Below are 269,029 nucleotides of genomic sequence, written 5' to 3' on the forward strand. Positions count from 1 at the left end.
GCAGGGGGGGGTCTTCATTGCTTCCACATCTGGAATCTGTAGGTGTATTAGCTTGCAAGGACTCCTATAGCAACAGGGAAGCTAAAGCAGCAGAAATTTATTTGCTCAGAGCTCTGGAGGCTGGAAGCCCACGATCAAGAGGCTGGGAGGCTGGCTCCTCCCGAGGCCTCTCTCCGCAGCCTGCAGACGGCTGCCTTCTCCCTGCATCCTCACACAGTCCCTCCTCTGTGTTCTTGTATCCCTGGCGTTTCTCTGGATGATCAAATTTCCTCTCCTTATAAGGACACTAGACACATTGGATAAAGGCCCACCCTAACGGCAGCCTAATTTTAACTTAATTATCTCTCTAAAGAGACCCTATTTCCAGATATATTTGGAGCCTGAGATGCTGGAAATTAGGACTTTAATATATGGATGGTGGAAAGACATGATTCAGCCCATAGCAGAGGGGAAGGGACCAGGTCAACTGGGGTGAGATGGAGTTGGACGAATGCCAACTTGACTAGACATTATATCTCCCTTGTAAGAATGCATTATCTGTTTGTAGCTTTTAGATGATTTGTGTGCAACAGAGCTGAAAGACTGGGGTGGTGAGACATGAAAATTAGTAAGAAAAAGCACTTCAGAGTCAGCATGAGAGTACACCGAAGAGTCTGGGCCTCAGTAAACTGGCATGAGGGTGGCGACGGTGAGCCAGGTACTGTCCCAGCTAATTTCATCAGCATCTCACCCTCATGCCAAGTCTCTACCCAGTCACCAAAGGAAAACAGTCAAGTGGACATACGTGCATGGTGGAAACGGGGACACTGGCTTCACCACGCACCCAAGGCCCATGGTTACTTGCTGCCAGGGTGGCACATGGACCAATACTAGGATGAGTTGGCACTCTGGCCATCTTCTGTGGAGGGTGTTGGTACCCCATCTGTGAGCCCTATTTGTCTCCCAGACCCTCCACTTGAATGTTTGTACTCAGGGGCTTATACTCTGGATCGGGAGTATTTTCCTTTCCCTCAAGTGCCCTTCAGCCATCCACTAATCAAAGTCATCAAAGTCCTCTCGACAGTCACTCTTAACACAGTAAATCGCCTACATACGGACCCTCGCGTGGTGACCTTTCAAAGATGCAAATGTGTGTTCACGTGTCCGATCATATAATTTAGTTCACGTGTGTGGTGTGCGTTGCTGTGTGTGTGCCTCCTCTGCAAGTGGCTGTGCTTTTGTGTCCTTTGCTCTTCAGTACTGCAGAGAGTCTGGTAGTTCAGGACCTTTCTTTCAAGCTCTGTGCCATCAACTTTTTCAGGCAGGAGTGAAATGGCAGCTTGCCCTCCTTGTTGACAATCCTTCAGCTCTGCCATCTCCCACCTCCTCTCCCTCCCCCAGTCAGTAACTCTTCTTGCCTGTTTCCACTATGCCAGCCCCTGTATGCCAGCTGTTGTACTGTACCACTGTACTTTTCAAGGTACTGCACTATAAGATTAAAACTATTTCATTTTTTTGTTTGTTTTTTTACGTATTGTTTGTGTGAAAAGTAGTATAAACCTATTACATTCCAGTACTATAACCAATTGTGTTAGTTGGGTACCTAGACTAGTTTTGTTGGACTTACAATCAAATTGGACTTACTAACATGCTCTGGGAACAGAACGTGTTCATACGTAGGGGACCTACTCTATCGTTCATGCATCAGCTCACCCACCCACCCATCCATCCATGCACCATCCACTCACATCCACCAACCAATCCATCATCCACCCACCCATCCATCCACCATCCACCCACCCATCCATCCATGCACCATCCACCCATCCATCCACTCACATCCACCAAACAATCCATCATCCACCCACCCATCCATCCACCATCCACCCACCCACCCATCCATCCACCATCCAACCATCCATCCACTCACATCCACCAGCCAATCCATCATCCACCCACCCATCCATCCACCATCCCCTTACCCATCCATCTATCACCCCCTCATCCACCCTCCCATCCATTCATCCACCACCCACCCACGCATCCATCCATCCACCATCTACTCACCCATCCATCCATGTGTTGCATGTACTCATGAAAAACCAGGAGTATGCAGAGAAGGGCATGTCAAATCATACTTGGGAAGGTGGAAAGAGCAGTTGGACATACCCTCTTCTTTCAAACACTCCTCACAAATCAATTTCCTTCTTTCTATTAAGGTCGTCACCAGGTCCACCCTCTCTGTGGCCCAAAATTTGCAAAGGGGAAAAAACGGACTCCAGACGCCATGACAGCCCTAAGAATCCCCAGGCCCCCATTAATTCTGGTCTCTTCACCCAGCGTGGTGAGAAGAGAACTGACCATGGAGGCAGATGTTGCCAATGACAAGTTTGTGTTCTTCATGCCTCATTTCTCTGGTCTGGACTCAAATGCATCATCTGTAAATGAGGAAAGTTGACCCTGACTCTGCCTCTTAAATTATCCCCTGAAATGTCCAGAGCAAAGAGGACAGTCAGTGGTGGATTCACAATATTCACACTAATTTTGCATCTGAATACATGACACATGTTAGTTTTAAGTCAAAAGGAAAATTTATTTTTGATTATCAGTGGACTATAAATACTCTGCTCCAAGAAGCTGCTTCGTGTTTATCCTGAGAACCCCTGTTTATCAGTGCTCTTTTTGGACTGCCCCAAACTCCTGGGGGGACTAAGCCCAGGAACCAGGTGACCCCAAGATCCTTGTGATTTTGTGCCTTAGGCTCCAGTGCTCTGAAAGTGAGTATGGCTCACGTCATTGAAGTGGCCATGGGTGGGAAGGACTCTGAATGGGCTCTTCAGGGCTCTCTGACTCAGAGGGCATGATTCATCTTTCAGTGGAGGGGACGCTGGTCCAGCCAGTGGTGACACCACGTCATTCAGGTGTGAGTAATGGCCATGATTTGTCTACGAGGCACTACGCAGCTCCACGTCGGCTCCAGATTTAGACTTGTTCCCTTAAAAGTTGACTAAGCTCTCTCTTTTTATGAGCAAGCAAGAGCCCATTTTAGAGAGGCCATTCACAAAGAGAATGGAAAACAGCTTGAATGGAATGTGATTTGAGCACTAGGGCCATGCTCTGCTCTGTAGGACGAATCCAAGAGTGGGACTAAGTTGCAGCAACAGACTGGTGACCAACATGTTCCCCCGAGACATTTTTATGCCCTATGGATGGCAACCAGAGCTGGAAATCTACCAAAAGCAATACAGGAAGAAGCTCTCACTTTCTCTTTTTTTAGTATGTATTTTTATTACTCAACTACTTTGTTAGTCATGGTGTTTTTTTTTTAATACCACACAATGTGCCTGGTATTAGTTCCCTGACCAGGGATCAAACCTATGCCCCTTGCTTTGGAAGCAGAGAGTCTTAACCACTGGACCACCAGGGAATTCCCAGGAGCTCTCAGGTGACGGGACACATCTGAACATCTATGTGCTGGTCATGTGAGCAGGGCAAGCTACCTGGGGTGGTGTGCATGCTCAGTCTGATTCTTTTCAACCCCATGGACTGTGGCCCATGACGCTCCTCTGTTCTTGGGATTTTCCCAGCGAGAATACTGGAGTGGGTTGCCATTTCCTTCTCCAAAGCTACCTACACATACCTCTAAAATTAAGACAACTTGACCATTCCACAGGGTCCGTGTGAGGCTTAAAGACAGAGGCCTGAGGATCAAAGTCTGTGTGGCCTATGTTTTCCCACCAGAAAAAAAGCGGTTTCTATATTTTTAAAAATTGTATTAATGTTTGGCTGTGCTGGGTGTTGGCTGCTGCGTGGCTTTTCACTAGTCGTAGCAAGCAAGGGTTACTCTCTAGTTGCGGGGTGCGGGCTTCTCATTGGGGCAGTTTCCCTTGTTGCAGGCTCTAGGACACGGGCTTCAGTAGTTGCAGCACGGGGGCTCAGAAGTTGCGGATCGCAGACTCTGGAGCACAGGCCCAGTAGTTGTGGCTCACGGGCTTAGTTGCTCTGAGGCATGTGGGATCTTCCCAGATCAGGGATCCAGTCCATGTCTCCTGGACTGGCAGGTGGATTCTCTACCACTGAGCCACCAGCAGAGCCCCGGTTTCCACATTATTCAAGGGTTGTTAAAAAGGAAAACACAAAGAAGAGTATGCAACGACTGCATGATCGTCTGCTAACTGTTTGCTACCTGACCCTTTACAGAAAAAGTGTGTGGGTCTCTGGATTGAAGGAAGAAATACCCTTGAAAATAACTGGCCTAGGGCCTAGCACACAGGGGATGCTTGGAAAAGGTGGAATTTCACTACCAAAAAAAGGACAACTTTCTGGGAGTAATGTAGTTGCACGAAAAGGGTAAATGAGATTCAACATATGGGACAAAATCTGTAGGATTTGTAGAATATATAAATATTTCTATTTGGCCTTCCCCTTGTGTTAGTCTGCTGGGGCTGCCGTAACCAAATACCACAGACTATGCAGCTTAAACAACAGACATTTATTTTCTCACAGCTCCAGAGGCCAGAGGTCCAAGGCCCAGGTGTCTGCAGGTTGGGTTTCTCCCGAGGCCACTTTCTGTGGCCGGCAGATGGCTGCCTTCTCACTGGGTCTTCACATGCTCTTTCCCCTGTCTGGTGTCCCTCTGTGTGTGTCCAAATTTTCTCTTCTTACAAGGACACCAGTCAGACTGAATTAGGGCCCACCCCAATGGAGAAGGAAATGGCAACCCACTCCAGTACTCTTGTCTGGAGAATTCCATGAACGGAGGAGCCTGGTAGGCTACAGTCTATGGGGTCGCATAGAGTCAGACATGACTAAGTGAATTCACTTTCCAATGGTGGCCTTATTTAAACTCAACTCTTTATTTTTTTATGTTTATTTATTTATGTATTTTGTTGGCTGTGCCTCATGGCATGTGAGATCTTAATTCACTGACCGTGCCCCCTGAAGTGGAAGCATGGAGTTTTAACCACTAGACCACCAGGGAAGTCCCTAACTCACCTCTTTAAAGGCCCTATATCCAACCACAGCCACATTCTGAGGTATCTGGGGTTAGGTCTTCAGTATATAAATTTTGGAGGGTATGTACAATTCAGCCTATAACTGTCCTCTTAAATTAAGGGAAGTATTAATAATTAACAATGCTCATCCCTTTATTTAGGACAAATAATCCTTATCCTTGCTGGAGAAGACTCTTGAGAGTCCCTTGGATTTCAAGATCAGTCAACCTTAAAGGAAATCAATCCTGAATATTCACTGGAAGGACTGATGTTGAAGCTGAAGCTCCAATATTTCAGCCCCCTGCTGTGAAAAGCCAACTCAATGGAAAAGACTCTGATGCTGGGAAAGATTGAAGGCAAAAGGAGAATGGAAGGGCAGCAGAGGATGAGATGGTTAGATGGCATCACCGACTCAATGGACATGAATTTGAGCAAACTCTGGGAGACAGTGGAGGACAGAGAAGCCTGTAGCACTGCAGTCCATGGGGTTACAAAGAGCTGGGCGTCACAGAGCAACTAAACAATGAACAATCCTTGTACATGAAGAGGATCCATAGCCATGTAACAATGGGAAAGTCCAGCCCAATGTTAAGGGACTGTTAAGAGAGGCATCTGTACTTCCCCTGGGGCAGAAACATTAAGTGCACCCAAAATATGCATATTGCTGTGAAAGTGCTACACTCAATATGCCAGCAAATTTGGAAAACTCCACAGGGGCCACAGGACTGGAAAAGGTCAGTTTTCATTCCAATCCCAAAGAAGGGCAATGCCGAAGAAAAGTTCAAACTACCGCACAATTGCACTCATTTCACATGCTGGCAAAGTAATGCTCAAAATTACCATATACTCCCTCACATTTCTCAGCATCTTGCTCACAGGAAGGCCCAGAGGACTAGTTCTGGCCTTTATGGAGCTCTTAAGGGCCAGTGGAAGCTCTCCAGCTTGCCCTTCTTTGGCTATTTTGTTGTTCAGTCGTGTCTGACTCTTCATGACCTCATGGACTGCAGCATGCCTGGCTTCCCTGTTTCAGGAAGCTTCTTGGCTATGGCAGCCAGAGAAGCTTCATTCTGAAAGGACAGAACCGCAGGCTGGAAGCAACCTGGATCCCTGAGTTACCACATGGAAGAGAGCTGCTCTGGCATCAGCCAAACTGCATAAACGTGTAAGAAATAAAGCTTTATTGTGCAAATCACAGCGATCTGGAGCTCAGTCTATCACACCAAAACCTGATCTATCGGACACACTGGTTGTCAGAAGAGAGCTGAATGCTGGGGAAGGGTCACAAAAGACATGTCCATCTAAGACCTGCTGCGAATTCACTACCTAATCTTGCACGGGAAGCCTTATTCCTAACAAATGCTTGCACTCTGCCCTTGGTTAGCTGGCTATGGTAACAAAGCCTAAAAAGAATACAGTTTGTTATTCCTGAGGCTTTATATATACAATATCAGCCAAAGACTTTTCTTTCACAATGGCTATTAGGCCAGGACTTCCCTCGAGGTCCAGTGGTCAAGAATCTGCCGTCCGATGCAGGGGACCTGGGCTTGATCTCTGGTTGGGGAACCAAGATCGCACACTGCTGTTTAGTCGCTCAGTTGTGTCCATTGCTTTTGTGACCCCATGGACAGTAGCCTGCCAGGCTCCTCCATCCACAGGATATTCCAGGCAACAATACCAGAGTAGGTGGCCATTTCCTTTCTCCAGGGCATCTTTCTGACTCAGGAGTCAAACTGCATCTCCTACACTGCAGGTGGATTCCTTACCCCTGATCCACCAGGGAAGTCCGCATGCCATGGGACAGCTAAGCCCATGTGTCGCAACTACTGAGCCCCTGTGCTACAATTAGAGAGCCCACAGCGAAGATCCCACATGCAACAACTAAGACCCAAAGCAGCCAAAAATAAATATTAGGGAAAAAATAGCTTTGGGCCATCTTCTGAGCAAGGAATACGTTGTGTAACCAGCTCAGGCCCTTAAATCAGAGCCATTTATTTATTTATTTCATCTGTAAATAATGCATCTCCCTGGCATTGTCCACTCTGTGCTGTGGTCATTGGTTAGTGCCTGAGCTTCCAGTACCTCAGTCTGTTCCACATACTCAGAGCTGCCGCCCCCAAAGGCCTCCTTATGTGCACCCCAGTTCAGTTCAGTTCAGTCACTCAGTTGTGTCCGACTCTGCGACCCCATGAATCGCAGCACGCCAGGCCTCCCTGTCCCTCACCAACTCCCGGAGTTCACTGAGACTCACATCCATCGAGTCAGTGATGCCATCCAGCCATCTCATCCTCTGTCATCCCCTTCTCCCCCTGCCTCCAATCCCTCCCAGCATCAGTCTTTTCCAATGAGTCAACTCTTCGCATGAGGTGGCCAAAGTATGGGAGTTTCAGCTTTAGCATCATTCCTTCCAAAGAAATCCCAGGGCTGATCTCCTTCAGAATGGACTGGTTGGATCTCCTTGCAGTCCAAGGGACACTCAAGAGTCTTCTCCAACACCACAGTTCAAAAGCATCAGTTCTTCCGTGCTCAGCCTTCTTCACAGTCCAACTCTCATATCCATACATGACCACAGGAAAAACCATAGCCTTGACTAGACGGACCTTAGTTGGCAAAGTAATCTCTCTGCTTTTGAATATGCTATCTAGGTTGGTCATAACTTTTCTTCCAAGCTCAAAGGCTGATATACATGTGGAAGGAAACCGCAAAGGCTACAATGTTCCCCACTCTTTACCGCCCTGAGACCTTGGTGCCACAGACATCAGCTCTGAGAGATAGTGTCCTGAAAAGAGGTCTGCAGAACAGAAGTACAAATATAGACCCACATTTGTCTTTGGAACCAGATGTCTGAAGCGCTCCCTTGACATTAAAAAAAAAAAAAAACCTGCCACAAATAATACACTCATTTACTACTCAGGAAATATGCTCCTTTCACTGAAAAGTGATGACATGAAATTGAACCAGCTCCCAGTCCTGCTCTGAATTATTCTAACTGTGCCTGTAGCACAGAGAGGGTCTTGTAGAGAAAACAAATGCAATAATCGAGAGGCTTCCAGATGCACCCCCCCTAAAAATATCAGTCTTGCATTCTTTCTGAATTGGTCTCATTTTATGACATGGTTATATAGCAAGTGTTTTATTGACTTAATCTAGTAAAACCCAGCAACCTTTTAACAGCTAACAGATAAGGAGGCGATCCAGGGTGGCTGCTTACTTGGGAGATCTGTTGAGAAAGAGAGTCTTTGTCCCGGTTTAAGAGTTGATGGTAGATGGCGGAAAGGCCGTGATGCTCAGAATCTCAACAAGCCATATGATTTTGAGAATGACTTAACACTGTGATGACCTGGTCCACACAGGCACCTCAAAGATGTGTGCTATAAGGACAGCTCAATCTGCAGTTGACTTTCCCCTCTGCCCGTGGTGGCCAAGCCCTCTGATGTCTCTGTGTTCGTGGAGGTGGGGGCCATGTCCCCCAAAACCCCTCTGGGACCAGCTCACTCAGGACCCTGGAGTCCCTAAACCATTTGGGCTCCCAGTTTTCTCTTCTTCAAAAAAGTTGGGGTTGCACCCCATGGAACTCTGCTCAGTGTTATGTGGCAGCCTGGATGGGAGGGGAGTTGGGGAGAGAATGGATATGTGTATATGTATAGCTGAGTCCCTTTTCTGATGACCTGAAACTATCACAGCACTGTCAGTCAGCTATATCCCAATACAAAATAAAAAGCTCAAAAGCAAAAAGAATTAAAAAAAAAAAGCTGGCTTGCACCAGATAATCTCAAGTCCCTTTGTGTTCTAAAATGCTCTGATTCCTGAAAGAAAGGATTTATCATGCAGTCGTGTCCGATGCTTTGCAACCCCATGGACTGGAGCCCTCCAGGCTCCTCTGTCCATGGGATTCTCCAGACAAGAATACTGGAGTGGGTTGCTATCATCATCAATACTAGCTACAGCTTCTGGTTCCCCCACCCCCACCCCATCAAACTTCAGAGAGCTTCATGAAGCGGAAACCACGGGCCTCTCGATTTCTACCATGCTATACTGCACAGGGCGGCCACAGAGCTCAGGGGACACAGGGCTTAAGCAAGTCCATAAATATGAAAAACGTTTTGTGAACACTTATAAAGGAAGTCAGAACTGGGCCAATCCAAACACCCCATCTGGACTCCCCCTTCATTCTACTCATCACTTCAATTCCCCCTCACCCTCACCAAGTCCTGAAACAAGGACCAGATCTAGAGGGGACGTTCACTGATGTCATTCTTCACGCGTCATTTTCAGAGCCTTAAGCTAGTCTGGGTCTAGCTTAAGCAGACGTTGAAATGGGCTTAAGCATGTGAAGATTTTATTAGGGCAGATGCCTGTGAGAAAATGGGGAGGGAGGCCAGGGAAATTCAGGAATTCCAGGGCTTCTTTGGTGGTTCGGACAGTAAAGAATCTGCCTGCAATGCAGGAGACCCAGGTTCAATCCCTGGGTCAGAACGATCCCCTGGAGAAGAAAATGGCAACCCTCTCCAGTATTCTTGCCTGGAGAATCCCATACACAGAGGGGCCTGGTGGGCTACAATCTATGGGGTCACAAAGAGTTGGACACGACTGAGTGACTAACACTTCTACACTCTCACAAGGAGGAACCTGAACATTTCCCCTGCAAAAAGAAAAAAATGTTGATTCACCTTGAACGGCCATTTGCAGTACATCAGGCAGATAGAAGTCTTCAGACACCCCTGTAGCAATGAGGCAAAGCCAAAAATGCCTGAATACCCACACCTCGATCCCCTCTTGTATTCTGTCTGTTGCTGGGCCAAGAACCTTGCTTAGAAGCTGACACCACTCTTTTGCAACATACTCTTAGTTTTCAGACGTATCAGTCAATAAACGAAGCAGTCATAGTGAGGGAAAAGTGTATTTCACAGTCGTTATAAAAGTACATATATTTCATAAAGGTGACGTAAATACAGTCCTTACTTATGACCAAATCGTACAACCAAAGCCAACTTGACTTCCGGATATCACACGCTGATAGTCGTCACTTTCGGCAGTAACTACACACAGGCTGACTGAGCTCACGGGTGCAGACTAACAAGAGACAGCCATGGGTCCAAGAGACGAAACACGCTTTGTACTTACCAAAGGGATACTCAAGGTCTCCATATAAATATAATAAAATAATAAAGAATTCAACATTTCTCCTCTCACTCGACTCCATAGATTTGTCGGGCGCTCACACACACAAAATATGGGTTCTCCCCTTCCTCACTGCCCCCTCACCTCTCACTGGGCTTGGAATAAACCTGAGTTCACAGTTCATGTTGCCAGTGGTGACACAGACAGTCGGCTGTTCTGGAAGCGTGCCAGGATCGGGGGGACACGTCCCAGCAGGTGAACACAGCGACACAGAAATGCTCATGGTCTTGAGGCAAGTAAAGCATGAGAGAGACAGAAAGAGCTTAGACCAAGTTCGCGGGCACGCAGCCTGCAAGCCTGCGGAGCCACACTTGCAGCTGGAAACCATCTTCAAAGAGGGTTCTTCACTGATCAAAAACCCAACACTCCATGTCAAATGGAGAGAGGGACTTCTCAGCTGCTTCTTTTATTCTCTCTGCTTAAAAAAAAAAAAAAAAAAAAGCTCTACTTTTCAGTGGAAAGTTCCAGAACCTGGTTTGGAGCCATCCAAAGGAGTGCCACCCACGGTGGGGAGTCTGACCTCCTCCCAACAAGCCCCAGGGCTTGGGCGATCCCCAACAAGGCGAGGGGGAGTAGCAGCCCAAGGTCTCGTCAAGATCAGCCAGGAATGGGCACAGCCAGGTGTCCACCCTCTCTTTGCTCAGTCAGGGACATCTGGGCCAGAAGGAGGTCACCAGTGTGGAATGAGAAGAAAGGAAGACCCACCCCCAGCACTCTCTGGCACAGGCTGGCTGCCGGGGGAAGCGAAGGCGGGCTTTGCAGGCTCCCAGGGTCATGGCCTTCTTTCAGATCAGTGGGCTGGGAGGACTAGCCCCAGGGTGGCCCCAGCAGCAGTTTCTGGTCACGCCCGCAGCAGCCAGCAGCTGAAGACTCCAAGCCACAGTGGAACCTGGCTCCGAGCTGACCTGCATCCAACCTGTGCCGATTCTACTTCTGCCAATTCTGTTCATGGCCGAGTGGTCCCCACCAAGGGCCAGGGCCCCAGCCCCAGTGGAGACAGCTCCTGGCAGGCTCCTAACTAGACAAAGACAACACTGGGATCCACAAAACACATACACAGGGACGGCATGGACACAGATCCAGAGGTGCATCTTTGGTTCCATCCTTGGCAAAAGGTGTGAAAACCGACCACGGATTCAAAGCCTTGTTTGAGGAACCCTGCTTTCCTCAAAGAAGATACAGTACTGTATTTTGAACGTGAGTCCCTGCACAAGAGTCTCTCACTGCTCACGGCAAACTGGCTGAGCTCTAAACCACACTTGTCCCCTTGGCAGCTTGAAAACTGCATTGCACAGAGCTAGAGGTGCCTTCCGGGCGCGTCCATATTCAACCTTACCTGTCTTCTCTTTCTAAATAACCGACTGTAACTATGCTCTGCACCTTCCAGAAGGATTCGGGCTCTGGTGATCCAATGGGAAGGACAGGCAGCCGGCGAGGATCACGTCCCCCCCTGCAGGCCACCAGGGGCCAGCGCCACTGAAAACGTCACCTGGGCAAGCCTTGATGCCCTCCATGCTCGTCCTCTCGTGAGAACAGGAGTTTGGTGAAATCACTTCCCATCTCGCCACCCAGGTTTCTAAAAATCATGTTGACTCGATTTAATGACATCACATAAAGAACAATAACCTTTGGAGAAGATACTAATAATTCAACTGTTAGCAAGTTTCAACCAAGTGAAAAAAAATTCCATCAAGACCCTGCTTGGCAAATGAGTGTCCCACATTGGTCTTTTCCATTCACTGGGGACCCCGCTGTGGGGATCAGTCTTGGATCCAACCAGAGAGGGTGGTGCTGGTTTCTAAGCTTCCTGCCCACCTTCCCCAGGGGCTCCTGAAGCTGGGTTCTCTGGGTGACCAGCTCTTGCCACCCTGCAGGGAGTTCTCTCGATTAAAGGAGGGGAAACTGTGGCCTGGGTGAACCACCTTGTGCTTCCCTGCCACGTGACTGCTGAAATGAGACCAACCCACTGAGAGGCGCACACAGAGCACAGCGCAGAGAGACGGCTCAGAAGGGTGTATCGTCTGAGAAGGCCGAGGCCAGTGCAGGGTTCTCCCTGCCAGCCCGGCGGAGGGAGGTGGGTGGAGGGCCAGTGAACAGGTGGGAGGAAGGAGGCCATGGCTGATGGAGTTGGCCACACAGACAGCCAACCTTCCTGGGAGTCTCAGCATCTCCAGTGGGGACCCTACATGAGAATGGGGAGTACAGGCTCTGGGTCTGTGGTTTCAGCTGCAGGGACAGCGACTGTCAGGAGGAGGTGAGGCTGTGAAGGGTACTCCAGGAGAGGTGTTAGAATCTTTGCACCCTGATTGATACGGGGAGCTGCTCCACTGCTTTCCTTAGAAACGCCCAGATGCCCTTCTCTGGCCCAGGTTAGCACTGGCCTTTAACCCCATCAGCCAAGTCGAAGGAGAGGCTTGTGGGGGCCAGGGGCTGCAGTGGGGGCATGCTGGCCTCCAGGGGCCTGTCTGCAGAAGGCTGCAGGCTCTGATGCCGCTTCCTCAGCATCTGTCCGATGCCCATCATGGGGAACCTGCCTCGGCTCTTGACACAGTTGGGGCTTCCCAGGGGTTGCGCAGGGCCATTACCGGGCCCCGGGGCTGGGGAGCATGTGCCCTCCTCTTTGGGGGGGCTGTTCTTCTCTTCGTGAGCAAAGGAGACCAGAGTGGGGTGCAAAGGAGTTTGGAGGGGCAACGGGCTTCCAGGCAGCAGGACAGGCGAGAGTGTCCGCTCACAGCGAGCCAGACCCCCAGGGGAGTTCAGAATCCTATAGTGATGGGACGGGGAGAGTAGTTCTGTCTGGTCGTCTCGATCCACGGACTCGAAGGAGCGCACCATATCCAGCATCAGGGGGTCTTCCTTGATGGGGAGGCTGGTGCTCCCAGGCCCCTGCTGAGGGGGCTCCGGTTTCTTCACAATCCTGGGGGTTCTGGGGGGTGGCACCGGGATGAACTCCATGGAGGAGGAGGCCACACAATTGGAGTCCGAGGTTTTGCGAAAAATATTGCGGCAGCCGAAGGAATCTGCACACCAAGAAAGAAAAGGAAATGTGAAGACACCACAGTCAGTGCCCACGGCCCTGCTCCCACGTACTCGGACCCCAGTTGTGCTGAGACGGGGCGGGAGGTGCCCAGGGGAGGTCAGACGGGACGAGGGGCACATGGCTTCCCACTCTCCCTGCGGGGAACCAGACGGACTTTCTGGAGTAGAGCGGACAGAAGGCCGGGGACAGGAGGCCTCCTGGGTTCTGACTTGCCTCACGGCACCAGCTTAACTTCTGCTCTCCTTTCTGTTGCTTAAAATTCTGGACCCCGCCCAAGAGCCTCTGAATGAAAAGGTCTGTGGCTCAACAGAATGACCACAAAACTGCTGGAAGCACGTGGATCCCAACTCACTGAGGACTTGCAAGTTTAGTCCTCAGATAATCAAAACCGGAAGGAAAGTTTCTTCGTAACTTAAAAAAAAATATCATGGTAAAAATTACATAACATAAATTTTAAACTGCTTATTTATTTATTACTTAACCTCTTTTAAGTGTACAGGGCAGTTAAGTACATTCACATGCTTGTGAAATAGAACTCTTCACTTGCAGATCTGCTAGTGGTTGCCTGGGGCAACTGGTCTATACATCTGACTACTCTAGCTCCCTCATGTAGGTGGAATCTACAGCATTTGTCCTTTCATAACTGGCTTGTTTCACTGAGTACAGTGTTCTCCAGGTTCCCCTGTGCTGGAGCATGTGTCAGAATTTCCTTCCTTTTTAAAATTTTTATTTATTCATTACTTTCGGCTGTGCCGAGCCTTCATTGCTGGGCGGGGGGTACTCCCTAGCTGTGGTATGCAGGCTTCTCATTTTGGCAGCCTCCCTTGCTGCAGAACATGGGCTCCAGTGTGTGTGGGCTTCAGCACTTGCAGCACGTGGGCTTCAGCAGTGCAGCTCAAGGGCTGTAGCGCACAGGTTCAACAGTTGTGGCGCACGGGCTAACTTGCTCCTCGGCATGTGGGATCTTCCCAGATCAGGGATCAAACCTGTGGCTCCCGCACTGGCAGGCGGATTCTCTACCACTGAGCCACCAGGGAAGCCCCAGAATTTCCTCCCTTTTAAAGACTCTCTCATGACTTCTGGTCTCCCTGGAGCCTCACCAATCCTGAACAGGGGTGAAACACTCTTCATCTATATATCTCAGGCAACCAGCCAACTCCCGTGGCTTCCATCTCAAGCTGGCACAGGCTAGAATCCAGGTTTGCAGGCTTTGGCAGAGAAGAAAGGGAAAACCCCCGGTGTTTGGCGCTGAGGGAAGTGAAGCCAGGTTCCCATGGATCAGGCCCTGTCTTGGTTGGTTCTCCTACCATCACACCTGACAGCCCTGTTGGAGCCTGGAGGCAGGAACGAGCTGTTGCCACCGGGAGCTATTTCGGCGACAGCCAAGGGCACTGGGAATCCTCTTTCCCTTACATAAATATATACACAGATCCCCAAATAAATCTCCTCCTGGGGCCAGCACAGATGCCTGAGATTCACGGGCAGAGAGACGGGAAATTTCATTGATGGCTAACGTCTCCAGCGTTCCAGCTGGCACGCAAGCCCCCTGCCTCTCCCTCAGATGGCTGTGTGCCCCAATCTTGTAGCCCAGCTTCTCCCTCCACCCACTTCTGCTTCCTCTGCTTGCCTAGAGGTGTAAATACTGGCAGGATACCTCCCACAGGCACCCTATTTATTCCCACCCCAGAGTCAGCCCTGGGGCAGAGACCCAGACCCTGCCTGGTCCCCAGCAAGAAGGGCAGTCACCCTGCCAGAGCGATAGGCATGTTGGCTGGCTCCTCCTCACCCCATTCTTTCCGGGAGGGAGTCAGCTACCCTGGTTAGCAGAGAAAGCTCTAGAGCTAGCCTGCTGGGCTGGAAATCTGGACTCTATCACTTACCAGCTCCCTGACTTTGGAGAACTCTCTGTGCTATTTCCTCATCTCTAGAAATGGGGGTGAGAATGATCTCATGGGCTGAGGTAAGAGCTGAAGCAGTGCCCGCCACCCCATGAGTGGTCAGTGTGAACAGTTAACACAGGATCCTCAGCGCTTCTCGGCACAGATTCCCAAATCCCAGGACAAAGGCAAAATGCAAAGGAACAGATGACAGCTGGCCCAGGAAAGTACCAAGGAACAGACTCTTATGTAGCCTCTGGGGCTACATAAGTGAGTGAAGTTGCTCAGTCACGTCTGACTCTTTGCGACCCCATGGACTGTAGCTCCCCCAAGCTCCTCCGTTCATGGAGTTTTCCAGGCAAGAGTACTATAGTGGGTTGCCATTTCCTTCTCCAAGGGATCTTCCCAACCTAAGGATCAAACCTGGGTCTCCTGCATTGTAGGAAGACGCTTTACCCTCGAAGCCACCAGGGAGGCCCGCTACAAAGTTAACCCCAAATATGCAGCTTCTACCTAGACCTTCCTTCGGGGAACCCACAGGATGCCACTGTGAGGGCCCGGATTCACTGCTGGTTCCAAAGCCAGGAAGGAAGGTCTCCCGAGGAGGGACAAGCACAGTCTCTCCAGTGGGGCCCCTGCCTTCCTGACGGCTGCAGAATGAAATGGAACCAAGTAGATTTGCTCTTCCCTGGGTGACAGCTGGTCCCTCCTAGAGTCAGGAAGACCCGTGCTACTGTTTTGAACGTCCCCAGTACTTTGCCAACAAAGGTCCGTCTAGTCAAAGCTATGGTTTTTCCAGTAGTCATGTATGGATGTGTGAGTTGGACTATAAAGAAAGCTGAGCACCGAAGAATTGATGCTTTTGAACTGCGATGCTGGAGAAGACTCTTGAGAGTCCCTTGGACTACAGGGAGATCAAATCAGTCAATCCTAAAGGAAGTCAACCCTAAATATTCATTGGAAGGACTGATGCTGAAGCTGAAGCTCCAATACTCTGGCTACCTGATGTGACAAACTGAGTCACTGGAAAAGACCCTGCTGCTGGGCAAGATTGAAGGCAGGAGAAGGGGGCTACAGAGGATGAGATGGTTGGACCGCATCATCATCATCAACTCAATGGACGTGAGTTTGAGTAAACTCCGGGAGATTGTGAAGGACAGGGAAGTCTGGTGTGCTGCAGTCCATGGGGTCTCAAAGCAAAGAGTCAGAGATGATATTATGACTGAACAACAACAGTATACTTTCCTGCTGGTTAACGTCAGACAGCCAGAGCCCTCCTGGAACCTTAGTTTCTTCACATTTAAAACAAAGGGATCTAAGGCTGGACGCCACCACCTCTCCCATCCCCACTCTGTAAGGGGAACGCTCCTCTACTCCACAGTTGGACACGCACTCCTGGCTCCCTGTGCCCCTCCAGGCTCTCAGGGTGTGTTAAGTCTCCTTTCCGCATCCCTGGATGCCTGCTCCAGAGGAGGGAGACCCATATCCATCAGTTACCGCATGTGCTGGACGATGAATGAGGAGGAGAAGCCCACACGTGTTTCTCATTGAAGTGAAAAGTGAAAGTGTAAATCACTCAGTTGCGTCCAACTCTTTGTGACCCCGTGGACTGTACCCCGCCAGGCTCTTCTGTCCATGGAATTTTTAGGCAAGAATACTGGAGTGGGTCCTCCTCCAGGGGATCTTCCTGATGTAGGGATCTTTACCATCTGAACCATCAAGGGAGCCCTTATCTCACTGGATCCACCCAATAGCTCTGACAGGTAGGTTTCTTTTCACAAGGAAGGGAATCAGTAAAGATCCTCAGAGGATGAGGAACGTGGGGCATCAGCAGCCTCAGAGCTGGGTTTGAGCACCCTACCTCCACCCAGAGCCCAGACTCTGTGGACCACATGTCACTGCCTCTCAGGGTATACTTTTCAGGGAAGGCTCCCACGAGAGCATGCCCCATCCCTGCTCCTGAACCTCAATCTCTGCCCCTTAAAACTGAACACTGATGCCTGGCTCCATGATACTATGCACCCCAATCTCTGCTACCTCAATAAAATACCAAGCACCCCAGTTTCTACTCCCACAATGCCATGCACCCTGGTATCTGCTCTTCCACAAAACCATGCACCCCAGTCTCTGCTCCCACCCCAGTCTCTGCAAAATCATCCCATAGTCCTGCACCCCACCCATTCCTGTACCCCATCTCTGCTCCTGCTCTCCAATCTCTACTCCTGCACTCCATCTCTACTCCTGCACCCCAATCTCTGTTCCTGCATCCCATCTCTATTCCTGTACCCCATCTCTGCTCCTGCACCCGAGTCTCTACTCTTGTAATACTTTACACCCTGATTTACACCCTGATTTCTGCACCCACCCCGTCTCTGGTTTCTCAAATCCCACCCACACAGGTGGACCACACCAAGCAGTCAGGACAAGGTCTTGTTCTCACGTTGCCTCTCAAGCATTAATTCCGCTTTCCCATGGGCACAGGAGTAGTGTCTGTCCCAGGGGCGCACACAGAAACCAGCATGGGATACACAACAGCCACGCAGTTGAACACGAGAGGCCTAGACAGTCCCCCACGCTGACCCACCTTTGTCAGGGAAGCCAGGCTTGGAGGCCTTGCGGTCCTTGAGCAGGGCCCTGGTGCTCTGAATCTGCGTGATGAGTGAGGCCGACGGCTGTTTGTGCGACGGCAGGTTCTTGTCCAGCTTCTTGGAAAATGGTCGATGAAGAAAATCCCCTCTTTTTTCTTGTTCTTTGGGCTTTTTATCCTTCCAATCAGAAGCAAACATAGGTACTCAGATGCACACAAGAATGCACAACAGGATCCCTCTTTGAATAGTTATCAAAGTAGAGTTAAGAAACCTCAGTTTTTCAACGCCAGGCTCTCAGCTGCATCAAGGGAAGCGCCCAGACCCAGAGGACACTCCAGGGAAGCCACGGCCCTCTCCCTGGGCCGCAGTGGGCTTCGGTGGTCCCCAGCTCCCTGCACTGTGCTGTTCTGACATGTTCCAACAAGGGCAAGGATATCCCTGGGTGGTCCATTTTCTTAGAACAAGCTGAACAAACCGAGGTAAAGCCTATGAGGACTCCTGGTAACCTTCCGTCCTAGCTACAGCAGAGTCCTAAGATTCTCCCCAAGTAGTGGATTTGCAGAGGCAAGAAGCACTCCATCATAACCTCAGTGTTCAGTGAAGCCGAGGAGGTGGACGCCCGACCCATGGAGCCCTGAGCCTGCCTGGGTTAATTTCTGACCCCTGTCTTGCCCTGCTCACGTGGGCTCCTGTTGTTTAGTCACTAAGTCATGTCTCTGCTGTGTGCTCACTCAGTTGTGTCTGACTCTTTGCGACCCTATGGATTGTAGTCCAACAGGCTCCTCGGTCCGTGGAATTTTCCAGGCAGGAATACTGAAGTGGGTTGCCATTTCCTCTTCCAGGGGATCTTCCTGACCCAGGGCTTGAGCCCGTGTCTCCTGCACTGCAGGCAGAGTCTTTACCACTGACCACACGGGAAGCTCACGTGGGCTCTTACTTGTGAACTTCAATTGGCACAATTCAGCCATTTGTGCTGTCAAGTCTTGCCCTGATTGAACTCAATTATAATCCCTCTGACGGGAGTGAATTTGACTGTTTTATACATCTTCAACCCCACAGCCTCTGGCATGAAGCCAGGCATGGAGAGAAAGCTTATCAAATAGTTATTGAAATATTTAAAAAAACAAAAACAAAAAAGCCAGTGGAAACGTTACTGAATTAAAATGAATTGGGTTCAAGCTTCTGGGAAGGGTGATGCCACAAGGAAGAGGCTTTTTTCTGGCCCTAAAGACTGTGTTTGATGTTTACTGTCAAACAGAGGCAACCGAATCCCTGACCTCACCAGGAGTGCGGGTGTGGGGGGGGAAGAGACCAATTTTCACATTTTTTGCCTTAAAACCTTAAGAACATTTGCAATTCAAGAAAGCTCATCTATTTTTCATGGATGCTGTTGAAAAGCTTCTCAAGGAAACATCCCCTTGCACTTGGGTAGCCCTTTCTAACAAGGATTTTCAAAGCCTTTCTGGATTGGGGTCCATTGTGTCCAGGTTTTGAGTGGGAAAGATGGCAGAAGAGAAATTGGATGTGGGGGCACCCACCCCAGCCTTGAGTGCCACCTCAGGGCAGCAGCTGCTGGGAGCCCAGCCCCTGGCTGAGGTGGCTCGCTCCCCCCATGGGCGGGTGGTCAGGACAAAGGCAGAGGTGAAGCTCCTGCAAACACCTTCACCAGCGTCTGATCAGCCACCACCAGCTTTACTGAGGATGCTTGGAACGTCAGACGCTACGCTAAGAGCAGGACCCCTGATGAGGCAAATCCTGTTATCCCCTCTTCCAGAGGTGCCTGCAGTAGCTAAATATACCCAGACAATTCAAAAAGATGCATGCACCACTGTGTTCACAGCAGTACTATTCACAACAGCCTAGGCCTGGAAACACCCTAAACGTCTGTTGACAGATGAGTGCATACAGAAGATGTGGCTACATACACACGAGGGACACTACACAGCTGTGAAAAGAGAAGGCCACTTGCAGCAACACGGATGCACCTAGAGACTCTCATCCTAAGTGAAGTGAGCCAGAAAGAGAAAGACAAGTACCACAGGATGTCACTTATATGTGGAACCCAAAACAGGGCACAAGCGAACCTATGTACAAAACAGAAAGAGACTCACAGAGAACACACTTGTGGTTACCAAGGGGAAGGGGGAGGCGGAGGGATGGAGTGGGACTTGGGGGTTGGAAGATGCAAACTGTTACATGCAGGATGGATGAACAAGGGCCTACCGTTGAACACAGGGAACTATATTCAATATCCTGTGATAAACCATAGTAGAAAAGAACAGTCAAAAATAGGGATGTATACACATGTATCGGAGAAGGCAATGGCACCCCACTCCAGTACTCTTGCCTGGAAAATCCCATGGATGGAGGAGCCTGGTGGGCTGCAGTCCATGGGGTCGCTAAGAGTCAGGCACGACTGAGCGACTTCACTTTCACTTTTCCCTTTCATGCATTGGAGAAGGAAATGGCAACCCACTCCAGTGTTCTTGCCTGGAGAATCCCAGGGACGGGAGAGCCTGGTGGGCTGCCGTCTATGGGGTCCACAGAGTCGGACACGACTGAAGCGGCTTAGCAGCAGCACACATGTATAACAGAGTCACTTGGCTGTACAGCAGACATGGGCACAACACTGTAAATCAACTATACTTCATTTTTTTTTTTTAAAGAATTCACCCAGGAGCCTGACAGCAACTCAGATTTTTGCAGCCCTCCCTGAAAGTCGATGTGTTCTTAACCCTTGACTCCACACTGCCCTCTGGAAGATGGAGCAGGGCCAGGCTTGTTCTGGTGGCAGAGAGAAAGGCTAGGCACAGTGACTGCTGGGGCAGGGACCACACTGTAGTCCAGGGCCTCCAGGATGCTACAGAGGAGATCATGAGCAGGATGCTATGAAGGGCGGAGCGGAGGGCGGGGCATCCGCTCCTGGTCAAGGCCAAGAGCAATTCTCCACGGCCTCCCTCTCCCTCTTTCTATCAAACACCAACAGGCCCTCTGCTCTACAGCAAAGAAGAATGAACTTTCACCATCCCCAGCCTCTCCCCAAGCAATAAATGGCCTGTCCCAAAAAGTCTGGCAGAATTCCATCCCAAAGTCTGGCTCCATTCTATCTGTTTTTACGAGCAAACTCATCAGTTCTACCTGGTAACACCTTAAACAGGAAAATAGAAATCAAATGCACTTTTGTGATACATTGTAAAACAATATTTGGAAGAAAAAATAAAACTGGAGTTACCTCGCCCTCCACCGCTCACAACCCCAACATTGCCCCCCTTTTTTTAGGACAGTGAGTACATCTTCCTTTGGGCTACCCTGCACTTCCTGCTCTCAGAGGGCTCCTGCCGGCAGCCTCCTGGGTTCATCTCAGCTCCTTTCTAACTCTCTGTGGCTTCTCAAAGATAAAAGGATCAAGATGCAAACTTTCAGGGGGCCAGTATCACCACCCAGACAGAGCTCATGAACCAAAGGGTGTCCAAGATGTGAGAGTTCTCTGTAGGACGAGATCAAGGTTGGCTCTAGAAATCTCTCCTTCAACCCACAAAGGGATCTTTGGCAATGAGCAGAGCTGACTCACTGGACAAGCCCCTGATGCTGGGAAAGATGGAGGGCAGGAGAAGCGGGCAACAGAGGATGAGATGGTTGGATGGCACCATCAACTCAATGGACATGAGTCTGAGCAAACTCTGGGAGATAGTGAACAAGGAACTGTGCTGCAGTTCATGGGGTCACAAAGAATCAGACACGACTGAGCTCCTGAACAACAACAACGAGAAAGCCCACGATGGGGACAGAAGAAAGGGGACGTGGATTTAGGACTAGAGTCTGGGGAACCTTACTCACATCGCCTTGTCGATCCTGCACCTTGGTGTTGTTCAGTCACTCAGTTGTGTCCAACTCTTTGCAACTCCATGGACCGCAGCATGCCAGGCTTCTGTGTCCTTCAACATGTCCCGGAGTTTGCTCAAACTCATGTCCATTGAGTCAGTGATGCCATCGAACCATCTCATCCCCTGTAGTCCCCTTCTCCTCCTGCCCTCAATCTTTCGCAGCATGGTACTTCCTCCAAACTACCCCCATCCTCTCCCCCACCCCCAGAGCATTCTTCTCAGCCTGAAAGAACAGATGACTTCATAGTGATGGGTTTCTAGGGAGATGCCAAGAGTTTACTGCCCATCTGCTCCTTGGGGGTGGGGGACAATGCCCTGGATCTGTCCCGGTGATCCCTCAGGAAACTGACTTGTTTACAAGCAGCCATCTTCATGTCTTCCAAGCAGAGATTCATAAATGCAACCGATTTTCCAATTCTACCATTTTCATTTGCATGGCCTATTTTCTCCAAAAGAGATTTCCCAGGGAGAAGGATGCTAAATTGCCTTATGTAACAGAAACAGATCTTCAGAAGGACTAATTATGTTCCCCCTTCGACATGCCTGCACCCACTCCCGCACACCCCACCTAGCAACGCTGGCCGCCTGCAGGCCTCTTCAGTCTCCCTCTGATTCTCATGGGTGGGCAGTGTGCCCCTCATCCGCATGTGCCTAAGGGCGGGTGGTGGAGCTGAAGCTTCAGGGGTCTTCTCTGCCCCCTCATGCTCAGTCCATACCCTCCAAGGCGGATCCAGGAGGAAGCCAGAGGCCCCAGATGCAAGCAAACCGCATACAAAACAGCCTCTTCTCTTTAAACCATTTTCCAACCACCACACATGTGCATGGATGTTTTTCAAAAAAACTGGATGCCTTGAATATGCAGACCCTGACTTCCCTGGTGGTTCAGTGCTAAAGAATCCACCTGCCAATGCAGGAGATGTAGGAGATGTGGGTTCGATCCCTGGGTTAGGAAGATCCTAACCTGGATGAGATGGTTGGATGGCATCACTGACTTAATGGACGTGGGTTTGGGTAAACTCCAGGAATTGGTGATGGACAGGGAGGCCTGGTGTGCTGCAGTCCATGGGGTCGCAAAGAGTTGGACACGACTGAGCGACTGAACTGAACTGAACCTGGAGGAGGACGTGGCAACCCACTCCAGTATTCTTGCCTGGAGAATCCCCACAGACAAAGGAGCCTGGCAGGCTAGAGTCCACGGGGTTGCAAAGAGTCAGACACGACGTAGCGACTGAGCACAGGCCCAAGCCCGTTACATAAGGGAAGCCACAGAAGCCTGATTCTGCCATAGGAAATAAACAAATGAGTATAAAAAGGGCTTGGTCCGTAAATTAGGCCACTGAACCAGGAAGCCGTGGACTGTTCTAAACCCCACTTCTTTACAGGTAGAAACACAAATGCACAGCCAAGTTTGTTGTTATAGCAAGATGAATTTTAAAAAAGTCAACTACACAGGTGGCTCTAGTGGTAAAGAACATGCCTGCCAATGCAGGAGACATACATGGGCTTGATCCCTGGGTTGAGAAGATTCCCTGGAAGAGGGCATGGCAACCACTCCAGTACCTGGAGAATCCCATGGACAGAGAAGCCTGGTGGGCTACAGTTCATAGGGTCAAAGAGTCAGACATGACTGAGTGACTTAGCACACACACAGAGAAAGCTGATCTGATCGGAGGGGATTCTGACAAATCCACTTATAATAGGATTCTGCATGTCTGAATTCAGGACAGGATGAGGGGTGTGCAGACTCCAGAGCTCTGGGCAGGGATTCCCTAATCTTCAGGGTCATATGCAATGGTGACTTTCATGTGTCAAGTTGGCTAGGCCAGGGCACCCAGTGTCTGGTCAAACACCAGTCTACAGTTTGTGGTGAAGGTTTGTGTTAGATAAGAATGACATTTAAATCGCTAGGCTTTTGAGTAAAGCAGCTTGTTTTCCACAATCTGGGTGGGTCTTGGGCAATCAGTTGAAGGGCTTAAGAGATGTTTGGTGGAAACCTACACAACAGTGTAAAGCAAATATCCTTCGATTAAAAATAAATTTAATTTAAAAATGAGAGAGAGAAGACTGAAGTGTCCTGGTTTCCTTCTTTTGAAGGAATTCTGCCTCCAGAAGACTTGGGACTGGAGCTGAAACATAAACTCTTCCCTGGGTGTCCATGCATCACACACACACACACACTATTGATTCCGTTTTTCTGGAGGACTCTGTCTAATCCATCAGAACCTCCCCCAATTTCTTACCTGCACAGCATGAAATTCAAGGTCTCTTGTCCAGGTGTCCAGGGAGGCCTGCAAAAACCCCAGCATTTTTCAACAATTCAAGAAGCTACACTTGTTTATTCCCTAAACTCACCCCTTCCCACCTGCAGCTCTGGTTGAGGGTTACCCATTTCAGTGTTTGCAGACAAGAAACCAAACTGCCCCAGAAGCAGGCGGCAGATGTCCTAATTCCTGCCCTGGAGAGATCTTCTAGGTAAGGTTTATATTGAAGTCTAGGACACATGACGGAGGGGTGCTCTGATGATGAGTAAGGCGTCGACTCGGTTTTCTCAGTCAACAAAAGCATGCATGAAAACGGCGCCCAGATCAAGAAACAAAACCCAGCCAACACCCAGAAGTCCCTCGTTCCCACATTCTCTTCCTGTCCCCAAAGGTAACCACCGTTCTGATTTACCACAGCAGACACTTGATTCTAAACTTGATTGTTAAAACTTGTGCAGGACTTCCCTGGTGGCCCAGTGGATAAGAATCTGCCTGCCAGTGCAGGAGACACGGGCTCAATCCCTGATCTGGAAAGATTCCACGTGGCTTGGAGTGACTGAGCCCATGGGCCACAACTATTGAAGTCTGTGAGATCTCAGGCCCGTGAACCATAACAACTACAGCCTGTGCTCAACAGCACGAGAAGCCACTGCGGTGAGAAGCCCACAAACCACAGTGAAGAGCAGCCCCTGCTCATCGCAACTAGAGAAAGCCTGGGCACGATAACCAGAACCCACGGTAGCCAAAAGTAACATAAATTTTAAGTTTTCTTTCAATTTGACCAGATTTTGAAATGACACAAAGAAAATACTGTAATATTTTACCTTTAAACTTATAGTTCCCATTATGCATTTAATTACGATGGCGGTGGTGGCTTAGTTGCTCAGTCGTGTCCAGCTCTTTGTGACCCCATGGACTGCAGCCTGCCAGGCTCCTCTGTTCATGGAATTTTCGAGGCAAGAACACTGGAGTAGGTTGCCATTTCCTTCTCCACGGGATCTTCCCAACCCAGGGATGGAACCCACATCTCCTGCATTTCCTGCTGGGCAAGTGGGTTCTTTACCACTGAGTCACCTGGGAAGCCCGTATTTCTTCACATTCCTCCAAATTCAGATGTCGGAGTCCTAACCCCTAGACCTCAGAATGCAGCTTTACTTGAAGACACGGTCAGGACAGGCGCGTCCCATCCCCTCTGAAGCCGGGCGGGAGGTACAGGGGGGAGTGTGAAAGCTCGCTCTCCTTGGCCTTTGAGATGGAACCTCTTCCTGGTGTTACCTTTTCAGAGGTGATCCAGTTAAGATTATCAGAGTGGGTTCTAGTGCAGTGTGACCGAATCCTTACAGAAAGGGGGTAACTGGTCATGGACGCACACACAGAATGCCACGTGAAGGTGAAGGCAGTGATCAGGGGGATGCTCCTACAAGCCCGTGAATACTGAAGACTGCTGGCATCCACCAGGAGCTAGGAGGCATGAAAGATTCTCCCTCACCATCCTCAGAGGGAATCAGTCTTGCAGACACCACAACCTTGACCTTCTGGACTCCCAAACCAGGAGACAACACATTTCTTTCGTCTAACCCAGTGGTCCTCAGGGGCACCAGGAGCTGGTTCCGTGGAAGACCATTTCTCCAGAGACCGGGGTGGGAGATAGTTTGGGGATGATTCAAGCGCATCACTTCTACTGCTCACTTCATTTCTATTATGATTACATCAGCCCCACCTCAGATCATCAGGCATTAGATTCTGGAGGTGCGGAACCCCTGGTTTAAGCCACTTGGTTTGTGGGACTTTGTGATGGGAGCCCTCGCAGACTCCTACAGTCCCTCTGCCACCGTCTGCATGACTTAACTTCCAAAACTGCAGTGTTACTTAGATACCGCAGAAAAGCCCTCGTATTTCTAAGTGACATTTTGCTACATATCAGCATTATTTTTCAAGACTTGAACAACACTGGCTTCCGGCTCTCTGTGGTTTTACTGAGCCAGGTTACTAGTGATGACTGCCCTGCCACGACCCTCCATGGCGCCCCCGGCCCCCACCTCTCTGGACATCTCTTTTAGGAAAAGGAGTCTCTGGGGCATTAGCCCAAGGTGGGACAAGGGTCTCCCTTTCCCCCAAGGTTAGACAAGGGTCTCCCTTTTCCAGATGTGATCTCTGCCTGCTACAGTAAGAAGACGGGGACAAAGTGGCAAAGTCATACCATGACAGCACTAGAATCCTGAGAGGGAAGTGTTTTCTGCTTAGGTCAGCTCCTCTGTTTCCTAGGAGAAAAAGAACTGGGATCCAGAAGAAAGAGGCCAACACTTGCCCTCAATGCCCAGACACGGCCCCAGAGCCACCCCCTAGCCCACTCGTGTACAACCTTGAACTTCACTCCGCTGTTCCTGTTCACACCACCCATCCCCTCTGCTTCTCCTCCTGACCAGCTGGGCTGAAGCCCACAGAGGCCCGGAGTGGGCTGTCCCTGGAGAATCTGGCCTCTTTCAGCCTTTCTCACCACTTTTTCTAGCTGGCCCCATTCCACTTTGCTAGGTTCCAACGGAGAGGAGCTGGGTCATCTAGCCAGAGCCTGTAATTTAATTAGCTCAAGTATCTCTGCGGTTTGGAGAAAACAAATGGAAACTAGAAAATTGAAATGCTGTTTCCCCATTAGCGTTTCTATTGAAACTCTAGCCATTAAATATTGCGACAAATGTTTTAAAACGCTTACCATGTATTTTCAGGCCAAATGCAATAAGCAGCTGAGAAAAATAATCTAGATGAAAAAAAAAAAAGAGGCCCCTTTCACATTGTGGCTCTGATACTTTTGAGCACACAAGCAGTGTCGGGTACCAGGCAACCAAGGACATGGGCACCAGCCGAGAGGCTTAGAGGCCGCCTAGGACACACACTTAGGGGACGTGGCACACTTAAGTTTGCATTACTACCTGAGGCCCTAAAGAGTCAAACAAGAGGCAGGGGAGCCTAACGGCGACTTCTGTACCCCCTGAACCCCAGCCGAGGTGACCACCCCCCGTGCAAGTGACTGTAAGAGGTCCCTCCCATAGGGCATGGCCATCAAGGGATGGTAATTCGATTTGAATGCTGTCATGCAGGTGGTCCCCCTACTTTAACCAAGCTAGGTGTCCCACTGGAATGTTCGACCTTCCCAAGACACTGACCCAATTCCATTTTCTGAGACTCAGGCCAAGGTCCACTTGATTATTTCATTTCTTCGTTCAGCAAATATTTATTAAGCCTCTACTGTGAGCCAGGCATCCTGCAGGTTCTGGAGACACTGTGAGGAACAAAAGGGACGCTGTCCCAGGGACCCTCCTGATGGTCCAGTGGTTAAGAGCCCAATGCAGGGGAACTCGGGTCTGACCCCGGTTGGGGAACTAAGATGCCATGTGCTGCAGGGCAACTAGGCGCTAAAACTAAGACCAAGAGCTGTCAGAGAAATCAGTAACGGGACGCCTGCCCTCCTCTTAGGGAAGTCACAGACCAGAGTGGGAGAGAGATGGGAGTCAAATCATCCCAGAACAAACAGAACCCCATCCAGGGCATCAGCCCCGGGAGGCAGGAGGTGTGTGACAGCCTGCACTGGAGAGATGCGACCCAAAGGCAGAGGTCAGAGAATAGCAGGGGTCCATGATGAAAGTGAAAGAGGAGAGGGAAAAAGTTGGCTTAAAGCTCAACATTCAGAAAACTAAGATCATGGCATCTGGTCCCATCACTTCATGGCAGATAGATGGGGAAACAGTGGAAAGAGTGTCAGATTTTATTTTTGGGGGCTCCAAAATCACTGCAGATGGTGACTACAGCCATGAAATTAAAAGATGCTTACTCCTTGGAAGGAAGTTATGACCAACCTAGATAGCATATTCAAAAGCAGAGATATTACTCTACCAACAAAGGTCCATCTAGTCAAGGCAATGGTTTTTCCAGTAGTCATGTATGGATGTGAGAGTTGGACTGTGAAGAAAGCTGAGTGCCGAAGAATTGATGCTTTTGAACTGTGGTGTTGGAGAAGACTGTTGAGAGTCCCTTGGACTGCGAGGAGATCCAAGCAGTCCATTCTGAAGGAGATCAGTCCTGGGTATTCATTGGAAGGACTGATGCTGAAGCTGAAACTCCAATACTTTGGCCACCTCATGCGAAGAGCTGACTCACCGGGAAAGACCCTGATGCTGGGGGAGATTGGGGGCAGGAGGAGAAGGGGAAGACAGAGGATGAGATGGCTGGATGGCATCTCTGACTCGATGGGCGTGAGTTTGAGTGAACTCTGGGAGTTGGTGATGGACAGAGAGGCCTGGAGTGCTGTGATTCATGGGGTCTCAAAGAGTCAGATACAACTGATCGACTGAACTGAACTGATGAGGACATGACCCTGCCATTGCATCTGAAGACAGAGATTAACTCAGCAGAGAGAGATCGGGAGAACATTCTGGAAGAGAACAGGATGTGTACAGCCCTGGAAACCAAGAGAGCACAGAAGTCTGAAGGCCCATGGGACTGAGCATGAAGCAAGAAGCAGGGGGATGTCCCTGGCGGTCCAGTGGTTAAGACTCTGCACTTCCAATGCAGGGGCCACGGGTTCTGTCTCTGGTTGGGGAACTAAGATCCCATGTGCCTCAGGGAGTGACCAAATGAAAATTAAAAAAATAATAATAATAATGATAAGGGCAAGAAGCAGGGTGGTGGGGGTGGGAAAGGGTAGCTAAAAGATAAAGTTGGAGTTGCCGGCAGAAGCCAGTCCGATCTGGGACACGGTGGCCACGTCACAGTTCGTCTTCCATGGGGAAGAAGCCTTTGAAGGCTTCAAGCGGGGAAGCAATATGGTCTCATCTGAGTCTGAATAGCTCACTCTGGCCTGTGTGCGGACCGCATGTAGTCATGACTGCATTCATGCTGACCAAGAGGGGATAGTTAAGAGGCTGTGGCTGAGGTCCACGCAAGAGGTGATGGAGGCTGGACCAGGGCGGGAGGATGGGGCTGGGGAGCTCCAGGAGTCAAGCTGGCAGAACATGGTGTCAGACTGGCTCTTAGGGGTGAACTTGCCATGTGCATGCTCAGTCACTCGGTCACGTCCAACTCTTTGCAACCCCATGAACTGTGGCCAACCAGGCTCTTCTGTCCATGGGATTTTTTTTTTTAGGCAAGGATATTGGACTGGGTTGCCATTTCCTTCTCCAGGGGATTTTTCTCGACACAGGGATCGAACCTGCGTCTCCCTCATTTCAGGCAGATTTTTCATCCCTGAGCCACCTGGGAAGCTCTTGGCGGTGAGGGAAAGGAATAAAAAGGCCTCTGCCCAGTAATGAGGGCGAGGCTGCCATTTGGAGACAGAGAACAGGGGCAGGGTAGGAGGGCTGCTGTGGGATTGGTTCCTGTGTGCTGCGTTGGAGACCTACATTCCTGCAAGAGGAGATTTGGCAATTGGCCGGTGGGGTCTGGAGCTCGAGGGTGTCTGGCCCTTCACCGTCTCTGATCTTCCGCTCGCAACCCAAAAGCATGTGCTTCCCAGAACCAACCCACACAACCCACCCCACCAAAGGCTCATCTCCACCCTCACCATGCTGGAGCCTCACAGTCTCAGAGGAAGGGGCCTGCAGTCCGGGGTCAGGGCTAGACCCCACCCGGGTTGCTCTGAATGCCCGTCCGTCCCCACCCTCCACTGTACTTCCTTCCTCTGCCCTCCACCCTGACTCCTTCCCAACCCCGTGCATCCTTCAAGCAGAGGCGGTCATGTCCGCCCCCCATTCATCACCAGCATCATCCACGGAGAGATCTATGCTCACCGTCTTCACTCCCCCAAATCCAGGCAATCTCTTCTCTGCCCTTCCACTTCCTCCACGACAAGCAGCTGCTCAGCCGTCACCACGGGCCATTTTATACTTGACCTTTCCCATGTCCTCCCCAACATCCTTCCCTCCTGGGTCTCCGGCTGCCCGAGGACCTTCGCTCGTTCCTGTCATCAGCATCTCCTCTTCTCCGCCTGCTTGAATCGTGCCATCCCCCAGGCTCTGTCTAGAGTGATCAGCCTCCCCCTCCCAACCCAGCTGCCTACCCCAGCCCCGCCTCGATGCTCGGGGCGGCTTCATTCACACACGGCAGCTCAGCAACCCTGACACCTGTATCACTGCGTGGTCTGGGCCACGTCCCACTTGCTTTCTGCTGCCACGATGAAGCACAGCCCAGCGGGCTCCACATTCTATGGGAAATCCCTGAGCAGGCAAGGGAGCCCCCACTGGACAGAACAGTGAATGAGGGGTCCTGGGGTGGGGGACCCTCACCCTGTGCTCCAGGCCCTGGATCTGGAGATGCTAGCACGATCTCTTGACAAGCATGGATTTGGGGTTCGAATTTGGGATAATACGATACTAGTCTTTACTCTGAAACCAAAGAATCTTGGTATTTTCTCTCAGGTGCATCCTAGGTAGCATCAGGTCACCAGAGACAGCAGACTGGAAAGGTTCACTCCTGATCCTTTTTCCCGATCCTCACCTTCCTTACTTTCTTCTCCTGATGCCAAGTGTTACATACACATGTCTTTCAGCATCTCATTTTTATTTTTTGGTGATCTGACAGTAGATTCCAACTGTGACTCCATTGGGAATAATCCAGTGAGCTTTAAAAAATACTGATCCCCGGATTTGGGACTTCCCTGGCAGTCCAGTGGTTAGGACTCCGTGCTTCCACTGCAAGAAGCATGGGTTCAATTCTTGGTCAGGGAACTAAGATCCCTCACATGCTACACAGTGCAGCAAAAAAAAAACAAAAACAAAAACAGAAAACATCGACCCCCGCCCCACTCCTGCCCCCTGAGTTCCGATGGAAGCGGTCTGAGGTGTGGCCCAGGCATGCACAAGTTGAAATGCCCCCTGGGGATTCTACTATATGACCACAGCTGAGAACCACGGTCTGGAGACTGAACAACGGTGGCCCCGCTGTAAGCCGTTTCTTACAAAGTGAAAGTGTGAGTCGCTTCAGTTGTATCCAACTCTTTTCAACCCTAGGGACTGTAGCCCGCCAGGCTCCCCTGTCCGTGGTATTCTCTAGGCATGAATACTGGAGTGGGTAGCCATTCCCTTCTCCGGGGGATCTTCCCCACCCAGGGACTGAACCCGGATTTCCAGCATTGCAGGCAGATTCTTTACCATCTGAGCCATCAAGGTAAGCCATTTCTTAAGGGCTCAGGAAAGCGAGTAAGTATTTGTCTCTGGCTACTTCCATGTCCCATAACAACTGGCTTCCTTTCCAGTCCTCTTCCCATAAGGGAAATCCACTCTTCCTAAGAGGTCCCGGGTTTTGCTCTGGGGAGCCACTCACCTCATAGGGCTCCTTGGTGGGCCTGCACCTGTCTATCTGGTAGAGCTGGGTCTTGTAGCAGACGCTGTCCTGGAAGTCAGATTTCTACCGGAGAAGAAAAGAAAAAAAGCCTGGCTTAACTCTTGGAAAATAGGAATGTCTATCAAGCAGTCGTTAATTTTTAAGCCAGTGCTTGGCTGAGAAACGACAGAATGTGGTTGGCAGGGCACTTAAGAGCAGTGCAAAGACTACTCCGTGGGCAGCCCACAGGAGCGTGGGGAGAGGCAGGACCCAGCTTCCTGGCTCTGCCAGAAAAGGGCTTGGTGGCCCTGGGCACGCCACTGCTCCTGCTGCACCTCCGCTCTTTCATCTGTGCGACGAAGGCCACGCTAAGACGTGAGCTCAGGGACCGAATATGTGAGCTGGGGAGGACAACTTAACTTTATGGAACTACTGAATGGGATGCAGGTCTTGCTTATTTAAAAACAGGCCTAAGAACTTCCCTAGTGGCGCAGTGGATAAGAATCCACCCGCCAATGCAGGGGACGTGGGTTCAATCCCCGGTCCAGGAAGATCCCACAAGCTGTGGAGCAACTAAACCCCTGCAACCACAACTCCTAAAGCTGTGCTCTAGAGCCCGTCCTCTGCAACAAGAGAACCACCACAATGAGAAGCCCGTGTACCTCAGCTGGAGAAAAGCTCGCGTGAAGCGACACGGACCCAGTGCAACCAAAAATAAATTAATTAACCTAAAAAATAAAATCAGGCCTAAAATGGATACATAACAAGGACCTACTATATAGTGCAGGGGACTAACTATATTTGATGTCTTATAAAAACTTACAATGGAAAATAATCTGAAAAATAATATATATATATACAGGTATAACTGGATCACTTTGCTGTGGACATGAAACTAACACAACACTGTATCAACCAGACTTCAAGTATAAAAAAACAGCCCTAGTTCCTGCTCCCCACCCCCAAAAAAAGTCACAGCAATTCATAATATAGCTTAAAGAAGAAGATATATAACCACACCTAAGATGGTGTAGGGGTACGATTTACGTACAGTCCTCTCTGGCGACAGCTGAAATTAAATGACTGATTAATGTATCAGTCAACAAATATTCCCGGAAGGCCTTTTCAGGCTCTCCAAATTAAAATCCATGCATCTAGGCTTTAGAAAGAAGAAGCAAGAATCAAGGGAGAAATGGCAATTAAAGTATAATATTTTACTTTTTAGTTCACTAGTTGCCCTTTCAAAATTATATATGGTTGTTAGTAATTGCTTAATGATATTAATAACTGGAATAGTGCCCTGGGTGCAATTAAATTAGCCTTGCATGGAAATTACTGAGTGGACTAGCTATAGTTATTTGTGGGCAATCAGTTCAGTTCAGTTCAGTTCAATTGCTCAGTCATGTCTGACTCTTTGCGACCCCATGAATCGCAGCACACCAGGCCTCCCTGTCCATCACCAACTCCCAGAGTTCACTCAAATTCACATCCATAGAGTCGGTGATGCCACCTAGCCATCTCATCCTCTGTCGTCCCCTTCTCCTCCTGCTCCCAATCCCTCCCAGCATCAGAGTCTTTTCCAATGAGTCAACTCTTCGCATCAGGTGGCCAAAGTACTGGAGTTTCAGCTTTAGCATCATTCCTTCCAAAGAAATCCCAGGGCTGATCTTTAGAATGGACTGGGTGGATCTCCTTGCAGTCCAAGGGACTCTCAAGAGTCTTCTCCAACACCACAGTTCAAAAGCATCAATTCTTTGGCACTCAAGTTTCTTCACAGTCCAACTCACACATCCATACATGACTCCTGGAAAAACCATAGCCTTGACTAGACGGACCTTTGTTGGCAAAGTAATGTCTCTGCTTTTGAATATGCTATCTAGGTTGGTCATAACTTTCCTTCCAAGGAGTAAGTGTCTTTTAATTTCATGGCTGCAATCACCATCTGCAGTGATTTTGGAGCCCAGAAAAATAAAGTCTGACACTGTTTCCACTGTTTCCCCATCGATTTTCTATGAAGTGATGGGACCATTGTGGGGAATAATTCACTCTTAAAAGCAGTCACCCACCTAGACACTGGTTCTCAGACCATCTATGTCTTGTGATTTAAGGGTTAAGTGTGAAACAGACAATAAAATAAGAACCGTCCCCTGTTAGAACTATGTTAGTTTCCACCAGGAACTTCTCAGCAGTGTGTGTGTGTGTGTGTGTGTGTGTGTGCACGCACGTGCTCAGTCGCTCAGTCATGTACACTCTTTGCACCTCCATAGACTGTAGCCCTCCAGGCTCCTCTGTCCATGGGATTTCCCAAGCAAGAATACCGCGGTGGGTTGCCATTTCCTACTCCAGCTTCTCAGTAGACAAAACCACAAAGCTTTGCACACTGCAACATTTGCAGCTCTGATGCTGAGTGATCACAGAAGATGGTAAGACACCTGGAGAAGGCAGGACACAGCCTAAGAGCTTCACACAAATGTCTCTTACTTGGGATGAGCCCCGTGATTGTTTAACCGGGTCTCTACAGAGGTAGATGCAAGAAACTATTTTTTAAAACAAAAGCCCCTCTATCTTATTGATCAGTATTCGGAGAACTGATTCTGCTGAAAGAATTCTGCTTGCTTGCTTAGGAAAGTAGCAGTGTCATCCTTTAAACACGTGGAATCATGAACTTTATCAGCAGTTTCCTGGAAACACTTTTTAAAACTCATATTTGAGTGGCATTCATCATTTCAAAAAGAAAATTGGTGTGTGACCCTCCTCTGTCCCTTTTACTTGAGAACTGCTTGTCTCTAGCATGGTGGTCTCTAAATGGTGTGACCTTGAGCCCATATGAGTGAAAAAGTTGTATCAACAATATGTGCATATTTATTTTATAAATTATAAGCACATACTGTACTAATATATCATTATAATATATACATTATAAAATACTGTACATTATAAAATATGCAATAAAATGGGGATTTAAAAGGATAAGGAATATATGGGACATGTGGTTTTTTTACAAAACCACTAGGGCTTCCCTGGTGGTCCAGTGGTTAAGAATCCACTTTGCAACACAGAAACACAGGCTCAATTCCTGTTCCGGGAGGAACCCACACGCCATAGGGCAATGAAGTCCATGTACCACAACTACTGAGCCCACGTGCTGCAACTCCCGAGGCCTGTGTGCCTAGAGCCCGAGCTCCACGAGAAGAGAAGCCGCCACAAAGAGAAGACCAGGCATCGAAACTGGAGAGCAGCCCATGCACAGCAACGCAGACTCAGGGCAGCCAAAAATGAACAAATAACAACTTTTTTAAAGAAATAAAAGAGAAATGAGAAATGGCTTCAAGTCTAACATGTCTTTTGAGTCCATCACCATAGGTGAACAGAGGACCTCTGTTCTCTGGGGTAAGAGAATTTCTTAATCCCTCCTATCACATAGTAAAACGATATAAATAATACATTATGGGTCAGGGGTCCAGTCTTTTTGACCTCCACTTCTCTCCTGTGGCGGCTTTCCTGTGACCACGGTATTGTTTCTGAAATCCAGCTGCATTTCTGCTCCCTTCCAAAGTTTCATTCCATCCCTGCTTCTAGAGCATGTTTTTTTTTTTTTCTCCCTCATAAAACACTGCTCTCATTTTTAACAGCCATTTACTATAATGTTTCTTCTCATCAAAGGAAAGTACCTCTTTCCTTTGAAAGTGAAAGTGTTAGTCACTCAGTCGTGTCTGATTCTTTGTGACCCCGTGGACTGCAGCCCTCCAAGTTCCTCTGTCCACAGAATTCTCTAGGCAAGAACACTGGAGTGGGTAGCCATTCCCTTCTCCAGGGGATCTTCCCAACCCGGGGATCAAACCTGGGTGTCCTGCACTGCAGGCGGGTTCTTTACATCTAAGCCACCACGGAAGCCCTATATCTTTCCTTTGGTGGCTCACACAAAATAAAAAGTGCTTCTGTGGATAATTTCACATCGAAGCCAAATCTAGGAAATACCCTAAGCTGAATCAGCTTAGAAACACCTATCCTTCCATCGCATTGTTTAACAAACCTCCCATCAAGCTTCTTGATCTATTTAGCAATGTTTTCTAGACGTCTTCCAAATCTATTTGCTAACAAGAGACACAGTCTAACCATCTTGTCTTCTGGGCATCATTTTGGTCATTTCTACCTCACCAGGAGAATACCATTTCCCCGTCAGTGAATTTTCATCTTTAGCTCTAATTGGGCTATCACATAACTTTACGTATTTTTTTAAATTTTTATTGGAATACAGTTACTTTTCAATGTTCTGTTAGTTTCTGCTGTGTAGCAAAGTGACTCAGCCATGTGTATACACGTATTCCCTCTGTTTTTAGATTTCCATCCCATTTAGGTCACCACAGGGCACTGAGTAGAGTTCCCTGTGCTATATCTCATTAGTCATCTATTTTATACGCAGTATGTGTGCTCAGTCGCTCAGTCGTGTCTGACTCTGCGACCCCGTGGACTGCAGCCCTCCAGGCTCCTCTGTCCACAGGATTCTCCAGATAATACTGGAGTGGGTTGTACTTGCCTTCTTCCAGGGGATCTTCCTGACACAGATATCAAACCCAGGTCTCCTGCACTGAAGGCAGTTTGTTTACCATCTGAGCCACCAGGGAAAATAGTGAATATATGTCAATCCCAATCTCCCATATCACATGACTTTAAGTAGCACTGAAAAACTCCAGAATTTCATCTTCATGTTTTGGATTCTGAATGTCTTCCTAACAGTGATGACCTCACACAGATCTCAAGGCACACACACACAGGGTGAAGACCGTGCTTCAAGAGAGTGGGTGTGAAATCACACTTCAGATGGGCTTCCCAACAACTGCACATTTCTCTGCATGACTTCTTGTTAGATCTGGTCAGCCCTCACCATTCTGAGTAGGAGAAACAGCAGGAAAGATATGCAGAATCCTCACTGCCTCTGATCTAGCTTTCTTTGCAGATTTCTTTTTCAGCCATTGTTCATTTGGAAAGAGTTGATTTATGAAGGGCTTCCTTCATAAGTGAAATCAACCATTTCGCTAGTGGTAAAGAAGCCACCTGCCAATGCAGGAGACCTAAGAGACTTGGGTTTGATCCCTGAGTTGGGAAGATTTCCTCGAGTAGGAAACGGCAACCCACTCCAGCATTCTTGCCTGGAAAACTCCATGGACGGAGGAATCTGGCAGGCTATACAGTCCATGGGGTCGCAAAGAACCTGTCACGACTGAAGCAACTTAGCACACACAGCACGATTTAGTCAAAACCCTCGTAGCTCAGTCTGTGAAGAGTCTGCCTGCAATGCAGGAGACCTGGGTTCGATTCCTGGGTCAGGAAGATCCCCTGGAGCAGGAAATGGCAACCTACTCCAGTATCCTTGACCGGAGAATCCCATGGACAGAGAGCCTGGCAGACTACAGTCTATGGGGTCCCAAGAGTCAGGCATGACTGAGCAACTAAGCACACACACACAGATACGGAAGCATGTAAATTCCCTCACCTGGGCACTTATAAACTGCATACGCAGAAGGATACCTGTGACCAAAGCATGAGGGTACCAGGGTCCAGCACAGACCCCCAGCTGCACCTCCCTCACCTGTGACACAGGACGCCTGATGCCCAGACTAACTGAAGAAGCCGTGGTCGATTTCACTCTTGTTTTCTAGAGAAGTCAATGTGAAGAGTGGCTTTTTCATCTACCCTGCTTTAGAGGTGAATATTTGAGGGGCTCTGCTCCCCAGTTTTTATGATCACACAAGCCCCAGTACCCCTAAGTGGGGACCCCACCCAAGAGAAACAGGAACAAAAAAGGCAACAAGAAGCTGAAGGGAAAAGAAGCTTGAGTCTCTCGTGAGTTGGCCCAGAGCTCAGCTCTGTGGGAGAATATTTTAAAAACATCTCAGATAAAAAGCACTCCCCGAGAAGCAGGTTTTGCTCCTCTTTTCTAACACATTCAGGAAACTCAACCTCACATGAGTTTCAATTAACAGCTCAGATCAAGTGTCGGCCACTGGGAAACACTTCGGGTGTCAGAGCTCTCTCTCTTTTTTTTTTTTTTCCATAGAGAGCAGAGAGAGCCAGCACAGGGCCCCACTCACCCCTGACAAGTAGCGCTCAAGCTTCTTGTTTAGGAGGAAGTAGATGGCGAGGATGTGGCAGGCGCGGTTGGAGAGCACGGTGTTGATCACATCGCTGTTCTTGTAGCCCAGCTTCTCGGTCATGTGCAGCACCACGCTGGGGCTCAGGTCTTCCAGGGAAATCCTGCTCGACGGAGGGACAAAGAACCAGAGTCACTGAGAGGCTCTGGGGTCCCCTTAATGATGCTCACAAGCATGGCAGCACAGAAACCCCCTCCTACCCTCAAACACTCAAGGGCTCCCTCGTGGACAGTTAGTCCACTCATTCATTCACTTGACTTCTTATTATGAACCATTAACATACACAACAAAAGAAAGGGAATAGTCTAATTACCCTATATGTGCATGCTAAGTTGCTTTAGTCGTGGCTGACTGTGTGAGCCTACGGACTGTAGCCTGCCAGGCTCCTCTGTCCATGGGATTCTCCAAGGAAAGAATACCAGAGTGGGGTGCCATGCCCTCCTCCAGGGGATCTTCCCGACCCAGGGATTGAACCCGTGTCTCTTGCATCTCCTGCACTGGCAGGCGGTTCTTTACCATTAGTGCCATCTGGGTATCACCCTATGTGTGTAGCCAATAAGACATTACTTTGTCAACAAAGGTCCGTCTAGTCATGGCTATGGTTTTTCCAGTAGTGATGTATGGATATGAGAGTTGGACTATAAAGAAAGCTGAGCGCAGAAGAATTGATGCTTTTGAACTGTGGTGTTGGAGAAGGCTCTTAAAAGTCCCTTGGACTGCAAGGAGATCCAACCAGTCCATCCTAAAGGAGATCAGTCCTGGGTGTTCATTGGAAGGAGTGGTGTGGAAGCTGAAACTCCAATGCTTTGGCTACCTGATGCGAAGAACTGACTCATTGGAAAAGACCCTGATGCTGGGAAAGACTGAGGGCAGGAGGAGAAGGGGACGACAGAGGATGAGATGGTTGGATGGCCTCACCAACTCAATGGACATGTGTTTGGGTGAATTCTGGGAGTTGGTGATGGACAGGGAGGCCTGACATGCTGCGGTCCGTGGCGTTGCAAAGAGTCAGACATGACTGAGAGACTGAACTGAACTGAACTGAGTGCCTGGTTGAACTAACTGTTAGCACTTTGCCTTTCTTTCTTTCTTTCTCCCTTTCTTTTTCCTTTCCTTTCTCCTGTCCTTCCTTCTTCCCTTCGCTTCCCTCTTTCTTCCTTTACTAAAGTATTTCAAATCACAAACTTTTTTTTTTTCCTAAACACCTCAGGATGCATCTTTAAAAACCAATGACATCTCCTGCAGGATCATAATACGTTCAAAACATCCCCAAAATTTTAGAAATCTCTTAATATTCTCTGATATCTAGACTGTATTCCAATTTCCCTATTCATCCCAAATTTCTTTACAATCTGACATTTTTTTTCCTTAAAATGTATTTATTGAACTGGGTAGAGCCCATGTAGTTTGGGTGGGTGTTGGGTTGGGAAAGAAGGGTATTCAGGAGCCAGACCAGACCATGTTTAAAGGAACAATGTGAGCTCTCAAGTTCACAAAGAGGGGATTTGGGATGCAGCTGTGAAGTTGGATGCTCTCAGAGGACAGGTTAAAGCTTCTACACAGGAGTGATACGAAGATAAACTCCCTTGGGATAGAATGCCCCAAAATGAATGCCAGGTGTGTATATATCTACTTATTTGCTCATTCAAGTCCCTGCTTCATGGAGTTTACATGGCAATGGGGAAGAGAGAAAATAAATCCATTTATTCTTCACGACAGTCTTACAAAGGGTACCAGAGCTTCCCTGATGGCTCAGTGGTAAAGAAACCACCTGCCAATGCAGGAGACGTGGGTTCAGTCCTTGGGTTGGGGAGATCTCCTGGAGAAGGAAATGACAACCCACTCCAGTATCCTTGCCTGGAAAATCCCATGGACAGAGGAGCCTGGCGGGCTACAGTCCATGGGGTCACAAAAGAGTTGGTCATGACTTAGCAACTAAACAACAACAACAAACCATTATTATCCCCATTTAACAGATGAAGAAACTGAGGCCCACAGCAGGAAAGTAACTTGTCCAGGCACACACTGGCAAGAAGTAGCAGCTATGTAGAACATGAAAGCAGGAGAAGGGCATAGGGAATACATGTGTTGGTAGTGGAGGTATGTCATCAGATACAACATTTTACATTCCTGAAGACAGAGGCAAGGACAATACTCTGTGAGCAGAAAGCAAGCACATCTGGCTAGAAAGCTCTGTACCCCTGCCAGAGTCTGGAGACATTTTTGGTGGGACCTCAGAACCATAACTGGAGAGGGCAATGGCACCCCACTCCAGTACTCTTGCCTGGAAAATCCCATGGACAGAGGAGCCTGGTAGGCTGCAGTCCATGGGGTCTCAAAGAGTCGGACATGACTGACTTCACTTTCATTTTTCACTTTCATGCATTGGAGAAGGAAATGGCAACCCACTCTAGTGTTCTTGCCTGGAGAATCCCAGGGACGGGGGAGCCTGGTGGGCTGCCGTCTTTGGGGTCACACAGAGTTGGACACGATTGAAGCGACTTAGCAGCAGCAGCAGCAGAACCATAACACTAGGAAAAACCACAGGGTACAACCCTATAGTGGTGCAGAAGAAGAGACCAACTTGCCAAGCTCACAAAGGCAGCCAGGGCAGACCTGGGTCTGTTGACTATTGTAACTAGGTCAGCTCTCCCTCTTCTAGGTCTGGCTAAGTGCCACCCAAAGAAAAGGTGCCCGAGAAACGACAAAATCTGCCTTCCTCACTCCTGTTGGCTACAAAAATTGCAAATTCTAGAAACAGTTTGGAGTAGGCTTGCTATGATTAATGGTTAAAAATAATAACATCTGTTTTAAAAGGATACGATTACTTGAATGTTGCCAAAGCACTTAACACAAGAGAACACAACTGTTTGAAACCACCTGGTAACATCCATGTGCTCCTGGCCATGCCCTTGATCAGTGAAACCACGCCTACTTGACCCCACTCCTGGCCAATGAGATCACTGCCCTTTTATGTTGGCCAATCAGACCACAGCCTCATGGCCACTCCTTCAGCCAATCAGATCATGATTTTTGTGACTCCACCCCAGCCAATCATCCATGGCTGCCGTTTGGATAGCTCCACTCTCTACCTGGAGCAGGTCCTGGAAGGGAGTGTGCTCTGGGTGTGAGATGCCACCAGGGTGGGGCTGGAGGCAGAGGTGAGAGGAGAAAAGTGAGCAGTCTCTGCCCTTCCTACCCACTGTCTTCAAAAACAGGTGAGCTCTGCCAAATGTAGACTGGCTCTTGACTAACAGCAATATTTTGAACATTTTCAACATGCAATGTATATATTGAGTGCCTGAAGAATCCCATGGACAGAGTAGCCTGCTAGGCTATATAGTCCATGGGGTGGCAAATAGTCGGACACGACTTAGCAACTAAACCACCACCAACCATACTTGTATCAGTTGTTGAATTTGTATTACCTCTCCAAGTTTCAATGATACAAACAATATTTAAAAAGTGTTCTAGAATACGAGGTACAATTTTGAGTCAATATGTATTAAAGTCAGTTTCATTCCAGTGTGGTCTAATTCTGTCCTTTGTTACCAATGATCTGCTTTCCCTCCCACCCATCTCCAGGTGGAGAGACAGTCCCAGGCAGGGTGATGGAGGAGGCAGCCAAGGTCTGCTCTAGAAAAAAATGTCTGCTGCCAGAACAGAGAGGTGAGCCTGGTATACAGCAGACATCTGTAACTGACTGGCGTGAACTTATTATAAAAAGTTTCCTTTTAAAGGTATTTTCTTCTTGCCTCTTGCAGGTCAACTCAGAGGCTTGAAGGAATTAACAGAAGGCTTTACAGAACAGTGATAGAAAACATGAGACCTTTATTTTCTCTCTTTCCCAACAGTAAAACACTGACAACATCTAAAATAATTAAATCTGGGGCTACATATGTTGAGAAGCTATAAAATAGACTTCAAAGAGAAAATATTCCTTTTTCCGGTTGCATGTTCTTATTTTGTTTATCTGTGTCCTGGTAAAATCAGAAAAATAATTATCAAGGGCACTTTTTTTTTTTTTTGCATTCTATCTTTTTCAAAATAAAGACTAAGGAAGACGTGTCTTTTCTAATAGTTTAGATTTCTGGTTTCATTACTTTAAAAATTGGACATTGGTTTGCCTCGAAAAATTGGACATTGATTTGCCTCATTAAATGAGTAATGAGCCTTACCTAAAGAGAAGGCATTGAGCTGCTGCTTTCCTTCATATGCAAGTTCTCAATCATTTTTACAATCTACCCAACTAGATCTTAAACAGCCTTTATGCCTCTGACCAAGTCCAGATGTAAAAAGGACCAAACTGGCAGAGCTAGTACAGGTACCTAGAATTTAAGATTTAATCTACAAAAGGCTGTTTATAACCCGTGGAGAAGCGACAAAATGAGCAGGGCATGAATCTCTGAATGAAGATGCAACCGGCAAGGAGGGAGGGCTGTATCTCTAATAGCTGCTTCACGCCCTTCAACACCTGCTGCACTGAGGGGGTTGAGTCTGCTCATTTAGGTGGTGATTACATTAGGTTAATGACTCATTTGGCCGCCACCGGTGCCTGCTCCCTTACAGAGAGCAGAGCTGTGTACTGCTAGGCAGCGTGAGCCTGGTAATGAGGCTCGGCCCCTTGGCTTCGCTTTCCATCTCACGTCGGGCTAATATTTCTGGTGTCTATTTCTGGTACTAGCCCACATCGAGCCAACACTGGAAACCAGCAGTCTGTTTCCAGGTTCCCTTGGTAACCCAAGTCCCCTAGACTTTGTTTAAATTACCTCTCACGAGTCAAAGGCTAGAATTCTAGATAGCGGCTCTCTCTGGCCAAGGCAAGTGTCAATGGGGCCCAGGAGCCAGGTTGCAGGTCCCAGCACTGTCCACCCACGCCCTCGGAAGCCCCTCAGAGCCTCCTCCCCAGGACAGAGCTCTTGTTTGGAGAAGCTGGTGCTGCAGCTTTCATAGGGCTCGGGGCCTGTTTCCAGACCATCCTGGGCGGACGTCACCCCCTTCCCTGCCCTGTTACTGCTCTATGCGTCCCCCTTCTTCAGTGGCTCCTGCATCGTCACCTGGGCTTCAGATCTAGAATGTGCAGGCCCCTCTAGGTCTGAAGGAAGAGGACTCTAGGTTGGTCTCAGTCCTGGAAGGTATTTGACCCCTGGGGTTTTCACGTTTGCTCTAAAGTCACCAAAGGGTGGGAGGCTTCGCTGGTGGTCCAGTGGTTGGGGCTACGCCTTCCAAGGCAGGGGGTGCAGGTTCCGTCCCTGGTCAAGGAGCTGGGATCCCACATGACTCAGCCAAAAAAACCCCAAAACACAGCACAGAAGCAGTATTGTAGCAAATTCATTAAAGACTTTAAAAAAAAATGGTCCACATTAAAAAAAAAATCTTAAAAAATTTTTTTTACAAAATAAAGTCACCAAGGAGGGGGTCCTTATTCCCCTAACTCAGACTAGTGAGCAGTATGTCAAACGAGTAGGGGAAAAGTGCTAGGAAGTATTTTCCTGTGTGACTCTTTGCCACCCCATGTCGCCCTCCAGGCTCCTCTGTCCATGGGGTTCTCCAGGAAAGAATTCTGGAGTGGGTAGCCATTCCCTTCTCCAGGGGATCTTCCTGACCCAGGGATCAAATCCGGGTCTCTGGCCTTGCAGACGGATTCTTGACTGTCTGAGCCACCAGGGAAGCCCAGGATTTTCCTGTGCTTGTTTACAAGTCTGTAGTCGATACCCCCACTCGGGGACACGTGGCCCATCACAAGGTGTCCCTCAGTGTTTCCATACTGTGGGCTCCTGCCTGGAAGCTTCCTCATGGACTCCTTCTCGAGCAAGCGGCACAGGGAAACTCGGGCTGAAGCCTTTCCCTGCCTTTCTTCCTGCCCCCAACATTTCAGAGCAGGGACTCGGGGCTGAAACAAACATCAGAGCAAAGAGGTGGCAGAAGAGGAGCCTGTGGGTCATTTTGAAGGAACGGAGGCAATTCCACTGGATTCCAACCGATGCTGGCAGGACAGCTCTTGAGTGGAACACACACACACACTCATACACACACTCAGATACACTCACAGACACTCCAGCAGACACACATACACACTCCCATACCCTCACACACAACACAGATTCACACACTGAAACATATACACAGACATCCACAACCCACAACCAGGCATACTCAGACACACACACACTCAAACAGATACACAAACAGACACTCCAACAGACACACATACACACTCACATACCCTCACATACTCAAACACAGATTCACATACTGAAACACATACACTCACACACAGACACCCACAAACAGGCATACTCAGACACACACACACTCAAACAGTTACACTCACAGACACTCCAGCAGACACACATACACACTCACATACCCTCACACACTCAACACAGATTCACATACTGAAACACATACACTCACACACAGCCACCCACAAACAGGCATACTTAGACACACACACACTCAGTTACACTCACAGACACTCCAGCAGACACACATACACACTCACATACCCTCACACACTCAACACAGATTCACATACTGAAACACATACACTCACACACACAGGCATACTCAGACACACACACACACTCACTTGCTCACTCAGGCCTTAGCTCGTCTAAACAGTCCCTCTGTGTGAATTAGAAAGAGGCGCCACTCAAGAGAGACAGAGGCCTTCAGCAGCAGGTTTGAGGAGGGGAGAGTAGCCTGGACTTCAGCCCCCACGTACCCTCTGGCAGGGCCCCCTGAAGGGTGCACTCTGCACGACCACGTGGGATGGCCCCACCTACACTTCTCCTGGTGCACGGAGGGGAGCCCCACGTGCGGACCTGTGGGTGCAGAGGGGCAGGGCAGCCAAGAGAAGATGTAGCCTTCCCTTGAGTCACATAGAGCATCCTGTCCACAACTATTCAGGGCTTGTAAGACAGGCCCCATGTCGCCTGAGGAGGGGTCCCTCTGCGTGCACTGAGTACCTGTTGGGATAGGTGATGTTACACGGCACTTTGCCCACGTAATTCTCATTCAGCCAGCGATTCGCCAGCGCCTGCTGAATGTTGGGCCTCTTCACAGGATCTGGTTCCAGGAGAGAACGCAGGAAGTTCACGGCTCCTGTGAAGACATTGGGCAAGTATCACATCTGTTACAGGCTGAAGGCAGACCAAGGCAGGTGACCCACCACACCTCCCGGGCCACTGCTCATCTATTTTCTGGATCTTGGGGGGCCACCCATCCAGAGTACAAGATGTCTGTCCAAGGAGGTATCTGGCACGTGGTAAAGCAGGAACTGGCATGGGTCTCCCCACACACCATACTTCCCCAACCCTTGTGCTCTCTCTTGTGGTTTACCACTAAAGGTGAGCCAAAGGGGAACAGACGAATGTGAAAGGACAACGCTGGGTCTCAAGGTAGGTTTTAAGGAATTTATACATAGGCCTTTCAGGTGGCACTAGTGGTAAAGAACCCACCTGCCAATGCAGATGTGAGAGATGCAGGTCCGATCCCTGGGTCGGGAAGATCCCCTGGAGGAGGGCATGGCAACCCATTCCAGGACTCCTGCCTGGAGAATCCCATGGACCAAGGAGCCCAGTGGGCTATACTCCATGGGGTCACAAAGAGTTGGACATGACTTAGCGTCTAAACTACCATATATATGTGTATATACTTGTATATATATGGAATTCCCTGGCAGTCCAGCGACTAAGACTCTGTGTTCCCAATGCAGAGGGCCTGGGTTTGATCCCTTGCAAGGGAACTAGATCCCACATGCCACAACTTAAAGATCACACATGCCACAACCAAGACTCAGATTCTTTTTCAGATTCATTTCCCTTATAGATGATTGTAAAATACTGAGGAGAGTTCCCTGTGCTATACGTGCATCCTTTAAGATTATAACAATGGAAACAAAAATACAACACTAAAGAAAATGTTTATAATGCACATAAAGGTCACAGGCTCCAAAATTGTTGAGCATGAGAATATGCAGATCCTCATATGGACAAAGACTGCCAGGGATTCCCTGAAAATGAAGATGCTCTGTCTTGCTTGAGTTTGGGGACCAGGATGTTTTCTTATTTATACTCATTTTATAAAGCACTGTGATAGTATCCTTGCAATAGAAAAAATATTCTTTTATGTAATTTTGTACATGATATCCCATTTCCAATATACCAAATAAAACTTTGAGGAAACTAATCTGAATTTGCTTGGTCACCAAACTTTTTAAATCTTTTTCCCTAAAGCTATTTTTTAGTTTCCTAAGATAATCCATATAGTAAAGGCTATTGTCTTTCCAGTAGTCATGTACAAATATGAAAGATGGACCATAAAGAATGCAGGGCGCCGAAGAATTGATGTTTTCAAACTGTGGTGTTGGAGAAGACTCTTGAGAGTTCCTTGCAAAGCAAGGAGATCAAACCAATCAATCTTACAGGAAATCAACCCTTAATACTCACTGGAAGGACTGATGCTGAAGCTGAAGCTCCAATACTTAGGCCACCTGATGCGAAGAGACAACTCACTGAAAAAGACCCTGATGCTGGCAAAGACTGAGGGCAGAAGAAGAGTGTGACGGAGGATGAGATGATTGGATGGCATCACTGATTCAATGAACATGAATTTGAGCTAGCTCCGAGAGATAGTCTAGGACAGAGGAGCCTGGCATGCTGCAGTCCAAGGGGTTGCAAAAAAGCTGGACATGACTTGGTGACTGAACAATAGCAACAAGATAATCTAACCTTTCAATGAAAAGTCATAAAAATTGTCACCTTCTCACAGGCTTCAGTTGTCATTTTTAAAACTGTCCTTTGAAGAATGATGGGTATTATGGTCAACCGTCTTTGCAGGGTAAAAATGAAGCTGTCAAAAGGGGCTAACTCTGATGCCAGAACCAACCCCAAAGGAAAAACTTTTGCTAGGTCAGGCCACCAGGTAACCCCTCCACATAGGTTTCCAAGCAGTGGATGAGGCCACTGGAAAGCCATTTCCTTTTGAGAATGCAGTGGGTAAAAATATATGTGTAGATGACAAAGCAGACATGAGAGGTATTTAATATTCTAAGTTTTATAGCTGGGTCTCCAAATACATCTTTTCTACAATGTTCTTCAGTGCTCTGAAGAGCAAATGGGGCTCTAAAAGAGGGGTCTCTCTTGTTGAAACCTCCACCTCCCTTCTCTCCACTTCCCTATATTGTAAGGTCATTTGGATGCTTAATCGGGACATCTATTGGTCAAAGAAAAAAAGACTGTGAGCATAATGAGTTGAAACCAGGAGACTCTTCAGTTAATGATGTTTCTGAGACATCTCTGCTGTTGTCATTGTTCAGTCACTCAGTTGTGTCCGACTCTTTGTGTCCCCATAGACTGCAGCACGCGGGGCCTCCCTGTCCATCACCAACTCCCCAAGCCTACCCAAACTCATGTCCATTGAGTCAGTGTTGCCATCCAACCATCTCGTCCTCTGTGCATCTTCTTGTCTCTTCTTGTCATCTTGTCATCAACCTCTTGTCATCTTCTCCTCCTGCCTTCAATCTTTCCCAGCATCAGGGTCTTTTCCAATGAGTCAGTTCTTCGCATCAGGTGGCCAAAGTATCGGAGCTTCAGCATCAGCCCTTACAATGAATATTCAGGACTGATTTCCTTTAGGATTGACAGGCTGGATCTCCTTGCAGTCCAAGGGACTCTAAAGAGTCTTCTCCAACATCACAGCTCAAAAGCATCAATTCTTTGGTGCTCAGCCTTCTTTATGGTCCAACTCTTACATCCATACATGACTAGTGGATAAACCATAGCTTTGACTAGACGGACCTTTGTTGGCAAAGTAATGTCTCTGCTTTTTAATATGCTGTCTAGGTTGGTCATAACTTTTCTTCCAAGGAGCAAGCGTCTTTTAATTTCATAGCTGCAGTCACCGTCTGCAGTGATTTTGGAGACCCCCAAAATAAAGTCTCTTGCTGTTTCCATTGTTTCTCCATCTATTTGCCATGAAGAGATGGGACCAGATACCATGATCTTAGTTTTTTGAATGCTGAGTTTTAAGCCAACTTTTTCACTCTCCTCTTTCACTTTCATCAAGAGGCTCTTTAGTTCTTCTTTGCTTTCTGCCATGAGGGTGGTGTCATCTGCATATCTGAGGTTACTGACGTTTCTCCCAGCAATCTTGATTCCAGCTTGTGCTTCCTCCAGCCCAGCGTTTCTCATTATGTACTCTGCATATAAGTTAAATAAGCAGGGTGACAATATACAGACATATTCCTTTCCCAATTTGGAACCAGTCTGTTGTTCCGTGTCCAGTTCTAACTGCTGCTTCTTGACCTGCATACAGTTTCTCAGGAGGCAGGTAAGGTGATCTGGTATTCCCATTTCATGAAGAATTTTCCACAAGTACTTTTCCGCTATCTTCTTGACTAATATTGTCATCAACAGGAGAATGTTGGATCCCACCAAAAAAAGATGTCCCATATCCAAGGGCAAAGGAGAAGCTCCAACAAGACAGTAGGAGGGGTGAAACAGTGTTTAGAATTAAACCCCATACCCACCACAGATGCTCAGAGGGCTCAAACAAAAGCTTGTGTGCACCAGGACCCAGAGACTCCACAAGAGACTAAGCCAGACCTGCCTTTGAGTGTTTGCGTGTCTCCTATGCAGGCATGGGTCAGCAGTGGCCTGCCATGGGGACAGGGGCTCAGGCTACAGCAGGCCTTGGAGGCACAGCATGGCTCCAGTCCTCTTGGAGGAGGTCGCCATCAGCCCCACCATACAGCCGCCAACCAGACGACCCACAAACCGGAGAACAGTTATCCCAAAAAAGTTCTCTCACTGCTGCAAAAGTTCCAGGGCCCACAACAGACTTCCCAACCTGGGGGTCTGGCAAAGGGGCTGAGAACCCCCAGGGAATTTGACTTGACGGCCAGTGGGACTTGATTACAGAACTTCCACAGGACTAGGGAAACAGACTCTTAGAAAGCACAAACAAAACCTTGTGCACACCAGGACCCAGGAGAAAGGAGCACTGACCCCACAAGACACTGAGCCAGAGTTACCTGTGAGTGTCCAAGAGTCTGCAGTGGACGCACGGGAAGACACTGGCCTGCCACGGGTCAGAGGCACTGAATACAAGAGTTCCAGGAGCCATGGTGTGCTGGCCTACGTCCTTTTGAAGGAGGTTGCCATTACCCCTACCGTAGTTTGGCCTCACAGGGAGGGAACACAGCTCCATCCATCAACAGAAAACTGGACATCTCTGTTGCTTACCCTCAAAGGACCTAAACAGCAACCCAGGCTTTTTCAGAGTATGATTACCCAGAAGAGCTAAGAACAGACTGGATGTGAGTTTTTGTTCTATTTTCAGAACCAAGCACTCTGCACCATCACAAATTGCTGATGAGCACAAGTAATTTTAGTTCAGATCTCTACCAGTGAATTTTCTTTCTTTGGACATCACAAATATTGCATTAGTATCCAAAAAGGACTTTGAAAACATCCTTGGAGCTCTTTGAAGTCTGTGTGAGGGTCTTGAATATCCCTATGACTCATGAGCAAAAGGCATAAAAATATTTTCCACTGTTCTGGAAAGCTGTGGGGGCCATGGCCACACATCCCACCCAGCACTTCTAAGCTAGCGCTTGGTCTTCAGAGCCAGGCATAGGGATGACCCACCCAGGGTATGGTCCCTCTCTGCGCCCCGTGTCACAGAAGGTACACACTCCTCCAGTGCAAAACCTGTTTCCTCCAAGCATCAGCTTTCTGGAGCCTGGGCTGGCTTGTGTGAGCTCCATGAGCCCGTGCCTTGGGAAAGAGCCCCAGGAGGCAGGCGAAGCCATCAAATTCTTTGTTCTATTGCAGCCCGTGGGATGCTGAGAGAGATCTCACCCGTACCAGAGGCTCCTTCACCATCAGCTCCCAGGAGAAAGCAGCAACAGCAATTATTTGACGATTGAGGCTTCTCGGAAATCCTTTTTACCCTATCTATATATATTCTTTTTTAGATTCTCATCATTATAGTTTATTACAATATAATGACTATAGTTCCCTTTGCTAGACAGTAGGACCTTGTTTACATATAGTCGTGCATATCTGTTAATCCCAAACTCCTAATTATCCCTCCCTCCTTGCCCTTTGGTAACTATAAGTTTGTTTTCCATGTCTGCGAATCTGTTTCTGTTCTATAAATAAATTCATTTAAATCATTCTTTTAAGATTTCACATATAAGTGATATCATATGATATTTGTCTCTAGCTGTCTGACTTTGTATGATAATCTCTAGGCCTACCCAAGTTGCTACAATGGCATTATTTCCTTCCTTTTTATGGCTGAGTAGCATTCCCAGGGTGTGTGTGTGTGTGTGTGTACCACAATTTCTTTAGTCATCTGTCAATGAACATTTAGGTTGCTTCCTTGTCTTGGTTATTGTAAATAGTACTGCTACAAACATGTATCTTTTCAAATTAGAGTATTCTCCAGATACATGCCCAGGAGTGGGATTGATGGATCATATGGTAATTCTGGCTTCCCCAGTGGCTCAGGGGTGAAGAAACCACCTATGATGCAGGCAACCCAGGAGATGTAGGTTCAATCCCTGGGTCGAGAAGATCTCCTGAAGGAGGGCATGGCAACCCATTCCAGTATTCTTGCCTGGAGAATCCCATGGACATGGCAGCCTGGTGGGCTACAGTCCAGAGAGTCACAAAGAGTCAAACACAACTGAAGTGCCAGCACACATGCACGCATGGTAATAACTCTATTTTTAGTTTTTAGGGAACCTCTATACTGTTCTCCATAGTGGCTGCACCAATTCACATTCCTACCAACAGTGTAGGATGGTTCATTTTTTCCCTACACCCTCTCCAGCATTTATTATTTGTAGACTCTTTGATGATGACCAGTCTGACCAGTGTGAGGGGACACCTCATTGTCGCTTTGACTTGCATCTCTCTAATGAGTGATGCTGAGCATCTTTTCACGTAAAATCAATTGGCACTGACACGTCCCTCGCAGATGCTGACATCCCGCCTTTAGTATCACCTCAGTGACTTCATGGTGCAAAACCCGCTTGATCTAAAGTGAGTATCTGGAATGCGTTCAGAACGCCTTCCTTGAGGTGTAGTGATAAAAAAGGAAAACATGGAAGCTGTGAAAGGCATTCACGACTTTGTGATGTACAAGCACCAACAAGCACAAAGAGAAACTGTCTAGAAGCCAGAATTGGAAAGATCCCAACAGCTTAAGCTTTCGAACTACATGGTGGGGAAGAGAGACGATTCTTGGAAAGCATGCAGAGCAGACTCAAAGGGCAATAACACTGTGCTCTTTTTCAGCTCAAATTTGGCAAAAATTCTTCCAACTTCACCTAAAAAAAAGTGTTGTTATACAGTAGATATGGAGAGATCATTACAAGTATGAGTGATATAAATTAATAAAGATGTGTTAATGAGACACTTAATAAAATGGCACATTCTCAATTTGGATATTTTGGTTTTGATATTACTCAAAACATGAGGACAACAGATAACACTGCTAAATCTGCAGTGGGGAGGGGAGGGGGGCATCTTACACAAAATAAAGTAAGGAAAAATAGACAAGCAACATTTCATACATAGCTCAGTTGGTAAAGAATCCGCCTGCAAGGCAGGAGACCCCCCAGTTCGATTCCTGGGTCAGGAAGATCTTCTGGAGAAGGGATAGGTTACCCACTCCAGCATTCTTGGGCTTCCCTCGTGGCTCAGCTGGTAAAGAATCTGCCTACAATGTGGGAGACCTGGGTTCCATCCCTGGGTTGGGAAGATCACCTGGAGAAGGGAAAGGCTACCCACTTCAGTATTCTGGCCTGGAGAATCCCATGGACTGTATAGTCCATGGGGTTGCAAAGAGTCAGACACAGCTGAATGACTTTCACTTTCAAAGAAGCAACCGAGTACAGGAGGGAAGTTCAGATTTGGGGGTCAAGGGGAAGTAAATAAAAACTGGAGAAGCTATATAATCTTGCTGAGACTCAGTTTCCTCCTTGATAACTTGGGAATAATAGAGCTTAACTTACAGAGTTGTTATGAGAACAGAAGACACTATGAAAAGCACTTACCCATGGCCATTCAATAAATGGCAGCCACTCCTGCTGCTGGAAGCTAGTATTCTGGGACGTAAAGAAACTGGTGTCACACGGTACCACAGATGAGGGTGGGCCAGCATGGTGGAAGGAAAAGTGGTCAACTTGGGGTGCAAATAACAAAGAGCTGGAAAAGCAGGGGGCTGACAGAAAGCAGAGGCTGATCCCCAGAACTGATGTCCTTCACTCTATAAACCAGAGAAGATGACCTGAGCTTCCTCAGCATCGAAGGTGCAGTTCTGGGCCCTAATGGATCGGGCCAGATCTCACAGCTGAGTAGCCAAATGAGTCTGTGGGCTGGCTTCCCAGACTACACACTTTAACACAAGGGCCAGGGACTCAGATTCCCTGAACAACCACTGTGTGCCCACACTATGCTTGATAGCACAAACCTGGCACAAAACGTTAAAGCCTGAGGTGGGTAGATATTTACATATCTTACTATTGGAGATCAGTCCTGAATATCCACTGGAAGGACTGATGCTGAAGCTGAAACTCCAATCCTTTGGCCACCTGATGTGAAGAACTTACTCATTTGAAAAGACCCTGATGCTGGGAAAGATTGAAGGCAGGAGGAGGAGGGGATGACAGAGGATGAGATGGTGGGATGGCATCACTGACTCAATGGACATGGGTTTGGGTGGACTCTGAGAGTTGGTGATGGACAGGGAGGCCTGGCGTGCTGTAGTCCATGGGGTCGCAAAGAGCTAGACATGACTCAGTGACTGAACTGAACTGAAACACTTACCCATCTTAGGCTTTAACCCTCTGTGTTGGAATAGTAAGAGAATAAAAGGGGGGAGTGAAAGTGTTAGTAGCTCAGTCATGTCTAACTCTTTGCAATCCCATGGACTGTAGCCCACCAGGCTCCTCTGTCCATGGGATTCTCCAAGTAAGAATACTGGAGTGGGTTGCCATGCCCTTCTCCAGGGGATCTTCCCAAACCAGGGATCAAATCCAGGTCTCTTGCATTGCAGGCAGATTCTTTCCCACTGAGCCATCAGGGAAGTCAAAAGGGGAGGAGGGCGATGTCCACATTCCTATATCATAAAATCAGATATATAAATGCATAAAATCAGATATAAAAATGCATTTCATGCTTGTTCATGCTTGACCAATCAAGACTATAAGGTCCTGTACAGATATGAAGATCTCTAAAAAGCACACACAGAGTTTAAGTTCAGTTCAGAGTTTAAGGCCAAAGTCAAAATTGTCTGTTCCAAGCAAGAGCTACGTGAGACTGCATATCAACTCCAATCATACCGAAATTGCTTGGAACATTTCTAATATTTCTTTTGCTCCCTCCGACTTAAAAAAAAAAAAGATATTTTCAGGGTGCAACTTTTACTTCTTTGAAGGTAATTTAATTGTCACAATAAGAAGGCAATTTAATTGTCACAATAAGAAGGCACTTAGAGCCTAGTCTGCTAATGCTGAGTAATAGTACTGGGATAAAAACAAGGTTGGTTCAGAAGCAACGAAACTGATTTCCTTGTGCTTTTAGTCCGCCTGTCCTTGCCCTGCTGCCCAAAACACCCCAGTGCCAATGTCAGGGACCCCCTCCTCCCACAGCCTGTGGCTCACACGAGTAATGCTGCTTAATCAGATATTTCTGGCTTTTCACCTTCCAGATACATGGTAGGATTGCATTTCCTCAGCTCCTTTAGCTGGGTGAAGCCATGTGAAATGTTTTAGAAAGTTACAAGTTATGAGTGGAATGTTGGTGGGAGATTTCACTGCTGCAAAGAGACCTTCTAGATTTCTGGTTCCCTCTGCACGGATCAGACACATTGGAAATAGTGGCTGCCCCAGTGGTCTGGGAGCCTGATTGACAAGAATGAGCAGAACCCTTCAACCTTTGATCCAACTCTCCACAGATACGTAGCATGAATGAGACATGAATCTCGGTTGAATTCCCTAGTTGTTCAGTGGTTAGGATTCCAAGCTTCCAAGGCAGGGGGTATGGGTTTAATCCCTGCTTGGAGAGCTAAGATTCTGCATGCTACATGGCACAACCTACAAGAAAAAAAGAATCTTTGTTGTCTTATGCCACTGAGATCAGGGGGCTATTTGTTACTGTAGCATAACCTAGGCTATCCTGACTAGTACAATGAGAAGCAGCTCTAGCTCTTCAGGGTCTCACTGGAATTCAAAGTGAACACTGTCTGCTTTTTCCAGGCATGAAGTTAGAAACAACCTCCTATTGTTCTTTGTATTGGGACACTTTAGACAAAACAGGCTTGAACAATAAAAGGAACTTCAAAATCACTCTGAAAGATGGTAGTCCTATGATTATATAACTCTTAAAGAGACTACCTTGAAAGACTGCATTTATTTGTAAGTGTTAAATCTTATTTGTTACCACAATGAGGTATCATTATATCCCTATCAGAATGGCTAAAATTAAAAAGTGAGAGTATCAAATGCTGGCAAGGATGCAGAGAAACTGGATCACTCATGCCTTGCTAGAAAGAACGCAAAGTGGTACAGCCACTCAGAACAGAAATGTCACAGTTGCTTACAAAACCAATTATATGCTTATTATAATACCCAGCTATTTCACTCAGGCAAGTGAAAACATGTTCTCACAAAACCTGTATACAAATATTGACAGCAGATTCCTTCATAGCATCTGGAAACAACTCAATATACTTCTGTGGGTAAATATATACACTATGGTAAATCTATACCATGGACCACTACTCAGCAAGAAAAAGAAACAAAGGATTGGTGTGTGAAATGACTTGGATGGATCCCAAAGGAATTATGCTAAGTGAAAAAAAGAGACACAAATATATTGGATTTTTGAAAAGACAAAATTACAGAATTGGAGAACAGGTTAGTGGTGGCCAGGGGTTAGGCAAGGTGGGAGGCAGGGAGCTGGCTGAGGCTATAGAAGGGTAAGATAAGGAATTCTGGTCATGGAATTGTTCCATATCTTGACTTAATTATCACATGAATCTACACATGTGGTGTGACACTGCAGAGAATTCAATACACGCCAACACAAGTGCATGTTCGTCCGAATAAGGCCAATGGCTTTTAATCGCGTCCTAGTGGCAACCCTAAACTGCAGTTACTTGAGAGCCTATCAACGGGGGGAACTGGGTGAAGCACAAACACACCTCTGCGTGATTTCTCACAACTGTGTATGAGTCCACGCTTATGCCACAACAAAAAGTTTTTTATAAACCTTGAGTGGCTAAAAAACAAACAAAAACCCAACTGTATCTTTATTCTCTGTCCCCTTATCCTGGTTTATCTTCTTTATTTTTGGCTGTTCTGGGTCTTCATTGCTGCACAGGCTTTTCTCTAGTTGCAGCGCACAAGCCTGTCTTTCTTGTGCAGCAGAGGTTCTATGGCGTGTGGGCTTCAGGAGCTGCGGTGCATGGACTCAGGAACTGTGGCGCATGGACTCAGGAGCTGCGGCTTCCACCTCTAGAGCACAGGCTCAGTAGTTGTGGTGTAGGGGCTTAGTTGCTTTGAGGCAGGTGGGATCATCCCGGACCAGGGATTGAACCCGTGTCTCCTGCGTTGGCAGGTGGATTCTTTACCACGGAGTCACCAGGGAAGCCCCTTTCTAATTTTCTTTAGAACACTGAAACTACTAAACATCACAAGTGTTTATCTGTTATTTTTTGCCTCCTCTGCTGATATGTAAGCTCTACATGGATAGAGACTGTTTTGTCTTCCTGGGGCCTAGAACATCTCTAGCAGCAAGTTGATGCCAGGATCAATTTGTGGAATAAGTGAATAAATGTGAAATATGAACGAATGAATGTGCTTCCATTGCAGCACTTTCAACATTTTGGCAAGCTCTAAAACCTAAACCAAACAATTTGATCAACATTTTGCACCCTTTCTAACTCCACGAGTTACAGGTCTCAATGCAGAACTATTCCTTTTATAACAACAGAAACGTAACTCATCTTCCCAAGTACATAATGCCTGCTTTGCTTTCAGCCTCCAGAGATTCAACACGCCTCGGCAGAGGTGAAAGAATGAACCTAATTAGATAATTATAGAAGAATGCATTTCAGCTTGGGTGTCATTTGGCAAGCATAAATTCTAGGTCAGCTTCATGGATGCTTTATAAACTCAAGCAAAAAAAAACACACCAAAAGCCTAATAGTAGTCAAACAAAAATGCCATATTTGAACCATGTATCATAAGTTGAAATCAAATAATTACTCCTTTTTTTCTTTTCTGGCCACATGCCTTATCTCAGTGAAGCTGAGTTTATTCTAAGGAGCCAATTAAATGACCATCAAGGCCAAGCGGAGGCCAGGAACTTGAAGTGAATTGCAAACCAAACAAGAGAACAAATTGCAGTCATTTCCTGGATCTGAAACCAAATCTTAATATGAACTGTTTACTGAAATGTGAACCAGCTAAAGTTTGAGAGTAATTTCCAAACACACCTGAGGATTTGGTCTAATCACGTAACCGAACCCATATATATTTAAAAGCTTTTGAACAGACTTGGAAACTCACATTGCTAAACAAATCTCAGAACAGACTCAAATGAAACTAATAGTTCTTTACAGTGAGCTGACTAAGGAACACACAATAGAAATGTGATGATCAACCTTCTTTTTTCCGAGTCAACATTATAATGAGGTGAGTTTTAACACAATTCAGTCTGCAATTATTTTTCCAAGAGAGACTATACGATCCTTTTGATAGGTGTGTACTGTGTGCAGGAGGAGGAAGGAGGAAGTTAGGGGGTCGGGATTATAATGGACAAGGAAAGGACTCAGAGGCGATGAAGCGAAGTGTGTCCTTAGAGATGGGAAACCCAACCGTTTCTGGAGACTTCGTTTTCATACTAGGAAGAGACAGGGCAGTGACTGGGTCGTCCAGACCCCAAAGCTGCAGGAGACACACTGCTTCCGGAGGTCGGAGAGCGGCCCTGGACCCTGGGGCGGCAGGTGCGTTACCTGTGGAGAGCTGGGCGGGGAGCGGGTTCATCTCCTTGTCCACCATCTTCTGGTACAAGGCCCTCAGGCTGAAAGGCTCCACCGTGAAAGGCAGGGTCCCGGTCAGCATGGCATACATGTTCACACCTCTGGAAGGAGAGACACACCAGACGTGAGACCGGAAGACGAGCCGGGAAGAAGACAGAGCGGCCAGGGGCGTGGGGAAGCTGGGTCCTGCCGCCTCCGCGTCCACCTCGGCGCTGCTCGGCCATTCCTCGAGCGCTCAGCTCTGCGCTGAGACAGGAGGTGTGAAAGGCACGAGCGAAAGCGCAGCTGCGGAGAGTCGGACCGTGGTGACAACAGGGGTTTAAAGAGCGTCAAGATGACACAAATGACCTATTTTTATAAAACAGGGACAGACTCAGAAAAGAAACGTGGGGTTACCAAAGAGGAGGGGCAGGGGGATGACTTAGGAGTTTGGGATTAACATACACACACTCCTATAACAAGGGCCAACTCTATAGCACAGGGAACTCCACCCAATATTCTGTAATAACCTCTATGGGAAAGAATCTGGAAAAGAATGAATCCATGTATCTGAATAACTGAAGCACTTTGCTGCACACACACAATATCACAATATTGTAAATCAACTATCTTCCAAAATAAAAATTAAAAAGGAATAAATTCAGGGACTTTCCTGGAGGTAAGACTCCATGCTTCCACTACAGGGGACATGGGTTTGATCCTTGGTCGGGGAACTAAGATCCCACGGGCTGTGGGGCACAGCCAAAAAATTAATTAATTAATCAACTTTTAGAAAGTAAATAAAGAGCTTCAGAAGCTACCCCCATAAGGAGGGGAAACTATGTCCTTTTCTTCTGGAAGGAAGTCCAGACCAAATGATGTGAAAAATGCCTGTGTAAGTAGGAACCTCGAATAAAAGTAGTTCCGCCATAATGCAGTTTTCAAGTATAGTTTACGAGGTGGAGACTGGAGGAGGCCAGATCAAAAACATACACAGCAAGACCCTCCACGGGAGGGCAAGTCACAGTCTGGCCAGCCTGCGTGGCTACTACTCAGCCCTTGGAGACAGAAGTCTCACACCCAAACTGGTGTTTCGCTCTTCTCTTGAATTCCGTTTTGGCCTGTACCTAGAGAAATTCCTTTGGAGGTGGGGAGGAAGGGAGATCTCTTTCCCACTATTATTTTTCATATCATTTTTTATTGGGAGATTCTGCCATCCAGCTCACATGTGGTCAAAATGCCTTCCGAATGGGCTTCACTACCTACAGCCAAAACCAAACTAGAGAACAGTAACATCTCTTGGAGGACTTTTCTTTTCCTGATGTGCAAAACCTAATATCATTTTGATGAGATTTCCTGATGGGGTGAAATGCCTGGCCTGCCGCGAGATCTCGAGTGCTCAAAAGCGCGCAGGGGAGTGTTTTAAAAAGAGGCAACAAGATCTCCAGTCAAAACAAATCCAATGAGACTGATTGAAATGAAGACCCGTGGGGCCTGTTCCACTGAGGTGCCTCTGAATTACAGCACTCTGGAGAGGGACAGGTCCAGAATCCACGGGCTCCGGCTAGAAGTCATTCTCGAATTGCAGGCGTATGCTAAGACCCAGTTCTTGCTTTGTAACTCGAAGTGGAGTTAAGGAGACGGATACAGCATCATTCACTTCTCAATGCTTGCAGGCTGGCTCTCAGTCTCATGCAGCAGTATTGATGGCTGGCCCCCGGAGGGGATACCAGACAAGGAGCTGCCATCTCAGACTCAGAACTGGGTGAAGGCAGACAACCAGCAAATCAACAAATAAATAAGTTCAAGTGTTGCAAGTAGTGAGTGCCGAGGGGATAAGAAAATGCTGAACTCTGCGGCTCTGGACCCCAGAGGAGTTCAATTAAGGGAGAGAGACGACTATAATAAGTACTTGAAGATGGGAGCCCTCTCGGGATAAGTATACGTGTGTGAGTTTATCTGTCTTGGCCAACTGGTTACGAGGATAAATTATGTGGACCAAGCAGTGGAGACAAAAGGGCTTCCCTGGTGGTCCAGTGGTTAAGAATCTGCCTTGCAATGCAAAGCACACCAATTTGATCCCTGACCCAGGAAGATTCCACGTGCTGCAGGGTAACCAAGTCAATGTGCCACAACTATGGAACCCACTCGCTGCAACCACCGAAGCCTGAGTGCCCTGGGGTCTGCTTTCTGCAATGAGAAGCCTGTGCACCGCAACGACAGTAGCCCCCACCCGCTCAGCAACAACAACCCAGCACAGCCAAAATAAATAACTAAATAAATATTTAAATTCTTAAAAAGGAAATGCAGGTAAGAATGAACAAAGCATATCCAGCACTGTTTAAAGAAGCATTTCCCTGTGTGTGCTTAGTGGAACACCATCCTCAAGACAAGACTAGATGTTGGGTGGATAAACTTTCTGTGGCCAAATAATTTGCAGAGCAGTCATCTGGCATGAAGTGGGTGAAAGGGGCTCAGAATGGGGACCAGCAGACTGAGGCACGTTGTTCATTAAGTTCTGAACGGGAGGGACAGCATATGGTAGAAAGAGAGAGGAGAAAATTAGCAATAGGGACGTTTGAAGGGGAGACGCCAAGACGCAGCGTGGAAAGCCGGACGATGGTGGCGATATAACAGAAGCCAGGAAGCCGGGAGGAGAGGTAGTCTGGCGGCAGAGGAAAAGGGGATTAGGGGAACTAACCTGTTTGAGAACCTTCAATGCACTGCTGCACTGTGGATACATTTGAGGCAGAGCCAACCATCCTTGCTTGGAGGATTCTTGGAGGCTGATAAAGCGAGAAAGCTAAGAGGGCCCTCCAAATTGTACCATTTGTGCATTTAAAGGGGTCTTGGACACATGGCTCTTGGGGATGGAAATCCCATGGGACACTCCACAAGGTTGTTGTTGGGGACCCCGGTGAAGCTTCAGAGTCAAGCTCTTCCAGCCCCCTAAGGCAGCTCAGGCCATTCAGGGCAACACTACGCATGGGCAAGGGCTTCAAATACTGAGCCGGAGTCTACAACTCCTACCCGTCATCTGTGGGACCAGCCAGTCCTGTCCCCACTCACCTCGGTATGCATTAATTCTCACTCTGACACTCATATCTAAAGCTGAAGAGTCTGGTACTTAAACAAAATTATTTTTCCCGCAGGTGGTTTTTTTGATACTCAATCCATGTAGTAGGCTTCCCTAGTGGCTCAAACGGTAAAGAACCTGCCTGCCATGCAGGAGACTCAGGTTTGATCCCTGGGTCAGGATGATCCTCTGGAGAAGGGCATGGCAACCCACTCCAGTATTCTTGCCTGGAGAATGCCATGGACAGAGGAACCTGGAGGGCTACAGTCCAAGGGGCCACAAAGAGTCAACACGACTCAGCAACTAAACAACAACAACAAACTGCTTCTTTGACCAAACTGACCCCAGGTTTCACTTCTCTCGGAGAAGTTTATCATCAACAAAAACCATCATAAATCTGTAAAGAAGACCCAGCTCTCTATCCAGCATCTTTTACCTATAAAATATGGATAATAATAGACCCTACATCTCAGGTCGTATCAGGGTCAAATGAACTAAGCCACAGAAAGTACTGAATGCCATGCCTGACATAATCTTAGTACTTGATAAATGTGACCTATTGTTTCATCACAAAACTTTTTAAAAACAAGAGACAAAAAGCTACAATTATATTTGTACCCTATTGCCAAATAATAATGGAAATCTACATTAATAGTCCTATGGCCGCAGTACATTTGAAAAGGGAAACCAGACTGAGCATCTTAATCCCCCTCCCCTAGAGTTTTCATACATGTTTAATATCTGGATAAGGAAAATCTAGCCCCTTTGACATTTCGGAAGGATGTGAGAATACCAAGGGAGAAATGTGGAATGCAGTGTATAAACCTCCATAATCCCACAGAATTAGTAGAAGTTTCAAAACACGTTCAGAATTTCCTGATGTGTCTTTTGAAACATGGCCCAGGGGCTTTCTCGCTTCTCCCTGGCAGACATGGGGCCCCCAAGAACCACAAAGAGTTTGAAAGAAAGTAACGAGATGTCGGGACGAAGGAGGGCGACCTGCGTGCGTGCTCAGTCACTCAGTCATGTCCGACTCTGCATTCCCATGGACCATAGCCCACCAGGCTCCTCTGTCCATGGGATAATACTGGATATGGGTTGCCATCTCTTCCTCCAGGGGATTTTCCAGACCCAGGGATCGAACCCACATCTCCTGCATTGCAGGCAGATTCTTTACCACTGAGTCACCAGGGAAGCCCAAAGGAGGCCAACAAGAAATAAAATTCAAGGCTTCCAAACAGAGAGAAATAAGGGTGAGTCACCAACATATGCAAGCCAATCCAGAGACACTGACTGGGTGGAATACTCTGATGTCAAAAGAGAAAGAAAAAGTGCACCAGAAGGGTAGCTGCAAGAAGAGAGGAAGGGGTCCCGGGAAAAGTAGACGTGGAATCTTTGGGATTAAACCAGGGGCCAGGGGACATCCCTGATGGTCCAGTGGTTAAGAACTTGCCATGCGATGAAGGGGACTCGGGTTCAGTCCCTGGTCAGGGAACTAAGATCCCACATGCCAAAGGGCAACTAAGCCCGTGGGCCACAACTAGAGACCTCATGCGCTGGAACTACTGTAGCCGGCACTCTACAGCCCTTGCGACACAATCAAGACCCAATGCAGCAAAATAAATAAATGAAAATAATTTTTTTAAAAGATTAGGAGCCAAGTAGTGGTCCTGATATTTAGTCTAATACACAAAAATACTCCCTGGAGGGAAAGCTAGGGTATCACTTGGCATCTCCGAAAGGAAAGACCGAGGGGCTCAGGTCCCTGGAGAAGTCAACCAGCAACTTTAACAAAAAGAGACAAAGTAATTTGGAGAGCTGTGGTGTCAGGGAGGGAGTGAATACTGGTTCTTACAGGGCTGGTGGGCAGCTCAGCTTACACCAGAGGGAAGCTGAGAGAACCTTCAGCTGACATGCCTTGCTTCCGTGTGATTCTTCGAGAAAGAAACTGCCTCATAAAAATTAAAAATAATTCTCTGCCTAAAAGCAATAGCCTTCCACATTTCAGTATCAGCTTTCAGTACAACCTCCAATTTAAGGTCTTAAAAATAGAGTGGGAACAGATCCATCCATTTGGAAAATCACGAAGTTCACTACTACAGCATTATATGGTCTGTGTTCAGCAAAAGATTATTTTCTTGTGGATTTTAAGACTTCCCCCCCTTCTTTTCCTTTCTTCCCTCTTCTCTTCTAAGTGTGCATGCTAGCTCCAAAAACAAAAAGTCTTGGATTTTGTAACTGAAAAATCTCTGAAGCTAAAGAAAGTTTCTCTTCTAAAAGTCAATGTGCATGTAACCCGAGGAATCCCTCCTCCCTCACCTAGCTTTTAAAAATTCTTTGCCAAAACCCTTTGGGGAGCTCAAGGCTTTTTAGGGCATAAGCCACCTCATCTCTTTGCATGGCCTTGCAATGAACCTTTCTAAAAAAAAAAAAAAAAAGGCAAAAGCTCTAAACTACCCAAAAGAAGTCATCAGGTTATTCTTTCTGCCTGTTTCTCCTGCCATCTTTCATTTGAAGGGAGCCTGAATGGAGACAAAATGCTATCCTTCCAGATTTGAGTCCTGGAAGTAGCTGGTGGTGTCTGGTGTACTTTTACAAAACAGTTCTGGGGATTGAAACGAATTCTCCAGCTCTTCCTCCTGAAAGCCTAGGTCTACACGGGGATAGAACTAGAAACAAGACGGCGCCCCTCAGCCAACTTGTCTACCCAAAAGGACAGCACTGGGACAGATTTTTCCCACTCAGTGTGCCTGGGAAGATGGCCTAGATATTTGTGCAGGGCACTCAACTAAGCTCCAGGTCTTCACACAAATGCTTCCCCCACTCCAGATGGCCCCATAAGAGCCAAGAGCAGCTTTGGTGAAAAAAGTGTTGTATTCTCAATCTCTGGGGGACAGAACTCTCCATTCTCCTTTTCCCTACCCTTAGATACTCTCCAGAGTTCTCCAGAGAGCACTGTAATATTTTGAAAATTAAGTTAGTTTTGATTCTTTTCATTTAAAAAGTATATCTGCATTCAAGTTTTTTTTTAATTAGCATTTATGCCCCTTCGAGGAAAAGCCAGTCAACAGTAAAAAAAGGTTCACTGCAACAGAATGAACATTTAGTTTTTGTCTCTGAAATTTCAAAATTCATTGGAGATAAAGATATAGATATTTGATTCATATAGATTAAAGGGAAGAAGTGAATTATTTTAGAGATATTCATATATGGTCCAAACACAAAAACATTGACTGTTGAAAATAATGGGAATTCCCCAAGATGTTGCTGTTGTTCAGTCACTAAGTTGTATTCTGACTCTTTGTGACCTCATGGACTGCAGCATGCCAGGCTCCTCTGTCCTCTGCTATCTCCCAGAGTTTGCTTAAATTTATGTCCATTAAGTCAGTGACGCTATCTAACCGTCTCAACCTCTGTCACCCCCTTCTCCTCCTGCCCTCAGTCTTTCCCAGCATCAGAGTCTCTTTCAGTGAGTCAGTTCTTCGCATCAGGTGGACAAAGTACTGGAGCTTCAGCTTCAGCATCAGTCTTTCCAATGAATAGTCAGGGTTGATTTCCTTTAGGATTGATTGGTTTGATCTCCTTGTTGTTCAAGGACTGTCAAGAGTCTCCTCCAGCACCACAATTTGAGAGCATCAGTTCATCAGCACTCATAATTAAGACCCTATTAGATCAGATCAGTCGCTTAGTCGTGTCCGACTCTTTGTGACCCCATGAATAGCAGCACGCCAGGCCTCCCTGTCCATCACCAACTCCCGGAGTTCACCCAGACTCACGCCCATCGAGTCAGTGATGCCATCCAGCCATCTCATCCTCTGTTGTCCCCTTCTCCTCCTGCCCCCAATCCCTCCCAGCATCAGGGTCTTTTCCAATGAGTCAACTCTTCACATGAGGTGGCCAAAGTACTGGAGTGTCAGTTTTAGCATCATTCCTTCCAAAGAAATCCCAGGGCTGATCTCCTTCAGAATGGACTGGTTGGATCTCCTTGCAGTCCAAGGGACTCTCAAGAGTCCTCTCCAACACCACAATTCAAAAGAAGCAATTCTTCAGCACTCAGCATTCTTCACAGTCCAACTCTCACATCCATATATGACCACGGGAAAAACCATAGCCTTGACTAGACGAACCTTTGTTGGCAAAGTAATGTCTCTGCTTTTGAATATGCTATCTAGGTTGGTCATAACTTTCCTTCCAAGGAGTAAGCGTCTTTTAATTTCATGGCTGCAGTCACTATCTGCAGTGATTTTGGAGCCCAGAAAAATAAAGTCTGACACTGTTTCCACTGTTTCCCCATCTATTTCCCATAAAGTGGTGGGACCAGATGCCATGATCTTCATTTTCTGAATGTTGAGTTTTAAGCCAACTTTTTCACTCTCCACTTTCACTTTCATCAAGAGGCTTTTGAGTTCCTCTTCACTTTCTGCCATAAGGGTGGTGTCATCTGCATATCTGAGGTTATTGATATTTCTCCCGGCAATCTTGATTCCAGTTTGTGTTTCTTCCAGTCCAGCGTTTCTCATGATGTACTCTGCATATAAGTTAAATAAACAGGGTGACAATATACAGCCTTGACGAACTCCTTTTCCTATTTGGAACCAGTCTGTTGTTCCATGTCCAGTTCTAACTGTTGCTTTCTGACCTGCATACAAATTTCTCAAGAGGCAGATCAGGTGGTCTGGTATTCCCATCTCTTTCAGAATTTTAAGACCCTATAAATACTGCTTATTGCTAAGCCAGCTTGTATATTATATGTAATAGGATATTAAAAATGGGACCCCCCCTTTTTTTCTCTCTCAGTTTAGGCTGAATCTCCAGGATGATAAATGCTATTGATTCTTATAACCCAAAGTGAGACCTGAGGCTTCCTGAGCAGGACTTACAATGGAGAATCTTCTTTATGGTCAAACTCTCACATCTGTACATGACTACTGGAAAAATCCTAACATTGACTAAATGGATCTTTGTTGGAAAAGGGAAGTCTCTGCTTTTTAATATGCTTTGTAGGATGGTCATAGCTTTCCTTCCAAGGAACAAGCATCTTTTAATTCAGGGTGGCAGTCACCGTCCACATGCTCACCATTTTCCATTTCCATTGTTAATTCCTGGTTCACTAGAGGAGGAGTCTCCTAGGGGCCCCTTTGGTGGGGAAGAGTTTTCTTTCCCACGGTTTTCTTGAATGACAAGCTGGTTTTCTTCCTGAACCAGTGTCAGAAGTCTTAAAGAAAGGCCCCATCTACCTGTCAAGGTCACACAAAAAAACCACGTCTGGAGATGGGAGCTTGCTTTTGGTTTTGGAAGTGGACTCTTCCTTCTGTTGTTTCAGAGCTATAAAGAGGGGTGCTTTGTAATAACAGTGTCTGACCAGGGAGAAAACTGGCCCCACTTCCAATTTTGTTAAACAGCCTTTCAAATTAAATTCTCTCTGGGCTTTCCATTTCCAGTGCTGCCAGCCAAGCTGTGGGCACCAAATAGAAACCTACCCAGCATCTCAGACACAACGCCCCAAAGTGCTGGGAAATTAATCTCTTGAAGAAGGCTCTGAAGTTGTGTTTTCTCCAAGATTAAGAGCAGAAGGAATCAGGCTTTTTATACCTTCCTGCCTTTGCTCAACTGTTCCCTCTGCCTGGAAAGTTTCTCCTCCTCTTCTCCACCTGACAAACTACTTCATCCCTCAGAAGCAGATTAAACTCTCCTCTGATGCCTCTCTTAAAAAAAAAAAAAAATTTTATGTGGGCCATTTTTTAAGTCTTTATTGAATTTTTTGTTACAATACTGCTTCTGTTTTATGTTTTGGTTTCTTGGCTATGAGCCCTGTGGGATCTTACCTCCCCAACCAGGGGCTGAACCTGGACCCCGTGCATTGAATGGCAAAATCTCAACCACTGAACTGCCAGGGAAGTCCCTGATGCCTTCTTGAATTTAACCCACCTGAGCAGCCACATTTGATCTCTGCACAGTGTCTTCTGACATGCTTTATTGGTTTAAAGGTGAGACTTCTAGGTCACCTATAAGCAAGTGTCTTAGCTTGACTACCATAACCCGAAGGGGTGGTTTAACCACCAGAAGTTAATTTTCTCACAGTTCTGGAGGCTAGACATCTGGATCCGGATGCCAGCGTGGTCAAGTTCCACTGAAGTTTCTTTTCCTGGCTTGTAGACAGCCACCTTGGAGAAGGAAATGGCAACCCACTCCAGTTTTGTTGCCTAGAGAATCCCGTGGACAGAGGAGGCTGGTGGCCTGCTGTCCATAGGGTCGCACAGAGTCAGACACAGCTGAAGCGCCTTAGCATGCATGCATGCATTGGAGAAGGAAATGGCAACCCACTCCAGTGTTCTTGCCTGGAGAATCCCAGGGATAGAGGAGCCTGGTGGGCTGCCGTCTGTGGGGTCGCACAGAGTCGAACACGACTGAAGTGACTTAGCAGCAGCAGCAGCAGCCTTCTCTCTGTGTCCTCCCATGAGAGAGACTAAGCAAGCTCTTCTCAAAAGAACACCAGTGCCATCATGAAGTCTCCACCCTCAAGACCTCCCAAAGGCTCCATCTCTGAATACCATCACATTGGGAGTGAGTGGTTTAACATATGCATTTGAGGGAGACACCATTCAGTCTGCAGCAGAACATGTTTTTGCGCACGTGCTCAGTCGTGTCCGATTCTTTGTGACCCCATGGCCTATAGCTCGCCAGTTTCCTCTTGTCTATCTACAGAATTTTCCAGGCAAGGATACTGGGGTGGGTTGCCATTTCCTACTCCAGAGGATCTTCCTGATCCAGGGATCAAACTGGCATCGCCCAAGTCTCCTGCATTACAGGCAGATTGTAGATAGCAGTAGATAAGTGTGTTCCATTTTTTAAAATAACCACAAATTCCATGTTACTCTTTCCATCAAGGGGTAGAAAATATCTCTCCTCCTGACCCTGGCTTCACCATTGGGCCATCTGTTTTGCCCAAACAGACACAAGCAAATGTGACTCAGAGGACTCTCAAAAAGTATTTCTGCAGCAAGGCTAACCCTCTCTTACTCCAGGGACCTTTCCACAATCATGTGAACGAAGTTCTACATACTGGGGGGTTTCTTTGCTTCCTGGTTTTCACAGAGCCAGTAATACGTTGCCTATGGGGCACAGCAAGGACTGAGACTTCTGTTTTATGATTTGACCATCTGATGACCTCTCTTGGGGGGGCTGATGGAGGTTTACAGTCCACTGTGGGGCGGGGATGAGGGATGACCAAGACTTCAGCTCGTCCAGTTCATCTGCCAGGTAGTACACTTGACTTAATAAAGGAAATATTTCACACTTGGGAGGAGATTGGCTCTTGGGATCTGGACCGGTCAGTTTTCACTCACCTTTGACCTTTCCCGAGAGGGCAGAGTTTAAATAACAGAAATTTATCATCTCACAATTTTGGAGGCTCGGAGTCTGAGCTGAAGGTGTCGGCGGGGTTGGTGTTCCCTGCGGGCAGTGAGGGAGGGTCTGTTTCCCGAGGCCCCCTGGGCCTCTGCTGGTTTGTTGGCCATCTGCGGTTCCTTGACGCAGATGGGTCACCCGGGTCCCTGCCCTCATCGTCACATGGCCTTCTCCCTGTGTCTCCCTGGATCTAAATGTCCGCTTTATATGAGGACACAGTCCTATTGGAACAGAGCCCATCCTAATGACCTCATTCAACTCATTCAAGACCCCATCTCTAAGTAAGGTCATATTCTGAGGTCCTGGAGGTTAGGACTCTCATATATGTCTTTCTCTGGAGAGACGCAATCAATCCATAACAATTTGTTTTGCATCTCTTTACAACTGTCCCATAGCCTCTCCCTTCCTTTAGGGCAAAATTCACACCCCTTCCCACTCCTTCCCACGCTACGGCCTTCACACATCCTGTTCTGTCCTGCCTGGAGCCTCTGCCCACATCTTCTTCCGCTCATAGCTGATTCTTCTCATCCTCAGATTTGGCTTTGAGGTCTTCTCAAGAGGCCACCCCCATCCTTGTTCCCTGCAGCCCTCCCACTTCCTCCAGAGAGGCTACTGCAGTGAATTTACAGCTTTTAAAAAACTGCCTGCCTGCCCCACTAGAATCCTACAAGAGGAAGGGCTACATGGCAGAAGCAGTAGAGAGTGACGATTAAAGGCAAAACTCTAGAGGCAAACCACCGTGGCCCATCCTGGCCCCATCACCCATCAGCTGTGTTATCTGGGCAAGTGTCTACAGCTGTTCACGCCTCAGTGTCCTCATCTGCAAAGTGGGACAACACAGCATTCTCCCGAAGACTTCTGAGGCAGACGAGATGAGATAAGCTAAAACACACAAAGCCCTTGAACACTGCCCGACACTCAGAGGGAGGTACGCAAGGGTTAACCACGATCATTACAGGAGTCGCACAGACTGTCGCACAGACTGTCGTGCACTCGGAATTCGGCCCAGTGCCTGGCTCCACAAATATGTGCCGAATGAACAAATCTCTCATAAGCCAGCATGTGGCTCACATGGCTTCCTATTGTTTTTTTAAGCTTTATCAACAGCTTCTAAAAAGGGCCTAGTTTATAGCATCCCTGTGAATGAGGTGTGGATCATGGGGGTCTCATCCCCCTAGGGAACGTTTCAGGGAGTCAGCTAACACAGAGTTGCTCTGGGAAAACCTGGTTTCTAGAAAGAGCAAAACATGGTCCTTGGTGGCTGAGCAAGGGTGAGAATTTATTCCACCTTGACCCCCCATGTTGGAGACCAAAACAAAGGACTCAGGGGGCTGGGGTTTCTGGTCTACCTGGACATCCCCCATGGGCCTCCAGAGCATTGCCAGGATCAACTGAAGCCCAGAGTCTGTAAAGTACATAATCACTTATCAAAGGCTTTCGTGTACATTGCTTGACAGCATCATGACCAAGAATGAGGCCTGATGAGAGCTTTCAAGAGCTTTCAGTTACACATCATCATCTTAAAAAAAAAAAGAAAAATGCAATTAAGTGGAAGTTAGCAGAGAAGTGCCCCACTGCCCCAGACACAGTCCTGCCAGCAGCAAGGGTGGAAGAGGGAGGCGAGGGTCCAGGCATCCTAGTCTCGGGTCATCTCTGTTTCTTCTGCAGTTTCTTCTGAAGCTTCACCTCCGCCTGGATGGAGCCACTGGACGGATGTGGACACACACAGCAGGTGGCAATGGCCCAAGTCCCTTTATTTTAATCCCGGGGCCCCAAAACTAAGAAGGGGAGCATCTAAAATGGTCACTAAACGTGGATTCCTTTCCAGGGTCCAGGGACTCAGAAGAAGGGGCAGGAACAAAGTCTGAGCTTAATACTCACCCTAGGATCCTTTTGCAGCCTGTGCTTTTCATTTTCGTTTTTAAAAGTTAATTTTTATTTGACTGTAGTTGCTTTACAACGTTGCGTCAGTTTCTACTGTACAGCAAAATGAATTAGCTATATGTACACATATATCCCCTCGTTTCTGGATCTCCTTCCCGTTCAGGTCACCACAGTGCATTAAGCAGGGTCCCCTGTGCTATACTCTAGGTTCCCATCAGTTGTCTATTTTATACATAGCATCGGGTGGCACTAGTAGTAAAGAATCCCCCTCCCAACACAGGAGACGCAGCATACCCAGGTTCGATCCCAGGGTGGGTAAGATTCTCTGAAGAAGGGCATGGCAGCCCACTCCAGTATTCTTGCCTGGAGAATCCCATGGACAGAGGAGCCTGGCCGGCTACAGTCTATGGGGGTTGCAAAGAGTCGGACGTGACTGAGCAACTGACACACACACCTATCAATCATGTGTTAAGTGTCAGTCCTGATCTCCCAATCCACCCCACTCCCCCTTTCTCCCTTAGTGTCCATATACTTCATTTTCCTTTCTACACACAAGATAAATAATCAGTCTCCGTTTCAGAGTTCCCAGGAGAGGACAAGAGGCCCCAGGCAGTTATAAGGCCAGGTGGTCTCCTACAGCTCTGACAGCCACAGGCTCCTTCCTTCCTTCCTTCCTTCCACCAGCAGTTCTAGACTTTGCGGAGATGCCTGTTTTGTTAGTCATGGGCCAGAAAAGGTCCCGTTTACACAGGCCAATCTTCGTCACCATGACGACCAGTGATGACGCTGTACTGTCCAGCGCCTTCGAGAGCAGGACCCCAGGAGCAAACTGTCACCTCCTCTCCAAGCTCTCCTTCCCTTTGATTGCTGTCACCCAGCCCAGTCCCTATCACCACAGTTCTGTGACACCCCTGAACCCCTGGTCTTTCAGACTACCCACTGTCCATGTGGTTTGTTTTGGGTATTTTTTTGGAGGGAGGGGGTTTGTTATTTCATTTTGTTTTGTTTTTTGTTTCACAAACTATTCCTCTCAAAGCTTTCCATTTAGCATAAATAATTCCTTAAATGCTGAGGAAAGAGAGTGATTATAGACTCAGACTTTCATATTCACCCATTCATACATGTGCACATGCGTGCTCAGTCACTCAGTCATGTCTGACTCTTTGTAACCCCACACAAACTGTAGACTGCCAGGCTCCTCTGTCCATGGGATTCTCCAGGCAAGAAGAGTGGAGTGGGTTGCCGTTTCTTTCTTCCTCCAGGGGATCTTTCCGACCGAGGGATTGAACCCGCATCTCCTGTGGCTCCTGCACTGGCAGACGGGTTCTTTACTGCTGAGCCACCTGGGAAGCCCCCCTTGATACATAAATAACTATTAAGGGCAGATGACATGCCAGATACTTAGGAGGGCATGAATGGATTTCACCTATGTATTGACTCTCATCCACTGAGGTTGGCTGCCTGGAGGACTGTGTTGAGAAGGATTCTGAGGCCCGTCTGGGCACAGCATAAAAAGAGTCTGTGAGTAGCAATCACCCAGGGCACCTCAAAGAGGAAGCACCCTTTGCCTCTGCTTCCTACTACCACTCCCCTGCCCCAGGGGTCCCCCGTGAGTCAGCTATACAAAGCACCCTCTGCACATGGCATCCTCTGCCCACAGGTACCCTCTGCCCACAGGCACCCTCTGCTCACAGGCACCCTCTGCACACGGCACCCTCTGCACACAGGCACCCTCTGCATACGGCACCCTTTGCACACAGGCACCCTCTGCATACGGCACCCTCTGCATACGGCACCCTCTGCACATGGCACCCTCTGCACACAGGCACCCTCTGCACACAGGCACCCTCTGCACACAGGCACCCTCTGCATACGGCACCCTCTGCATACGGCACCCTCTGCACACAGGCACCCTCTGCATACGGCACCCTCTGCACATGGCACCCTCTGCACTTGGCACCCTCTGCACACAGCACCCTCTGCTCACAGGCACCCTCTGCTCACAGGCACCCTCTGCACACGGCACCCTCTGCACACAGGCACCCTCTGCACACGGCACCCTCTGCACACGGCACCCTCTGCTCACAGGCACCCTCTGCTCACAGGCACCCTCTGCACATGGCACCCTCTGTACATGGCACCCGCTGCACACGGGAGCATTCTCACATCCTCTGGAGAACTAGGAGGAACCTGGAGCTCAGCCTGAGGCTTGAAGAGCCCTGAGGGCTGAGCGCAGCTCCCCAGCCTAGAGGCTGAGTGGCCCTGGGCCACACTAACCACCAAGCCACCCTCCTGTCTATGTGAAAAAGGGTAATAGCCGGCCTCACAGGTGGTCCTGAGGATCAAAGGAAACAGCGGACTCAGAGCCTCAGCAACGGAGGCTAACCCCCACTAACATCTCACCCCCTGGCTGAATGAGCTGAGCTGCACTTCCAAGGAGAGCCGGCCCTTTCTTGGAATGTTCAGGGGATTCTGGTGCCCTCAGATTCTCATTTCGTCTCTGGTTCCTCTGAATAATCTCCAACCAGACCTTCTACAATCCTCTCATTCACTCACATTCCTCTGTTTGCTTCCTCTGCTGGCTTTAGTGCTGACCCTCTGGCTTCTAGGGCTTCCCTGGTGGCTCAGACGCTAAAGAGTCTGCCTGCAATGTGGGAGACCTGGGTTCGATCCCTGGGTAGAGAAGATCCCTGAAGGAGGAAATGGCAACCCACTCCAGTGTTCTTGCCTGGAGAATCCCATAGACAGAGGAGCCTGGTGGGCTACAGTCCATAAGCGCGTGCTAAGTCACTCAGTCACGTCTGATTTTTAGTGACCCCTAGTAGCCCGCCAGGCTCCTCTGTCCATGGGATTCTCCAGGCAAGAACACTGGAGTGGGTTGCCATTTCCTCCTCCAGGGGATCTTCCCCGCTACTAACACTTTCATTCTCTCCAGCCTCTGTTCACGTGGTTGAAATGCCTGTCCTGCCCTCCATCCCTCCCTTCTCTCCTTCTTCTCGTTCCTCCCTCCCTCTATCCTTCCTTCCCTCCTTCCTTCATTCTCCCTCTCCAGCCCAGGATCCGTGCCATATGCTAGGCATCCCCAGAACAAGAAACGGATTCCACAGTGGTGACACTGATCAATACTGGAACGCGGAGCTGGACGGGCCATTCGAAGAGCTGGGAAACAGCATTCCAGGGGAAAGCACCACTGAGTTGCTGGCTGGGGCCAGGGGTAGGTTGGGAGGTGGAACAAAATAGATGAAGGGGATTCAAAGGTACAAACTTCCGGTTAGAAAATAAATAAGTCACGGAGGTGTAACGTATAGCATAGGGAATACAGTCAGTAACACGGCAGTAACTCCGTACGGTGACAGATGGTTCCTAGACTTCCTGTGCTGGTCAATTCGTAATATATATAAATGTCGGATCACCGTGTTGTCCACCTGAAACTAACACGATATTGTACGCCACCTACACTTCAATGAAAGACACAGCAACTGCAAAGCCCAGCGGCAGGGAAGACAAAACAGAAGACAACTTGTGTGAAGAACCGTGAGCAGCTGGGGAGGGACGGGGGGAGTAGGTGAAGAGGCAGGAGAGGTGGGCAGACCCTCAGTGGGGTGCAGGGCCAGGGCTGAGGCTGGGATTTATGCTGATGCTCATGGAAAGCAGGGAAGGACACAGGCGACTCGTGAAACCAAAAATCATCTTGGCAAGTGCTCGGTTGTTTTCTTCTCCCCCCTGCACCTTGTTGAATTTAAATTTAGGGCCTCTTGGGGCAGTTGGTGGAAAAACGACAGAAACAGCGGTGGAAAGTGAGACCCCCAAAGAATCACTGTGTATATATCCCAGAGCTGATAATGCATGCTCATTAAACACTCAAAGGTTATGTCATCAGAAAGGGACCGTGCAGACGGTAGGAGGGAGACAGGTCAAAAGAGCCGTTTTAGAAGCTCAGTAACTCACATGGACCAGACATCGATTTTGGGGCCGTATTTCTTCCTGGCAAGGAGTTCGGGAGCGGCGTATGCAGGACTGCCACATTGTGTGCTGAATGGGTCGGAATGGCCCAGGATCCCTGCACAGTTGCTCAAACCAAAGTCTGCAAAGAGGAGGACAAAACCGGCTCAGATATAGAAAACCATGGACATGAACAAGGAGGGAGGTTGGGGGGAGGCAGCGGGAAAGGAAACATTCTCTGGGGCTAACACATCATTTCGCATCCACCAGGAAACCCAGCAGCTGTGAACCGTAACCTCTGGATATGGGTCTCAAGACAGAAGAATGTCAGGCGGTGGTTCCCCGGCCGAACTGGAAATATTTTCTAGCAGGGCCTCACAATCAAATCCAGTGAGAGCTAAAAAGTATGCTGAACCAAAACATATTTTCATCAACTCTTGGGTTATGAGTCATCCAGGAAAACAAGACAGGCTTGCTTGCTTTCGAGGACTAAGGCAGGAGGAGAAAATGAGCCAACAGTCCCTGGAGTCAGCCTGCTGGCTTCCAAGTGGCCAAAGGGGTAAGAGCCGAAGGAAGATTGATATTCTCTGGCGGGTGTCGGTGTCACCCCAGATGACACGCGATCCCACCCGATAGAGTTGACTTTTTTCAGCTGAATGTTTTCATTGCATGCAAGTCTCTTAAAAAAGAATGTTCCCAATGCATGAGGCAACATATGGTGATTTGAAGAGAGGGGGAAAAATACACCCAGTGATTTAGACAATGCCGAGTGTTGGCTGGGAAAAAAAAAAAAAAGGCCAGAAAAATAGCAATGAGAAGTAGACTAAATGACCTCTAGCAATGATCCACTGCTTGGATCCTGGGTGATTAAGGCAGGGGGCAGAAGAAAGAAGCACTCAGAGCATCTAAAGCCACGCTGGGCCCATTATGCCCTCTGTGCTCTGTTTAATTTTGATGTTACAGATAGGGCAGCTGACAGGTCATTAGAGAGCAGTTAGTGTCTGGTCCTCATCTGATATCATTCCTCAAACTTTGGTGAGTGCAGATTTAAGATCATGCCTCCTCCTTTGAACTTCAACGTAAATATTTACGGTTCTGGTCCCCAAAGAGAAGACTTGGCCCATGGGGCTCAGACAGAAAGGGGCTGTGGTCCGAGACAGGCTCCACATGGAGGGAAAAAAAAAAAAAACCTTGCACTTTCTCAACTGGCAGGACATACATCTAACTTCTTGTTTTCCTTCACGCTAACACGTCTCCACCTGCAAAGCCGTGGCTCTTGTGAAAGCTATAGGGAAGCTCATGAAAGAAAAAACCCGCTGGGGGCCGGGAAGGCAGAGTTGTGAGTCCATGAAGTTACTCACACACCACGGGTCAAGATACACCACAAACATTTCCCCCTACGATCGTTGGGTTAAGCTGTACAATGAAAGAGCATTTCTAAATAGAACCTCATCCAGGCAGAAAACACATCAAGGCTCTGAAGGTCACCCAAACTCTTCAGCTGAAGCTTGGAATGAAAAGTCAGAACCCAAATCGGGATGGGCAAACCCACCAGGAGCGCTGCCTGTTCACACACTTGACTCTTCTTTTGTTTGGGAGAGTTTTGTTTTCTCTCTCTTAACCTCTCTCCTCCTGTCTTCCTCTGCTCCCTACTCGTCCATTCCCGCCTTCACAAACAGGAGAACAAAAGGCCCCTATTTGCTTTCCCTTCAGCCCAGCTTGCACCAGGAGGCCCTTTTGGGGGCCCCACAGCTCTCTTGGATTTGTGTTTTAGGAGGAGATCTCTGTTCTAGAGACTCTGAGGGCCCCTGCTCTCAGGCCCTACTCTGTAGTATCACTGAAGTGGGAGAGCTGGGAGGTGGGTCAGAAGTAGAAAAATGATTCCGAGCTTTCAGTCGAATGACCATTTAAAATTCGCTGGTGGCCCAGTGGTTGAGACTTCACCTTCCAGTAGAGGGGGTGTGGGCTCAATCCCGGGTCAGGGATCTACAATCCCACATGCCTTGTGGCCAAAACTCCAAAGCATAAAACAGAAAGCAACACCGTCCATGGGATCGCAAGAGTCGGACATGTGTTAGCGACGAAACCACCACCACCGACAGGGCAACAAATTCAATAGAGACTTTAAAAAATGGTCCACCTCAAAAAAAAAAAAAATCTCTAAAAAGAAAAAAAATTTCCCAAAGGAAATTTAAGGAGACAATCAATGCATACAGAGCACCCACTATGGTAAGATGGAGAGACAGCACCATGGAATAAACATATTTACTGGGCCAACATTTTAAGAGTAATTTTATAAATAGTCATGTTAGAGACCCAGTCTCCTGAGAACCCATAAACTAAAAGCCTCACTTCCTGATCTCTGAGGGTTCCATTAACTCCTTCAGTTTACTCCCTCAGCTCTTGATTCGGGGCTACAACTAAGTGCTTGATCTTAAAAAAGGGCAGGGATGGGGAGGGGGGAAATAAGAGACCAGATTCCTCACTTGCTCCCAGGCAAGCCTGTGAACACTGGCGTCTGGCCTTGTCTTAAGCACACTTTCAAAAAGATAAATGAGCCGAGGTCTGTGGGACAGAGAAGATAAAATCTACATTTTAAGTGACTTATGTAGATCTGGCCAAAAGGGTTTAATGTAAAATATATTGTAGAGAAATAACTAGTGTGTTTCACATGCACAACTGTAATTATTAAAATTTCACACATATGCCTATAATTAGAATTGTGAAACTAGGGGCAAGTTCACCTCCCAGTAACATCACACGGGTCTGCCTCAATTAGATTTGGTATACACATAAGCCAATTATCACTCAGTTTTCTGAGAGTTATGAAATGGATCTCAAAAAACATCCAAACAAACGCTGTCTTGGAAAACTGACATGCAAAATCATTTTAAGTTGTGGCTGTTACCCTTTAAGATTATACTAAACTAAAAATATCAGACTGCTTTCTTTTTTTAAAAGGGGGAAAGGATCCTAATTAAATAAAATCTTATTCCAGTTAATTCTAGTTAACTTGAACCGTGGCTTACATGGCTTAAGTAAATTTATTTATATCAGATTATTTCAAAGAAAGAGAAACTGTTAAGAGAAAATGGTAATAGCTATAATCAACCTTTGAATAAACAACTAGCTAATTCCTTTGAAGGAAAGGTTCAAAGGGCTTTCAAGTTGCAAGAGGGCAGCTGTAGAGATATTTGATCCAAATTGCCTAACTCAGAAGCAAGAAAACACCTAAGACACTGGGCTTTCTTTGCCTCAAACATCTCCCTTCTTCTCCCACCTACTCTGTATGAAAAAAAATGATGAAATGCAGATTCTGCTAAACAAAATGCAGTTCCCAGTTGCCCTCTGGGATGGCATAATGTCTCTTTCCATTCACACGTTCATTAGGGCTCTTTGGTTTAGTGGGTCAGGAGAGAATGGGCGCCAAGCGAGAAGTTCTAACAAAGGGACACCCAGTTATCAAAGCCTCCTTTGCAGCTGTTTCGGGAATTCTGGTTCCTGACCCCTGGTTTCTGACATGGCCCACTGTGTCCAAATGAGCTACGATGCCTGCCTGGGTACCAGTTCAGAAGCTGCCAAGCTAAGAGGCGATGACTCTGCCTAAAATGGCTTCTGGTATCTAAAGGGTCCCCCTACCCCTCTCAGGGGACCTGTGGGCTCTAATGTAGGTCTGCCATGTCTTCATCTTATTTGTACAGGTCTCCTCTAAGAGGGTTTATTATGTGGCCAGTGTGCGTGTGTGTGCTCATGCGCCCAACTGTGTGCTGTCCCACGGGCTCCTCTGTCAGGGGATTTTCCAGGCAAGAACACTGGAGTGGGTTGCCATTTCCTCCTCCAGGGGATGTTCCCAACCCAGGGATTGAACCTGCATCTCCTGCATTGCGGTCAGATTCTTTACCCCTGAGCTACTGGGGAAGCCCAGCCAAGGTGTGAGCTACTTGCAAATGTACCCACAATTTACAGAGACTGGTTCTTCCAGAATCTTCTCAGCAGTGGAAAGGTCTGTGCTTTTCAACACTCTCCCCTCTCACTGTTGATTGTCTAGGGCTATCACTTGAAGAGAAAGAAGCAAAAACACACGCAGGGGCAGAGAGAGAGGCAAAGTGAAGGGCAGAAACAGCATGGGGGTGCTGGGCGGGTAAGGGGACCGCCTGGCAGTGGCCTACACTGTGCTGGGGTCGCCGGCCTCGGCACAGACAGCGCGCAGGGGAGTGGGGTGCGCTCGTTCATACCATAATGGACACCCAGCCTTCACACCGTCTGCTCTCTTATACACTCTGCAGCTTCAGGGCAACTCTGTGACTGTTCCCCACACATTTTCCAAAGACAAGTGCCAAGTCACCCTGCCAGGGAACCCACAAAGAAATCTCCTTTCCTCCATTCCTCACCCCCCACCCCCACCAGGACGTGTCTTTGTTTAATGCTGCAGACCTCGGAAACCAGGAGCAAAAAGACATCCTGCAGACATTTCAGAGTCTGCCTTGTTTAAGGCTGCTGTACCTGGCTCTCAGGACAACTCAAGTGCAATAGTAAAACAATCTGATTTAAGGAGGAAAAAAAATTATTTGATCATCCAAGAATCTTCTAAGAATACATCCTAACACATTTGAGTCAGTTCTAAGGAAGTGGATGAACCTAGCGGCTATTATACAGAGTGAAGTAAGTCAGAAAGAGAAGGATACATACCGTATATTAATGCATATTATGTGGAATCTAGAAAGATGGTACCGACAATCCTACGTGCAGGGCAGCAAAGGAGACACAGATGGAAAGAACAGACTTTTGGACTCTGGGAGAAGGAGAGGGTGGGCTGAGAGAACAGCACTGAAACATACATATTACCAGACGTAAAATAGATAACCAGTGCAAGTTTGATGTGTGACGCGGGGCACCCAAAGCCAGTGCTCTGTGACAAGCTGGAGGGATTGGGTGGGGTGAGGGGGTTCAAGATGCAGGGGACACCTGTATACCTATGGCCAATTCCTCTTGATCTGTGGCAAGAACCACAGTATTATAATTATCATCCAATTAAAATAAATAAAACCCGAATACATCCTAAAAATCCCTCGGGTTGGGGGAGGGGGTGGATTGGTTTCCTCTTAATTGTTAATGTCCTAATAATGGGTGTATTTATCAACACCTGTCAATGATGCTTAATCACCCAGGCCTGGAGTGCCTGGCAGCCTCTTGCCTGTTATTGGGTTGGAAGCCATCTGGGATCCCAAGGAATATCACTGGTCATTCGAATGATGTGTTTTAGAGAGTCTGGAGATGGTTTTCAGTATTTGCCAAACAAAATTTCCTTCTTGGGTACAAAAGCTAAAATTCACAAAGTTCTGTTAATCCTTCTCTTTTCTTCTAATAGAAAGTCTTTTCAAGCCCTCGAGGCAGAAGAAATTACTTGCACTTGGGGTGGGAAAAGAAAGAAAGGAGTAAAAGATGGGGCTAACATCTGGGTGGAAACATGATGCCCTGTGGTTTTGCCAAGAGCAACCACACAGGTAATCAAAAGTAGAACATATCTGGAGAAGAACCCATGGGATGAATTTGCTTACGGACCCTTAGTGGTGAATCAGTTATGATTCATTCCACCCTGGAATTTCCTCCTGATTGGCACAGACCTCTAAAGCAGCCCTCTGTTTCACTCTGTACCATCATCCAGTACTACGGGGCTAAAGCGAAGACATGAAAAGGAGGAGGTAAGCTGCATTCCCTATTATTTCAATGCCCCTACATTCACTGAAAAGTGGAATAAAGCATGGCCAAGCTAAGAGCAGCATTTTTGAACCAAACTATGTTCCCCTTTTCTTAAGAAGCTTTCAGGTGAATTCAAGTAAAAAGAACCCCTCCACAAGTTCAGCTCCATCTGAATTAACAGAGAAGCAAAAGTTAGAAGAATCCTAAGAACATGTTTTATGTTTAAATGATTCAAAACCATGCTTAGATGTTGCAGGTAAAAGGAGATGAACTAGAAGTATTGTCTGGGGATTAGAAATAGACCATGGTAATTTTCAAAGTCAGAAATAAATAACTGAGAATTGACAGCACAGCACTTAAAGGATAATCTTGCTTTAAAAAAAAAAGTCATACCTATCAGCTTGATATTATTGTCTTCATCTAGCAGCAAGTTTTCTATCTTCAAGTCTCTGAAATAAACAAAACCATACAACATTTCAGATAAGCACTTGAAACAGTGGAATAACATTTTGCTTCCGAAGGGAAACGAACTGTTGAGAGCCACTTTGAACCAACCCATAAGGCTTGCTGCCAAAACTCACACAATCAATAAGTAAATATTTATGAAACGTGATATACGTAATTGCTGCAGAGTCAAAAAGCTAAAGGATTTCAGAGAAGACAGAGAGCAAGGAGGGCAGAACCAATCAGTTTCCAAAAGAAGTGGGGCCAGAGTTGAAACTTAGAAGTTAATAAAAGCAGGAGACAGTAGAAGACATCATTCAAGACAGGCACTGCCAGAACAGTTGAGAAAATACAAATGGGACCATGTTTTCATGAGTTGGTGAGCAAAACCAGCCAGAGTAAGGAATATTCTGGCAAATAGTTTCTTTTTTTTTTCTCTTAATTGAAAATATGATTATCAGTCCTACAACCTTCATACTTGGAGCCCAAGTGAAGTGAAAGTCACTCAGCCATGTCTGCCTCTGCGACCCCCAGGACTATACATTCCATGGAATTCTCCAGGCCAGAGTACTGGAGTGTGTAGCCTTTCCCTTCTCCAGGGGGTCTTCCCAACCCAGAGATCAAACCCAGGCCTCCCACATTGCAGGCGGACTCTTTAGCAGTTGAGCCACCAGGGAAGCCCATGAGTTATCCACAAATCGGCAAGGGATAATAAACTATTTTGCAAGCAGCTATTACGGTGGACAGAAAAATAGACCCCCAAAATGTCAGGGTTCCAATCCTTGGATATGTAAACATTACATAACCAAAGAGAACTAAGTTTGCAGATGGAATGAAGATTGCTAATCAGACGATAAGTGGCTTTTGATCACGGACACTGAGATAACTCGGGAGGTGGGAGGGAGACACATGCTCCAGGTCATGCCGAGTGTGAGGGGTTGGTGGTACCTGTACAAGCTGACTGTCAGCCCCTTGAAGGTATGAAACATTCTGCCTTGCTTACCACTGTGCCCCAGTACCTTTGCACATTCCGTAACCCAGTAAATACCAATGAATCTACATTATTAAAGAGATCACTTGGGATTCCGGAAGAAAAAAACGTGGGTGAAGGTATAAGCCATCTATGTCAATGATCATGAGCACCTTAAGTTGCAACCTGTCAGCTCAGACACACCATGAACATTAAATGTGTGAGCATATAGTTAGTTCCCTTCTATATATACACAAAATGCTTTTTCCCATTGTTTTGAAACACAGCATTCTTGGTCCAGCTTTTATGTTCACACTTCTGAATACAGACATAGCCAAAAGAGTTATTTTTGTCCTCTTATCTCTATTGTTAGGACTAGAAGAGTATGGTCATGATAAACAAAAATGGTGACTGATAGCGAGCGGTTCTTGGAAGTGCAGAGATGAGGGGAACAGCACTTGCTAGAACTGTAGAGGCCCAGGGAGCCAAAGTGACCCATGGGGACAGGGGTTTACAACTTGGTCTCAGCACTGCCACCTCATCCCGTCTTCCAAGAGTGGCCAGAAATCTGGATTCAATCCCAGTTTTTCAACGTTGGCAACAAATTCACAATAACAACCACAGAGCGTGGGCCAACCTTACAGGCAAGATCCAGCCTACAGACTACCGATTTTCAACCTCCGTTTGGGAGGAAGCTGAGCCTTCAAAGGACATGAGACGCCCAGGGAGAGGGCAGAAAATGAGGCGCCAACATGCTGGCAGGAACAAGGACATTCAGAGCCAGCTAAGAAGGAACAGTAGGGCAAGTACTGGCACAGGAATGACAAAAGGGCAGCACTTCAAGATGAAAAGAGTTAAGGAGTGGAGTGCAGGAAAAGATGAGCTCCAAACAGTCACCTCTGGATTTCAAAACTGGAATCCTTGACCCTTGCCTTGTAGCCTTAAGGCTGAATACCTGAATAAGAAGGGAGCATCTGGGGAAGGTAGATAGATGGTCCCCAGTCCACGTGTGGGCTTCCCAGGCGGCTCACTGGTAAAGAATCCGCCTGCAGTGCACGAGACTCGAGTTCCATCCCTGGGTGGGAAGATCCCTTGGAGAAGGAAATGGCAACCTGCTCCAGCATTCTTGCCTGGGGAATCCCATGGACAGAAGAACCTGGCGGGCTACAGTCCATGGGGTCTCAGAAGAGTCAGACACGACTTAGCAATTCAACAACAACAAATCCAATGGGAAGAACTGTACACATGCCCTTCGATTTAAATAAAACCATACACTCAAAAAACTGTACCAGTCTTTAAAAGATGTCACCTATGTTCAAATGCAGGGTAAACCCTCCCCCATCACCACCATATAAAGTGATCCTCCTCACTTTTCCAACGGGAAGACTCTGCCCCTCAGAAGGTTTTTTGGAAAATACAAATTATAATTTTTAGAAATGCAATGAAATGATAAAATGACTATTTACACTATTTATCTATGAAGCTGCACCATCTTATTTCAGAGCATATACTATCATCTTAACATAATTACTTTAGAAATATTGTTCCCACGCCCTCACATCTTATTGAAACAATTTCATTCAGACTCGTGGCAGGCAAGAGCAGGAGTCTCCAGTGTAATGCTGGAGTAGGTTGCCATTTCCTTCTCAAAGGGATCTTCCCGACCCAGGGATCGAACTCGAGTCTCGTGCACTGCAGGTGGATTCTTTACCAGTGAGCCATCTCAATTGACTGGATGTTTGAGATAAAGCACCATTCAAATCTGTATGTGATGTGCTTGTTGGAAATATTATCCCAAGCCATTTAAATAATAAGAGCCCATTTAAAATCTCTATAAATTATCCACTGAGTCAATTGATTTTAGAGTGGTCTCACAAACTCTCACCACTGTGAGTCATATCCCTTTTAGCAGCTGTTATTAAAGCCACGCAAAATGCCATCGCCTCCCTTTCCATTGGTTCCCTCAGACTTCTAGAGTTTCCAAGGCCATCGGTGAGTCAGGTCAAGGTTAACTAGTATTTTGCTGTTGAAAATAATGGAGACTGTACCCTGATACTATGAGAGACTTTGCAAGCATTCTGTAAGGCACTTCTTCCTTCCTGAAAATGAGAGACTATGTCTTACCCTTATATTCAAGCATATATGGTAATTCCCGGCCACTTGCACGGACTCACAAAACAATGTGCCAGCAACAGTCCAAACTGTGAATTCTGTGAAAACTGATTATAAAGCAGCAGCACTATTTTAGTCTAAAAGAGGGCCACAGTTTATTTCCAGCAAAATTAAACCTCTTTCCCTGGGAAGCATGGAAGCCACACGAAGGCATTAAAGGAGAAATTTGGTTCAGAACAAATATTATGAAGAAAAACAGCTTAAAGAGGTGAGGACAAAGAATGCAACTGCCAAGAACAATAAAACTAAGCTGGATAACTCTGGGGCCACAAAATACCAAGGAACAACCAACCACAGTGATTAGAAGAATGATATAAATGAAAGGCTAAAAATAAGAGAAGATACAGAGGAGAAAAAAGGCCCACTTTTAAAATAGGGGAAATGTCATAAAACCAGGGTAGAAAGTATAAAAATGTAATTATTACGCTCAATCATGTCCAACTCTTTGAGACCTCATGGTCTGTAGCCCACCAGGCTCCTCTGTCCATGGAATTCTCCAGGCAAGAATACTGGAGTGGGTTGCCATTTCCTTCTCCAGGGGATCTTCCTGACCCAGGGGGTGAATCTGGGTCTCCTGCACTGCAGGCAGATTCTTTACTGTCTGAGCCACAAAGGAAGCCCCCCAGAATAAGAGGAGATGTAGAAGAGAAAAAAACCCACTTTTAAAATAGGGAAATATCATAAAACCAGGATGGAAAGTATAAAAATGTAATTATTAGGCAAAAGGAGGAAAATGAAATCAGTTTTTCTTTTCACCTGTTGCATCCCCTAGACACCCACCCCAACCCCTAGGAAAAATGCTCACAGCAAAGCTGGTTAATGGCCATTTACCCATACCTTTTCATCAAGGTTTCTAAAATATTCCAGTGACAACCAATCGAACTGCCCAAAACTTTCATGACTAGTTAATGGAAAGTTAGGTATATCAGTCTCCACCCAGATCAATGTATTTAATCTACCCAAATGAAGGGAATATTCAACCTCTTTTGGCTTTATTTCACCTCCTGATTTGTCTTTGGAGGTTTATCTACAAAGAAGAAGAAGACTTTCCTTCTGACTCTAGGGAAAAAAGGCTCAGAAATAATATTTTAAAACGTCATTTTACCCTCGGATATGAATGTTTACAGCAGCTTTATGCCTAACTGTCAAAACTTGGAAGCAACCAAGATGTCCTTCAGTAGGTGAATGGATATACTAACTGGGGGGCATCCCAGACCATGGAATAGTCTTCAGTCATACGAAGAAACAAGTTATCAGGACTCCCCTGGTGGCCCAATGATTAAGATTCCAACTTCCAACACAGGGGATGTAGGTTTAATTCCTGGTCAGGGAACTGAGACCCCATGTGTCTTGTGGCAAAAAAAAAAAACAAAAAACATGAAACAGAAGCAATATTGTAACCAATTCAATAAAGACTTTAAAAAATGGTCCACATCAAAAAAAAAAAAAGTTTTTTTAAAGAAGAAATGAGTTACCAAGTCATGAAAGTCATCGGAGAACCTTGCATGCATGCTCAGTTGCTAACTCATGTACAACTCTTTGCAACCCCAAGGACTATAGCCCAGCAGACTTCTTCGTCCACGGGATTTACCAAGCAAGAATACTGGAGCGGGCTGCCATTTCCTTCTCCAGGGGGTCTTCCCGACCCAGAGATTGAATCCAAGTCCCCTGCACTGGCAGGCAGGTTCTTTACCACTGAGCCACCAGGGAAGCCTGGAAGACCCTTGGTGGTAGTTTAGTTGTGTCCAACTCTTGTGATCCCATGGACTGTAGCCTGCCAGGCTCCTCTGTCCATGGGATTCTCCAGGCAAGAATACAGGAGTGGGTAGCCATTTCCTTCTCTAGAGGATCCTCCCAACCCAGGAATTGAACTTGGAACCGTAAATGCATGTTTTTAAGTGAAATAAGGTTGTCTGAATAAACTATGATTCCAACTCTATGACCTTCTGAAAAAGACTGTAGACTTAAAAAATGTTCACAACTTAAAAGTTGAGAGTTATGTTTTAATCGGCAGGAATTTTTAGGACTTCAAGCCCAGGAGGAAACATATCAAATAACCCTGAAGGAACTGCTCCAAGGAGGTGAGGAGGAGAGCTAGGTTATGTAGAAGTATGTAGACTACCTACAAAGGCAGGTAGTCTGAACGTCAAAAGATTATTATAAATTAAAGAAAACCAGCTGTCCCAAGTTAAGGAATTCAGCACCTTGCGGTGTATGGGAAGAGCAAGAGTCCGGCCTCACTGAACTCACTCCTTTGATAAGCACTTCCAGTCTTGGGGGCCAGGATCCTGTATTTTCACATCTTGAGGGTCCTCAGGGCTCACTGCAGGGAGTGGCTGTGGTCTGATGGCTACTAGATGGCAGCTATTCTTTCCTTCCTGAGTTCCCTCAGGGCTCACTAGCTCACCATTTATGATGGCTGCAATTACTGATGTCTGTGACATCCTTTGTTTAGTGATATGGCAGGAAATATTCCATTTCTCAAGAGAAAACTACAGACAAGGAGAAGATCACCAGTTGCCTGAGGTTGCAGAAGGAGGGCTAGAATGTACAGGTAGAACACATTATTTTAGGGCAGCAAATTTATCCTATATGGACTTCCCTGCCTGCGAATGCAGGAGACTCGGGTTTGATCCCTCGGTCAGGAAGATCTCCTAGAGAAGGAAATGGCAACCCACTCCAGTATTCTTGCTGGATAATCCCAAGAACAGAGGAGCCTGGTAGGCTACAGCCCACAGAGTCACAAAGAGCCAGACATGACTTGGCGACTAAACAACAAACGATTCTGCACACTACAGTGGTGGCCAGATGGCACCACGCATCTGCAAAATTCATAGAGGGCACAGCACAAAGAACACCCTAATGGACCATGCAGCCTGAAGAAACCGAACGTAAACTGTGTACATTACTTAACAATAATGTATCAATACTGATTCAGCAATTGTAGCCAATGTCCTATACTATCACAAGATAGAATAGGGAAAACACAGGGAAGGGAAATGGGAACTCTCGTTCTGCATGATTTTTCTGTAAACCTAAAACTCCTTTAAAAAATTAAGTCTATTAACTTTTTCAGTAACACTTGGATATTTTCCCCTTCCTAAGAGATCAGTACTAGGAATGCTATGCCCCCCTCCCACCAAGCCTCATTCAGGATGTTCCCTGTGGAGCATCCTTACCACCTGAAGTTAATTATGAGTCCATTCAGCACAGCGGGCAACTCAGACCCTCTGCCCAGCTATTCAACAATGACTCTAAAGACCATGAACGATCTCGTGAGGCCAAAAATTGAAAGATAACTTCTTGAATAATAAAAGAAGGATAAGGGGATTTCCTGATGGTCCAGTGGTTAGAACTCTGCACTTGAACAACAGGAGGCAAGGGTTCAATCCCTGATTGGTCTACTAAGATCCTGTAAGCCGTGTGGTACAGCCAAAAAAAAAAAAAAAAAATTAAAAATTGGAAGGGTGAATTTATTCACAAAGTTTTAGTGTTAGCATATTACAATGCACGTGTGTGTGTGTGTGTGTGTGTGTGTGTGAGCCACTCAGTCATGTCCAACTCTTTGCAACCCCACGGACTATAGCCCACCAGGCTTCTTTGTCCGAGGAATTCTCCAGGCAAGAACATTGTAGTGGGTTGCCATTCCCTTCTCCAGAGGATCTTCCCAACCCAAGGATCAAACCGGGGTTTCCCACACTGCAGGCAGATTCATATATATATATATATACACACATATACTGGCAGGCCTCTGTAACCCAGAAAACCTCCCCATGGTGCATGTGAAAAGCATGGTGTTTAGCTCCATCCCAAGAGCGAAATATCTGTCTGTATTCGGTGTCAGGTCTGTGAGATGAGAGGGAAGGTCCTGACAGCTGACCAGTTTGCACCTGACGATAAGGCGATGCTCAGTTTCACATTTAACAGCCCGTGATGGGATCAACCACCTTGCGGAGAAGAGAGAGACGTGGAGGGCTCTTCCTCCCGACCTGCAGTGGAACAAGTTCCTCTCTGTGGCCAGCTGACTGCAGGCGGTGTGAATGAGTTACTGAAAACGCCGGGGAAGGAAAGAAAGTGGTCCCTGAATGGACAGGAACTGGCTTTCCCTTGACCAGTAGGGCTTCCAAGAGGACTCGGGACAAATAAGAAGCGGGACAGGGCGTGTGTGGCGGAACCGGCGATCAGGACAGTGCTAGGGGGCTGGGGTGGGAACGCTGTGTCCTGGCAGTGAAGGAAAGCAGTCGATGGAGGCCCTTTGCCCCAGCAAGAGGGAGCACAACCCAGAGGCTTCTTGGCCCTTCTCTGATGACTGAGCAGTCCCAGGAGAAATGTCCGGTGGGGCTCCTCATGGCATCCATCCCACAACCCCCGAAACCGCAGACCCAGCACTGGGTCCGGTTGGGGCGTGGGGGGGGGGTGGGTAGGCATTTTTCCAGAGATTGAGAGGAAGGCCCAAGGGGAGAGCCCTAATCACCAGCCCTTTGTTCTGGGTTATTTCAAAAGCACAAGCTCCAACAGGCCTGACTAACAATTAAAGGTTTGCCCACAGGCTAGCAAGCATCCCTCCCCCTCCACACCCACCCACCCAAAGGCTCCTTTAAAGGTATCCCGTTCAAGATGGTAATCTCTAAGGTTTGGAGACAGGCCACGAGGAACTCTGCCCTCCCAGACTCAGGGGGTGGAGGGGAAGACCCTGTTGCCATAACAAACAAGGGGGTCCTGGGGCGCCCTAGGGGAGGGGAGGTGCAGCTGCTGGGGAGACAGGGCAAGGGAGTGTGTGTGCACGCAGGCTTGCAAGGGGAACACATGCTCGTGTATGAGAGTGCGCGTGTGTGCAAGCACACGTCTGTGTGTGTACGTTTGCCTGTGTGCACATGCACAAACATGCTTCCCAAATACCAGGATGATGGGGCCTTACCTCACGAGGCAGTGAAGGTCAGGCCTCTAACGAACCCCAGGCCTAAAGAAGAGAGCTCGCCCGTGGGGGGCCACTCAGGGCTGAGACCCAAGATGAAAGGGAGGAACTGCTGCTGCTGCTGCTGCTGCTGCTAAGTCGCTTCAGTCATGTCCAACTCTGTGCGACCCCATAGACGGCAGCCCACCAGGCTTCCCCATCCCTGGGATTCTCCAGGCAAGAACACTGGAGTGGGTTGCCATTGCCTTCTCCAATGCATGAAAGTGAAAAGTGAAAGTGAAGTCGCTCAGTCATGTCCGACTCTTAGCGACCCCATGGACTGCAGCCCACCAGGCTCCTCCGTCCATGGGATTTTCCAGGCAAGAGTACTGGAGTGGGGTGCCATTGCCTTCTCTGAAAGGGGAGGAACAGAGGGGCATAAAGCGGAGGCTGCCAGGGAGGGGAGAGGAGGTCAGAGGGCTGTAGGCGGGGGACAGGGGAGAGCTGGTGGAGGCCTAGTGTGGAGGAGGGGGGTGAACCTGGGCCAGGACGGCAGCCTGAGAGTAGGGCAGACAGGCTCCAGAGGTCGGGGCTCGCGAATGGACCTGCGGAGCCGCCCTGGAACAGTCACTTAAACGCTCTGAGCTCCTGATTCTTTCTTTGGAAAATGGAATCCTAAGAGGGGCCACCTGGCAGGGTTGATTGACAGGCAAGGATGACAGAAACAGGCCCTCGCAGCTGCACCAGCGTTGACAGACACTAGGTGAGGCGCCGGTGCGGCAGGGGAGGCGACGGTGCGGCAGGGGAGGCGACGAAGCTAAAGGTTCTGAGACACAGTGAAGGGGAGACTCGAAAACAGATTTCAGATAAGCGATTCCCTCGGTGATAAGCAGACAGTTGTTGCTGTTCAGTCGCTCAGTCCCATCCGACTCTTTTCGACCCCACGGACTGCAGCACGCCAGCCCTCCCTGTCCTTTGCTGTCTTCCGGATTTTGCTCAACCTCATGTCCATCGAGTTGGTGATGCCCTCCAACCATCTCATCCTCTGTTGCCCACCCCCCTTCTCCTCCTGCCCTCAATCTTTCCCGGCTTGGGAGGCAAATGAAAGGTCAGATAGAAGGGGCCCGAGACAGGAGATGGGGAGCCTGGATCAGACTCAGAGAGGACTAGGTCTCGGGGAGAAAGTTGTGCCTGCGGAGATGGCCACAAGATGGATCTTAGTAATGAGCTAAGAATAAAGCATTCAAGAAAAGCACATAACTCCCCAAGGCAACAGGCATTTTGCAGTGAACAAGAGTTTTTTTGTTTGTTTTTTTGTATATTTTTTTAGTTAGGTTTTATCATCAAAAGCGCTGTATTAAAACCAAATGTGGGAAACGGGAAGGCGGTTTAAGAGGGAGGGGACATATGTATACCTATGGCTGATTCATGTTGCTGTGTGGCAGAAACCAACACAATATTGTAAAGCAATTACCCTCCAATTAAAAATAAAAAATATTTTAAAAACCAGATGATTTTTTAATCTTTGATTTCTTTATAAGATGAGCAATTTGGTTAAATGCAAGAATAACGTGTTAAGCATGTAACCCGATTTATTTATTCCAAATGAAACCTTTATTGAATTCCTACAATGCTCCAGAAACTAATACTGCTCATACAATGGAAGAGCTATTCATTCACTAAAAAGATGTCACCCAACAAAATGTGACCTGAAAACTAAATAAAATGGAAGTCAATGAAGAAACACCCTTAAAATTCCACAGAGAATATGGAATATTCCAGAAAGAACATGAATTGGAGACCAGAAAGCTTCCATCCCAGTGCTAACTCTGACACTAACTGTATTCATTCAATTTCCCTTCACTCATCCAACAGAGTCTTACTGTGTCTGAACTGGGTTGGGCGCTGGGCTAGATGGTGGTCTGTGCAAAAGCCAGACAGGAAACAAGCCAGTTATCTTGTGAAGCTGAAGCTGAAGCTCCTCCAATACTCTGGCCACCTGATGCGAAGAGCCCACTAATTGGAAAAGACCCTGATGCTGGGAAAGACTGAGGGCAGGAAGAGAAGAGGGTGGCAGAGGATGAGATGGTTGGATGGCCTCACCGACTCAAAGGACATGAGTTTGAGCAAGCTCCTGGCATTAGTGAAGGAGTTAGTTGTGTCCGACTCTCAAAGAGTCGGACACAACTTAGCGACTGAACAACAGCAATCTTGTGAAAAGTACTTGGAAAACAAAATAGAAGGCGCTGGGGAGTCTATGACCAGAGAAGGGACTCCTGCAGGAGGTGAGCTTCTGAGCTGGGACCTGAAGGATGAAGACAATTCAGCCAAAGATTTCAAGAGCCTGGTGGCTCACCTGGTAAAGAGTCAGCCTGCAATGCAGGAGACCTGGGTTCAGTCCCTGGGTTGGGAAGATCCCCTGGAGATGGGAATGGCTACCCACTCCAGTATTTTTGCCTGGAGAATTCCATGGACTGTATAGTCCATGGGGTCGCAAAGAGTCGGACACCACCAAGCAACAACACAAGCAGAGAACAGCTCTGGGGCCTTGAACGCACAGGACTCAGCCTCCACAGATAAAACGAATGAGGTGGGCTCAGTGGTAGTTACAGCATACATATCCTCAGTACTTCCTGAGGGTCTCGAGCTAAGCACTTTACAGGAATTGAGTCATTTAATCCTCACAACAACCACATGAAGTGGATAATCCCTTATCCCTATTGTGTAGTTCCGGAGAGTGAGGCACAAAAGCCTGAGAGATTTGCCCAGTGCAGCTTTTCAGAAGTAGACCCAGAACATGGATACAAGCAGTCTGGCTTAGAATCCACACACTGACCACGGTGCAACCCAATCCACAAACTTGTCAGGCTAGAGCTTTGTGAAATCCCACATTTTTTATCATGTTTTCTCAGTCCCCATTAAACAAAAGAAACTTTGATCTATATAACCAGTGTCTCCAAATATGTGCTCAGGCCCTGGGATCTCCAATAGTCCCCTCCCCCCAAGTAAAGCAGAAGTCACCCCTCTCTCATCCGCCTTCCCCTCTCTCCCCTCTCCAAAGGAAACCAAAAAGGTAAAAGAACTTCGTAAAACCCCATCAGCACAGGTGGGATCTGCTTCTTGTCAGGCTTACGAGAACAAAGAAGGGTCCCCTCTCTTGCCCGGCATTCCTCAGAGTGCAGAAGGCCCCTTCCCAGCCCTGATGAGTGACTGGGGTCACGGCTCTGGGACCAGCCGTGTTGACACACGGGCGCCTGGTCCCTTTGATCACGCATCTCTCTCACTCCCAGTTCTGCTTGTCTCTTCCTGCTTAGGGATGGCGGTATTGTATTACCCGGGTATGTTTTGTCTGTGCAGCTTGATTGGACTTTGTTATTTTGAACAAACAGTTGAATCTCAAATGAGCCTCTCGGCATCAGCATTTCTGATGATGGATGTTAAGGTCGACGCTTTTTGTATGATAGAAAAGTCATCAGATGTTGGTGTGAGCCCAGTTGAGAAAAAGAAAAATGGGAAAAAAGAAACCCTTGTTAGAATTTAAACCCAAAGTTATCTCAGGCAGTCCTCAGAGGGTGTAATGAAGATGTGAGGTCCACATTCTAACTTTGCGTAAGTGAACAACCCCACTGCTGCAGCAGATGACATGAAAGGTGTATGGCAGGTCTTTTTTTTTTTTTTTAATAACTTTACTTATTTTTGGCTGTGCTGGGCCTTTGTTACTGTGAGAGCTTTTCTCTGGTTGTGGCGAGAGGAGACTACTCTCTAGCTGTGACACGCGGACTTCTCACTGAAGGGGCTTCTCCTGTTGGGGAGCACACCTCTAGGGTACCTGGGCTTCAGTAACTGCGGCACGGACTCAGTAGTTGTGGCTCATGGGCTCTAGAGCACAGGCTCAATAGTTGCGTTTCGAGGGTTTAGTTGCTCCGCAGCATGTGGGATCTTCCCAGATCAGGGCTCAAACTGATGTCTCCTGCATTGGCAGGCAGATTCTTTACTACCAAGCCACCAGGGAAGCCCAGGTTCAGTTTTAAATGCAGTCCTCTGCCAGCTAAGGAAATCTGCTTTACAGACGTTTGGTTTCCTTTTTTCCCTTCTACTTGTAATAGTTACATGATTTTTAAAGAGTCACTTCCTTTAAAAGATATTTAAATAGCTCTGGATCGATAATTAAATATTTAGATTTAATTTCACAGGAAATGAGGGCTCTGCCAGGCATTAAGCTGATGATGATATGACGATACAGTATCAGACTCATCAGGAACTATGCTTTTTAAAGCAGCCTCTAACATACATCACCTAAAGCCCTTTAAATCATATAACGTAGCCACCAAAATTCATCCTAAATCCTTTTGGATGATCCAATCTGTTTGCTCAGAAATCTTCCCACTAGGGACACCAGGAAATCTCTGAAATGCTATCTAAACTCTCTTCCTCATTTGAAAACTCTAACCTCGAAATATGCGTGTATGTTAGTCCCTCAGTCGTGTTCGACTCTTTGCGACTCCATGGACTGTAACCCACCAGGCTCCTCTCTGTCCATGGGATTCTCCAGGCAAGAATACTGAAGTGGGTTGCCAAGGGGATCTTCTGAACCCAGGGATCAAACCCAGGTCTCTTACACTGCAGCCAGATTCTTTACCATCTGAGCCACCAGGGAAGCCCAACCTTGAAATAATTTATGAATTCTTTCCACCTCTGCAGCATAAAGGAGACAATTCTCCACCATTAAAAAAGGCTACAGTGTATTACCAGATTATGGCTGCTAGAAGTGAGACACTCAAAACCTTTGAAAATTCAAGACATTCCAGATATAGCCACCCAGGAATATATTGGAAATAGTTTCCTGTCATGTCTCCACCACCTAATCACCTGTGCCCACGTGCGCTGACACTCATTAAGGAGATTTCTAGAGGAGAAAATGAAGAACTCCTCCAAAACGGCACCTGTATTTCCAGCCTTCCGTAACTTCAAAAGATCTGAGCCTTTGCCACTACTGGCTGATGAATATATTTCCGAAGAGGTAAGGAACGAAGCGGAATGCCGGAGATCAGAGAGAGAAAAAGCGCACCCTCGTTGCTATCAAAACATTATTAAATGCATTCCTTTGACGTTCTGACAGTAATTGCGCTGAGAAGGACTGGATTTTGTTAAAATTACTTTAAAAGGGTTGTTGAGAATTTCCTGCGGGAGAGACCAGCAAGCAGTGCACAGCCTTCGCTGGCTTTCCCTTTGTTGTCCCGGAAGCTCCGAGCCGGGGCGCATCTGATTTTTGACAGCATGAAACCCGTGTAATAACACCCTGAGTCCCTCGGAAAGCTCCACCCCCAGTTCTCTTTTCCTCCATGACCAGCGGAGTGGGTAACCCAAGCTGATTCATTCGCGAGGTTTCTGCCTTTGTCGTCTTCATCACCAAACCAGGCATCCTACGATCATCATGTACCCCATCGTGGCAGAGCTCTGACACCGCAGGTTACACAAGGGGGTTGTTAACAGCCAAAAATAGGGTTATTCACTTACAATTTCTGAATGTTCCCTTCCTTGCTGATCAAAACTCAGAAGAGTTCTGATGAATCGTGATTTGTTAACAGTGTGTCTGACTAAAAATACGTACATGGAGAGATTTTCTTACCTTAGCCAGGAAATGATCTGCCTGAATGGGGCCTGGCCCCAAGGCTGGCTCCTCCCCCCAGTGCCCCTTCCCCCAGCCGGGGACCTCCCCCCTCCCCCAAGTTCCGCCCCAAGCCCGGGACCTCCCCCTCCTCCCAGTCCCCCCCCCACCCCAATCCCGGGACTCCCCCCTCCCAGTTCTCCCCTCCCTCCAGTTCCCCCTCAAGCCTGGGACCTGCCCCTCCCCCAAGTCCACCCCCAAGCCCGGGACCTCCCCCTCCCCCTAGTTACCCCGCAAGCCCGGGACCTCCCCCCTCCCCCCAGGTCCCCTCCAAGCCCAGGACTTCCCCCAGTGCCCCCCTCCCCCAGCCCGGGACCTCCCCCCTCCCCCCAGTTCCCCTCCAAGGCTGGGACTTCCCCCTCCCCCCAGTTCCCCCCAAGCCCGGGCCTCCCGCCCCATCTATGTCCCCCCACCCCCAGCCTGGGGCCTCCCTCCAGTGTCCCCCCCTGTACCAGAGACTTCCCCACAGTGAGTCCCAATCTGATTGGGACTTCCCCTCAGTGTCTCCCTGCCCCCTCCACCAAGACCTCCCTACCGTGTCCCAGATTCAGGCACAAGGGGCAGAGCATCCCTGGCCAAGCCCATTGGTACAGTTAACTGAAGGAAGCCACTCATAAAAGACCATGTCTTGTTTCCATTTATATGCAAGATCCAGAATAGGCAGATCCACAGAGACAGACAGAAGACTAGTGGTTATGACCAGGGCCTGGTGGGAGGGGTGGGAATGGAGAGTGACTGCCAGTGGGCACCCGGCTTCTTTTTGGGGGTGATGGCAATATTCTAGAATTAAGGCAGTGAGGATAGTTGCACAACTCTGAATATACTGAAAATGACTGAATTGCACCCTTTAAAATGATAACTAATGGGATGTGAGCTGTATCTCAATACAAAATTTTTAAACATATGTGTGTGTATATCTATATAATTCCTTGATCTTGGTTTTTTAAATGAGAATCAATTAAACATGAGCCCTAATTTTTCTCAACAACCCAGAGTAATTATGAATTATAACTCCATGAAGAAGTATGCATTTATTGATGAAGTCAACACTTTTTCGGGAGGAAAAGAGGACACTTTCATTTTTTTTAATTTTACTATATTCTATTGACCTTATTTTCGGAGAAGGCAATGGCAACCCACTGCAGTACTCTTGCCTGGAAAATCCCATGGACGGAGGAGCCTGGTAGGCTGCAGTCCACGAGGTCGCTAAGAGTCGGACACAACTGAGCCACTTCACTTTCACTTCTCACTTTCATGCATTGGAGAAGGCAATGGCAACCCACTCCAGTGTTCTTGCCTGGAGAATCCCAGGGACGGGGGAGCCTGGTGGGCTGCCGTCTATGGGGTCGAACAGAGTCGGACACGACTGAAGCGACTTAGCAGCAGCACTGACCTTATTTTAGTCTAGCACTAAAAGTCGGCCCCTACCACCAACAGCAACACTGCCAAGAATTCTGTCTCCATTCAGTTTGCTTGCAAAGCTCCTCCTCAGGAGGGAACAGGCTATTCAAAAAAAAAAAAAAGTTTGCTTTTCATAATTATTTGCAAGGTTAGTTTGGGAACAAGGTTAGTTAGTTATGGGGAACAAGCCTCACTTTCAAAGGCAAGTTCACAATTCATGTAGTGATTCAATTCCATTGAATAAAACAGCTATTAAGCAACTACCATATGCAAAGCAAATACAGTGAAAGCACCATCAAGCATTGCTAAAAAACAGTCTCATGCCATCTTAACGTTGATGCTTCTTTCGGGCACCTGAGCAAGAGTTTTTATTGTTTTGGAAATAATAATAACAAGAGCAGCCAACACTTAAAATGCCCCTATTACATACCAAATGCAGTTCCAAGTTCTTTCCATATAACAACTCATTTCCCTTTATACCAACTATGAGATGAGTATCATGATTATTCCCATTTTACAGAAGAAGAGACTGAGGTTCAGAGTGGTTAAGTAACCAGGCTAGGGTCACATAACTATTTAAAGGACAGAGCCAGGATGGATTCAGCCTTGCTTGACTTGCACTGCAGCGGTGCGTCTGGCCCAGAGTTGGTGGCCAGCATCACGGCGCGGCCCTTACCTGTGGACCACCCCGGCCCGGTGCAGGTGCTCCACCGCAGAGATGAGCTGCCGGATGTATCTACGGGCTTCTGCCTCCTCCAGCCGCTTCTTCTCGTAGATTTTGTGCATCAGGTTGCCCCCAGGGCACAGCTCCATGACCAGGTAGTAGCTGTTCTCCGTCTCTAAGATATCGAGGAGCTGGGTGATGTTGGGATGGCGGATCATCTGCTGGATCTGTCCCTCTCGACGAAGGTTTTTGGTGACGTAGGTGTCTTTCTTGGCTCGCTTCTTGTCAATGACCTTGATGGCCACCTAAGGAGACACCAGGAACACGGCTGTTACCAGACACTGCAGGCGAAGTTTACCCCCTTGACTAGCCACAAAACCCTAGGAAGACACATCGCTCCTTCTCCGCACCAGGAGCAAAGTCTGATCTGAAATAGCATCCAGGGAGAAAAGAAAAATGTTACATCAGCAAAGGCCGGAAGAGTCAACCACGAAGGAAGAGAATGTCATTCACTCAGGCCAGCTCGAAGAAGTCTGGAAGGCTCAGTGAAGAGTCAGTGTCAAACCTGGTGTTTTATCCTGCGGAGAAAACACCAAGGTCACCTCCAGCCAAGACCCCTCCCCTCCCCCACCCCACCTCGCTCAGATCTCGTAATTGCTCCAGGTTGGGTCCCCCCAGGCCTTCATTTCTGAAACAGCCAAATCTGCCTCCATCTTCAGTTCTGGGGTGTGTTTAGGGAGCTGAGGGGTGCAATGCCCAGGGATTTGGTAGCCCTGCCCTTCCTCCCTACCCTTCTGTGCTCCACACCGGGCCCTCAGGTCTGGCTGCCCCTGGCTTCCAGTGGTCACCTCTTTCCCTCTGAATCACGACACAGGTACTCTTGGCCCCAAGTCAGGCCCAACCTGTTGCTGCTCCAAAGTCACATCTCCGCTGCCACCTGGATGCCCCTCCTGGGTCACTTCCCCTACAATCAACACGTCACATGTATAGACCCTCCAGCTTTGCAGAAAGGGAAGGAAGGAAGGAGGAAGGGAGGGAAAGGAGAACGGAATAAGGATGGAGGGATGAAGGGGGAGAGAAGACTTCTGCCCAACTCTCCACCTTCCTACCCTTCCTTCGTCAGCTATTGGCAATTCACTTACCCAGCCTTAAAACACAACACTGTTTTGCCCTCTTCTTTTCTTACTTATGTCTTCTCTCCTCTCTAAGGCAACCAGCCACTGACACTTCATCGTCTGCTTGTGCTCACTGCCTCTCTCTCACTTTTCCTTCCTCTCTGTCCCCATGCCAGGCTGCATTCATCTGGGACCTTGCCTCCCAGCGTTCAGATGCCCTGAGTCTGTGTAAGACTCGAGCAACCCAAGGGGCATTCTTCTATGAGGCTGTCAAGCCACTGGGCTGCAGGACAGAAACACTGGACCTTTCATTTCTATTTATTTCTTTTTTTTGTAATTACATTTTGTAACTGCTTCATAATGCATTCAGTGTACGGAAGTGTGATACCGATTAATTAGTAAACGATTAATAGATGATAGATAGACAGATGCTGGGCAAAGACTGAAGACAGGAGAAGAGGGAGCCAAGGATGAGATGGTTGGATGGCATCACCAATTCAATGGACATGAAGTTGGGTGAACTCCAGGAGATGGTTAAGGACAGGGAAGCCTGGCGTGCTGCAGTCCATGGGGTCCAAAGAGCAGGACACGACTGAGCGACTGAACAACAACAGACAGGCAGATACGTGTTTGTACAAAGGGGCTCAAATGTTCTTTTCTTTTCTTTTTTTTAACACTAATCCTCTATCCTAAGTCCTCCCAGGTCCTGGCAACCACCACTCAAATTGTAACTTTTTAATGGGAGGATAATTGCTTCACACTGTTGTGTCAGTTTCAAATGTTATTTTCTTGACAAGTTTGTGATAAAAATACAAGTCTGGCCACCCCTGCTCTGGACTATGACATCAATGTCCTGCCTCTTTTCCTTGATACTCACCCCGGCCCCTTGAATTCACACTCTGCCCTGCCTTGATGTCCAGAACTCTGATTTCTTGCTTGAAGCTCTTTGGGGGCTCCCTGATGCCCATCGGGCAAGGTCCACAGCCTCAGCCCAGCACTGAAGCTTCTTCTCCCGCCACTGTTCAGCCCAGACTCTGAGCTCCCCAGAGCAGGTCTCCTCACTCCCTGTGACCACACTACTCTCCACCCTCTTTACACCTTCAAATCCTCAGACACTAACTCCAGTCCCACCTTTCTCCCAGAAGGTCTCTTTAACACTCCTATCGTATGCTCCCATCATACCTACCACCTGCGATACCATTTAGAGCACCAATCCCTCCCCTTAACACAGGGACCACTCCCCACTTTGCCACATTACAGTACTTTATAAATGATGAGTGACCAACAGGTTACTAACAAGCAAATCAGTGAACCTTTTTTGTAATCATTGAAGCAAAACTAGCTGAAAATAGCTTAATCTAGCTATAAACAGTTTATCATTTCTTCTAGAACAGTCTTTTTTTAAAAAAAATTTGAGATGTAATTGACATATAACATTGTATTAGTTTTAGGTATGCAACATAAATATTGGGTGTATGTCTCTATTGGGAAGTGTTTACCATAATAAATCAGGTTAACATCCATCACTATAGTTATAAACTTGTGTGTATATGAGACTTTTTATGATCTTCAATATTAGCAGCTTTGCAAACATACAATATGGTATTGCTAACTACTGGAGGAGGAAACAGCCGCCCACTCCAGTCTTCTTGCCTGGAGAATCCCATGAGCTGAGGAGGCTGGCGGGCTACAGTCCACAGGGTCACAAGAGTCAGACACAACTGAGCGACTAACACTTCCTTTCACTTTCATTGCTAACTACAGTCACCAGGCTGCCTGTTACATCCTTCGGATTTATCTTACAACCAGAAGTTTGTACCTTTTGACCACCTTCGCCCATTTTAATGGAGATTATCAGGCCCTTAAACCACAGATATGACCAAGAGCGAGACAATCAGCCACTAGACCAGATAAATCAGAACCTGCAACATCCCAGGGCGACGTGAGGCTGATGCTATCTGCCCACAGAAGTGGGCTGCAGTTTGGTCTACCAGTTCAGTATATACAAAGCCAAGAGCTTTAAAAACTGTATTCATTTGCGACAAAATGTATGTATATCTGCATAACACATGCACATATATATACACACACAAATATATATCCATCATCTTGTGGGGGCAGAAAGAGGAATGCTGAAAAGTACAATTAGATTCTGTCTGCTCAACTCTATGTTACAACGTTTTAAAAATTACACCCTTTGGCAGTGGAATTCTTAAAAGTACTGTGAATAAACAACAGTCTGAAAGCCTGGCAGTAATACGATCTGCCTTTCTTAACAGAGTACACAATTATTAGGAGGATAATTTATTTAGCTCTTTCATTGCCTGGAGTAGGTTATATAATGGCCACCCAAAGACATTAAGCCCCCATGCTTAGAACTGTGTGAATGTGACCTTATTTGGAAAAAGTGAAGGATGCTGAAATGAGATTAACCTAGATTATCTGGGTGGCGCTAAAGGTCACCGCAAGTGTCCCCATAAAATAGAGGCAGTGGGAGATTTCACACAAATACACAGAGAAGTCCAAGTGGTGAAGCAGGCAGAGATGGCAGGGATGGAATAATACGGCCACCAGGCACTGGGAAAGGCAAAGGAGGGATCCACCTAGAGCCATCGGAGGGAGCACAGCCTTGCTGACACCTTGACTTTGATCCAGTGAAACTGACTTTGGACTTTGGCCTCCACAACTGTGATAGAATAAACTTCTGTTGTTTTAAGTTACCAAGTTTGCGGTAACGCATTACAGCATGTGTGTGCGCGTGCTAAGTCGCTTCAGTCATGTCCGACTCTTTGTGATTCTATGGACTGCAGTCCACCAGGCTCCCCTGTCCATGGGATTCTCCAGGCCAGAATACTGGAGTGGGTTGCCATGCCTTCCTCCAGGGGATCTTCCCAACCCAGGGATGGAACCCACGTCTACTAGAGCCACCTGGGAAGCCCGTGCATTACAGCAGCCACAGGAAACTAACACACCAGGGGTCCACTCCACCATCATCTGACATCTTGGTTCCCAAGTTCTACTGATTCTCAAAGTCCCTTTGTGAAAACCCTGAACCCTAAGGCAGCCCCGCCTAGAGAAGCTATCCTATAAAGGCCCCTCTCTATTTTTAAACACCTTCATTTGTAAGCATTGCTAAACTTGTAAACTCTGTATTGATAATACTTCTGAAGATGGAATGACATTCTTGATTACACAAAACTGTTCAATCAACTTCGTCTGTAACAACTGAAATGGGGGTGGGGGGATGAATGGGAAATTAAGGAATTGGCAGTGATCAATGATCAGCAAAGGGAGGCATCTAATTTAATTTGACAGTAATCAGAGATTTATAGGCACTAATTCTACCCAGGGGAAGCCCAGTGTGATGATGGGTCTCTAGCTGAAAAGATAAACTGCTTCAGTCAGGACAGTTTTAAACAGTAAAATTAAATCTGCACAGATGGACTGAGGACCCAAGTTGATGGACCAGACTAGAACTCCCAACATGGTCTCTGAGTTTGTGAATGGGCTGTGGGGTGGGGGGTGGGAGGTGTTGTCAGGGGAGTTTGTGAGTTTCATCCTGAGCATATGGAGAAAGAAGTTTTGCTGCGAAAGGTCAATAAAACAAAGTCTCCAACTTTCTGATGGCTTCAAGTTGCATAGCCTCCTGAAATTTTACAGAGGAATCTGCTTTCAAGGATTGCCCCCACATTTCCAAGTAAGTAGCAAAGTCTGAGAAATTACTAGAGAGAGGTGAACACAGCACCAGTGGACCACAGGTAAAACTGATCATTCATCAGCTTCTCATTAACTAAGACACCATACTTATCGCAGTATGGCAACTCCCACCCCATCATCACTCCCAGGCTCCTGCAAAATAAATACATAAATAAATACCTCTCAGTGCATAAAATCAGCAAACTTTTAAATAGCTAAGCTCACACAAAAGAAAAGGAAATATCCCAAGGCAAAAAAAAAAAAAAATTGAATAGATCCAAGATGAGGCGGCAGCAGCTATGGTATAGAGAAACAGAAGATGCAGGGAAGAAGGGGTGATGGCAAGGAAGGAGATCCTCAGAAAGCAAAGGAAGAGGTTGGTCTGTGGGGATAGGAAGCCCGGCTCCCTCCCACACGGGGAAGGAGGAGAAGGAGAAACACGCTTATCCTAATTCCTCCGGAGAGGGGCTAGCTGCAGAAAGGCATTCATGCCTAATGACCCCTGTGACGTCTTAGGAGAAAAATTCCAATGTAGAATTTTACTTAGAATGAGGGATGCACAAAGCGTGTGGCCCCAGTCTCAGCACACACTTCCACAGACCCATGGGTGTGCAAAGATGATGTTCACAAAGCACTCAGTAAAATGTCTGGCACTTAGTAAGAGCTCCTTAAAAAGATGTTCTTATAATCATTATCGCTTTGCTTTCACTGAGGCCACCTGTAGAGGGTGAAGAGCATTCAAAACTTAGTTCAGCCAAGAAAAAAAAAGCATCGCCTTGACCTGTCACCTTAGCATATTAAAAAAAAAGCAGCAGCAGCAGCAGCAGCGGCTTGAATCACATCTGAGTGTTTCGAACTCTCTGGAACAGAGCTGCTTTTAAATCCAAAGGCGGTGGTTTAATATTAGTCTACTCTCTCATTTCCTTTAAATATTGACTTCATTCAGATTGCCTACATAGGATCAGACTTAACAGGATTTAAAATAATTCATCCCTTCATCCTGGATCACCCTTCACTGCCTTTAAAATTCATTCCTCTGAAATACATCAAGGATGGGTCACGTATCCAATCTCCAAAATGAAAAGGCAGATGTAAAATGGATCTTCATATGACGGAGAGGAAGGAAAGCACTGATCAAAGACACTAGTCTTTAATATCACAGAAACATGCATATATGCTTCAGCCATTATACAATGTCCAATGTGTTTCTGTTCGTTCAGCCTTCCCTTAATCAAAGCACTTTTATTCGTGATGTTTTAAATAATCAGAATGCATGGAGAACAGGAGGCTCTGATCTGAATGAATTTTCTTTTTACGTAAAAATGAGCCAAGAACAGCTTTCTTTCCAGGACATGTTGGTTTCTTAATAAATATACTAGGTTAAACTCGAGTGAATCTTTTCTTCTTTAGTAAACTCTTATTAAGGCACCTAAAATATAGTTGACACTGTTATACACGCCACGCGTACGCTCTGAAAGAGACATGGATCTTCAGGCCTACTGGTGGCCATAATTCAGATTTTTTTATAGTGATTTAGGATGACCATCTGTCACAGGCTGAATCGTCTCCACCCTTCCCACACCACACCCCCAAAGTCACAGCTGAAGCCCTAACCCCTAATATGACTCTATTTGGAGAGAGCTATATGCAGTAAAAAGGTTAAACGGGCCCCAAAAGGTGGGGTTATTGTTGCTGTTCAGTCACTAAGTCACTCACGTTCAACTCTTTGTGATTCCATGGATTACAGCACGCCAGGCTCCCCTGTCCTTCACTGTCTCCCACAGTTTGCTCAAACTCGAGTCCCGTTGAGTCAGTGATACCATCCAACCGTCTCATCCTCTGTTGCCCCCTTCTCCTCCTTCCCTCAATCTTTCCCAGCATCAGAATCTTTTCCAATGAGTCACTCTCCACATCAGGTAGCCAAAGTACCGGAGCTTCAGCTAAGGGTGGGGACCTGATCTAATTGGACTGGTGTCCATATAAGAAAAAGAAGAGATGCCAGAGACCTCTCTCTCTCTCCACATTTGCACGGAAGAAAGGCCATAAGAGGCCACAGCAAGAAGCCGGCCACCTACAAACCAAGGAGGGAAGCCTCATGAGAAAGCAATCCTACGGGCACCTTGATCTGGGACTCAGGCCTCCATAAATGTGAGAAGATAAATGTCTGTCACTTAATCCACCTGGTCTGTGATCTTCTGCTGTGGCTACCCGAGCAGACTCATGGACCACCCAAGCATCACACAATCCTACGAGATGCCCTTACCCTGCAGAAAAGCACAACTGTAAGAACCAAGGGCGAGCGTCCATCCTCCAAGGGCTGGGGTCAGGTCTGACAGTTCCTTTCCTGCTGTTTTCCACATGCTGGCAACTCAGAGGGTGGCAGACTATGGCAGCCAGACATGCAGATTCCCAGGCTGGGCGCCTGGACTTCAAAGCCGGCCCCTCCCGCCTGGTGCCTTGGACCGCACTAAGCTTCAGCTTCCTCATTGTTACAGAAAATGGAGGGGCGATCAAAGTGCCTACCTTATGCGGTGGTGAGCCCTGGGAACGTTCCTGGAAGCCCTCAATAAGTGTTAGGGTCTGTGTATTTTGTGTAGGAAGAGTGTGTAGAACCAGAAGCCAGGAAGCCCCCCACCTGGCTCCCACCCCCGCCACTCCCTGAGGTCCTCACCAGGGTCCCCAGGGCATCCTGACCACCCAGTCTGTGAGGCCACTCTGCCTCCTAGCCTCCTGCTTTTCCTCCTAGCCTGATCTTGCCAAATTGCGCCGCAGGCCGCCTCCCTCCTCACATTAGCAATGTACTGTCCACTTCCCAGATGCCTACGAGCATCCATTTAATGACCAGTCCCACCACCTACATCCTGCTTACACCTCTTTCCCAAACTTTTTTTTTTAAGTTATTCACTTTAAATTGGAGGATAATTACTTTACAATATTTTGCCGCTTTTTGCCATACATCAACGTGAACCGGCCATACGTAGACCTCTGTGTCCCCATCCCCCCTCCCCGATCCTGAACGCCCCTCCCATCTCCCTCCCCACCCTATCCTCGCGGTTGTCATAAAGCACTGCCCGGGACATCTCCATGTGAATGGTCCTCTGGCTCCCCAAGGACTTCCCAGGTGGCACAGAGGTAAAGCCTGCAAGTACAGGATACTCCAGGTTCAATCCCTGGGTGGGGAAGATCCCCTGGAGGAGGCAATGGCAACCCACTCCAGTATTCTTGCCTGGAAAATCCAAAGGACAGAGGAGCCCGTCGGGGTACAGTCCATGGGGTTGCAGAGTCAGACACGACTGAGTGACTGACACACACACTGGCTCCCCAAACCCATCGCTTCCCCCTACTCCCCCTGAAGCAGTTCTCTCCACAGGTGTCCCTGAAGCCCAGCCACGCATCCTCCTCCATCCATCACACCCCTAGTCCCACACGTAATTATTCACCAGGACCTCCACCTCTCAAAGTCTCCGCACACCCTCTCCTCCCCCACCCCGCTGGCTGCACCACCATCCCCTCTGGAGGTCTCCCACCCCTGCCTGGAATTCCCTCCCACACAGGGCTCTCGGTCAGATCAACTCCCAACTCCCAACTCCTCTCTCTGACCTCAGATTACAATTTTTTTCTCTGGCCCAGACTGGCTCAAGCCACCCTGCAATTCCCCAGCTGTCACACCCATCACAGATACTCTTAACGGTGGGGCACACCCTCCACTCTCATTTCCAGCAAGGCAGCTGTCTGGCCTTCCAGCACTTCGCTTGGTTCATCCAGGGCGAGGACAGGAGGGGAAGAAATAAAAGAAAAAGGTCCCAGCCGCCTGCTACAGTGGCTCATCTCTATGCCTGCCATGGGTAAGCTGGCCACTTGACCAACACCTCCCCTCCACTTTCTCAGCTTCAACACAGGCTGACCAAAGCCTTCCCTTCGACCATGAAAATTACAAAATGTGACGCCACCTGTGCATGTGGTTTCAGCTCGTGTGTGACTGTGATGCAGAAACACTCTTTCCCACTCTTACCCCCTCTCCAAAAGTCTCCAGGTCAGAGACTTCCCTAACCAGTCTAATTAGAGCTGCACCTTCCCTCCACCCTCTACCATCCATGACAGCAATCCACAACCCCCTTACTCCATTCTGGTTTTCCATTGGTTCCATTAGGGCTTTCCTCCTTCATGGCACAAAGTGCTCCCTGATTTGGGGATTGGTCCTGCTGAACCCTTCTCACCGCTTTTCAAGCCTCCTCCTTTTTGTAGAATAGCTCAAATGGTAAAGAGTCTGCCTGCAATGCAGACGACCCGGGTTCGATCCCTGGGTCGGGAAGATCCCCTGGAGAAGGAAATGGCAACCCACTCCAGGATTCTTGCCTGGAGAATCCCCTGGACAGAGGAGCCTGGCGGGCTACAGTCCACGGAGTTGCAAAGAGTCAGACACGACTGAGTAACTTCACTTTCTTCTAGAGCCCAATCCCCACCATCACTTTAAACAGAGCTCACTCTTCCACGCCCCATGCCTGGCAGTGTCGAGAACACAGAAGAGGCTCAGGCAACGTGTGCAGGGCCACTGACACAGCCAAGGCTTGTGCAAGGTAAGGAGAGGAGAAGGGAGTGAGGGAGGGAAAGGGAGAAAGGATGGACAGATGGATGCTCCATGCCTCCCCAGTTAACGCGCGAGCCTTGTGGGTTCCTGGACAGAAGGCAGACAGCGGACACGAGATGCTCACACTAGAACAGAGATCAGATGACGCGGAACAAACAGCAGCCGTGGTGGGCCCTCCCAGGGTGAGACAGAGCACAGAGAGAAGTTCAGGATCGCTGCCAGCCTACGGGGGTGGACTGTGGTCCCCTGCTCCACTGGAGGCGCCCAGCCGTCCTGCTGAAGAAAGCGCTCTCTCCCTTCCTGGGAGCCTGGCTGGGAGAAGTCACCAAGGAGAAGGAGAGCTGGAAGGACAGCCATGACCAGCAGTGAAGTGTGCCATCTGGGCACCTGGTGTCCATCGCAGAAGGAGCCTCCTGCTTCCCCACTGTATCCCCTAAGTCCCTCCCTCCCAGTGTCTGGGCTGTGCCCCTGCCAGGCACCCTTCCCCGCTCCTCACCTTGTCTGAGCCATCTGCATCTTTTCCAGAATAGCTACTCCAGAAGGACAGGGTGTGTGTGCCAAGTTGCCTCTTTGCGACCCTGTGGACCGTATACCACCAGGCTCCTCTGTCCATGGGATTCTCCAGGCAAGAATAGTGGTAGAGTGGGTTGCCATTCCCAACCCAGGGATTGAACCCATGTCTCTGACATCTCCTGCACTGGCAGGTAGGCAGATTCTTTACCACTAGCTCCATCTGGGAAGAAAGCCCCCCTAAAGCAAAGACCAACCAGACACACCCAGAATCCCCGTTTCTCCCAGAGAGTCACAGTCCTGAAGGTGCCTGGAGAATGCATCATGCACCTGCCTCCTTCTCTGACCACATCTCCCTGCCGCCCCCTCTCAGCCCCTCTGCTCACCCACAGGCCTCCCTGTAGGTCCTCTGATGAGACAGGGGTATTTCCACCCCGGCCACAGACTCTCACCCTCACCTCCAATCTTGCTGAGGTGGCACCACTCACACAGGCTCCCTGACCCACCTATTAACAGCCAAACCCTCACTCCGGTCCCCAACATCTCATGGCAAATAGATGGGGAGAAAGAGGAAGCAGTGACAGGTTTTATTTTCTTGGGATCCAGAATCACTGCAGATGGTGAGTGCAGCCATGGACTTAAGACACTTGCTCCACTGAAGAAAAGCTACAACAAACCTAGACATCGTATTAAAAAGCAGACATCACTTTACCAACAAAGGTCTGTCTAGTCAAAGCTATGGTTTTCCCAGTAGTGATGTATGGATGTGTGAGTTGGACCATAAAGAAGGCTGAGCACTGAGGAATTGATGCTTTCCAATTGTGCCACTGGAGAAGACTCTTGAGAGTCCCTTAGACCACAAGGAGATACAACCAGTCCATTCTAAAGGAAATCAACCCTGAATATTCATTGGAAGGAGTGATGCTGAAACTGAAGTTCGAATACTTTGGCCACCTGATGCAAAGAGCCCACATGTTGGAAAAGACCCTAATGCTGGGAAAGATTGAGGGCAAGAGGGGAAGTGAGCATGAGAGGATGAGAGGTTGGATGGCATGTCAATGGACATGAGTTTGAGCAAATTCCAGGAGGCAGTGAAGGACAGGGAAGCCTGGCGTGCTGCAGTCCATGGAGTCACAGAGTCAGGCACGACTGAGCGACTGAACAACAACAAAGCCTCACTCCAGTCTATTCCTCCCCATGGTGCACAGCACCTCTTAAACCCCACAGAACTCATCAACTGAGTGTGGAGTCTGCCTGACCCGTGGTGCTGCAGAAACAGTGCTCTGCCTCCTTTGCTGTCATGCTTTCTGCAACCAGAATATTCTCTGGTTCAAAGACAACAACCAACAAACATTTCTTGGATGAATAAATGAATGATTGAATGAATGAATGAAAGTACAGCTGGAAGGAAAAGATTCTATTTTAACTAGATCAGAACCTGTTATGGACTGAATCGTGTCTCCCTCAAATTCTTATGTTAAAGACTTAACCCCAACGAGACTACTAGGAGATGAGTTAAAGGTTAAATGAGGACATAAGGGTGGGGCCCTAATCCAACAGGACTGGTGTCCTTGTAAGAAGAGGAAGAGACACCAGTCATACAGGGGACAAGCCATGCAAGGACACAGCAAGAAGACGGCCATCTGCAAGTTGAGGAGACAGGCCTCAGGAGAAATCTAACCTGCTGACACCTTGACCTTGGGCTTCTAGCCTCCAGAACTATGAGAAGATAAACTTGTCATTTCAACCACCTGGCTGTGCTACTTTGTTACGGCAGCCTGAGCGGACCAATACAGAACCTTCATGCAAGTTATTAGTGATAGGTTGGCTCGCTGTGTAGATCTCATCTTCATCAATGAAATCTAGATGTATAGCCATCTAGACAATGCTGGATGAAGTAAACTGAGCAGACATGAGCTGGAGGGGATGCCCCAAAATTCAGGAAGAATCGGCATGGGGCTAAGGGATCTGAGGCTCCAGCCCAAGCCTGAATTCAGTGTAAAAGGGCTGAAAACTGTGGTGATTGGCACAACCCAGTAGGAAGTTTTGAAAATAAATTGGTTTCACGCCTTTAACGCATCGGAGTAGAGCGTGAGCCTGTGTGGAGGATACTCATTTAACAGAAAGCAGAAAATATCTTCTGCTGGCTGTATAATTAATTTCAGCATCGCTCTAATTCAAGGAGAAACGATGCTGGACAGCAAACACACAGATCGCGCTCTTTTATGGGGGCCCATTAATTGCTGTAATTTATGTCACAGAGCAACACAGCTCTGACCCCTGGCTTCCTGCCAGCCACCCTCCTGGGACTCTACACTAAAATCTGTCTTTGTGGAAATGAGGGGGGAAAGCTTCCTTCCCCAGTTTAAACAACGGAGCTCATTAGGGCTGATCTTGGTGATGAGGGCAGAACCCAGGGTTGGGAGACCCTCCCACCCCCACCTCGGGGAGTTCTGAAACCACCATCACCAGGCTCTCCGAGCCCTGACTCTAGCTCCAACTCAGAAAGCAAGTCACATCTCGACACCCTAGAAACATCCTGCAGGTAGGAATCCAGAAACTGCTTCCTGCAAGGAGGAAAAGTGCAAAACAGAGGATGTCTGAGAGAGCTGGGTAGATGGGCCAGGCTGCCCAAGAAGGGCAGTACTAGTGCAGTTGTTACAATTCCTATAAACCCGTCTACAGTCTACTTAGTTACAGTATGCATGCTTCCTTTGTCGTCAAAATGTATTTATGATCCACAAGGATAAAAGGAAGCCCAAATTCCCTGCCCAATTGGAATTCACCAAAACTCAGAAATCCTAAGGGAAGATGAGGTACAAATTTAAAAAGATGAGGTACAAATTAAAACAGGTTATGCTAGAATCATTTCTCTGGTTTTGGAAAAGCATCAAAAAGCTCCAGCTCAGCAACACACGACAAGTTTTTTGAGAGCATGTGTAATTCATCTTTGTATTCCCCACAGCGTCTGGCTCTGAAAGCACCAAATATACTACATCAATAAATTCACTGATTAAAAGATTCAATGTCCATTTGTCTCAACTACCCTTTAACTCTGATCCCCCACCAGCCCCTTCCTGCTCCAATTCTCTTCCAACTAGGCCCAACTTTTTCAATTCGTTTATTTTTAATTGAAGGACAATTGCTTTACAATATTGTGTTGCTGTCTGCAATACATCAACATGAATCAGCCAAAGGTATGTATATAATGGGGCTTCCTAGGTGGCACTAGTGGTAAAAAACCCACCTGCCACTGCAGGAGACATAACAGAGGCAGGTTCGATCCCTGGGTCAGGAAGATCCCCTGGAGGAGGGCATGGCAACCCACTCCAGTATCCTTGCCTGGAGAATCCCATGGACAGAGGAGCTTGAAGGGCTACAGTCGGTGGAGTCACAAAGAGTCCAACACGACTGAAGCAACTTAGCAAGTGAGCAAGCATACATATAATGAATCAGAATGTAGCTTGGGGCCAATACAGAGGAAGGCTCAAATTACATCACCTAGAAGCAAATCGATCCGTGGAATCCAGAAGATAATGGGATGGTTAGGCTTGACTACCCTTTGTCAGCCATCACTGTCAACGGGCTGAGAACAGCAACTTCCCGCTGCCCACGGAATACTCTACTCAGACAGCCTGCATCCAACCCTCCCATCACAGCTGCTCCAAGACCACACCCGCCACACTCCTCTTTTGAGAAAATCGCTCCCCTCCTTATTGAGCCCATCATTATCACTACCTACCTGAATATTCATTGGAAGGACTGATACTGAAGCTGAAACTCCAATACTTTGGCCACCTGATGCGAAGAACTGACTCATTGGAAAAGACCCTGATGCTGGGAAAGATTGAAGGTGGGAGGAGAAGGGGACAAGAGAGGATGAGATGGTTGGATGGCATCACCGACTCAACGGACTCAATTTGAGTAAACATCGGGAGTTGGTGATGGACAGGGAGGCCTGGTGTCCTGCAGTCCATGGGGTCACAAAGAGTCGGACACGTCTGAGTGACTGAACTGAACTGAACTGGCTGAGCACTTGACTCCCTTCCTCCCCCCAAAACCCATCCCCATGGCAACCAGTCACCCAATCTCATCTGGAAATTTCCTTCCTCCCTACCTCCACTACCCCTGACCCAGTCTCGTAAGGATTCCCTGGGGTTCCCTCAAGTCCCCACCTTCCTCCTTCTCTACCCACTGAGGCATCCCGACTTTTCCCCCTCAAGTCTTTATTGAATTTGTTACAGTATTGCTTCTGTTTTATGTTTTGGTTTCTCGGCTCTGAGGCAAGGGGGATCTTGGCTCTCTGACCAGGGCTCGAACCTGCACCCCCTGTATCACAAGATGACTCTTAACCACTGGACCACCAGGGAAGTCCCCGGGTTTTCTTTCTAAGGACGGTTATGACCATCTTCTGTGCTCAGGGCGTTTAAAAGAAACTCAACTCCTTGAGGAGAAATTAAAATTTGTTCATGACCTGACACCAGCGCCCCTTACCTACTTTTTCTTTTTTTGAAAAAAAATTTTGCCCAGCTTGAATTCTATCAACTTTCATTTGGCCTGAATGCTGTCAGTCGAATGAAGTCTTCATGCTTTAAATGTTTTCATATAATAGTCGTAGTGAGACACATAGTCCCGAAGATTTCATTTGTTCTTCATTTATTTTTATTTGGATAAAAGACATCTCATATGAAATCAAGCATTATCAAGTACATCATCCAGTGGTATCAAGTGCATTCACTTGTTGTGCAACCATTGCTGCTGCTAAGTCGCTTCAGTCGTTTCCAACTCTGTGCAACCCCGTAGACGGCAGCCCACCAGGCTCCCCCGTCCCCAGGATTCTCCAGGCAAGAGCACTGGAGTGGGTTGCCATTTCCTTCTCCAATGCATGAAAGTGAAAAGTGAAAGTGAAGTCGCTCAGTCGTGTCCGACTCTTCGAGACCCCATGGACTGCAGCCTACCAGGCTCCTCTGTCCGTGGGATTTTCCAGGCAAGAATACCACCACCCATCTCCAGAACTCTTTCCATCTTGCAGAACCGAAGCTCCTTACTCTTTAAGCAATAGCTCCCCATGACTTCCTCCTCTGGTAAAATCACCTTTCTTTGATTTGTCTTTTTTTTTTTTTTTTTGAGATTCCATATGAGTGAGATCAGGCAATATCTGTGTTTCTGTGTCTGGCTTATTTTACTTAGCATCGTGTCCTCCAAGTTCATCCACGCTATCACAAATGTCAGGACTTCCTTCCTTCTCATGCTCAATAATACTGCATCACATATGTGTGCTGCATTTTTTTAATCCGTCTGTCCACAGATATTTTTTTCCACGTTGTGAATGATCCTTAGCAAACTGTTTTACATTCTTTTCTTCATACTAAGTCTCTGAAGGCTGCCGTGGATTTTAGACTCCCAGCACATCTCAGCTCACACCAGGCACATTTCCAGGGTTCAACAGGCAGATGTAGCAGGTGGCCAGGGTTGGACAGGCAGTCCTGGTTCCACGGCTTTGACTGAGTCACTTACTCTCTGAGCCCTGGACCCAGCATAGTCTACCTGAGACAGAGCACTCACAAAAAGGTCTGGTGAACGAAGAAAAGAATGAAGAGATGCTTGTGGTCTTCAGATGCACAGTGTGGAGGAGAATGCCAATCACACAGATTCAGAGTGAGAATAAAATCACCCCTTTTGGAGCCAAACCAAGGTTGAGGTCTAGAACTGAGAAACCCCATGCAAGAAACTTAACTTCAATAAACCTCGAATTGTTGATCCGTCAACTGGGGGGTGATAGTGGCCAGGATACACCGCATACAGGGGTTGGCATATAATGACCGTCCCCTAGTTGCAGCTAAAACTGAGCAAACAACAGTGACAGCACAGTGGGGAGAGGACATGAGTGCAGTAATCAATCACACCATGATTACACGCCAGGGAAGCCTGGCGTGCTGCAGTCCGTGGGTTCGCAGAAACACAACAGCAACAATCGCACCACGCTTATACGGAGGGGAAGAAAGGGAAAAAGGAAGCCAGGACCACAGTAAAGAGGCAGGGAGTAAAGTAGGAAGCAAGGGAGAGAGGAAGGGATGAAAGGAAAGAAGGAAGGACTGCAAGGGGAGAGGTGGTGTCTCATGGAAACCTTCAAGAAGAGAGATGACCTGCTCAAAGTGGAAAAGTTCACCAGCCCCAGAAAATTGGAGGGGCGCAGGGGAAGATGTGGTGGTTCCAGAAAAAGAAACAATAATAGTTGTGCACCCACCAACCCAAGGAATCCCTCCCAGCCCTCCCGCCTCCAGCCCCGCGGACGGCTGCTGCCCCTTCCCACGAGGGCCTCAGTCCGCGTCTGCTGACCGGTTCCCAGCGCCACCTGCACACAAGGCTGCCTTCCTCTCTGCATAAATCACGTGTTAAATATCAGGGCTGGCCCCAGCGCCCATGCTCCTTGGAAAGAGAAAAACTAGGTCTTCCTTCCCCGCTCGTGCTCTGATTTATACGCCTCCATTTATGGTGTCAGTCGGCGTGAAAGCAGAATTTGTGTTCCTGCAATGACACCATAAATCCTCCCAGCTTCCCCTCCACTTGCTGGGAATCCTGAAAGCTCCGCTTCCGCTGACAGCAGATAAAGGCTCTTAGGGCCAGCCAGAAATTCACAAGCAGGTAACAAAAGGGCTGGATGGGCGGTATGCGCATGTTTGCAGGCACTTGGGCGCAGGGCGCGGGCTGCCAAGAATAGCGCCTGGGTGAGACCAGAATGCTCTAGGACTTCTTTTTAATACAGGCTGTTCTTTTCATCGTCTGAATTAACATCTCCCAGTGTATTCGTTTGCAAGGGCTGCCAGAACAAACAACGTCAGATGGGGCGGCTTCAACAACAGAAATTTATTTTCATCCACAGAGGACTGGATAAAGAAGATATGCTACATATACAGTGGAATATTACTCAGCCATAAAAAGGAAGGAAATAGTGTCATTTGCAGCAACACAGATGGACCTAGAGATTATCTAAGTGAAGTAAATCAGAAAGACAAATACCACATGATAAGACTTAAAAGTGGAATCTTAAAAATGATGCAAATGAACAAACTCACAGATTCAGAACACAAACAAGCTTACCCAAGGGGGAAGGTGGGAAAGAGGGATAAATTAAGAACTCTCTTGCTATTTTTTTTTTTTAGCTGCCTTTAGTGATACACAAAGTTTAGGAAACACCAGATAACTACATTCTCTACTCCATACCATTTGTCCCTTTAAAGTTTAGCAAAAAATAAAGAGACAGAAAAGGGATGTGAGGATGGATTCCTAACGATTTCCTGAAACGAATCCTGGTTGAAAATTCCCAGGATTTCAATATGTACATGTAAAAATCTAGTCCTCTGTGGTGAATAGTCACAATCATGTTAGACAGAGAGCTGTAATTAATTGCTCAGCCTGGGCGGGGAGTGGGGGTGGGGGTGGGGGCGGGGGTGGGGTACGGGTAGAGATGGTTCTAGGAAGGAACTGAATTGGGTTTTGGCTCCATCCTCCTTAAAGAGGTCTTTAAAACTCTGTGCTGTGCTAAGTCACTTCAGCTGTGTCCAACTCTTTGCGACCCTATGGACTGTAGCTTGCCAACCTCCTCTATCCATAGAATTCTCCAGGCAAGAATACTGGAGTGGGTTGTCGTGACCTCCACCAGGGCATCTTCCTGACCCAGGGACCGAACTCACACCTGCTGTATCGCCTGCATCTCCTGCATTGGCAGGTAGGTTCCTTACCACTAGTGCCACCCGGGAAGCCCTAAAACTCTTTCAGTAACTGTCAGACGAGAAATTCACACCTATCCCCAAAGAGGTTATCCTTCCATTGGTATCATTTGGTTTTCTTAAATGGTATCAAGGTCCTAAGAGTAACATTATCTAAATCAGCTATCCAAAAAAAGAAGAAACCATTTTTAATCAATATTATGTGGAGAAGGCAGTGGCAACCCACTCCAGTACTCTTGCCTGGAAAATCTCATGGACAGAGGAGCCCTGTAGGCTGCAGTCCCTGGGGTCACTGTGAGTCGGACATGACTGAGCACCTTCGCTTTCACTTTTCACTTTCATGCATTACAGAAGGAAATGGCAGCCCACTCCAGTGTTCTTGCCTGGAGAATCCCAGGGACAGCGGAGCCTGGTGGGCTGCCGTCTATGGAGTCGCACAGAGTCAGACACGACTGAAGCAACTCAGCAGCAGCAGCAGCATTCATCCCATTAGATACAATCTGATAATTTTAGAAAAGACTTAACCTCAAACATTTCTTTTTTCTCTAAAATCTTGCTCATCTTGTCAAAGTATTAATACATTTTTCAAAGCACAAGCCCTCCTAAAATGTGACCATTTAAGAAGGGAGTGGGAGTTTAGTTCTGTTTCTACTGATGACAGGAGGTAAATTTTACTTTCAAGGAGTTTTGGGATTTACTGAGGGTGACATTGACAATGTGGCAATGCCAGACTGGAATGAAATTATCCCAGTTCTATCCAGGACACCATTGTTCACAATTCTTTTAAAATTTAGACTTTTTTATTCATCATTTACTCAATGGCCTGCAGCAGAGGTGAATTTTTTGGGCAAGAGTGAACTAATGTGGGGACGTCCCTGGTGGTCCAGTGGTTAAGAATCCACTTTCCACTGCAAGGGACATGGGTTCAATCCCTGCTTGGGGAACTAAGATCCCACAGCCTCAGGCACCTAAGCCCAGGAGCCGCATCTAGCGAGCCCTCTCACTGCAAGGAGAAAAAAGTCCGAGTGCCGCAACCAAGACCCAGTGCAGCCAGAATCATAATAATAAACTAATCTGTTTGGCCAAGAGTTAAAATTATTTTTCAACTTAAACAATTATTTTTCAACGAGGTATTATCTGTACCTAGCAAACATTTTTTGTTATTCCAATGGCAAAACAGTAACTAATGAAACAACACGAAATATGCACACACAGCAACATAAATATTTATACAGTCAAGTTCAATAAAAAGAATCATTTCAAGAGAACAGACGATCACCGACTTCAAAAGGATGTTTCTCACTTAAAAAGAAAGTGATCACTAAGGAAACACATTTTAAATTCCGAGGTTTTTTTTTTGTGGGGGTGGAGGTGTGCCTGTGATGGGAGTTATTACTCAGTTTGATTTCCTCTGGTACTGGGTCTTGTACTGTGAATTTGGGTCAAGTACTAGTTATCTCTTTCTTCCATTAAAATTAATGGCACTTTGTTATGTCAAAATCAGAATGGAAAGATTTTAATAGCGTTTTTCATAGAAGACAAGATTCCTGGTTGCAACCTCACCCCTCCCTCTCCACCAAAAGAAAAAAATAGATACTTTGATCATTATCATACTTTTTAAAATGGATCAGTAGTGATAATACCATTATATTGAACGTATTTTTTATCATTACATAAAGAAAAGATTCATAGTATGAACAGTATTAAAAATTCATGTTGTAATTAGGATTGGGTCTCCATGGTCCAGATAAATCGATCAATCAGTGTAGGCAGCTGTCTCAATAACTGAAGCTACACAAATATTTGAACTAGCTGGGGAGCCATTCGATGATGTAAATTGTCCAGTTTAGTTGTCCATAAGCATAAGATTAATGAGCTATTGGGCAATCGCCATTTCTTCATTAACTGCATAGTGTGGAAACAAATTAAAAGACCACAGCCACCAAACCATGGAAAGTTCAAACTGGGGCTAGTCCTACGTGTTAGGCACTTGCCAAGCAAGAAGCTGCAAGACGTTTCACATGCATTGTCTCATGCAACTCCCACAGATTCTACTATTTTCCCTTTTTTTTTGGCCTCGCCACAGCATGTGGGATTTTAGTTTCCTGATCAGGGATCAAACCTGGGCCCCCTGCAGTGGAAGCACAGGTCTTAGTCACGGGACTGCCAGGGAAGTCTCTGTTTTCTCTTTTTACCAGAGTGGAAACTTGGTCTATACACAGTCCCACCGGCAGCCCAGCTGGGACGAGGCACAGCCTGAATTTGACTCTCAACCCACAGCTAACCTGCTTCTTGCCATGTGGAGGGGCCACTGGATCTGGGTTGAAGCCCAAGCTGTCTTACCCAATGGGTTATTAGATCATTATAGAACAGCTAAATCAGGTAACTCGATGCAACCAAGAAAAATGAAAACAAGTTATCTTAAAGCCTAAATCCTAAATCTCTACATTATGCCACCGCCTAATGAAACAATCCTATGCCATCTGTCCTAACAAACAGGAAGGGGTTCGACCACATGCGTGATCAGAACCTGGTGAACAGCGGAAGCAGTGGTACAGGTAGGACAGTGTAAACAGAAAAGTGCAGGTCGTAAGTGTAAACATTAGCTGAACACGGACATGACTGATGCTAGAATCTTAATGCTGACATCTCTGAAGCTCCCTCAGACAGGGCCTTCCCATTCCTGCTGACCTCTGCCTGGATCCGCAGGCCTGGTGGGTCCCTCTGGCCATGAGCCTGAGCCCACCCCCCACACCCGCATGGGAGAACTGCTTGCAATGCACCCACAGCCGGGTGTATAGGCCAGAGTTATCTCCCAGGGGCTAGAGGGAAGCAGAGGTTTCCCAGGTGGCAGTAGTGGTAAAGAACCTGCCTGTCAATACAGGAGCTGTAAGACACACAGGTTCAATCCCAAGGTCAGGAAGATCCCCTGGAGGAGGAAATGGCAATCCACTCTAGTATCCTTGCTTTAAAAACTCCATGGACAGAGGAGCCTCACGGGCTACAGTCCATAGAATCACACAGAGGTGGACACGACTGAAGCAACTTAGCACATAAAGGTGAGCAGAGTGGATGGGAATGGTCAGCCCTTTCTCCTCACCTCCTTCATCTCTCAGGGTGCCTCCCTCCGAATTCATTGCTTTACCCAAGTCAACCTAGCAGACACACTCCAGGCTCTACAGGTTCTTATGGGTTGAAATGTGCCCCCAAAACATTTATGTAAATGCCAGCCCCTCAGTGGGCTTCCCTGGTGGCTCAGACAGTAAAGAATCCGCCTGTGATGTGAGAGACCTAGGTTCGATTCCTGGGTTGGGGAGATCCCCTGGAGGAGGAAATGGCAACCCACCCCAGTATTCTTGCCTGGAGATTCCCCATGGGCAGTGGAGCCTGGCGGGCTATGGTCCATGGGGTCACAAAGAGTTGGACAGGACTGAGCTACTAAGCAGCTTACCCCTCAGTATCTTACAATGTAACCGTCTTTGAAATAAAGTCTCAGCGTCTGTAATTAAAGATGAGATCACTGCTCGTGTGCTAAGTCGCTTCAGTCCTATCCGACTCTTTGTGACCCCCGTGGACTGCAGCCCGCCAGGCTCTGTCCATGGGATTCTCCAGGCAAGAATACTGGAGTAGGTTGCCATTCCCTTCTCCAGGGGATCTTCCTGACCCAGGGATCGAACCCCTATCTCTTAAGTCTCCTGAATTAGCAGGTGGGTTCTTTACCACTAGCACCACCTGGAAAGCCCACGATGAGGTCACTGCTGGTGCTGCTAAGTCATTTCAGTCGTGTCTGAATCCTTCCCAACCACTCCACATCCGGCCCAACAGGAAGTTAAAAATAAACCACTGTAAACTGGCGGCCGACTCTGGATAAAGGCTTACTTCCAGAGTACTGATTAACTGAGGTCTCACACAGGGCTCGGCAGAATCCCACTGTCTGAAGGAAACCTCTGGACGGTCACAAAGCCTCAGAAGGGCAGCCAGAGCCCCCACAGGAAGACCTTGAGTCTCCCGAGCTGCCAAGTCCCGCCATGCATGAAACATCAGGAGAGGCACAGAGGAGTCTTTATGTCCAGTCACTAAAACCTGGTTCTTGGCTTCAGAACCCAGACGAGTTCTGGGGTCAGACGGAAAAGAATCTGCTTACAAGATTCTTTCTTGCAAGGAGACCTGGGTTTGATCCCTGGGTCAGGAAGACTTCCTGGAGAAGGAAATGGAAACCCACTCCACTATTCTTGCCTGGGAAATCCCATGGACAGAGGAGCCTGTTGGGCTACAGTCCACAGGGTCGCAAAGAGTCAGATAGGACTGAAGCAACTTAGCATCCATGCATGGTGGTCCAGTAGATACAAATCCGCCTGCCAATGCAGGGGACACAGGTTCAATGCCTGATCCAGGAAGATCCCACATTCCTCAGAGCAGCTAAACCCATGAACCTCAACCACTGAGTCCAAGCTCTAGAGTCCATGCTTTGCAATGAGAGAAGCCACTGGCATGCAACTACAGAGTAGCCGCCACAACTAGAGAAATCCAGCTTGCACCAATGAAGACACAGCACAGTCAAAACATAAAATAAAAGAAAATTAATTAAAAATGTATTTTTAAAAAAAAGATAAGTTGAAATCTTAACCCTGAACCTCATAGTGGGGCCTTGCTCAGAAACAGGGTCATTGCGGGTGTAATTAGTTAAGACAGATGAGGTCCTACAGGAATAGGCAGGGTCCCTCATCCGCTGTGGCTCGTGTCCTTATAGGAAGAGAAGGGACACAGGGAGAACACTGTGAAAACAGAAAGAGAGATGGGGTGATGTGGCTACAAGCCAAGAAATACCAGAGACTGCTGCAAATCCACCAGAAGCTGGAAGAAATTGCTAGTCACTCAGTCGTGTCCAACCCTTTGCAAATCCGACCCATCGACTGCAGCCCACCAGGCTCCTCTGTCCATGGGATTCTCCGGGCAAAAATACTGGAATGGGTGGCCATTCCCTTCTCCAGGGGATCTTTCCAACCCAAGGATTGAACCCAGTCTTCTACATTGCAGGCAAATCCTTTACCATCTGAGCCACCGGGAAGCCCAGTGAAGCTGGGAGAGGGGCAAGGAAAAGCTCCCCTCCAGGTTTCACAGGGAGACAGGCCCTGCCGACAATTGATTTTGGAATCTTTAAGTCTCCAGGACCGTTGGACAACACAATTTCTGTTGTTTGAGGCCACCCTGTTTGTGGCGCGGGCCCAGGAAACAAATACAAACGTGGAAACCGAAGATGTGAGTAGGGTTAGCTCATCAGGAAATCTCAGCTAGCCCTAAAGTCACTTCCTCTGTAGCGCTAAGTACGGAATCAGCATTCTCCTGGGATAGGCCTGTCACAGCAGCGGAAGAGGGTGATAACTGACAATCACTGAAACTGCTTCCACTACAACGCACATCGGTGTCTGTAACATTGCACCATAAACGAGAGGAGGTTCACCAACGGTGTTGGTGAAGGCTCCTACCAAACTACTGAAGCACACTGACTGCATGCTCTGAGGATATCAGAGGCTTAGCTTTCAAAGCCAGTCTCTTTGAGTATCCACAGAAAGTGCCTTCCCGCCAAACTTTGTGAACCCATTACTTTGCACATTGGTCTGACTTTAATCACCCTCCACCCCCACACCCCGCCCTGTCCCACTCCAACCCACAGCAAAGTTCAATGCTGGACCTCTCCCAGGGGTGACCCAGAGACAGAGGGGTGGCCGACAGAGGCTGGAAGAAGAGAGAACCTGCAAAATGCATATTCCATACACTTACTTTTGCCTGGTGTGCATGTGTGTGCTGAGTTGCCCAGTTGTGTCTGACTTTTTGTGACTCCATGGACTGCAGCTCACCGGGCTCGTCCGTCCATGGGATTGTTCAGGCAAGAATACTGGAGTGGGTTGCCATTTCCTCCTCCAGGGGATCTTCCCGACCCAGGGATCAAACCCAAGTCTCTTGCATTGCAGGCGGATTCTTTACCATCTGAGCCACCAGGGGAGCCCTGATAAAACCATGAAATACAAAGTTTGTCATGATAGTAACGACAAACCAGCTGGAGATTCATCAAGGGTCACGTGCGTGAACGTCAAGGCTAAGAAATACAGGACCCAGATTCGAGCTGGGGGCCCCTCAGGTGGACAGGCTTCTGTGGGAAGGCAGAGGGACAAGCTAACACAGGGCACTTCTCATCCCCTAGTCTTATGAAGACACCTGTCCTGCTGATCAGGGCCCACCCACGAGACTTCATTCTATTGTAATTACCTCTTTAAAGTCCTTATCTCCAAAAACAGCTCCATTCTGTGGTCCGAGGGGTTAGGACTCCAACATTGGATTTGGGAAGGTGGATAGGAGTGAGAGTGGACACAATTCATCCCAGAACAAAAACCCCAAGAGATGCAAGGCTTGTGCCTCTAAGTAAGGATACTCGGGATGATAGCAGCTTACAACCACTTCGAACACCAAACACCAGCCTACAAGCCATTTCAGGGGCAGAGCACAGTGAGCAACTCTACTGAAAAGGTCGCTGATGCCCAGGCACCAATGAGGCATGGCCCACCCAGCTGTTTGTAATAAATCAGGTTACTTTCCTAATGTTGAAATTTTCCTCTGTCACCCTGAGATGGATGAACCTCTCAGATTACACACGGAGAAATCCAACACCATCATGTTCCTTTCCCAGAAAAAAACAACAACGAAAACCAATTCTGTTCTAAGGTCTTGCTTTTCATTCTCTCCACTCGCATATAATCGTCACTGACCCTTCATTAAACGGTCACACTATTTACCCATCCAAGGTAAGTACTGTGCCGAAAGAACTGAGGTCCAATCAGCACTTGGGGGGAATATTTCTGCTTGAACTCCTGCAGCAGGGTCTATAGGATCCCAGTTGAACAGCTGCTGCAGTTCTTAACGCACAGGAAGTCTGAGCCCTGGGCCTCTCCATCGCCTTGAATGATGACTCAGGACACAGAGGGGTCATAGGTCTTGAGGCTCCACCAAAGGGCATTTCCCCCAAGATCTTAATGTTACATATGCCAGAGCATGTCTTCTGTCTCCCAGACAGTGAGTAACACAAACACAACTGAATTTATTTCTCACCCAGATGCTTCATCTTGCTTGTCTTTCTTTTATGGAGCAAAGTAACACAGTGGATGTTTCCAGAGAGGAACCAGGACTGATTCTGCAGAATTTTAATTGTGGTTCCTTAAAACCCTATAATGCTTCATTGGTCACTCACTGAGGAAATTCTCTTTTTTTAATTTTATTGATATATAGTTGATTTATAAGTTGTGTTAATTTCTGATGTATAGCAAACTGATTCAGTTTACGTATATTCTTTTATATATATTCTTTTCCATGGGACTTCCCTGGTAGCTCAGACAGTAAAGAATCCACCTACAAGGCAGGAGACAGGGGTTCCATCCCTGGGTTGGGAAGATCCCCTGGAGAAGGGAAAGGCAACCCATGCCAATATTTTTGCTTGGAGAATCCCATGGAGAGAAAGGAGCCTGCAGGCTACAGTCCATGGGGTCCCAAAGAGTCAGACAGGACTGAGCAACTGAGCATAAGCACAATTCTTGTTCATATTCTTCTCCATTATGTTTATCACAGGATGCTGAACATACTTCCCTGTGCTATACAGTAAAGTCTGTGGGAACATTTTCATTGTAATACCATAAGTTCTGTATTTGTGGTTCATGGTTCAGTTCTGATCCTAGAATCCAGTTTTCCTGAGGGCAGATCTGGTTCTTGGGTCTACTCACAGTGCATTTGGTGCCTTAGATACACACACACACACACACACACACACAAAGACATTCACTGGAGGGGCGATTCGGGACAGAAACCCAGACCCCACTTGGCTTGCCCACCCATGTGCCCTCAAGGCACCAGGTGCCATGGAGCTGCAGCCACTCAAAGGGGGCGCCTTTTTCCAACTGGTCTACCATAGAAGACTCCTTTTTCTAAACAGTCTGCCCAGGGCAACACCTTTTTCTAACCAGCCTGTCTAGACATTCATGCTTTTTCTAATTTGTACAAAAGCCCATACAAGCTGCCAGCGGCTCTGCATAATGAAAGAAATCAATAAATGTTTGAATGAAAAAAATACGTGATCATCTGCAACAGCCAAGTCTAGGTAATGCTTTCTTTAGAAACTCACTCACAACTGGGAAATTTCTCCAGCCATGAGCGTTCTGACCTCACAGTACACCTAGCAAATGGCTTTAGATGAAGAGATAAATCTTTAACGAGGACATTATGAAAATGGAAAGAGTTTTCCATGAGTGTAGAGGGAATGACTCAGAAGAGGGAGAAGAAGCCATCAGCTGTTTTCTCTTTTTTCCCTTCTCTATCTTCCTTTCCCTTCCCCTTGGCCTTGAATAACCTTTCTTCTAACAAAGAGATCTTAGAGTATCTTCAAAAGTTGACATTTAGTACTTTAAACTCCAAAATTAGCTTTAATTCAAGAAACATTCCTGTCCCACAGGCAACAGGAAACAATCAATATTCTATTCTCACATCATAGAATGACTGGGAGCCAAATTTAGCTGAAAAAGTAGATGAATAGAGTTGCTTTTGAAGAACAGGGGATAAGTCTGGGGGGCACTACAGGAACTGGAAAGACAGATATTTTGGCAATAATAATCCAGTAACAAATTCTCAGTGCAATCCTGGACTCTCAAGAGATCTTAGATCACAATGGAAATAATGGGAACTCCTAGCAAAGGGACGGTTAACAAATATAGGTCCATATCTCCAAAACCATTCATGTAAAAGAAATCAGAGTCCCTAAAGGAAGAAAAATATCCTGAGTGTTGAGGAGAGATTTGGCTACCAAATCAAAAGCATGGAGAATGAAGTGGCCTCATACATTTTTCTAAACCATACCAATCTGGTAACTTGTGGGGAAATCACCTGTACACTGACCCTTTCTTCAACTTTTCAAGAATGCTCAGTGTCAGAAAGGTGACAAGAAGGTCAAGGCAGTATGGATTCAACGGTGAGACCTTCTAAGCACTATGTCACCAATTTAAGACATGTCAAGGAACCAAATAATACTTAGAGCAGAAAGGAAAACCAGGAGGCAGAGAAGCCACAAGGCAGAGAGAGGAATATTCCCTAGGAGCCTGGGAAGCTGCAGGCAGAGACAGGGGAGGAAAGCAGAATGTTTGGAATGCAGACATCCTGGTCCCAGGAGGGTGCTGCAGTCTTTCTGATCCTCAGGGAGGTGTAGGCAGCAGAGAGGAGAGATGCAGCCCAAGTCTTTCTTCCTCACCTTCCCTTTATCCTTAAAATAAACTCCATCTTCCATGATGAATTGAGTGCGTGTCCATTACTAGTTATCTAAAAGAGCCCAATTAACACAAGGGTTGAATATAAATACTAAAATCTAACAGAAGAGAATTACCAACTGCCTTTTGTTCACTAACATATTGAACACATTTTATTTTCAAGCTGTGTGCTTTACACATATATACACATTGTTGTTGTAAAATTGCTAAGTCATGTCTGACTCTTTTGTGACCCCACGGACTGTAGCCTGCCAAGCTCCTCTGTCCATAGGATTTCCCAGGCGAGAATACTGGAGTGGGTTGCCATTTCCTCCTCCAGGACATCTACCCGACCCAGGGACTGTACCTGCATCTCATTGAACTTGTGTCTCCTGCACTGCAGGCAGATTCTTTACAGCTGAGTCACCAGGGAAGCCTACCACATATACATAAAATACGCATGTATATATATATTATGTAATTGATATGCATTTTATATATACACATATATTTAATCAAATTTCCCTTGAATTCTCATGAGATATTATCACCAGTTTACAAACACAAAAATTGGAATTTAGAGTATTTAAAAACCTTGCACAAGATCACGCAGATACTAGGTAGCACCAGAAAAGCCATAGGAACCCAAGGCTTTCAGTCTGTAAGCCTGAGCTTTAATACATGACCCCATTGTCATGCAACAGGTTAGAAAATTCAGTCAAAAATCCCTATCCAACACAAAGATTTTTCTGCAGACAACAATGAAACATTGGCAAGCTTCACTGATAATTTATAAGGTAAAACCAACAACAAACCCTCTCATTTACTTTAGCATAAAAAATAAGACAAAAACTGAAGAAAAAAGACTAATTGGCTTAACTAGACAAAATATAAAATTTTTCTGTACTCCTCTCCCCAAAAAAGGAGTCATAAAGTGAATCAAAAGCCAAATGCCAATTGGGAGAAAACATCTGCAGCATAACAGATAAAAAAAAAGCTATTATCTTTAATATGTAAAAAGTTTGTGCAAATCAATAAGACAAACAGGAGGAACCTGGGGATAAATCATTAACAAGAGTTAATAAAAGAGGAAACACACTTTCAATCAAATACACAAATTATGATGCTGCTGCTGCTAAGTCGATTCAGTCGTGTCCGACTCTGTGCGACCCCATAGACGGCAGCCCACCAGGCTCCCCCATCCCTGGGATTCTCCAGGCAAGAACACTGGAGTGGGTTGCCATTTCCTTCTCCAACAAATTATGATAAACCTTACTAATTATCAAAACATACTTTTTAATGTATGCATATACACACATATGCATGTGTATATATACATCTATATCACATGTAACCAGCCCAAACACCTAAACCCAGTGATTATCCCTGGGTAGTATAATTACAGATGACTTTTCCTGTCTTCTTTGTGTTTCTGTTTATTTTCCACAAGGAACTGGGGGTGGGGATCATATTTAAATAATCAGATTTAAAAATGATAATTTTTAAGGTATCTAAAACAGAAGTAGAGTATATAATGAAATATGTTCAGTCAAATGTGGTAGCAAATAGTAATGTAAGTGGCAATGCAAGAACAAAATATCAATCCATGGCAGTTAACAAATATTAGCCTTGGATTTATTTTGATTAACTAAAAACCTCAAATAGTCTAGAATGTACCTGTGACTAGACTAGCTTAAAGAATTCTAAAACGTGAGCTACTTAGTCCAAAGTACTTAAAAAAATATTTTAGAGATATTTATAGTTAATCATAGGAAAACAGACTTATATTAGATGATTTAGATATATTTTTTAAATAAATATACCCTGTTGGAATCTGTAGGACATTATTCTAAGTCTGATTATTGGAAAGAAACTACCTGTCACGCTACGAGCTCTCAGGCACTTTAATTTAATGGCTTCTATGATAAAAGCTCATTTTGATCTGGGAAAAGGCATCTCAGGGTAACGAATTGGGTGGGAGTGCCGTAGCCACAAAGCACCTTCCCTCCAAAGGGAAATTCAAGTTTCATTATGTCAAATTGGCCTTGAAATTACAACTGCCGCTCACAAATGTTAGTTTTTAATAGAATAAAATGTCATCCTGTGGGACTGACACTTTACAAACCTGAAGAAGTGTTTTCAAGTTTTTTATTGGTATTGTAAGTGTAAACGTTCAACTGAGAACTGAGTCATCAACTAGTTTCTCTAATTAAATTTTTAACCGGGAATAAAGAATGCACTTAAAAAGCTCGACTGCTACTTCAGAGCTGCAGTAATTCCAATGAAAGACCAGATTACGTAAGTGGTAACACTCATCTGTAGCCATTTGGTTTCACTAAAGTAGGGCTCAGATAACGTGCTAGAATACTCGGATCCCAGACTTTACAGCCACTTTCCCTAAACCTGCATTTTCATTCAGCACTTCCTCCTTCCATTTGCCTCCAGCGTCCCTTCAGTCTGGAGGAGGACAGACTGAGGGCTTAGAAAAGTTAGTCTAGCTCCGCCCATCTGCATAATAAGCAAGGCAAAGGTACTGGGTATTTTCTTTGTTTTCAATAAATAATCTGTGTTCATTCTTGAAGGGGGGTGGTCTACCAAGGAGGCTATTAGCGAATGTTTAGTGAGCCACGTAAGACATGTACCTGCAGCTTCATCATTTAATTCAAAATCCTCATACACAATTTTCTGCCTCCAGTGCAAAGGAAAGGTACTAAAAATAAGACTGAACGGTAACCAGAGCTACTCAAAGTGGTACCAGTCCTCATCACTTCCTTCACTAAGAAAGTCTGCCACCCAAAAGTTATGTGTGTTGATATTTAGTTTAGTATTATGATTTTTATTTAATAGCACACACACATCAGGCTCAAGCTCTTCATCTCACAGTGAACTTGTAACAGATGGCAGACCAGGACCTCTACCCGCACTCGGGAGACCTGGAGTGCACTGTGAACCTAGCATATTGGAGCTCTCAGTTCAGTTCAGTTGTTCAGTCGAGTCCGACTCTTTGCGACTGCGTGGACTGCAGCACACCAGGCTTCCCTGTCCATCACCAACTCCTGGAGCTTGCTCAAACTCACATCCATCGAGTCAGTGATGCCATCCAACCATCTCATCCCCTGTTGTCCCCTTCCTAGGGGTGGAAAAAGCCCTCTCACCACCCAGGACCACACATGGAGGTCATCATCCACAACAAGCAACCCAGTTAACCCCAGGGCTTTAGGCTTTGGTTCATTCATGGCTGGTTCATGACCTGATTCATTGCTCTTTAATACTTTTATTTGAGGGAACTTCCCTGATGGTCCAGTGGTTAAGAATTCACCTTCCAGTGCAGGGGACGTGAATTCAATCCCTGGTCAGGGAACTAACATCCCACATGTGGCAGAGCAACCAAGCCATGTGCCACAACCAGAGAGCCCACGTGCCGATACTACTGAGCCCCAAGCTCTGGAGCCTCCACGCCACAACTACAGAGGAGCTGCAGTGAACACCCCTTATGCCACGACTAAGACCCAACGCAGCCAAGTAAGTAAATAAATATTTTTTAAATACTTCTTTTTGAAAACCCTTAGCAGGATTACCAACATTGATGAGATTTCTTCATTTTGCCATTTCCTGAGAAGTTTCTCAAAATGCAAGACTTTGGAAGCCCTTGGGCACCCCGGGCAGCTGGTCAACCTAAGGCTGCAAAATTGGGACAACAGTACCTACTACAGAAGGCCATTGTAAGGGATAAATTCTATTCCACAGCAAAGTATCTAGGGTGTGGCCTAGCAGACAGTATGTGATCCATAAATGTTAATGATTACTATCGTTATCAGTATTACATCCTTGTGGTCAAAGCAGAGAGCAAGCACTCAATCCTTTCCTGTAGACTTTTGGTGATTCAGAAGGTCACAAAATCCTGCTTTGCTCCAGGTAGATAAAGAATCAATGGGATTCTGAACTTTACCCCATCATCTGGAACAGAGGTAGCAAGCCTCCTCTTGGGTAGCTGCATCTTCCACCTCCTCTGATCCTGAGCACCATGCTCCATGCCCGGAGAGCATCCGTCACTGCTGTTCACCCTCGCCATGCGCTTGCGCAGAGCTCTGGCAAAGAGTAGGTCAGGACGAAGAGAGGAGCTTCCTGGAAGAAGAGTATCTGAGCCGGACTTACCAGAAAGCCGAGAGACCGGATGTAAGATGACAGAAACTCAGTAGGAGATTAAAATGGCAGAGCTACAACATGGCCAGTTATTAGAGAAATGCAAATCAGAACCACAATGAGGTGTCACCTCACACCAGAGTGGCCATCATTAAAAAGTCTGCAAATAACAAACGGTGGAGAGAGTGTAGAGAAAGGGGAACCCTCCGACACTGTTGGTGGGAATGTGAATTGGGGCAGCCACTATGGAGAACCATATGGAGGTTCCTTAAAAAACTAAACACAGAGCTACCACATGATCCAGCGATCCCACTCCTGGGCATATAGACAAAACCATAACTCAAAAAGATGCATGCACCCTCTTGTTCACAGAAGCACTGTTCACAATAGCCGAGACGTGGCAACAACCTAAATGTGCATCAATAGACGAAAGAATAAACACGTGGCACAGGGACTTCCCTGGTGGCCCAGGGGTTAGGACTTGGGCCCCTTCACTGCCACAGCCCCAGGCTCAATCCCTGGTCAAGGAACTAAGATCTCATAAGCCACAAGGTACAACACCCCCCCAAAAATATATATATATATGAGATGTGATATATGTACAGTGGAATACTACTCAGCCATAAAACAGGAATGAAATAATGCCATCTGCAGCAACATTGAAACAAATAAGAGATTATCATACCACCATGTGATATCATTCATGTATATGGGGAATATTTATATATGATATGTGATATGCCAGATCTAAACTACAGTACAAATGAGCCAGTCCATGAAACAGACACCGAATCACAGACACAGAGAGCAGACTAGTGGCTGCCAAGGGGGAGGAGGTTAGGGGAGGGATGGAGCAGGAGGTCAGGGTCAGCAGATGTAAGAAGGGATATATATAGAATGGATATATATGTATTTTTTATATATAGAATGGATAAACAAGGTCCTACTGTACAGCACATGGAACTATCTTCAATACCCTATGATAAACCATAATTTAAAAGAAGATAAAAAGGAACACATATATATATGAAAAGTATATATATATATGAAAGTAAAAAGTTAAAGTGAAGTCGCTCAGTCATATCCAACTCTTTGGGACCCCATGGACTATAGCCTGTCAGGTTCCTCCGTCCATGGGATTCTCCAGGCAAGAATACTGGAGTGGGTTGCCATTTCCTTCGCCAGGGGATCTTCCCGACCCAGGGATCGAACATGGGTCTCCAGCACTGCAGGCAGACTCTTTACCGTCTGCGCTACCAGGGAATCATATATATAAATATATATGCCAAACATTCTGTTGTACAGCAGAAATTAACACAACATTGTAAATCAACTATACTTCATTAAAAAAAATGACAGAAAAACTCAAGGAAAGGGATGAGAACAAATCAAACGGCTCAGAGAACAGGCAAGAGAAGTAAGCAGGTTTGCTAAATGTTTTGGCAGCAAGCTGGCCAAGAGACTGATAAACTTATAAAAAAAAAAAATGTGTAGTCAAAGAGACAGAATCCAAAGCTCCATATATCTCCATGGGAGACATCCAAAGAAATGTATGTTTGCAAATAGCAGCGTCGTCCATCTGTTGTGGTGTCGGTACATTTTCTCAGCAAAGAGCTGAGGGTCCTTTAACATTCCTATGATACTGCAGAATATTTTTCTGCCTCCGGTAGGTCCCTCTAATGCCTAGGTGGCTTCCTTAATGAGTCCCCGAAGAAGGCACAGCTGTTCTGGGTCTGGAATGTTTCCCAAAGAGCTCTAGCTGGACCACCTGTCCCATCTACCCACCGCTCACATGGGCACAACCAGGAAAGGCCAGCGAGTGAGACAGACAGGGCTTTCAAACCATTCCCGGCCAACTAGAACATCACTGCCATCCAGAAGGTCATCCCCATGTCCTAGGGAGACCAAAGCATTCTTCAGTCCATTCAGAAAACATTCTGAGCATCCTTTCTCTACCAGGTACTATTCTAGCCACCAGGCATACAGCAGTGCTCCCTTCCTCTTGGGGCTTCCAGGCTAGTGGGGAGGCAAATAATAAACACATGAGCCCGTAAATACATACCATGGGATCAGGTGATGTTACGAGTTGGAGGGAGTCCGCCCCCAATTCATCAGTGTAAGTCCTGTCTCAGTCTGTCCAGGCTGCTACAACACGTACCAGAGGCTAGATGGCTTATAAATAGCAGAAATTTATTTCTCCCAATTCTGAAGGCTGGGAAGTCCAAGATCCAGGCTTAGATTTGGTATCTGGTCAGAGTTCTCTCCCTGGTTCATCGACTGACATCTACTCACCGTGTCTTCACGTGGCAGAGCGGGCAAAAGAGCTTTCTGGGGTCTCTCTTTTTTCTTTTTAAGGGTATGTATTTGGAGTATAATTGCCTTACAGCGTTCTGTTAGTTTCTGCTGTACAACGAGGCAAACCAGCTATCTGTATACATATACCCCTTCCCTCCTGGGCCTCCCATCTCACCCATCTAGGTCATCACAGGGCACTGAGCTGAGTTCCCCGTGCTACTGGGGTCTCCTCTTTAAGACCACAAATCCCACTCATGAGGGCTCTGCTTTCATGCCTAATCACCTCCCAAAGCCCCCACCTCCTAATACCATCACCTCAGGGATGAGGTTTTAACCTATGAACTCTGAGGGGACACATTCAGACTAACCCCCAGGACCTGAGAACGTGACCTTATTTGGCAACGATGATCTTGCCAGAGGTCATCACGTGAGGTTATCAGGACGGACCCTGATCCAATATGACTGACATCCTCGTAGAAAGGGGAAATGCAGATGACACACACAGAGGGCAATGACGTGAAGGGACACAGCGGGAAGACAGCCGTCCACAGACCAAGGAGAGGGGCCTGGAGCAGACCCAGCCCTGACCTGGGCTCTGACCTCCAGAACCGTGCGGCAGTAAGTCTGTTATTTAACCGCCTAGTGTGTGGTACTTAGTCCAGGGGCTCTAGCAACTAACACAGGTGATGGGATGCACTTTGAGGAAAGACAGAGCAAGGTGAGGGGGCAGAGAGCAACAGGGGATGGGGACAATACAGAGGGTCATCAGAGAGAGCCTATGCTGACCCCCAGGGTCCCAAACAGGCCTGGTTGTTCACTCCACCAGGACCAGCCCTCAAGGGGCTTCCTGGGTGGACAAAACAGCCCCGAAAGGCCCCAGGCATACACCTGTGCTTACACCTGGCTCAGTGCATTTTATGTCCAAGTTAAACAGCAGCTTTTGGTCCTTAAAAGGATTTCACTTCTCCCAATGTCCCTCTTTTTCTTTCTTCTCATCCGCCCACCACACACTCTATCCATCCTCTTTTCCAGGAAGAAATAACAGGACACGATTCAGAGTTGCCCGAGCAAGAGTCAAGCTCTCCCAAAGACCCGTCTACACTCTATCACATCCTTTCCCTGGGACCAGGCATGGCAGGGGCAGGAAGGCAGAAATCAGGCATGTCAAGCCAAGGTCATAGTCTCAACTGTACACCTGCCTCACCTGAGTGTAATCTGCAACTCAACTCAATTAGCAGGGGTGCTAACACACCACAGTGACCCAAATCCTCATCCCAACACACAAACCTCCATTCAGACAGCACTGCGGACAGGGAGGAGCAACAAAGCAGTAGCTCAGTAAATAATTCCTTTTAGAATCTGATGAAGTTATGGATCCTTGTCCCAGAAATATATTTATACATGTACAATTTACAGGGATCCACAGAACTTCAAAGATTGAAAGTGGGAGGAGAAGGGGATGACAGAGGATGAGGTGGTTGGATGGCATCACCAACTCAATGAGTTTGAGTAAGCTCCAAGAGTTAGCGATGGACAGGGAGGCCTGGCATGCTGCAGTCCATGGGGTCGCAAAGACTGAGTGACTGAACTGAACTGAACAGAACCTCACAGCTCAGCTATGGTCCCTTGCTAGTTAATGGAATCCAGGGAACCACTGCGAGAACTACCAAGAAACTAAGACAAAGAGGAAACAGGGAGCAAGCAAGATGGGTCAGGCTTCAAAATACATCAAAAAGAGGATTCAAAATACATGAAAGAGGACTGATTGCCTTAATACATACAAGTGCTTATAAATCAGGAAGAGAAAGACCAACAACCCAAGGGAAAATGGTGAATGGTCACGAACAATGAACAGAAATGAAATGCAAATTGTTGTTGGACATATGAAATATGTTCAACTCACAAATATGATAAACTACACATAGTACAAGATATTAAGTTTAACCAACTAGATTGGCAAAGATCAAAAAGTCTGACAGTATCTTATACTGATAAAAACCTGGAGAGATGTCCCCACACCAGGTTGATGAGAGTATAAACTAGGACAACTTCCTTGGCAGGCAATTTGGCAAGACTCATCAACAGTTTAAACAGTCATATCCTTGGGGATTCCCTGGCGTCCAGTGGTTAGGACTCAGTGGGCACTGTCATTACCAGGGCCAGGGTTTGATCCCTGGTCGGGGAACTAAAACCCTGAAAGCCACACAGTGCGGCCAAAAAAAAAGAAAATCAGACATACCCTTCCACCTAGAACTAGGAATTTAAACCTCAGATATACTTGAACATTTACAAGATGATACATAGGCACAGATATGTACTACACCACAATTTGGAGATACAGCAAGTCCCCTACATACGAACCTTCAAGCTGTGAACTTTCAAAGATGCAACTGGGCAATCACACGTCCAATCACGCAAGTAAGTTCACGTGTCTGGTGTACATTGTCACGCGCCTGCATCCTCTACAAATGGTTGTGCTTTTGTGTACTTCACTGTACAGCACTGTATAGAGTCCAGTCGCTCAGTATCTTTATTTCAAGCTCAGAGCCTCTGCCATCAACTGGAGTGACACTGCAGCTTGCCCTTCACCTCCTATTGCTAATGATCCTTCCGCTCTACCATCTCCCACCTCTAGTCAGTAACGCTTCTTGCCTGTTCACGAGACGCCATCCTGTGCATGTCAGCTGTGGTACTGTGCTATACTTTTCAAGGCACTGTAAGACTAAAAAGGTTTTCTTTACTTTTGTGTTTGTTTTTATGTATTCTTTGTGTGAAAAGTATTATACACCTATTACAGCACAGTACTCTATGACTGATTGCACTAGTTGGGTACCTAGGCTAACTTTGTTGGATTTCCAAACAAACTGGACTTACTCTCAGAATGTGCTCTCAGAACAGAACTCAATTCATATGTAGGGGATTTACTGTAACAAAAAAATCGTATGCAACCTAAATGCCCATTCTTTAATTGTGCTTAATTTGTTAACTAATGTCCATTGACTTCCTCATCAAGGAATGGCTAAATAAATATGGTACCTCCATGTACTGAATGGGCTTCCATGGTGGCATAGTGGTAAAGAATCCTTCTGCCAGTGCAGGAGATGCAGTTTTGATCCCTGGTCTGGGAAGATCCCCTGGGGAAGGAAATGGCTACCCACTCCAGTATTCTTGCCTGGAAAAACCCATGGACAGAAGAGCCTGGCGGGCTATTGTCCATGGGGTTGAAAAAAATCAGACACGGCTTAGCAACCGAACAACAACAGCATGTACTAAATACCACGCAGTAATTAAAAAGAGTAAGACAATTCTTTAGTAAATTTGGGGAAAGGATGTTCGAGACATACTGCTAAGTGAAAAAAGCAACACACTGAACAGCAAGTATGGTGTAAAAATATCTCTTCCTATATCTATCCATTTACAAATGTATGCGTATAGAATATCAAATGTATGCACACTTGGATGCAGATGGAGTAAGTGTGGAAGGAGACACAGGAAGCCAGAAGCGGGACTGCCTCTGGGGAGAGGAACCCAACAAACACCCAGGCACCCAGGTAGAGGCAGAATTACCTCTCGCTGCACCCTCTCTGGAAACCTTTCCATTTAAGACCACGTGTCTGTATCACCCATTCCAGACTTTAACCAAATGACTCTTAAAACATAAACACATACAAGTGATTAAAAACCAAAAAGGATTCAGTAAGTAGAAACCGCATAGTTAGGGAGGGCAGAGAAGGCAATGGCACCCCACTCCAGTACTCTTGCCTGGAAAATCCCATGGACAGAGGAGCCTGGTAGGCTGCAGTCCACGAGGTCGCTAAGAGTCGGACACAACTGAACGACTTCACTTTCACTTTTCACTTTCATGCATTGGAGAAGGAAATGGCAACCCACTCCAGTGTTCTTGCCTGAAGAATCCCAGGAACGGGGGAGCCTGGTGGGCTGCCGTCTGTGGGGTCGCACAGAGTCAGACACAACTGAAGCGACTTAGCAGCAGCAGCAGCTAGGAAGGGCAGAGCCAGTTCAGTGGAGGTGGTAACAGGATGTTAGGAGATGGCGCTCACCTAGCAACCCTTCTGTCACCCAAATGTCCCAAACCAGGACTCAGAGAACTATCCAGTTCCCCACAACTCAGGAGTGATCAAAAGGGAGGGTCTCTCCCACTGTCTCTTGATTAGACCCACTGGCGGACAAGTTAGCCCAACTCTGTGGCCATGACATCCTCAAGAGAAAATACATAGAATGTATAACTGTATCTCAAAAGCACCCACAAACCCAACAGAGAGCCCTGGGCATCCTAGTGAAAAGAAACATGATGCCGGAATATTCCCACGATGATGCTCGGTGTTGGGAACTAGCCTCTGTGAGCTGTTCCCTCATTCCAGAGGAGGCTAGCTCCACACTAGGTGGGCAAGGTGACGCAGGGAGCCCCCCACTCCGTTTATGGAACTGGCCTGGATTCAGATCAAGACCCTGAACTCTGGCCCGTCTCCCGCAGGAAACCGTGGACACCTGGCCCCGCTGCCCCGCTTCCCCTTCTGGGCCAAGAACTTCCTCCGCAGCTGCTGAACTCTGCTGCGAGCTCGCCCCAGAAACTGCCCTTGGCGAGTGTCCAAGGCCACGCCCCTCTCCAGGGCCGCTCCCAGCCAATGATCTTCCAGGGCCCTTCCCCCCAACCCGGACCCCTCCCTAGATATAAAGATATAAGGACCTAAAGCCTCCAGTTTGGACGTCTCAGCTACTGGAGAACAGCATGGCGTGGGTGGAGGACTTGAGCTGGGACTGCATCAGGGTCCAAGGCTGCCTGACTTCTCCCCCCGCCTCCCCTCACCTCTCCTCCTCTCACGGTGCTGATATACACCAAGCCCACAAGACCACACTCCTTCCTTCCCAAGGTCTGCTTCCCAGGAAGTCACCTACAATCCAGTCCTCATCATCTAAGAAGCTGTTGCGGGTTGAACTGTGCCCCGCAGAGAGATGCGTAGGTCCCACCCACCCTTGGCACCTGTGAATATGGCCTTATGAGAAATGGGATCTTTGCAGATGTCATCAAGGCGAGCTCCTACTAGTTTACAGTGGACCCTAAATCCATTTGGACTGGCTTCCCTTGTGGCTCAGACAGTAAAGAATCTGCCTGCAATGTAGTCCATGAGGTCGCAAAGAGTTGGACACAACTGAGTGACTGAACTGAACTGCAATGCCGAAGACCTGGGTTCAACCCCTAGGTCCAGAAGATGCCCTGGAGAAGGAAATGGCTACCCACTCCAGTATTCTTGCCTGGAGAATCCCATGGACAGAGGAGCCTGGCAGGGGCTTGCAAAGAGTCAGACGCAACTGAGTGACTGACACTTTTACTACTTTTCTAAATCGCATGGCTGGTGTCCTTATAAGGAGAGGGAGATTTGGAGACAGAGAAGACTCACAGGGGATAGAAGGACCTGTGAGGACAGAGGCAGACGCTGGGGTGTTGCAGCCCCAAGCCCAGACACGCCAGGGATGGTTGGCAAGTACCAGAACCTCCCCTAAAGCTTTCAGAGGTTCACCCACACCTTGATTTTGGACTCTGGGCTTCCAGAAGTCTAAGAAAATAAAATTTTGTTGTTTTAAGTCCCCCAGTTTGTGGTCATTTTTTGAAAGAAACTTCTTATTTTGTATTGCAAAAGGAGACAGGGGTGGCAGAGGAAGAGATGGTTGGACAGCATCACTGACTCAATGGACATGAGTGTGAGCAAACTCCAGGAGATGGCAGAAGACAGAGGAGCCTGGCGTGCTACAGTCCATGTCCAAAGAGTTGGACGTGACTTAGCAACTGAGCACCAGTAGCCAGTTAACAACATTCTGATAGCTTCAGGTGCACAGCAGAGCCACTCAGCCATATATACACATCTATCCATTCTCCCCCAAACTCCCCTCCCCTTTCGGTCATTTGTTAGGGCATCCAATGCGGAAAACGCAGGAGACGTGGGTTAGATCCCTGGATCGGGAAGATCCCCTGGAGGAGGGCATGGCAACCCACCCCAGTATTCATGCCTGGAGAATCCCACGGACAGAGCAGTCTGGTGGGCTACAGTCCACAGTGTCGCAAAGAGTTGGGACACGACTCAAACAACTTAGCATGTGCACACCCTGACAATAGAGAAGAGAAGGTCAGAGGAAAAAATCCACCCAGGCCAACCTCCTCATGGTCAACGCAGGTAAGGATACCCGAGAGGTGGTTCTTATTTGCTCAGGGTCACTTCAAGCATCTAATGAGAAAATGCATGGAAGACTCTGGATACGCCACAAAGCGCTCTACCGCTGAGCTGGCATTCAGGAGAAAGGAGGGGCGACAGCTCTCTCTGCCTTTGTAGAAGCCTCCGCCTCCTTGGGTACCGTTCAGGCCCCGTGGTTCACCCCTCTCCTGCCGGTCATCCTACCAGCCAGCAGCACTGCATCAGAGAACGTGAAATTCAATTCAGATCAGCACTTGAAAGCGGCCAGGGCCCAGGCTGAGTGGGGGAAGCGGTTTCGCCAGTTTGCTAAAAATAAGGCTCAGGGATTATCTATAGGTTTCAATTAGCCAAGAGAGCAAGCAGGTTGCTCGGTTACCATGAATAATCGAGATGGGGTGTATAGCCCAAGATAAATGATACCTCTTGCCCAGCCCACTTTTTCACAGAGGACACCCAGCCTGCCCCCTCTCAGGGCAGACAATGGGGGCCACTCCCCACACCTCCTGGGAGGAGAACCCCGGGCATGGATGACCACCATGTGGCCCTGGAACAACCTCCAGTGTGCACACCGCTGTAGTTGAGCCCAGCCTGTAGCAATGACTCCACACACCCACAGAGAAAATTTCAGGTTGTGCTCCTCTTCACGGGCATGGTTCAGCACTGTTGTGCTGACTCAAAGCGTCCTTTGAAGTCCTTGGGACTTGAGGATCAATGAACACTGAGAAGCGAGCCCTACGTGCCAATTTCCATCATTCACAAGGACTTCAAAAAGATGAGGCAGGGCAGGAAGTTCAAAAAAGACTGTGCCTTCGAACTGCAGCATGCAATCTCCGAAATTATAGGCACAGCCTTATCACACTCGACTCTTGGAGCAGGTGCTTTTTGCCCGATGCCTCTCACTTGCCAAGAAATCCCTGCTGAGGGTTAATAGGAATATCCAGTTCCTTAAGCATTTCTTGTGCCTCAGAGCTATTACCCCTAAATTTCTAGCACTTAAAAAAAAAACTACAGGATTTAGCACCTGTTTGTCTCCGAAATACTTGCTAAAAACAGATCTGCCAAAAGGCCACCTCTAAAATTAGTCATATTTCCTGCTCTGAAAAACATAGTAAATTCTATTTTTAGTAACTCCTTCACTCCAGGTACCTGGAGCTATTATGCTCGGGCATAATTATTGGCAACTTCCTAAGCAGGCAACCCTTATTTTTAGCCCCAAAATAGCTCCAATGAAAATGATTAACAGGCTTTAAAAAAAAAACTAAGGGTTAGAACAAGGTATTAAGCATCTTAACCAATCATTTTACGTACCTAACTTCACAGAGACTTAATCACCAAAAAAAGTAATTGCGGCAATAACTATTTTCCCCTTCCTGCAGTTTTGCCTGTCGGTGAAAACAGCTCTATACCTGAAGGCACCTAGGCTCATCCCTGTCAGCCTCTCCAACTACACTTTCTTCATGTTTTAAATGTGATAACCTTGGGCCTTCCTGGTGGCCCAGCGGTTAAGGATCCACCTGCCAATGCAGGGGACCCGGGTTCAATCCCTGGTCCGGGAAGATACTGCAAGTCGCTAGGCAACTGAGCCAGTGAGGCAGAACTACTGAGCCCATGCTCTAGAGCCCATGTCACACTACTGCACTCATGTGCTGTGACGACTGACATCTGTGCACCCTCGACCCCGTGCTCTGCAACAAGAGAAGCCACGGCAATGAGAAGTCCGTGCACCGCAACAAAGAGCAGCCCTGCAGCAACAAAGACCCAGTGCAGCCATAGATAGAGAAACAAATACTTTTGAAAAATTAAGTACCAAAACCTATCAAGTGCCAGAGACTCTGCATTGCCCAGGTATTGGGGACCAGCATCAGAGGCTGTGAGCACACCTCCCTTCTGGGACTTTACAAGTTATCACTTCATACTCCCGCACGGCAACTTCATTCTTTGTCTCAAAGCCACTGAGAATCCTTTTCAAAGTCTGATCCTGTCATCATTTTTTTTTCCTCGTCTAATCATCAACTTAGTCAAAGACAAGACTGAGAATGTGCTGGTTAAAGAGTTTCACATGATCTAGTGAATGATTTATTTTTAAAGCCACGTTAAGGCAGGCTGTACCACCTGAAAGCTCCTAGAGGACGAAGTGAGGCCCTGCCCAAAGCCGTCGGTCTTTTTCAAGCAGTAAAAGGGCCAACCGGATTCAAATGACTCTCAAACAACTTTGGAAAGAGGTATGCAAAAGAAAAGCCAGGGCCAGGGGAGAGGGGGCGGGGACACTGTCCTGCAGGCAGTGATGGGAAAAGGTGCCTCTTGATAAGATAGGATTGGATGAAAGTCAGGGAAAAGTGTCTCGTTTTTCAACCTGATTCAGAGAGTAATTCGCAGCGTGCCATGGAGCATGGCACCCAAAGCTTTTTGGAAACGTGCACAAGTCAAAATGCAACGCACACCAAGTGCCCTAAACCAGTGATACTCTGGATTTTGGCATAAATCACCCAAAATAACGTGCCCAGTTTGAGACCGCAACTGCGGGCATGGGGCGCCTCCTCTTCTTCCTTTTCTCCACCCACCTTTGCAGATTTTTCCTGAACTGATTCCTCAGGACAGGTTGCCCTGGATCCTTACACTCTGGGGGTGCTGTGGGGGGCAGGGGCGGGGCAGAATGCATCGATTCCCCCAGACACACATCTTAGTATAGCATTCATGACTTCGTGTGTGGTCTGTGGTCTGTGCCCTCTCAAAAAGAAAGGAAAAAGAAAAAGTGTCCTCCCCAAAAATTGAGAGGAGCGGGCCTCCTGGGACACTCACATCACCTACTCTGGGGACATTTCATTTCCCTTCCTCCAGGTCCTGTCACCTCCAGTTGTCCCCTGGCTTGGCTCTCAGGAGTAACCACTTTCTGGGTGAAATCTCTATTAATAGGTCACCTTTTAAAGAGACCTGGAAGGCTGCAAATTGTGTGAGGTTGATTTCACCTTTGTTTTGTTCTTAGTAAGACAGGATCCAGCACATGAGTGGGGCTGGGGACTCATCAACTCAGCAGTCCTTCCTAGTTAGTCATCTACACACACACACACACACACACACACACACACACAAGGTAGAGTCATACACACACACACACACACACACACACACATTTTAATCTCTGCAATCTGCCAAAACCCCAAATCTATTAGTTAAGCATTAAGGCATTATTAGGAGAAGGCAATGGCAACTCACTCCAGTACTCTTGCCTGGAAAATCCCATGGACGGAGGGGCCTGGTAGGCTGCAGTCCATGGAGTCTCGAAGAGTTGGACACAACTGAGCGACTTCACTTTAACTTTTCACTTTCATGCATTGGAGAAGGAAATGGCAACCCACTCCAGTGTTCTTGCCTGGAGAATCCCAGGGACAGCAGAGCCTGGTGGGCTGCCGTCTATGGGGTCGCACAGAGTTTCACACGACTAAAGCGACTTAGCAGCATCAGCAGCAAGGCGTTATTGGATCTGTGAGATACAAGCTATGAATGACACCCATCGTTTCTTTAAAGCTGGCCATTAAGTGAACTAAAATCCAGACTTCTCAGGAGGCTTGCAGTCCCGGAGCCCCTGATTCTCCCGGCTGAAGTAGGGCACACATCAGAAATATCTCCCACTGTCCTCCACCACTCTAAGATCCACCTTCCTTAACTAGATTCAATCAGTTAGTCCAGCGCAATAATTTTACGTCCAATTAATTGGTCCTCCCCTTGCGGAGAGGAAGTGAAATGCAGCGTTTGAAAAAGACAAGATGAGAAAAACGGGCGTGAGCCCCTAAGGGGTGCGAGGGGTGGGGGGGCGGAATCCTCACTGGACTCCATCCGGGCAGGAATTCCTCGCATTCCAGAGTGCCTGGGGCCCAGCCCTGAGCTCCAGAACCGCAGCACCCGGCTAGGGACTGAGTTCGGAGTGCAACCCCGGGCCGTTCAGCCAAAGCACACAGCCTGATGTTAGGGAGGGAAAGGGCAGCGGCGAGGAGCCGAGCCACAGGAGAGAATAAGGCAGCCCGAACAAGCTAAGTGGCCGGGCAGGGGGAGCGCGCGCGCGCCTAAACGTTGCCCATTATGCTGTGAGCAGAGCACCTCGTCTCTTTCTGCTAAGTTTCAAAGAGGAAATGGACGTAACCAGACTGATTGCTCTACATTTCGAGTGAAAAGAAAGTTCTATTACCAGTGCCTGGCACTCGGAAGTGAGCGCTCTGTAATTAGCGAGCCGGATCCGCGGGCATCCCCGCCTTCTCCCAGACGCGATGGGTTAAGTTCCCAGCCCACTGCGAACCCAGGAGTAAGCGGCGCTGCCGCTCACTTTGGACTAGAAGGAGGTTTGGAGGGGTTTTCTTCTTCTTCTTGAAAGAGCCCCTCCATTCAGTGAGTTCCTCCCCCAAACACTCCCCCTTGTGCATGGAAATTGAAGCCAGAGGCACTTTGAAAAGTACTCACTGCTAACCCCACTTACCCGAAACAAAGGGGCACACCACCTCGAGAGACTGTAGGAAGGGAACAAGTGACAAGGGCGATGAAGACCTGCAGTCACATGCCAGGGGTTCCAGCACACACGAGGGAACTGGCAAGAGAGGTTAAAGCCAGGAGAAGCTGGGGGTCAGAGGGCACGGCAGTTCGCCCTGGGGTCAGAGGGCCCACAGCAGTGCGTCTGGGATCCCCAGACTGGCAGAGGATCCCAGGGCAGAGAGTGGCTGGGCAGGTGGGAAGCCCGGAGCCTCCCTGCCTTTCCCAAACTGCTGGCGTCTCTCTCTCTGAATGGGCCACCAAAGGGAGTTGCTACCCACCCAACCTGGGCTGAGCAAGCCCCAGCCTGCGGTGGGGATGGGGGGAGCCTTGAGTCTGAGATGACCATGAAGCTCCAGCCTGAAGTGGCTCCAAACTTAGGGTAACTCCCGGGCTAGCTTGCGCAGCATCTCAAAAGTAAGTCATCCTGTATTGAGTTTCTTCTCAGATCTAGGTGAACAGCTGAGGTCTAGCAGGGCCTTGCCTGACAAGGGCTCACACCCTGCTAACTTTCCAAGGGGCTGGAGGGGCTGCCCCTTCAGGTGTCTGGGGGGCTTGGGGGCGGGAGGAGGTCTTCCTTTGCTTTCCTCGCTTCTAGAAGATAAGGTCTCTCCCAACATCTGAAGTCTGGGGGTATCAGTGCCAGTGGCTCCCACCCCAGCCGCGGGAGTGAGGAGGGAAGGAGGGGGTGGGATGTCTGGGGGTGCGGTGGGGTGATCCAGGACGTAGGGGCGGGAAAGGTGGATGGTGGGAGGGGCGGCGTGTGAAAACCCTCCTGTGACCAGGTAAAACGTTCCCTAACTCCGCACCCCACAGGTGGGAATGTCCCTGGGGTCTCGGCCTTTCCCTACCTCCTCCCCAGAGCCCGCGAGGGGGATCAGCCTCTAAATTGGCCCCAAGGGCTGGCTAATCGGCTCTCCCACCTTCAACATCAGGGCCCACGCACTCTAGTCCTGGGTCCAGCTTCTCCACTGATCTTGCCGCCCCTATCGGCCCGAGAGCAGAGTGCCCCCCTCCCCGCACTGCACCCCAACCCCGCGCTGGTGTCCGCCAGGCGGCGCCCTTCGAGATGCAAAAAGGCTGCGGGCGGCTGGCTTCGCGGCGAAACCAGTCGCCCCCCACTCCCCCACCCCACCAGGGAAAGTGACTCCAGATCGCTCCTCTGGGAAATGCCAGTATCCCGGTCTGCGAGAGCTAGCACACGCGTTTGGCTCGACCCCGCGTTCAACCCGAGAGGAAAAGCAGGCGGAGCGGGGGGGTGCTGGGCCGGGGCTCCACAGCCAGACTCGCAGCGCAGGGCTCTCCGTAGGGTCCCCACCGCCCCTCCCGCCCCGATCTCCCATCCCGGGGCTGAGAGGCGGGGGGGATCCAGGGGCCAGAGCCCCGGGCGGCTCACCTTCTCTCCGGTCAGCACGTGCAGCCCCTCGCGCACCTTGGCGAAGGAGCCCTCGCCCAGCTTTCTGCTGCCGATGAGGTAGTTGCCCACGCGCTTGTGGTGCTGGAAGTCGCGGAGCCGCTCTCGGGGCACGCCGCTCACCCAGGCCGGCAGGAAACTTCCTTCGCAGGCGGCCGCCGGCCTGGCCGCGTCCTCGGCGCCGCCGCCGCCACCCCGGGCGCCGCCGGCTCGCCCAGGAGCCCGTCCCCCGCCGCCGCCGGCATCGCACCGCTCCGGTTCGGCTCCCGCGCTCGCGGCTCCTCCTCCTCTTCGGCCGGCTCCCCGGGCTCCTCCCGCCGCCGCCGCCGCCGCCGCAGCTGCCTTGGGCCCGGCCCCGCCCGGCCTGCCGCTCCCGCGCCCCTGGCCGCCGCCGAGCGCCGCGCGCAGACAATAGCGGCCGCCGGGCCACGGGGTACCGGGGACCCGCCCCCCACCCACAAGAAGTTCTTCTACTGAGGCTCCTTGCGGAGACCCTGCCCCGAGTCCCGTCCAGGCGGCTAGTGACCGTCTCCTGGCTCGGGTGCGCAGGGAGCGCGCCGGCCGTGGAGGGGCGTTGGGGCGGTTGGGGGCGCGATCTGGTGCCGGGTCCCGGAGCCGAGATGTCTGGTCCCGGAGTCTGGGGCGCCTTGGCCGCCTCCGCCCTCGCCGCCACCAGCTGGCCCGCACGGACGCGGGTCCGGCTCGCTGGTTCCTAGCTGCGCGCCGGGCGGCCGCTCCCGCCCGAGAGCCGGCGCGCGCGGCGGGCTGCAGGCGCCCTCTGGAAGGCAGCAGAAGAAAGCCCCATTCAGTTTGAATTTGCAGAAATTTAATCCGGTCGCGGGCGGCGGGAACAGATGCGAGCTCCACTCCGCAGCGTGTGCACTTTCAAATCCCTCGTAGCCCCTCCTTCCCCGCGCGCAACAGCCAAACTCGACCCTCGCCGGAGAGGGGAGGGCCCTAGGAGGGGGGCGGCGGGGCCACCTGAGCTCCAGACTGGGGGGGACCCCGCGCGGCCTCTGAGACGCGCGCTCCCGGGCCGCCCAAGTCGGCCGCCTCCGCTTGTGCCTCTCGCCCGGCTTCTGGGCTTGGGCTTTCTGGACCTTTCGGCGAAGAAATCCGCCACCAGCAGCCGCACCCACCCGGGGCAGGAGGAAAGGAAGGAGGCGCTCTCGAAGCCGGTGGACTGTGGTTTAAGTGCCCGGTATCCAGCCCCAGGCCCCGCACACAGTAGGACCCTCTGGACCCCGGATGGATGGATAGAGGGATGGGTGGATGGATGGAAGGATGGAGTGGCGAAAGCCTGGGCTCACACCAGGCGGGCACGCGGTGTTGGAGGAGGAGCAGCCGCAACAATAATAGTAGCAGCAGCAACGTAGGAATCAGGGCGTTTGCTCCCTCTGCCTGTACATTTACACCTTCGCTGCTTTCCATTGAAACGACGCCGGCGATTGCAGGACGCGGTGGACCAGCGCTCCCTGCTCCTGGAGGCTTTTGTTCTGAGGCGCCCGGACGCTGCTCATCTCTGGTAAACAAGTGCAGCCGCCCTGACCACTCTGATCCTCTCCGGGATCCCCAAAGTCTTCTCAAAGCAAAAATTAGGGCAGGGAGGTGGGGGTGGCGAGTGGAGGGCTGGTAGGGGGAGATACCCCCCTTTTGTATTACAAAATGCTACCTGTTGAGCAGCCAGATAAAAGGCGCCAGCGTTTAATGCGTACTTAACCCCCCGTCAGAGTTACAGCATCAGAGCTGAAAGGCAGGATTTGGTCCTAACCAAGTTCCTTTCACTACTAATTCCTTGGTAAACAATTATGGCAGGATCCACGTCAGTGCTCTGAGATTGGGGCGGGGCAGGATGAGAAAGGGATGCTCGGCAGTCATTAATCCAGTGTCTCCGGGGCTTTCTGACCCAGAGAAACGCCTATTTTAAGTAGATCTCATTTCAAAAATGCTATAATCAGCTACTCACGGGTTATGACTGAGGTTGTTTTCCATCAGCCTTCTCGTGGTTCCCTTTTCCCAATATTAAAAATACACTTTAAAAATGTTTTTCTTGTTGTGCTTAAGGGGCTTCTTTACCACCACTCCACTCCCATAATTTCTGCAAGGCCAATGTAATCACAATAATGTCTCAGATTCAGTAATCAAATGTTAGGACAATGGAAGGCAGGGGAGAGAAAGGCTGTATGACCAGCACGGTGCCTGAAGAGTGAATGTTCAACAAACATCTCATGGATGACAAATACGGAGCTCACTTTGAGAGCGAAACCATTCTGCCTCTTCTTTCAGAGAAAGGTTTTAGAGTTTTCCCAATTAATAGCATGTGTATTAATAGAGTATTGCTGTTCAGTCACCAAGTCCTGCCTGACTGTTTGCCACTCCAAGGACTGCAGCATACCAGGGTCCCCTGTCCTTCACTATCTCCGGAGTTTGCTCAGACTCATGTCCATTGAGTTGGTGATGCCACCCAACCATCTCATCCTCTGCTGCCCTCTTCTCTTGCCTTCAATCTTTCCCAGCATTAGGGTCTTTTCCAATGAGTTGGCTCTTCGCATCAGGTGGCCAAAGTATCAGAGCTTCAGCTTCAGCATCAGTCCTTCCAGTGAATATTTAGGGTTGATTTTCTTTAGGATTGACTGGTTTGCTCTCCTTGCTGTCCAAGGGACTCTTAACTTTCTTTAAATTTTTGGCTAATTAGCTCTGTATGAAAATGTAGAAATTACTTTCTTATAATGTAAGGCAAATGTCAGAGACAGTTCATCAAAGTGTCTTTATGGAATAAAAAAAAAAAAAAGCTAGCTAATTCTTCCATACATGGTGGAAGACATTTACAATGAAATAGAGATTTTCTTTCCTTTTAATTATCCTCTTGGGGTGGAGGTCAGGAAAGGGGTGAAGAAGAGAGAAAATCCAAGCCCGTTAAATCTTTTTCAAGCCTGATGCCTGGGTTTGATTCAAGCTCACTGCTAACTCCATCAGCTGGGATGCATGCCAAAGAGAAGTCCAGATCCTACCCTTCCTGGGCTTCATAACTGGTGTTTGAACTACAGGTCCTGTTCTCTGAAATGGCCTTGTTTAAAAAGGAATAAACCCAGAAATCTCTTTATGTAGGACAGATGAGTACCCAAAACAATAGACTGCCCTCATATGAGACAGAAACGCAGAAAACACCTAGCTGAAAGCACAGTCCAGCACTGAAGACTCTCTACTGATTATCTCGAACTCTATTTCTTATCTGCCTGTGGGACCTCCCTGAGCACTACATTTCAGCTGCCTTCATCCGGATGGGGGTTTCTCACCTCTGCACCTTTGCCTCTGGCATGAACTTGCCCAGTCAGCTGCCCCAACCCCATTTCTAACTAACACAGACTTTGCTTCCCCATGAAGCCCTCCACCATCACTGAGCTGCAAGAGGCTAATCGCTCCTCCTTCTTTCTTATTCCATATCCCTCATTCTTCTTAAGTCCTATATTGTTGTTGTTTTTTAGTCACTAAGTCATGTCCGACTCTTTTGCGACCCCATGGACTGTAGCCCACCAGGCTACTCTGTCCATGGGATTCTCCAGGCAAGAATACTGGAGTGGGTTGCCATTTCCTTCTCCAGAGGATCTTTCCAACCCAGGGATTGAACCTGTGTCTCCTGTACTGGAAGGTGTATTCTTTACCACTGAGCCACTGGGGAAGCCCCCCAAAGTCCTATGTTACTTCCTACTGAATGTCTTGCTTCTCTTTTAGACTCTTTGCAAATGGGAGCTCCCTTATTTTATATTATATTGATATTTGCCCTAGAGCATCTAGCACAGTGCCTGAGACATGGCCATTTCTCGGTATATATTTATTGCATAAGTGAAAGCAATTGTTCATGGATTCTCAAATGAGTGGAGTTTCGTTGCTCCAGACAGCAAGATCCCCCTCTGTCCTGGGGGAAGACATTTCTAACAGCTTTCTAAAGCGTTGGTTGCCTATGGGTGGTCAACAAATATAATTGTCTTGTCAGAGTCGGACAATTCTCTAACTTTGATGCATTAACCCTTTAAAAAAATTTTACCAACGACAGTGGGCTGGAAAGCCGTGAAAAGCTTTCTCAGTTGACTTGTACCAGCTGCTTCCTTCCTCCCTGTCTCCTTCTCCATCTCCTCCCACCATATGGCTGGGAGACGGTCTGTGTGCTCCCATAGAACACCAGCTAGGAGACCCAGCTGGAAGCAGTCAAAGACAATTAGAAGTAATCAGGCTGGCATGGCCAGGAAATGAAAGTTGGCTGGAGGGAGTTAGGCTGGCAGAGCCGGCTGGTGACTGGAGAGGGAAAGCGAAGACAGCAGGCACGAAGAAACTTTGCCTGGAAGACAATTCTCTGAGCACTACCCCTTGATTCTCCCCAAAGAAAGCTGTCGGTTAATCAGAGGCAGGACTCGAACTCATGGTCCCCAGAGTTCATGTCCACCGTGATCTTGTCACAGCACAGAGGCTGAGGAAGGCGGGGTCCCCTCCGCTGGGGTGGGGAGGCAACTTCGGCTGGCTCTGGAGAGCGGACCGCGTGCGGCACCTAGCAGTGAACTCCTTGTCTGAAAGTGAGTCGTGACTCACTGTCTCCCCGTGCCCCAGTCTCCTCCATCTATAAAACTGGGGTATTGAGGAAGCGTGAGGATTCAGCGAGATGATGCACACAGAGCATTCAGCCCAGAGCCTGGCACTGAGAAGCACCTGGTAAATTTTAGCTCTCACCCCTTCAGTCAATACTGGCATCATCACCACACTTGGAGAAGTCACTCCAGAATGCCACACACACAACTGCCCTTATCACAGAGGAAGCCAAAGCATTTCCTCCAGTTTGGATCACTTCCCTAAGTCCAGAGTCCTGTGACCAACCACCTTCTTCTCCACCAGGCTGTCTGAAAGGATCTCGGACTTACACTGGGCTCAGTGCACACACACACACACCACCCTACTCCTATCCTAGGGCTTCACCCAAATTCGCCCCAAAATTTAAGAGTCATCCTCTGCTTTCTCTCCTTCCTGGGTCTCATATCCAGTCCCTCAGCAAATGTCAGTTCCGTTCAGTTCAGTCACTCAGTCGTGTCCAACTCTTTGTGACCCCATGGACTGCAGCACGCCAGGCCTCCCTGCTGCTGCTGCTAAGTCACTTCAGTCCTCCCTGTCCATCACCAATTCCCAGAGTTGACTCAAACTCATATCCATTGAGTCGGTGATGCCATCCAACCATCTCATCCTCTGTTGTCCCTTTCTCCTCCCAAATTCAATCTTTCCCAGCATCAGGGTCTTTTTTAGTGAGTCACTTCTTCGCATCAGGTGGCCAAAGTATTGGAGCTTCAGCTTCAGCATCAGTCCTTCCAATGAATATTCAGGACTGATTTCCTTTAGGATGGACTGGTTGGATCTCCTTTCAGTCCAAGGGACTCTCGAGAGTCTTCTCCAACACCACAGTTCAAAAGCATCAATTCTTCGGTGCTCAGCTTTCTTTATAGTCCAACTCTCACATCCATACATGACTACTATGGTTTTTCCAGTAGTCATGTATGGATGTGAGAGCTGGACTATACAAATGTCATGGGTTTTATTTTCACAACCCACCCACGTTTGACCAGAGCTCATCACCTTCACCTCTGTCACCCTCTTCAAGCTAGCCACCAGGCTCTCTCTCATCCTAATCCATGTCTTAAAGGAAGTCAGCCCTGAGTATTCATTGGAAGGACTGATGCTGAAGCTGAAGTTCTAATACTTTGGCCACCAGATGCAAAGAGCCGACTCATTGGAAAAGACCCTGATGCTGGAAAAGACGGAGGGCAAAAGGAGAAGGGGACTGCAAACCATGAAATGGTTAGATAGCATCACCATGGACTCCATGGACATGAGTTTGAGCAAACCCAGGAGACAGTGAAGGACAGGGGAGCCTTGCGTGCTGCAGTCCATGGGGTCACAAAGAATCGGACACAACTTAGCGACTGAACAATAACAACAGTTTAAGGTTTGGTCCCTTCCTCCAAATTCCAGAGGGAGGCTATTGAGAAGGAATGCAAGTTAAAGTGTTTTCTAGAAAGAGGCCCTCTCACCTCCTCCTCCACCGACCATTTCTCCTTGCTTGCGTTTCTCATTGTCGGTCAACACCAACAACATCCTCACCAGCAACGTCCCTGTGGACCACGAAGCCCTTCCCCTTCTGTGACCCCTCCCATTACTTCTCCGACCTCACCTCCCCTTTTCACTCCAGTGAAGCCACACCAGGCTGCCTGTTGCTCCCACACGTACCAGGCTTACTCCTGCAGCGGGCCCTTTAACTTATGCATTCCCTAAAAAAACTTCCTCCCAAATACCTGCTTCTTCGGGTCTTGGTTCAAATGTCACCCCCTCTGTGAGCCTGGGTCTGACCCCTTCGTTTACAATGCAGACCTCCCCCAGACTCTCACCTCCCCAACTCCCTCTTCCCGTTCTCTGCTTGATTTTCCTTCCTGGCACTTAACACCACCGACAAATCATGCATTTTCCTTATTTACTTTGTTTACTCTGTCTCCTTTCCTAGAATGGAGGCTCCATGAGGGCTGGGACTTTAGTTCAGGGCTCTCAGCCTGGAGCCAGGCGTACAGGAAGTACTCAATACACATCTGTCCTGATTGAATGAATTTGTAATTCACAGGTTCTCCCACAGCCAAAGAGGGGACCGTGATACACGAGAAAGCAGAAAAAAAGAAACACAGCGAAACTGAGTTCTGCTAGAGAAAGCATACATCATCAAGACAGATTTGAAAGAAAAAAAAAAGAATCAATAACCATGCCACAAAGATAAACCTCCGAGCAAGCTCATTTGTAGTGTGTCAGGAAGGGAAAGGCTATTATTAGCACTAAAGTTGGAAATTGATGACCTCCATTATGGGTGCTAACCCTTGTCCGGTTCTTGCTGGGGACTGGGCGGCACCCGGCAGCATCCTCAGGTCTGCAGTGACCCCTGAGTGAGCACACAAAGTGGAGCAGCTCTAGAATGTGAGTGTTAGGCGGAGGGTCAGAAAGGAAGGACACTGGAGAACTGAGTCCACTCATCCGTTGCAGGTCGGGCACACAGGCAGGCTGACTGCACAAGCCTGCCCTGGGCGGTCCAGTGGCCGGACTCAGACAAACGAGAGTCAGGCGCCGCCTGCTGGCGACTGGGCTCTGATTTCCCTCCACTCAACTGCCCAAGGAGCCACAGACAGAATACCAGTCTGGAAACCAGAATCGACCCTCACCTGCCCGTTCGGTGACCCTGAGCAGGGTATCTACTATCTCTGACTTCACTTCTGCTGCTGCTAAGTCACTTCAGTCGTGTCCGACTCTGTGCGACCCCATAGACGGCAGCCCACCAGGCTCCCCTGTCCCTGGGATTCTCCAGGCAAGAACACTGGAGTGGGTTGCCATTTCCTTCTCCAATGCATGAAAGTGAAAAGTGAAAGTGAAGTCGCTCAGTTATTTCTGACTCTTAGCGACCCCATGGACTGCAGCCTACTAGGCTCCTCCACCCATGGGAGTTTCCAGGCAAGAGTACTGGAGTGGGGTGCCATTGCCTTCTCCAGATAAAATGAAGCAAATTGGCGTGAATGTGCCTCTCTTAAATGGAAGCTACTTTGGTCATTGGTGTCTTAAGCCAAAACGTAAAGTGTCTGGGGCATACATTCTTGTGGTTGTTCAGTCTCTAAGTCAGGTCTGACTCTCTGGCGATCCTGTGGACTGTAGCCCGCCAGGTTCTTCTGTCCATGGGATTCTACAGGCAAGAATACTGGAGTGGTTTGCCATTTCCTTCTCTAGGGAAACTTCCAGACCCAGGGATCAAATCCAAGTCTCCTGAATTGGCAGGCAGATTCTTTACCACTAAGCCACCGGGGAAGCCCTGGGTATACATTGTATGTATTAGCCACTCAGTTGTGTCCAACACTTTGTGAGTCCATGGACAACTCCATGGTTGCCATTCCCTTCTCAAGGGGATCTTCCCAACCCAGGAATCGAACCTGGGTCTCCTACATTGCAGGCAGATTCTTTACCATCTGAGCCACCAGGGATATACTTTCGAAAACAATAAATTTAAAATAAAATGGAAAGTGAATGGTTGAAAAGATGTGGTTATTCAGAGCCTCTTCCTTTCAAGGCAGAGGCTTTCTGGGGAGTACTGACATGGGTAGAGACATCTTCATTTGTGCCTACGGTCGTAAGTCCATCGACATACCCCACCTCAGGCCTCCTTGAACGATGACCTTCCAATGTTTCTCCTTCCAGTAATGTTAATCGCTCAGTATCCGAATCTTTGTGACCCCATGGACTGTAGCCTGACAGGTTCCGCTGTCCATGGGATTCTCCAAGCAAGAATACTGGAGTGGATTGCCGTTCCCTTCTCCAGAGACCCCTCATCAGCTGACAAGCCATCTGTTACTGCTGATGAGTCTATGTGTAGAGATAGGAGATAGATGGTTGACATATGTTTTCCATCTAGACCAGCAGATGACCAGATACACCACTGAAGCTCCACCCATTAGAAGGAAGGCCAATCCTGGGGACAGTCATAGCGAATTACTGTGTTTTTGGCTTGTAACCATACACACCAACCAACACCCAAGCTTGTCCTTTTTCCTCCTCCATCAGTGAGCCACCAGATCCCCCTTCCAAATGTGGCCACAGACATGAGCTGACGGAAGGTTGCAGATTTCACAATGGTATAGTTATGGAGATCTGAGCTGCCCGCTTGTATAGCTTGCTTGGTCCTCAGGCCCTGGTTATGCTCCGTCCCAGAAGACTTCACTGGGGATGGATGGTCCAAGTCCAAGAGCCATGGATGGGAAGTTCATTCTGGCTGTTGGCAGGAGGCCCCAGTGCCTTGCCCTATAGACTTCTCCAAATAGTTTGACTATCCTCATGACAAGGCTTCCTCTCAGTGCAGTAACCTGTAAGAGAAAGCAAGGCAGAAGCCTCAATAACTTCTCTTTCAAGAATTTTATTGAGTTTTAATAGACACTGAGAACTTTTGTATACTTAAGGAATACAACTGGATAGTTTGATATGTGTACACATTGCAAAATATTCACAATAATCAAGTCAATAAATATATCCGTCTCCTCACATTCAGTTCAGTTCAGTTGCTCAGTCATGTCCAACTCTTTGTGACCCCATGGACTGCAGCACGCCAGGCCTCCCTGTCCATCACCCACTCCCAGAGTTTACTCAAACTCATGTCCATTGAGTTGGTGATGCCACTCAACCATCTCGTCCTCTGTCGTCCCCTTCTCCTCCCGCCTTCAATCTTTCCCAGCATCAGGGTCTTTTCCAAAGAGTCAGCTCTTCACATCAGGTGGCCAAATATTGAGTTTTAGTTTCAACATCAGTCCTTCCAATGAACACCCAGGACTGATCTCCTTTAGGATGGACTGGTTGGATCTCCTTGCAGTCCAAGGGACTCTCAAGAGTCTTCTCCAACACCACAGTTCAAAAGCATCAATTTTTCAGTGCTCAGCTTTCTTTATAGTCCAACTCTCACATCCATACATGACTACCGGAAAAATCATAGCTTTGACTAGACGGACCTTTGTTGGCAAAGTAACATAAATGCTTTTTAATATGCTGTCTAGGTTGTCATAACTTTCCTTCCAAGGAGTAAGTGTCTTTTAATTTCATGGCTGCAGTCACCATCTGCAGTGATTTTGGAGCCCAAAATCTGAAGTCTGTCTCTGTTTCCACTGCTTCCCCATCTATTTGCCATGAAGTGATGGGACCAGATGCCATGATCTTAGTTTTCTGAATGTTGAGATTTAAGCCAACTTTGTCACTCTCATCTTTCACTTTCATCAAGAAGCTCTTTAGTTCTTCTTCACTTTCTGCTGTAAGTATGGTGTCATCTGCATATCTGAGGTAATTGGTACTTCTCCCCACACTCTTGACTACAGCTTAGCCTTCATCCAGCCCAGCATTTCTCATGATGTACTCTGCATATAAGTTAAATAAGCAGGGTGACAATATACAGCTTTGATGTACTCCTTTTCCAATTTGGAACCAGTCTGTTGTTCCATGTCTAGTTCTAACTGCTTCTTCTTCACCTACATACAGAAATCTCAAGAGGCAGGTCAGATGATCTGGTATTCCCATCTCTTAAAGAATTTTCCACAGTTTGTAGTGATCCACACAGTCAAAGGCTTTGGCATAGTCAATAAAGCAGAAGTAGGTGTATTTCTGGAACTCTTTTGCTTTTTCGATGATCCAACAGATGTTGGCAATTTGATTTCTGGTTCCTCTGCCTTTTCTAAATCCAGCTTGAACATCTGGAAGTTCACAGTTCATGTACTGTTGAAGCCTGGCTTGGAGAATTTTGAGCATTACTTTGCTAACGTGTGAGATGAGTGCAATTGTGTCATTGTTTGAGCATTCTTTGGTATTGCCTTTCTTTGGAATTGGAATGAAGACTGATCTTTTCCAGTCCTGTGGCCACTGCTGAGTTTTCCAAGTTTGCTGACACATTGAGTGCAGCACTTTCACAGCATCATCTTTTAGGATTTGATATAGCTCAACTGGAATTCCATCACCTCTACTAGCTTTGTTTGTAGTGATGCTTCCTAAGGCCCACTTGACTTCACATTCCAGGATGTCTGGCTCTAGGTGAGTGATCACACCATCATGATTATCTGAGTCGTGAAGATCTTTTTTGTACAGTTCTTCTGTGTATTTTTGCCATCTCTTCTTAATATCTTCTGCTTCTGTTAGGTCCATACCATTTCTGTCCTTTATGTGCTCATCTTTCCCTGAAATGTTCCCTTGATATCTCTAATTTTCTTGAAGAGATCTCTATTCTTTCCCATTCTGTTGTTTTCCTCTATTTCTTTGCATTAATCGCTGAGGAAGGCATTCTTATCTCTCCTTGCTATTCTTTGGCACTCTGCATTAAAATGGGTGTATCTTTCCTTTTCTCCTTTGCCTTTCACTTCTCTTCTTTTCATAGCTGTTTGTAAGGCCTCCTCAGACAACCGTTTTGCCTTTTGCCTTTCTTTTTCTTGGGGATGGTCTTGATCACTGCTTCCTGTACAATGTCATAAACCTCTGTCCATAGTTCTTCAGGCACTCTGTCTATCAGATCTAATCCCTTTAATCTATTTCTCACTTCCACTGTATAATCATAAGGGATTTGATTTAGGTCATACCTGAATGGTCTAGTGGTTTTCCCCAGTTTCTTCAATTTAAGTCTGAATTTGATAATAAGGAGTTCATGACCTGAGCCACAGTCAGCTCCCAGTCTTGTTTTTGCTGACTGCATAGAGCTTCTCCATCTTTGGCTGCAAAGAATATAATCAATCTGATTTCGGTGTTGACCATCTGGTGATGTCCATGTGTAGAGTCTTCTCTTGTGTTGTTGGAAGAGGGTGTTTCTGTCACCTCATATAGTTACCTTTTTTTGTATGTGTGGTTTGAGAAGACTTAATGTTTACCATTTTAGCAAGTTTTCAAGCATACAATATAATATTATTAACTGTAGTCACTTTGTTGTATTACATTAGCTCTCCAGAGCTTATCTTGTGTAACTGAAACTTTGTAGCCCTTGACCAACATCTCCTCGTATCCCCTACTCCCAGCCCCATCCAGTTGTCCACTTCTTTCATCTTTTTTATTTGTTTGTTTCTGGCCACACTGCGTGGCATACAGGTTAATTCCTGACCAGGGATCGAACTCCCACCCCCTGCAGGTGAAGAGAGTCTTAAACACTGACCGCCAGGGAAGTCCCATCTTCCCTCCGTTTCTATGAGTTTGATCATTTTTGATTCTACATATTAATAAGAGTATGCAATATTTGTCTTTCTGTGTCTGCCTTATTGTACTTAGTATTATGTCTTTCAGGTTCATCTGTGTTGTTATAAATGCCCGTATTTCCTTCTTATTCATGGCTGAATAATATTCCACTGTATTTATATGCCACATTTTCTTTATTATTCATCCACGGACAAAGATTTAAGTTGTTTCCATATTTTGGTTATTGTGAATACTGCTGCAATGAACATAGAAGTACAGCTAACTCTTCAAGATAAGGATTCATCTCTCTTAGATATGCCTTCATAAGTGAAATTGCTGATCATATGGTAGTTCTATTTCAATTTTTTGAGGGCCCTCTATACTGTTTTCCATGTTGTTGCTGTTCAGTCGCTAAATCATGTCCAGTTCTTTGCAGCCCCATGGACTGCACTATGTCAGGGTTCCCTGTCATTCACTGTCTCCTGGAGTTTTCACAGATTTGTGTCTATTGAGTCGGTGATGCCATCTAACCATCTTATCCTCTGCTGCCCTCTTCTTTTGCCTTCAGTCTTTCCCAGCATCAGGGTCTTTTCCAGTGTTCCCACTGTTTTCCGTAGTGTCTATGCTAATTTACATTCCTACCAACAGTACACAGATGTTCCCTTTCCCTGCATCCTCACCAACATTTGTTATCTTTCGTCTTTATGATAATAACCATTCGCACACGCGTGAGGTAATCTCTCATTGTAGTTTTGATTTGCACTTACCTGATGATTAGTGAAGCTCAGCACATTTTCATGTATCCGTTGGCCATTTGTATATCTTCTTTTGAGAAATGTCTATTCAAATCCTTTGTTGTTCAGTTACTCTTTCATGTCTGACTCTTGTGACCCCAGGACTGCAGCACGCCAGGCTTCCCTGTCCTTCTCTATCTCTCAGAATTTGCGCAAACTCATGTCCTTTGAGTTGGTGATGCCATCCAACCATCTCATCCTCTGTCATCCCCGACTTCTCCTGCCTTCTGTCTTTATCAGCATCAGGGTTTTTTCAATGAGTTGGCTCTTTACATCAGGTGGCCAGAGTATCTGAGTTTCAGCTTCAGCATCAGTCCTTCCAATGAATATTCAGGGTTGATTTCTTTTAGGATTGACTGGTTTGATCTCCTTGCAGTCCAAGGGACTCTCAAGAGTCTTCTCCAGCACCATAGTTCAAAGGCATCAATTCTTTGGCCCTCAGCTTTTTTCTTGTCCAGCTCTCACACCCATACATGACTACTGGAAAAACCATAGCCTTGACTATACAGATCTTTACCCATTCAGATTCAGATCCTTTACCCATTTTTCAATAAGCTTATCTGCTTTTTTGTTATTGAGTTGCATGAGTTCCTTGTATATTTTGGATATTAATTAACCCCTTACCAGATATGTGATTTGCAAATATTTTCTCCTATCCTATAGTTACCTTTTCATTTTGTTGATTGTATCCCAGGAGAGTACTCCCAAATTGATAAGCTCTCCTCTATCTGACTTCATGTTCCACATCCCTTCATCCAACATCTGAGAATTCACTTCCTTCTGTTCTTCTGCTTATGCCAGCACACTTTGGCTAGGTCCTACAACATATGGTTGCATTGCTCCCTTATTCAGACTAGCACTTCACCAAATATGTTATGTTGTGACTTAATCCTAGCTACTGATCTCTTGGCCAGGAGGGGAGGTTGGACCAAGGCTTCTGCACCATGCCCAAACAAGAGGAAAGTGTTAGCCCTTAACAGGGGGATGAGACCACAACAGTAAAGAAAAGTGAATCCTCCACTGTCAAGATGGATGTGAAAAGTAAAGGAAATGCAATATATGTGGAGAAAACCATATTTTCAAAAAGATACATGCACTCCAATGTTAATTGCAGCACGATTACAATGGCCAAGACGTGGAAGCAACCTAAATGTCCATCACAGGAGAGATGCATTTTAGATTCCACATATAAATGAGAGCCATATCACTCAGCCATAAACAAGAATGAAATAATGCCATTTACAACCACATAAATGGACTTAGAGATTATCATCTTAAGTGGAGTAAGAAAGAGAAAGGCAAATATCATATGATATAACTTATATGTGGAATCGAATATATGACATAAATGAACATATCTATAAAACAGAAACAAACTCACAGACCTAGAGGACAGACTTGTCGTTGCCATGAGGCGAGGGAGGATGGATTAGGGATGTGGGATTAGCAGATGCGAACTATCAAATATGAAACAGACACACACAGTTCAGTTCAGTCTCTCAGTCGTGTCCAACTCCTTGCGACCCCATGAACCACAGCACGCCAGGCCTCTCTGTCCATCACCAACTCCCGAGTTTACCCAAGCTCACGTCCATCGAGTTGGTGATGCCATCCAGCCATCTCATCCTCTATCGTCCCCTTCTCCTCCTGCCCCCAATCCCTCCCAGCATCAGAGTCTTTTCCAATGAGTCAACTCTTCGCATGAGGTGGCCAAAGTATTGGAGTTTCAGCTTCAACATCAGTCCCTCCAAAGAACACCCAGGGCTAATCTCCTTTAGGATGGACTGGTTGGATCTCCTTGCAGTCCAAGGGACTCTCAAGAGTCTTCTCCAACACCACAGTTCAAAAGCATCAATTCTTCGGTGCTCAGCTTTCTTCACCACCCAACTCTCACATCCATACCTGACCACTGGAAAAAACATAGCCTTGACTAGACGGACTTTTGTTGGCAAAGTAATGTCTCTGCTTTTCAATATGCTATCTAGGTTGGTCATAGCTTTTCTTCCAAGGAGTAAGCGTCTTTTAATTTCATGGCTGCAATCAACATCTGCAGTGATTTTGGAGCCCAAAAAAATAAAGTCTGACACTGTTTCTACTGTTTCCCCATCTATTTGCCATGAAGTGATGGGACCAGATGTCATGATCTTAGTTTTTTGAATGTTGAGCTTTAAGCCAATTCACTCTCCTCTTTCATTTTCATCAAGAGGCTTTTTAGTTCCTCTTCACTTTCTGCCATAAGGGTGGTGTCATCTGCATATCTGAGGTTATTGATATTTCTCCTGGAAATATCCTACTATATAGCACAGGGAACTATGATAAACCATGGAGAAAAGAATATGAAATCCAATATATACATATAACTGTATCACTTTGCTGTACAGTCAAAATTAACACATTATAAATCAACTATACTTCAATAAAATTAATTTTTTTAAATAAAAGAAATGTGAAAACTAAATGCTATTTTTAGATCAAAAGCATAAAACAGAAAATACAAACCAATCTTAAAAGAGAATCAATAAAGAATATTCACATTAAAGCTTATACAAAGAAATCTAAATGCATAATAGCAAATTCTGAGTCCAGCCTTGTACCAAAAATGTAATAAAAGATTTTAATGCATTCCACCTTAATTAAAGTCAAAATTATAGCCTATTTGGTGATACAGTACAGTGTACAAAAGAAAACAGGCATAAAAATAAAGCTTTGGTGGCTAATCTATGGTGTGCCTTCATGAATTTCAAGAGAGTGCTGAAGACTGGCAAGGAAGAAAAGTCCAGGCACCAAGGTAAAAACAATTCAATGGAAATATTCTGAGAAAAACCACTGGGCTTTTTTTTCCCATTTAACACACAGAAGAAAAGAAATGTGACATGTCATTGATGAGCTGGGATAGGAATGTATTTCTATTTCCATTACTTATGCTATCAATGAGTTTCTAGACTTCCTGGGGTTTCTTTCCTTCCGGTTTTATCGATATATAGCACTGTATAAGTTTAAGGTGTACAACACAGTACAGTCAGAGATCATGATTATGACAATAAATTTAATGAACATCCATCGTTTCACATTCACATAAAATTAAACATTAAAAATTTCTCATCTCTTGTGATGAGAGCTCAGCACTTACTCCCTTAACAACTTGCATATATAACATGTGTGTGTGTGTGTGTGCTCAGTCGCTTCAGTCGTGTCTGACTCTTTGCAACCCCATGGACTGTTGCCCACCGTGTTCCTCTATCCATGGGGATTCTCCAGGCAAGAATACTGCAGTTATTCGCCATGCCCTCCTCCAGGGGACCTTCCCAACCCAGGAAGTGAACCACAGTCTCCTGCACTGCAGGCGGATAACTTACTGTCTGAACCACCAGGGGAGGTGAAGGTGGTTAAAAAGTATACAACTCCAGTTATCAGATAAGTAAGTTCTGAGGATGTAATGTAGAGCCTCCTGACGGTCGCCAACAATACTATGTTGTACATTTGAAAAGGGCTAAAAGAGTAACTCATAGTAAGATTCAAAATTGTAGCTATATGACATAATGGATATTAACCAAACTTACCGTGGTAATCACTTAGTAATATAAACAAGCATCAAATCATTATGATGTACAGTATAAACTAGTAAAACCTTAAATGTTAAATGTTGATTATATTTCAAAGAAGGGGGACAAAACTACTATATATCATTTTATTTTTTATCTAAAAATTGGAAACCTTTTAGTATTTTATTCCACCAATGATGTTTGCTGTAAGAGACATGAGCAGATATGGATTTTACAGGTTATCTCCCTGATACAGTTGAAGTAGGTGGCCATCACACTGGCTCACTTCAATATAAGATACCGTGAAGCCAAATGATTCATAGAATGTGCACCTTTTAAGCGTGTAGAATGTACAGTACAAGCTTAAGGAGAGTTTGATTATACACAGATGATCCATTGTAGATGCAGCTACAACAGCATCATGTGTGTGACAGCCGGTTTCCTTATTCTGCAACTCTAGTGAGACTATAAAAGTTAGATTATGCATCAGGATAACACCCATCATTAATATAACTAGAGGTGTGCCACCATGAAAGAGACAAGATGGTCCCCAACCAGATTAAAACTCATAGAACACAACTGTGTTCCAAGAGATGAAATGTCATATCACTATCATAAAACTGAAAACTTAAATCATCTCTTTGTGTGCATCTAGGCTCCGGGTTTTTGTTCAAGCAAGTTTGCAAGTCATGCAGCACAAGTAATTTGCTCCGTGACGCCTCTCACCCTGCAATTTTCTCTGCTACACAGAACCAAGATGAATTGGTTTGCAGGGGGATTCAATTACTAGGGACGCATTTCATTTTCAAATCTGAACGTTTTTGCAAAGATGGCTATTTTTAGAAAGCCTCCTGAGATTTCTTTTCAGAAGCACTCCTGATTTTATGGAAATTAAAAAAAAAAGCAAAAGTCATAAAGATCAACATTTAGAAGAGATTAAAAAAATACATGAATGCTTTATTGTTTTAAAGACAAGAAATCTCATTTAAAACTTGCAAGTGCATGAACCTAGAGTCTGTCATACAGAGTGAAGTTGGAAGGAGAAAAACAAATATCGTTTATTACTGCATATATATGGAATCTAGAGAAAGGGTATAGATGAACCTATTTGCAGGGCAGCAATAGAGACTCAGACATGGGGAATGGACTTGTGAACACAGTGGGGAAAGGAGAGGGTGGGACGAATGGAGACAGCGGCACTGACATGTAAGCATTACCAGGTGTAGAGTGGATGGCTGGTGGGAAGCTGCTGCATAGCACGGGGAGCTCAGCTTGGTCTCTGTGGTGACCTAGAGGGATGGGACGGGAGAGGGTTAGGGGGAGGCCCAAGAAAGAGGGGAACGATGTACACGTATCGCTGATTCATGCTGTTGTACCTTAGAAACTAGCACAACATTGTAAAGCAATTACTCCAATTAGAGTAAAACCAAGCAAGGATGCTTTTGTTAACTCTTCAGTTGTGGTTCCTCAAAAAAAAAAAGGAAAACCATAATGTAGAAATATCTGTGAAAGATCTTGAAAACGTGCTTACCTTCTGACCCACAGTGTTGCTTCCAGGAATTTATTCTGAAAAGAAATCTCAGAAGAAATATAAAGACATGCACACAAATATGTTTGTTGCAGAATTTGCTTATAGCAAAATATTGGGAAACATCCAATTGTCCAGCATTAAGGATCAAATGCATAAAATATGGTACCTCTGAAAATGCCATATTGCATGCATGTGTGTTAAGTCACTTCAGTCTCTTTGAGACTCTATGGACTGTAGCTCACCAGGCTCCTCTGTCCATGGGATTCTCCAGGCAAGAATACTGGAGTGGGTTGCCATGCCCTCCTCCAGGGAATCTTCCTAACCCAGGGATCTCTTACGTCTCCTGCATTAGCAGGGAGGTTCTTTACCACTAGCACCACCTGGGAAGTGTGGGAGAATATTTATGCACACAGAAAAGGTTTAATATTAAGCAGAAAATATTATAAGGCTGCTGCTGCTGCTGCTGCTAAGTCTCTTCAGTCATGTCTGACTCTGTGCGACCCCATAGATGGCAGCCCACCAGGCTCCTCTGTCCATGGGATTCTCCAGGCAAGAACACTGGAGTGGGTTGCCATTTCCTCCTCCAATGCATGAAAGTGAAAAGTGAAAGTGAAGTCGCTCAGTCGTGTCCGACTCTGTGCGACCCCATGGACTGCAGCCTACCAGGCTCCTCCATCCATGGGATTTTCCAGGCAAGAGTACTGGAGTGGGGTGCCATTGCCTTCTCCAAGGCTAGTGGCATTTATAGAAGTAATGGTTCAGTAAGAAGAACATATGTGTATATAGTCCATGCATTGAAAAAAATAGCAGCAGCATATTTTAATAGTGATTATCTCCAGGTAGTAGAATAAAGTTGATATTTTTTTCACATGGCTTGAGCTTTTCTGTTTGTGCACTCAACAAACATTTGTTGTTTATCTTCTGTGTCCTGGGAACTGTGTTAGCTTCTGAGTGTATATGAGATGGTTTGAAAACGTCATCTTAATTTTTTCTTCAGCTTTATTGAGATATATCTGACTTTCAACTTTGTGTAAATTTAAGGTATCCAACATGATGATTTGATATGTGTATATATGGTGAAATTATTACCACAATATGGTGAGTTAGTACATCTTCATCTCACATAGTTCTTGTGTGTGTGTGTGTTTGGTGAGAACATTTAAGGTGTATCTTCCTAGCAATTTTCAAGTATACAACTTCTAACTATAGTCATCATGCTGTACATTAAAAGCTCAGAACTCACTTATCTTTCATTAATTTTATTTTTTATTTATTTTGGCTGCACCCAGCCTTAGTTACAGCATGTGAGCTCTTTAGTTGCAGCGTCTGGGAGTCTAGCCCCCTAACCAGCAATGGAACCCGTGTGCCCTGCATTGGGAGAGCAGAGTCTTAGCCACTGGGGAAGCCCAGAACTTACTCATCTTACAGTTGGAGGTTTGTCAGCTTTTACCAGCTTCACACATCTCCTTGCCCTTCCCCTGTAACCATCAAGTTAAGCAAGTCTCTTCCCCAGTGCACTCAGAATGGTCATCACCCAAACACTCCTCATGGGTGCTCCCACCCTGAACCCAGTTACTATGCCGTGAGACACCCTAGTCAGCCAAGACATGTGGAGGCGCTGGGCTCTACAGTCCCAGTGGAGCCCAGCTCTCAGTGAGCCTGGCTCAGGCCCCAGGCAGGTCAGGGAAGGAGCCAACCAGATGTGCTTCCTGCAGCCTTTGCTCTTTCTGCTCCAGCCTGGAGTCCTGCCTGCTGACACCAAGCCATCACGCGCAGAGAAGACTCATCCGCACAGTGCCCTTTCCAAATACCTCACCCACAGAATGTGTGAGCACGATAAAGTGATTGCTGCTAAATGCCACCCAGGAGCTTCGGCTCAGTTCTAAAGAATATGCCTGCCAACGCAGGAGACATGGGTTTGAGTCCCTGATCCGGGAAGATTCCACACGCTACTGAGCAACTGAGCTTGTACTCTGCAACTACGGAATCTGTGCTCTAGAGCCCGGAAGCCGCCACTACTGAAGCCCAGGTTCGGTAGAGTCCTCTCTCCATATCAAGAGAAGCCCCTGCAATGAGCATCTCATGCACCGCAACTCACTCTAGTATTCTTGCCAAAGACCCAGCCCAGCCAAAAATAAAGAAAGAAAGAAAATTAGTTTTCAAAATGCCACCAAGTTTGGGGTGCTTTTTTACACAGCACAGATAACCGGAACAGTGTGTCACAGTGACGAACACACTGGTAGACCAGGCAGACAGCAGAAAATTGCTCCAGCAAGCTGCCTGCCTTCTCTCCCAATGGGTCTTTGTCACTGCGTGGGTTTTCTCTAGTTGGGGCAGGTGGCAGCTCCTCTCTAGTTGCAGTGCTCCAACTGCTCATTGCAGAGCCTTCTCCTATTGCAGAGCACGGGTTCTAGGGTGCTGGGGCTTCAGTAGTTGTGACATGTGGGCTGTAGGTTTCTTTCCAGTGGGAGGCAGATGGCCCACTTGGAAGGGAAACGGGAGCTGATTCAACGAAGGAAATTGTTGGTGTCCAACTCTGCAACCCCATGGACTGTAGCACTCCAGGCTTCCCTGTCCTTCACTATCTCCCCGAGTTTGCTCAAACTCATGCCCATTGAGTCGGTGATGCCATCCAACCATCTCATCCTCTGCTGCCCTCTTCTCTTGCTCTCAATCTTTCCCAGCATCAGGGTTTTTTCCCTGAGTTGGCTCTTCCATCAGGTGGCCAAAGTATTGGAGCTTCAGCATCAGTCCTTCAAATGAACACCCAGGACTGATCTCCTTTAGGATGAACTGGTTGGATCTCCTCAAAGTCCAAGGGACTCTCAAGAGTCTTCTCCAGCACCACAGTTTGAAAGCATCAGTTCCTTGGCACTCAATGTTCTTTATGGTCCAGCTCTCACATCCGTACATGACTACTGGAAAAACCAGCAAAGGATAAGCCATAAAAGCATGGGCTGCTCTGGGGGGAACCAAGAGAGAAGAGAAGCCCTCTGAGACTTAGGAAAGCAGAAGCATCTCTCAGCCTCAGACCAGGAGAAGTGAGAGGAGGCAGGAATGTCAAGCTGTGAACAGCAGCCCTTCCTGTCCACGCTCCCCTCTGCTGGGGCCTCCTGATGTCCAAACCCAGTAGGAAGCCAGAGGGCAAGGAGCTAAGCTGATGTCATTTGGGAAATTGCTTCTGTGATGCCAGGAGGGTAGAGGGGCTGAGGGCAGTCCTGGAGGGAGAACTGGGGGGCCACGTCCCCTTGCCTCACAGAGGCAGGGCAGATCCTTGAGTTTAAGATTTTTCTGGAATAAGTCAAACACCAGCCAACAGGATCCCCCCTCCACAGCCGTGGGACACAAAGAACAAGCACTCAGGGTGGGCCCACGGGATCACCTTTCTCTAAACTTAGAAAGAAGGGCAAGCGTCCCTTCCTCCCTTTTAGGTTGGAAAGACTCCAAATTCATCAACCACTCTCTCTAAGGAAAATCCTCCTCTAGCTTCATGGAAAAAGTGACAGATTTTATTTCTTGTTCTCAAAAATCACTGCAGATGGTAACGGTAGCCATGAAGTTAAAAGACACTTGCTCCTTGGAAGAAAACCTATGACCAACCTAGACAGCATATTAAAAAGCAGAGACATCACTTTGCTGATAAAGGTCCACATAGTCAAAGCTATGGTTTTTCCAGTAGTCATGTATGGATGTGTGTGTTGTATCATAAAGAAAGCTGAGCACCAAAGAATTGATGCTTTTGAACTGTGGTGTTGGAGAAGATTCTTGAGAGTCCCTTGGACTGAAAGGAGATCAAATCAGTCAATCCCAAAGGAAATCAATCCTGAGTATTCTTTGGAAGAACTGTTGCTGAAGCTGAGGCTCCAATACTTTGGCCACCTGATACAAAGAGCCGACTCATTTGAAAAGACCCTGATGCTGAGAAAGATTACAGGCAGGAGGAGAAGGGGATGACAGAGGATGAGATGGTTGGATGGCATCATCGACTCAATGGATATGTGTTTGAACAAGCTCTAGGAGATGGTGAAGGACAAGGAAGCCTGGCGTGCTGCAGTCCGCAGGGTTGCAGAGTCGGACATGACTGAGCGCCTGAACAGCAACAAGCTTCACTCTTAGTCCTTTTGTGCACTCTATATGTCTGAGAAAACAGGGTCCTAACACCTTTCTACCAACCTTGCCTGGTACTCCCACATGAAAAGTGAAATGTGGAATCTCTTGAGAATCCAGGTTAAAACTAGACAAGACAGCTCCGTTATCACTTCCTGTCAGCCATGTAGAGGTGGCAATTTAATGTTTGACACAAAGGGTATTTAAGTAAGAAAAAAAACAGCCATTCAATAACTAAGGATACGATACCTGATTATCAACGAAGGGCAAGACTTAAATTCCCACTTCACACCATTCATACAAATAAATTGCATCAGGATTACAGCTCCATTTTAAAGTATTAGCTGGAAATAGAGGATAATACGTTCATCCTCAACCTTCTTAAGAGACAAAAATAAACACACACGCACACACACATGCACACACACACATACACACACACGCACAAAAGGCCCCATCCACTGGGCTCTGACACCCACCACTGTGTGGCACTGAGGTCCCCATTTTCCCATGAGCTACTTCCAGGCAGTGATGAGCGCAGTGGGGATACTGAGGCAGCCCACTCCTGGGAGCAGGGAGGACGTCATGGGCACAAGTCCCAAGCTGCCACTCAGAGCCTTCCTCTCATAAGGGCCCCGTGCATGCTTTCAAACTGTCTGCTGTTAATAATTTGTTAACAAGGGAATCCTGCACGTTCACTTCACCCCTGGCCCTGCATATGATATAACTTGGTCCTGCCTGAGAGACAGGTGACCCCCTAGGTGGGCTCGAGGACTGCCTGGCATCCTTACACAGAATCTTCCTTAAACTGCATGTCAGTCTGGGTTGCACCAGACCCTCCCTCCCTTCTTCCCTCAAGGTCTACTGAGAGTGCAAGTCGTTCAGTCATGCCCTACTCTTTGTGACCCCATGGACTGTAGCCCACCAGGCTCCTCTGTCCATGGGATTTCCCAGGCAGGAATACTGGAGTGGGGTGCCATTTCCTTCTCCAGGGGCTCTTCCCCACCCAGGGATCAAACCCACATCTCCTGCTTGGCAGGCGGAGTGTTTACCACGGCGCCACCTGGGAAGCCCACGCCGTCTAGGTTGGTAGGTCAAAAAGTAGCAGCTCAGTTGCTAAAGCTTTCATTGGTGATGGCCTGGAAAAGTGTCCTGGTGGGAGGGGCATGTGAAAAACCTGGGGGGAAAGCCTACAGAGACGGCAGCATGGGCTGAGTTATACTAAGTCACACTGGTGCCCTGCAAAAGGAGAAGAGACAGCAAATGAGAGTGAGGACTCCCAGAGGATCCCAGTGGGAGTTCACAAGGAGGCCCAGATCAGCTGCAAAGGAAGGATACACACGGGCCAGCTGCAGGCTAAAACATGGTTCAGCTGCTGCTGCTGCTAAGTCGCTTCAGTCATGTCCAACTCTGTGCAACCCCGTAGACGGCAGCCCACCAGGCTCCCCTGTCCCTGGGATTCTCCAGGCAAGAACACTGGAGTGGGTTGCCATTTCCTTCTCCAATGCATGAGAGTGAAAAGTGAAAGTGAAGTCGCTCAGTCATGTCTGACTCTTCACAACCCCATGGACTATAGCCTACCAGGCTCCTCCATCCATGGGATTTTCCAGGCAAGAGTACTGGAGTGGGGTGCCATCGCCTTCTCCGAAAACATGGTTCAGCTGCAGCTAACTCCAGAGATGTTTGAATGCTCAGCCAAGGGAGGTATGGGATGCAAAAGTCATGGCCCTGGTGAGGACAACCTCAATGGATACAACCCAGCCTGTAGAATAAATCCAAACAGAAACAAGGAGAGACAAGAGACAGAGAGGACACAATATGGCATGAGACTCTGGATCCAGCCATCGCTCACTCAATTCAGTCTTGTCCAATTCTTTGCAACCCTATGGACTATAGTATGCCAGGCTCCTCCAACCCAAGGATCAAACCTGCATCTCCTGCGCCTCTTGCATTGCAGGTAGATTCTTTACCATGGAGCCATGGGGGCAACCTGGATCCAGCCACATGTAAAACCAAATCCACCTCTGGGCTTTGCAGCTTTGAGAGCCAGTATTACTTCCTTTCACTAAAAGTTCGGTTCAGTCGCTCAGTCGTGTCCGACTCTTTGTGATCCCATGGACCGCAGCACGCCAGGCCTCCCTGTCCATCACCAACTCCCAAAGTCCACCCAAACCCATGTCCATTGTGTCGGTGGTGCCATCCAACCATCTCATCCTCTGTCATCCCCTTCTCCTCCTGCCTTCAATCTTTCCCAGCATCAGGGTCTTTTCCAATGAGTCAGCTCTTCGCATCAGGTGGCCAAAGTATTGGGGTTTCAGCTTCAACATCAGTCCCTCCAATGTGTGAATCAAGTAATTTTTGCCACTTGCACTGCAGAGTAGTCATGGCTTCCCTTTATGTATCTTCTTGCACAGATAAGCATCTTTAAGTATTCCAGCAAGAAGATCTGTATTTTTTCCTTCATATTTTTGCAGAAAGGGGGAAACCATAGATTCATACAGAGCATGATATGATTCTCTTAATCCAGAGACTTACAGAATTCTGTAAGTCTATAGGTTGGTCTCATTTCAATCAAGAAAGTTGTCATGGTAGTCTGGAATCCATTTCATTCCTTCATTCTCAGCAACCCCCTTTGAGGCTTCCTCTTGGTGGACAATTAGTTTTACATAGGATGGTTTCAGATTATTTTTTAAGCCCTGTTTTATACAATCTAGCTCCGGAACTAATCTCCTCAACTCCATGGGATTCACATCCTAGCTTTCTGATGATGTGAATTTCTTCTAAATCCTTAGAAGTGGTAGGCCTTTTTACCTTCTAATATTTTAGAATGCATTTTGAAAAGACACAATCAATGTGGGGTTAAAGGAATGGATGTTGTGATTTCTTTACCCAGTAATGGAGGGAAGTTTTTACTTAGTTGTGGTAATAAAAACCTTGAGATTATCCTAATCTCATTTCCACTTAACTCATAATTTGAAAAAGCACACAATCATGAACTTCTATTCAGAGAGAATGGCTTAAAGGGTTGGAATTTGAGAATGCATTGGGACAAGATTATTTATTATATAGAGCTGTTTAATTGACAAATATTTACTGAATACTATGGCACTTTGCATGATTATTCTCAAATATTTGCTGCCCCTGTCTATGGAAAGAGAATATTTCCCTGTGCCTGTGACATCAGGCAAAGCCATATGACTTGTTTTAGCCACTGAAATGTCAAAAGCAGTGACATGTCATTTTCAAGCCTAAGCTGTAAGAGGCGATGTAAGTTTCACCATGTTCTGCTTTGACCCCTGCCATGGGCCAGCGATGTTTTAGTTCACGGCTGCTCTGTCAGCTTGAGTCCCAAAGTAGCATGATATGTAAACAGAGCCATGAAAGATGAGTGAAGGACATGCAATACAAGCAAGAAATAAAGCTTTTGTGTTGTAAGCCATTGAGATTAAGGGGTTGTTTGTTATAGCAGCTTAATATAACCTACCCTGAATAATACACAGTACCCATTTGTGCTTATCATTGTGTTGGATGAAAAATCAACTTATACATACAACTAAAAGCCACTGGCACCCAAATATCATTGCTTAATAGGAACTTCTTTTAAATAAGAGTGCTATGTCACAGAAGATTTCAAACATTCTCTAAGCAGCGGAACCCCCTTACGCAGAACACCAACTATTAAACTGATACCAGCAGAATTGCACTGGTTGAAAGAGTGGGGGCCAGGAAGTTGGCAGGTCTATCTCCCCAGAGACCATACTCAAGCCAGTGCCAGACATCTGGCCAGCACTCTGTGAATATTTGCTGAATAAATAAACAGATAGATTATTTCCTGCAGAACTCTTTGAAGACACTCTGGGAACTCTATATAGGTCCATAGAGCAGAGTTTGAGTTTTCCATAGTAACACTATGGTGCTGTAGGAGGTTTCAGATTTAGTTGTCAGATTTCTATATGTAGACTAAGAGAATAAGCAGAGATGGTAAAAAAATCCAGATTTTATTTCAGCCAATTGTTCCTACATCTTTCCAATCACAGTTCTATCAGAGACGCCAATGACAGTTATTAAAATATTGAGCTGAGAAAAGCATTTGTTTGGGTTTTTCCATAACATCTGGTGGCTCAGACAGTAAAGAATGTGCCTGCAATGCGGGAGACCTAGGTTCGATCCCTGGGTTGGGAAGATCCCCTGGAGAAGGGAATGGCTACTCATTCCAATATTCTTGTCTGGAGAATTTCATGGATAGAGAAGCCTGGTGAGCTACAGTCCCTAGGGTCTCAAAGAGTTGAACACGACTGAGTGACTAACACTTTTACTTACAGAAAAACTTAAGCCAACTCTTTGGCCAACCCAATAGTTTTGTTAAGAGTTGACATCTTTCCCATGATCCAGTCAACAGAAGAGATGCTAATAAATAAAGGGGAAGAAAACAAAAAAAATCTAATAATTCACTCATTGGGTAATTAGTCCTAAAACAATAATTCAAGCCCCTGTGCTCAGACTGCATGTTAGGAAGATGCTAAAAAACTGGTAAGCTGAGAGAAATGGCTCAGCATTATACATTCAATGTAACAAAGATTCCTTTCCTTACTAAATCTCTCTCTTCTCATGAGTGTAGCCTGCTTGACGTAGGATCCTAATGCTCATTTTATTCCAGTAACAGCATGTGTATGTGTTCAGTTGGTCAGTTGTGCCAAACCTCTTGCGACCCCGTGGACTGTAACCCACCAGGTTCCTCTATCCATGGGATTTTTAAAAGTAAGAATACTTGAGTGGGTTGCCATTTCCTCCTCCAGGGGATCTTCCCAACCCAAGGATCAAACCTGAGTCTCTTGCATCTCTTGCATTGGCAGGCAGATCCTGTATCATTGAGCCAACCTGGGAAGCTTGCCAGTAGCAGTGACCTCCTAGTAAAAGACTTTTAAAACCAATCATGAGGTGAGAATGGGGGGTAAAGTCTACCGGCAAGATGATAGGCTAAGATAAACCACCCTCAACAAACTCTTAGACCTGCTGCCTAAAATATATTTAAAAGATATAGCTTTTAAAAATCCTTTTAAATGTCATACCTGAGCTAACAAGAAAGAAAGAAGAAATCCCAGGGCCATGTAGAAGAGAGAACTGAAAAAAGTTATGTGCATTGACACTGTAGATACGAGGTTGCCAAGGCGTGGGGTCGAAGGGGAGGTCTCCTCCAAATGACCAAAGGACTTGAGTTTCAATGTTTATGTGGGGATAGGAACTGAGGCCCGGGTGAGATGAAGAAGGAAGAGTCAAAAACTGCACGCGGAGTTTACCTGTCAAATAGCGACAACCTCAGCAAAAGAGCAGACCAGGAACATTCATCCACCAGCACAGGCAATAGTAGGGAAGAAAGCTCATCTGTTTTCTGCTCAGGCTCTGGATAAAAAAATAAAAGGAAATAAAAATTTTAAGTCATTGCCTCATGTATCTGAGATTCTAATTTATACTAGTAGAGTCCAGAAAGCATCAGACTGGAAATTAATATAAAAAGTGGTCCTGGACCAGGGAGAAAAGAGCAGGGGAGAAGAAAATACAAGATGATTTCTCAGATTCTCTGCAAAGAAAGTCACACTAGACTGCCATAAAATAGAACCTTGCTAAAGGTGAACTTGTATATGTATTACATTATATAGTATATATGGAGAAGGCAATGGCACCCCACTCCAGTACTCTTGCCTGGAAAATCCCATGGACAGAGGAGCCTGGTAGGCTGCAGTCCATGGGGTCGCTAAGAGTCGGACACGACTGAGCGACTTCACTTTCACTTTTCACTTTCATGCATTGGAGAAGGAAATGGCAACCCACTCCAGTGTTCTTGCCTGGAGAATCCCAGGGACAGGGGAGCCTGGTGGGCTGCCATCTATGGAGTTGCACAGAGTCGGATACGACTGAAGTGACTTAGCAGCGTATAGTATATATACATGTATTCATATGGGGCTTTCCTGCTGGTTCAGGTAGTAAAGAATCTGCCTGCAATGCAGAAGACCTGGGTTTGATCTCTGGGTTGGGAAGATCCCTTGGAGGACGGCATGGCAACCCACTCGAGTGTTCTTGCCTGGACAATCCCATGGACAGAGGAGTCTGGCAGGCTAGAATCTGTCCAGAGTAGCTCTGTCTAAGGTTGCAAAGAGTTGGACATGACCGAAGCACCTTAGCATGCATGCATGCATACATATATTCATATATATGTATTTATGTAAATGCACACCAAACAATCCACAGGGACCATTTGTTGTTCTGTCGCTCAGTCATGTCTGACTCTTTTTGACCCCATGGACTGCAGCATGCCAGACTTCCCTGTCCTTCACTATCTCCTGGAGTTTGCTCAAATTCATGTCCACTGAGTCAGTGATGCCATCTAACCATCTCATCCTCTGTCACCCCCTTCTCCTCCTGCCCTCAATCTTTCCCAGAAACAACAATCATAATACAAAACAAATAAGAGGATTAGAGATCCTAAGATTTTAAAAATCAAGAATCTGGAAAATAGCACAAATTAAATATGCTAGAAATAAGTAAAGAATTAAATAGGGAACATGAAACCCTATAAAGTGAACAAACAGCTATAAATGACAACAAGGGCATTAAAAAAATACAGAGATTCGAGACATACAAATATATTAAATGACATCATCAGTAAGTAGAAAAGCAACATATTAGACACAGCTAAAAGGAGAATTGGTGAAATGGAAGATAGATATGATGAAATTACTTAGGATGGAATATAGAAAAACAAAACAAATCATGATGCGGTCACTATGGGATATAGTATGGAGGCGCCTCAAAAAATTAAAGATAAAACTACTACATAATCCAGCAACTCAACTTCTGGGAATATATCCAAAGGAAATGAAAACACTAACTCCAAAGGATAGTTGCATCTCCACATTCACAGCAGCATTATGTACAATAGCCAAGATGCGGAAACAACCTAAGTATCCAGCAACAGATGAATGGGGAAAAAAATTGGGTAAACTAATTATACGTATCTATGTACGCTGCTGCTGCTAAGTCACTTCAGTCATGTCCGACTCTGTGCGACCCCATAGACGGCAGCCCACCAGGCTCTCCTGTCCCTGGGATTCTCCAGGCAAGAACACTGGAGTGGGTTGCCATTTCCTCCTCCAATGCATGCAAGTGAAAAGTGAAAGTGAAGTCGCTCAGTCGTGTCCGACTCTTAGCGACCCCATGGACTGCAGCCCACCAGGCTCCTCCATCCATGGGATTTTCCAGGCAAGAGTACTGGAGTGGGGTGCCATTGCCTTCTCCGTATCTATGTATAATGGAATATTAATTAGCCATAAAAATGAGAAAATCCTGCCACTTTAGATAACACGGATGAATCGTGAAGGCATTATGCTGAGTGAAACAAGTCAGACAGAGAAAGACAAATATTGTATGATCTCACTTACATATGAAATCTAATATTAAAAAATAAAACACTTGGAAAAAGATATCAGACTTGTGGTTACCAGAGGAAGAAAGTGGGGGAAGGGGAAATTGAAGGAAGGTAGTCAAAAGGTACAAAGTTTAGTTACAGCATAAGTAAATGCTAGGAATGTAACATATAGCATGAAGACTATAGCTAATACTGCTATATGGTAAGTAAGAAAGTTGTTAAGAGAGTAAATTCTAAGAGTTCTCATCACAAAGAGAATTTTTTTGTCCTCTTTATTTTTCTTGTTATTGTATCTATGAGAAAATGGATGTTAGTTAAATATATGGTGGTAATCATTTCCCAATATTATAAATCAATATGTATAAATATTTAAATATCAATATATGTAAGTATTTACACAATATATGTAAACCATGATGCTGTACACCTTCAGTTCAGTTCAGTCGCTCAGTCATGTCCAACTCTTTGTGACCCCATGGACTGCAGCACGCCAGGCCTCCCTGGCCATCACCAAGTCCCAGAGCTTGCTCAAATTCATGTCCATAGAGCCAGTGATGCCATCCAACCATCTCATCCTCTGTCGTCCCCTTCTCCTCCTGCCTTCAATCTTTCCCAGCATCAGGGACTTTTACAATGAGTCAGTTCTTCACATCAGGTGGCCAAAGTATTGGAATTTCAGTTTTAGCATCAGTCCTTCCAATGAACACCCAGGACTGATTTCCTTTAGGATGGACTGATTGGATCTCCTTGCAGTCCAAGGGACTCTTAAGAATCTTCTCCAACACCACAGTTCAAAAGCATCAATTCATCAGTGCTCAGCTTTCTTTATAGTCCAAATCTCACATCCATACATGACCACTGGAAAAACTATAGCTTTGACTAGACAGACCTTTATTGGCAAAGTAATGTATCTGCTTTTTAATATGCTATCTAGATTGGTCATAGCTTTTCTTCCAAGAAGCAAGCGTCTTTTAACTTCATGGCTGCAAACACCATCTGCAGTGATTTTGGAGCCCCCTGAAATAATCTCCCACTGTTTCCATTGTTTCTCCATCTATTTGCCATGAAGTGATGGGACCAGATGCCATGATCTTAGTTTTCTGAATCTTGAGCTTTAAGCCAACTTTTTTGCTCTCCTCTTTCACTTTCATCAGGAGGCTGTTTAGTTCTTCTTCACTTCCTGCCATAAAGGTCGTGTTATCTGCATATCTGAGGTTGATATTTCTCCCAGCAATCTTGATTCCAGCTTGTGCTTCATCCAGCCCAGCATTTCTCATGATGTACTCTGCATATAAGTTAAATAAGCAGGGTGACAATATACAGCCTTGATGTACTCCTTTCCCAATTTGGAACCAGACTGTTGTTCCATGTCCAGTTCTAACTGTTGCTTCCTGACCTGCATACAGATTTCTCAGGAGGAAGGTCAGGTGGTCTGGTATTCCCATTTCTTGAAGAATTTTCCACAGCTTGTTGTGATCCACACAGTCAAAGTACACCTTAAGCTTACACAGTAATGTATATCAATTATGTCTCAGTGAAACTGGAGAAAGAAGTGAAAGAAAGAAAGAACAGCAGATGGAATAGTGGTTAAGAGACTTTTAGGATAAAGTCAGAATATCTAATACAGTTCCTCAGAATTTCATGGAAAAGAGGAAATATTAGAATATAAAATAGATGAGAATTTCCTAGGACCTTTGTGTCTTAAATATGACACTAAAAGTGCAAGCAACTCGAGAAAAAAATAGATAAAATGGATCATCAAAAGTAAAAACTTTTATACCTCAAAGAACACCATCAAGAATGTGAAAAGACAGGGGCTTCCCTGATGGCTCAGCAGTAAAGACTCCACCTGCCAATGCAAGAGATGTGGGTTTGAGCCCTGGTCAGGGAAGATCCCACGTGCCACAGGGCAACTGAGCCCGTGTGCTACCACTGCTGAGGCTGAACTCTAGAGTCCACGCTCCACAATGACAGAAGACGCTGCACTGAAGCCCACGCACCACAACTAGAGTAGCCCCTGCTTGCTGCGACTAGAGAAAAGCCTGTGCAGCAAGGAAGACCCAGCACAGCCAAAAATACAAATAAACGAAAAATTTTTTAAAAGAATGTGAAGAGACAATCCACAGAATGGGGGAAAATTTTTGCAATTCATATATCTGATAAGGGATTTGCACCTACAATATAAGAAACTTACAACTCAACAATAAAAAGACAATTCAATTAAAATATGGGCAAATGATTTGAGTAGGTATTTCTCCAAAGAAAACATCAAAATGGACAATAACTACATAAAATGATGTTCAACAATATTAGTTATTGTTAAGTTGCTTCAGTTATGTCTGACTCTTTGAGACCCCCACGGACTGTAACCCAATAGGCTCTTCTGTCCATGGGATTTTTTCAGGCAAGAATACTGGAATGAGTTGCCGTGCCCTCATTCAGGGGATCTTCCCAACCCAGGGGTCAAACTCACAAATATATATATATATATTTATTTATTTATTTATTTATTTTTTTTTTGCTGCATCGTGCAGTTTGTGGGATCTTAGTTCCACTACCAGGTATTGAACCCAGGCCCTCGGCAGTGAAAGCACTGAGATTTAACCACTAGAAATGCAAATCAAATCACAAGCTACACCCACTAGGATGACTACAATCAAAAAGACAGACAATAACAAGTGTTGGTGAGGATGTGGAGAATGGAATCCTCTTACATTGCTGGTGGGCACATAAAATGGTACTGCTACTTTGGAGAGCAGTTTGATAATTCCTCAAAATAAGCACAGAATCACCATATGATCTACTAATTCCTCTTCTTGGTATTCATCCAAAAAAACTGAAAACAGATGTTTAAAAAAAAACAAAACCTTGTACATGAATATTCACAGCACTATTATTCATAATAATCAAAAAACTGAAGTAACCAAAATGCTCATCCACTGATGAACAGATAAACAAGATGTAGCATATTCATACAATGGAATGCATTTTTGTCCATAAAAAGAAATACTAATACGTGCTACAACCTGGATGAATGTTGAAAGTATTATTCTACATGAAAGAAGCCAGTCACAAAAGACTACATAATCCATAATTCCATTTATATGAAATATCCAAAATAGGCAAATCCATAGACAGAAAGTAAAGTAGTGGTTGTCAGTGACATAGAGAAGGGAGGAATAGGGAGTGAGTGCTTAACGGGTGTGGGATTTCTTGGAATCACCAAAATCTTCTGAAATTAGACAGTGGAAATGATGGCACAATTAAAAAAATTTTTTAATTTTATAAAAAGTGACCTGAAGTCACTGAATTGTACACTTTAAAAGGGTGAATTTCAGGATATGCTAATTATATCTAAATTTTTTACAGGTTAACTACTACAAACACGGAAATAGACAACCCTAAATACAATAATGCTTGGATTGAAAAATGTTTGCCAAGAAAAGAAAGAGGTTATGAGTTAATTTTGATGTTTAAATGCACACCACAACTGCAGAGCTTCCAGTTCTCAACTCACACCATCCTGGTTTTCGAGGAGTGATGATCAGGACTGCCACTCTGTGGTGGTACTAAACTGGAAAGAAATTTTTCTTTTATTTTTGGCTGTGCTGGGTCTTTGCCGCTGCACGCAGTTTCTCTAGCTGTGGCCAGTGGGGCTCCTCTCTAGTTGCGGGGTGAGAATTTCTCATTGTGGTGGCTTCTCCTGTAATTGTAGCTTCAGTAACTGCAGCTGGTGGCGGGCTCAGAAGTCTAGGCACGCGGGCTTAGTTGCCCGGAGGCTTGTGGAACCTTCGCGGACCAGGGATCAAACTCATGTCCCCTGCATTGGTGGGCAGATTCTTAACCACTGGACCACCAGCCAAGTCCTGGAAAGAAATTACTCATTTCTAGGAGCTGAGGCAATGGGAAAGGGAAAGAGCCAGCCCAAAGTGCCTGACAGGGAGGGAAAAAGATGAAAAAAGACCCCAGGATCGCCCTTCTTCTGCCTGCTGGCCCCCTGCAGTGCGTTCCAGTGGCCAAACAGAAATGGAATCCAGAGGTCAAGGAAGTCCACTGATGGACGCTGTAGGGATCAGCTTTCTAAGACACTGAGCAGTGTGGATGGCTGGAGGAGGTGAACTGGAGAGACCAGTGAAGAGTGCATTCTTACTCCATTTAGCATAAAATTCAAGTTAGAGGAGAATCCAAGTTGCCCAGTTTGGACCTGGTTCTCACCTCTTGGGTAGGGAAGGGCAGACCATCTTGATTTGCTATGACCTTAAGACTTTAAGCAAATCAAGTTACTTTTAGAGAAATAAGGCAACATAGTGACCAGACAGTGATATCTACCATGGAAATTATCTGAAACTTAAAAAAAAAAAAAAATAGATTTTAGTACTTTTGTAATCCCAAACAACTGGCTACAACATAAAAATGAAAATGAAATGGATTGTAAAACTAACTGGCACTTGATCACTGGGTCTTCCATATTTGTGAGAGGTTAAAAATTCAGTGAAAGGTTAAAAATGAATCTCTGCAAACAATGGTAAAGGAATTGCTTCCCTCATTGGCACAGCCCTGTGATAGCATCTGCAGGGGAGGAGCAGTGTCTGACAGCTCAAGTCTGGGTCACAGAGTTGTATTTCTTCATGCCATCCAAGGAACAGACTCCCAGGTTCCCTCTATCAAGCATTGGCTAAGAAACTATGGCACATTGTGGCCAAAGTGAGACAGGCCTGGGACCTGGGACACTTCGCAGCAGTACCGCAATGCTTGCACCTGGACACAGCTCTCCTTGAGCAACAAAACACACAGAAACTATATGGGACTAAAAATAACTGTGTGCATGCACCATTGGGGCAAATTCTAGACCAAAAAGACAAAAAAAAAAAAAAATCCAACTGCCATTTCTGAGGAGCCAGGAGCAAAAATGGAGTGTTCGAAGCAAATGTAGGGTACTGTGCATGCCACCCCCCTGCATGCAACACCACAAAGACAGTGGTGAGCAGACCACTTAAGCCACCCCTCAGCCCAAAACTTGGACACACTCCTACCCTGCCCCATATATGATACAAGCTTGCCCCCACTCAGGGAGTCAGCAAATAAAGGAACCTGTTATTTATTCTCACTCCCCCCTGCTGCACAGGGGGCCCAATAAGTCTTGCCTGAATTTCCCTGTTTGGCCTCTAGTTAATTTCTATCGATCGGGGAAGGTAAGAACCCTGGTCAGTATCAAAGATAAGTTGTCCAAGATGACTCAGCTGGTATGTGGTTGATCCAAAATCAATTCTCCACCATGCCGGACTACCTAGAGATAATCTCGTCAACAGTAAGCTCTAATGGCTAATGAGGCAACCAGGGACGAGAGAGAGGAGAGTTGCCAAATGTCACATAGCTAGTTACTGAGAAAGCCAGAATAAGCTGGTCTTCGGATTCCTCAACCAATGTATTTTCCATTACACAAGGGAGAACGGAGAGAATTTCATTATTTCACGATTGCCTGTTCTTCCCATCATGAAATGGAAGCAAAAGGGATGAGTGAATAAGACCCAGAAGAAAATGTAACTGAGCTCTGTATTTTATCTAAGTCCCTTTACTTTCTTTGGGGAGGCATGAGCAGAACTGACATGAATAGCTTTCCACGTGCTCCGAGTACTGGAGGGCACCATATAGAGCAGTAAGTGTGTGCGCTGTCAGAAGCTGCATGCAAATTTGGGTGTGGGGAAAACTCATTTGATTCTCCATCTGTCTCCCTGTTTAATTACTTAGCCATAAATTAACATTTTATACTAGCTACATTCAGTGACTGTGGATCAATTCATTGATTTTAATGTCAAATATGGAATATTTTTGACTTTCAAGTATTTAGCCTTTTCATTTATGTTCACATTTGGAAATCTAAACGAACTATCAAAATCTCCCCAAATACAATATTGGGATTTTTTTTTTCCTATTTGTCTTCTTATTAAGTTATTTCCTTGTTTGAATCGTAGATGAGATGTTTTCTTGGAAATACTGCTTGTTTCCCCTAAAGGGTAAGAAAAGAAAGTGTTTTTAACATTTAGAGGATATAATTAGGAAGCCGATCATGGATAGTGTGAACTCGGGGCCTTAAAGACACAGAGCCCGTGACTCTGCTTGAATTTGTTTACAGCCTGATCAGGTGAGCACATACTGCCTTCCCCACCTTATCAGACTTTCATCAACAGAAAAGGAACAGCACCGTCCAGCCCCCTCTTGTGCGTGTTCTCTTAAAGAGGGCAACCTTCCAGCTTATCTGTCGGTGAGATCACCCCTTATTTACTGTTCAATCACAATGTATCAAGCCATTATGTAAGCCCAACAGAGAAATAAAGAGGAAGAGATGACTTCTGGTATTAGAGCATCAGGATGAGAACAAGCCCACATGAGTCAAAAAATGGTAAGGAAACATAATAAAATAATTACAAATATGTATAGTCATGTACTGGGCTTCCCTGGTGGCTCTGTCAGTAAAGAATCCATCTGCTATGCAGGAGACATGGCTTCAATCAGTGGGGAGGGAAGATCCCCTGGAGGAGGTCATGGCACCCACTCCAGTATTCTTGCCTGGGAAATCCCGTGGACAGAGCTTCCTGGTAGGCTACAGTCCATGGGGTCACAAGAGTTGGACACGACTTAGTGACTAAACCACCACCACCATTTGCATGTACTAGTATACCCTGTATTGATATCCTACTCCTTCTTATTCCTTGCCCACAGGATCCGAGCTCTGTTTCGGAAGACAATGTACCCGGCTCTGAGAAATGGATCAGGATTGGTTGAAACCAGTCATGACAACCCTGCTCCCTAAATTTCCAGATCTCTTGCAACTACAGAGAGCCAGGGGATGCAGGTCTAGCTGACAAAACAGAATAGGAAGACTTCTGTGGGCTTCTAGAAAAGCTTCTGTCTCCTTGATATAAGCTCTGAGCTGCCTCTCCCACCCTTTCCTGTTATGAATGTAGATGTGATATTTGGAGTGATGAAGCCATCTTGAGATTGCAAGTGAAAGGCAGAAAGAACTGCCAAGATGCCAGCCCTGAAATCTTTGAATGCCTGAACTAATGCCAGGAACCACCTACCTTAGGACTTCTCATCATAAGAGAAAAATAAATCTTTTGTTACATGCAACTGAATGCATTCCTAACTAGTATGCACATACATTGAAAAATATAAGTACAAAAGTACTAAAATGCATTCATAAAAGGGGAAGAGTCACTGGAGAGCCAAGAGTTTATTCAAAGTCTGCTTTCCAATTAGCCTCAGAACACCCAGCTGGTCCAATTTCAGTTCCTCAATTGGGTGCTGATTCATCAACCCACTAAGACAGTGGGTTCTAAAGTATGGTCTCCGGTTGGAACAAATGCAAGAGAGAGACATGTTGGTGTTTTGAGTGATGCACTCAGTCACTGAATGTTCTGACTGGCTTCACTGTTCCAAACTCACCATCTCACCATGGACAGAGTGCTGGGAAGTTGCTGAACCCTCTGGCTAAGAAGTTCCAAGGCTAAACCCTCTGGAATCCGGTGAGAAGCTTCTCAGTAGTCCTAATAGTCCCAGAAAAAAGCCAGGGCTGGACCCAAAGTGATCTACAAATTCAACACAATCCCTATCAAAATTCCAACCATTTTTCTTTTCAAAAAGAAAAAGATCATTCTCACATTTCTATGGAATTGCTGGGGATGTGGAATTGGGCTCTAAATAGTAAAAGCAATCTTGAAAAAGAACTAAGTCAGAGGACTCAACACTTCTCAGTTTCAAAAATTACTACAAAGAGAAAGTAATCTAGTGTTGACAGAAGAATAGACATAGAAACCAGTGGAATAGAATTAAGAGTCCAGAAATAAACCCATACATATATGGACCGATTAACTATAGACAAGGATTCCAAGACCATTCAATGGGAAAACAACAATCTCTTCAAACGATGATGCTGAGATACCTGGATTTTCATATGCAAAAGAAGAAAGCTGGGCACAAATCTCATACTATATACTAAAGTTAACTCAAAACAAATGACCCAAATTAAATAGTTAAAACCATAGAAGTCTTAAAACACAGAGGTAAATCTTCATGGCCTTCAATTTGGCAATTCTCAGATATAACACCATACCAAAGGCCACAAAAGAAAACATAGATTAAACTGAACTTGATTAAAATGAAAAAAAATTTTCCATCAAAAGTCAAAAGGACAACCTACAGAATGAGAGAAAAGATTTATCAATCATATATTTGATAGAAATTTAATATCCAGAATATATAAAGAACTCCTACAACTCAACAACAAAAAAAGACAACACAATTTTACAATGAGCAAAAGACTTGAATAGACATCTCTCTAAAGAAGACATATGAATGGCCAATAAACACATGAAAAGATGCTCAACATCATTGATCATGAGGGAAATGTAAATGAAAACCACACTGAGATACCACTTCACACTTAATAGGATGACTATAAAACAAAAACAAAAATTAACAAGTGTTAGTAAGAACCTGGAGAAATTGGAAGCCCCACACATCAATGCTGAAAATGCAAACTGGCGTGGCTACTGTGGAAATCAGTTTAGTATTTCCTCCAAAACTAAGCATAGAATTACCCCATAACCCAGAAACTTCACTCTTGTACCCCTTAAAAATGAAAACAGGGATTCAAACAGATTCTTATACACCCATCTTCACTACAGCAGTATTCACAATAGCCAAAAGGTGGAAATGACCCAAGTGTCCATCAACAGATGGATAAATAAACAAATGTGATCGATCCATGCAATGAAATATTATTGAGCCATAAAAAAAGTGAAGTTCTGACATATGCTACAACCTAGTTGAGCCTTGAAAACATTATGCTTAGTAAAATAAGCCAGACACAAAAGGACAAATATTGTATATGATTCCACTTTCATGATGTGCCTGACACTCAGAGACAGAAGGTTGATTAGAGGTGAATGAGGGCTGTGGGGGACAGAATGGGCAGTTATTGCTTAAGGTACTGGTTCAAAACCTCAGGGGTCTCCCTGGTAAAAGTGGCCTCTGTACACACAGGACTGGGTGAGACCAAGGAAGAGGCAGACCGCTTGAGATTGGTAAGGGGCAGTTTTGATAAGCGAGGTTTTTCTTGGGCATCTACAAGATAAATAGATCTCTGCCCCCGTCCACCAGACTCTTAAAAGTTTATACAGAGGCATCATGGGGTGCAGTCACACACAATCCATCCAGATGGTCTCAACAACACATTGCTCTTCTACGTCTGTGTCCTTCAAAATCGTTCCCATGCTGGGGGCAGTGAACAGAATGTGCATTCCAAGGACAGGGCAGAAGGCACGGAGCCTCTAACTGCTGAGGTCCAGCTCACGGGGCAGCAGGCGGGCACACCGTCTTAATGACCTCCTCCAACAAATGGGTACTAAGTGTCTGTTTCAAGTGATGAAAATGTTTTGGAACCAGAGTAATTACTGTTGCACAACACTGTGTATGTACTTAACGCCCACCTTAAAGTGGTTCAGTTCCGTTCAGTTGCTCAGTCGTGTCTGACTCTCTGCAACCCCACGGACTGCAGCACGCCAGGCCTCCCTATCCATCACCAACTCCCGGAGTTTACCCAAACTCATGTCCATCGAGTCGGTGATGCCATCCAACCATCTCATCCTCTGTCATCCCCTTCTCCTCCCACCTTCAATCTTTCCCAGCATCAGAGTCTTTTCAAATGAGTTAGCTCCTCGCATCAGATGGCCAAAGTATCATAAAATGGCAAATTTTATCTTATCTATATTTTTCCACAATTTTTAAAGATTGAGTCGGAAAAGCCAAAGCTGGGCCCCAGAGCCCTGGTGAAAGGAGTCATAGTCATCTTGCTCTTGGTTTTGGAGAACCTAGACGCCTGGCCCAAAGCCCCAGAATACCTGCTCAGTCAATAAGAATTGAATGTTTCAAGGTCACCTGAAGTTGGTTTTTTCCTCCCCCTTTTAATTACTGATCACAGTGAGTTGTAACAGAGATATTTTTGCCATGGCTTTTCTTTGGGAGACAATCTACTGACCACAGTCTCAGAAGCACATACAGCACCATCCTTTGACCTGAACATAGATTCCTGTTTCCTTCCTTACAGCTCTCCTGTAATTCAAGTGACTGCTAACTAAATCAGCCCTGTCCACAGAGCAGCAAGGTTGGTCCTTCCTCTACTTAAAGGTCACCTTCCCTTCCGTCAGTCCTCCCAATATGGAGCCCATGTGCTCTAGTGGCCACTCAATCCAGCCCAGGGTTGGGGTGAAGGACAAGAGTAAATTATTAGGACTCTTGTGTTGATGTCTCATCACTTCCCTTAAAAAAAAAAAGATTATTTATTTGGCTGCCTCGAGTCTCAGTTGTGATACTCCGGATCTTCTGTCTTAGTTGCAGCATGCAAACTCCTAGTTGTAGCATGTAAGACCTAGCTCCCTGACTAGGGATCAAATCCAGGGCCCTGCATTGAGACAGTAGAGTCTTAGCCACTAGTCAGTCAGTCAGTTCAGTCGCTCAGTCATGTCCGACTCTTTGCAACCTTGTGCACTACAGCACGCCAGGCCTCCCTGTCCATCACCAACTCCCAGAGTTTACTCAAACTCATGTCCACTGAGTCTGTGATGCCATCCAACCATCTCATCCTCTGTCATCCCCTTCTCCTCCTGCCTTCAATCTTTCCCTGCATCAGGATCTTTTCCAATGAATCAGTTCTTTGCATCAGGGGGCCAAAGTATTTGAGTTTCAGCATCAGTATCAGTCCTTCCAATGAACATTCAGGATTGATTTCCTTTAGGATGGACTGGTTGGATGTCCTTGCAGTCCAGGGGACTCTCAAGAGTCTTCTCCAACACTACAGTTCAAAAGCATCAATGCTTCAGTGCTCAGCTTTCTTTATAATCCAACTCTCCCATCCATGCATGAGTACTGGAAAAACCATAGCATTAACTAGACGGACTTTTGTTGGCAAAGTAATGTATCTAATTTTTAATATGCTGTCTAGGTTGGTTATAATTTTTCTTCCAAGGAGCAAGCATCTTTTAATTTCATGGCTGCAGCCACCACTTGCAGTGATTTTGGAGCCCCCAAACACAGTCTCTCACTGTTTCCATTGTTTCCCCATCTATTTGCCATGAAGTGATGGGACCAGATGCCATGATCTTAGTTTTCTGAATGTTGAGTTTTAAGCTAACTTTTTCACTCTCCTCTTTCACTTTCATCAAGAAGCTCTTTAGTTCTTCACTTTCTGCCATAAGTATGGATTCATCTGCATATCTAAGGTTATTGATATTTCTCCCAGCAATCTTGATCCCAGCTTGTGCTTCTTCCAGCCCAGCATTTCTCATGATGTACTCTGCATGTAAGTAAAATAAGTGCAGTGACAATATACAGCCTTGATGTACTCCTTTCCCAATTTGGAACCAGTCTGCTGTTCCAGGTCCAGTTTTAACTGTTGCTTCTAGCCACGGACCACCAGGGAAACCCTGATCTCTTTCTTGATTTGTGTTTTGATATGTGTTTTGTAATATTGACAATATATTAGTATGGTAACACACGTCTATTATTGACAAAAATAGATATACATATATATCAGAGGGGCGTACTTACCATCTTTCTTTATTGATAAACATATCTGCTCAAAAAAAGGTAGGACACCAGGGCTTTAGGACCTTTTGGGGGAAGATTTGTTGCTCATCCCTTCCGAGCTGTAATTTGCTATGGACAGGTATTTTGTGATTCCATTCATATGAGGAATCTACAATAGGCAACTTCACAAGACAGAAAGTGAATTTTGTGCTGCTTCCAGCCTCCTAACTCTCGGTCCCCTTTCCATTCTCGTCCTTCGTCTGGGTTTCTTCTTTATCCACAAATGACTAATGGCATAAGACCAATTTGCAAAACAGAATTTCTGAGGGTTTGAGGGCAATAGAAGGGTATTAATACCCGTAATCGTAAGCAACTTAAAATTAAATATTTGACATTAATCTTCTGGAATGTTCCTTGTTTATTCTCACCACTGGGAACTTTGCTCCACCCATCTGGCCCTAGCCTCTTATCAAGTTGCTGGGCCCATCCTCCCAGGAGAGAAGCCTTTTCCATCTTTCTGGAACCTCCTCCCTTACAGGCTTCCAACAATTTCCAGACCCCTGATATTTGATTACACCTAACAATGCAGCTCCATCACTGTTCACATCTCCTCTTCCAGACTCTATGCAAAGACTTTACCAAGGACATCCTCACTCTGCCTATGAGAGCAGTTGTTTTCTTACGCAGACTCTGCAGTCTTCCCAAACGGGGATTCCCAAAGCGTGAGCTGCAAGCATCTGAATCACATAAGCAGTTATTTAAAATGCTGATTCTCAGTCAAGAGGCCAATGCTACTGAATCCAGTGGTTGGTGGGGGTGGCCTGGGAAGCTGCTCCCCCGTGATTCTGGTGCACAATGAGTTTTGAGAACCACTAGCCTCTCAAGTAGATGATTCAACCTATAGATACCTGAACAACATGGGGGTTGGGGGACCCACCTTCCGTTTATAACCAGACCTCCATATATGTGAAGAGAAACTAAAGAACCCATTGATGAAAGTGAAAGAGGAGACTGAAAAACTCAACATTCAAAAAAAGAAGATCATGATATCCGATTCTGTTATTTCAAGGCAAATCGATGGGGAAACAATGGAAATAGTGACAGACTTTATTTTCTTGGGCTCCAAAATCAGTGCAGATGGTGACTGCAGCCATGAAATCAAAAGACACTTGCTCCTTGAAAGAAAAGCTGTGACCAACCTGGACAGCATATTAAAAAGCAGAGACGTTACTTTGCCAACAAAATCTGTATAGTCAAAGCTATAGTTTTTCCAGTAGTCACGTATGGATGTGAGAGTTGGACTATAAGGAAAGCTGAGTGCCAAAGAATTGGTGCTTTTGAACTGTGGTGCTGGAGAATATTCCTGAGAGTCCCTTGGACTGCAAGGAGGTCAAACAAGTTCATCCTAAAGGAAATAAGTCCTGAATATTCATTGGAAGGACTGATGCTGAAGCTGAAGCTCCAATACTTTGGCCACCTGATGCGAAGAACTGACTCATTGGCAAAGACCCTGATGCTGGGAAAGAATCAAGGCAGGAGGAGAAGGAGATGACAGAGGATGAGATGGTTAGATGGCATCACCAGCTTTATGGACATGAATTTGAGCAAGCTCCAGGAGTTGGTGATGGACAGGGAAGCCTGGCATGCTGCAGTCCATGAGGTCACAATGAGTCGGACATAACTGAGTAACTGTACTGAGTTGAACTCCATATATGTGGGCTTCCCTAGTAGCTCAGATAGTAAAGAATCTGCCTGCCATGCAGGAGATCCGGGTTCAATCCCTAGGTCAGGAAGATCCCCTAGAGAAGGGCATGGCAACACACTCCAGTATTCTTGCCTGGAGAATTCCATGGAAAGAGGAGTTACAGTTCCTGGTGAGCTATACAGTCCATGGGGTCAAGAAGAATCGGACACGACAGAGACCAACATCTTCATTTTCACTCCATATACATGGTTCTTTTTATCCATGGTTCAACCAACCAGTGGATCGTGTTGTACTACTGGAAAATAAAAGCCCTGTTTACGTGGACCTGCTCAGTTCAAACTCGTGCTGTTCAAGGGTCAACTGTATTTGTTTTTCTTTCTGTTAGAGCTGACTTACTACTGAATGTATTAAGACAAAATTATCTTTTGCCCTGTAACCCATCCCACACCTGTGTTCAGACTACTTCTCCAAACTGTACCTGGGATAAGTATTTAAACGTGACCCTCCAGGAGAAGGAGATGGCACCCCACTCCGTACGCTGGCCTGGAAAATCCCACGGATGGAGGACCCTGGTGGGCTGCAGTCCATGGGGTTGCTAGAGTCGGACACGACTGAACGACTTCACTTTCACTTTTCACTTTCATGCATTGGAGAAGGAAATGGCAACCCACTCCAGTGTTCTTGCCTGGAGAATCCCAGGGATGGGGGAGCCTGGTGGGCTGCCGTTTATGGGGTCACACAGAGTCGGGCTCGACTGAAGTGACTTAGCAGCAGCAGCAGCAGCTCCAGGTATATGAACCCAGCAGGTACACAGTTTACATGGGGCCCTGAAAAGATGAGCAAACAGCATCACTCGCTCTGAGAATACAGCCCCATGCAAGGGTGAGACACTTGCCAAGGAGATGTAGGCTGGGTTTCAGCTGGGAACTCTTTTTTTTTTTTTAAGAGTATAACTGCTTTATATTGTGTTAATTTTGCTGTACTACGATGTGAATCAGCTATATGTGTACATATACCCCCTGCCCCTTGAGTCTCCCTCCCACCCACCCCCATCCCAGCCCTCTATGTCTTCACAGAGCACTGAGCTGAGCTCCGTGTTCAGCTGGGAACTCGTAGCAGGAAGCAATTTACACACCCCTGCTTTGGTAAAAACCCACCAACATGATAATTATCTTAACTCTGCCTCTCAGATTTGGGCTCCCTGGAGTAAAGTGGGCAGGAGCTAGTGCCTAAGCTTCCTGGGACCTGCACAGCAAACAGCTGAAGCATCTGCAAGCAAGCTGTTATGAAAGGCTTGTCTTCTTGATGACTGTTAAAGAGTAAATTGTTCTGACACTTGTTAAAATGGTAAGGAAGACTTTATTTGGGGTTATTGCAATGGGTGTCAGGACTGTCTCGACAAGGGAGAGAGACTGGGCTCACCTCTGAATGCAAAGATGGGTTGGAACTTACAGGCAAGGTGCAGGGTGAGGGGGCCAGTGGATGGGGAATTACTAAAGGAGACATCAAGAGGATATTTTGGGACTTCCTTGGTGGTCCAGTGGCTAAAACTCCTCACTATTAATGCAGGGGACCTGGGTTCAATCCCGGATCAGGAAACTAGATCCCCCATGCCACAACTAAAAGTTTGCACGCTGCAGCTAAGACCCAGCGCAGCCAAAATAATTTTTAAAATAAAACCAGTTGCCTAAAAAAAAAGAGTAGGGGATTCTTGCTGAAGGCAGCCAAGGTGATCAGGTATCAAGTGTTGGGATGAAGAATCTGATCACAGATAGAGGGGGGACCAGGTATTGAGAATGGGGGGGGTTGTCTTTAAATTAACGTAGCAGGATTCTTGCTACAGCTAGGCTATGCAGACCTGGAAAACAAGAGAGGCCAAGGTGGAGGCCCAGTTGAGAAAGCTCAGAGAACCCCAACTAAAGTTTGGTCAAAGCGAGAATCTTTGTCATTACACAACAGAATCATCGTTTGTCTCCCTGATTACTCCACGGTGTCATTCTGGTCTGAAACACAGCCAGCGGCTTCTAAGTTATGCTGGGAGGGATGGTCCTTCGCCAGAGGGCCCCAGGAGATGGCTTCCCAAGATCTTTAGTCCACCTCTAATATTGTGGTTGTCAGTATTCTTCTTATTCTGTTAGCTGTCATTTTTGCGCTTGTCATCACACTTGCCTTGCCAACTTGCTGCTTCCTTCCAGTCTGCTGTAAACTAGAGAGCCAGGCTGCCAGCTTTGTGTGAAATGTTTCTAATTACAACGGTGAGAACAGAACGCTAGAATTCCAGTTGCTTGTTCTGGGAGACCTCTGGTCAAAATCCCCATTTGAAGCCTGGCATTACTCATCTTCACCATTTATGATTTTTCTCCCTCCTTCTGGGAGAGAAAAGATTAATATACTTAAGGTTGTATTGGAGATATAAAAGTTGGGTGCATCTCCTTCAGAGTTGTAAATTTCACAGCACTGCAACAAATTAAACACATGGATGATCTCAAATCTTTTGCAAGAAATGTGTTCCAAAGAATGGAAAGAGGCAGGCCCATTAGGCCTGCCCAACTCAGGCAATGGAGATGTGATTGCATGCTGTTTCTGTCAGTCACATTTGCCCCAAGAAAGGCTACAAAAGGTCCCACACTTTCCCTTTCCAAGCAGACCCCCGTTTCAGGATGCTCTGCTAGCAGGGTGATCCTGGTCTGCTCACACCCCTGGAAACATAAGTCCTCTCATCAACAGAACAGAAGTCTGCTTGATTATCTCTAAAAGATATGTTATATTTTTTAATAGAAAATAAGGGGGTAGGAGTTCTCTTGTGGTCTAGTGGTTAGGTTTCCAAGTTTTCACTGCTGTAGGCCTGGGTTCAATCCCTGATGGAGGAAGAGATTCAGCAAGCCACATGGAGCAACTGAAAAAATTAAATGTTTTTAAAAATGTTTTCAGGGGAAAGCAAAATGACTCTTTGAGGATTCTAGGTGTCCTGAAGCATTGATTGACCTCATCACCAAGAATAAGGCTCAAATCAAAAGAGAGAGTTTACTCTTGATTTTGGCTAACAAATGCAGTGCTTTTTTAATGTTTTAAAGTAATACTTTTTTTCCCAACTATTAGGGCCAAAAATAAGAAGGGAAAGATGGAATGAGGACCAGAGGAGCTTTCCTGTGAACACAGTTGGTAAACTTTCGGCGATGGATTTTGTGAGCCTGAGGCTTACTGACTTGTGAAATGTGTCCAGCTTCCTGCCATGCTTCTGGGTTGATTACAAATGGTTGAGCTCACCAGGTGCTGAGTTGATTTTCAGTTGCTAAGTCAGATCTGACTCTTCACAACCCCATGGACTGTAGCCCACCAGGCTCCTCTGTCTATGGGATTTTCCAGGCAAGAATACTGGTGTGTGTTTCCATTTCCTTCTCTGGGGATCTTCCTGACACAGGGATCAAACACCTGTTTCCTGCAGCTACTGTATTAGCAGGTGGATTCTTGACCAGTGAGCCACCTGGGAAGCTCAGTTGCTCCCTTGAGGGGGAAAAAAAATCAGTATAAATAATTTGCACTTAAAGACTGTTGCATTGTTCTAACACACATTCTTTTGCCATGGTAAAATTCCAGGTAAGAGTAGATTTTCCACTGCCAAGCCAGGGGCTTCTCTTTGCTGCTGGTAGGGACGCAGGCAGCCTTTGCTGGCTCAGGTAGTGGGTTTTTCCCCGTTGTCAGCACCCTCACCTGGATGGCCACAGATGGTCTCCATAGCTGACTCCCTGACTATGGAAATGAGACCTCACTCTAACTCAGCGTTCTTTAATAATTTCAGGCTATAAATCCATATTCAGAGCGTAATTGTCTAAGTGTGTGATGAAATTAAAATCCCACAAAATAGTACTTAACCCTTTTGCTATTTTTGCTAGGGCTGCCATAACAAAATTCCACAAACTGGATGATGTAAACAACAGTTTATTTTCTCACCGTTCTGGAGCCTGGAAGTTAAGATCAAGATGTGGACAGGTTGGTTTCTTCTGAGGCCTCTCTCCTGGCTTGCACATGACTGCCTTCTAGTTGGTTCCTCACGTGGTCTTCCCTCTGTACGTCTGTGTCCTAACTTATAGGCACAGCTGCGTATTGGATTAGGACACAATCTAATGGTCTCATGTTAACTTAATTACCACTTTAAAGACTCTATCTCCAGGACTTCCCTAGTGATTAAGGCTCTGAACCTCCACTGCTGGGCATAGGTTCGATCTTTGGTCTAGAAGCTAAGATCTCACATGCTGCACAGCTGGAAAAAGAAAAGACTTTATTTTTTCAGTGATCATGTACAGATGTGAGAGTTGGACCATAAAGAAGGTTGAGCATGAAGAATTGATGCTTTTGAACTGTGGTGTTGGAGAAGACTCTTGAGAGTCCCTTGGACAACAAGGAGATCCAACCAGTCCATCCTAAAGGAGATCAACCCTGATTCATGGGTCATCAGAACGACTGATGCTGAAGCTGAAGCTCCAATACTTGGCCACCTGATGCAAAGAGCCACCTTACTGGGAAAGACCCTGATGCTGGGAAAGATTGAAGGCAAAAGGAGAAGGAGATGACAGAAGATGAGATGGTTGGATGGCATCACCAACTCAACGGACATGAATTTGAGCAAACTCTGGAAGACAGAGAAGGACAGTGAAGCCTGGCGTGCTGCAATCCATGGGGTCACAAAGAGCTGGACATGGCTTAGGGACTGCACGACAACAATAACAATCTCTGAATATAGTCACTTTCTGAGGTACTGGGGTTTAGAACTTTGACACATGAGCTTTGAAGGGACACAGTTCCCTCATAACACTCTCTGCATGGATGCAGCACCATCGGTTATTTTCTATTCTGTTCCGTGTTCCAAAAATACATAATGAGATGCTCTAAAATTTGACTTCACAACCCACTAATGAGACACAAGCCAGAATTTGAAAAACACCACTTTAACATGTTGGCGTTACTCTATGGTCTTATGACTGGCAAGTAAAACCTTGAAAAGGAATCAGAAAGCATAAACCCTCAGATCCTAATGGAGATCCTTGCCTGTCCTCAGGGAGCAGTGAAAAGAGCAAATGCTTTGGGTAAGTCACCCCCAAATAGAAATCCCAGGTTTATCACTCACCAGGCAGACTTCATCCAACCAGAGAGACCACTGAAACGTTCAGGCTTCCTTTCTTCCTGATTTCATGAGTCCAAGATGGTGAACTCTGAGATCCTGATTCCAGAATTAAATGTTGGTCCTGCTATATCCTTTGATCTCCCCAGAAACAATCACACAGCTTATCAGCAGAATGGGGCAGTACTTCATCAAGGGAAATTGTATTCCTCATCCACAAAAATTCTCCCATAAATCAGAAACTTTGTTTTCTTCAGGTCTCCTTTATAGCTATTCCTCTGCCCCATGCCTCAGAGAACTTGGTTTCCTATTATATAAAGGAGTTCCTATAATTAGTCTTTCTAATTTGAATTATTTTTTTAAAAGGATTGTTAACATCTTTACCTTTTTTTCAATTTAATTCCCAGTGAATTAATTCTAAGTGAATTTCTTTTGTGCATAATTAGGTTTTTTTCTTTTGAAAAAAAAGCCTTTAGGTATTAAAAAAAGATGAGCTGGTTATTAAATATGAATTTAAATTCTTGCCACCTACATCTCAATCTTCAGTGAAGTTTCTTGGGCCCTCCCCTACATCAAATAATCCTGCTCGCCAAGAAAGGCGGACAGGTGCGACGCATTAAGATGAAGCTGTGAGACATTCCCAGGAGAAGTTAGGTGCACAGGACAGACCTGAACTGGAAACCTGCAGGTTAAGAGAAAAGGGCAAATCAGAGACAAGCACCCAGAAAAAGCAACGTACACAAGAGAACCTCAAGGAAGCTCTAATGTGGACAGAAAAGAAATCCGGACACCGTGGTGCCCTGAGCTGCTAGGACAGCAGATGCTTTCACCAAAGCCCACGGTGGAGCATTTTCCACTTTCTGGCTGAGGAAGGGAGGTGACAGGTGCATTTGAGGAGAAGATGATGTCAGCACCATTTTTAAGAACAGAAAGGCTACCTGTGGTAGCTAAGATAGAAAGCGTTTCTTAGCCAACTTTTGATTGTGTGTACCTTCCTCCTTCTCCATCTTCATCCACTTCTTTTCTCTACAGTTCCACTCCATTCTCTCATTCCTCTACCCCATTTCTAAAATTTTCTTTTCTTTCTCTCTTAAGTTTTCCATTTCCTTCTCCTTTCTAAAGGCATCTTTAAGCGTTGCTGCTGCTGCTGCTGCTAAGTCGCTTCAGTCGTGTCCAACTCTGTGCGACCCCATAGATGGCAGCCCACCAGGCTCCCTTGTCCCTGGGATTCTCCAGGCAAGAACACTGGAGTGGGTTGCCATTTCCTTCAATGCATGGAAGTGAAAAGTGAAAGTGAAGTTGCTCAGTCGTGTCCGACTCTTAGCAACCCCATGGACTGCAGCCCATCAGGCTCCTCCATCCGTGGGATTTTCCAGGCAAGAGTACTGGACTGGGGTGCCATTGCCTGCTACACTCCACCTAAGCCCTTAACCCTCATTCACACAGTTCGGCCCCGTGATGTGGAATTTAAGGCATCAGAGGCGTTTGACTTGGATTCCAGATTTTGTGGTACACATACTGCTGTGCTATGCTACACATTGGTCCCTACTGTCTGAGAGCTTATGTCTACAATAGACAATATGTAGTGGTCAGCTTTTGCTGAGTAACAAACAATCCCCCAAACTTCAGAGGCCTCTTGCATCAAACTTTGATTTCTCACTCCTGTTGTAGGAGGCCTGCAGGTCAGCAGTGCCCTTGCTACAGGTGGCAGGATGGCTTCAGGTCAGCTTCACGTGCCATCTCACTCTGGGACCCAGAAAGGAGGAACAGCCCCATGCCTCATGCAGTTCTCTTGCAGAGGGCAGGAGCACAAGCTGCCAAGCCAAACCACGTAACTGCACCTAAAGCTTCTGGTCTGAAGTGGCCTCAGTCATGTTCGCTCACGTTCCATCAGCTATGACAAGTTGTACGGCTGAGTCTATCAGTATGTTCCACCTCCAGGGAGGGAACAAATAGTTGTCGCTAAAACTAGACCTACAAGTGTGTGGACATATGAACAAGCAGAAGATTGGTACCATGCAAGGGCAGACATCCAGTAGCTGATGATTAATGAGTCAGTATTTTCACCAATCTGGGTGACTGTCTTCAAAATTAAGGTATTATGTTCTGGGTAAAAAAAAAAAAAAAAAGAAAGATTAATTGTGGTTATTGTAGAAAGTTTGGAAAGTATGGAAATAAAAGAATAAATGGTATAGAAAAACTATAATTACCCAGACACAATTTTAATGCATCTCCTTCAGGAATTTTATCTAGAAGTGGGTGTGAGGGAGAGAGGACAGTTAAACTGTGATTAAACTTTTGAGTGGGCTTCCCTTGTGGCTCAGCTGGTAAATGATCTGCAATGCGGGAGACCTGGGCTCAATCCCTGGGTTGGGAAGATCCCCTGAAGAAGGGAAAGGCTACCCACTCCAGTGTTCTGGCCTGGAGAATTCCATGGACTGTATGGTCCATGGGGTTGCAAAGAGTCGGACACAACTGAGCAACTTTAGACTATATCTCACTTTTCTTTATTAGTACCATGTGCCTTTCCTCATGTCAGTAAAAATCTATCATAAATCTCATACTAAATAAATGTGCTACTTTTATAATGTAGAAACAGTTTGGGGCTTCCCAGATGGCACCCGTGGTAAAGAACTCACCTGAAAATGCAGGAGTCGTAGAGGCTCAGGCTTGATCCCTGGGTCAGGAAGATCCCCTGGAGGAGAGCACGGCAACCCACTCCAGTACGCCTGCCTGGAGAATCCCATGGAGAGAGGAGCCTGGTGGGCCAGAGTCCAAAGAGCCGCAGAGAGTCAGACACGCCTGAGCACACATGCAAGGACTAACTATATTGAGTATTTTTTCCAAGTGTTTATTTTCCATCCATTGATCTTTTGGGTGAAGTATCTGTTCACATTTTTTTTGCCCACCCCAAAATAGTTTACTTTCTTCTTAATGAATCTTGAGCTTTCTTTATATATTCTGTATACAAGTTCTTTATCAGAAATAGGATTTGAAAACATTGTCTCCCCAGTTGTGAGTTGTTTTTTCATTCCCTTACAGCGACTTCTGAAGAACAAAAAATTAGTAATTTTTTAAAAATTGAGAAACTTCCCTGATGATCCAGTGGTTAAGACTCCACGTCTCCACTGCAGGGGGCACAGATTTGATCCCTGGTCAGGAAACTAATATCCCACACTTGTGAAGCAAGTGTGAGATGAGTCCTCCTGTGGTTTTGATTTGCCCTCCCCTGATGATTAGTAACATTGAGATTTTTTTTTCATCCACCTGTTGCACATTTGTTTGTCTTCTTTGGAAAAATGTCTATTCAAACCCTTAGCCTATTGTTTCATTGGGTTATTAATTTTTTCAGTATTGAGTTATACAAGTTCCTTATACATTTTGGAGATTATCCACGTAGAAGATATGTGCTTTGCAAATATTTTCTCCAACTTCATGTGTTGCCTTTCTATTTTGTTGATTGCTCCTTTTGCTGTGAAGAAACTTTTTAGCTTAATGTAGTCTTGCCTGGTTTTGTTTTTTTTGTCTGTGCTTTTGATATCATTTTCATAAAATCATTGTCAAGATCCATGTTGTGATGCTTATTCCTTTTGTGTTCTTCTAGGAGTTTCAGAGCTTTTGATCTTATGGTTAAGTGTTTCATCCTAGTTGATTTTCTTACATTATGTATGAGTACGTTTTCTTTCATTTGCATGTGGATATTCAGTTATTCCAATGATGTTGAAAAAACTAAAACATTCTTAATTTTGATGAAGTCTGACTTAACAATTTTTCTTTCGTGGATCATATTTTAGGTGTTTTGTTCTTTTTTACTCTGTATTATATAATACTTTCTTATTCTGTGAACTTTTATTTACTTTATTGTTTTATCATTACTTTGATAATGTAAATTACTTTGTTGATGCTCGATGTGCAGTGTTAAATCAGCCTTGCATTCCTTACAAACCTCATTTAGTCACAATATATTATTCCTTTTACGTATTGTTGAATTCAATTTGCTAAAACTTTTTACTATTTTCTTCTTTTTTTATTGACATACAGCCACTTTACAATATTATATTAGTTTCAAAGTATACAATATAGTGACTCAAAAATTTTATATAGGTTATATTCCTTTTAGAGTTATTATAAAGTATTGGCTATATTCCCTGGGTTGTATAATATATCTTTGTAGCTTATTTATTTTATGATAGTACTTTGTACTTCTTAAGCCCCTCCCCCGATCTTGCCCCTCCCACTTCCGTCTCCCCATTGGCGACTACTAGCCTGTTCTTTATATCTGTAAATCTGCTTCTTTTTTGTTACATTCACCAATTTGCTTTATGTTTTACATTCCACATAGGAGTGATATCATACAGTGCTTGTCTTCCTCTCTCTGACATTTCACTTATGGCAACCCACTCCAGTGTTCCTGCCTGGAGAATCCCAGGGACGGGGCAGCCTGCTGGGCTGCCGTCTACGGGGTCGCACAGAGTCGGACACGACTGCAGCGACTTAGCAGCAGCAGCAGCAGCAGCACCCTCCAGGTCCATCCCTGTAGCTACAAACAGCATTATTTCATTCTTTTTATAGCTGAGTAATATCCCATTGTATATTTGTACCACATCCTCTTTAACCATTCATCTGCTGATGAACGCTTTGGTTGCTACCATATCTTGGCAATTGTAATAATGCTTCTGTGGACATTGGGATGGATGTATCTTTACAAATGAGTGTTTTCAAGGTTTTTGTTTTTGTTTTTAGATATATGTCCAGGAGTGGAATTGCTGGGTCATATGGTAGTTCTTTTTTTAGTTTTTTGAGAAACTTTCATATTGTTTTCCACAGTGGCTATACCAATTTAATTCCCATGAACAGTGTATGAGAGTTCCCTGCAGGAAAGTTTTAAACTGGATATTAAATTTCATTAATAGACATAGTGCTATTTACGTTACCTACTTCTTCCTGGATGAACTTCAGTATTTATCAACGGTGTCCTTTTCATCAAAGTTATCAAATATATTGGCATAAAATTATTCATAACATATCCTTTAAATATCTGTGGCATCTGTAGTTATTTAGACCTCTTTCATTCTTAATATTGGTATCTCTTCTTTAAAATAAACTTTTAATTTTAAAATACTTTTAGATTTACAGAAAATTTATGAAGATAGTACAGAGACTTCCTATATGCCCCACCTCCTGTCTCCTATTATTAACAACTTCCATTAGTAAAGTAAACTTGTCAACACATGTTGATACATCATTATTAGCTGAAGTCCATACTGTACTCTGTATATTGTCACCCTGCTTATTTACCTTATATGCAGAGTACATCATACGAAATGCCGGGCTGGATGAAGCACAAGCTGGAATCAAGATTTCAGGGAGAAATACCAATAAATATCAGAAATATCAATAACCTCAGATACACAGAAAGCAAAGAAGAGGAGAGTGAAAGTGAAAGAGGAGAGTGAAAAAGATGGCTAAAACTCAACATGCAGAAAACTAAGATCATGGCATCTGGTCCCATCACTTCATGGCAAACAGATGGGGAAACAGTGGAAACAGTGAGAGACTTTATTTGGGAAGGTGAGGGGGGCTCCAACATTACTGCAGATGGTGACTGCAGCCATGAAATTAAAAGACACTTACTCCTTGGAAGAAAAGTTATGACCAACCTAGACAGCATACTAAAAAGCAGAGACATTACTTTGCCAACAAAGGTCCATCTAGTCAAGGCTATGGTTTTTCCAGTGGTCATGTATGGATGTGAGAGTTGGACTGTGAAGAAAGCTGAGTGCTAAAGAATTGATGCTTTTGAACTGTGGTGTTGGAGAAGACTGCTAAGAGTCCCCTGGACTGCAAGGAGATCCAACCAGTCCATCTGAAAGGAAATCAAGCCTGAATATTCATTGGAAGGACTGATGCTGAAGCTGAAACTCCAGTACTTTGGCCACCTAATGCGAAGAACTGACTCACTGGAATAGACCCTGATGCTGGGAAAGATTGAGGGCAGGAGGAAAAGATGATGACAGAGGATGAGATGGTTGGATGGCATTACCAACTGGATATGAGTTTGAGTAAGCTCCAGGAGTTGGTGATGGACAGGGAAGCCTGGAGTACTGCAGTCCATGGAGTCACAAAGAATCACACATGACTGAGCAACTGAACTGAACTGATACTTTATTCAGTATAATAATTTTTTTTAAACTCATCATTTTTCTGTTCCAAATTCCAACCAGGACACCACATTACATTTTGTCATCATTGCTTCTTGGGCTCCTTTTGCTGTGACAGTTTCTCAGATTTTCCTTGCTTTTGATGACTTTGATACTTCTGCAGAGTACTCACTGGGAAATTTTTAGAATGTACCTCAGTTTGAGTTTGCAGTTTGTCTGAAGTTTGTCTTTGATTGGACAGGGGTTATGGATTTGGGGAAGAAAAACCAAAGAGACAAAGTACTGTTCTCATCACATTATATCGGATACACACCTTCAATATGACATCACTATTGATGCTGACCTTGACCACTGGCTAAGGTCACGTGTGTCGGGACTCTCCACTGACAAGTTAGCCTCATCTCCTCTGTTTCCACAGCTTACTCTTCAGAAGAAAGTCTCTGCACATTGCAAACTTAAGGAGTAGGTTGTTTCGCTCCATCTCTTTGAGGATGCAGTAGCTACATAAATTATTTGGAATTTTTCTGCACAGGAAATTTTTTCCCCTCATTTATTTATTCCACCACATATTATATTAACATGTACTCATGGATATTTATTTTATACTTTGGGTTATAATCCAGTGTACTTTCATTATCGTGTGCTCAGGTTGTCCGGCTTTGGCTATTGGGAGCTCTTGCAGCAGTGTTTTTTTCACAAATCTCCATCACTGATGGGGTGGCAGTTGGAACAGGGATTTTTGGTAAGAGGAGAGTGAAAAAGTTGGCTAAAATTCAACATTCAGAAAACTAAGATCATGGCATCTGGTCCCATCACTTCATGGCAAATAGATGGGGAAACAGTGGAAACAGTGTCAGACTTTATTTTTCTGGGCTCCAGAATCATTGCAGATGGTGAATGAAGCCATGAAATTAAAAGATGCTTACTCCTTGGAAGGAAAGTTATGACCAACCTAGACAGCATATTCAAAAGCAGAGATATTACTTTGCCAACAAAGGTCCGTCTAGTCAAGGCTATGGTTTTTCCAGTGGTCATGTATGGATGTGAGAGTTGAACTGTGAAGAAAGCTGAGCGCCGAAGAATTGATGCTTTTGAACTGTGGTGTTGGAGAAGACTCTTGAGAGTCCCTTGGACTGCAAGGAGGTCCAACCAGTCCATCCTAAAGGAGATTGGTCCTGGGTGTTCTTTGGAAGGGCTGATGCTAAAGCTGAAACTCCAATACTTTGGCCACCTGATGCGAAGAGTTGACTCATTGGAAAAGACTCTGATGCTGGGAGAGATTGGGGGCAGGAGGAGAAGGGGACAACAGAGGATGAGATGGCTGGATGGCATCACCGGCTCGAGGGACATGGGTTTGGGTGGACCCTGGGAGTTGGTGATGGACGGGGAGGCCTGGAGTGCTGCAGTTCGTGGGATCGCAAAGAGTCAGACACGACTGAGCAACTTCACTTAACAGTGTCCACCATAGAAAGCAATGATAGATATCTCAGAAATGTCTCTGCACTGATAGAAGAGGCCTCAGTCAGCTGCTGGGATTTAGGCAGAAAGGGTAACCCGGCGAGCTGCAGTCCATGGGGTCGCAAAGAGTCGGACACGACTGAGCGACTGAACAGCAGATGTGTTGGGTTGGGGAGGGGTCATAGCGTCTTTACTGGGTGCCTTGAAAATCCAGAGTGTTACAAAAAGCACTCTTTCATCCTTTCTTTCCCATTCTTACATTGTCTTTGTCATTTTAACAACTGCCCTCCTCCACCCCTCCAAATTCTTTTATGACTTTTCTTGCTTGAGGTCTTTTTTCTTCAAGTTTCTAAATTACCAGCCTCCCTCTGGGCACCAAACAAAATGGAAAGAAAGCATCTGTAAAAGGCCCTCGGGAGCACAATGAAGGAGTTTAGGTCTCTGCCCTCTGTCCTGGAATATTTCTGATCACTTAACAAAGGTACAATGAGAGTCAACAAAGGAGAAATTCTTTATTCCAAACCAATAGTCATGAAGCACGTGGGCTTAATGTGGGCTCAAGGAAAGTAGGAAGTGGGTAGGAGGGAAAAAAACAGAAACGATGACTCTGTCTTCAAGATTTACAACACATAAAAAAGTTAGAGAACAAAGCCATGTTTCCACTGGTGCCCAACATAACACATTACACTCCAGATAAGTTCACCTCTCCTTCCTGTTTTCTCCTCATTGTGCTTATTATAGCAGTTAGCATGTGGTCAGCTAGAGGCAATGAAAACCTAGGGGTTACTTTTTTCATATATTAAGAAACCCAGAGGGAAAGTCTTGCTGCCCTTCAGTTCAGTTCAGTTCAGTTCAGTCGCTCAGTCATGTCAGACTCTTTGCGACCCCATGAATCGCAGCACGCCAGGCCTCGGAGTTCACCCGGACTCACGTCCATCGAGTCAGTGATGCCATCCAGCCATCTCATCCTCTGTTGTCCTCTTCTCCTCTTGCCCCCAATCCCTCCCAGCATCAGAGTCTTTTCTTTTTTTTTTTTTAATTTTATTTTATTTTTAAACTTTACAATATTGTATTAGTTTTACCAAATATCAAAATGAATCCGCCACAGGTATACACGTGCTCCCCATCCTGAACCCTCCTCCCTCCTCCCTCCCCACACCATCCCTCTGGGTCGTCCCAGTGCACCAGCCCCAAGCATCCAGTATCGTGCATCAAACCTGGACTGGCATCTCGTTTCATACATGATATTTTACATGTTTCAATGCCATTCTCCCAAATCCTCCTACCCTCTCCCTCTCCCACAGAGTCCATAAGACTGTTCTATACATCAGTGTCTCTTCTGCTGTCTCGTACACAGGGTTATTGTTACCATCTTTCTAAATTCCATATATATGCGTTAGTATACTGTATTGGTGTTTTTCCTTCTGGCTTACTTCACTCTGTATAATAGGCTCCAGTTTCATCCACCTCATTAGAACTGATTCAAATGTATTCTTTTTAATGGCTGAGTAATACTCCATTGTGTATATGTACCACAGCTTTCTTATCCATTCATCTGCTGATGGACATCTAGGTTGCTTCCATGTCCTGGCTATTATAAACAGTGCTGCGATGAACATTGGGGTACACTTGTCTCTTTCCCTTCTGGTTTCCTCAGTGTGTATGCCCAGCAGTGGGATTGCTGGATCATAAGGCAGTTCTATTTCCAGTTTTTTAAGGAATCTCCACATTGTTCTCCATAGTGGCTGTACTAGTTTGCATTCCCACCAACAGTGTAAGAGGGTTCCTTTTCTCCACACCCTCTCCAACATTTATTATTTGTAGACTTTTGGATCGCAGCCATTCTGACTGGTGTGAAATGGTACCTCATAGTAGTTTTGATTTGCATTTCTCTGATAATGAGTGAGGTTGAGCATCTTTTCATGTGTTTGTTAGCCATCTGTATGTCTTCTTTGGAGAAATGTCTATTTAGTTCTTTGGCCCATTTTTTGATTGGGTCATTTATTTTTCTGGAGTTGAGCTGTAGGAGTTGCTTGTATATTTTTGAGATTAGTTGTTTGTCTGTTGCTTCATTTGCTATTATTTTCTCCCATTCTGAAGGCTGTCTTTTCACCTTGCTAATAGTTTCCTTTGATGTGCAGAAGCTTTTAAGGTTAATTAGGTCCCATTTGTTTATTTTTGCTTTTATTTCCAATATTCTGGGAGGTGGGTCATAGAGGATCCTGCTGTGATGTATGTCAGAGAGTGTTTTGCCTATGTTCTCCTCTAGGAGTTTTATAGTTTCTGGTCTTACGTTTAGATCTTTAATCCATTTAGTCAACTCTTCGCATGAGGTGGCCAAAGTACTGGAGTTTCAGCTTTAGCATCATTCCTTCCAAAGAAATCCCAGGGCTGATCTCCTTTAGAATGGACTGGTTGGATCTCCTTGCAGTCCAAGGGACTCTCAAGTCTTCTCCAACACCACAGTTCAAAAGCATCAGTTCTTCAGCACTCAGCCTTCTTAGTTCAGCTCATTAAGAACACAGCTCTTTCTACTCTGCTGCTCCCCATTGGTTGGCTTTTTGTGTCTGTTGCTTCATGGTCATAAGACAGCTGCCACAGCACCTGCATTCATGGCTGCTTTCAAAGTCAGGATGCAGTGAGGCAGCCAGATAGAGAGGGCTGATCTTCCTGCCATCCATCAAGGGACTCAAAATACTTTTTACAAGCCTTTTCAACAGACTTGCCCTTTGTCTGACTAACCAACTTGGTCACAAGACCCTTTACGGGCTGTAGCAAAAATGAGTGCCTAGCAAACAGTTTAACTTAACCATCATTGCTTTAAAACCAATCACAATTTATTCGTAAGAGCTGGGCACATTGCTACCCTCAACAACAACAACAAAAAGCAGAGAAATGGCAGGTAACCAGGTCTGCCAAGCCCATCCACGCATGTGCCTTGCATCCTGTTCACCTCATCTGTAGAGGCTTCACTGACCTCCTCCTCTTACTTAGGATCAGTTCATACTTCAAGACCCCAGCTGACTGTCCTCTCTTTAGGGCACACCAAGCACCTACAGCCCCACCCCAAGAGGAGGGCTCAAGCTGAGCCAGGCCTCTGGCCCAGTGTTGTCGTTCTGACTTCCCTGTCCTTCACTATCTCCTGGAGTACTCATGTCCATTGAGTCGATGATGCCATCCAACCATCTCATCCTCTCTTGCCCCCTTCTCTTCCTGCCCTCAATCTTTCCCAGCATCAGAGTCTTTTCCAATGAGTCGACTCTTCAACATCAGGTGACCAAAGTATTGGAGCTTCAGCTTCAGCATCAGTCCTTCCAATAAACATTCAGGGTTGATCTCCTTTATGATGGACTGGTTGGATCTCCTTGCAGTCCAAGGGACTTTCAAGAGTCTTCTCCAGCACCACAGTTCAGTGGAAGAGTCTGATTTCCTGGGTTTGAATTCTTAGCCAAGCCTCTTTCTAGTTTTGGCCTTTAGAAATTGTTTTGACCCTCCAGGAGTGAGGACATTTCAGTTTCCGTATGTGTCCAAAGAACACGCGTAGAGGGACTGGCCCAAAGCTAGCCGTCTTCAGTTTTTAAAAACGGATTGGGTGGATGGCTGGATCATATCTACCCTCATAGAATCACTGAGAAGATTAAACGAGAGGACATATATGAAAAAACTGAATGACTCCTGGCACATAGTAAATGTTTATTAGACACAGGCAAAAACCAATCCTATTGCTCAGTTCAGTTCAGTCAGTCATGTCCGACTCTTTGCGACCCCATGGACTGCAGCACACCAGGCCTCCCTGTCCATCACCAACTCCCGGAGCTTACCCAAACTCATGTCCATCAAGTCAGTGATGCCATCCAACCATCTCATCCTCTGTCATCCCCTTCTCCCGCCTTCAATCTTTCCCAGCATCAGGGTCTTTTCCAATGAGTCAGTTATTCACATCAGGTGGCCAAAGTATTGGAGTTTCAGCTTCAACATCAGTCCTTCCAATGAACACTCAGGACTGATCTCCTTTAGGAGGGACTGGTTGGATCTCCTTGCAGTCCAATGGACTCAAGAGTCTTCTCCAACACCACAGTTCAAAAGCATCAATTCTTCAGTGCTCAGCTTTCTTTATAGTCCAACTCTCACTCCATACATGACCACTGGAAAAACCATAGCCTTGGGTAGACAGACCTTTGTTGGCAAAGTAATGTCTCTGCTTTTTAATATCCTATCACTATCTTGCTTCAAAATTTTCAGTTGCTTCAGTCACCCTTATGGAAAAGGATCAAGTCCAACCTGTTTATGCAATCTGGCCTCTGCTACCTTTGGGACTCAGCTGTTTCCTGCTTGTGGCTCCATTGACCCTGTCACTTACCAGCACACCTGCTTCTCCCACCCATTCATCCCTGCCCTGGTCCAGGACTTTCTTCCTCCTGGGACCATCCTCTCTGCTCCTCTTACAAGCCAGGCCAGGTAAGTTTCCCAGAGCAACAGGAAGTTGGAACATCTGAGAACTCACTCAAGGAAGACTTTTCAGAGCTGGCCAGCAAGAAAGCATCCTCTCAGATCTGCACCGCCAAGACCACCTTACTTAGTATTTGACTAGTATGTGAGTGTGGGAATTCCCTTGTAGCTCAGTAGGTAAAGAATCTGCCTGCAGAATCACTGCAGTGCCAGAGACCTGGCTTCAATCCCTGGGTTGGGAAGATCCCTTGGACAAGGAAATGGCAACCCACTCCAGTATTCTTGCCTGGAAAATCCCATGGACAGAGGAGCCTGGTGGGCTAAGTCCATGGGGTCTGAAGAGTCAGACATGACTTAGCAACTAAACCACAAGACCCCAGGCTAAACTCCAGAGAAGTTCTGTGTCTGGGAAGGAGTGGGAAGCAGGGCTGCAACTCAGATCGTGATACCCTGCACAGTGTGGAACTGTTTATACAGAGGAGCGTGTTCCTCAAGGAACCAAGCCCATAGAACTTGGAAAGACCCCACAATTACCCAGAATCTACAACATGCCAAGAATTACAGGTGCAATCTCCCGAGATTCCTCATTTAGTAATGAAGTATTTTCTTATATTCCTATGTATATACGCAGGGCTTCCCTGATAGCTCAGTTGGTAAAGAATCCGCCTGCAATGTGGGAGACCTGGGTTCAATTCCTGGGTTGGGAAGACCCCCTGGAGAAGGGAAAGGCTACCCACTCCAGTATTCTGGCATGGAGAATTCCATGGACTGTATAGTCCATGGAGTCGCAGAGAGTCCGACGCGACTGAGCAACTTTCACTTTCACTATGTATATATGCAAGGTTAACCTGTTCACCTTTTCTTTCTTCCAGCTCCTTCTCGCCCACTCTATCTCTGCCCACGCCTGTGCCACCGCCCATCCTCCCAGGCATCTTTCCTCCTCCCCGAGTTTCTGTGGGTTGGTGGTCTTACACCTATCACACCACACCGCCCCTCCACCGCCCCACTGCGCATGCTCAGATCCCGTTCCCACTCCTCCAGGCTCTGTACCTCGAGCCCGCCCCCAACCCTCCATTCATTCCTGCCTGCAGACCCAGACCCCTTCGTAAGCCACCGCTTTCACACTCTCAGTGGCCTGCTGAGCCACCTTCACTGGCTCCCCAGCGTCTTCCTTCGGTGCAGACGTCTGACCTGAACCTCTGGATCCTGCAGCCAGTGCCCAGGTGCCTTTCAGTCCATCTCTCATGTGGCCCCCACTTCCCCCCTTTTCCTTTATTTAGAAACATGTCATACATTCCAGAGTGCTCCTAAGAGATGTCCGAGTTGCTCTTACAGAGATCACATCTGTGTAACCACCATTCACAGTAAGACTCGAGGGGTACTTAGCGGCCGCTGGATGGCCACTCACCTCTCTGCTCCCCAGTCTCCGCCCCCAATCACCCATTCCTCTCCTGACTCCAAGAGTTGACCCTCTCCTGACAGAGGATGAGATGGCTGGATGGCATCACTGACTCGATGGACGTGAGTCTGAGTGAACTCCGGGAGTTGGTGATTGACAGGGAAGCCTGGCTGCTGGGATTCATGGGGTCGCAGAGTCCGACACGACTCAGCGACTGAACTGGACTGAACTGAACTGACATCTGCAGAAGCATTCCCTTGAATTCTTTACAAGTTTGCCACCTATTCCTAAATGCCGTATTTATTGTGCTATGACTTTTGAATGGTCTTTTTCTAAGATACAATTCATATACCATGCAGTTTATCCACTTAAAGTGTGAAATTCAATGGTATTAGTATATTTAAGTATATTTAAGTTTAGTATATTTAGTATATTTAAGTTAACCCTCATCTCAATCTAATTTTAGAAAACGTTATCATCCCAAAGAGAAGCCCTGCCCCCCAACCCTCAACTGCCCGTAATCAACTTTCTATCTCTATAGACTTGCCTATTTTAGGCTATTTCATATGAAAGGAATTATGCCCATTCGCCCCCGCCCTCCTTTTTTTTGGCATGTGGGATCCTAGGTCCCCACCCAGGGATGGAACCCACACCCCTGCAGTGGATGGGCGGAGTCTTAGCCACGGCCGCCAGGGAGGCCCCTCACTTGGCCTTTTCCACACTCTGTGCTCTCAGAGAACTGGGCCCCTTTGCTCCCCTCTTGGGCAGAAGGAGTGCTTCTTCGTTCTGTCTGGAGAGCCTCCCTGCCCATTGCTACCCAGCCAGGAGTGTCAGTTTCTGCAGGACCCAACCCCAGGCCTCTCTTCCATGAAGCCATTCTTCTTTTCCACCCCACCCTGGGTGGTGCTTCCCTCATCAAATTCTCAAAATACTCTGCAAGTCCGTTTGTCTAGGAGGGCAGGGAGTCCACTGTCTCCCCATCAGCCTGTCGGCCCTGGGAAGGCTGAGGGCCTTGCTGGCTCGGCTCTCTGTTGGTCCCCAGAGCCAGCTCCAAGCCTAGCATGTGGCAGGTGTCCAGTGGGTGTGTTTGCGGAGAGAGTGAGGGACATGCGTGTCAGTCTCAGATCATCGTCCTGTGTGTGTGTGTGCGCGCACACACTCAGCTGTGTCCAACACTGCATCCCCCATGGACTGCAGCCCGCCAGCCTTCTCCATCCATGGGATTCTCCAGGAAAGAATACAGGAGTGGGTTGCCATGGCCTCCTCCAGGGGATCTTCCTGACCCAGGGATCGAACCTGCATCTCTTGTGTCTCCTACGTTGGCAGTCGGGTTGTTTATCACCAGGGAAGCCCAGATCATCATCATGCATGCGTATAACCAGTTCTCCAGAGAGACGTTCGTGAGATAAATCAGGAGTGATGTTTTCTTTCCCTGACCTGCTCTGTGGTTGGCTCTGCTCTGTGTTGGCTTGTCTCCTGCTCCCAGATGAAATCTCAGGTAGTCCTAATGCTTCCTGCTCACTCTCCGAAGATGAATTCCCAATGTCCACTGCATTCAGGAGTCCAATATCCATTTCAAAGTTAAAACTCCTGCCTGGTTCAGTTGAGGTTTCCTCTGGCCGGCACGTGGAAGCAAGTGGTTGGTTTCTTCACTCCTTCCCTCACCTTGCTGGCCGCACCTTGACCTCTCCAAGGTCAGAATCAAGAGGAGGCAGAGGTAAACAGCCTCTGGCCACGGCCCCGTGTGACACCCGCTCTGTCTCTGAGCCTCTGTCCTGGCCCCCACCCCCCAGACTGGGGATATTTCCTGCCCGTCACGCCCTCACCTCAGGCAAAAGCATCTCATCTTGTTCTTTACCTAAGAGCCTTGGTCTCTGGAAACCTAGCAGTACCTCTCGATTCCCCTGCTGCTCTTAGAATTCTCCAGTACAGTCCCACAGAGGTCTCTATCACGTGGTACACCCCTGCTCTGCAGTGAACTTGCATCTTTGTCTCATGGTCATTGGAAGTATGGGCACACAGCCGTCTTCTCTGTGGCTTCAGCCAGCCCCTTACCTGTGAGAATCCACATGCCCGAATCTGACTCTGGTCCCTGAGTTACCTAAGTTCCCTGGGCAGTGAGCAACCTTTCCAAAAGGCATCACTGAAGCTAGCCTTATAGACCAAGGAAAGAAGATAGCATCCCACCGTCCTTCCGTGGAGAGATAAAGCTCATTGCACAAGACCTGTTTCTCTTCTAAGAAACCCTCTCTGTAATCTCCAGCCCCTCTCTCAGCTTTGCTGATGTTTTGTACAGGCTTCAGCTTGACTATAAACAAAGGTCCATATAGTCAAAGCTATGATTTTTCCAGTAGTCATGTATGGATGTGAGAGATGGACAATAAAAAAAGTTGAGTGCCAAAGAATAGATACCTTTGAACTGTGGTGCTGGAGAAGACTTTTGAGAGCCAGGAGATCAAACCAGTCGATCCTAAAGGAAATCAGTCCTGAATATTCATTGGAAGGACTGATGACACTGAAGATACTTTGGCCACCTGATGCAAAGAGCTGACTCATTTGAAAAGACCCTGATGCTGGAAAAGATTGAAGGCAGGAGGAGAAGGGGATGACAGAGGATGAGGTGGTTGAATGATATCACCAACTCGATGGACATGAGTTTGAGCAAAGTTCAGGAAATAGCGCAGGACAGGGAAGCCTGGTGTGCTGCAGTCCATGGGGTCACAGAGTCGGACATGACTGAGCCACTGAATAACGATAATAGGTATCAGCTGAAGGGCTCAAAGTTTGTTTCCAACAACCTCCTTTGCCATCCTGCCTGGAAACCACACACCTCACTTTGGAATGTGATTGTTCTCGCCACGTACTAACTTGGGACCTTGGTCAAAAATGAGACTCCTCCCTTTTGGGGGCGGCTGTGTAGGGTCTTAGTTGCGACATGTAGGATCTTTTGCTGTGGCACTCAGCACTCAGGTTTAGTTGCCTTGTGGCAGGTGGGATCTTAGTTCCCCAACCAGGGATTGAACCCAAGACCCCTGAATTGGAAGGTGGGTTCTTAACCACTGGACCACCAGGGAACTCCCCAAGGGTCCCCTTGGGTTGTCCCAAGACATCCCATACTTGTCTTATCCTCGAATGAGACTGTTCGCTCCTGGAAGCAGGCACTCTGCTCATCTCATCTGTTCTCATCTCCATTCCCTACCCGGCTTACCTGGTGCTTGGCAGTGCCACACTCAAGGTGCTGGGAGGTATTTTAGAGAAGAGTCACCGAGGTGATGAGCCAGCAGCACGATGGAGTATGGAAGAAGAAAAGCAAGAAGAGGCCAGTGCTGGGGTGAGGACTCAAAGGGAAGGCTTTAGAAGTTTCGTTTTAGAAGTTACTCAGGCTTGGAATCTATTTTTCAATGAAATCAGAGATCTTGCTGGCCCAGCTGCCTCTGGCACTGAGTCAAAAGCAAGTCTGTAGTGTAAGTAACGTCATACAGCATGGCCTTGCAATGCTGAGCACGCACAAAATGGGAACGCTGAGCTTTAAGAGGAACAGAGGTGCACTCTCACTGGATCTGGTTCCCTCCAGTGATTTTTCTAGATAATCTTGTTCCTGAACATCAGATCTATCACCCAGGGTTTCTTTGGGATATTAGGAAACATATTGGTCCATTTGTTTAGCCCTAGGAAAGGTATGTGCTCGATCTTGGGCACATAAAAAGGCAGAAATTATAAGCAGAAGGAGTTCTGGGATAAGATACAAAAAGTGTCCAACTCTTAGTCTCATCCTGGGCGCTGTACTGAGAACTGGGTCTCATTACTCTGCAATCAGGGTCTCTGTTAACATGCTAAACTTAAGTGGGTTACGCTCATTTGTTTTTTGGGTGTTTATTGACACTAGGTTTGGAGAAACCTGTCCTTTCCACTAAATTCCCGCCTGCATGTCAGCCGTCAGCCCTTTCTCTAAAGGTCTAGAAATGTCCCCAAATTACGACTCACCTCTCCCCCTCGTTGGAATCTACCATCCAAATACCTTCCCAACCTACCACCACCTCTCTATCCCCACCATGGCCCCCAGTCAGGTCTTCACCATCATCCACTGAGTGGACTTGTACAAAAGAGCTTTACAGGGCTTCCCTAGCGGCACAGTGGATCAGAATCCGCCTGCCAGTGCAGGGGACCAGGTTCTATCCCTGGTCCGGGAAGAGTCCAAATGCCACAGAGCAACTGAAGCCTGCACGCTGTGACTACTGAAGCTGGCACTCTAGAATGTAAGCTCCACAACAGGAGAGCACTGCAACCAGATGCCTGTACACCACAGCCGGGGAGTAGAGCCCCCCACCACAGCTGGAGAGAAGAGCCCCCACCACAGCCGGGGAGTAGAGCCCCCACCACAGCCGGGGAGTAGAGCCCGCCCACCACAGCTGGAGAGAAGAGCCCCCCCCCCGCAACAGCTGGGGAGTAGAGCCCCCCACCACAGCTGGAGAGTAGAGCCCCAACCACAGCCGGGGAGTAGAGCCCCCCCACCACAGCTGGAGATTAGAGCCCCCCACCACAGCTGGAGTGTAGAGCCCCCACCACAGCCGGGGAGTAGAGCCCCCACCACAGCTGGAGAGAAGGGCCCCCCACCACAGCTGGAGAGAAGAGCTCCCCCCCAACAGCTGGGGAGTAGAGCCCCCCACCACAGCTGGAGAGTAGAGCCCCGACCACAGCCGGGGAATAGAGCCCCCCCACCACAGCTGGAGATTAGAGCCCCCCACCACAGCTGGAGAGTAGAGCCCCACCACAGCCGGGAGTAGAGCCCCCACCACAGCTGGAGAGAAGGGCCCCCCACCACAGCTGGAGAGAAGAGCTCCCCCACAAACAGCTGCGGAGTAGAGCCCCCCATCACAGCTGAAGATTAGAGCCCCCCACCACAGCTGAGGAGTAGAGCCCCCCACCACAACTGGGCAGAGCCCACGACAGGCAACGAAGAGCCCCTTGTGCTGCAACAAAGACCCAGGGCAGCAAAAAGTAAATGAGAAAGAAAAGAAGAAGCGATAATGGAGTGCTTCTCTCTCTCTCTCTCTATCACCCTCCCTGCCTCTTTCTTTCCCTCTGTTTCCCTCCCCACCCCTTCCTCTCCCTCCTTCCCTTACCCCGATCCTGCCATGTATGGACACGACAAGAAAGCAGCCATCTACCGATCAGGAAAAGAACTCTCACCAGCAACCAAATTGACCAGCACCCTGCCTCCAGAACAGTGAAAAAAAAAAGTTCATATCTGGCGTTTAAGCCGTCAAGTGTATAGTTTTTGGCAGCCCAAGCTGACAAAAACACCTGGGTGGCTGAATGTTGCAGAGGCGACCTCCCCCTGTTTTAACCAAGGACTCCTCCGCAGACCTGGGGGTGGTTTCCTTACGCGACCGCTGTCTGACACCCCGTCTCGGGCGATCCCCATCTATCTCGTGTTCCTGACACTGATGAGCTCTCTTGGGTCCTTAGAGCTTTTCCAGGTGTATAGTATTGTCTGAGCTGTAGCACCTTTCAAACCACTTTCTCCCTTAGGGGCTTCATAATTGCATCTGACTTTTACTCAAAAGTATGCCTTTTATTTTTTCCACCCTGGAAATTCCTTGGGCCTCTCTTTTGCCAGGAGCCTGTTTGTGTAAATCAACCTTCCCAGTCCCCTCCCTCCCTTGTCCAAGGTCTTTGCCAGTATCACCGGATTATAGTCAGATTATTCTGTCCTAGGGCTTCTCAGATGGTGCTAGTGGTAAAGAACCTGCCTGCCAATGCGGGAGACGTAAGAGATGCGGGTTCCATCCCTGGGTCAGAAAGATCCCCAGGAAGAGGGCATGGCAACCCACTCCAGTATTCTTGCCTGGAGAATCCCATGGACAGAGGCGCCTGGCAGCGGGGTTGGAGTGGGGGCGGAATGGGTTACAGTCCATGAGGTCACAAAGAGTTGGAAACAATTGAAGCAACTCAGCATGCATGCATGCAGAGAGATGGTACCTCACACAAAACTTAAACCCAGCCTGACTGCCTTCCTCCATGCAAACCCAGGGCTCTCCACATTCTTCTCTAGTTATGTAATTGTAATTCCCACAAGCTTTTTCCTAAAATGTTTGTAATACTGTACCTTCAAGCACAGATAACTCTTAATAACTTACATTTGTTTAAACATACATGAAACCGGAATAGAAATATAACCCACCTGGGATTCAGGCACTTCATTTTGGGGCTGGCCATCACCTCCCCCTACACGTAAGCAGATAAACCTGTTGTGTCAACAGAGAAAACGCTTGGCAAAGAACTGAAATTTTCTCACCAGTATCACTGACATTTCAGTAAGCCTTTCCCAACCCACCTTCCCACTCGCCTCACAAAGGAGTCTGAGAGCTTGGGAGAAGCTGCAGGACAGTGAACTGAGTCTTTGCTTACTTTCTCTGGGGTCAAGGAGCCTAGAGAAGGGTGATAGAGTGAGCCTGGATCACCTAAGGGGGAAGAAATTCAACTGAATTGAGGTTTGGAGGTGTAGCGGAGGAGGAGAACACGGGTTCTACAACTGTGGCTTCAGCACCAGAGCCACTAGCCACACGCCACTGTTTAAACTGACATTAATTTAAGTGAACTAAAAGAGAAAATACCACCCTTTTAGCCCCACTAAGCACATTTGAGTGCTAAACGATCACCTATGCTGCTGCTAAGTCGCTTCAGTCGTGTCCAACTCTGTGCGACCCCATAGACGGCAGCCCACCAGGCTCCACTGTCCCTGGGATTCTCCAGGCAAGAACACTGGAGTGGGTTGCCATTTCCTTCTCCAATGCATGAAAGTGAAAAGTGAAAGTGAAGTCGCTCAGTCGTGTTCGACTCTTAGTGACCCCATGGACTGCAGCCCACCAGGCTCCTCTACCCATGGGATTTTCCAGGCAAGAGGACTGGAGTGGGTGCCATTGCCTTCTCCAAGCGATCACCTATAGTGGCTACCATATTGGGCAGGGCAGGTATAGGATATTTCCAATATTTCCAACATTGTGGCAAGTGCTATTGGGCAGCCAGAGCATACAATGTAAGTAATGCCTATAAGGAAAACCAAACGCAAAGTTCCTATCGCTGAAATGAGTGTTGGAACACTTTCCTGGTAGCTCAGACTCTGTGCTCCCACTGCAGAGGGCACCAGGTTAATCCCAGGTCTGGGAACTAAGATCCCCATAGGCCTTGCAGGGCAATCCAAAAAAATGCGTTGGAAAAACATGAAGTGGACTTGGGTGACTGCGTTAAGAGTAAAATATAATTTTTTTAAAAAGGCATTCTTAGGTTTTCTGTCCACAATGGTGAAAGATATAACTGTAAATAGAATGGAACCTTTAAAAAGTGCATAAAATATTAAAAGTTTTTTAAAAACAAAAAATGTTAGGGTTTCCCTGGTGGCTCAATGGTTAAAAAAAAAATCTACATCCCAATGCAAGAGACATGGATTCAACCCCTGATCTGGGACGATCCCAAATGCCACAGAGCAACTAAGCCCGTACACCACGTCTACTGAGCCCAAGCACGCTGGAGCCCATGCTCCGCAAGGAGAGAAGCCACTAAAATGAGAAGCTCCCGCGCTCCGCAACTAGGAAGTAGCCCTCACTGGCCGCAACTAGAGAAAAGCCCATGAAGCAAAGAAGACCCAGCACAGGCAATATTAAATTTATTATTTTTTTAAAGAAGTTTTTTTTTTTTTTTAATGATGAAAGTAAGAGATGAAAGGCAGGGAGAAGAAAGGAAGATAGTCAGATGGTTATGAACACTAAGGTGTCTCACTGCAGATCAAGAGAACCCATTATCCCCGTAGCACAGGAAACCCAGTGTCCAGGGGCCAATTTGTCTGAAGCCTCATCTGGAGGTGACAGGCACTTCCCCATCTGAAGACACAGTTTCAAAAGTGTGACCGTACAGGCATGGTCATGGGCCATTCGAGTGTTTGATGTGGCTTTTGAAAACCCTAGTATGAGGGATTGGACTATAAAGAAAGCTGAGCACCGGAGAATTGATCCTTTTGAACTGTGGTGTTAGAGAAGACTCTTGAGAGTCCCTTGAACTGCAAGGAGATCCAACCAGTCCATCCTAAAGGAGATCAGTCCTGGGTGTTCATTGGAAGGACTGATGTTGAAGCTGAAACTCCAATACTTTGGCCACCTGATGTGAAGAGCTTACTCATTTGAAAAGACCAGTATCGGGAAAGATTGAGGGCAGGGGGAGAAGGGGATGACAAAGGATGAGATGGCTGGATGGCATCACTGACTCGATGGACATGGGTTTGGGTGGACTCCAGGAGTTGGTGATAGACAGGAGGTCTGGTGTGCTGCGGTTCATGGGGTCACAGAGTCGGACACAACTGAGCGACTGAACTGAACTGAACTGAGTATGATGGAGGAAGATAATGTCATCTTTAAATAGCTCCCAAACCCTGCTTACACATCACTTCCTTTTCTTAAGGCCATATTAGATGCCTCGCCAGTTGTGCAATAACCTATGTGGGTGCCACCGCTGGGGAAAAAGAAACACCCACAGGCAAAGGAGCTCACTGCACTTGTTTAAGATGCCAGGAAAGAAACCCCAAGAATCTGTAATCGCAAGGAGTCTTGGTGGTCAGATTTGGGTTCATGACGGTGAGCAGCCCCTGTGTTCCGGGCTCCTTTAACCTCCCAGCTCATCTATCTGGGTTTTTCAGCCTTTGTTCTGTTTAGCAAAGCTCCATCCCCTTCACTGTCAAGCAGCTATTGTCCATTCTACCGCCATACTGATTTTTCGAGACTCCTTAACAGCAATCCTCCAAGAGTCCCCTTGACTTCAGGGCTCTGTAAAGTCTAAAGAAAATCAGCTTTGCTGACTCCTCACTCTGTTCGCCCTCTCTGGTGGTCCGGCCAAGAATGGAATTATCCAACAAGCTCTGGAACTGGGCAGGCAGGACCACTCATGTGTGCTTTTTTATTCATGAAATCCTCGCCAAGTGTGGGCCTCAAAGAGCAATTCCTACTCTACTGCTTAGCAACAATGGCTGGGTGAACCGCTTCTAGGAGTTCCACAGGTTGGCAGGATGTCTTAAGACCAGTTATTGTTAGTAGTGAAACCCGGCTCTAATCCCGTCTGCCTCTCACTCTGACCAGGAGAGAGGCACTGACGGAGAGGCAAGCCCAAGCCTGGAAACCAGCCCCGCTCCCAGCCTGGGCTCTGCGCCTGCGTGCACCCTCCTTCCCTCCCCTCCCCCAGCATCTCAGCAAAGCAAGGAGCAGGGGCACGTGTCTGCACATTCAGGGGCTGGCAAGCTTGTTCACCGCCCGAGGTCCAGAGTATAACCATCAACTCTCAGGGATCTTTCAAGAAGGCACACACACATACCACACTCATATTTGCACCCATTCCCCAAGCACACCTGTACATACATACATGATCATATACACATGTACACACACATACGTATGTAAACACATTCTACACCCGCACACATATACAGAACAAACTTGCACACATATATATACACACGCATATGTGCATACATGCAACATACACCCTTACACACATGAAAACAACATATACCCTCACACATACGTGCACACAACACATGCACACAACTCCATACATGCGTGCTTTTGAGAGTTCAGCCACTGCCAGCACTACTTTGCTTGGCTAACCAAGCTTTAAGCTGCCCAGGAATAGGAAGCAGGCTCAGGAAGTGGGACCCCAACTCACTGTTTCCCTTTAGAAGCAGCTCTGGAAAGGGTGGGGGGAGCTGTACCTTTCCCACTTCTGTCTCATCCCAGGGGCATTAGGAACCAGCTTGGACTCAGGGCAGAGCGTGGGCTGTCATGCAGTGTTTTCGGCTGTACTGTGGCATCAACTCCATCTCTCATTATAGGACCTGCATTATCTACTGATAGAGTGTCGTATGGTCTATGATATTACATGTATATAACAATATATAAGAAAGATTAAAGGATGTCTATGAACAGGTCAACCAGAGGAGAGGCAGGGAGGAGAAATTCTCTCTCCAACAGGAAGTGGACAGCCTACTTAGAAATTGACCCCACAGTAAGTCAGACACAGAGAGACAAATCATATGTGATATCATATGATGTCACTTACATGGAATCTATAAAAAAGGATACAAATGAACTTATTTACAAAATAGAAGTAGAGTCGCAGATGTAGAAGACAAACTTATGTTTACCAGAGGATAAGGGAGGGAGGGATAAATTGGGAGATTGGATTGACATATACACAGTACTATATACATAAAATAGATAGCTAATAAGGACCTACTGTATAGCACAGGGAATCCTACTGAATACTTTGTTGTGGCCTATATGGGAGAAGAATCTTCAAAAAAGAGTGGATATGAGGGTATGTATAACTGATGCACTTTGCTGCACACCTGAAACTAACAAAACACTGTAAATCAATCGTGTTTGTGCATGTGTGTCTGTCTGTTAGTCACTCAGTCGTGTCCAACTCTCTGCAACCCCATGGACTGGGCTGGATGAAGCACAAGCTGGAATCAAGATTGCAGGGGAAAATATCAATAACCTCAGATACACAGATGACACCACCCTTAGGTCAGAAACTGAAGAAGAACTAAAGAGCCTCTTGATTAAAGTGAAAGAGGAGAGTGAAAACGTTGGCTTAAAATTCAACATTCAAAAAACAAAGATCATGGCAACAGGTCCTATCACTTCATGATAAATAGATGGGGAAACAGTGGAAACAGTGACAGACTTTATTTTCTTGGGCTCCAAAATCACTGCAGATGATGACTGCAGCCATGAAATTAAAAGAAGCTTGCTCCTTGGAGGAAAAGCTATGACCAAACTAGACAGCATATTAAAAAGCAGAGATGTTACTTGGTCAACAAAGGTCTGTCTAGTCAAGGCTATGGTTTTTCCAGTAGTCATGTATGGATGTGAGAGTTGGACTATAAAGAAAGCTGAGCACCGAAGAATTGTTGCTTTTGAACTGTGGTATTGAAGAAGACTCTTGAGAGTCCCTTGGACTGCAAGGAGATCAAGCCAGTCCATCCTAAAGGAGACCAGTCCTGAATATTCATTGGAAGGACTGATGCTGAAGCTGAAACTCCAACACTTTGGCCACCTGATGTGAAGAGCTGACTCATTTGAAAAGACTCTGATGCTGGGAAAGATTGAGGGCAGGAGGAGAAGGGGACAACAGAGGATGAGATGGTTGGATGACGTCACCAACTCAATAAACATGAGTTTGTGCAAGCTCTGGGAGTTGGTGATGGGCAGGGAATCCTGGCATGCTGCAGTCCATGGGTCACAAAGAGTCAGACACAACTGAGTGATTGAACTGAACTGGACTGTGGCCCTCCAGGCTCCTCTGTCCATGGGATTCTCCAGGCAAGAACACTGGAGTGGGTTGCCATTCCCTTCTCCAGAAATCTTCCCAACCCAGGGACTGAACCTGGGTCTCCTGCATTGCAGGGAGATTCTTTTACTGTCTGAGCCACCAGGGAAGCCCTAAATCAATCATACTCCAATTAAAAAAAAAGTTTCAATGTAATAATAAAAAAAGAAAAGAAATTGGCCTGTTGCCCGCCAGTGATGCCAGCTGGGCCCTGGGCTGTTTTTATGTAATCCCTTTCACACACAGGTCAGGCCTTGTAGCCTCTTCTATTCCACTGAGTGTCTCAAGCTAAAATCTGCAGGAATCCAGCGATTTCAAAGGAATGGAGAAAAAAATGGGATGAAAGGGCAGAAATGTGAATCTTGAAAGGTGGCGCTCACTGGCTAATGATACCTGGGTTTCGGGCTCTGCTGTGTGCGCTCTGAGGTTTCTGCAAACATGAGCTAGTCAGCCTGTTCTCAGAGGTGGGTGCGCATGTGAATTGTTACCATTCAAGCTTGCAGAACCACTTAGCTCTGTCACACTTCTTGTAGCAACATGCCAAGTAAAAACACCCGGGGTTTAAAACACCTGGATCTGAGCTGATAGAGCTGGGGAATCTGTGAAGGCACTTGTGAATTTGAATTAGAATTTTGCCTCTTCTCTCCTAGCTCTTGGCCACTGTACATCCTTCCAGACTGTGATGTCCATTCAGTTGTCTCCCTCCTCCCCAAAGGGGGCTTCCCCAACTAGGCTTGCTTGAAAATCAAGCCTTCTCCATAATGACCAACTGTCCTGGTTTGCCCAAGACTATCTCAGTTTTAACACTGCAAATCCCATGTCCCAGGAAACTCATTAGTCCTGGGCAAACTGGGATGGCTGGTCACCCTGAGACTCTCACTACCCTGCAGGATGGGTAACAGGTGATTTTGCTATTAATTATACTGCATGCTGTCTAACTGGGACTTCCCTGGTGGCTCAGTGGTAAAGAATCCACCTGTCAATGCAGGAGATGCATGTTCGATCCCTGGGTGGGGAAGATGCCCTGGAGAAGGAAATGGCAATCTACTCCAGTATTCTTGCCTGGAGAACTCCATGGGCAGAGGAGCCTGGTGGGCTACAGTCCCTGGGGTCATAAAAGAGTCAAACATGACTTAGTTACTAAACAACCACAGCAACAACACTGTCTAGTAATACAACCTACTGATTCACAAGCTGAGTTTGTCCCAGGTGCTCAAATAAAGTGTTTTTTTCTTTATTTTTTAACTATTTATTTCTTTGGCTGCACTGGGTCTTGGTTGTGGCATGCAGACTCTTCGTTACATCACATGGAATCTTCCATCACAGCACATGGACTCTCTCTCTAGCTGTGGCATATGGGCTCTGGCACTCACAGGCTCAGTAGTTGTGGCGCCTGGGGTTAGTTGCTGGGCAGCATCACTTAGTTCCCTGGCCAGGGATCGAACCACTGCATGGCAGATCCTTACCACTGGACCACCAGGGAAGCCCTATCCTTTCCTAATCTCCCTGGAACACCTAATTTGGGCACCAAGAATGGGCATCTTGATTTCATTTCTTTAAATAACAAGTCTCTACTATGACATACTACAAAATAAGCCTCCCCAAAGGTTTCACCTCTAATGACAACATGGAGCCTCCCCACTAAGAAGTGTCTTGAGCTATGAGCCTCAAGATTGAAGGTCCAGACCAAGAAGATTCCAGACCTAAGGATTTTGTCCTGATTTGTAGAAGAGCCCTGAAAGGTCAACCCTCTCGGTTGGTTCCAACTGTTGTTTAAATGCAGGTTCCTATAATCCATCCTCAGAACTTCTGGTTCAAAATTGGGAAAGGAGTACATCAAGATTATATGTTGTCACACTGCTTATTTAACTTCTGTGCAGAGTACATCTTGGGAAATGCCAGGCTGGATAAATCACAACCTGGAATCAAGATTGCCAGGAGAAATGTTAACAACCTTAGATATGCAGATGACACCAATCTAATGGCAGAAAGCAAAGAGGAACTAAACAGCCTCTTGATGAAAGTGAAAGAGGAGAGTGAAAAAGCTGGCTTTAAGACTTGAAGAACTAAGTTTATGGCATCCAGTCCCACCACTTTATGGCAAATAGATGAGGAAAAAATGGAAACAGTGAGACTTCATTTTCTTGGGCTCCAAAATCACTGAGGACAGTGACTATAGTCACAAAATTAAAAGATGCTTGCTCCCTGGAAGAAAAGCTATGACAAACTTAGACAGCATATAAAAAGAAGAGATATCACTTTGTCAACAAAGGTCCATGTCATCAAAGCTATGGTTTTTCCAGCTGTCATGTACAGATGTGAGAGTTGGACCATAAAGAAGGCTTAGCACTAAAGAATTGATGCTTTTGAACTATGGTGCTGAAGAAGACTCTTGAGAGTCCCTTGGACTGCAAGGAGTCGAACAAGTCAATCCTAAAGGAAATCAATCCTGAATATTCATTGAAAGGACTGATGCTGAAGCTAAAGCTCCAATACTTTGGCCACCTGATGTGAGGAGCCGACTCACTAGAAAAGACCCTGATGCCGGGAAAGATTGAGAGCAGGAGGAGAAGTGGGCAACAGAGGATGAGATGGTTGGATAGCATCACCGACTCAATGGACATGAGTTTGAGCAAGCTCTGGGAGAAGTGAAGGACAGGGAAGCCTGGCATGTTGCAACCCATGGGGTCACAAAGAGTCAGACTCGGCTGGGCAGTGGAACAACAGCAATAGCTGATTAACAATGTTTTGATAGTTTCAGGTATAAACCAAAGTGATTCAGTTTTACATATACGTTTATCTAATCTTTTTCAAATTTTTTTCCCATTTAGGTTATTACAGAATATTGAGCAGATTTCTCTGTGCTATGCCGTAGTTCCTTATTGGTTATCTATTTTTAGATATTGCAGTGTGTACATGTCAATCCCAAATCCCCAGTCTATCCCTCACCCCACACATTCCCTTCCCCCCGTAACCGTAAGTTCATGCTCTAAGTCTATGAGTAAAACAGGACTTTTAGACTCTGACAACTTGAGTAAAAATAGAGATTATATTTGGTCTGGAAGAAGGAGATCTTATTACTGTGTTTCTAGGTTTCCACTAAAGTTCTTCCCTTTTGGACGGAAACCTCTTTCTTGTTTTGTGTTTTGTTGTTGTTGTTGGGTTTTGGGGTTATTGTTTTAATTTTTTGGCTGCACTGCATGGCATGTGGGATCTTAGTACTCTGACCAGGGATTGAATTGGAAGCCGGGAACTGTAACCACTGGATCGCCAGGGAAGTCCCCTCATTTGATGTTTTTGTACTAGTTTACACTCCTTCCCTCCATTATCTGACAGCCTGGCTTGACAGCTGAAGGTTTTGCTACAGAGAAGTGATTAGCTGTCCTCCCGCTCCCAGATCCAGAGCCTCAGCACCTGTCCACCTGCTTCTGCAGGGCCTTCAGCACGGACACTGCTTCCTCAGTGCTTGTACATCTCCAGGGCCCTAAAGTTATCCTCAGACCTTCTGCTGGGACTAGAGGTGTTTGAGGGACACCATCTAATATCAAGTGGCACTAGTGGTAAAGAATCGCCTTTCAATGCCAGAGACACAAGAGATGCGGGTTCAATCCCTGAGTCAGGAAGATTCCCGGGAGGAGGAAACAGCAGCCAGCTCCGGTATCCTTGCCTAGAGAATTCTATGGACAGAGGAGCCTGGCACACTACAGCCCATGGGGTTTGAAAGAGTCAGCTACGACTGAGTGTGCACACACACACATCTAATAATACCGCATCAAACATACAGGTCATGACACCTGACCAGGAACCCCAGGACATCTCAGGCAATCTCAAGCCATTTTCCCCATCTTTTGGAAACAGCCAGATAACTACTGATCACAGCCAAGGTGAGTTGGCTTTGCCTCCCTGATTTGAGCCAAATTTCTCGAGCAGGTATTTTTGAAGCTCTACTGTAAATCTCCGGGATCTCTTTACTATTTCTCTAAGGATATTTGGAATCTCACACAAATAGGATTTCTGATTACCTCTGGTATCCCAGTATTTCCAGGTAGACAGACAAGTTAGGCCTACATGATGACCCTCACATGCCATGAGACAAGCTGGGCAGTCAGTTGTGAGGCAAACTGTTTTGGTTGGCCGTGGACAGTACCAGTTTTAGCACTGACAGTCTTACACCCTAGAAAAGTCCTCAGGCCTGGGAAAACTAGGACAACTGGTCACCCAAGCAATCAGTCAAAGTGAAAAAAAAAAAAAAAAAAGACTGTCTACAAGTTGAGATCAACTGCAAATTAAGGTACAATGATTCAGTGCTCTTAGTGTTGGCACAAGTAGGGGTTTTTTTCCCCCTCTGTGTCTACACACAGTGCATTTTCTTAGATCTGCCAAAATGCTGATGTAATTAAGTCCCCTCTTTGTGACAGCTTTCCTATGAAAATATTCATAGAAGTCCTGGAGCCAGCTTTATTCAAGCCAGTTGATTGCTTAGTGAAGCATTCCCTGCTTAGCTGCTTCAATCTTCTCTCTTCTCATCATTTTAGCTGATCTCTTCTGAACTGCTGCCAATCTGTCTGCATCTTCTTGGTGCCATGGTACTTGGAATTGAACACCAGGTATATGTATATAGACTCTCACCTCCTCGTCTCATTAGATGCCTTCGGCAACAAATACACCACAACCAAGTAAGCATCTTATCCAATTGTTGTAATTGCTTTTAGGACACGTACACACAGATGGATATTCTGTTAATCAAGAGAATTAAGCACCTCTGAAGGTCAAAAACCACATCTCTCTTGGTGAGAAAAGGCAGAGCAATAATCTTGGAACATTGATGAGCATTACAATAGGAAAGGAAAGGGATGGAGTTCTAAGAATCTTGTTAAAGGTCCAGTTTTGCTGGGGAACCAGCTGGGAAACCCTGGAGAAGTCACTTCACCAGCCTGGCTCTCCATTTCCTCATGAATGAAAATGAAGTGTTTAGAGAGGTCACCACAAAAGTCCTGAAGTGCTGTTTGGGAAAAGACAGATACTACTTCAAAATAACATTTCATCCACTGGATCTCAGTGAGGGCAGAGCTGAATCAGTTTTGCTAAATATACCTGTTTCTCCAACCCACTGCCTGCCTGCCCTCCAAGGCATGTCAACATTTGGAGAAAGGGGAAAGAGGCATTTCCGCTTTACGAAAGCTTACCTAGAGGTGATGCCCGGGACTGTGGTAGGCTAAATAATGTCCCCCTCTTAATCCCTGGAACCCATGAATATGTTAGGTTAGGTGGCAAGAAGGAATTGAGATTCCTGAGTCTCAAGAATAGAATTAAGATTAAGAATTAAGAAGGATAGAATTAAGTTTGCCAATCCACTGAGTTTTTTTAATATAAAATATAAATTTGGGGGAATATAATTGGTTTTGGGGGGAATATAATTGCTTTTCAAGCAATTTCTGCTGTACAGTGAAGTGACTCAGCTGTGCGCATGCCCGTGTCCCTGCCCTGTTGGATCCCGGCCACTGGCCCCACCCCTCCATCGTCACAGCAGGCTCCCACTGGCTCTGCCTCACGCATGGCAGTGTATAGATGTCAGTGCTGCCCTCAGCTCATCCCAGCTCTCCTCCCCTGCTGTGTCCACGTGCCGGCTCTTGTCTTCAGCTGACCTTAAGGTAAATTATCCTGGATAATCCAAGTGGACCTGATGGAATCACAAGGATTCTTAAAAGTGGAAGAAGGGTGGAAAAACAGGCCAGAGTATTTGACGTGAGAAGGCCCCCGCCTGCCATTGCTGGCTTTGGAGACGGAAGAAGGGTCGCAGACCAAGAAACGGGGGCGGCCTCTGGAGACTGGAAAAGGCAAGGGGTGGAGTCCCCCTCCTAGAGTCTCCTGAAGGAACACCTTGATTTTAGGTCATTTGAGAACTCACTTAGGAGCGCTGACCTTCAGAAATAGAAGAGAATACATTTGTGTTGTTTCAAGCCACTGCATGCAACTCATCTTGTTACACCTGCAAGGCACAACAGTTACAGGGACCTCTAGGGCCAAGTGCAGACACGTACACTCACTCTCACATAGAAACACACACTCTCACACACATTCACACACACACACGTGGTCACACTCACATACGTATTCCCACCAACCCACACTCTCTCTCATACACACACTCATGTACACTCTCTCACACGCTCACACACGCTGACACACACTCACATTCCACACACCCCCATGCACTACTCAGTCACTCACACACTCATGCACATATACCCTAACTCCTCACAAACACACTCCCTCACACATGCTGTCTCACAAATACACACTCATTCACACACATACTCACACACTTGTCCTGAAGAATGAATTCATTCAACTGCCCTGGACTCTCTGGAATAACACCTGTGGACTTTTCAGTGTCCCCAGGAGAACATTTTAATTTCTCTTAACCATCGTGTTCATTTGCTTGTGCTCCATCAGTTAACCATGTCTGACTCTTTTCGACCCCATGGACCAAAGCCCGCTGGGCTCCTCTGTCCATGCGATTTCCAAGGCAAGAATACTGGAGTGGGTTGCCATTTCCTTCTCCAAGGAATCTTGCTGACCCAGGGATCGAACCCGAAACTCCTGCATTTTTTTAACCATGCAATGTGTTAGTCACTCAGTCATGTCCCATTATTTGCAATCCCATGGACTGTAGCCCAATAGGCTCTTCTGTTCATGGAATTCTCCAGGCAAGAACGCTGGGGTGGGTTGCCATTTCCTTCTCCAGGGGATCTTCCTGACCCAGGGATCGAACCCATGTCTCCTGCTTTGCAGGCAGATTCTTTACTGCCTGAGCCACTAGGGAAGCCCTTTTAACCATACAAGAAATAACTTGCAGTGAAACAAGCTATGGGACTTGAGGGGTTCTGGCAACCCTTATTTCCACCAGCCTCACTCTTGGTGACTATACACGGCCCAACCCACACTTCCCAGGGGGAAACTCTCTTTCCTCCGACTTCCACTCCAGCCCCACTCCCAACTTCACCACCTCCCAGCCCTGCCTTACCAATCTCCCTCTCTGGGCCTGAAATCAGTTCCCTACTTTCTGTACCACTCAGCACAGCAAACTGTTAGATTATGAGGATAACCAGTCATAAGACTGGTGTATAGCACTCTCCCTGCTCCTCTCCTCCCTGACTCCTCCCTCCTCCAAGATGCACTTGACATGCTCTTCCTTAAACACCAGGATCTGATTTTTTTTTTAATTTGCTTAAACTCCCCAGGCATTTAGTGCACAACTTAGTACTGCAGTTGGGGGCACTTGCTAGAGTTGGTGGAGGGCTGATCTGATGGGGAAAGTACTGGGCATGGAGTCAAGGGGCTACAGGCTAGTCCCGGCTCACACCATTATTCTGTGGTCTCTTAATTACAAAATATGTCACTCTTCACCAAATAAATTAGATTGCTGGTCTCTAAACCCCACATGAAATGTGTCATTATGGGTGTGTTTACATTCAGTGGGAATGTTCTGAGTCCCCCAGAAATTAAAAGTTCCTTCGGGGCATTATTTGAGCTTCTATTTATTTTTAATTCAGCTCCACAGCTAGTAAAATGTGCCACACCCTGTGAGAGTCCAGTAAATGTGGGTTGATTGACTGCTGGCCTCAAAGGAAGAAAGTATGACTCAATTCAAATACTGCAAATCCTGAACCTTTTAGGAAAGGAAACTGCTCTGTGGGCATGCATTTGGATCTTCTTCACATCACCAGTGACATTTTGGGAATCTATGTCTAAATGTGTAAAACAACTTTTAGCATGCTATAAAATAATTATTAGCATCATTGTAGCTTCGGGCTGTAATTACGTTTTTATAACAGAAAGTATTTCACGTGTGAAAATTAGACCTTATTTTATTTAGAAGGCAAGGGTTATGGGCTAAATTGTGACCGCTTCTTCATGGATCACCGGAGAAGGAAATGGCACCCCACTCCAGTACTCTTGCCTGGAAAATCCCATGGATGGAGGAGCCTGGTGGGCTGCAGTCCATGGGGTTGCTAAGAGTCGGACACGGCTGAGCAACTTCATTTTTACTTTTCACTTTCATGCATTGGAGAAGGAAACAGCAACCCACTCGAGTGTTCTTGCCTAGAGAATCCCAGGGATGGGGGAGCCTGGTGGGCTGCCATCTATGGGGTCGCAGTGTCGGACACGACTGAAGCGACTTAGCTTAGCTTAGCTTCATGGATCACAGCATTGTCATGGCGAAGGGGCTTGTGTAGCTCAGCGAAGCTGAGCCATGCTATGCAGGGCCACACATGATGGACGTGTCATAGTGGAGAGTTCTGACAAAACGTGGTCCACTGGAGGAGGAAATGGAAAACCACTCCTATATTCTTACCACAAAAACCCCACGGACAGTATGACTTGGAAGGACTGATGCTGAAGCTGAAGCTCCAGTACTTTGGCCACCTGATGCGAAGAACTGACTCATTGGAAAAGACCCTGGTCCTGGGAAAGATTGAAGGCAAAAAGAGACAGGGACCACAAAGGATGAGATAGTTAGTAGCACTGACTCAATAGATGTGAAACTGAAAAAACTCTGGGAACTAGCAGAGGACAGAGGGGCGTTGCGTGCTGCAGTCCATGGGGTCACAAAGAGTCAGACTTGACTTAGTGACTGAACAAATTCATGTGCTGAAGGCCTGATCCCCAGGACCTCAAAGTGTGACTGTACTTAGATACAAGGTCTTTAAAGAGGTAGTTAAGTTGAAATCAGATCATTAGAGTGGCCCTAACTCAGTATGAGCGGTGTCTTCACAGGAAGATGAGATTAGGACACAGACACATACGGAGGCAGGACCACGTGAAGACACAGGGAGAAGACAGGCTTCTATAAGCCGAGGAGAAAAGACTCAGAAAAAACCAACCTTGCTGATACCTTGATCTCAGACTTCCAGCCTCCAGGACTGTGAGAAAATTAATTTCTATCAAGCTACAAGTCTGTGGTACATTTTTACGGCAACCCTAGCAATCGAATATAGCAAGTATACAGATGAATTTTGTTTATTTTAGATGTTTGTGGAAAGTATATTCACTTTGAAATTGCATACTTAATACCTGATTGTTGTAAAAAGTTTTGGAAACAGAAAAGAGAATGGGAATTTGATGAAACTTCAGTTTCACCCTCCCCCCCACTGGTGCATATCCTTCCAAAGCTTCTTAAAAAAGAAAAACATACACATATAAATATATAAAAGTTTTTGAAGTGGATAATACACAGTCTATAACCAACTTTTTCACAAAATATATGTCACTTTTGCTCTACCATTTTAATAAATATAAACTTAACTTTAATGCTTGTGTAGTTCGCCAATATACAAGGGTGTATCATAACTCAAGCAGGCCTCTGTTGCTTAACAGCTAGACTTTTTCCTGGTTTTTACTCTCATCTGATGATCTCATCTGATGAGAGTAAAAACCAGCTAGACTTTTTTTCTTGGTTTAGAGTAAAAACCAGCTAGACTTTTCCCCAGGTTTTACTGAGAGTAAAAGTTGATTACAGACTGCCAAAGAATGCTCAAACTACAGCACAATTGCACTTATCTCACACGCTAGTCAAGTAATGCTTAAAATTCTCCAAGCCAGGCTTCAGCAATACGTGAACCGTGAACTTCCAGATGTTCAAGCTGGTTTTAGAAAAGGCAGAGGAACCAGAGATCAAATTGCCAACATCCACTGGATCATCGAAAAAGCAAGAGAGTTCCAGAAAAACACCTATTTCTGCTTTATTGACTATGCCAAAGCCTTTGACTGTGTGGATCGCACTAAACTGTGGAAAATTCTGAAAGAGATGGGAATACCAGACCACCTGACCTGCCTCTTGAGAAACCTCTTATGCAGGTCAGGAAGCAACAGTTAGAACTGGACATGGAACAACAGACTGGTTCCAAATAGGAAAAGGAGTACATTGAGGCTGTATATTGTCCCCCTGATTATTTAACTTATATGCAGAGTACATCATGAGAAACGCTGGGCTGCAAGAAGCACAAGCTGGAATCAAGATTGCTGGGAGAAATATCAGTAACGTCAGATATGCAGATGACACCACCCTAATGGCAGAAAGTGAAGAAGAACTAAAGAGCCTCTTGATGAAAGTGAAAGAGGAGAGTTAAAAAGTTGGCTTAAAGCTCAAGATTCAGAAAACGAAGATCATGGCATCTGGTCCCATCACTTCATGGGAAATAGATGGGGAAACAGTGGAAACAGTGTCAGACTTTATTTTGGGGGGCTCCAAAATCACTGCAGATGGTGACTGCAGCCATGAAATTAAAAGACGCTTACTCCTTGGAAGGAAAGTTATGTCCAACCTAGACAGCATATTCAAAAGCAGAGACATTACTTTGCCAACAAAGGTCCGTCTAGTCAAGGCTACGGTTTTTCCAGTGGTCATGTATGGATGTGAGAGTTGGACTGTGAAGAAAGCTGAGTGCCAAAGAATTGATGCTTTTGAACTGTGGTGTTGGAGAAGACTCTTGAGAGTCCCTTGGACTGCAAGGAGATCCAACCAGTCTATTCTGAAGGAGATCAGCCCTGGGATTTCTTTGGAAGGACTGATGCTAAAGCTGAAACTCCAGTACTTTGGCCACCTCATGTGAAGAGCTGACTCATTGGGAAAGACCCTAATGCTGGGAGGGATTGAGGGCAGGAGGAGAAGGGGACGACAGAGGATGAGATGGCTGGATGGCATCACCGACTCGATGGACACGAGTCTGAGTGAACTCCGGGAGCTGGTGATGGACAGGGAGGCCTGGTGTGCTGTGATTCATGGGGTCGCAAAGAATCAGACACGAATAAGTGACTGAACTGAACTGAACTGACTCTCATCTGATAAATGATGCATACCTGTTCAGCCATCTTTGCATTTTCCTGTTGGTTCCCATAGGATAAATAGCTAGGGGATAGTTGTATCAAAAAGGAATAAAGTTTTCAGACTTTTTTTTTAGTTTTTGCCTGTTTTAGAATTTTTTAATATTTCTTCATTTGGCTGTGACAGGTCTTCGTTGTGACGTGGGGGATCTAGTTCCCTGACCCGGAATCAAACCTGGGCCCCCTGCATTGGGTGTTTGGAGCCTTCCCACTGGACCAACAGCAAAGTCCTGTTTTCCAGACTTTTGATACTTTTTTTAAGGAATTCATTTTGTTCTCCGCCTTATCCCCCATACCTCAAACAAGGCTCAGCACAAAATACAGGCAAATCAATATATGTTGAATTAATTAATTTTGCCAAACAAAGTAGATTCACTCTTGACATGCCATTTCTTTTTTTTTCTTTTTTTTTGTTTCCATGGAAAAAACCCTCTTGTTTATTTGATTAAACAAAAATAAAATAAGCTGCATAGGAACAATTTTAAAGTCCAAAGAGACACCAGCTTTGTTTTAAGGCTGCAGTAGCTGATACATCATCTCCTTGCTACCTTGTCCAGCCTCCTCTGTGGACCACAGCAATACATTCAGAAGCCTGTTAGCTAACACAGGAGTTTTTGAACACTTTCCCATTTCTAACTCTTTTAAGATTCCAGGATGATTCATGTCTATGTCTGGCAAAAACCACCAAAATATTGTAAAGTAATTATCCTCCAATTAAAATAAATTAATTTTTAAAAATAAGTAAATACATATATTTTGAGATTCTATAAAATTAAAAGTTGTTTAAAGACCCAGAATTCACGGCTGGTCAGAGACTGGTAGAAATGAGGGTCCATTGGTGCCTTCAAACTCATCGGGGAGTCTTAGCTGGCATCTGAGCCAGAGAAACATCTCTCCTAGGGGATGTCCTCAAAAATCTATTCTTTTGGCAAGGTATGGACTTGGAAAGAGTGGAAATGTATGGGCTCAAATCAGTTGTCACAATTAGAAAAAACCAATAAGCTACAAACACATACACATATGCATACGCACCCCACCCAAGCTCAGCTTACTGCAAGGCCAGCACGTAATGCCTCGGCGAAGCCCGTTCAGGCTGCTGTAACGAAACACCATAGACTGAGTGGCTTATACATGATAGAAATGTTCCCCACAGTTCCGGAGGGTGAAAACTCCAAGCCCAAAGTGCCCGCTGATGCAGTGTCTGGTGAACCTGCTTTCTAGCTATCTTTCCACTGTAACCTCACAGGACTTGAAAAGTGAGAGAGCTCTGTGGGGTCCCTTTTATAGGAACACTAACACCATCATGGGGGCTCTACCCTTGTGACCTAAATACCTCCCAAAGGATCTGCTTTCTAATGCCATCATACGAGGATTAGGTTTTAACATATGAATTCTTGGGTGGCACATTTAACTCATTGCAACCCCCTCTTCAACAGAGATAAGAAAAGCAACTCTTTGTCTATACCAGTAAGTTATCCTCATATTAAATATTCCACTCATCTATTTCACTGTCCTGAAAGCCACAGATAGCACGGGCAACCCACATCTTCATAAATGCTCATGCTTGCCTACAATAGAAGACATCAGTAAATCTGATGTGAAGATGCTTGCCTTCCATGTATTAAAACTCCAGGAACAGGACAGTTAATACTGCAGACTAAAATGGGTGTGTTGGGACTTCTCTGGCCATCCAGAGACGACTCAGCACCTCCACTGCAGGGCGCACGGGTTCAGTCCCTGGTCGGAGAACTAAGATCCTGCAGGCTTTGCTTTGCAGCCAAATAAATAAATAAATGAAATGGGTGTGTTGCACTGGCAACTTAAATCCCATGAGACTGTTGCCATCAGTGATGGGATTCTCAGAAATGGTGACAGTTGTTGGTAATGCTCTCACAAGAGAATGTGATGTTTTTTCAATTTACATGGTTACCCAAATAGGATTCATTGCATACTCAGTTCAGTTCAGTCGCTCAGTCGTGTCTGATTCTTTGCGACCCCATGAACTGCAGCATGCCAGGCCTCCCCGTCCATCACCAACTCCCAAGGTCCACCCAAACTCATGTCCCTCAAGTCGGTGATGCCATCCAACCATCTCATCCTCTGTTGTCCCCTTCTCCTCCTGCTCTCAATCTTTCCCAGTATCAGGGTCTTTTCAGATGAGTCAGCTCTTCGCATCAGGTGGCCAAAGTGTTGGAGTTTCAGCTTCAGCATCAGTCCTTCCAATGAACACCTAGGACTGATCTCCTTTAGGATGGACTGGTTGGATCTCCTTGCAGTCCAAAGGACTCTCAAGAGTCTTCTCCAACACCACAGTTCAAAAGCATCAATTCTTCGGCACTCAGCTTTCTTTATAGTCCAACTCTCACATCCATACATGACCACAGGAAAAACCATAGCCTTGACTAGACAGACCTTTGTTGGCAAAGTAATGTCTCTGCTTTTGAATATGCTATCTAGGTTGGTTATAACTTTTCTTCCAAGGAGTAAGCATCTTTTAATTTCATGGCTGCAGTCACCATCTGCAGTGATTTTGGAGCCCTCAAAAATAAAGTCTGACACTGTTTCCACTATTTCCCCATCTATTTGCCATGAAGTGATGGGACCAGATGCCATGATCTTAGTTTTCTGAATCTTGAGCTTTAAGCCAATTTTTCCACTCTCCTCTTTCACTTTCATCAAGAGGCTGTATAGTTCTTCTTCACTTTCTGCCATAAGGGTGGTGTCATCTGCATATCTGAGGTTATTGATATTTCTCCCAGCAATTTTGAGTCCAGCTTGTGCTTCCTCCAGCCGAGCGTTTCTCATGAAGTACTCTGCATATAAGTTAAATAACCATGCGGACAATATACAGCCTCAATGTACTCCTTTTCCTATTTGGAACCAGTCTGTTGTTCCATGTTCAGTTCTAACTGTTGCTTCCTGATCTGCATAAAAGGTTTCTCAAGAGGCAGGTCAGGTGGTCTGGTATTCCCATCTCTTTCAGAATTTTCCACAGTTTAGTGTGATCCACACAGTCAAAGGCCTTGTCATAGTCAATAAAGCAGAAATAGGTGTTTTTCTGGAACTCTCTTGCTTTTTCGATGATCCAGTGGATGTTGGCAATTTGATCTCTGGTTCCTCTGCCTTTTCTAAAACCAGCTTGAACATCTGGAAGTTCACGGTTCACGTATTGCTGAAGCCTGGCTTGGAGAATTTTAAGCATTACTTGACTAGCATGTGAGATGAGTGCAATTGTGTGGTAGTCTGAGCATTCTTTGGCATTGCCTTTCTTTGGGACTGGAATGAAAACACCTTTTCCAGTCCTGTGGCCACTGCTGAGTTTTCCAAATTTGCTGGTATATTGAGTGCAGCACTTTCACAGCGTCATCTTTCAGGATTTGAAATGGCTCAACTGGAATTCCATCACCTCCACTCGCTTCGTTCATAGTGATGCTTCCTAAGGCCCACTTGACTTCACATTCCAGGATGTCTGGCTCTAGGTCAGTGATCACACCATAGTGATTATCTGGGTGGTGAAGATCTTTTTTATATATTAAAAGTGTGTAAAAAATAATTTGCATTGCATATAATGTGGAATTCAGGTCTATGACTTGATCACTATCCACAAATTTTTCGCCTATGTGAATGATCAACAAGATATTCAAAAATAATGCAGGCTGGGGGCCAATTCTTCATTTTGAAGGACACCTCACTCTTTGCAGGGTGGCTAGCAATCCAGGCATCTACCTACTAAGTGCCAGGTATGTCCTTAGTCATTGTGACTACAAATTCCCACAAAGATATGAAGAAATTGGAACCATTGTGCATTGCTAGTGAGAAAGCACCATGGCAGTTGCTTGGAAAACAAAACAAAACATAGAATTACCATATGCACTAGCAATTGTACTTCTGAATATATATCCAAAGTAACTGAAAGTAGAATCTCAAACATATTTATATGGCCACATTCATAGCAGCAGCATTCACAACAGTCAAAAAGTGGAAATAATCTAAGTGTCTACCTACTGAGGAACAGATAAACAACACGTGGTATGTACCTGCAGTGAACATGCATTTACCCTGCTTTTAAAAAGGAATGAAATTCTGATCCAAGCTACAGCATGGGTGAACCTTGAAAAAATCATGCTAAGGGCAACAAGCCATTCACAAAATGACAGGTACTGTATGACTCCACGTCCATGAGGCATCTAAAGTAGGCAAAGACTGTGGGAGCAGATCGCGGGGTTAAAGTTTAATGGACACAGACCTTCAGTTTGAGAAGATAAAAGTTCTGGAGATGATAGTGGTGACGGTTGTACCACACTGAGTACTTAGTGCTGCTGAACTGTACACTTACAAGAGCAGTTGCTTGGAAAACAAAACAAAACTTAGAATTACCATATGCACCAGCAATTGTACTTCTGAATATATATCCAAAATAATGGCATAGCTCAACTGGAATTCCATCTCCTCCACTAGCTTTGTTCGTAAATTTTGTAGAACGTGTGTTTTACCACACACATAAAAACGAAAGACAAAAGACAGTGATGACAGAAAAAAAATAAAATAACAGTGGAAAAAAAAAGTCTTGCAGATTTTCAAAACACTGCAAGAGTGGAACTGCCCTGTTAAGCATCACTGCACAAACATGCTTCTTAAAATAGAGGCCCAAACGCTGTACTTTGAACAGGGAGTGATAAAAGTGTGGAGAACATTTCAGGGATACCAAATTGGTTTTCTCTCAAGTGCCATTGATTGCTGGAAGTTGACTGAAGTGCTGTGTTGAGAAGGCACCCAGCCTGCCTCTGAACTCAGCAAGGAAGAGCACCTCAGTCTATGAGCTGTGCCTTCCGAGGGCAAGAGATGGGGACAAGGGTGGCCCCGTGTCACATGTGTGCAGGCTGAGAAACGTAAACCCTCTTGCTCTGGATTTCTTCTGCCTGCAACTAAAGACTAAATCAAAATAGCTTTTTGGCAGGAAAAAAGTGCAATTGACATATCAAATTCCATTTCCCCATATTTTATAAAACATTTCAGAATCTAGAGCAAAGAGGGAAACATTGGGTTCAAATACAGTAAGTCTCCTCCATAGAAACCTCCAATCGCAAGCTTTCAAGGTGAGCTCGGGCCCCTGTGTAGTGTGCCAGTTGTGGCAGTGTTGTTATTTTAGCCCCTGAGTCATGTCAGACTCTTCATGGACTGTAGCACACCGGGCCCCTCTGTCCATGGGATTCTCTGGGCAAGAATCCTGGAGTGGATTTTCATTTCCTTCTCCAGGGGATCTTCCCAACCCAGGGATCGAATCTGAGTCTCCTGCACTGGCAGCCAGAGTCTTTGCCTCTGAGCCATCAGGGAAGCCCAATACTACTGTACATTTCAAAGTACTGGACTGTAAGATTAAAAATGTTTTCTTGGGACTTCCCTAGTGGCCCAGTGGCTAAGACTCTGCGCTCCCAATGCAGGTCCCCTGGTTTCAAATCCTGGTCAGGGAACTAGATCCCACAGGCAGCAAGAGTTCACACGCTACAACTAAAGACCCAGTGCAGACAAATGAATAAATAAATATATTTTTTAAGGTTTCTTTATACTTTGCTTGTTTTTCATGTATTATTTGGGTGAAAAGTATTATAAACCTGTCTTAGTACAGTCCTATATGCACGACTGTGTTAGTTGAGTAGGTACCTAGGCTAACTTTGTTGGACTTGCGAAAAAATTGGCTTTACGAACGCACTCTCAAAATGGAACTCATTTGTATGTAGGGGACTTAACTGTATTCCAAACCATATGTATTTAACTCAATGAGAGAAACTCACTGTGACCAAGAAATAAGAAAAAAAAAAAGAACTGCTTTAGCAGTCTATAAAGCATGGTTTGGGGAGCTGTCTAGAGGCATTTATACTCAGGCAACTCCAAAATTTAAAACATCCAGTAAAATTCTTCCCCGTATTAACTTTGATCACATTTTCCTTCCGTAGTCTGCCCTCTGGTGATGTTACTAGGCAGCGAACTCATCTGAGATTGAATTGACTGAGGGAAACGGGGAGGGTAAGGAGAAACTAATCAAATTCTGCTTGAAGATCTTCTCACGACAGAGGGAAAATTCCATGGCTGCTCCTGCTGCCAATGCTGGTGACGATGCTGGTGGTGACAGTGGTGGTGGTGATGGCATTAATACCTAATCTTTATACAAGGTGAGAATTTAGTTGCTCAGTCCCATCCAACTCTTGTACTCCCACAGGCTGTAGGCTGCCAGGATCCTCTTGTCCATGGGATTTCCCAGGCAAATATACTGGAGTGGGTTGCCATTTCCTATTCCAGAGGATTTTCCTGACCCACGGATCAAACCCAGTCTCCTGAATTGTAGGCAGATTCTTTACTGACTGAGCCACCAGGACTTGCTCCCAGAGTGTGTCCAGTTCTTTGGACTATAGCCCACCAGGCTCCTCTGTCTATGTAATTTCCCAGGCAAGAAAACTGGAGCAGGTAGACATTCCCTTCTCCAGGGGATCTTCCCGACCCAGGGATCGAACCCAGGCCTCCTGCATTGCAGGCAGGTTCTTTACCCTCTGAGCCACCTTCTGGAGGCTCTAATCTATGTATACTATTTCTCTATGCCTGGTTCTATTGCAAATGCGTTACATGACGTTCACTAGTTTCATCATTACAACGATCTTATGGGGCCGGTACTTTGTGTTACCTACTAACACGTGAGGAAACTGAAACATAGAGAGGTCATGTCACTTGCTGAAGCAACACAGCTAATAAGCAGAAAGAAGCTTAGAGGCTCCTAATGTGCACACGTTCCTAGTCACTCAGTCATGTCCGACTCTTTGTGACCCCATGCGCTGCAGCCCGCCAGGCTCCTCCATCCAGGGGATTCTCCAGGCAAGGATTCTAGAGTGGGTTGCCATTTCCTTCTCCAGGGGATCTTCCCAACCCTGGGATTGAACCCACATTTCCTGCATCAGTAGGGGGATTCTTTACCACTACAAAGACTACATATTGGTTAAAGTTGTCACTAGAAATAATTACCATGAAGGTTTCAACTGCCTAGTAATTGTAGCAGGCTCCCAAATAACAAATACACATATTTAGGAACAGGCTTAGAAGTGTTTATGTGAGTTTATGTATTCACCTACTATGTTCTTAATAAAAGGGAGAGGGGTGGAGTTGGGAGGGTAGAGAATACTGTAAAGTTGCCCTTGGGGGAGTTGATTTGTCATGATTTTCTCAGAATTTGGCATAGTGTAGATGTTCAGTGGAGGCGTGCTAAGTGGCACAGTAGTTAAAAATCCTCCTGCCAATGCAAGAGACTCGGGTTCAATTTCTGGGTCAGGAAGATCCCATGGAGTAAGAAGTGGCAACCCACTCCAGTATTCTTGCCTGGGAAATGCCATAGACAGAGTCTGGCACGCTACAGTCCATGGGGTCACAAAAGAGTCAGACACATCTTAGTGGCTAAACAACGAGTACATGAAATATACCAGAGATACTTCTAAAGAATTCTGAAGGCTACAGGTATTGCAAAGAGTCGGACATGACACAGTGGCTGAGCATATGCACACATGTGCAATGAATGCTTTCTGACAATTAATTAAAGGAATAAACACATGAAGGGTTTCCCAGGTGGCTCAGTGGTAAAGGATTTGCCTGCCAATGCAGGAGACTTGGATTCAATCCCTGGGTCAGGAAGATCTCCTGGAGAAGGAAATGGCAATCCACTCCAATATGCTTGACTAGAAAATTCCATGGACAGAGGAGCCTGGTGGGCTATAGTCCATGGGGTCACAAAAGAATCAGACACAACTTAGTGGCTAAACAACAACAATGAACAATGAAACATACCAGGGATATTTCTAAAGTAAGAAGTCTGGTTGTACATTGGTGATGTCACTGTCAGCCTCTTCCAGTTTCCCTGGATAAAACATTTATAGTCATATTTTGCATGGATTCCTCACCCCATTCTGAAATCATTGCATCTCTGAGTGGATCAGCAATACTAAGGGTTTGTGGATGACATTTCCATTGTGCAATCACATATGACTATTGCTCTGATATGGTTAATATCAATGGGTGGGATTTGAAAGTAGATGCTTTATTAGGGGCACGGTGTGATTTGTAGGTAATATCAGCTGGTGATAAGTCATTCATAGAGAGTTCAGGCAGGGTGAAAGAGTGCCTGGCTCACGGCTTCAGATTGGGAGATCCAAAGGGCTTCTTTGAGCAGATGCCATTTAAGTTGAGAATCGGGTGCATCAAGGAGATGATGAAGATGAGGAGCCTACTTGTGCAGTATTTACAGGAAGAAGGTGTGGCCTGGAGTATGAGAAGGAATATATAAGAAGATGAGTCTGCAAAGGTAGGAGAGGCATCAGGTGGGAACTTCTAAGCCAGGGAAGGGATCTTGGCTTTTGTTTTAAGGGCTGTGGGAAAGTTTAGGTGGGTGATGGTGGATTAAGGGAGTGGCATGATGTGATGTTGCTTCCCTGGTGGTTCAGACAGTAAAGAGTCTGCCTGCAATGTGGGAGACTTGGGTTCAATCCCTGGGTCAGGAAGATCCCCTGGAGAAGGGACTGGCAATCCACTCCAGTATTCTTGCTTGGAGAATCCAGTGGACAGAGGGGCCTGGCAGGCTACAGCCCATGGGGTCACAAAGAGTCGGACACGACTGAGCGACATCACTTTCACTTTCACAATGCGACTGTTTTTAAAGAACACTGGCTGTGTTTGAGGAATTGGTTGAAAAGGATGAGCTAGGGAGCAGGGGAACCATAAGGAAGGTTCCTGGCAGAAGTCCAGGCCAGCAATCATGGCGGCTTCGCTAGGTCAGAAGCAGAGAGGGTGAAAGAAGGAGGGCATGGTGGGGACATTCCCCAGGAAAGTGGGCAGGACCTTTTCTGGGATTAGAGGAAGAGGAGACAGAACAGGCTCAAGGATTTGATTTTTGGCCTGATCAGCTCAGGCCAAATGATAATGGTGTTGTTCATGGAAATGGGAAGACCGGGGATGGAGTAATTGGTTATTTTTCTTTTGGAAGTGGAGAAGGATCAAGAGTTTATTTCAGCCCCATTAATTTTAAAATGCCTATTTGACATCGGGGAGGAATTCCAGGCAGGACTTTGGAGATTCAGGCCTGGAATTCTGGCGAGGGGTCAGGCCCAGAGAAGCAGTGGAGCACCCCATGCGTGTCAGTAACACACGCACATCTGCACAACATCTGCCAGCTCTCAGAGCCTCTGTGTGTTATTAGCTTTTAACCTCTTAGCTGTCTCATGACAAGGTTATTACTTCTGGAACTTTACTGATTAATAATAATACCTGGCCTGTATATCTTCCTTGAGAGTTTCCTAAACACTTCCCCATAGACTGTCCCTGTCACACTTTGCTCCTATTAATCACACTGGGAAATAGAAGGCCTGGGCAATGGTGGCTGTAAAGACAGGAATTACACCTGTCGGAACTTATACCTGCAGAGGCAACAGATGATGTCATAGGGTGTGCACACCTGTGTGTTGTTTCGTTCAGTGGCTAAATCCTGTCCGACTCTTTGTGACCCTGTGAACTGCAGGCAGCTCGCCAGGCTTCCCGGTCCTTCACTATCTCCTGGAGTTTGCTCAAACTCACGTCCCTTGAGTCGATAATGCCATCCAACCATCTCATCCTCTGTTGCCCCTGTCTCCTTCGGCCCTCAATCTTTCCCAGCATTAGGGTCTTTTCCAATGAATGGGCTCTTTGCATCAGGTGGTCAAAGTATTGGAGCTTCAGCTTCAGCATCAATTCTTTCAATGAATATTTAGTGTTGACTGGTTTGATCTCCTTGCTGTCCAAGAGACACCTATGCGAAGCCTCTTTAAAAAAGCAGTTAGTTTTTTGTGATGGACATGAGAGCCCTCTGCTGTTCAGACTGGGCATATCCACTAGACTGATTTTTTTCAGCTGAATGGACTGGAAGTCCATTATTGAATCAGAGTTCTCTCTTATTTTTGTAATATGCTCTTGGGACAAAAACCCCACATGATGACCATTAACAATGTTTAAAACAATTTAAATTGTCATAGCTAATAATATCCCTGTGGTATAAAACCCCATATTTTATTTTTCAAGAAAGCAATGTTGAATGAGAGAAACAAAAAGCTTTATGTTTGAGACAAATTTTTTTCCACTGCCAGTTACCCAAATCCAGGTACTGTTCTAGAATAAAAGCAGCAATTTCATGGCTAAAAGAGGAATGAAAAGCACCAAAACCTTTAGAATATCTGCTACATAGGACTGCCACATGAAATCAGTAATTGCATATTTCAAAAAAAAAAAAAGAGAAATCTGGTCATATTTACCTGTATATTTTATCAATACATGGGTAGAGTGGCATCTAAAGGATGTAGATGTATAGGGTTGGCCAAAACGTTTATTCGGGTTTTGCTATAAGATGGTACGGAAAACCTGAATAAATGTTTTGGCCAGCCCAATATAAACAGAAGGGTATGAATTCTCCTTGGTGAGGTTAGAGGTTGCAGAAACAAGTGGTGAACAGAAGAAATACCCTGAAACCAAGAGAATGTTAGACGCTTGGGCTGGGACATAAAACTGGACAAGAACCCCAGCTGGGCTGACTGAGGGTCTTCAGCATCACCTGGGTTTGACCTTCCCTGAGTTGATGGTTGTTGCTGTTCAGTCACTCAGTCATGTCCTCCTCTTCGCGACCCCATGGACTGCAGCATGCCAGGCTTCCCTGTCCTGCACTATTTCCAGGAGTTGACGGTAGGGACCCCAGAATGCTCATTAGCTGGACAGTGACATTCATGATCAGGTTTGAGCTTTAACAGAGGTTTTGAAAGATGCATGTAAGGCATTCAGAGGCAGGAAAAGGCAGGATTAAAAACAGCCCTTTGGGCAGCTCTTGAAGCTATCAGGAACTTCCATGGAGGTTCAGTGGTTAACACTGAGCTCTCACTGCTGGGGGCGCGAGTTCCATCCTTGGTCCAGGAACTGAGATCCCTGCGTGCTGTGCTGTGGGCCAAGAGGAAAAAAAAAAAAAATCAAAGAAATCACAAGCTCCTTAGCCAGGGTAGTGATAATGGGAAAAAGGAAGCAGAATAAAATTGAGATGAAGGAAGGAAAAAAGAGAAAAGATGGTTGGGAGAATGGAAGAACATTGTATAAACTATTACAAAAAAGACTTAGAAAATAGTTTCCATTTTTATCAACAACAACAAATATCATGTCCTTCTCAGGTCTACCTCTATAGACTCCATCTTCTCACTCCTAGGGCTAACTGGCTTGTTTTCCCAGGCTCACAGCTGTCCCTAGTCCTAGGACCCCAAGACCTAGTCTAACCCTACACTGAGCCTATTGAACTATCAACTGAGAGCATTACCACCCTGTCAGGGAACATTTGAAAATGCATGAGAACATTATTAATTCATGAAATGACCTAGGGTGGTTACTGACATTTAGGAATAGGAGATGTTAAACATCCTGAAATATTCAAGGAAGGCCTGCGCTATACAGAGTTGACCCATGTGTAATCCAGTAGTCCCATCACTGAGAAACACTGCCACGCCACCCCCACTGCTGAATCTCAGTTTGATGAACAGGCATGTGCTGTGTTCTCTGGAGCATCTCTCAGAAGATGGGACGTATCCAGAGACCTCTGAACACAAAGCTTTAACACCCAATTCCTGTTATAAACATTTGATATTCTCCCAAAATCACTCTATTTCCAGTTTTTTAAGGAATCTCCACACTGTTCTCCATAGTGGCTGTACTAGTTTGCATTCCCACCAACAGTGTAAAAGAGTTCCCTTTTCTCCAGCAATCCCACTGCTGGGCATACACACTGAGGAAACCAGAAGGGAAAGAGACACGTGTACCCCAATGTTCATCACAGCACTGTTTATAATAGCCAGGACATGGAAGCAACCTAGATGCCCATCAGCAGATGAATGGATAAGAAAGCTATGGTACATATACACAATGGAGTATTACTCAGCCATTAAAAAGAATACATTTGAATCAGTTCTAATGAGATGGATGAAACTGGAACCTATTATACAGAGTGAAGTAAGCCAGAAAGAAAAACACCAATACAGTATACTAACGCATATATATGGAATTTAGAAAGATGGTAACAATAACCCTGTGTACGAGACTGCAAAAGACACCGATGTATAGATCAGTCTTATGGACTCTGTGGGAGAGGGAGAGGGTGGGGAGATTTGGGAGAATAGCATTGAAACATGTATAATATCATGTATGAAACGAGTCGCCAGTCCAGGTTCGATGCACGGTATTGGATGCTCGGGGCTGGTGCACTGGGACGACCCAGAGGGAGGGTATGGGGAGGGAGGAGGGAGGAGGGTTCAGGATGGGGAACGCGGGTATACCAGTGGCGGATTCATTTCGATATTTGGCAAAACTAATACAATATTGTAAAGTTTAAAAATAAAATTAAATTAAAAAAAAATAAAGGTCAAAAAGAGAAAAAAAAAATCACTCTAGTCACTACCTTCTTTCTCTGTATTTTGAGAAGTTACCAAGTGCCTAGCACTGTAGTCACAGCTGGTGGCCTAGACAAGCAGAAAGATAACCCACAATAACCGCACTGGCTCAGCGGTAAAGAATCTGCCTGCAATGCAGGAGATGCAGGTTCAACCCCTGGAGAAGGAAATGGCAACCCACTTCGTATTCTTGTCTGGGAAATTCCATGGAAGCCTGGCAGACTTCAGTCTATGGGGTCGCAAAGGGTTGGACATGACTTACTGACTAAACAGTAACAGAAACAAGCCCAAAATGTAGTCCCTGCCCACAAGAATTTAATACTCCACTGAGGAATAAAAGGCTAGCCTACAAGAGAAATTCTTAAAGCAAACTGGCTTGGTGTGTATCTGTATATAAAACAGAGCTAAGGTTCCTAATACAAACCAGGATTGTAAGGTTCAGAGAAGAAAGGACAAAATAAAAGCTGGAAAAGCAGAGGGATGATTAGATTAGTGCTCGTCTATATTTCCCAAAGTCGGTTCCTTGGAGCACTGATCCAATGGAATAGCAAATATTGTTACTGGGAGAAAAAAGGTTCTGGGGTTTTAAAAGTTTGAAATTGCTAGGCTGAGCAAAGTTAATCAGCCAGGACCCCTTAGATTGTCTAATAACTGATAACTGCTGTAATTCCCTGAGAGTGGGCTTTCCTCTTCAAAGTTTGCTCCATTTATTTGACCGTGGCACACTCTCTCTCTCTTTTTTTAAAGCGAGGATTTCATGGTCCCGGGTCCATTGCATGTTCTCGGAAAACATCAAAGCACCCGACATGTGAAGGCACGGGTGGGAAAGGGGCCACATATGAAACAGTGAGAAGATGGGCACAAGCAACAAGGAGGGGAAAGCTGGGGGTGGGGGTGAGGGGCTGGAGGTGGGGGTGTGGAATCAGCGACATTTAAACTCTGACATCAGACTGTAAAGCTTCTAACCTCTGGCATCTCCTAGCCACCTGAACTTCAGCACGTTACTTCATCTCTCTGGGCCTCAGCTTCCTCACACAGAAACTGTGGTTGATCACAGCATTTGTCTTGTAGAATTCTTGTCAGGATTAAACATAGTAAAACAATGGAAAGCACTTGGGATTCTCCCTGGCTTAAAGTGATGGTATTGTACGCTGATGTAATAAGGCTGGAGGGGTCAAACTGTGAATGGCCTTTAAATTGGACAGAGAAAAGTAGATGCTATGGAAATGATAGTCTCATCGAGGTAGTTTATTTGTATATTTTTCTATTACTATTAATAAATATTTCGTACAAAATAAAGAATACATGTTATGTATATGTCGGGTGTGTGTGTGCACAGCAGATGCAAGATTTAAAGATTCAAACAACTTAAGAAATTGAACATCACCCATGTAGTGGAAACCCTCACCAACCTCTCCCTAGTCTCTCTCGTTCCCTCCCCATCGAAGGGAACCACCAATCTGATTTGGAAGTTTAACTACAGGCATGTTCCTCTCTATATATTGCTTAGTTTACTGATTAGTGAACATTATATCAATGTAACCAGGTTGTACTTATTTTTCTGTGACATTCTTTTTTCATTCAACTTCATGTTTCGAAGATCCATCCATAATGATACATCAGCTCAAGTTCATGTATCTTTGCTGCTCTTTCCTGCCGTGGTCCATTGAATGAACATAGCCTGCACTTTTCCATCCATTCTCTTCTTAATGAACATTTGGGTTAATACCTATTTTTTCCCCTAACAAAAATGTTGACAAGGGCATTCTTATGCCTGTTTCCTGTCGGACCTGTGTGAGAGCATCTGGATGGCAATATGCCTCTAACTTTTCTAGATGATCCCAAATTGCTTTCTGAAATAATGAAATGGACTCCCTGCCCTGCCCCCCTGCCAGTTGAATATACAAATTCCTTTTCTTCACATCACTTATCCTGCAGACTTTGGGCATGGGTCTGACCACACAAAACTGTGTTTAGGAACTTTGTCTGGCAGTGACAAGAGGGGGCAGGGGGAGAAGCCCTTGGTACAATGAATACAAAAGCAGAGATGTCAAAGATGCATCATGGACCTAGCAAGAAGCAGGCTTTTCAGGGGGCAGAATGCCTATACTGTGTGTGTGTGTGTGTGTGTGTGTGTGAGTTGGTATCCACTGAAAAGCTCATGACCCTTAAATGTGCCTAACTGTCTGCATGGCCTGTAGAAAAAGCAAATAATTAAAAACTGGAAATTCTAATATATTTCCCTGGCTCTGGTGAAAAGCATCCGGCCCCAAGACTTCCCTGGTGGTACAGTGGATGGGAGTTCGCCTGCCCATGCAGGGGACATAGGTTCGATCCTTGGTCCAGAAAGAGTCCACATGCCATGGAGCAACGAAGCCCATGAGCCACAACTACTGTAGCCCGAGCACCTAGCACCTGTGCTTTGCAACAAGAGAAGCCACGATCGTGAGAAGCCTGCACATCACAGCAAAGTCCCCACTCGCCGCAACAACAGAAAGCCTATGCACAGCAACGAAGACTCAGTGCAGCCAAAAATAAATAAGTAAATAATTTTTTAAAAAAGCATCTGGCCCCAGGGAAGAGACTTTGCATCTTCAGATCTCATCCTCCTCGTCTCTAAACTGGACGTCTTTATCTGCCCTGGAGAATTGTCACAAGGCATAAGAACTAGTGAATGGCAAAGAGCTCTTGGCACCTATCAATCCAGATGTCAGTGAGTTTAGTAGTAGAAACAGGTGATGCCATGACATTGACATTCATTAGGTTAGAAGTGAGATTGAACATGATTGCTCCAAATAGTGCTTCCCAGCATGACTCTCACTAAATTGTAAACAAGTTAGGTTTGTCTCAACAGGACTTTCCCCAAACCATTAGTTTCCTTGGCCTCCTGCACAAATAAACAGGATAGTCCCAAGAGGTAGGCAGGTTTCCTGAGAGGTCACATCTTCCTGGGTAGGTCAGCCCTGCAACAGGAAAGCCAAGGTCTCATCTTCATCAGTCTTCTAATCTTGCTTAACCCAGGACCCACAAGACCAAAATGTATCCCTCTGGCTGCCTTCTGCCTCCCGTGTTGAAAAAAAGTCCTGACCCTCTGCCCTAGGTGACTGAAAGAATTGTAACAGTAACCCTCTTCTCATCAGAAAATAAAATGTGCTGCAAAGCCATTCTTATAAATCATGAGGGGTCCAGATGCAGAAAACTGAGGCAGGTAGATGTTCTGACACAGCCAGAACACCTGGCTGTTGCTTTTGGAGCTGCAGTGAACCTTTCATTTGTGAACCACTGCAGAGCAAAAATGAGGACCAAGATTGTGACTGCATGCTCAAGGAAAGCTGGACCAGGAGGCTCACTGCAGTGGTGTTTGTATGTTCAAAACCACCAGGAACAATCTAAACATCAGTACAGAACAGAAAAAAAAATTTTTGGTATGTCCATAGGACAGAATTCTAGAAAGCAATAGAAAGACATTAGCTAGATCCTTCTTTCTCTCTCTCTCTCTCTCTCTCTCTCTCTCTCTCTCTCTGTGGTTGGCTCTCAAAAATGTAGTATTGGGGCTTCCCTGGTGGTTCAGTGGTAAAGAATCCGCTTGCCAATGCAGGAGACACGGGTTCGATCCCTGATCCAGGAAGATCCCACATGCCGCAGAGCAACTGAACCTGAGTGCCACAACTACTGATTCTGTGCCCTAGAGCCTGGGAGCCACCACTACTGAGCCTATGTGCCACCACTACTGAAGCTAGTGTGCCCTAGAGCCGGAGCTCCGAAACAGGAGAAGCCACCACAGTGAGAAGTCCACACACCAAACTAGAGAGTAGCCCCTGCTCACCACAACTAGAGAGAAGCCCACGCGGCAACAAAGACCCAGCACAGCCAAAGTGAAAGTGAAAGTCATTCAGTCGTGTCCGACTCTTTGCAACCCCGTGGACTATACAGTGCATGGAATTCTCCAGGCCAGAATATGGAGTGGGTAGCCTTTCCCTTCTCCAGGGGATCTTCCCAACCCAGACATCGAACCAGGTCTCCTGCATTGCAGGCAGATTCTTTACGAGCTGAGCCACAAGGGAAGCCCAAGAATACTGGAGTGGGTAGCCTATCCCTTCTCCTGCGGATCTTCCTGACCCAGGAATCCAACCAGGGTCTTCTGAATTGCAGGCAGATTCTTTACCAACTGAGCTATCATATATAAATAAAATTATATAAAAAAATTTAGTATTGAGTGAAAGCACATTTCTAAATGAACATCCAATATAGTATATTATGTTTTATAAACATATAAAATAATGTTATATTTTGTTCATGGAGAACATATATAAAAGTATACAATACATATTTTTAATGGGCCAGAGGATACTTGGCAAATTTATACCACAGATTATCTTAGAAAGAGGAGAGGATGCAGGGACTGGTGACGGATCAATGGGACCTCTATTCAACCTGCAAAATTTTGTTTCTTTGATATATATATATGTGTGTGTGTGTGTGTGTGTACACTAAGTTGCTTCAGTCGTGTCTGACTCTTTGTGACCCTGTGGACTGTAGCCCACCAAGCTCTTCTGTCCATAGGCTTCTCCAGGAAAGAATACCAGAGTGGGTTGTCATGTCCTCCTCCAGGGGATCTTCCAGACCCAGGGGTCGAACTCACAGTTCTGACGACTCCTGCATTGGCAGGCGGGTTCTTTACCACTAGTGCCACCAGGGAAGCCCCATGCATGCGTGCATGCATGCATCCTAAGTCACTTCAGTTGTGTGTCCAACTCTTTGCAACCCTATGGACTGTAGCCCTCCAGGCTCCTCTGTCCATGGAAAGCACCATAGTCAAAGTGAAGTCACTCAGTCGTGTCCGACTCTCTGCGACCCCATGGACTGTAGCCTACCAGGCTCCTCCATCCATGGAATTTTCCAGGCAAGAGTACTGGAGTAGGTTGCCATTTCCAGAGGATCTTCCCAACCCAGGGATCAAACCCAGGTCTCCCGCATTGTAGGCAGAAGTTTTACCATCTGAGCCTCCAGGGAAACCCCAGGAAGCACCATATATACGTATATATATATAAAACCAGGCAAATAAGTTATAGTTAACCATAGTTCATCCTGATGGTGAGAGAAGAGGCGCAGGCGAAGGAGAGACAGGAATAAGGAGTCAACCACTTTCATTTGGCAAACAAACCACAAGGAGCCCCTTCCTACCCTCCCCGCTGCCCTGTGAAGGAAGAGGAACCTGCGCTCCCTACCCCACGGCCTCCCTGCCTAACACCCAGGCGGGATGCTCGACGCAGCTTCCACTCCATTTCTGCACTGGCTGAAAAGCCTGGTTTCTACCATCTCCCTCCTCGAGGCCACAGACGCCAGCCAGCCTTGGAGCAGGGACACCTGTGGTGCCAGCCGGGGGCGGGGAGCGACGTCGCAGGACAGACAGACATGTCCCGAAGGCCGGGGCCACGCCCCTTCCTGGGAGCGCGAGATAATAAAAGCTGACATTTTACCAATAGAAAAGAAAAGAGATAAACCTGGATTATCAGACCCAGGGCAAACTGTAGCCTTTGCGTCACACGCGGGGGTCACATGTGTGGCTGGGTCCACTAACCCGGCGCGGAGGGAGATTCCCTCAGTTGAGCTCAACCTTGGTCACGAGAGGGTGGTCTCTTCCCATTCCGCCCATCTCTTCTCATTAAAAGAGCCCGAGTCTCAAGTGTTTGTCCCACGTTGTTGGGACTGTGGGAGGCTAAAGAGGTGGGTCCTTCCTGCTCCCCACCACCCATGCTCTGTTCCAGGGACTCTGCTTTCCCCCACACCTTGCCCTAACATCCTTCAAGATCTTAAGCATCCAGATCATTCTTTCATTGGCGTCAGCGGTATCCCTTTCTGCTTCTATGCATCCTGGGGGCAACTGCAGCAGAGAGGAAGGAAAATACATAGAAAACTGTTTTCTCTGTTTTGATGCAGATCCCTGCTCCCTGCGCGTTCGCTCAGTTGATGCTTCCACACTTCTGGGAGGTGGGTTTTGCTATTATTTCCAGGTGAGGAAACTGGACTTCGTCCCTATGATCCCTAAGGAAAAGTTCCATCTTTTCCCTTCCTTTTCCTCCAAGACAAGTCTTTTGAGCTAGAGGATTGGGGAAGGGAGAAGGAATACAGGAGGTGTGCAGGGGCGGGACCAGGGGAGTATTTCAGGTGGGGTGTTGTTAAAAACTGCACCTGTGTTGTATATCTACAGTGAACAGGAGAGGAAAGGAGGATTTTGAGAGCTACGGTGATTATGGGTTTCCTGGAGTTCAAGAAATAGATGAAACAAACTTGAGTTATGTTGGTATGATTTTTGGTGACTGGGACTGTCTTACTACTTGGTGGCTGCCCTGGTGGCTCAGAGGGTAAAGCGTCTGCCTACCATGCGGGAGACCTAGGTTCGATCCCTGGGTTGGAAAGATCCCCTGGAGAAGGAAATGGCAACCTACTCCAGTACTCTTGCCTGGAAAATCCCATGGATGGAAGAACCTGGTAGGCTACAGTCCATGGGGTCACAGAGAGTCGAGCACGACTGAGTGCCTCCACTTGATTTCACTTCAAACTGTCGTATTTTGAAGACAACAACATACAGTAGATGATCTATAAGAGTCATACCTTTATAAGCTTTGTAGAAATTAAATGAGGGTCAGAATACGACCAGAGGCCTCTGGGCTCTGGACCATGTCCTTTCCACTGACACTGGGTGCCTGTCCCACTGTTCTCACGGCTCTGACTCAGACCTGGGGCAGCTGGATTAAAGAGCCGATCAGTTAATGCTTCGCCTCTGATATCCTGAGGCCTCTGGTGACTTAGCCTTAGCTATAGCATCCTGTCTGCTGGACCCTGAACCTCTGCCTGCACCTGAATTGCTCTACTTCCTCCTCACGGCCACCACTTGACCAGGGAGGAGCCATGGAACCAGGATGGGGTAAGGAAATTTCTCACCAAGACTAGGTAAAAAAAAAAAAAAAAAAAAAAACAGAGGAAAAAGCAGAACCCAGAAATACAAGGAAAAGGAACGAATTAAGGTCATTTAGAGAGATGTGGATGGACCTAGATTCTGTCATACAAAGTAAAGTAAATCAGAAAAAAAAAACAAATCTCATATGTTAATGCATATATGAAGAATCAAGAAAAATGGTAAAGATGAACCTACTTCCAAGGCAAGAAGAGAGATGCAGATGTAGAGAATGGACATGTAGACTCGGGAGCGGGGTGGGGGGGAGGTGAGGGAAGGGTGGGACAAACTGAGAGGTTAGGATCGACATCTTAGTATATATACTACCCTGCATAAAATAGCTAGCTAGTGAGAACCTGCTGTAAAGCACAGGAAGCTCAGCTTGTGATGACCTAGATGGGTGAGATGGGGGGGGGCAGGTGTAGGAGAAGGTACAAAAGGGAGGGGATACATGTATACATACAGCTGATTCCCTTTATTGTATAGCAGAAACGAATGCAACACTGTACAACAATTATATTCCAATTACAAAAAGAAAAAGAAACACTTGGAAATAAGAGGCCAAAGATGACAGAGGGGAATCTGAGGAACCAGAAGTGGATCCCAAATCTTCAGTCAGTTCAGTTCAGTTCAGTCGCTCAGTTGTGTCCGACTCTGCAACCCCTGGATTGCAGCACATCAGGCCTCCCTGTCCATCACCAACTCCAGGAGCTTACTCATACTCATGTCCATTGGGTCGGTGATGCCATCCAACCATCTCATCCTCTGTCATCCCCTTCTCCTCCTGCCTTCAATCTTTCCCAGCATCAGGGTCTTTTCAGATGAGTCAGTTCTTCGCATCAGGTGGCCACAGTATTGGAGTTTCAGCTATAGCATCAGTCCTTCCTCTGAATATTCATGACTAATCTCCTTTAGGACGGGCTGGTTGGATCTCCTTGCAGTCCAAGGGACTCTCAAGAGTCTTCTCCAACACCACAGTTCAAAATCATCAATTCTTTGGTGCTCAGCTTTCTTTATAGTCCAACTCTCATATCCATACATGACCACTGGAAAAACGACAGCTTTGACTAGATGGACCTTCTGATAAGCCTAGCATCCTTTCCCCCATCCATCTCTTCATTCATTCATTTGCTCATTCATTCATTCACTCTACAAATGTGTCAGGCTCTGAACTACGTCCCAAGGGCACCATGGAGAAACTCACAAAGCTCCTGCTCCTTGAGATGCTCACAGGCCAGTGGAGGAGACAGACGTCAAACAGCCCCATTTATAGTACAAGGTCAAGTGGTGGTAAGCGCCACAAAGCAAAATAAATTTGAGCAGGGGGACAAAGAAAGCTGGGAGTGAGACTGGCTCTTTCAGTGTGGGTGGTCAGGAAATGTCCCTAAGAAGGTGACATGGCCACTTGGATAAGGGAGAGGGTGTTCCAGGCAGAGGAAACAGCATGAGCCAAGGCCCTGTGGCAGCACCCTGCTAAGGAACCCTGAGAAACCAGTGTTGTTGGCCCACAGGGAGCACAGGCAAGACTGGCAGAAAACAAGATGAAGAAACAGCAAAGCTTAGACCAGGGAGCCTTTGCCAGCCAGTATAAGGACGGATTCTTTTATGTTTAAGTGAGACAGTAATCCATTGAAGAGTTTTACGTGGTGGGGGGGGTGTCATAATCTAACTTTTCTTTTAAAATATAGTCCTAACTTGGCCACACTCAAGTCAGCAGTGCTGTCTTTGAGTCCCAGAGCCAGAGATCTCTGAAACTAACCCATTTCTCAGCCCTCCTTCAAAATTCAAATCTTCTTTCCTCCTTGTCCAGCTATTTGCCCCATTTTTTCTTGTGAGGTGATTCACACGTCTTGCCCCCATAGCCTGCCAGCTCCAATATGCACTTCTACAACAGTTCTATCTTTATATTTGTCAATTTCCGGCCAGGAGCCCCAGCAAAAATTGCGAGAAGCATATTTGCATCTCACCTGCATCAGTAGAGCAAAAAGGGGGCACAACTGTAATAAAAAATAGTTCGAGGTAGGAAGTTCTAAAGCTACCAAAAAAAAAGGGTGGGAGGGGGGAGGAATGATCCCATTGTAACTAAATATAGATTCCACTGCAGATCATGTTGCTGAGATGCAAACTTTTACAGACAATGTGCAGTTTTGCTTAAGACCCTTTGCAGTCACTCTTAAGCTGTACAGCAAGGTACCCTTAGGGAAAGAGCCCCACCCATTCATTGCCTTACAGATGGGGAGCTTGCAGTAGCTTCTGACCATCATCACAAGGCTGCTGAGTGTCAAGGCTCAGCTCCAGGCTGGGCTCGTGACAACCAACCAAGGCCTCTTTCAACAACACTATGAAAGATTTATGAAAGGCTGGGCAACACTAAAATGAGCTTATGCAACACTTCCCCCAATGCAAATTAAGAAACTGATTTGAGGAACAGAAACTTGGTTAAGGCTTGCCTACCTGCAAACAGCACCGCAGAGAAAGTTGAATACTTAAAAAAGAAGAAAATGGTCTCTCAGGGGACTGGGAGCATTATTTCTGCTCTGAATAACTGAGAAGTTGCGTGTGAAAGAGCTTCTACCCAAATTGAGAAACTTCAAAATCTGACGTTAAGTTTCTCCAGTGTTGTTGTCGTTGTTGTTTAGTCACTAAGTCATGTCCGACTCTTAGCGACCCGTGGACTTTAGTCCTCTAATCTCCTCTGTCCTTGGATTTCCTAGGCAGAAATACTGGAGTGGATTGCCATTTCTTTCTCTAGGGGATCTTCCTGACCCAGGGATCGTGTCCCCTGCATTGGCAGGCAGGTTCTTTACTGCTGAGCCACCAGGGAAGCTCAAGTTTCTCCTGTAGACTACAAAATAAACAATATTTGTAGAGCTTCAGTTCAGTTCAGTTCAGTCGCTTAAAACACAGTCATCCTAAACATCCCCTCATTTAGTCTTTGCGATAATCCTGCAAGGAGGTGAAAATCAGTATAGTCGTTATCCCCATTCTAAAACTGAGGAGACTGAGGCTCAGAGAAATTAAATGACTTCCTAAAACCAATCAGCTATGCCTTGAACATCAGGCCACTGAATTCTTTTCATAAGCGGTAGAAGTTTCAGTTGCGTACATGCCTACCAAGTTACTTCAGTCATGTCCGACCCTGCAACCCTATGGACTCATCTGTAAAACAGGGAGAATAATACCTACATGGTAGCTATTGTGAGAATTAAATGAATAACTGTATAAAAAGCACCAGCTCAGAGCCTGACACAATGCAGATCTTTGCTATTATTTACAGCTTCTTTCCATTAATCTCAATTTACAGCTTTTCTAGTCACTCTTTGGATAACACATGATTAAAGACACAAATTTGTTTCAGTTGCTCAGTCATGTCCAACTCTTTGCAACCCCATGGACTGCAGGTTGCCAGGCTTCCCTGGCCTTCACCATCTCCTGAAGATTGTTCAAACTCATGTCCATTGAGTTAATGATGCCATCCAACCACCTCATCCTCTGACGCCCCCTTCTCCTCCTGCCTTCAATCTTTCTCAGCATCAGGGTCTTTTCCAATAAGTCAGAAAGTTGAGAAAATAATTTAAGTCCTCAGTGATTCCCATCATTGCCACTCACATGCCACTGCTGAGAACTAATCACATGACTCGACCAGGATGTAGCCCTTTACTGGGCAGTCACCTTCCACAGTGGGGAGGGAGGAGCATGTGGTCAACTGGTCACCTCTGTCACTACCAGAAAAAAGCAAATATATCAGTTATTACAACATCCACTGGATCATAGAAAAAGCAAGAGAGTTCCAGAAAAACATCTACTTCTGCTTTATTGACTATGCCAAAGCCTTTGACTGTGTGGATCACAATAAACTGTGGAAAATTCTGAAAAAGATGGGAATACCAGACCACCTGATCTGCCTCTCGAGAAACCTATATGCAGGTCAGGAAGCAACAGTTAGAACTGGACATGGAACAACAGACTTGTTCCAAATAGGAAAAGAAGTATGTCAAGGCTGTATATTGTCCCCCTGCTTATTTAACTTATATGCAGAGTACATCATGAGAAACGCTGGGCTGAAAGAAGCACAAGCTGGAATCAAGATTGCTGGGAGAAATATCAATCACCTCAGATATGCAGATGACACCACCATTATGGCAGAAAGTGAAGAGGAACTAAAGAGCCTCTTGATGAAAGTGAAAGAGGAGAGTGTAAAAGTTGGCTTAAAGCTCAACATTCAGAAAACTAAGATCATAGCATCTGGTCCCATCACTTCGTGGGAAATAGATGGGGAAACAGTGGAAACAGTGTCAGACTTTATTTTTGGGGGCTCCAAAATCACTGCAGATGGTGACTGCAGCCATGAAATTATAAGATGCTTACTCCTTGGAAGGAAAGTTATGACCAACCTAGACAGCATATTGAAAAGCAGAGACGTTACTTTGCCAACAAAGGTCCGTCTAGTCAAGGCTACGGTTTTTCCAGTGGTCATGTATGGATGTGAGAGTTGGACTGTGAAGAAAGCTGAGTGCTGAAGAATTGATGCCTTTGAACTGTGGTGCTGGAGAAGACTCTTGAGAGTCCCTTGGACTGCAAGGAGATCCAACCAGTCCATTCTGAAGGAGATCAGCCCTGGGTTTTTTTGGGAAGGACTGATGCTAAAGCTGAAACTCCAGTACTTTGGCCACCTCATGTGAAGAGTTGACTCATTGGAAAAAACTCTGATGCTGGGAGGGATTGGGGGCAGGAGGAGAAGGGGACAACAGAGGATGAGATGGCTGGATGGCATCACTGACTCGATGGACGTGAGTCTGAGTGAACTCCGGGAGCTGGTGATGGACAGGGAGGCCTGGTGTGCTGCAATTCATGGGGTTGCAAAGAGTCGGACATGACTGAGCAACTGAACTGAACTGAACTGAACTGATAACACCTAAGGAAAAGGACCCAGGAAAGTCAAATATAAAGCTATGGGAGAAAAAAAGCAGAAAAGGCATGCCAGGTACACATTCATAATCATTTTGCACAGAAAGAAATTCAGAATGAAAATCACTAAGAATGTATCATAGTTAGAAAAACACCACCTACCAAATATCTCATAAACCTTTCTGAACCTAAAAATTTTAGCCTCAAAATAGATAAAGTAAACCCTAATAGTAATGTGAGGAGACACTGACAAGTTCTTATAAAGGGTGACTTTAAACACATCTTCAGAAATCGCTGGCCAATTATTACAAAAACAAATAAGGCTTGAGAAGTTCTAACTAATACAATTAACAATGATCCTTTAATAGATACCTGTAGAGGAATAGGTTTTTGCCCAACAGAGATTACACAGTTTTTCAAAATCTCTTGAGACATTCTCCAGGTACATCAGTTCACAAAAGAACCCATAACAAAACCCCAAAAGGAAAACTCTGACAGTCCCTATTCATGAACTATAAGGAAATAAATTAGAAAATAATAACAGAAAGGAAACCAACAAAAATTCATCCTACTGGATATTTTACAATACTCTGCCAACTAAGTCCTGGGAAAAAAACTGGAAATTTAGAATCACAGGAGCACTATATACAAATCAAAGCCATGGCTTTGACAAGGCAGCATTCTGAGGGAAAATATGTAACCTTAAATACATATAATAGAAAACCAGAAAGGTTGAAAATGAATGAATCGATCAAGTTTTCAACTCAAGAAGCTGGGAGGAGAGGTGAGGAGAAGAGAGATAGAAAATAAATCTGAAGAAAGTTGAAGAAAAAAACCGGGGAAGATAAAAGTAGACAATAATAAATACAAAAAAAAAAAAAACAAAGACAATAGAATTAACTTGTTCTTTGGAAGAATTAATGGAAAGACAAACTTTTGACATACTTGTCTAAAGACAGAAAAAAGACAAAATATTAAGTCAAAAATTGTAAAAATGTTACCCTCATGGCAAGCATTCCGAAAAATCTATAGATAAAATGATTAAATTCCTATGGAAATAACATTATAAAAGTTCATCCAAAGAAAGGTAGGAAACTTGAATAGAACATCAACCATAAAAGAAAGTGAAGAGCTATTCAGAGATCTACCTAAAATAGGCATCTATTCAGAGGGCTTTTCAGGTAGATACTACCAGACCTTTAGAGAAAATTCTATAAAAACTGTTTCCAGGGCCTAGGAAAAGATGAGAAGCTCTGTAATCATTTTATAAGTTCAGTATAACACTGATACCTCTATTTCTCTCTCCACATGTATATATGGAATACATATGGTATACACACACACACACATATATATAACATGTGTATATATATATATAAAACCTTTTTAAAAGATAGAAAATTCCATATCCAACAGTGTATTGAAGGAATAATTAGAAAAGGATCATTCTAGGAATGAGAAGGTGTTTCAATATTAAGAATCTAAGGATTTCCCTGGTGGTCGAGTGGCTAAGACTGTGTGCTCCTAATGCAGGAGGCCCAGGACCTAAGACCTCTGGTGGCTCAGATGGTAAAGAGCTTGCCTGCAATGCAGGAGACCTGGGTTCGATCCCTGGGTCGGGAAGAAGATTCCCTGGAGAAGGAAATGGCAACCCACTCCAATACTCTTGCCTGGAAAATCCCATGGACAGAGGAGCCTGGCAGGCTATAGTCTATTGGGTCGAAAAGAGTCAGATACAACTGAACGACTTCACTTTCTTTCAGGATCCATCCTTGATCAGTAAGCTCAAGTCCACATGCCACAACTAAAGATTCCTTATGCTGCAATGAAGATTGAAGATCCCCCAAGTAGCAACTAAGACCTGGTAGAGCCAAATAAATAAATAAAAATAAATATTTTTTAAAATAATCAAAGAGATTAGAGAAACCAGATGATTGTATTAACAAATGTTTCAGAGGCCTTTGTTAAAATTCAGCACTCATTCTTGACAGCAAACCAGGAGAAGAAATGTCTTAATCCTGACAAAGTGTGTTAGTAACCTAAGTAAGTACTATTTTGTGGGTCAAATATCACAAATCCCACCCATAAAAAGTCAGAGATAAGACAAGTTTCCTCTTCAGCGTTGTGCTGCAGGTACTAAATAATACATCAAGACCAGGAAACATGAACACCATTCACTGACAAGTCTTTCCTTTGAGTCAATGGAAACAATCCTCAGTATCTGTTTGCATTTTACAGTTTATAAAAGAGTTCCATAGACGCTATCTCCTGTGACCCTGACAAAGTCCAGGTGAGATGAGGACAAGGATTGTCATCCCAGCTTTAAGGATCATCCCAGGACAAGGATCCTGAGAGTCATGGCATTTTGAGATTTCCCTAAAGATATGGGCCAGGTGGCGCTAGTGGTAAAGAACCCGCTTGCCAATGCAGGAGACATGAGACTCGGTTCGATCCTTGGGTCGGGAAGATCCCCTGGAGAGAGGCATGGCAAGTCACTCCAGTATTCTTACTTGGAGAATCCCATGGACAGAGGAGCCTGGCAGGCTACAGCCCATGGGGTCGCACAGAGTCAGACACGACTGAAGTGACGGAGCACGCAAAGATACAGGGATAGCTCAGCTGGTAAAGAATCCACCTGCAATGAGGAAGACCTTGGTTTGATCCCTGGGTTGGGAAGATCCCCTGGAGGAGGGCATGGCAACCCTCTCTAGTGTTCTTGCCTGGAGAATCCCCATGGACAGAGGAGCCTGGCAGGCTGCAGTCTGTGGAGTCGGAAAGAATCGGACACAACTGAGCGACCCAGCACAGCACAGCACAAGCAGTGGTGAAGCAATAGACCCCAAATTTTCTGATTCTTTATCAAGTTCTTCCTCAGTGCCGGGGAGACTCAGTTAAAATATAACGGATCTCATTGGTATCAGTGACTGACACTGGCCAGGTCTCTGTCCTCTGAACAAGCTGGGAGCAAACTAGGGTGAAGACTGGGGGGACACTGCATGGCGACTAAGTTGGAAGGAAGAGAGCGGGTACTGAGGACAAGCGTTCTTGGTCCCTGGTGTATAACCCTAGATGCTGTTTGAGAGGTGATGCTGGCCAGTGCTTCCGAGTACCTGTCTGTGTCTATCATTTAATCCTCAGAACTCTCTTGAAGTTGGCATTATTAATATTACTTCCATTCTACAGATGACAATGCTGAGTCATCTGTGCTACTCACCTACTCACCCTAGCTGATACATAGCTAGGGTAGTGCCGGGATTTGAACCCAGCCTAGCTCCAGTGTTTGCTCAAAATCACTACAGTAGTGTCTTTAAGCCAATACCTTGGTTTTGGGAGTAAGATCAGAAACCAACCTGCCATGCCCATGTGCTAGATATAAAAATAATATCATCAAAAAATAATAATAATAATAATAACATCAAAGTATCAATTTGCTCATTCCATTTTTCTGATATTGCTGAGGCCAGAAGGGAAAATGTTCTAACGTACAGTCTGCTTAGAAACATCTTATTTTATTGAGTATCTGTTTTGTCACTTCCTAAAATTAGAGCTCGGAGAAGGCAATGGCACCCCACTCCAGTACTTTTGCCTAGAAAATCCAATGGATGGAGGAGCCTGGTAGGCTGCAGTCCATGGGGTCGCTAGAGTCGGACACGACTGAACGACTTCACTTTCACTTTTCACTTTCATGCATTGGAGAAGGAAATGGCAACCCACTCCAGTGTTCTTGCCTGGAGAATCCCAGGGACGGGGAAGCCTGGTGGGCTGCCGTCTATAGGGTCGCACGGAGTCGGACACGACTGAAGCGACTTAGCAGCAGCAGCAGCAAAATTATAGCTAGTCCAGAGAAAGGAAACCATATATCCCTCAGTTTGCTCCCTTCAGACTACAACCTGCACACGGAGTCTTACTCAATAAGAACCATGAAAGAAAATCAGAAAAAAAAAGTATTTCCCTGTTCGGACCCTACAAAGTGTTATTTTAAAGAATTACCCCTCCCCCCAAAAAAAAGAAAGAAGAAAAGAGTGGGTGTGGGGGATTGAGGGGGGAAAAAGAATTACCTATGTAATTATAATTCATTGCTCTAAGTTTCTTTTATTTTTTTTAAATTGAAGTACAATTGATTTACAATCTTGTGTTAGTTTCTAGTGTATAACAAAGTGATTCAGTTATACATACACACATATATGTATAAATATATGTATATATACTTTTCAATTATAGGTTATTATAAGATATTGAATATAGTTCCCAACTCAAAACTTCTTTTATTTGCAGCTATACTCTCTTATGTCAAAGTTACTTGATGTCTTTCACATACCCCTAACCTGGGCTTCCGTAGTGGCTCAGCTGGTTAAGAATCCGCCAGCAATATGGGAAACATGGGTTCGATCCCTGAGTTGGGAAGATTCCCTGGAGAAGGGAACAGCTACGCATTCCAGTATCCTGGCCTGGAGAACTCCATGGACTGTATAGTCCACGGGGTTGCAAAGAGTCAGACATGCCTGAATGACTTTCACGTCACTTCAAGCTGTTTCTAGACCTTGTTGTATCTCCCGGAGAAAGCCTGTTAGCACTTAGGTTTAGTCTAGTTTTTCCCTGAGCACATATATTTATTAGCATAGTTAGATAATCTCAACTCCATGTTCACACGGACCTGCTGGAAATTATCCAAGCAGAACTACTTTACTTTGCACAACCTGTTCATCCTGGAAGAACTTTCCCAACCAAGCGACATACTGTGCTTCCTTTAAAAACTTAGTTCACCTCTTACAGGAAGTCCTCCCTGAAGACATTGCATGGGCTCCAGTAAAACTCACACAACCCACCACAATAGTAGCTCCCTTAGCACTTTCCACATTATAAGACTTTTTGTTAACTTGTCAGACTCTCACCTGAAATTGTAAACCCTGTTTACAAAGACACCGTTCAGATCTATGTCTATTCAGATCTGTGTCTCCACTGCCTTTGGATTAAGAAATAAATTAGTATTTCAGATTTATCAATTTGTCATGAAAATGGAAGATCATTGCTTTCAAAGATATTAAATATGTATTATAATTTAATAGATATTTATAATAAATAATTATTTTTAATAAATAGACTTTAATGTTTTAAATTTTCATATTTATTAAACTTTAGAGGTAACTTAGAAATAACTTATAATGTCTCCAATAAGGACATTATCAAGAATGTTTATAAGGAAATAATAAAACCATGGTCCCTTGTCATTAGCAGTGTATTTGGACACTTCCTTAGGAGTTTTGTATAAAAAGCCCATAATCTATCTCAATAAATGAGAATTCAGACAGAGATTGAGACAGCTACTGTCTTTTAGGTAATAATATTTCTTTACCAAAGTAATAAGCAAAGAAAAATATCCAAAGATATATAGGATAAACAGAAAACTTTTTGAATTTATACTTTGCATAGGGGTAGGGGAAAGAAAGAAAGACTTATGAGTGATTTTGATAAATGGATGGAGGGAAGATAAGGTATTAAGTTTTACCCAGACTGGGATGGGAATAATGTCACTTTGCAAAGAAATCAATGAAAATGTCATAGATATAAGTACAAAATCTGTCAATCTGAACAGTAACATACTTTAAAGATTTAGGAAGTGATGTCCTTGAATTATACAATGACAGGAGTTATGTCTAGGGGAGACAGATTCTTAGAGTGGCAGGTATTATAGGAGAACATGGGGAAATTTTCAGACGCTTTAAAGACAAATTGCCAAAACTGATCTGTGAAAAGCAATTCCACTCAAAGACCCAGATATGAGATAACTCTCACACAGTCACTGTCTAATAGATGACTTTAAGCTGCAAAAAACATCAGGACATCCGGCCATGAAAACTGGATCTGTTTATGCAGAAGACATATGTCATGGGCCTGAAACTATTTTTCCAAGGGAGAAATCATAATGAATTTGATCTGATTCATTCAAATTTTCCCTAAATCTCTTGTAGGAACAGATGTAGAAGACGAATATCTGAGATTAAGAGGATGACAGGCAATCATAAATGAGAACTGCTCTGCTTCAGGAAGTGTATGTTAGATGGGGGGGAGGGGCAGGGGACAGCCCTTGCAAGACCTAGCCTCCCACTCTGCTTTAATCTGATCTCAGGGGAGATGAATCACTCCTTTGATTGAAAGGGGAACCTCAGATCATAAGACATGTTTGAAGAAGGAAATGAATCTCCTCAAATACAGAAAAGCAAAATCCACAACTTCTTGGCAGCAGAGGGTAGGCAAAGACAATCTGCACTTAATGTAATAATAAAAATAATATTAATAATTGTCTTTTGCGACATAGGAAAGGTAGGTGAACAGTTTTATAGGGATCATTTATATTTGTAAACCAAAAGAAACAAGAAGGAAACAGTTATCTTTTTTGAATATAAAAAGTGTGAGATTTACTCTCTCTTAAAGATCTTAAAACTCCAAGTATGAATCTAAAGAAGATGCATCTAAAACAGAAGTCAACAAACATTTTTTGTAAAACGTCAGATAATAAATATTTTAGGCTTTGTGGGCTATAAATTCTCTGTTATAACTTCAAAACTCTCCCATTATAGTGTGAAGCAGCCATAGGTGATATGCAAATGAATGGGTGAGGCTATGTTTCAATAAAACTTTATTTGTAAAAACAAGCAGTGGGCCAGATTTGGTCCACAGTATGCCTATCCCAATCTAAAACATTGTTAAAGAAGTAACAAATAACACACTTTCACATAAAACATTTTTTCATGTGGTTAATATTAAGACTACAAATTAAAGTATCTGTAAAAAAATTAAAAATAAAATAATAGTATTTGAGGAGAAATACTCAAAATAACAATGGTGATGATGAAGGTAATAAGAAAGCAAGAAAAAAGCATGTCTATTTATTATTCAACAACTGATACTAGAAGATACAATTTATTATTTTTTCAGATCTGAAAATCAACAACCAAAATAGGACATCTAGTATTTATACTAGAACTAAAATTCATGAATGACCAGTGGGACTATTCTCAACCTTGCAGAATTCAGACAAGCATAAAACTCGTCTCTTCACTGTCCTGGGCTCTATAATGATTTTTCACATATATGCATAAATCTGATACTGACAACAATTGTTTTGCAGAATAGAAATCTAAAATTTAGAGAATTAAATTCACCAGTATAAGTTCATATTAAAAACCAGTTCCTTGGAGAAATTAACAATAACACAATAATAGTGGGAGACTTTAATACCCCACTCACACCTATGGATAGATCAACTAAACAGAAAATTAACAAGGAAACACAAACGTTAAACAATACAATAGACCGGTTAGACCTAATTGATATCTATAGGACATTTCATCCCAAAACAATGAATTACACCTTTTCCTCAAGCGCACATGGAACCTTCTCCAGGATAGATCACATCCTGGGCCATAAATCTAGCCTTGGTAAATTCAAAAAAATAGAAATCATTCCAAGCATCTTTTCTGACCACAATGCAGTAAGATTAGATCTCAATTACAGGAGAAAAACTATTAAAAATTCCAACATATGGAGGCTGAACAACACCCTGCTGAATAACCAACAAATCACAGAAGAAATCAAAAAAGAAATCAAAATTTGCATAGAAACTAATGAAAATGAAAACACAACAACTCAAAACCTGTGGGACACTTTAAAAGCAGTCCTAAGGGGAAAGTTCATAGCAATACAGGCATTCCTAAAGAAACAAGAAAAAAGTCAAATAAATAATCTAACCCTACACGTAAAGCAACTAGAAAAGGAAAAAATGAAGAACCCCAGGGTTAGTAGAAGGAAAGAAATCTTAAAAATTAGGGCAGAAATAAATGCAAAAGAAACAAAAGAGACCATAGCAAAAATCAACAAAGCCAAAAGCTGGTTCTTTGAAAGGATAAATAAAATTGACAAACCATTAGCCAGACTCATCAAGAAATAAAGGGAGAAAAATCAAATCAATAAAATTAGAAATGAAAATGGAGAGATCACAACAGACAACACAGAAATACAAAGGATCATAAGAGACTACTATCAACAATTATATGCCAATAAAATGGACAACGTGGAAGAAATGGACAAATTCTTAGAAAAGTACAACTTTCCAAAACTGGACCAGGAAGAAATAGAAAATCTTAACAGACCCATCACAAGCACGGAAATTGAAACTGTAATCAAAAATCTTCCAGCAAACAAAAGTCCAGGTCCAGAAGGCTTCACAGCTGAATTCTACCAAAAATTTAGAGAAGAGCTAACACCTGCTCAAACTCTTCCAGAAAATTGCAGAGGAAGGTAAACTTCCAAACTCATTCTATGAGGCCACCATCACCCTAATACCAAAACCTGACAAAGATCCCACAAAAAAGAAAACTACAGGCCAATATCACTGATGAACATAGATGCAAAAATCCTTAACAAAATTCTAGCAATCAGAATCCAACAACACATTAAAAAGATCATACACCATGACCAAGTGGGCTTTATCCCAGGGATGCAAGGATTCTTCAATATCTGCAAATCAATCAATGTTATACACCACATTAACAAATTGAAAAACAAAAAGCATATGATTATCTCAATAGATACAGAGAAAGCCTTTGACAAAATTCAACATCCATTTATGATAAGAACTCTCCAGAAAGCAGGAATAGAAGGAACATACCTCAACATAATAAAAGCTATATATGACAAACCCACAGCAAACATTATCCTCAATGGTGAAAAATTGAAAGCATTTCCTCTAAAGTCAGGAACAAGACAAGGGTGCCCACTTTCACCATTACTATTCAACATAGTTTTGGAAGTTTTGGCCACAGCAATCAGAGCAGAAAAAGAAAAAAAGGAATCCAAATTGGAAAAGAAGAAGTAAAACTCTCACTGTTTGCAGATGACATGATCCTTTACATAGAAAACCCTAAAGACTCCACCAGAAAATTACTAGGACTAATCAATGATTATAGTAAAGTTGCAGGATATAAAATCAGCACACAAAAATCCCTTGCATTCCTATACACTAATAATGAGAAAACTGAAAGAGAAATTAAGGAAACAATTCCATTCACCATTGCAACAGAAAGAATAAAATACTTAGGAATATATCTACCTAAAGAAACTAAAGACCTATATATAGAAAACTATAAAACACTGGTGAAAGAAATCAAAGAGGACACTAATAGATGGAGAAATATACCATGTTCATGGATTGGAAGAATAAATATAGTGAAAATGAGTATACTACCCAAAGCAATTTATAGATTCAATGCAATCCCTATCAAGCTACCAACGGTATTCTTCACAGAGCTAGAACAAATAATTTCACAATTTGTATGGAAATACAAAAAACCTCGAATAGCCAAAGCTATCTTGAGAAAGAAGAATGGAACTGGAGGAATCAACCTACCTGACTTCAGGCTCTATTACAAAGCCACAGTTATCAAGACAGTATGGTACTGGCACAAAGACAGAAATATTGATCAATGGAACAAAATAGAAAGCCCAGAGATAAATCCACACACCTATGGACACCTTATCTTTGACAAAGGAGGCAAGAATATACAATGGATTAAAGACAATCTCTTTAACAAGTGGTGCTGGGAAAACTGGTCAACCACTTGTAAAAGAATGAAACTAGAACACTTTCTAACACCTTACACAAAAATAAACTCAAAATGGATTAAAGATCTAAACATAAGACCAGAAACTATAAAACTCCTAGAGGAGAACATAGGCAAAACACTCTCCGACATACATCACAGCAGGATCCTCTATGACCCACCTCCCAGAATATTGGAAATAAAAGCAAAAATAAACAAATGGGACCTAATTAAACTTAAAAGCTTCTGCACATCAAAGGAAACTATTAGCAAGGTGAAAAGGCAGCCTTCAGAATGGGAGAAAATAATAGCAAATGAAGCAACTGACAAACAACTAATCTCAAAAATATACAAGCAACTCCTACAGCTCAACTCCAGAAAAATAAATGACCCAATCAAAAAATGGGCCAAAGAACTAAATAGACATTTCTCCAAAGAAGACATACAGATGGCTAACAAACACATGAAAAGATGCTCAACATCACTCATTATCAGAGAAATGCAAATCAAAACCACTATGAGGTACCATTTCACACCAGTCAGAATGGCTGTGATCCAAAAGTCTACAAGCAATAAATGCTGGAGAGGGTGTGGAGAAAAGGGAACTCTCTTACACTGTTGGTGGGAATGCAAACTAGTACAGCCACTATGGAGAACAGTGTGGACATTCTTAAAAAACTGGAAATAGAACTGCCTTATGATCCAGCAATCCCACTGCTGGGCATACACACTGAGGAAACCAGAAGGGAAAGAGACAAGTGTACCCCAATGTTCATTGCAGCACTGTTTATAATAGCCAGGACATGGAAGCAACCTAGATGCCCATCAGCAGATGAATGGATAAGAAAGCTGTGGTACATATACACAATGGAGTATTACTCAGCCATTAAAAAGAATACATTTGAATCAGTTCTAATGAGATGGATGAAACTGGAACCTATTATACAGAGTGAAGTAAGCCAGAAAGAAAAACACCAATACAGTATACTAACGCATATATATGGAATTTAGAAAGATGGTAACAATAACCCTGTGTACAAGACTGCAAAAGACACCGATGTATAGATCAGTCTTATGGACTCTGTGGGAGAGGGAGAGGGTGGGGAGATTTGGGAGAATAGCATTGAAACATGTATAATATCATGTATGAAACGAGTCGCCAGTCCAGGTTCGATGCACGGTACTGGATGCTTGGGGCTGGTGCACTGGGACGACCCAGAGGGAGGGTAGGGGAGGGAGGAGGGAGGAGGGTTCAGGATGGGGAACGCGGGTACACCTGTGGCGGATTCATTTCGATATTTGGCAAAACTAATACAATATTGTAAATTTTAAAAATTAAATTAAATTTTAAAAAAATAAAAATAAAAACCAGTTCCTTGGATTCTTTCCAAGGCTTCATAATAATAAAGTAGTTCAAAGTGAGGGAAATGGCACAGTGAGGCCTAAGTTGGGTTTATTGTTTTACTTGTTTAAGCATTTTCTTAAATGTTTAATAGTTCATTCTGGAGGATGTGATTAAGAGCTATAAACACAGATTGTATATTGAATAAATTAGGATATTTTCAATCACAAATAACAGAAAACCCAACACAAACTGGCTTCCATAATAAGGGAATATATTGGTTTTCATAATTCCAAGTCCAGAAGTAGATTCAGGGTTGGTTTAATCCAGCATCCTGTTCAGTTTTCCTGGGATTCTCTTGGTTCTGCTCCTCAGCCTATGGCAGCTTCATTCTCAGGCTGTTATCAAGATGGTTGCATACAGACCAAATACAAAAGATGCTACTGTCTTTCTGTCACTTTCTGGATCATGAGAAACTTTCCCCTAGAATCACCTAGAACATGTCATCTTGCATCTCTTTAGACTAAAATCTGTCAGATGCCTATTCCTCAGCCAATCTTTGAGGTCAGAGGAACCACCCTGTGCTAACTGGTTTTGCTGTTGTTCAGTTGCTCAGTCATCTCCAACTCTTTGTGACTGCATGGACTGCAGCACTCCAGGCTTCCCTGTCCTTCACCACCTCCCAGAGTTGGCTCAAACTCATGTCCATGATTCGGTGATGCCCGCTTCTCCTGTATTTCTGAACAAATCACTAGCAAGGGGAATTACATTGTTGAATTTGTCTGGATAAAGCACAGGTTACCTTTGGAGTTGAGATTAATCTTCTTAACTTCATAGTTGTTAGACAACAGAGGGATGAAATGGATCAGGAAAAGCATTTGTTGCTGTTTTTGGCTGAGCAGCTCTGAACCTCCTTCATATATTGGGGATAAGAATCTGGATTTATTTCTCCAGATTATAAATCCTAGTGGAGAGCAGATTCTAAGTCCCATCATTAAAAGTGAAAAACAGATTTTGTCACTCCTCAGATGCTTATGTAGCTAGGAGGTGGGCAAATGACCTAGATTTAGCCAACTGGACCCTTTCCCTTCCTTCAGCCATCCCCAGAGAGCGAATCAGGAGCAAGTGACCCAAAGAAGCAGGGCCAGAATAGAATCTGAATGGTCTGACTAGCAGGGCTCTTTCGTCATGGCTAACTGACCATGGAATTTCTAAGGTCCAAAATCATAAGGAGCCCACTCATGTCTGACAAATCAGAGGAATTTCAATAGAGAGTCTCAAATCTTAGACCTGAAGTAGTTTATAGACTCAGAGCCTTTTGAATGAAGGAACTACTGATGAATAACTACACTTTCATTGTTGTCATTTTAGTCGCTAAGTCATGTCCGATTCTTTTGCCACCCCATGGACTGTAGCCCCTCGGGGCTCCTTTGTCCATGGGATTTCCCAGACAAGAATACTGGAGTGGATTGCCATTTCCTTCTCCAAGGGATCTTCCCAACCCAGGGATTGAACCTTAGTCTCCTGCATTGACAGGCAGATTCTTTACCACTGTACCACCTGGGAAGCCCAGATCTACAATAAGATCATAAATATGTATTGAAAATCCTCATCCTGATCTTCCTCTAAAACAGTTATCATCATTAGTCAGGGTAAACGTGTACTAAAGAAGGGGAAGTACCTAGATCTTCAGAGGATTATTACAAACTGGTCCATTATTAATGCTAATTCCTACGGAAACAGAATGCCACTGTTGTCTACCAGAGAGAAGATTATGGGCAATAAGGTAATAAATTGATTTGTTTGTCTTCATTAGGCTCAATGAGCCCCCAAATCTGTGTTCATTTCCTCAGCTTATGGAGTTATAACTGGAACTGATACATACAGCAAAGAGCAATTCTCCACATTGGCTCTCTAGTCCATGAATTAAGGGCTATTATGATAGGAATGGTCAAGTGCAAACTCTCCATACATAAAATAGCACATCATAAGTGATATCACATCCCTAGAAGAATTTCAGAGATTAAAAGGTCTGAAAGACCAAAGATGATGATTGCTACCACATTCCGATTTAACTTTCTAGATTGGTCAGTGAAGAAAACCAGGTGGGTCTTAGAGAGTGACAATAGATTATTATAATCTTATTTAATTACATCTACATCTCAGCAGGCTTCATTTGACAGAAGCAAACATACAGAGACCCTGGCACTTGGTATGCATCTATGGATTTGCCAAAGTGTTTTTTCTCTATCCCAGCACACAAAGAGAACCAGAAGCAAGTGTTTGCTTGCTTGTTTTACCTGGCAAGGACAATAGTACACTTTTATTATCTTATCCCATTACGTTACTTCTCTGGTTTTGTGTCACAGTTGGGTCTGAAGCAACCTCAATTGTCCAAAGGACATCAAGTTGACAGAATCTAGGAAGCTGAAGCAGCAGATACCCAGGATGATTGGATTAGACAATTTATATCAAAGGGTGAGACATAAGTCTCAAAAAAACTACACTGGATTTAGGGCAGTGGATTTTAGGAAGAGGTGGGGGAAAGGGTCTAATAATGGAGGACATATAGGGCTCTATCTCCAAAATGAAGAGTAAGTTGTTATACCTTGAAAGCCCTATCACTAGGAATCAGGTTCCATGTTTGTGGACTTTAGATTTGTACAATACATTGCCATCTGACTCCATGGGTGACTCAACTCTCAGTTTGGACAATGAGATGGTCCAGAGCTGGTCCAGGCTATAGTACCAGCTACTCTGCCATTTAGCACTTGTGATCCAGCTGATCCAATGAGGCCTGACATGTCTCTGGCCAATTGGGATGCAATAGAGTCTAGGATGAGATGGATGGCATCACCGACTGAATGGACATGAGTTTGAGCAAACTCCAAGAGACAATGAAGGACAAGGAAGCCTGGCGTGCTGCCGTTCATGGGCTTGCAAACAGTCGGACACAACTTAGGGACCGAACAACAACAAGTTTGTGGCAGGCCCTGATAGAAGAACCAAAGCAGACAACCATATGGATCTAAGAAAAGCTAAGAACCCTGAGCAAATAGCAAACCTTTAGAGAGCCGGCTCTAGGGTTAATATGCTACAAGGCAACATGACGTAGTGAGTGAGCGGAAGCTCGCCTGGCTCCAGGCTGCCAGAGTTTGAATCTCATCTCTGTCACTTACTAGCTGTGAGACTGTGGACCACAGCTTATCTTCCTTTTGTCTCAGTTCCCCACCAATAAAGCTGGCTTAACAGTAGGGACTTGTTGAGAGGATTAAGTATGCTCATGCATGAGAAGTGCCTGGCATGGTATCCAGCCACACGTGAGTGCTCCATAAGTATTAGTTATCACATCCAGTATGTTGAACAAGCATGGACCGTGCCACAAACAAAACCTTAGTTGTGGGTTTCCCCTCAATCCTTCAAGCTCTTCTCAGTGGAATTTATCTTCTCATCAAAAGAGCCTAGATGAAATTCTAGGAAGTCCCATAGCTTTTCTACTCATTTCTAGGTAATACATGAGTCATGTTAAGTCACAGTTTTATTAGTTAGAATGTCAGAAAACTCAACTTGACAGTGTTAAGCCTTTACCCTCCCTTGACTTCTTGGCTGGAAGCTTCTGCTCCCCTCTTCCCCTGCTCACGTCCTCCCCAGATCGCCAGTCGTTGCTGTGGTGCCACTGGGGCAAAGCAGGGGTGGGCGAGGAGGAAACAGGGGTCTAGACCAGCTCTCATTCAGTTGGTGCCTTCACACTGAGTCTCTGGGCTGACAGATGGTTGGTTCTGGCTCTCTCTCATGGGTTCATTTGTGGACTCTTTAAAGGTTTTCTTCTGGACCCTTTTCTCCCCTTCTCCCTTTGACCACAAAGGATGTACCTATTCTGTGTGGTCTCTTATATGATCTTCTTTAATCTCTGGGCAAGCAACACCTGGTCAGCTCTGCCTAGGTCTCCAGGTGGCCTATCCAGTAAGACCCCAAATCAACCTTATCACCACTTTCTGCCTCCCATTCAGTCCTGACTGGTCCTCAGGAAACACTCAGAGTCATTTCCCCTACCCATCCTGGATCCAGGCATCACAGGATTGTTTCTGCCACCAGAAAAAGGCTCACCCTCTAGATTTCCTAGGAGTCAGATCCCAGCCCATGGGTTACCTTCGTTGCCTGAGACATGGTTTATACCTGTCTCCAACGTCCACAGATCTTTTCAATACTCTTCCACTGACCCCTGAAGTCTTCCTCATGAGGCATGAGATTAGAAGGGAGGTAAGCAAACTTTTCCTGAAGAGAGCTGAGTAGTATATTTTAGACTTTGTAGCCTCCAGCTCTGTGTCATAACTACTCAATTCTGCATTGTAGCTTGAAACACAGCATAGAGACAAAACATAACCCAATCAGCATGACTGCGTCCCAGTGAAACTTTATTTATGAAAAGGTGATGCTGAAGCTCCAATACTTTGGCCACCTGATGCAAAGAGCCGACTCATTGGAAAAGACCCTGACGCTGGGAAAGACTGAGGGCAGGAGGAGAAGGGGGAAACGGGATGAGATGGTTAGACTGCGTCACTGACTTGATGGACAAACTCCAGGAGATAGTGAAGGACAGGGAAGCCTGGCATGCTGCAGTCCATAGGATTGCAAAGAGTCGAATATGACTTAGCAACCAAACAACAACAACAACAACCAGGTTTGGCCTGCAGGCAAAAGCTTGCCGATCCCTAGGTTAGAGGTAGCATTCCTCCATTCTTCATTTCACTTCCCAAACAGATGGGGTGGAAGCCCGAGAAAGACAGTCACTGAAAAAAATATATTAATTTCTTTATCTATTTATTTATTTGGCCATGCCAGGTCTTAGTTGTGGCAGACTAGACCTGGTTAAACTTGGGCACCCTGCACTGGGAGCAGAATGTTAGCCACTGGACCACCAGGGAAGCCCCAACAGCCGCTTTCTTATTTCCAGTCCTTACAACAAACCCTCTCTCTTGGTACCCTGACCACTTTTATCACCTCAAAGTGGGGGAGGGTGTTTAAGAGTTTAACAAACACTTTCTCAGACATTTCCCTTGAAAATGTTCATACATGGACTTGCTTCACAATCACTTTGGTAATTGATATCAAACTGGCACCTTAATTGAAAATGAGGCGGGAAATGTTTCAGATGCACTGAGCTGGAAGTGGCTGCAGACTCCAGCTGGTGCGTCCAGTAGACAGCCGAAGGTTGCGCCTTGAAAGTCACAATGAGCTGGGCAGAGTTCCTTTCTCAAGAAAGGCATAGCTATTCTAATATATGCTGTCTTGCTTTCTAAAAGAATGTGGCACACACCCTCAATTTCCTTGTTAGCTGGGGTCTGACATCACAGCAACCTTTTTGTGACTTACTGTGAAAAGGATGCCAGCAGGGGTTGGGGGTGGTGGTTATGGAAGTGCCTAGAACCAGTTTCTTTTAAAATGAATGGCCCTGACAGTTTTGTCTTGATGAGTTCTTGTGTCTGCTTTCTACAGATTTTTCTGTCTCCTTCCTCACTATAAGCCCTGCCGGCAGCCGCTTGGTGTTGCTGTGTTTACCGTTCTCCAGCAGCCTCCTTCCCTATTTCAGTGCTTTTAATGTGCTTGGACTTAAAAGACTCAAGGTATTATAATTGTTGGATAACCGTAAGAGTGAGGGCTGAGTGACTGTCCAGTCGGTAGCAGGTATGATCTTTATATGTGGACAATAAGACATCTATTTTGGTTGTTTGAAGACTTGTGTTTGTTTAGCTGGAATATCTATTGGGGCTGCTTCCAGACATTATTCATTCACTTGCCCTTCATTTACTTATCTTTTGGTTGAATGCAGGTGCTCAGCCATATTGCTGATATTTTGCCATTCCACCCCTCAAATGACCTTTGTTTTGGATGGGGTTGGAGCCGCTTTTTTAATCTTCCAATTGATTTATGTACATCTGTGAGTACTCTTTATCTATGAATGTTTTTCTGGGCTCTTCAGGAGTGAGCTGCTTTCTAGTTTCCACCCCTACAGACTGTAGCCAGCATTCAAGAGAATGTGTTGAGTACTCACAGACGTACATAATTTCATGTAAATACATATAAATACAAATATTCATTTATATAAATACTCTATGTATTTTTAGAACATTTGTGTGTGTGTGTGCGCTTTCTTCCTCTCCTGCTTCATCCATATTAGGGCCCCTTTCCCAACTGTGATGGATCATGTGCCAACAACTGTACATATACCCTTCCATATATCCTGCATACAGCACACATTCACACACCAAGTGTCTTTAGATGGCAGTCAATCTTTGTTGTTCATTCAACAGCCATACCTTAGGGCTCTTCCTCACCCTTCTTTTTTTTAAGTTTTTTTAAAAATGTGGACCATTTTTAAGGTCCTCAATCAATCTGTTACAATATTGCTTGTGTTTCATGTTTTGTTTTTTTGGCTGCAAGGCATGTGCGATCTTAGCTCCCAGCCAGGGACTGAACCCACATTCCCTGCATTGGAAGGTGATATCTTAAACCACTGGACCACCAGGGAAGTCTCTGCACCTTCTTCTTCTTTTCTAATAATTATCATTTTTTTTTAAAGTTTTGGTTGTGCTGGGTCTTCATTGCTATGCATGAGCTCTTCCTTCTTCCACTTTCCTTTCCTCAGAGCTCATTCCACTATTTTGGTGCCAACCACATAAAGAGCTCAGAGACAGAGGCTGACACAAAAATGAACCAGGTGGGTCCCTTGGGGACAAAGGAGGATGTCCACGTGGAATTTTCTAGTCGGTAGCTGGAAATACAGTTGCCAACCAGGGGAGATTTCAGACCTGTAAGTGGGGAGGGACAGCAATCACTGAGATGTCAGGTGAAATCTCAGGAAGGGGAGGACGCTGGCCAGAGAAGGAAAGCAGACCAAGAAGAAAGAAGAGTCTTGTACAGTATCATTAGTTTATACTTGCTCCGGAAAGCATACAGTCTAAAGCATTAGAAACAATGCTGTTTCCTCTTGAACTCTTTATCTATGAATGTTTTTCTGAGCTCTTCAGGAGTGAGCTGCTTTCTGGTTTCCACCCCTACAGACTGTAGCCAGCATTCAACAGAATGTGTTGACATGTGAAGGGCACAGAATTAACAGGAATATTGCTTTCTGAATGTCATCTTTTCTTTCCTCTGAATTGATTTCATCTACTCTTTTTAAAAACATGTTTGTTTGGAATGGCTTTTAAGAACTATTTCCACACCCACATTATGAACACATGAATCTAAGTCAATGTTCTTTGAGCAAAGGAAAGTCTGCAGGTGGATAAAATGTCTTGCTGACTTCTGCCACATGTATTTACGATTCACCAGCCATCTTTCTAACAGGCTGCGTTCCTACTGCTTCAAGGTCTGCTCACAAAGGATAGTCCTCATGAATTTTTGTTATTTGCCCAAAATTTCCTATTGGAGGATTTGATTTGTGTGCCTGGAGAGTCAGAGATGGAAGTCTGGCAGTAGCTCTGCAAATGGTTGCCAGGCTTCCCTGGTGGCTGAGATGATCAAGAATCTGCCTGCCATGAAGGAGACCCAGGTGTGATCCCTGGGTTAGGAAGATTCCCTGGAGAAGGGCATGGCAACCCACTCCAGTATTCTTGCCTGGAGGATTCCATGGACTGAGGAGCCTGGCAGGCTACAGTCCATGATGTCGCAGAGTCAGACACGACTGAGCAACTAACATTTTCACTTCCTATTGGAGGGTTTGATTTGTATGCCTGGAGAGACAGATGGAAATCCAGCAGTAGTTCTGCAAACGGTTGTCAGATATCCCAAAGCAAATAGAGGTGCTGCCATCTTCTGAACCGAAAATTTGTAGTAAATGCTGCCAAGGCACCCAAAGCCTAGCTGATAACACATATTCCCTAAACAACTTGTCTAAAAGACCTCCCAAATACTATCAACATATAAACCAAACAACCCTATTCAGAATAGCACCCCCTGCATCTAATTATCTACTTCAAACAGAAGGATGTGTGTTCAGTCTCATCCGATTCTTTGCAACCCCATGGACTGTACCCTGCCAGGCTCCTTTGCCCATGGAATTCTCCAGGCAAGAATACTGGAGTGGGTTGCCATTTCCTTCTCTAAGAAATCTTCCTGACCCAGGGATTGAATCACATCTCTTGCTGTCTGCGCCACTTAAAAAGCCCTCAAACTTAAGGATGGTGCGGGGTGCTCAGATGTGTCCGACTCTTTTCAACCCCATGGACTGTACCCTGCCAGGCTCCTCTGTCTATGGGATTCTCCAGGCAAGAATACTGGAGTGGGTGGCCATCCCCTCCACCAGGGATCGGACTTGTATCTCTTGCGTCTCCTGCATTGGCAGGTGGATTCTTTACCACTGCGCCACCTGGGATAGCTAGTGGGAAGTTGCTGTAAAACATAAGGATATCAGATGTCAAATCTTGTTCCTTATACATTCAAATCTCAATAGAACGGTACACAGAAAATGTTTTCCTCTGGGCCATCATTCCCTCAGTTCTCATGCAGACTTCCCTGGTGGTCCAGTGGCTAAGACTCCAGGCATTTCTGGTCAGGGAACTAGATCCCATATGCCGCATCTTAAGACCCAGCAGTCAAATAAAGAAATATTTTTTAAAAATAGCTGCTGCTGCTAAGTCACTTCAGTCGTGTCCAACTCTGTATGACCCCATAGACGGCAGCCCACCAGGCTCCCTCGTCCCCGGGATTCTCCAGGCAAGAACGCTGAAGTGGGTTGCCATTGCCTTCTCCAATGCATGGAAGTGAAAAGTGAAAGGGAAGTCGCTCAGTCGTGTCCAACTCTTCGAGATCCCATGGACTGCAGCCTACTAGGCTCCTCCGTCCATGGGATTTTCCAGGCAAGAGTACTGGAGTGGGGTGCCATTGCTGAGTCCCAAATGCCAAATATCTAAAGCTGAAGTCACCACCTTCCCCCCAGCTCAAGACTTCAAACTTCCTTGGCCAAATCTACTTCCCTGAATTACAGGAGGAAAGAAGACTGCAGTTATGAATTGAGGGAGAAGGAACTCCATTAGACTTTATAGATCCCTTTTAAAATTCTGCTGCTGTTCACAGAAAGAGGTAGAAGAAGGCCAAGGGCTCAACAGACCTTCTCCCGCCCCCTTTTCAGATAATAGCAATATAAGGTAAGAGGTACTGGGGTCATGGAAGCATATGGTGGGAGATGTTGAGTCTGGCTGGGAGGAGAAGAGAGAAGCTGTTCAGCACAGTGCCTGACGCAAAGTAGGTATCTGAGAAGTGATTAATAATTGAAAGGAAGTATCGTCTGAATGGGCTTCCCTGGTGGCTCACACAGTAAAGAATCCACCTGCCTGGGATTCACCTGCAGGAGACCTGGGTTTGATCCCTGGGTTGGGAAGATTCCCCTGAAGGGAATGGCAACCCACACCAGTATTCTTGCCTGGAGCCTGGAGAATTCCGTGGACAGAGGAGCCTAGCAGGCTACAGTTCATGGGGTTACGAAGAGTCAGACATGACTGAGTGAGTAACACACACATACACAATGTCTGAACATCAACCAGGTGCTAAATCGGCCTGCCTACACAGAGACGCAGGGAGGGGTTTTACATAAGCGCAAAGGTGTGTCCAGGGAATGACCAAACTTGGGTTGGGCCCCTGGCCGTAGGCTGGAAACATGGTGTGGGAGTCTTGGATAGTCTTTGGCAGACTATGGAATATCCAGAAAAGCCAAGAGGAAGATCTTCTAAGAACTGTATTTTCTAACGCAATGGCCCTATGGGTAACTACTTCTACAGAAGCCAAATGGGTTTTAAAAAACATAATGGTAGTTCAACTGAGAGAGAAAAAAGGGAGTGTAATGAAGTAGAGGCCATATGGGCCCTGAAAGAATATTCTGCTTGTTCCTTCAACAAAATTAAGAGTGCACTTCTCACAACCTAAAAGAAAGGAGCACAGTCTTCCTTCATTCTACAGCTCTTCCCTGGGGCCCTTACAAACTTGCTTTCATAGTCAAGACTGTCGAATACCTCCTGCTGCCTTCCGCTGAGTGCATGCCAGTTTGGCTTCGGTTCTACACTCTCACCCACATTCCTGCGGAGGTCCCCGATGCTCTCAGGTACTTTCCAATCTGTACCTTGCTGACCTCCAACTCCAGCATCAGAGGAGGCTGACCTCTCCTGCAGTATTCTTCCTCGGCCTTTTCTAACTCTAGCTTTTCTCCTCTCACACAGCTCAGTTCCCAGCCTCCTTTTCCCTTGTCTGTTTCAGTGAGTTGTCAGTTTCAGCTCCTCCCATCACTATGTACACTAATGACTCCCAGATCTCCACCTCCTCTCAGCATCTGTCCTGACTCCACTGTTTACCCAACTGCCTCTTAGACATCTTCACTTATTTGCCCCAAGTGGCAGCTCAAACTCCACAGGCCCTGTAAGGAAATCATCTGGCCTTGGGCCTGGTAGTT

At 45.9% G+C, this 269,029-nt stretch overlaps 1 protein-coding gene across 1 annotated transcript; it reads right to left on the reverse strand.

Moving 5' to 3' along the window:
- Positions 1 to 10,573: 10,573 nt before the first annotated feature.
- Positions 10,574 to 140,381, reverse strand: HUNK (hormonally up-regulated Neu-associated kinase). The gene is given in 12 exon segments (XM_005893362.2): positions 10,574 to 13,171; positions 17,653 to 17,833; positions 23,781 to 23,828; positions 31,113 to 31,196; positions 37,205 to 37,367; positions 44,236 to 44,371; positions 56,303 to 56,430; positions 72,624 to 72,759; positions 78,711 to 78,766; positions 94,543 to 94,835; positions 140,009 to 140,221; positions 140,224 to 140,381. Coding segments are annotated over 12 exon segments (2,136 nt in total). The 5' UTR covers positions 140,272 to 140,381; the 3' UTR covers positions 10,574 to 12,521.
- Between the last annotated feature and the right edge of the window lie 128,648 nt (positions 140,382 to 269,029).

The sequence above is a fragment of the Bos mutus genome, chromosome 1 (assembly GCF_027580195.1).
Source record: "Bos mutus isolate GX-2022 chromosome 1, NWIPB_WYAK_1.1, whole genome shotgun sequence".
Lineage (NCBI taxonomy): Eukaryota > Metazoa > Chordata > Mammalia > Artiodactyla > Bovidae > Bos > Bos mutus.